The following is a 239,974-nucleotide window of genomic DNA, read 5'->3' as shown; positions in this document are numbered from 1 at the left end:
GGGTGACAGAGTGAGATTCCATCTAAAGAAAAAAAAAAATTGTCTTGGTTGGCTTGAAATTTGAACCTAGTGTCTTATCCTGTAGTGATTACCTCCCTTAAACACATATAAATTTCCAACTTAATATCTTAGAAGAATATTTGTGTCTTATTTTGGATAAACTTGAGTTAGAAATCTCATGGCAATTAAATTCTGAAATTTCTGATTGAGCCTATCTTAAGAGTCTATAACTTGGATGACCAATCACAGTTTGAATGGAAAATGGGGTCACTTATTGTTAAAGCCAGAAACTAAACAGAGTCAATATTTAGAAATTAACTACTTTTCTAAACCTCATAACCTTGTATTTTCAGTTTTTGGGGAAATGTTTTAATCTATTCTAGGGACTAACCGGTGTACACTGGTTAAATGACTCGTCACTTGTCCAAATTATGTTAAGACTGGGGAGGGGGTGGCTTATGCATCTGAAATCTCATCTTGTTTTAGGAAGAATTGCTCTGAATATCTACAGACCTGGAGGCTAAGAAAGACATTCATGAAAGACTGACAAATCAAATCAAATCCAGAAGTATTTAAAACAAAGGTGCATCAGGAGAAAGTCAGGCTTAACCTAGAAATTCAAGAATGATTCAACACAGAAAAGTCTATTACAGTAATTCATTAGGTTAGGGGAAGGCAGTGTCAGGGGTGGGACCAGGCAAGGCCCTGGAGGAAGCAAGGCTCTCCTTTCCCACTTTAGCTTGGGCAGGGTGGGGCATACAGCCCACAGACACATTTCAACTTGGGTGTCATTCTGTACGCAACATTGTTCCTCAGTCTAGCATGGCTTGGCAGCTTTAGCTGACGCAGCGAAATCTTATTACACAACCAAAAAATTTTCACCTTCTCAAAGAGGAACAAAGGTTTTCTTTGTTCTGGGAAGAATTCTCATTCTAATCAATGGGCTCTTAATGCCTTCTTAGGCACTTCATCTAAAACTTATATACCATAGATCCAAACTGAAATCCTCACTTTGAAATATCTTTTGAATACCTTGATTTAGTGAGTTTGCCCCATGTAGTCTCAAGATTACACACCTAGACGGAGAAGGCCTCGCTGGAAGCAGAGCTGAGAGGCAGCACCTTCAATCCTGACTTCATTCGTCTGATGCATGTGGTGGATGCTCATGGAAAGATCCATTTGCCTTTTGTACGTGTTCTTAAAGCTGAGACTGTGGGTCCCTGTATATCAAAGCCAAGAACAGGGAACTAGGGGAGAGGCTGGGACTCCTGTTTCATTCTCAGAGGCTACTTATCAACTGTTTGAAGGCATTGGTAGAATGATGCCTTGGTGACCCTTCCACCGGCGGGATCCACAAAGACCATCAGCTGGGCTCTGCCTGAGTGATCTGAGAACGCCTTCCTCTTGATTTCTCATGCCCTCCTGACTGACTGCCTTTCCAATTTAAATGGTGGCATCTGTCTCAGGAGAAATCCAATTGTTCTTTCCATTTTCAAGGATTCCTGAGGACTTCACTCAGCAGGTCTGGCTCCACTGGGAACCTGGGAGCATTCAGGGAGGAGGTGGACTCCAAATGTACTGTGGGCAGATGGGCTCCAGCAACCGGGAGGCGGATCCATTAACACATCAAAAGAAGAAAAGCCACAAGGCCATGTTAATAGGCACGTTTTAAAAAGAAGACAAGCTGGCTGGGCGCAGCGGCTCAAGCCTGTAATCCCAGCACTTTGGGAGGCTGAGGCGGGTGGATCACGAGGTCGAGAGATGGAGACCATCCTGGCCAACATGTTGAAACCCCATCTCTACTAAAAATACAAAAATTAGCTGGGTGAGGTGGCATGCACCCGTGGTCCCAGCTATTTGGGAGGCTGAGGCAGAAGAATCGCTCAAACCCAGGAGGCAGAGGTTGCAGTGAGCCTAGATCGCGCCACTGCACTCCAGCCTGGCAACAGAGTGAGATTCCGCCTCAAAATAAATAAATAAAATAAAATAAAAAAGACAAGCTGTTTCAAATCAGTGGGAGAGAATGACTGGTGTGAAGCTAATTAGCTAGTCATTTGGGAAAATAAATAAAGCTTGACCCTAAAGTAGATTCCAGATAGATTATAGAAGTAAGCATTAAAAGTATAAAGCTGTTACAAAAGATACAGGGGAACATATTTATGACCTTAAATGGAACCAAAATACACAGAGCAAAGGATATACACGAAAGAATGATGTAACTACATCAAAGTAAAAACAACACACCACAAAGTTAAAAGACAATTGATAGGTGAGAAGAAAATATTTGCAACATATGACAAAAAATGAGCAGCAAGAATCACATATATTAAGCGGAAAAAGGCCGGGCGCGGTGGCTCATGCCTGTAATTCCAGCACTTTGGGAGGCCGAGGTGGGTGGATCACGAGGTCAAAAGATTGAGACCATCCTGGCCAACATGCTGAAACTCTGTCTCTACTAAAAATACAAAAATTAGCTGGGCGTGGTGGCACGTGCCTCTAGTCCCATCTACTTGGGAGGCTGAGGCAGGAGAATCGCTTACAACCCGGGAGGCGGAGGTTGCAGTGAGCGGAGATCGCGCCACTGCACTCCAGCCTGGCAACAGAGCGAGACTCCGTCTCAAAACAAACAAACAAAGAGGAAAAAGATACACTATCCATAGAGAAATTAACTAAACTGCAAAAGTTTATTTAGTAAATGGTCCTGGCACAACTGGCTATTTTCCTGGAAGTAGAGAATGTGGACTCCTAGTCCCTACATAACCCCCAAATAAATAGATAAAATGTATTAAACATAAAACAAAAACCAGTAAGTATCTTGAATGAGAATTTAGAAGAATATATTTTTAAATTAATTTGGGACAAAGAAAGGCTTTTTTTTTTTTTTTTTTTGATGGAGTCTCGCTCTGTCGCCCAGGCTGGAGTGCAGTGGTGCGATCTCGGCTCACTGCAAGCTCCGCCTCCCGGGTTCACGCCATTCTCCTGCCTCAGCCTCCCGAGTAGCTGAGCTTACAGGCGCCCGCCACCACGCCCGGCTAATTTTTTGTATTTTTAGTAGAGACTGGGTTTCACTGTGTTACCCAGGATGGTCTCGATCTCCTGACCTCGTGATCCGCCCACCTCGGCCTCCCAAAGTGCTGGGATCGCAGGCGTGAGCCACTGCGCCGGCCCATATATATATATATATTTTTTAAATTGGCTTTTAAACCAAGACAGAAATCTCTAGGATTTTTTCCAGCGTACTTCTTTGACAACCTAAAATATCTGTAAATTTTTTTCTGGCAAATAAATTTAAAAAGCAAAGCTGAAGGGTGAAACAGACTGGGGAAAGAAACGTTCTCAATGCCTTTGACAGATAAAATGTTAATATCCATAATATCCACAAAGCTTTCCAAAACTGGTTAAAAAAAAAAAGGGCCCCACCCCCTCCCCCGTATCCGCCGCCATCCGGGCCGGGACCGGGCACCCTGTGCCGCCGCCCCGGCGCCTTGGACCCGCGGCCTGAGCCCGGGCCGGCCCGCTAGGGCCCCGATCCCCGGCCCACGAGTGCCTGGCCCGGCCCCGCCGGCCTACTGGGTGCGGGTGGGGAGGGCAGGGCCGGACTATGCGGGCCCCGCGGGCTGGGAGGGCGCCGGTTCGTCGCCGCGAAATGCCACCCCAGCCTGACCCGAGGAGGCCCGGCGGCCCACAGGCGCAGGCACCAGGGATCCCCGCCCGCCGCCCTCTCCCCCTTAGCGGCCGGGCCGCCGGGAAGTGACACGTTGTTCTTTGGCACTGGCTGGAGCTGCGCAGGGAGGGCGCAGGGAGGGCGCAGGGGCGGGAGGCGGTGACGGCCGGCAGGGAGGAGCCTCCGGCCACGCTCGTCCTCCGGGCCGACCCTCACTTGCCTGAAACCGGCTCCTCGATGGCCGCTGCTCGCCCTTCCTTTTAGGGCCCGACTCCCGCCCTTCCTGGACTGCCCTCCCGGGCGGCAGCAGGCCTCTCTTCTGGCCCAGTGCGGGTTCCCCGGCGGCAGGCGTACCCTGTGTGCCCCTGGGCCAGGCCCGAACCCGGCGTCCCCTGGTGGGGGGTAGGGACACCGAAGCCCAAGCAGCTAGCCCCGTTCGTGATCCGGGAGCCTGGTGCCAGCCAGACCTGGAATTTCTGGTCTGGTTGGTCTTGGGCCCCGCGGAGCCACGTTGATACCCCTCACCTCCCAACCTCAGGCCCTCGGATGCCCAGAACCTGTAGCCCGCACCGTGGACTTATTCTTAACCGAGGGGGTGCTGGGGGCACCCTGATGTGGCACCAAATGAAATGAACAAACTCCACAGTCCACAGGTCCCCCACCCACCCCATCCCCCGGACTCCCACAGCCAGAGTTTCCCCCCGGGGCAGACAGCGCCGGTGGTGTTCAGTAAGCCACAAGAGACACAAATGAACACGCCTTCTCAGCCCCTCCAGCACTTCTACCCTAGCCGGGCCCAGCCCCTGAGCAGTGCAGCCTCCAGAGTGCAGAGCACAGCCCCTGCCGCCCCGGCCCAGCTGCCCATGTCTACCCTGCTGGATCCCAGGAAATGATGATCCCTTCCCAGATCTCCTACCCAGCCTCCCAAGGGGCCTACTACATCCCTGGACAGGGATGCACAGCAGTACCTTGTGCAGCCAGGAGCCCCAGGCTTCTATCCAGGTGCAAGCCCTACAGAATTTAGGATCTACTCTGGCACCGACTAACCAGCCCAAGGGGTACAGCAATTTCCCACTTGAGTGGCCCCCGCCCCAGTTTTGATGAACCAGCCACCCCAGATTGCTCCCAAGAGGGAGTGTAAGACGATCCGAATTCGAGATCAAAACCAAGGAGGAGATCATGTCTGGGGCCCGCATTGCTTCCACACCCACCCTTCCCCAAATGGAAGCGGTCTGGAGCCTCAAGCTAATGGGGAGACGCCCCAGGTTGCTGTCATTGTCCGGCCAGATGACCGGTCACAGGGGGCAATCATTGCAACCGGCCAGAGCTACCTGGCCCAGAGTACAGCCCTTGAGAATCCCAGCATTCATCACCTTCTCTGACCCCATCACCATCCCCAGTCTTGGAACCGGGGTCTGAGCCTAATCTCGCAGTCCTCTCTATCCCTGGGGACCCTATGACACACATGTCTGTAGAAGAATCAACCCCCATCTCCCATGAAACTGGGAAGCCACATTGCCTCTCTCCAGAACGCACTCCTCTTGATGAACCCATACTGGAAGTAGAAGTGACTCTCAGCAAACGAGTTCCAGTATCTGAATTCTCTTCCAGTCCTCTCCAGGCTCCCACCCCTCTGGCATCTCACACAGTGGAAATTCATGAGCCTAATGGCATGGTCCCATCTGAAGATCTGGAACCACAGGTGGAGTCAAGCCCAGAGCTTGCTCCTCCCCCAGCTTACCCCTTGGAATCCCCTGTACCCATTGCTCCAACTGCCCAACCTGAGGAACTGCTCAACAGAGCCCCCTCGCCACCAGTTGTGGACTTAAGCCCAGTCAGTGAGCCAGAGGAGCAGGCCAAGGAGGTGACAGCATCAGTGGCGCCCCCTCTGCCACTCCAGCTATGGCTCCTTCAGCTACTTCCCCAGCTCAGGAGGAGGAAATGGAGGAAGAGGAAGAAGAAGAGGGAGAAAGAGAAGCAGGAGAAGCTGAGAGTGAGAAGGGAGGAGAGGAGCTGCTCCCTCTAGAGAGTACCCCTGTTCCAGCCAACTTGTCTCAGAATTTGGAGGCAGCAGCAGCCACTCAAGTGGCAGTATCTGTGTCAAAGAAGAGATGGAAAATTAAGGAGCTAAATAAGAAGGAGGCTGTGGGAGACCTTCTGGATGCCTTCAAGGAGGGGAACCCGGCAGTACCAGAGGTGGAAAATCAGCCTCCTGCAAGCAGCAATCCAGGCCCAGAGTCTGAGGGCAGCAGTGTGCCCCCATGTCCTGAGGAAGCAGATGAGACCTGGGACTCAAAGGAAGACAAAATTCACAATGCTGAGAACATCCAGCCCGGGGAACAGAAGTGTGAACATAAATCAGATCAGTGGAAGCCTCTAAACCTAGAGGAGAAAAAAACGTTATGACCATGAGTTCTTGCTTGGTTTTCGGTTCATCTTTGCCAGTATGCAGAAGCCAGAGGGATTGCCCCATATCAGTGATGTAGTGCTGGACAAGGCCAATAAAACATCACTGTGGCCACTGGATCCCACTAGACTACAAGGCATAAATTGTGGCCCAGACTTCACTCTGTCCTTTGCCGACCTTGGCCGGCCAGCCCTTAGCAGCCGTGGGCCCTCAAGGGGGTGGGCCAGCTGGCCTGGGACCCTGGCGCTCTCTGCAGGGCCCCCAAAAGGAACCACGCAAGATCATTGCCACAGTGTTAATGACCGAAGATATAAAACTGAACAAAGCAGAGAGAGCCTGGAAACCCAGCAGCAGGCAGATGGCAGCTGATAAGGATCCAGGGGAAGAGGATGCTGATGGCAGCAAAACCCAGGACCTATTCCACAGGGTGTGCTCCATCCTGAATAAGCTGACATCCCAGATGTCATGAAGCGAGACACTACCCTACCCCCAGTGAGCCCCCCGAAGGTGGCACTCTCTGAGGAGGAGTTAGAAAAGAAATCCAAGGCCATCGGTGAGGAATACCTCCATCTCAATGACATGAAGGAGGCGGTCCAGTGTGTGCACGAGCTGGCCTCACCCTCCCTGCTCTTCATCTTTGTGCGCCATGGTGTCGAGTCTACGCTGGAGCGCAGTGCCATTGCTGGTGAGCATATGGGGCATATGCTGCACCAGCTGCTCTGTGCTGGACACTTGTCTGCTGCTCAGTACTACCAAGGGCTGTATGAAATCTTGGCATTGGCTGAGGACATGGAAATTGACATCCTCCACACGTGTGGTTCTACCTAGCGGAACTGGTAACACCCATTCTGCAGGAAGGTGGGTGCCCATGGGGGAGCTGTTCAGGGAGATTACAAAGCCTCTGAGACCACTGGGCAAAGCTGCTTCCCTGTTGCTGGAGATCCCAGGCCTCCTGTGCAAAAGCATGGGTCCTAAAAAGGTGGGGACGCTATGGCAAGAAGCCAGGCTTAGCTGGAAGGAATTTCTACCTGAAGGCCAGGACATTGGTGCATTCGTCGCTGAACAGAGAGTGGAGTATACCCTGGGAGAGGAGTCGGAAGCTCCTGGCCAGAGGGCACTCCCCTCCGAGGAGTTGAGCTGGCAGATGGAGAAGCTGCTGAAGGAGGACAGCAGTAACCAGCGGGTGTTCGACTCGATAGAGGCCAACCTGAGAGTGAGCAGTAGATAGCATCCAACACGTTAGTTCGAGCCCTCATGACGGCTGTCTGCTATTCTGTAATTATTTTTGAGACTCCCCTCCAAGTGGACGTTGCAGTGCTGAAAGCGCAAGTGAAGCTGCTGCAGAAATACCTATGTGAGGAGCAGAAGGAGCTGCAGTCACTCTACGCCCTCTAGGCCCTTGTAGTGACCTTAGAACAGCCTCCCAACCTGCTGAGGATGTTGTTTGATGCGCTGCATGATGAGGACGTGGTGGAGGATGCCTTCTACAGTTGGGAGAGTAGCAAGGACCCCGCTGAGCAGCAGGGCAAGAGTGTGGCCCTTAAATCTGTCACACCCTTCTTCAAATGGCTCCATGAGGCAGAGGAGGAGTCTGACCACAAATGAGGGCTGGTGGGTCCGGGGACCTGGAGCCCCATGGACACACAGATGGTCCGGCTAGCCGCCTGGACTGCAGGGGAGCAGCAGCAGCGGCGGTGGCAGTGGGTGCCTGTAGTGCGATGTGTCTGAACTAATAAAGTGGTTGAAGAGGCAGGATGGCTTGGAGCTGCCTGGGGCCCCCCTCCAGGATGCCGCCAGGTGTCCTTCTCCTCCCCTGGGGGCACAGAGATATATTATATATAAAGTCTTGAAATTTGGTGTGTCTTGAGGGGGCAGGGGCACCAACGCCCGCCCCTGGGGTCCTTTTTTTTTATTTTCTGAAAATCACTCTCAGGAATGCTGTCCTCGCTGCTGGGGGCATATGTCCCAGCTCCTGCACCACCCCTGCTGCTGCCTGGGCAGGGGGAAGGCGGGGCACGGTGCCTGTAATTATTAAACATGAATTCAATTAAAAAAAAAAGCACAAACATCTCAATGGAGAGGTAGTAAAATGTAGTTAAAATCTTAGTTTTAAAAGAGGGCTTAAAAAGTCATTTGATTTTTAAAATTATTTGACCTCTTTCAGTGCATCATATATTTGGGGTTCAACAATCAGAAACAGCAAGGGAGAAAGCCACGATGATGGGAGCTGGTTTGGCTGAGAAATCTCAAGGGTCCAGGAGCTCCTTAACCCTACATCAGTCATAGAAGAGGGCTTGCCAGAAGCAGCATGTTGACATAACTCCAGGTCATGATTATGGCTTACTCTGTCCCTAATCTGTCCATCTCTGCTCTGTCCTAAGACCTCAGGTGACCAGCCCTCACAACGTCTCAAAGGCTTGTCACATGCCATTACTTTTCTGTGTTTTCTGACAATTCTATAAAAAACAAAAACAAAACCCAACAAGAGAGTTTCAGTGATAAAAGGGCATTCTTAGGCTCTTAGGTTCCAGAACATATTTAAGAAGAATAATAGCCAAGTGCAGTGGCTCACACCTGTACTCCCAGCACTTTGGGAAGCCAAGGTAGGAGAATCACTTGAGCCCAGGAGTTCAAGGCCAGCCTGGGCAACATGGCAAAACCCCCTCTCTACAAAAAATATAAAAATTAGCCAGACATGTTGGCATGCATTCCCAGCTACTTGGGAGGCTGAGGTGGGAGTGCTGTGAGCCATAACAGTGCTGCTGCAGTCCAGCCTGAGCAACGGAGTGATACCCCGTTTCAAAAAAAAAAAAAAAAGTCCTGTATACTAGATCAACCTCCTCAAGTCGTACAAAGCTCGAAAATTTGAATTAAGTAGAATTCATGAACAAAATGTTTTTCAGAGGGGGATAACAAATCTAGCCACAAATGGAAAATTTCCTTCAAAATATCAAATACTCTAAACACTATGGCAAATATTGTTCCTCTTATCAACAAACCAAAAATCATATCTAGAGGTGTATGATTTTTATTAACTTCAAATGATTTCAGCTTACTGGCACCCCTCAGTGTCCAGCCTTATCTCTCCACTTCCCTTGGGTTCAGTCTTTTCTCTTGAGTTAGGAGGTTATCTGGGCAGTGTCCTTTCTGTCTGTGTTGTTCCATTCTATCACCCACTTGCATTTGCCCCCTCTGTCCTTCAGTACATTTTCCCCCATGATTCTCTGGCCACAATGACCTGGTGTCTCCATCTCTGCTGCTTCTCATTCCCCTGAATGCAGTCTCATGTTTTCTTAAGGCTGTGAACTTTTTGTGATTGCTAAACACTAAGAGCTTCTCAAAATGAGACCCCATTCTCTAAACAGAACCTACAGTTGAGATTCCAGGGAAGGCCAGCTGGCTGCCAGCCCCAGAAGCACTCTGCTATGTAAGACATTGTCTATGGAGCATCAAGGTCACTTGAGGCCTTGGAAGGACATTCAGGCAAGGAGTTACTAGGTCTGAATTTCTGGAGATTCTTTTAGTAGAGAAGAATGAGGGATTTATGGCTGCTCTTCTTTTTTTTTTTTTAATTCTTCCTGTCTAACTAAAATTTTGTACATTATGATCAATATCTTCCTAACTATCCCATCTCAGGGTAAGCACCATTCCACTCTTTACTTCAATGAGTTCAATTTCACTATATTCCACATAGAAGGGAGATCATTTAGAGGGAGGAGGAAGATGGTGGATAGGAGACAGGGCTAATGTGAAGCTCTCACCAGGATGGACAGAACAGTGTGTGGAGACTCACACCATGAACTTTTTCTCCAAGAACCATTGTAGGAACATACTAGGAAATCCAAAAGAGTTCACAGATCCTTTGAAAGAAGCAGCAGGCCACTGCAAATTCTGTGAGACAGGCAAAAAAACTTGTGAGTTCCCATGGTGTGAGGGGGGAATATCTGTCTCTGAACACAAACCCCCACTGGGGAATCTGAAAATCCAGATCATGGGGGAAGGATTTAACCTTACCTAGAGTTGAAATTGATTTAGGGAGCCATGCAAAATATAAAAGTAGAAGCAGCAGTGGGAAGAGCCCTGTAGGGACTCCCAGTCTCCGGCTGGAGCCCAGGGAAGCCATCCCTGACTATATCTCACATGGGCCTTTGGGGAAGGCAGCCAGTGGAATTAAGGAGAAAGGGTCACAGGGTGAAAGAAGCTTCCAGCTGAAATTTGTAATAATTTTGACTGGGAGCAAATTTTCTTGAGCAGAATCTGGGGAGAGGACAGGAACTGCTGCACATACGAGTGCAAGAGCTGCCGCTGACAGTGTGGGCAGACAGGGAAGGGCAAGGCCTGAAAGCCATATTTGCTTTTTCAGTGGGGAAGCTTACAGCTAGGGGCAAGATCTGAGCAGGGTACTGTGCGAGGGAGACTGGCCTCATCAACTGCGTGGAAGCTGGGTGAGGCCTCTCGCTTGTGGCTATCTCCCACTTCCCTGGTGAACTATATAACACAGCATAGGCAGCCATACTCCCCTCTGGAACATAACCCCATTGTCCTGAGAACCAGCCCTCATCCCTCACAGTGGCCTCAGCAAGCCCTGCCCAATGTGAGTCTGATTCCAGACCCACCTAACCTTGCCCCACCTGATGGAGAGATCACCAAATCAATGGATCACCCTATGTGACAAAAGAATCTGAACACAAGGCTTGAGTTCTAGACCTTCCCACTGAAATATTCTACCCAAATGCGAAGAAACCAGAAAAGTAATTCTGGAAATATGACAAAACAGAGTTCTTTAACACCTCCAAAAGATCACACCAGCCCCCCAGCAATGGGCTCAAACCAAGGAAAAAATCCTTGAATTGCCAGATAAAGAATTCAGAAGGTTGATTTTGAAGCTAGTCAAGGAGATACCAGAGAAAGGTGAAAACCAACTTAAAGAAATTTAAAAAATAATACAGGATATGGATAAAAAATTCTCCAGAGAAATAGATATCATAAATAAAGAAACAATCACAACTTCTGCAAATGAAAGACAGAATCAGAGAAATACAAAATGTAGTGGAAAGTTTCAACAATAGACTATCACAGTAGAAGAAAGAACTTAGGAGTTCAAAGACAAGGCTTTCAAATTAACCCAATCAGACGATGACAAATAAAAAATAATTTCAAAAATGAACAAAGCCTCCAAGAAATTTGAGAGTATGTTAAATGGCCAAACATAAAAGTATTTGGTGTTCCTGAGGAAGAAGATAAATCTAAAAGTGTGGAAAACTTATTTGAAGGAATAATCGAAGAAAACTTCTCTGGCCTTGGTAGAGATCTAGATGCCCAAATACCAGAAGCTCAAAGAACACTTGGGAAACTTATGGCAAAAAGACCATCGCCTAGGCACATAGTCATCAGGTTATCTAAATGCAAGACTTCAGAGGGCTGTGGCACTGCAGGCTCCACAAAGAACCTGAGCCTGGCCCAGAGGTCAGGAGGGACGCCAGGGCTTGGGTGGACACTGAGATTTGGCCTCTCCTCTGATATAGAAGCCACTGAAGAGCTGGGCAGAGGCCTGACCTGTTGTAACAGCATTCACTCTGGCTGCTGTGTGGAGTGTGGCTGAGTGGGCAAAGGCAGCAGCAGCAGGCACTGGGGCCACACAACAGTCCAGGCAAGGGTGGCCATGGAGCTGGTCAGACACAGGAAGATTCTGGATCCCCATTTCTGAAGTTAGAAGCAACAGGATTTGCTAATGAATTAGATGTGGGTTGAGAGAGGAAAAGAGAAGTTACAAGCGACTGTACTGTTTTCAGCCTGAGAAGCAACTGGAAAAACAGAGCTGCTATGCACTGAGTTGAGGAAGGGTTTTGGGGAAACTTTTTTTCATGTTTGACAGGTTGAGTTTGAAATGACCATTGAAATGCAGTAGAAGGGCAGAACAGCCCACCTGACACAGGGGTCAGGAGTTCAGGCCAGACTAGACTTGAGGCACACATACAGGGTCACTGATATCGATGTGGTATTGGAAAAAATAAAACTTTTAATTTAAAAAATTGTCATTGAAACTGTTTCATACAACATAGGATTATAGAAGAATAATCATGAAATAATAGGCATGAAAAAATTGTCACTATATTTTTTAGAGGGCTAAAATCAAGTTATAATACAGAATTGCAGTAAAATCTTGTATTTGTGTAAAAAATAAAATAAACAAGTGTATTTATATGTTTTTATTTTGTAATGAGAAAAAACAAGAGCTTGGGAGACTCAAGATAATAATTTCTATTTAGTAAAGTAAGTAGAAAGGAATGATCTGCTATTAATCCGTGTGTAAAGTCCTTCAAAAGGAATAAAATTTGAGTAGGGCCTTTAATGGTAATTGTTCAGAAATGTACTTTCAATAGTATTTATAATAATTAAATTTGACCCATTTAAGCAGATGAATATACATATTATGCTCATTTATATTGTTCTGCTTTTTATTTTGTGGAAAATTATGATACACATTCCATAAGTTTAAATATTAATATATGTGTGTCAAGCTTAAGCAGCATAGTGAATTTGATATACTAAATGCTCTTGTATCATACATTTAAACTTTATAAATATTACTTCATTTTTGGTAAAAATTACAACATTGTATATGTAACCACAGTATGAATATATTCATCAAATCTTGAAAGTAACTTCTGTTTCATTGCTTTTTTCTTGCAATTCTTTCTTTATCCAATTTCAGTGACACATGGATGATCTGCACATTTATTTACATTTAAAAACTCATACAACAAATAAAACTCTTTTTTTTTTTTTTTTGAGACGGAGTCTCGCTCTTTCGCCCAGGCTGGAGTGCAGTGGCGCAATCTCGGCTCACTGCAAGCTCCGCCTCCAGGGTTCACGCCATTCTCCTGCCTCAGCCTCCGGAGTAGCTGGGACTACAGGCGCCCACTACCACGCTCAGCTAATTTTTTAATATTTTTAGTAGACACGGGGTTTCACCGTGTTAGCCAGGATGGTCTCAATCTCCTGACCTCGTGATCCGCCCACCTCGGCCTCCCAAAGTGCTAGGATTATAGGCGTGAGCCACTGCGCAGGCCAAAACTCTTATATGAAAATGTATTTTAAAATAAACTTTGTGAAACATTGATAGCAATCTTTCTCAGACTTCTCATTTCTCATCTTCCCTGTAGACTGTGGTTTCCAAGTTCGTTCTCATCCTTTTTACTCTTAGTGTGTATTTGATTTGGATGATCTCACTTATACGTCCATGGCTTCAGTATTCCCAATTCTATAACTTTAATCAAACCCACACTCTAATTGTGTATGAGATCCATATGCAAAATGAACTGCAGGTGTCATAAACTGTTTCCGGTGGTGGTGTTTGGTTTTTCTTTCTCCTTTGAGGACTCATTCGTTTATCTTCATCAGGAAGATTTTCCTGGTGCTCCCAGCCCTACGCTGGGTATTCTTGTAGCCCTGCTTTATCTAATAGTACTTCTTACGCTCTGGTTTTTTCCTGCAGACTATCTGACTCCTGTGCGAGGTGGTAATAACCTCGAGTATAGCTACGATCCATTATTTCTGTACCCTTATAAAATTGTGACCCATGTCATCCAAAATCAGAGCAGTACTATGACAAAAGAGAACAGAATAGCTGTAATTTCAAAATAACTTGTTCTCCTCTTTTTTGAACATGACGAAGTAGTACAAGTGGACCACATTCATCGCATAGCTCGCTGTAAATTTTTTTTTTTTTTTAGACGGGGTTTCACTCTTGTTGCCCAGTCTGGAGGGCAATCTTGGCTCACTGCAACCTCCGCCTCCTGGGTTCAAGGGATTCTCCTGTCTCAGCCTCCCGAGTAGCTGGGATTAGAGGCGCGCATCACCACGCCTGCCAATTTTTTTTTTTTTTTTTTGTATTTTTAGTAGAGACGGGGTTTCACCATGGTCGGGCTGGTCTTGAACTTCTGACCTCAGGTGATCTGCCCGCCTCGGCCTCCCAGAGTGCTGGGATTACAGGCATCAGCCACCGCGCCCGGCCAGCTCACTGTAACTTTTTACATTTAAGATTACTATCTCGGGAGGCTGAGGCAGGAGGACGGCGTGAAACCAGGAGGCGGAGCTTGCAGTGAGCTGAGATCGCACCACTGCACTCCAGCCTGGATGAAGCGAGACTCCGTCTTAAAAAACAAAAAACAAAAACAAAAACAAAACAAAGCAAAGCAAACAAACAAAAGGCCGGGCGCGGTGGCTCACGCGTGTAATCCCAGCACTTTGGGAGGCCGAGGCGGGCGGGTCACGAGGTCAGGAGATCGAGACCATCCTGGCTAATACGGTGAAACCCCGTCTCTACTAAAAAAAATACAAGAAATTAGCCGAGCGGTGGCGGGAGCCTGTAGTCCCAGCTAATCCGGAGGCTGAGGCAGGAGAATGGTGTGAACCCGGCTGGCAGAGGTTGCAGAGAGCGGAGATGGCGCCACTGCACTCCAGCCTGGGCGACAGAGCGAGACTCTGCTTTTTTTTTTTAATTACTATGGGACTCCCCCCACAAAAAAATTTCGCCCTCATCTAGACTCTCTTTCAGACACCTATTTAAAGGTGTTTTCTTCTTTGGCCCTCCCCATTATTAAGTTTCAAAAAGCAAAATACTGCTGGATAAGGTGGGGTGTAGAGGAAGGGCTGCCAAGGTTGAGTACGCCCGAATTATCCTTAATGGACAGAAGGGGCAGGTTTGTGAATGTAAGCATTTGAATACTTATTCTCGTTTCATTTCTGTGTCATTAGTGAATTTCCTCTTGATAATTCCTCATCATTCTGTTCTCTTGAGCTAACATTAACTGGAAACTAGAAGGATCCCAGAAGAAAATGAGTGCAATGATAGTTGAGAGTTGGTGACACAGCAAAAACGACGTAGTGGGCAGATATAGTATTGATTTCCTGAGGCTTAAATAGCTAGTCTACCATGTATGAGTTATGCAGACCAGAGCATATTAGTCTCTTTAAGTCTCTGAGACTTACATCACTCATTTGTTCTAAATTGTCTCCATTGTATAAGTCAACTAGTATAATATTTGTGAAAGACTTTTACAAATGTTTTATAAATGTTTAAGCACTTTATAGGCGTAAGACCTGATTGATATTACCAAGTGAAAAGAATGGATAGCTTACCAAAGCATCAAGTTTAGAGAAAATAAATGGCCTCAAAAAATGAAAAGTAAATTGGCTTCAAAATGCAAATTGTGTATGTGTGCACGTGTGTGTATACAGAGAAAGATGACTGCTACTGAATTAGATGCTAAATTAACTTTTTTCTTTTTTTTTTTTTTTGAGACGGAGTCTCACTCTGTCACCCAGGCTGGAGTGCAGTGGAAGGATCTCAGCTAATTGCAAGCTCCGCCTCCCGGGTTCACGCCATTCTCCTGCCTCAGCCTCCAGAGTAGCTAAGACTACAGGCGCCCGCCACCACACCTGGCTAATTTTTTGTATTTTTAGTAGAGACGGGTTTCACCGTGTTAGCCAGGATGGTCTCGATCTCCTGACCTCGTGATCCGCCCGCCTGCGCCTCCCAAAGTGTTGGGATTACAGGCGTGAGCCACTGCGCCGACCCATAATTTTTTTTTTTTTTTTTTTTTTTTTTTTTTTTTTTTTACCTAATACAAGGTCAGCTATCACTAGCCAAGTTTACAAATAAAATATTTCGGTAAGTTAATATTCTAATGATGTTAGTAGCATGGATTTTTCCATGTTAGTCATGTTTCCACTTTATAGCATTGTGAGTCTTTGTTATTCCTGTAGTAAAATGTCTTTTTACTTGTGTAAAGGATCTTTAGGTATTTGCTAAGAAAATTCCCTCCTTTTCACTTTAATGTAAGTAGACTGACCATCAAATCAGTATAGTTCAATAGTTCATAAGGTGCTCTCTCTGTCCTTTGATAACAAAGGGAATTCCGCTCTGGACAACAGCTCAAGATAATGAGCCTAGCAACCTAAACAACTTCCTTTTATGAAACCCACTCACGAAATAAATGTTATATAAAAATTAAAGACACAGAATATTAAGATAGCATTGATTCATTGATTTGAAAATTAATTCCAACCATTTAATATTAACAACACTGCATGATCTGAAATTTAAGCTGCAGCTAACATCATGTAGCAACAAAATTTATTTAATATTGTCAACAACTATAGTAATGTTGAATTTTAACAACTGAAATTATATTTTCTGGAGCACTACAATGGGAATATTTTTCAAAGTGTAATAAAATATTGGAAATTATCAGAAGGTGAAAATTTGTTCACACAAAGCTGTGTTCATTAGTCATTCAAGAATATATGCTTAGAATAAATGAAAACAAGTTTCATATTGGTTGGATTCAAATAACTTAGAGTTCCAAACAACATGTTGTAAAATCTGGGTGAATTGGGTTACTACTAACCAAAATTCTCAACTGCATTTTTTGTCCTGTGTTCCTTATTCACATAGCTCCAGAAAATGCAAATAACATAAAAGTAAGCTAGGACTAGAAGAATGAGACTGACTCTCAAAATGATGGCTGTCAATGACTTAAGAAAGATACAGGCCGGGCACAGTGGCTCAGCCTGTAATCCCAGGAGGCCGAGGCAAGTGGATCACCTGAGGTCGGGAGTTTGAGACCAGTCTGACCAACATGGAGAAACCCCATCTCTACTGAAAATACAAAATTAGCTGGGCTTGGTGGTGCACGCCTGTCATCCCAGCTACTTGGGAGGCTGAGGCAGGAGAATCGCTTGAACCCGGGAGGTGGAGGTTGCAGTGATCCGAGATCACACCATTGCACTCCAGCCTCAGAAATGAGAGTGAAACTCCGTCTCAAAAAAAAAAAAGATACAGTAATTCAAAAAAATATTAAGCACCTGCTATGAAAATTGCACTGCACTAGACCTGTGGGAAATATAGATATTAATAACATATTTATGTCTTCAAGTAATTTATCATTTATCATAGCAGATACATGATATATATAGATACTACTAAAGAGTATATTGTCATGCACACACATACATTTAAATACTTATACTAGTAGTTTCAGGTGCTAAAGGAAAAAGGGAGATCAAGCACCAATTGTTTTCCAGAAGGCAAACTACTGGCTTGTGTTAAAGCAACTGAGAAGGCTTCTTGAAGGAAGTTGAATTTGATATAAACTCAAGAGGCCAGGTGTGTGGGCTGAGAATGGCATTGCAGATGTAGGGAACAGTATGTATACAAATGAGTTTGAATGCAGAGGACACATAGAAAAGGACAGCTATCAATGTTTTTTGTAATAAAGGGTAGTAATTAAAATGCTGAAAACAAAGGAAAAAGATTGATTTAGGTGAGTCTTAAATTTTCACCCAAGGAGTTTGCTCTTTATTTTATGCTCCTCCTCCAGCATGTGTCGTTTACATTGTGCTGGACCCCCAATGACATCACAAGTAGAAATGCTTTTAAATATTTATCCTAACTTGAGTATGGAAATACTGAATATTTTATACTTGTTAAGTATATAGCAGTTATTACCAAATCTGTGACATTCATAGCATTGCTTAAATATCACAAAATTAATAAACAAAATTATTATTATTATTTTTTTGAGACAAGAGTCTTGCTCTGTCGCCCAGGCTGGAGTGCAGTGGCGTGATCTCGGCTCACTACAAGCTCCACCTCCCTGGTTCATGCCATTCTCCTGCCTCAGTCTCCCGAGTATTTGGGACTACATGCCCCCGCCACCACGCCCGGCTAATTTTTTTGTATTTTTAGTAGAGACGGGGTTTCACTGTGTTAGCCAAGATGGTCTCAATCTCTTGACTTTGTGATCCGCCCACCTCGGCCTCCCAAAGTGCTGGGATTACAGGCGTGAGCCACCGCGCCCGGCCACAAAATTAATTTTTTAAGGCACATAAAATGGAAACTTTAATGAACACTGTTTTCTACAATACCTAATTATATTTAATTTTCCATAACACTAATGTCTCAAGGTTACAAATCAACGGCCCTTGAAACTATTAAAACTAATCTTGGCATGTTACAGGAAACCTTTTCCCATTTGTAATAAAATTCAAATTTATGATGACATGCTGCTGAATATATATAGATTAAAATGCAAATTGTATTTCAGTGACCTTTATCTTTCTGAACAGAGGCTAATGGGTGGCCTATACCTTTGCTTTCTCAAAGCACTTGCATCAATAATTCTTTATTAAAGTTTCTCTTGAAATCTTCACATTAATCCTAGTAAGACATTTTGGCTTCAGCTAGCAACTATCATTTTTGTCAAGAATAAGTCATATATATTTGAAGCTTATAATTTTATTTCTACCATTTCTCCATTATTTTAATGATACAATTATCTTCACATTCACCACAATTTTAAATCATGGACTTTTTTTTCTCTTTTCTGACTTTCTCCTCTGTTCTATGCAGTCAACATGTTCACTGAAGTGAAACATTGTTTCAAGTTCTGAGCCATCTTTTACAGCCTCCTTTATATCTTCTTTTTTTCTTTCCATATTCCCCTCCTTTACCCCCTTTAAAACAATTAATTTGGGCAAATACAACTAAAAAGTTATGATCCCATTTTTAATATCCACTATTTCCTCCATCTACTTGATCATACTGTTGCCCCAGTAGTTCTTCATTATCATACAGTTACCAATCCCCAAAATATTAATATTTTTTTTGTCCATACTGAGTTTTTAAGGGCTTGACATGGTGGGAAAATATTAGGTGAGTATGAGATAGAATTTAGAAGTACAAGACAAACTTAGAAGAGAAGTTGGTCAAGTGTAGTGGCTCACACCTGTAATCCTAGCACTTTAGGAGGCTGAGGCAGGAGAATCGTTTGAGGCTGTGAGTTTTAGGCCAGCCTGGGTAACATAGGAAGATCTCATTTCTAAAAAAAACTTTAAAAAGATTGCTAGGCATGATGCTCTACACCTGGACTCCCAGCTACTCAGAAGGAGAGGTGGGAGGATCCCTTGAGCCCAGGAGTTCAAAGCTGCTGTGAGCCATGACTATGGCACTGCACTCCAGTCTGGGTGATGTAGCCAGACCCTAACTGAAAAAAGAGAGGAGTTGGAGCTTGGTGTACAGATTTGGGATTCCTTCTCACAAGTAATTATCTATCTAGCATTACAGTAAAACCAAGATAAAAGGAAAAAAGATGCTAAAATAAAAATTTTTTGAGACATGCCATTAGAGGATAGGAACACAATAAGTGAGAGAAAGAATAATCTCAGTTTAGAAAGAAAAGCAGGAAGATGGAGAGTTTTTTTAATGTCAAATGCTGAATGTTGAAAAAAATTAGAACTGATAAAAGAGCAGTATATTTTGTGTTACTATTTAATAATAAATGAAAACATGCTTTAAAAATGATTAATGTGAAGTGAAACAAATAATTTTTTTGGTTATCCCAAAACACAAATTACTCTTCTTCAAAGATTGCTTGTATAATCTCTGATCATTATATAAAGATTATTTATATTATATAACTTACATAATATAAAGATTATTTATATTATATAACTTACATAATATAAAGATTATTTATATTATATAACTTATATAATATAAAGATTATTTATATTATATAACTTATATAATATAAAGATTATTTATATTATATAACTTATATAATATAAAGATTATTTATATTATATAACTTATATAATATAAAGATTATTTATATTATATAACTTATATAATATAAAGATTATTTATATTATATAACTTATATAATATAAAGATTATTTATATTATATAACTTATATAATATAAAGATTATTTATATTATATAACTTATATAATATAAAGATTATTTATATTATATAACTTATATAATATAAAGATTATTTATATTATATAATATAATATATAAGTTATATAATATAATATTATATAATATAATATATAAGTTATATAATATAATATTATATAATATAATATATAAGTTATATAATATATAATATATATAAATGTTATATATAAAAATATATAAATAAAGATTATTTATATTATATAAGTTATATAATGTAAAGATTATTTATATTATATAAGTTATATAATGTAAAGATTATTTATATTATATAACTTATATAATGTAAAGATTATTTATATTATATAACATATAATGTAAAGATTATATTATATAACTTATATAATGTAAAGATTATTTATATTATATAACTTACATAATATAAAGATTATTTATATTATATGTTATATAATATAAAGATTATTTATATTATATAACATATAATATAAAGATTATTGATATAATATAGAACTTCCTTTGAAGTCCTATATATAAATAAGACCTTAAATACTAAAAATTTAGCAGTCATCCTCCTGTTCCCTAGATCCATGCCTGGTAGAGATGACAGATTACCCTGAAAACTCAACTTTGACTGTAGCAGATATTAAATGTACACTTTTTTTTTCTGTAGAAGGAAAGATGTGAGTTTGTTTAATAAGGCAACAATTTTATCTTACTATTACAATTCAATAACGCTCCATAAAATTGGCCTGATGATTTTCAAAGTTTATTGAAATATAACAAGCTTATTGTGCCCAAGTAACCTCAAATAAATCAAGCTATCCATCTTCTGACAAATGATGAATATAAAATAATAAATGGCATTATGCTTAACATGTGTACACTGTTAAGCATACATTTAGGCCTCCTGTATATACTGGCTTTACATACATTCTACTGCCATCCTAATGGAATCTACCATTATCCTGCCTTGTTTCCACTATAAAATAACTTACTGGTCCTCTTGCATCCTGTGGGCCTGTTTCTTCCTAATTAGTTCTCCATGCTGCAACCAAAATGGATTATTTCAAAATGAAAATCCAACAAGTCACCGCCACCACTTTTTCTACCCCTCTATCTTTTGTGTCAATGCTACTTTATCATTCCTAGGGGAAAAAATGGCTTTTAAACATCATTATGATGGATTTTAAAGCTCACCACCTTACCTCTACCTATACGGAAGGGTTTCTCAACCTCAGCATCACTGACATGTTGGGCTGGATAATTCTTTGTTGTGGAGGGCCCCTGCATTTTCCTATTTAACTTTTACTCTTTCTTCAGATATGAGTGTAAACATCACTTGCTCAGGGGATATCAATCTAGCCTACTTGTTCTCTCAAATCCAATCCCTCTCACATATGCACGGAAAATACCAGGAATCTCTCCTTCATAGCATGTGTCATAACTGCAAATCTATATTTGTTTGGGTGACTATTTGATGAATGATCTCCAGGAGCGTGATATTGTAAAATGTACATATATTTGGTCTTTGTCCCTATTTCCTGGCATGCAACTCTTAAAATCCTTGGAATCTTTGAAGTGATGTTTTTTGTATACTGCTGATGGACTGATGACTAGTAGTCCTTAGGTAGCTTCAGGATGGGACTGGTCACCAGAAAGACCAAGGCATGGTTAGAGAATTAGAACTTTCAAACTCACCCCTGGCTTTCAGGGAGGAGAGAGCAGCTAAAAGTTAAGTTAATGGCCAATGACCGATGGCTTAATTACTCATGTCTACATAATAAAGCCCTTATAAAAACCCAGAAAGACTGTGTTAGGAGAACTTCTGAGGAGATGAACACATGGAGGTTCCTAGAGAGGGCACAGAAGCTCTGTGCCCCTTCCCATATACCTTGCCCTGTGAATTTCTATATCTATATCCTTTGTAATAGCCTCTATAATAAACCAGTAAATATGTTTCTCTGAGTTCTGAGATCCACTCCAGCAAATTAATTGAACCCAAAGAGGGGTTCATGGGAACCCCAACCTGAAGTCAGGTTGGTTAGAAGTTCTGGAGGTTTGCACTATGACTTGTGTCTGAACAGGGCAGTCTTGAAGACTGAGCCCTGTGTCTGTGAGATCTGATGCTGTCTACAGGTATATAGCATCAGAATTGAATTAAAAGGTAGCTGGTGTCCACTACTCGATATGTGGGGAAAACCCCTTTCAACATTTGGTCACAGAAAGTCTATGTTGATTTTTTTTGTCGTTGTGTGAGAAAATAGAAATAATATGTTGAGTGTTGCTTTTTCGGCACACAATGAGGTTAGTTCTTTGTTTTCCCCTCAATATTTTATAATCTCCAGTGCCTGGTAAAATTGTGGGCACATAGTAGCGCTTAATAAGTATATGTACAAAGAATTAAGAGATATAATTTAATTTTCTCTATGAGGTAGATACTATTATTAATTTCATTTTAATTATGAAATAACAAATTCTTACAAATGTTACAAAATTTGTCAAAAGTCACCTCTAAAAATAATGGCACAGCAAGAATTAAAGTTATTTAATGCCAGACCCTATACGTTTAGCCCCAGTATTCTTGGAGAAATGCCTGAAAAATATCACGTTTAGAAAATGACTTTTGATACATTTGTTTTATTTTTGGTCCAGGTATATTTTTGAGTACATAATAAAGACTAAATGTATGATGGTTGGAGATAATCAGTAATTCAGCTGAGAATCGTTCTGATGCAGAAGAGAGATGAGCACATAAAGTTATGTGTAAAAAGTGCAAAGTGTATGAAATCACTCTCTTTGGAAGAGCTCAAAAGAAAGTCATTTGAACTGGAGTTCTGGGAAAAATGATTGATTTGCCATAGTCTTCCATTGATACCAAAATAGCCAGTCCTTTTGTGTATTTAGATAGTGGCACTAAGAAGCAATAAGTGGCGTTAACAATTTTACTTGCTTATTAGGTCTTTAATGATCTTAGCTCCAGGCACAAAAATCATTTCATCAGTACCAGTAAGAAAAACAACCCCTGGTTAACTGAAGGAGTGCCTTCAGAAAAACCTGCTTTCATTTATTTGAATGAAACATCATTCTCAGACATTTTAATTATATCTAATTAATGTTTTTTTCTAAAACTTCTCTCCCTTTAAAAGCTCAATAAGTCTTTTATAACTTGTGCTTTCTTCAAAAACGTAACATTGACTAAAGCATGGCAAGTTAATATTATTTGTCAAAACTACTAAATGGTTCAAAATACAGACAATGTGTGTCATTGTAGAATGTTACTATGTTCAACTCATTTAGTATACTGGGTATCACATAACAGTGAATAATTTGCAGTGCTGAAAAATACAATAATTAGCGTATGTTTATAAATCATACTTTTAGCAATAGTACTCTATTATTAAAGATGATAATTAAACACCTGTAAGATGTCTGCCACTTTTCTGACAACAGCCACACATGCCATTCCAATCTAATACTATATATAAGATACAATATCCAACTATTTCGATGGCACATACAATGAGGACATAATCTCTGGGTTAAGTTTCTCATTGGAGGCTGTGTTCCCCATGCAAATTCCCTCAAAGATTCCTTTTGCTAATACATTATTCAACCTATCCTATAATTATTACCAATTCCCTTGAAAAGTAATTTACTGCAAATGTCACATCAACTACGTAAATTTGAAAGCCAATTTTATATTTACTAAATATTATGAAGAAGCTGTTAAAGGAATAAAAATAATAATTTCAGTGCCCATTTATCAGCACTGAATTTAACAAATCTCTGTAAGTATTAATTTAAATATCAAATAAATATCTGCCTATAACTACTTTTATGATGATTCTAAATAATTAAATAGATTCACTTCTTAGGCAGTTTACTAAGGCTTCCAATGAATATCACATCTATATCGAAGTTCTACTTATGAATAAATACGTCAGCACCTGAGATATTTACACATACCCACGGTTTTTTTGCAAATATAAGCTGAATTTCCAGATGTTATTTATTTACTTTTGCTGTAATTAATAAATAATAAAACCTTTTATTATTTCTCCTGTATTCGTAAGACATTTTCCAACAGACCACTTTTCTCAAATAATAAGAAATTTGCCTCTCCAGTTTTTGTAATTCAGCATTTTCAGCATATGATCATAGGTCTTACCATATTAATTTTAATAATTCCAATTGTAATTTAAAAAGTGACCTTTAGTTGCTTTGTGCAGCTTAAATTGTGTGTAAATTTCTCATTAATCTTTTTGAAATACTGAAAAAAATATGAATCTTGTTTAATACCTTCATTTAATAAAGCTGCTTGTTCATGGTTTTAACTGGATTGAAATCCAAATAGAGATATTTACCCCATCATCACCGCTTAAATCTTTCTCCATATTGCAAGGATTTTCTTCCTTTATACTGATCTCAAAGGGCAGAATGTAATGCCCTATTTAACTGGGAGAAGGAATATATCAGTATTTAAACGTTCTTCCTATATACATGTTACCTTTTTTTTTTTTTTTTTTTTGAGATAATCTCGCTCTGTTGCTCAGGCTGGAGTGCAGTGGTGTGATTGTGATCTCGGCTCACTGCAACCTTGGTCTCCCGAGTTCAAGCGATTCTCCTGCCTCAGACTCTTGAGTAGTTGGGATTACAGGTGTGTCCCACCACGCCCGGCTCATTTTTGTATTTTTAGTAGAGATGGGGTTTTGCCATGTTGGCCAGGCTGGTCTCGAACTCTCGACCTCAGGTGATCTGCCCGCCTCGGCCTCCCAAAATGCTGGGATTACAGGCATGAGCCACCATGCCCGGCATACATGCAAACCTTATTCTATACAAATGTGTTTGTGTATAATGGTTTAAAAACCAACATTGTATCTATAAATAAACACTTCAGGAAAAGTTTGGTTTTCATTGTAAAAATAAAAGGAGTGATATTATCGATGCTAAATAATCCCTTAAGAGAATCTAGCAAAGATCACTCACTCTAAACCACAAAAGTTACCCCCATCTTCTTCAGTTTTTTGAGAACTGCAAGACCAGTTAGTGTTAACTGATGGTGAAGTGATAACCAGAGTCTTCATGAAATATAAATAGTATTTTACATTTCATGGGTCTTGCTAATTCTGAATGATACCTAGGAGAAATGCTCATTTAAAATAAATAAATAACTGGGTCACTGGACATTAAAGAGATAATTTCAAATGAATTAAAATCGATAATAAAATTCACACCTGTTTCTATGCTAGTAAGTATGTTCTCAGGCCAAATATATTACAATGGTTTATGAAGTACTCTATGTAATATTATAGAAATAGATAAAATTATATTTTACTAAGATAAAATAGTTTAAAATCATAACTATTTTCAAAATTCTTTTTTTTTTTTTTTTTTTTTTTGTGACAGAGTCTTGCTCTGTCGCTCAGGCCCGAGTGCAGTGGCGCAATCTCAGCTCACTGCAACCTCCACCTCCCGGATTCAAGCAATTCTCCTGCCTCAGCCTCCTGAGTAGCTGGGATTACAGGCGCGCGCCACCACGCCCAGCTAATTTTTGTATTATTAGTATAGACGGGGTTTCACCATGTTGGTCAGGCTGGTCTCAAACTCCTGACCTCATGATCTACCTGCCTTGGCCTCCCAAAATGCTGAGATTACAGGTGTGAGCCACCACGCCTGGCCTCAAAATTCATTTTTATGTATAAGATAATTAAAAATAAAAAACTCCTTTCTCCTCCATCTGCTATTGCATTCTGGTTAAACCAAAGTTCTTTAATTTTATTATCACATTGTATATATGTGATTTCTTCATTAAAATATCATTAATTTTAATCATCAACCCAGAATAAATATAAATATTAGACAAAAAGTACATACAACATGAAAAAAATGAATTCAAACGTCAACAAATGTTTCTATCAAAAAATAAAATATCAATTTTGATTCAGCATTGTCAACTACATATAGTGAAAACATTTGTTGAAAATTCACAAATGAATAGAACTGAGTGATCTTATTATATATAGTTCAACAGAAGTAAAAATAGCTTCTATGAAAAATAATATCTTTAAGTCATCTCCCATGGGTACTAGTTTTCATGGCCAAATTTTGAGTAAGTCATTCTGGGGGAGGACGAGATTGGAGAAAGTTACAGAGGAAATAAGATGTCCCTTGTTGAAAGGAATCAAATCTTTCTATTGATGAAGGGCTGCCTGCAGCCTGGAAGAGTGACTTCTGATACAGCTCTAAATATTACAACACAAACTGAAAAGTTTATGAACTGAAACTGAAAACAACATGATAGAACATTCTCTAAATAAACAAACCAATCTTTGCACTCAAAGCTGAAGTACTAAAGATACTCTGCTAAACATATGAAAAAGATAATAAAATCCTTTTGATTTGCGTGATCCTACTAAATCTACCTCCTGCATATGCAAACATCCAAACTTCTGAATTATTTTTAAAAATCTTAAAAATCTATGTAGATGATGAAGATGCAGTTTTGGTCTATGTACTTCTAAATCTACAGAAATACACACACACATACACATGAACACAAACATAAGCTCATGTGTTCACACAGAAAGTGATGCTAGAAATTAGTTCTTAAATCTATTTGATTAATATCAGAAGAACATTTTGCAGCAAAAGTCATCGTAATTATTCCTTGGTGTTTAGTCACAGTTTTACTTTACAGAGAGCTCTATGAATTAATTTCAGGAATAAAAAAGATGGCCAGGCGTGGTGGCTCACACCTGTAATCCCAGCTCTTTGGGAGGCCTAGGTGGGCAGATCGCCTGAGGTCGGGAGTTCGAGCCCAGCCTGACCAATATGGAGAAACCCCGTCTCTACTAAAAATACAAAATTAGCTGGGCGTGGTGGCACATGCCTGTAATCCCAGCTACTTGGGAGGCTGAGGCAGGAGAATCGCTTGAACCCAAGAGGCGGAGGTTGTGGTGAACTGAGATCGCACCACTGCACTCCAGCCTGGGCAACAAGAGTGAAACTCCATCTCAAAAAAAAATAAATAAATAAATAAATAAATTATACTAGGTAGCACTTTATAAAAAATTAAAATATGTCTGTCCATTAAAATGTTTTTTAAACGACTTTTCTAAATTACATATTGCAGAAATTATCTTCCAAAGAACTTTTAAACTATATTCAGAAACTAAAATACTTACATTTACTGTTAGATTTTGATTCACACTGAAAATAAATTACTTGTCCTTGACAAAACCTTTTCTTATATCCAAATGATTTTAGCCACCAAAGAGATCTTGGATTTTTTAAAAAGTCACAGACAGCTTTAATCTTGCAAGTGCATCATTCCAGAATGTATGAGTTAAATGTGAAAAGGTCAAATCTGCTGTAATGAAAGCCATTCTTTGGATGTCTTTATAGTTGAAGCAGCCAAAAGTCTATATTGAATGCCAGAAGAATTAAATATTTGGATACATATTTTTCCTCTCCAATCTAGCATCATACTGGGAATTTATTCAATGAGTTTTTTGTTGTTGTTTTACAAAATGGAATATTTCAAACCGTACCAGTAGATTCTGATACAGCTGTAATTGTTATGACACAAACTGAAAAGTTTAATATAGAATATGATAGTATTAAAAAGCAAAAGAATTATATTTCAATGAGTCTAATGAAAATGTATAGTTTTATTTGCTTTTTTATTACATGTATATTTCAATGTCTAAATATTATCACCTAAGTGGTGTGTTTTCCAATTTATGATAAAAGAATTGTAGAATTACTGCCAGAATACAATTAAAGCAACGAATAAGTTATTGTAGATATATTTTTTGTAATTTTTATATAAAACTAGTAGAAAACATTATTAAATATAAAAAGGTTTTTAACAAAAACCCCTTCTGTTGTCATTTAAACAATTGACATATCCATGCATGATTCATTTTAATTCCAGTGATTGTTATTAAAACAAAAGAAAATGCACATGATTCAATATGTACTAAGATTAAATTTTCATTGTTGGTTCACAATAAAGCTAATATTTTAACTTGTTTTATGTCTTTACTTGTTGGATTTTATTTACAAGACAAATTTGTGCTATAAATTGTTGGAAATAAAACCAAACTTCTATCCAAATCTTTCAGAAACTTATAATGAGGATCTTACAGCTAGAGGATAAAGTAATCAGAAATAATTCCAAATTAGGGAATTATATGACAAGTTCCATATAGGTGATACATACACAACAAGCATTATATTAGTTCAAATAGCATAATGTTGAATATACATATCATCATGGTTAATTTTTTTAAATTTAGGCAGAGTCTCTCTGTCATGCAGGCTGGAGTGCAGTGGTGTCATCGTAGTTCACTGTCACCTCAAACTCCTGAACTCAAGCTATCCTCCCACTTCAGCCTCCTGAGTAGCTGGGACTACAGGTGTGTACCACCATGTCTGGCTATTTATTTATGTATTTATTTTGTAGAGACAGGATCTCATTATGTTGCCCTGGCTGATCTTGGCTCCTGACCTCAAGTAAATCTTCCTCTTTAGCCTCCCTAAGTGTGGGATTACAGGTGTGAGCCTCTCTGCTGGCCTGACGGTTAAGTTCATGTGTCAACTTGACTGGGTTAAGGAATGCCCAGATAGCTGGGAAAACACTCTTTCTGGGAGTGTCTGTGACAATGTTTCTGTATTAGCATTTGAATCCGTAGTAAACAATCAGGAGTAAAAGAGGTCCATTCTCACCTCTGTTGGTGGGCATCATCCAATTCATTAGGGGGGGGTGCCCCAATAGAACAAAAAGCAGAGCATGGGTCCTCCAGCTCAGACAGCAGAATATTGAACTTGTGGGCCTCCATAATAATAAATGTGAGCTGATTCCTGTCATACATCTCTCCTTACATATTTCTGTATGTCCTATTGATTCTATTTCTCTGGACCCTGAATAATATACATATATACGTGTGTACATAGTTTATTAAAATAATAAAATTTTAAATAACTTATTATCATGAACTAATAATTTTTAAAAGCCCACGATGATGCCAAATTTCTCTCTCTAACTCTTGAGAGAGCATCCATTTATCTATGGCTGATGGGGAATCAGAGTTTGATAACATCAATATGTTTCATTTATTGAGCATTTTCTTTTTTTTTTAATGAAAGCAGTCAGAATGATTTTATTGAAATGTTTTGGTACAATTTTGGAGGATCTTAACATCTTATATTTTAAACCAATACAAGCACTGCAAATGATGTATTCCTGAATCTAGTTGATGTAGTATCTAACAAAGAAAAGTGATCATATGAATATCTATAAGTTGACTAATGTAATTTAAGTTGGAGGCTAAACAACTTTGGTATATTCACATTTCTCTGGCCCCTGTTTTTGGCCAGATAAATGCCAAGTCCACCCCCATTCAGTAGAATTGGACAGGACCAATGTATTAGGTGGTCTCAATTAAGTTTCCACACCAGGAGCAGCAAGGAATGCACAAATTCTGTGATTAAGCTGCTCCCAAGACAGTCTTCATCACCTTTGGTGAACTGGAAACATCAAATAGTCAAGGTCTGAATTTCCATTTTGTGTGGCTAAATCCAGTCTAATTGGTTCATAAATGTATTCCGAAGGACTTTAAAATACAAAAATGGGGCTAAATAATGGTAGAAACCATCAGTTCTTAATTCAGAGAATGACAATGCAGATTCCTATATCCTTTCTAAAAATCTGGGATTATTTTAAAACTAGTTCCATACATTCTTAGATTTTAATCTTAGCTGAAATGATTACCTTTAAGTCAATTGGCTTTAGTCCTTGGCGATTGCTCAATATGATTTTGGAATTTTAGGATGCAGCATTTCAGGTAAGTGACAGTTATGTTTTAGAAGAGGTGATTTTTAAAATGATACAGAATTACACTGCTCTGATATGTCTAATGTTTACCCCCCAAAATGTGTCAGTGTCCATCTTAAGCTAAATAAAATTTGGTCCAAATTAAGCACAATAACCAAGATGGTTTATCTGAAACTGAGTTATCAAAAAAAAAAAAAAAAAAAAAGAAAGAAAAGAAAAATTCAAAATTCTTGGTATTACAATCTTAAATTTTCCAAGGTTCACTCCAAACTAATAGGCTAATTAATTCTATACAGGGTTTTACCCAAATGTCCATAGGCATTATTAGTATATATTTACACAGAAGGCTTTAATCTGAAGTCACCTTTGGCAACCTCGAAATATATAAACTATGACTTCCACGATGAAATTACATACTTGTAAGTTGTCACCTCAAAGTACTGAAAGAACAAAGGAAGAAATCACCCATACCTGTTAAAATTCAAAGTGGCCGGGGGCGGTGGCTCACGCCTGTAATCCTAGCACTTTGGAAGGCCTAGGCGGGCGGATCACGAGGTCAGGAGATCGAGACCATCCTGGCTAACACAGTGAAACCCCGTCTCTACTAAAAATACAAAAAATTAGCCGGGCGTGGTGGCGGGCGCCTATAGTCCCAGCTACTCGGGAGGCTGAGGCAGGAGAATGGCGTGAACCCAGGAGGCGGAGCTTGCAGTGAACCGAGATCACACCACTGCACTCCAGCCTGGGCAACAGAGCGAGACTCCGTCTCAAATAAATAAATAAATAAATAAATAAGGCAAAATGACAAAAACATTTCTCATTTAAGACAGTTCATTTAAAGACCAAATAACCACCACCCTTCCCCCAAAAACTGTAAAGACATGATCCTGAGCTTTAGAAGGGGAAACAATAAATCTTAGCGTATACAAAGATCTGTCGCTTTTGTCAGTGATTAACCTGTCATTGCTGAGTCCTACAGCTAAAAATCCAGAAAACAAAAACAAGTCAGAAGTCAGAGTAGGCTTGCGGGACACTTCACATTCTGAATTTATAGCGGGACATGGCTGAACAGGTAGGACACGGATTCTCCATTGCGTGTCCTTCGGATTGCTTCGGCCAAGATCATGGAAATGTCAATGAGCTGAATCTTGGTGCAGTGTTTCATTTTGTCCTCCTGCGAAATTGTGTTTGTGACGACAACAGCCTCAAAGGGAGCTTTATTTTATTTTGGAAATAGCTGGTCCGGAGAAGACCTCATGGGTAAGGATAACATAAACTTTGGTGGCTCCAGCTGACAGCAGCTTGCCCGCGGCGTGACAGATGGTGCCGCCTGTGTCAGCCATGTCATCCACCAGGATGGCCACACGGTCCTTCACGTTGTCCACCAGGACCATCCGGTCCACTTCATTCGCCTTCTTCCTCCCTTTGTGGATCAAAGCAAATTCAACCTGTCTGCAATTGACGTGACCCTTTTGGCTCAGGTGAAACAATGATACAGTTCTTCCACTCCGCAATGTTTTCCGGAATCCACTGCAGGACTGCGGGCTCCGCATACAAATTATCCACAGGAATATCAAAGAATCCCTGTACCTGAGAGACATGTAGGTCCATGGTGATGATGTGATCCGCCCCAGCCACCGACAGCATATTGGCCATAAGTTTTGCAGAAATTGGGGCGTGACTCTTGTCCTTTTTGTCTTGCCGGGCGTATGGGAAACACGGGATCACAGCAGTCACCCTGGATGATGACGAAATCCTGCAGGCATTGATCATGATGAGGAGCTCCATCAGGTTGTTGTTAATTTCCCCCCAGCCGCTCTGGATGATGTAGACATCTTCCTCTCTCACACTGTCACCAATTTCCACGCTGGTCTCCTGGTTGCTGAACTTCTTGGTGACCACCTTGCCCAGCTCCAGGCCCAGGCGGTGGGCCACGCGCTGGGACAGGTCCTGGTGCGAGCTGCCGCTGAACAGCACGATGTTGGGCATGGTGGGGCTTGGGACTCCGAGGGGCACGCGGCGGTGGAGGAGGTGGTGGAGGCGACAGCGACAGTGATGCGGGCGGCTGCTGCTACTTATTAAGCATTTTTTAATATTTCAAATCCTACCCGAGTCCCATTATATATGCGAATACACTGTTTTTAATATTTCAAATCCTACCCGAGTCCCATTATATATGCGAATACACTGATTCTTACAACAACTTGGTGAGATAGTTATTAACATTCATACTTTCAGATGAGATGATGAAGTTGGACAAGTTCAGTTAGCTACCAGAGCCTTGTGTAGTTAAATGACCAAATAAGAACTAAAATCCAGTACTGTGACTTCTACATACATACTTTTTGCTTTGTGCTTCATTGTCTTGGAGAATCAGTCCCCCAACTTCTTTATGCACTTTCAGAAAGATATAGACATTCATACGCTCTAAACCCAACTACGATATTCCCCTTATTGTGCTTTCCAAAAGGTACAGAAGCAGGCGGTAACCATTCTTACTATCCACACTATATACCCATTTTATTCCTGTTGGGAAATGTCTGAGGAACTCCTACTGGTTGCAAATGTTTTTCATCTAATTTATGACTTAGGTAAACTCTACTAATTCTACTTCCCTTAATATTTCCTTCCTTTCAAATTCACACTTTGTTTTTTATTTTTTGTGAATAATTTACAGTAATAAATTATAAACATTAATATTTAACTATAAAATGTCGGTATATAAAATTATTTGTATGGATTTTCATTGGCTTATGGCTGTTGTTTTAATAAGGAGGCTGCTGGCAAGAAACAAAACAAAATGCACACAAAAAAAGCCATTAAAACAAACTTTGAGATACTGAAGTACTTCGGTTTTTTTTTTTTTTTTGAGACAGAGTCTCGCTCTGTCGCCCAGGCTGGAGTGCAGTGGCGCGATCTAGGCTCACTGCAAGCTCCATCTCCCAGGTTCACGTCATTCTCCCACCTCAGCCTCCTGAGTAGCTGGGACTACAGGCGCCCGCCACCGTGCCCGGCTAATTTTTCGTATTTTTAGTAGAGACGGGGTTTCCCCATGTTAGCCAGGATAGTTTCGACCTTCTGACCTCGTGATCCACTGGCCTTGGCCTCCCAAAGTGCTGGGATTACAGGCGTGAGCCACTGCGCTTGGCTAGTACTTCGGTTTTAAGCATTTGATTTTATGAGCTCATTAATGAATGTTAGTATTTTCTACTGAAATTTCCTACCTATATTTTTGTGCTTCTTACCATTGTGAGTTGTTTTACATACCAGTGATTTTTATTACCCTGTTAATATTCTAAATTGAGTGTGGGTAATAGAAATCCCACAATTATCTTATTTTTATTAGATACTTCCTCAAAGTAGTTTTACACTATTTAATTCTCCTTTGGTAGTTTATAATATAATAAATGTGTATAAAACAATGTATATAACATGCTAATCAATGGCTCTGTTTAGCTAAGTCTACTCTAGTCTACACCATGAAAATGTCAGGTCTAAATTTCTAAACATTATAAACAACAATTTTTTGAAGTGCTCTGATTTTCCTGAGAATACAATACTCCAGACTAATGTTTACACATGTAAAAGAGAAGGAACTATATATGAAAATATCATATCTCTTCTTTAGCTATTAGAATTTTTCAGCTGAGGTTTTATATCATCACTGATTTAGTGTCACTCCTTTGCTCTGCAACCTTCAACTCTCAATATATAGGTAACACTTTTAGTTTTGGAGTTTTTTAGACTTTAAGGAACTCATTCAAGATTGTTTAAGAAACAAAGCAGGGGAAGAAATGAAGACTTTCATTTTAAAAGTAAGTGCAGAAAAATTGTGAAGATGAAGGCTGATGAATATGAAAGGCAGATAGCACCAAATGCTGGTGATGCTGGTAGGAATGCAAATGTTACACCACTTAGGAAGACTGTTGGTCAGCTTTTTACAAAACTAAGCTTACTCTTACCATATAATCTAGCAATCATGCTCCTTGGTATTTACCCAAAGAAATTGAAAACACGTCCACACAAAAACCTGCACAAGAATGTCCATAGCAACTTAATTCATAATTGCTAAACTTGGAAGCAACCAAGATGTCCTTCATTCGGTAAATGGATAAACTGTAATACATTCAAATAATGGAATATTATTCAGCATTAAAAAAGAAATGACCTATCAAATTATAAAAAGATATAAAGGAATCTCAAATACATGTTTCTGAGTGAAGGAAATGCTACATACTGTATAGGTCCAACTACATGACATTCTGGGAAAGGCAAAAACTATGGAGACAGTTAAAAAAATCAGTGGGCTGGGCACGGTGGCTCATGCCTGTAATCCCAGCACTTTGGGAGGCTGAGGTGGGCAGATCACAAAGTCAGGAGATTGAGACCAGCCTGGCCAATATGGTGAAACCCTGTTGCTACTAAAAAATACAAAAAAATTAGCCAGGCCTGGTGGCGGGCAACTGTAGTCCCAGCTACTCAGGAGGCTGAGGCAGGAGAATGGCATGAACCTGGGAGGTGGAGCTTGCAGTGAGCCAAGATCGCGCCACTGCACTCCAGCTTGGGCGACAGAGCGAGACTCTGTCTCCAAAAAAAAAAAAAAAAAAAAAAAAAAGGCGTACATTAGACACTTTATGCACTCTACATATATTTTCTCATTTGATCCTTCAATACATGCATGAGATAAGAAATAGACTTGGATTTAATTGCTCCATTAGGGTCAAAGGCCAAAAACCTCATTCCAATGCCAATGTTAGAGATTCTTCTTCCAATTAAAGTTACAAAACATAATTGCTCCTGCCATAATGAGAAGACATTGGATGAATCTTTTTTTAAAAAAACACATATTTTTGTTTAAAGCCGTCAAAAAACTGTGGGCCTAAAGTTTCAATGAACTAAATTTCAGAGAAAAATAAGCCCTTCCTTGGTGATCACAGATTAGCAGCGGAGCCCATCTCTGAGGACATTTGCTGGATCTAGGGCCTTGAGTAGGTAGAAGAACAAGCCTCCAATGTGCAGAAACAGCTGGAACATTGGGAATAAGCAAAATAATTTACAGGGAACTGCAACAAGGACTGAAAACTAGAAAGATCATGTGGTCTCCTCGCACTTACTTATCTTCACTTAAGAGACAGGGTCTCATTCTGTCACCCAGGCTATAGTGCAGTGGAGTGATCGTGGCTCACTGCAGCCTCAAACTCCCCCCTCAGGTGATCCTCCTGCCTCAGCCTCTCCAGTAGATGGAACTACAGGTGCACAACACCATGCCTGGCTGATTTTTAACTTTTGTTGTAGAGACAAAATCCCACTTTGTTGCCCAGGCTGGTCTAGAACTCTTGGCCTCAAGTGTTCTTCCTGCCTTGGGCACCCCCCAACCAAGCACTGAGATTACAGGCGTGAGTCACCACACCTGGGCTCCCCTAGCATTTAGATACTAAACTCTGTTGGAAAAATGAGGAGAAAATATATTTAAGTAGTATTTTTAGTATTTCCTTCCCATACATCCATGGGTTTGCTTATTGTATCTTACTGCCTCACATAGGAGACCATTCCTCCATCAAGCTATGCAAACTAAGTACTTAAAATTTGATTTTTGCCTTACAATATCTCTATGCTAAAGCTCATTGTTTGATTTTGACAATCTGTTTTTGTATCACAGTTGCAGAAAATTAATCACATTCTTTACTTCATGAGACATTATCATTATTGTTTCCTACAAGTTTCTCTCTGGTTTTATTTATTTTTCTTATTCCTTATCCCTTATCATAGACAGGCACTCTAATGTGTTTGTTACAGGTTCTTTACTCTTAAAGAAATCTTACCATATAAGAAAGTTGTTTTCTGAGTGTGTGTATACATGAGTGTATACATTTTTCTTAAAGAGTATTGTGCTGTAACTCTATTTCTATTTTTTTCACAAAGCATAACATCCTTCATACATTCCCACATTGCTGTAGGTTATTTTAGGTTGTTTATTCCCCTGTGACTGCTGCATAGTTTTCAGTAAAATGAACCAACCATATTTTTCTTATCCAGTTTTGTGGTAGAATTTACACTGATATCCCACTAACAAAAGATTCATTTCCATAAACACTATCCTTAGGAAGACACTGTTTGATCAAGTGTCACAATTTGTCAGGGGCTGTGTTAGTCCATTTGTATTGCTATGAAGAAATACCTGAGGCTGGGTAATTTATTTTAATTAAAAAAGAGGTTTATCTTGGCTCAGGGTTCTGCAGGCTGTACAGGAAGCATGGCAATGGCAACTGCTCTCGGTGAGGCCTCAAGCAAGAAGCTTACAATTGAGGCAGAAGGTGAGGGGGAGCCAGTGTGTCACATGGTCAGAGAGAGAGTAAAAGAGAGAAGGGGGAGATCCCAGGCTGTTTTTAACAATCAGATCTCTCATGAACTGACGGAGCAAGAACTCACTTATCACCAAGGAAATGGTGCTAAACTAAGCTTGTCCAACCCACAGCCTGTGGGCCAAACGCAGGCCAGAACAGCTTTGAATGTGGCCCAAGGCAAATTTGTACTTTCTTACAACATTATGAGGTATTTTTTGTGTGATTTTTTTTTTTTTTTTAGCTCATCAGCTATTGTTAGTTTATTTTATGTGTGGCCCAAGACAGTTCTTCTTCCATTGTGATCCAGGGAAGCCAAAAGATTGGATATTCCTGTGCTAAACTATTCATAAGGGATCCACCCCATGATCCAATACCTCTCACTGGGCCCCACCTCCAACACTGGGGATCGCATTTCAGCATGAGATTTGGAGGGGACACACATCCAAACTACATCAGGGATATATACCCATCATTCAGATATGTTGTAGGGTATGCATTTTTTTTTTTTTTTTTTTTTTTTTTTTGAGACTGAGTCTCACTCTATCACCCAGGTTGGAGTGCAATGACGTGATCTCAGCTCACTGCAACCTCCGCCTCCTGGGTTCAAGCGATTCTCCTGCCTTAGCCTCCTGAGTAGTTGGGATTACAGGCATGCAACACCACACCCGGCTAATTTTTGTATTTTTAGAAGAGATGGGGTTTCGCCATGTTGGCCAGGCTGGTCGTGAACTCCTGACCTCAGGGGATCCACCTGTCTTGGCCTCCCAAAGTGCTGGGATTACAGGTGTGAGAAAACATGCCTGGCCTCAGGGTATGCATATTTTTGTATGTCCTGGCATGTTATTTTCCAAAATGTTTGCAACCATTTAATTTTCCATCTGTTGCCCATAAAGGTTGTTTCTCCTCATATCCTCATCACACAATGTTAGTTAGGATTCTTACATTTTCTAAACAAGTGGTGAAAATACAGATCTCATTGTATTTGTGCACATTTTCATTTGTCAGATTGCTAATAATGTATTGAAATGTTTTGGCCCATTCTTCTATTGAGTTTACTATCTTCTTTATTGATATGAATATTAGTAATATTCACTTTGCCCTATCTAGGCATTGTCAACATTTTCTATTACTCTGTCATATGTCTGATAACTTTATATGCCAGCCGTTGTTGAAATAAGTCTTTATGATTTTTATACTTCTTTTAGAGTTTAATTTATGTATTTAATTAAATTTTTTGGTTTAATAAATTTTGTATTAAAGTGTAACAACAGACCAAAATCTATGTTTGTTGGGTTCATTCAGAGTTAGAATTCAGATATCTTTTTGGTGGATAAATTATTTTATCATAATGAAGAATGGCTATCACAATGCAATATGATTATTTCTGCTAATGCTTATTGTTTTATAGTCTACTTTATGTGGTCAGGAGGAAAAGACCTGAATGGCCTTGGCCAACTCAGCTTTCTGTACCTCCTAGTTCTTAGAATTGTAGAATGTTCCAAGAAGACAATATCCTGAGATGTAGAGAAAAACTGTCTGGAACAGTCTGGGCTCTGTTCTTGTTGCTCCTAGAACAGGATATTCCTGAAACTCTTAAACTCAGAGAGCCAAATAGCACATGGGGTATAAAACTTACAGTGGAGAACTTAGGGGTTCCTCAGCTGCCGTACAAAGTGGGGCATGTGCAGAGGAGACTCCATCAACACTGAGCAACTTTTCTGACCTCAAGGGTCACGCTTGTACAACTTAGGCTTTTGCTGATTATTCCTGCCCCTCTTTGAGTAATAAATTTGGTTGGCTTGACTTACTGTGTGAGCATTCTTCTGTTTCTGGAAGCTTGGTTTATATAAAACCTCCTGCTAGACCTAGGAATCTTTACAACGTGGAAGTGCCATAGAGGTAAGTAAGAAGCAACTTAACTGAGTTGAAAACTAGCATATATGACATGGGGCCACTGTAGCAAGGGGCAAAATGATCCTGTCCAAAAGGTCACATGTGACCATTCCAGACATATTACGGAAGAAGAAGGATGCTGAAACTCAGAGAGATCTGAAGATCGTATCCAAGCCAACAGGAGGCTAATAAAGCAAGGGAATTCCACTGTACTCTGATTCAAGAGTACAAGCTTCATCTCAGAGAAGAGCAATGCAATGGCCACAGTGATCAGACCAGAGAGACCCTCTGCTGTAGAGAAAGCAGAGGTCTAGAGAACAGCATGAAGACAATAAGAGACTTCAGACTCACTTTCCCTTTGCCTTGAGGCCACAGAAAGCCCAAAGCATCTGAACATCTTCTTGGAGGCATTTACCTAAAAGAGAGCTATTGAAACTTGAAGAAAAATGTGAATCAACATGCTAAATTTAAAGATACATTATTGTCTCCAACCTTCCCCCACCAATTAACCGCAAGATGAGTCTAGTGAGATAAAGCATAACATTTATACGAAATACAAAAGTTATATATTCTTTATGTGAGCAGAAATATGTTCAAACTTTACTCAATATATATATTTTGTTTTACTACTAGAAATAGTAATTTTTATTTGGTCATTACTTTATTTTATAGTTATCTCTATTTAAATTTTTATCAGCTCACTCCTGGGTATCTACCTAGAGGAAAAGAAGTCATATGAAAAAGACACATGTACACACATTTATAGCAGCACAATTTGCAGTTGCAAAAATATAGAACCAGGTTAAATGTCTATCTGGCAATGAGTAGACAAAGAAAATGTGTTATAGATACACCACGGAATACTACTCAGCCCTAAAAAGGAATCAAATAATGGCACTTGCAGCAACCTGGATGGAGTTAGAGATGATTATTCTAAGTGAAGTAACTCAGGAATAAAAAACAAATATTGTATATTCTCACTTATAAGTGGGAGCTAAGCTATGAGGGTGCAAAGGCATAAAATGAGGCATATATAATGAACTTTGGGGACTCAGAGGGAAGGTTTGGGGCTAAGGGATAAAAGACTACACATTGGGTACAGTGTACACTGCTAGAGTAATGGGTACACCAAAATCTCAGAAATCACCACTAAAGAACTTTTCCATGTAACCAAAAGCACCTGTTTTCCAAAAACTATTGAAATAAAATAATATATATGAAAACAATCAATATGATAGTCGAGGTACAACATTCAGTGGGTTTCATATGGGAGAAAAACAGCTAAAATCAAACACATGGACAGGTAGTCAGAACAATGTCCATCATATACACAGTAAAATTAATATGAGTGCAAACGTTCATGAGCAGAGTCCATTTGGAATAGCCTGCAGTGAGGATGTATGCCTTAGGGCACACATAACTCATGTTAGGGAGAAAACGTATAATTTTACTCAATATGAAAACATCTTCAGAAATAACTCAGTCCATGATGTCCAGATGCAGTCCTGTACTGTAGAGACAAAGTATAAGAATCATCAAAGTGGAAAAACCTCTGCCCCTGCTCTAAATCCTGGTTCACACAGGAGAAGTACTACTGGAGAGAAAAGCCATACATGTCCCAAATGAGGGAAAGCCTTTACGTATCAGTCATTCCTTAAGAGACATATGAAAATTCACACTGGAGAGAAACCTTATGAATGTAACAAAAGTGAGAAAGGCTTTAGATTTTCCCTATACCTTAATAAACATTTAAGAAAGAACATTCTGGAGAAGCCCTATGAATGTAAGGAATGTGGGAAAGTCTTCAGCAAGCCTCAAAACATCCACATATAAGGAGTCATGCTGGAAAAAAAACCCTGTAAATGTGACAAATGTGGAAAAGACTTTGCAAAGTCATCAGAATTAAAAGCCATCTTAAGATTTACAATAGTGAGAAGCCCTGTGAGTGAAAGGTGGGAAAATCATTAATTTTTCACCATACTGAACATGTGAGGAGGGCATACTGAAAAGGAGCTCAATGAGTTAACACGCATGAGAACGTCTTTCCTGAACTCTCCTGTCTTACAGAAGTGTGAAAAGAAACCCTCCGAAGCTAAAGTCTACAGAAAGCCTTTCGTCTTCCTTCATCTTGAGTAGCTATTTGTTCTTACACTGAAGAGAAACTATGAAAGTAAGGAATATGAAAAAAAGCCTCAGTGTTGCCTCAGACTCATAGTTCATGCAAGAACTCACACTGCAGAGACTGCTTATGGAAGTAAACAATGTAGAAAATACCTCTTTAAACACTATCCCTCCTGTTACACATGATTCCACACCCTGGAGGGAGACTACAATTGGAATAAATATGAGAAAGCTTTCAGTTCCAGCTCTTCACTTATTGGGCACGAATGAGCACATAGTGGGACTGAAGCATGGTAAATATTAAGAGTTGTTGTCATTATCACTGTCTTATCCCTCAAGTAGAACCCAAATTCATAATTTTGTAGTTTTTCCCTTCTTAAAAAAATGGTATGACAGATAGCTCTCTTAGCAACCTTTCCGCTCTGCCACCTTAATGTTGCTATGTAGTAGCTTTGTTACAATTCACTTACATACACATGGTTTCATTTTCAATGTGGAGCCCTTTTCAGCTCCGTTCAATTTAGATTTAGAATTCATATGCTCCATGATACCTTTTTTTGTCAGTTTGTTTTTGTTGTTCACTATTTGACTGCATTATGGTCAGATTATGTGGTTTTAATGGTACCGATTTGGGGTACCTGTTATGACTTTCATTTTGGTCTAATGTGGCCAAGTGTGTCCATTTCCCTGCTACTATATCCATTATTCTCATCTTCTTTACTAGGGGAACATAGATTCACTTTTCACAAGGAGCACTGTTTAAATATCTTTATTTATTTATCCTTATTTTATTATTTAATTTATAATTTTTTTTTTGAAAAATGGTCTCATTCAGTCTCCCAGGCTGTAGTGCAGTGGCATGATCAGAGCTCACTGCAGCCTTGAACTCCTGGGCTCATGTGATCTCCCAGCTCAGACTCCTGAGTAGGTAGGACTGCCGGCATAACAGGTGTGCACCACCACACCCAGCTTTTGTTTTGTTTTGTTTTTGTAGAGACTGGGCCTCATTATGTTGCCTGGACTGGTTTCAAATTCCTGGGTTCAAGTGATCCTCCAACCATGGCCTCCCAAATTGCCGGAATTACAGGCATGAGCCACCATGCCTGGCCCTGATTAATGTCTTTAAGTGAGTTTCCCAGTTTTTCTTGTAACTGTAGTGAGCAGAGCTTATAGTCCTGGCCAATGTGAAATGCAGAATTCACTGCTGTGGATTTCTGAAAATCTGTTTGGAAAGGGGAGAGTTACTGTTCCTCTTTTCTCTTAACCAAGTTCCCTTTGCTCTCTCTGCTTGCTGCTCTCTGGAAATAGGATGAAATGCCCTGAATTAGGTTTAGCAACTTGAAGACCATTGGAGTGATGCTCCCAACAACAAAACCTTCAATATACAAGATTTCTCTCTCCCCAGTGGCATGTTGGTTATCCCTGGCTGCCCTGGACTATTTCTGGACTTGTTTCATGAAACTGACTCCTAGTAGAATTAAGAAACATTTTAGGAGAGACGTTTATAACAGAATAAATGATAAACCTAAAAAATGAATAAAACACATTATAAAAATAAAAAGAATAGACAAAATGGGCTTGCAGATGCTGACTGGCCACACTCATCCTTGGTGCTTAACCCCAAGGATGCCTCACCTACTGTGACGCTTGGAGAGCTGACAGTCATCACTCAAGAAATCAGAACACATTGGCCTCTACTGCAGCATCAGGGAACAAAAACTAAGCCTGTCAGCTCTCAAGAAACATAGTTATGTGTGTGTGTGTGTGTGTGTGTGTGTGTGTGTGTATGACATAAATTTATTCAGTGACTTTGAGATATCTCATGCTAAACAGATAAAATGAATTAAAACTAGTGCAAAGTTATGGCAACAGTACTTCATCTCCCCATTATTTATCCAGGGCATTGAAAATTGGCGCACATCACAGATCCTTAAGTCATTCTCTGAATCAGGAGAAGAAAAGAGGAGAACAGAGAGAGCTCACTGTATGTGCCAGGCACTGGGCTGAGTGCTGTGCCTACATCATCCCACTTGATGCTTGAAATAACCCTGCAAGATAAAGTAAAAACTCTCTCTCTCTCTCTCTCTCACACACACACACACACACACACACTCACACATACACTAGAAACTACAGAACAAAGAAAGCATTGACAACTAATAGAAGTACAGTGCTGGCCAAGCAAAGTGGCTCATGCCTATAATCTCAGTACTTTAGGCCAGGAGTTCAAGACAAGCCTGGGCAACATAGCAAGACACCATTTCCACAAAACATTTTCTTAGATAAAAATCATTTTTAAAAAGAGGTATGATGCCTAAGGGCTCAGGGAAGCAATACCCCTATGGCTATATGGTAAGCAGCGGGCAAGGCTATTTGTCAGACCAAAGTGGTAGTAACTCCAGGGTTCCTTTGCACACTTAGCCAGGAGACTGGCTAGCTCAGCACTGCCTGGGTTCACTTTATCCTTCTACAGCTCTAAAGCTCTGGCAGGTGGGACCTAAGCATAAGAGAAAGTGATATTACACAGGACTCTCCTGACTGCAAGTGACCGAAACCTAACTCGATCCAGCAGAACATTGAATTATCTGGCTCTTCTTGCTAAAAATGTCCATGAGTAGATGGGCTTCTGGCTCAGTGGGATCAGGGGTCAACTAATATCAATCAAGGCTCATTCTGTCCCTTCATTTCCTATGTCAGCTCTGCTTTTCAGGCAGGCTGTTTTGAGAGAGCAGCAAAAATGGCCCCATAAAGTTCACATCACTTACTTCCTTGAAATAGCTATGCCAATAAAAAGAAAGTACCTCATTCCCAGCAGTTTCATCAAAAGTTCAGGGATGACTTCCATGAGCCCAGCTTGGATCACATGCCCACTCCTGAATGAATTACCCTGATGATCTGGTTGCCCAGGGTGGGTCAGCCTTCCCAAATCACATGGACTAGACATGGAGGAGTGGTCCTCCCATGAAAAAAGAAATGGAAGGATAGTAGCAGAGGAATATGGGTGGGAGGGCCTCATCTCTATATAAAAAGTATGAGCGTATTTGTGTTCTTTTGTACACTCATTTATATAGTCACTGGGAAGAAAATAAGAAAAACCCACACATGACTTTCTACATGCCTCTGGGCTTTGTTTTCAACACTGAGCTGTGAGAAATTTAATTATTAAAACAAAACTTTGAAAAGAAACAACAATTTGGGACAATGGGGACACTTAGCTGATGCAGCACAGGTGAGCAGTTCTTCTTTTGTGCCCATGAGGACACAATTCCCAGGAGGCTGCCTGTGGTCTCCTAGGACAAGCATGTGGGCACCCACTGGCTGCAGTTCCACCTTTCCTTCCCTGGACTCTCAGGAAGACAGGAGTTCTGGATTCAGCTGAACTGAGTTCAAGCTCAGGCTCTGTGACTCACTGGCTGTGTAATTCTGGGTAAGTCACTTGCTCTCCTTGAGTCCCATATCCTCCTTGGTAAAATGAAGAGGCAGAGTTATTGTAAGGTTTTGAAGGCAAGGCGAGGGTTAAAGAAAGACAGAGAGACAGCTGGCAGCCTCAACAACAACACCTTTATTGCTAGCAAAACCCTGCGGTGGGGGAAACCAGCTTAGTGCCAGCACCAACTGCCGCTCACAGGCTGGGGCAATCATGGGACTGGGAGGGAGGGGTCTGGGCGGTAGAGCTTGCTGCCCGGCAGGATATGGCAAGGATGTTCCTGCAGTCAGGCTGTTGGGCCTTTGACCGGGAGGATGTGATAAGGATGTTTCTACAGTCAGGTGGTTAGGAAGGATGCTTCTCACGGCCCGAGTTCCCATAGAACGTTTCACTCTGACCAGGGTCTGCAAAATGGCTGGAGGTTTACAAAGTGGTACAGGTTAGACTAACAGTAACGTCTCCCAGGTAGACAGTTTTTCAACAGTAAACTTCCCTTGGGCACCTACACTGTATGAGACACAGTTCCAGGACCCAGGCCACAGGAGAAACAAAACAGATGAGGCCCCTGCCATCCTGGTACTCATGTCAGTTGAAGAAAGCTAACAGCTAATAAGACCAGGTCAGATGGTGGTGGTAATGAAAGACATTACCAGAGTGAGATGAGCTAGAAAGAAACCAAAGGAGCTGTTCCAAACACAGTGACAGGGAGCGACTCTTCCAAGAGATGACTTTTGAGCAGAGAGCTGAGAAATGTGGAGCCATGGAGAAGGACCAGACCCTGAAGCCACCCCAGGATTAAAGACCCAGCAGCAGGAGGGCAATAGAGTGGCCTGACCTGTGCGTGCTTCATGCTTCCTTCCTCAGTGGTGCCCAAACAGAAACATGGGGCAATTCCATGCAGGGTCCATGGAGGAAGCAGGCAGCAGCCTTACTGCAGAGTTGCGGTGGGGATAAAATCTGGCCCAATACTGAAGCTAGAAGCAGGTGCTGCTTACCACTCACCACAACACAGGTCATGAAGCATAACCAGCTCCTGAAGGCATGTCCAGGGCCAGACCAGCTGGCCGGGCTGCCAACATCTTAGTAGAGATCCCAGGAGATCACATGAGCTGGTTAGGAGGAAAAAAAAAAACCAGGAAACTTTCAGAAATTCCAGAGGACCCATGACACTTACCATGAACTTCCCCCAAGTGGGATGTGTTTGGCATTGCTGGTTCTAAAGAGTTTGCCCCACCATCCCCACCTGCCCATTGTCCCACCAGGGGAAAACTCAGGGTGGGGTCCACAGAAACAGGGTCCCTCCCTGTGGAAGGGAAAAGAGTGTTTCTCACCCAAAACCAAGGGAGGAATCCCACAAAACACCACTCATAAGAAGCAGAGGGGCCTGCAGGGAGAGACAGGATTCTGCTGCTCATTTGATGTCTGCTTCCCAGCAGGAAAAGGGACCATGCAGGATAGAGGGGCTAAGTGGACCCTGGGCTGTGGAGTCAGGGGAGCCTGTGCTGACTCACTGTTGGAGGTGAACCACAATAGGAGGCTTAGAACCCCTCCCTGCAGCCTCTCCAATCTAATAAGGAGATAACAGTGTGGTCAGTGGGGGCATCTGGATGCAGTCAAAGAGCACAGGAGTAATGCCTCCTCTTGCCTCCTCTTTCAGCTGCAGATTCTCCCTATGAGTTCCTGGAACAGCTTCTCCGTGGCCCCACCAGCCTGGGGGGGGGTGGTGACAGTTCCCAGATGACACTAACCCCAGGGCCCTGCACCATCCCTCCTGGTTCCCCTTGGCCCTGACCACACCTTTGTAAGTAGCTCCTTCTTAATGACCCCTCAGCGCTTCGAGGTCCCTGCCAGCACCTGACTGCCACATTCCCCAAAGGGACCAGGCCCCTTGGCACAGGAGCTGAGGTTTCTATAGGCACAGAGAAAACACTGTCCCAACTGTTGCAATGGACTTGCGAGTGGAAAAAAGAATGTTTTCAGTGCTTCCACTTACCAATTATTTCCTTTTATCACCTGAAGGCTGTGTGGCATTTTGAAGTAGAATTAGTAATCTATATAATTACAAATTATGTTCTTAAAAGAAGCTGCTCAGTGCCATGCCTGACACAAGGTGGAACTCCACGATGAGATGTGTGTGAAGCCAGGGTGCCATGGTTACAAACAAGGACTCTAGGTGCAGACTGCTTGGTTCAAACCTGGACCAGCGGTATGAATTTTGGCAACTCTCCCAGTTTTTTCACCTAAAAACTAGAAGTAAAAACAAGGTTATTGTGAAAATTAATTAAAGTAAGCAAAGTGTGTAATAACAACACTCCCAGGCACACGGTCAGCACTGAGCATGTTTTTCATTATTACTCTTAATGAGGTAAGAATGAGAACACAGGCACCAGCCATGAGCCTGAACTTTCTCTGGCACAGGCATCAGAGACCCTACTTTTAATGTCCTCCATTCATTTATTTGAACCTGATAAGGGAGGAGTCTCATGGGAGAGGAGCAAGCATCCACCTTGGGGCCAGACAGTCCATGGTCAAAGTTGAACTCCTCCACTGTTCAGCTGTGTGATTTGGGGCAAATAACTTGCCCTCTCTGATCCTCACATTCCTTTTTGGTAAAAACAGCAGGATGACAGGTCTATAGGGACTGGAGGAGCCAAAAGAAAAATGTGTGTCTTAGTTTGAGTTTCCGGGAAGTAGATCCTGAGGCAAAGATTCAAATATAAACATTTTATTTGGAGATGACTCTAGGACAGTAATTCGACTGCCAATTCTTCCTTAGGGTGCTAATCCCAGGAAACACCAGTAGAGGAGTGGGGAACTGAGACAGGAAAGGAATGCAGCAGTTAAAGGGAGCTTCATCAAGAAAGTTTCCACTGTGGCAGCCAGGACTCAGCCCAGCCAGGTACCTCTGAGAGACAGCATAGAACATGTGCCTCAGAGTCATCCCACCCAGAGCAAGGGAGCTGGAGTATTTATCCACCAATACCCACCAGTCACTCCTCAGGGATTCTTCCAAGGGCATGATTCCTCCAGAATGTCCTGCCTGTACTGCAAGGGTCAGACCTGGGGTTGAGGGCAGGGCCCCTGACAGCACCTCCAGCAATGAGCAGAAACACAGACTGGTGTAGGAGTTTCAGTCACTCAGTAACTCCAACACACATACACATAATCACACACCACACCCCAACACCAACACAGTGCATATGTATATACACATACATGCATACACGACTGTTATCCACTTTGATCCTGGTGATTCCATGGGATAGATGATAAGGTGGGAATCAGAGGGAAGAACAAAATTAAGGGGAGTGAAGGTCTTGGGAACAAAATGCAAATTTAGGCTGAAAACAAGGGGGAAGAGGAGTGGTCTGGACACCAAATGCCTGCTGCTCTACACACACTGTCACTAATTCTCCAAGCAGCCTTGTGGGGTAAAAGAAATTCCTCTCAATTTACAGATGACAGAAACATAGTTCAGAAAAGAAAACTGATTTTACTAATGTCTCAGCAAGTTAGTGGGTGATATGGACTCCCAGATCTTTCTGTCCACAAAGCCTACAAATTCTCCCTTGTTAGGCAGGCTGGATACCAGGCCTTGCGCTTCTGGGCTCTACTCCTTTTCCTGCTAGGCAATCATGGCAGAATTGACAGAGAAGTTATCCCCCTTCACCACCTGGAGCAGAGCCAATGAGAGGGCCTAGGGAACAGGCCATGAAGCCCTGCACCCACCATTCAATGTCTTCAGGATTGTGGTCCCTTGGAACTCTTGTACCACATGCTGCCAGCACTCCCACTGCCTGGGTGTCTTGTGAGGTTGTACAGGATCCAGTAGAGGCCACTGGCTGTGCTGTCGTATCCTAAGAGGCAGCCAGGCAGGCTTGGGTTTCTGGGCTGCTTCAGCACCAGAGGATGGACAGCGCCCATCACTGAGGCCCTCGGGGAGAATGGGAGGGAAAGGAAGGGCAGAATGGAGTGATGTAGGGTCCAACCACCATGTCTCTGGATGGAGAGACCCCTGTTCCCACAGCAGTCCACACCGGGACCACGATTGGCACTCATGAAGATGCCAGCCTCCATTTATATGTTCTTATCTGACAACTCCTTCTCATTTTCATCCTGGAGACAAGACCTCTGAACACACTAGCTCTGAGGGCACCTAAGTGTTAACCTGAGACGGTCCCTGAAGACCTTTCATCCAAGCAGGATTCCTCCCTTGCCATCTCCAGACCTGACCCACAAGCTCCCTCCCTGGTCTCCTGGCTCTTGTTCACTCCTTTCAGGAAGCCTTCTACAGTCATCTCTAAAACATATCTGACAGTCCCTTCTTTATCCAGCACCTTCCTGGCTCCCCAGAGCCCTCCAGATCAAGTTCAAGTTCTTTGATCAGACACTTGATCTCAAGCTGCATTCTACCTCCTGAATTAAGATCCCAGAGATGCCCACTTTGCTCAGGACAAGTGCATCAATGAAATCCAAAGTCTTGAATGTGGCCTTGGCCTTGAGGATGTCAACACCCTGGCTAGTGAGGGTGCAGAGCTGCTCCAGGATGATGGTGTCTAAAGTTGTGCATCCGGTCATAGGCCTGAGCATATGGTGAGGCAGAAGCATCACCCCTCAAGAGTGGGTAGTACAGGAAGTCTGTGCACAGGCAGATCTACTGGTGCCATTACACTGAGGGCAGTGAGCTCCAAGATGGTGGCAATATAGTCACTTGAATTCCTGCAGAGTGAGGCTGGGGAGAGGAAGCAGTTGCGTAACACATATGTAACCCTGGAAGCACTTCCCAGCCACAATCTCAGGACCACATTACATCCAGAAACAGGTGCCCTCTGAGCACATTTCTCTCTCTGCTTCCCACTCTGAGCTGCCTCCTGGCCCCACATGCCCCAGCCTGGCCCAGGGCTTGGAGTCCAGCAGGTGTTCAGTCCATGGTGTTGGCTGCTCCCTGGGCCAGGAGAGCCCTTGGTGGCTCTGTGACTCCTCCTGTGGAACCCCTCCCTCTGCCTTGAGACCTCCTGATTCCCATGGGAAGCCCCCACGGCTATGGATTGCCCACCTGCCCTGGGATCCTCCAGCGCCATAGGCCTTACTTGATGCCTTAGCCCTCCCAGAACATGACATGTTTCTCAGAATGTGGCTGATGTCCAGGGCAATCTGTGGATGTTTGCTGGGAGCCTCTTGCTGTTCTCCTTTATGGTCTGTAGGGCAGGGCCAAGAGGAGAAACCAGCCCAACCTCGGGATGGAAAAAAAGCTCACTGCCACAAATGGGAACCACCAAACAGTCAGCAGTGCTTCTGGATGGAAAAGGTTTCATTCTGCAGAAAGCTCCTTGTTTGTCCTCCTTCTGAGGCCAGGGAAGGGTACCAAGCCCAGCTTACCTGTGATGCCTACATTAGCATATGTGCCTAGGATGCGTGATGGACTCCTACTGCAGGGCTGACACTCCCTCCAGCTGGAGACCTGTGCTCCTGACACCGCCTGGCCTGTTTGTCCCGCTCTGGATGAGGGTGGAAAGGCTGTACCTGGTATTTCCCTAGGTCCTTGGTTTTCACCTTCTAGACATTCAGCAGGAGTGACCATGCCCAGCACCACACCTGAAATGGGACTCCCTTGTAGAGCAGCCGAGACATCTACAGATGGAAGAGTGCTCTGGTGAGACAGGCCACAGAGGTCCCTGGGGAGGATCAGGGGCTGGAGGATTCTGAAGGTTTCCAGTCTTGGGCTCTGTGGTTCCTCAAAGAGGTTAGGTTTACCTAAAACCAGGCCTCCCCTCCCATGATTCAAAGAGTGGATGAGTGCTCTGCGTCAGGAACTCTGATCTGGACCTATTTTTTCATTAAGGTCACCAAGAGACAACCCCTAACCTCTGAGCTAGGGATGGTCCAAGCTCTGGCGTGAGATTCTCTTCCAGCAATATGATGCTTACAGGGACAGGTAGAAAAGCCGGTGACCAGGCCTGCTGTCCTCTGGGTAAGGACAGTGTGCCACCCACCCTCTGAGAGGCAGGTGGTGCCAGGCCACAGCACTGGGTGCCTGTACCCCTGGCTCTGCAGACACCGGTCATGGAGGCCCTCCCCTCTCCACATTACCTTCTTGCTGCTCCTAGATTTCTTCTAGTCATTAAGTACTTTGAGCCATTTTTCTGTGCAGCCGATCTGACATTTTTGCTCTCAGATGAAACATGACAAAGTAAGCTGAGCCGCCAGGATTCCTGGAGGGGACCTTGGATGCTGGGTCTTGGGCTCCAGGGCCCTGATAGGACCGAACCAGAAGGAGCCAGGGAAGGGCAAACACTGGGGCTGAGCCCCTATGACCCAATGGCCATTGGTGGCCTGGCCTTATGGCCCAAGACACCCTGTCCTCAGGCAACAGACACCATGAGCTTTGGTCAGGTCCCAGCCTCCCAGTAGTGTCCTGGTACTAGCAGGTGCTGGCCCCTGAGCCACAACCACAGTTCTGGGTTTTGGGTTTTGTAAAACCACCTCAGGGACAGAGTTCTGGGGCCAGGTTTGGCAGGAACCATGGCGCCTCACAGGGATGGTGTGTCATTCCTACTTGCCACGAAATGTGCACACAGGCTGTCCCACTGCCCAGCCCATCCTGCTGGACAAGATGGAGGAAGTCAGGGAACAAGCAGGGTGGACATCTGGGGTGTAGGGAGAGGCAGGTGCATGCTGGGAGGTCAGACCCTGCGAGGGCTGTGGGGGCATCAGGTGGAGTGGGCTCCAGGTGTACCCTCAATGCACTGGGCAGGTCTTAGGCCAGGCTCCCTGGACCCCACCTGGGTGAGGTGGTCACTCCCTGGGGGACTGCTGTCAGGCTACAGCCACCCACCCTGGGCAACACCATCCCATCTCAAGACTGGACTTTCTAAGTCCTGAGACAGGACAGTGCTGTCCAGGCCTGACAGACTGGGAGGACCTGTTAAGTCCTCCATCCCTAGACCAGCCTCCCACACAGCAAGGACAGTCTCTTACATTTACCTTCAGGGCACTGACTGAACCATCTCACTCTAAGGCAACCAAGGCAGAGCTGAGGACCTGTGCCAGGCTGGGAGCCAGTCCCCTCCCTAAATGGGCCTGAGGGAAGCACCATCCCTGTCCCAATGCGCCGCAAATTTCAGCCCAGGTACACATAGGGAAGGGAGGACGGGGCCTCCCTGCTGGCTGACACTGGAAAAGCGGGACGTGGGAGAAGAGGGAGCGCAGGGCTGGCAGGGGATGCTCCAGGCCCATAGAGAGCTCAGGCTGCACCATGGGGCTTCCCCTCCTGGGCTGGAGGCTGTGCCCTCTGCAGGATCTGAGAAAGTCCAGTCGTGAGATGACACAGCACTGCCCAGGGTGGGTGGCCGGGGCCCAGCAGCAGTCCCCCAGGGAGTGACCACATCACTCGGCCAGGGTCCAGGGAGCCTGGGCCGAGAACTGCCCAGTGCACTGAGGGTGCACCTGGAGCCCACCCCACCTGACACCCCCACAGCACTGAGAGGGTCTGACCTCCCAGCATGCACCTGCCTCTCCCTGCACCCCAGCTGCCCACCCTGCCTGTTCCCTGGCTTCCTCCATCCTGTGCAGCCCATAGACTGTGACCATCTCACCGGCCACTCTGGCCCTCCCTTTGCGTTTGTCCTGTCAAAATCTCTGAGCAAGATCTCCCAGGTCCATCCAAACACCTGCTTTGTCCACTTTTGACTAGGCCTTTGGGCACCACTGGCCCATCCGAGCTGTCCACAGGGCCTTCAATAACGTGCATTGCACCTGACATCTCCCAGCAGTGCTCAGCAGCCCCCGCACCAGGTCCCTGATGACCAGATCCTGCACCTCAGGTCCTCCCTGACCACACCCTCACTGATTAGAACCCCATGACCATGCCCCACTAACCAGGCCCTGCTGCCAGGCCCACAGTGACCAGGACCCTACTGACCAGGACCTTACTGACCAGGACCTCACTGACCAAGTCCTTACTGACAAGGCCTCATTGATCAGGTTCCACCGATCATGACCCCATTGCCTGGCCCCACGGATGAGGCCCCACTGACCAGGCCTCAAGGGAACAGGCTGCCACTGACCAGGCCCCTGGCCCAAGGTGACCAGATGCCCCAGACTATGATCCTAGTGAGTAGGCCCCACTGCTCAGATCCCCGCTGACCAGGTCACCCCATAGACCAGTGATACAAAAGCCATCACTGACCGCACTATCTCTGAACAGGCCCCCACCGATTAGGTTCCACTGACCAGGCTGCCCTGATCAGGGCCCCACTGACAAGGGCCTCACTGATGAGGACATGGCCACCAGGACCTGCTGACTAAGTCCCATGTGACCAGGCCTCCACTGAATAGCACCCCTTGACTTGGTCACCACTGACCCACCCCATGCTGACAAGGCCACCACTAAGCCCCAGCTGACCAGGTCTCCACTGACAAAGTCCTGCAGCCTAGTTTTACACTGACCAGACACCAAACAAGTGGCTGCCACTAGGTCCCCACTCACCAAGACGCCCACTACTACATCCCCCTAATGAGACCCTCTCTAAGCAGACCCCTGTTGACCATGCCCCCAATAAATAGGCCTCACTGACCAAGTCCCAACTGACTAGGTCCACAGATGAGGCCTACACTGATCAGGGCCCTCCTAACCATACCAGAAGGCCAAGCGACAATGAGAGTGGCCCAAGCGCCCACTTTGCCCTCCCAACCCATCTGCTCCTGGCTGCAGCTTTTGCCTCCTGTCTCCTGCACCCTCCTGGGGCCACACCTTGACAAAGGTGACTTTGGTCAGCTCTCTGGTCCAGACCCCCCAGGTGAGGTGGGCAAAAGAGCACCTGATGGAGCCTTCCGGTCCTCTCATGAGCCTATGGAAGATGCGGCTCCCATGCTCTCCCCGTTAGCTTCCCCAGATCCTCGAACCAAGCATCCTCAGAATCTGGCCTCCCCCCACCACCAGGCCCAATGACCACCTCAGTCTCCTCCCTAAGTGCCTCCCAGCCACCACCAGAACCTTCCCTTCTCCTAGAACGCCCCTCACCCGAGCCACCTGCACTTTTCCCTCACCCACCACACACCCCTGATCCTCTGGCCTGCTCTCCGCCTCCTCCAAAAGGCTTCACTGCTCCTCCCCTGCAGGACTCCACTCTGATAACTCCATCTAGCTATGACTCAGTGGCACTTCCACTGGGCACTGTCCCTCAAAGCTTGTCTCCACGTGAGGATTTGGTGGCTTCTGTCCCAGCCATCTCAGGTCTTGGCGGCTCAAACAGTCAAGTTTCTGCCTTCTCCTGGTGGCAGGAGACTACCAGAACCTGGTGTGTCTTCAATTCGTCAGTCCAGCAAGATCATCTTTCCTGCCACCCACCAGAGACCTGTCAGATGGAAGCTGGTAGACCATTTTTGCTCAGTTCTGATAGCCAGAATGTCGTGGGGATACAAGTCACAGAAATCAACATTTGAGAGGAAAAAGAAAACGATGGATGATTTCCAAAACAGCCCACAAAAGCACTTGAATTCTTTGGGGAATTTGGTTAAATCATTGGATGCTGAGCAGGACACCACAACCCCAAAACCCTTCTGGAACATGGGAGAGAATTCGAAATAGCTGCCCAGTCCTCAGAAGCTCTCAGATCCTAGGCTTTTGCAGGAAAGTTTTCAGAAGAATTATAGCCAGCTTTTCTGGGGCAGCCCCTCTCTGCACAGTGAATCCCTGGTGGCTAATGCCTGGGTCACTGACTGGTCTTACATCCTTACATCAATGAAATGTCCAACGTCTGCCCAATTCAAAGGGAGACTACAATGTCCCCACTGCTTTTTCAGGCCCAGCCCCTGTCCCATCTGGGGCCTGAGTCCCAACCCTTTATTTCATCCACACCCCAATTCCGGCCCACACCTATGGCTCAGGCCCATCTTCAATCCTCTTTCCCAGTCCTATCTCCTGCTTTTCCATCCCCGATTAAGAACACTGGAGTAGCTTGTCCTGTGTCGCAGAATAAAGTGCAAGCTCTCTCCCTACCTGAAACTCAGCACCCTGAACGGCCTTTGTTGAGGAAACAACTAGAAGGTGGGTTGGCTTTACCCTCTAGGGTCCAAAAATCTCAGGACGTCTTTAGTGTCTCTACTCCTAACCTTCCCCAGGAAAGCTTGACATCCATTCTGCCTGAGAACTTTCCAGTCAGTCCTGAACTCCGGAGCAACATATTGAAAAGTGGTTCATTCAACACCAGGGCAAGATTCAAGAGTCTCTGGATCTGATGCAGCTTCAGGACAAATCGCCAGGGACAAGTCAGGCCACGGGCAAACCCAGGTCCTGGCAGTCCTCCATGTCCACAGGTGAAAGCAGCAAGGAGGCACAGAAGGTGAAGTTCCAGCTAGAGAGGGACCTGTGCCCACATCTGGAGCAAATTCTGGGTGAGACCCCGCAAAATCTATCCAGGGGCATAGAAAGCTTCCCAGGGAAGATTCTGGGGCGACCTCTGAGGAGTCAGAAAGGAACTTGAGGAAACCCTTGAGAAGTGACTCAGAAGGGATTTATTAAGACTCACAGACAGGAATCATATAGAAAACATCCTGAAAGCCCACATGGGTAGGAAGTTGGGCCAGACCAACGAGGGCTTGATCCCCGTGAGTATGCATCGATCCTGGCTTGATGTCAACCAGGCTCTTCCCGTGTCTAACACCCACGTGAAAACCAACAATCTAGCACCCTAAAAAGTGGGAAAGCCTGTGTGAACACAGCCCAGGTGCTTTCCTTCCTTGAGCCGTGTACTCAACAGGTGCCGGGAGACCATATTTTGAGGTTTTGGGCCAAACACAGGTGGGGTCTACCCCTCAGGGTCGTCAAGCCCATTCAGTGCTTTAAACTGGTTTCATCCTTGTGCAATACACAGCTTGCCGGTCCCACCTCAGCCACCTGTGAATCTGGGGCTGCCTCAAAAGTTGAGGTGGCCACGTTCCTTAGAAAGCCACCAACGGCAAGTCTGAGAAAGCAGGTGCTGACCAAAGCATCTGTTCACATGCCAGAGAGGCTTCAGGCCTCCTCACCTGCGTGTAAGCAGTTCCAGAGGGCCCCGCGAGGGATCCCATCTTGGAATGATCATGGGTCCTTGAAGGCTCCTACAGCTGGACAGGAGGGCAGGTGGCCATCTAAACCCCTCACATACAGCTTCACAAGGCAGCACCCAGCAGAGCAGGAGCTTAGGAGCCCAATCTTCAAGGGCTGGAGAGACCAGGGAGGCAGTGCCACAACCCAGAGTCCCCTTGGCAACCTGTATGATGGCAAACCTCAAAGCCACAAGTGAGGATGTGCGTGATTTCGAGGCTCCAGGGACCAGCAAAAGCTCTCTACTCCCTAGAATGCCTGTCTCCCAAGATCCAAGAAAGCTGTGTCTTAGGGAGGAGGTTGTTAGTGAATTTGAGCCTGGAATGGCCATGAAGTCAGAGACCCAGCGTCACGTTTCTGCCGCTGTTGTGCTCCTTCCAAATGGGCAAGCATCTGTTCTGCCCCATGCTTCAGAGAATTTGGCTTCTCAAGTGCCCCAGGGCCATCTCCAGAGCATGCCTACTGGGAACATGCAGGCTTTCCAGGAGCTACATGACCTCATGGCAGCCAGAAGGAGCAACCTGGGGCACAAGGAGCCCAGGAACCCAAACTGTCAAGGCTCATGCAAGAGCCAAAGCCCGATGTTTCCCCCTACTCACAAGAGGGAGAACCCTAGGAAGCCCAACTTAGAAAAACATGAAGAAATGTTTCAAGGATTGAGGACTCCTCAACTTACCCCGGGCAGGAAGACAGAAGACACCCATCAGAATGAAGGCATCCAGCTACTGCCATCAAAGAAACAGCCTCCTTCAATAAGCCACTTTGGAGAAAACATCAAGCAATTTTTTCAGAGGGTTTTTTCAGAGAAAAAAAGCAAGCCAGCACCAGTCACTGCTGAGAGCCAAAAGCCAGTAAAAAACTGATCATGCGTGTACAGCAGCAGTGCTGAAGCTCAGCCGCTCATGACAGCAGTTGGACAGATACTGTAGGAGAAAATGTCACTTTGCCATGCACACCACGCCTCAGGTAAATCAGCACCAACAGCAGTTTCAAGCCCCAGTCTGTGGGTTTCCCTGCAACCACAGGCACCCCTTCTACTCAGAACACAGCAGAATGCTGAGCTATGCAGCCAGCAGTCAGCAAGCCACCCTCAAGAGCCAGAGTTGTCCCATCAGAGACAGGGAAATTGATCAACAGACCTTGAAAAGTGGCCGGTGCAACAATGAGGGCCTTCACTCTCCCTCTTTCTGTCAGCATTTTAATCACAACTATTTAACAAGTCTCTACAATGGTCTAAACTTTCCCTCATCTTCCGGTCTTCTTCCAAGTCCTCCAAACTCTCCACCCTCTGGCTGTTAGCCACTTCTGAACCTGCTTTTACATTTTCAGCTATCTTTGTCACAGCCTGGCAATGTAGAAGGAAAAAAAAGGCCATTTTCAGGAGCAAACTTCAAGAAGACTTCAGATATTTGCATTAAAAAGACCAGTGTTAATAGACAATACGATAGGGAAAAGTCATTGAAGGCATTTCATAGCTTCACTTCGCAGTACTAATTTTCTGTATGATCATAACAAAAGGGGTTAGTTGGCTCATGGTTCTGTAGGCTGTAAAGAAAGCGTAGTAACTTCTGCTTCTGGGAGGACTCAGGAAGCCTCCCCATCATACCAGAAGGACAAGCAGCAATAAAATGTTTCATATGGCAGGAGTAGGAGCAAGACAGAGAGGAAAGAGATATCATACCGTGTTATACAACCAGATCTCATGAGAACTCACTATCACTAGGTCAGCATCAAGAAAAAGGTGCTTAACCATTGGTGAATGATCCACCACCCCACTCACCACCACCCCCAACTGTTTCCAGGCAGAAGACTGATGCAGAGGCAGAGCCTCTTGGAATACCTCTACTAGGGCAGCGCAGAAGGAACATATGGGCTTGAAGGCCCCATGCAGCAGGCCATCATCCTCGAGACCCCAGATTCATAGACCAACCAACAGCCCGCACCCTCAGTATGGAAAAGCTACAGGCACTCAACACCAGCCCAGCCCATGAAAGCATCCATGAGGGCTAAAGCCAGCAAAGCCACAGATGCACTGTTCTAGTAGAGGTTTCCCACGAGCCTCTGCCTCTGCAGCAGGTTACTCCCCCTTCCTACTCCCCACCACCCTCCCACCACCCTATGGCCAGGCTACTCCTCCCCACCCTCCCCACCCCTTTCTCCTTACACCCCCACCCACCTCCCATCCATGATTAAATCACCTCCCACCAGGCTTCACCACCAAAATTTGGGATTACAATTCCACATGAGTTTTTCTAGCGAAACACAGCCAAACTATATTATTCTGACCTTGACCCTTCTGAATCTCATGTCCTTCTCACAGGGTAAAATACAATCATGCCTTTTCAAAAGTTTCCAAAAGCCTTAACTCATTCCAGCATTAACTCAACTATAAAAAGTTCAAAGTCTCATCCGAGACAAGGCTACAGTATCTTCTGCCTATGAGTCCCTGAAGTTAAAACGGAGTTCTTTTCTTTCAAGGTACAACGATGGTACAGGCATTGGGTAAGCTTTCTTAATCCAAAGGGAAGAAATTTCCCAGAAAAATAACACAAATGGGACCACAGGCCCAATGCACATCCAAAACCCAGCAGACCAGTATTCAGTCTCACAGCTACAAAATTATGATGAGAACTATCAGAAGGACAGCATTAAGGAGATGGTGTTTAACCATTTGTGAAGGATCTGCCCCTACCCCTGTCTTTCACCCCCAATGCTGCCATAATTCCCCCCAATTCTCCCTGCCACCCCCACCTTCCAACCTCCACTCTCCACTATGATTAAATCACCTTCCACCAGCCCCCACCTTTAACATTTCCCATTACAATTCCACATCAGTGGGACACAGAGCCAAGTCATATTATTCTGTCCCTGCCCACTCAAATCTCATGTCTTTCTCACATTGCAAAATACAATGGTGCCTTCCCTACAGTCCCCCAAATCTTAACTCATTCCAGCAAATGTCCAAAGCCCAAAGTTTTATCTGAGACAAGGATACAGTTCCTTCTGCCCATGAGCCTCTGAATTATAAAGCAAGTTAACTACTTCCAAGGTACAATGATTGTACAGGAAATGGGTAAGCATTGCCAGCCAATAGAAGAAAAATTGCCTGAAAGAAAAACAAACACTGATGGGACTCACAGGATACATGAACGTCCAAAATGCAGCAGGCCAGTCATTCAATCCTACAGCTCCAAAATCATCCTTTTGGAATCCTTGTCCCACATCCACGGCACAGGGGTGTGAGGGCTGGGTTCCCAAGGCTTTGGGCAGATATGCACCTGTGGGTTTGCAGTGATCAGTCCCCACTGCTGACCTCATGGACAGGGCTGCTGTTGAGTGCCTGTAGCTTTTCCACACAGAGGGGGTAAGCTGTTGGTGGGTCTATGAATCTGGGGTTTGGAGGACGGTGCCTCCCTGTGTGAGGGCTTCAATCCAATATGTCCATTCTTTGCTGCCTTAGTAAAGGTTTCCATGAGGCTCTGCCTCTTGGAAAGGCTTCCGCCTGGACACCCAGGCTTTTCTGTACATCCTGTGGAGTCTAGACACAGGCTCCCAAGCCTCTAGTCTCTTGCTCTGTGAACTTGCTGGCTTAACACTATGTGGAAGCCATCAAGGCTTGGAGCCACCTCTGAAGCAGTGACCCAAGCTGTACCTGTGCAGCTTTCAGCCATGGCTGGAGCTGGAGCTGGAGCTGCACGGATGCAGGCAGCAGTGTCCTGAGGATGCACACAGCAGGGAGGCCATGGAGCTGGCCCAGGAAACCATTTTTCTCTTCTAGGCCCCAGGGCCTGTGACAGCAAGGGTTGCTGCAAAGGTCTCTGAAATGCCTTCAAGGCCTTTTCCCCATTGACTTGGCTATTTGCACTGGGCTCTTTTTTATGCAAATACTCTAAATGTTCCCTAATTTTCCTCCTGAAAATCAGCTTTTCTTTTTGACCATTTGGCTAGGCTGCAAATTTTTTAAATTTTTGAGCTATGCTTCTCATTTAAATAGAAGTTGTAACTTGAGGTCATTTCTTAGGTCGCACATAAGAACACAGGCTGTTTGACGCGGACAGGACACCTCTGGAGCTACGCTGCCTACATATTCATTCCATCAGATACATCCTAAATTATCACTCCCAAGTTCATAGTTTCACCGATCTCCAGGGCAGGGTCACCATGCAGCCACGTTCTTTGTTAAGGCCAATCAAATTTAACTGTGGCTCCTGTTCACAGGAAATCCCTCATTTTCATCTGAGACCTTTTAAGTCTGGCCTTCACTGTCCATCTTTTTATCAGCCTTCTGATCACAAGTATTCAACAATTCTTTTCAGTGGTCCAAACTTTTCCTCATCTTGTTGTCTTCTAAGCGTTCTCAACTCTCCCAACCTCTGTCTTTTACCCACTTCTGAACCTGCTTCTACATTCTCAAGATATCTTTGTCACAGCCTGGTAACGTGGTAAAATAAGAAAAGTCCATTTTCAGGGGGAAGATTCACGAAGGCTTCAGATATTTGCATGAAAAGAAGCTGAGTGTTGGTTGCCAAGACAATGGGGAAAAGGCCTTGAAGGCATTTCATAGCTCCACTTTACAGCACTAATTTTGTGTATAATCATAAAGAAAAGAGGTGTAATTGGCTCACGGTTCTGCAGGCTGTAAAGGAAGCATACTGGCTTTTGCTTCTAGGAGGACTCAGGAAGCCTCCCAATCATATCAGAAGTTCAAGGGGCAAGGAGATGCTTCATATGGCAGGAGTAGAAGCAAGACTAAGAAAGGAAAGAGGTCCCACACCCTGTTATACAACCAGATCTCATCAGAACTCCGTATCACAAGGTCAGCATCAAGAAGATGGTGCTTAACCACTGGTGAAGGATCCGCCCCCCCACACCCACCTCCACCTCCCACCGTTTCCAGGCAGAAGCCTGCTGCAGAGGCAGAGCCAGATTCATAGATCCACCAACAGCTTGCACCCTCAGTGTGGAAAAGCTACAGGCACTCAACACTAGCCCAGTCCATGAGAGCAGCCGTGGGGGCTAAAACTTGCAAAGCCACAGGTGCATTGCCCTAGTAGAGGTTGTCCATGAGGCTGTGTCTCTGCAGCAGGCGACTTCCCACTCTCACTATACCCCACCTTTCCAGCACCCTACAGCCAGCCTACTCCTCCCCACCCTACCCACCTCTTTTTCCTTCCACCCCACCCACCTCTCATCCATGATTAAATCACTCCCACCAGGCCCTCATCCTTCTGTCATTCTCTAATCCCTCCAAACCCTCCCAATCTTTGTTTGCTACCCACTTGGAATCTGCTTCTACTTTTTCAGGTATCTCTATAGCAGGTTGGCTATGTAGTAATAACACAAAACCCGATTTAAGGGGGGAAAATTCAAGATTTCAGAAATTTGCATATAAAGAAGCCCTGTGCTAATAGCCAAGGCAAATGGCAAAAGGCCTTGAAGACATTTCACAGCTCCTCTCCGCAGTTCTAATTTTCTGTATTACCGTAAATAAAAGAGGTTTCATTGACTTGGGATTCCGTCAGCTGTGAAGGAAGCATAGTGTCTTTTGTTTCTGGCAGGAGTCAGGGAGCCTCCTAATTATACCAGAAGGCCAAGGGACAATGAGCTGTCTCCTATGGCAGGAGGAGGAGGAAGACAGAGTGAGGAAAGAGGTTCCACAGCCTGTTAAACAACCAGATCTCATAAGAACTCACTCACTATCAGCAAGACAGCATCAAGGGGATGGTGCTTTATCATTCGTGAAGGATCTTCCCACACCATTTTATGACTAAATTTTTTTCCACCTAGGCCCCACCTCTAATGTTAGGGAGTATAGTTCCACATGAGTTTTGATAGGGACATAGAGACAAACCCTATTATTCTGTCCCTGACCCCACGAACTTCACATCCTTCTCACATCGCAAAATACAATCATGCCCTGCCAGCATGAGTCTTAACTCGTTTCAGCATTAACTCAAAGTTACAAAGTCCAAAGTCTCATCTGAGTCAAGGCTACAGTCTCTTTTTCCTATGAGCCTCTGAAATAAAAAGCAAGTTCACTACTTCTAAGGTACAATGATGGTAAAGACATTGTGTAAACTTTTCATATCCAAAAGGAAGACATTTCCCAGAAAGTTTCTTACTTCTATCTGAGGCCTCCTCAGCCTGGCCTTCACTGTCCATGTTTCTGTCAGGATTTTTGTCACAACCATTTAACCAGTCTAAGATGGTCCAAACATTTTCTCATCTATCTGTCTTCTTTTGAGCCCTCCAAACTCTTCCAACCTCTGTCCATTACCTAGTTCCAAAGCTGCTTCCACACTTTCAGGTATCTTTATAGCAATGCTCCAGTCCTCATTTGCCATTTTCTGTATGATTCATTTTGAAAAAGGTTTAATTGGCTCATGGTTCTGCAGGGTGGACAGGAAGCACAGTGGCTTCTGCTTCTGGGAGACCTCAGAGATCTTTCAATCTTCATGCAAGGTGAAGAAAGACAGAGTTGTCTCACATGGCAAGAGGAAAACACGCAGAGTAGGGAGGTGACATAGAGTTTTCAATGACCAGATCTCATGAGAAGTCACTCATGATCGTGAGGACAGTAGCAAGAGGATGGTGCTAAACCATTCATGAGAAATTTGCCTTCAGGATTCAATCACCTTAGACCAGGATCCACCTTCAACATCAGGAAATATAATTCAACATGAGATTTGGTGGGGACGCATATTCAAACTGCATCACCGATCTTGGAATATAAAGACATCCACAGCAGGCTTTATCCAGCCAGCTTCTTTGAGACTCTTCACAGGGTTTGAGGTCTACAGCATATATACTAAAATATTCATCCTTCAAAAAGCAATAAAATAAGTGGCATCATTCTTCCAAAAGTTACAATGGTAGTGTAGGCATTCATAGCATGGTTTACTTCATGTTTGCTACTCTTTCTATTCTATCACCATATTAACTGTTTCCTACACAATTCTACATTCAGCTGTGTTTCAGTTGAGAACAAAACCATCCTTGTCCTACCACCAATAGCTGGCACTAGCTCTTTGCTAGTGTTATTATTCTGCTGTAGAAAGTATCCTTGAACTGGAAACAGTCCACAGTGGAGTATCTAGTCATTCAACACTATCAATTCCTGGGTGACTTTTTGAAAAAACAGTATCTCTTGTTGCAAGAAATCCTGTATCTGTGAGTTCCTGTCTCTCACTCAAATTGGATGGAAGTGGTGAATTTCAGCCAAAGTGTCCCAAAAAATCCTGTTCCTGTGATTCTGACGTTATCAGCCTCTGCACCTCTGTCTTCCCTTCTGCCACATGTTGCCTACTCTCCATGACTTTGGTAAGAGCTTCCTTGTGTATGTGGATGATGTCCAGGATGTTGGTCTAGTGTCCCTGAGACAGTACTAAGAGGGCCATGACTGGGTCCAGTTCCTGGCTGGGCTCATTGGCAAAGAGCTCACCGATGGTGTTGAAGGCATCTCTGGTGAAGTGATGGCCTGTTCCAGCTCCAAGGCCTGGCTGAGGCAGAAGAAGAACTGGCTGCCTTCTGATGCTCTTTCTTAAAGCCTGTGACCATGATCAACTTGCATGTCAACTCATTGGCTGTGAATTTGAGCTGAGTGCCCTGTTGTCCATCTTCTGGATGAAGCACTCGAAGTCATCAATTTTGCTCTCCCACTCCTAAAGGTTGAGGGCCACCCTAGGGGTGGGCTCAGGGTCAGGAAGAAGCTGGAACTCACCACCTCATCCTTCTCAGCCTTCCTCTTGCCCTGTCTCCAGGCTATCTTTTCAGCACTGGTGGGGCACATCAGGAAGTGATGGAAGATATGGCACTGTGCCTGCACCCAGAAGCTGGCCGTGTGGTTCATCCACCAGATTGGGCCCTTTCTGCACTTGAACATAGAGTCCTCCTCAAGATGGCCTGTGGTCTGCCTCTTGGCACCCAAGAAGCCCACAGTGCTGTAGGAGCCCTGATGCACAGACTGGAGCCCCAAAGGCGGCACACACCCTGCTCCTGAGCCTGCTGCTCATTTCCTCTATGTAGCTCCATTTGTAGCACAGCTGTTGCACTGAGGCCTGTGCATGCCAGGCAAGGCCAAGCTGGCTCAAAGAGCAACCAGCCACCTCTGCAAGGGTGTGCCAGGAGCAGGTGGACCAGCCACCAACCTCACCTGCTGCCAAGTCAGGATAAATCAGTTATTCTGCCCTGGAGGTAGGGCCCCAGTGCCATCTGCTTTTCCTCAGGCCTCCGCTCCATCAGCCGTCAGGTGGCAGCCACTCAGGCTGTGGGAATCTGGCCACTCCTGCTTCCTTGAGTGGGTGAGGCTGATGGCTGGTCCACCTGCTCCAGGCACAATCTTGCAACACAATCTTGGCAATGTCCCTCTTCAACATATAATTTCCATACATCACATCCTTCTTTTTTCCATAACTTTGAGGATCCTAAATAAAAAAGAAATTTTTAGCTAACACTCAATAAAATAACATATCATGGTTATTTCTGAAGTGAAAGAACAACCTGTACATTCATGTAATTAAAAGTTGCTGTAAGTGGATATCCAACTGGAGAAAAAGTTGAAGCAAAACCTTGAACCTTAGAGAGCATACATTATAAAAAGTTCAAAAATTTATTTTAAGTCTATGAATCCATAAAAGTAAACATACACACACACACTAGAGAATTTTTAAGAATATCAGAATTGGAAAAGCCTTCCTCTGAATTATAACAACTCAAAACATAAAGTAAAATATGAAAAAATTTGACTAAATTAAAATACTGGGAAAAGAAAACTGCATTTACACTCTACCATCTAACCCAGACAGCACCCTATAGTAAGAGCTTTACCTCTCAGTTTTAAAAGTTCTGTTTCCTTGATAATATTCTATTGTGATTTGACTCAACATTTTTTAGTCAGTTATAAGAATTACATTTACTAAATAATAAATCTAGATATTGTACTAAACACTTCTACATACATACATTGATGAACTTATTTAGTTATCACAGTCCTTAAAAAGAGAGGTTAAAAATATAAGCAAGCTGCAAGATTTTCCCCAGGACTTCTGACTCTACTTCTAGTTCTCCATCAGATCACAGTTACTTTTGTGGTGTAAATATATCAACACAAAAACAGAGAAACAAAAAGGCACAGGCATAAAATGTGTCTTCTGTCTTTGTCACCTGGATTCTCCATGAAATAGCCAGATTGAGAGGATGTGACCTTGCGGGGCTTCAGAAACAGAAAAGAAGCTTTCCCTTGTCTGCACTAAGCTATTCTTTTCCCCACTGCCTTTTATCCTTATTTTTCATTTTGTTCCTGGATATCAAAAAAGTGAAGGTGCTCACTGAAATAGAGGAACCAAAGTTAGCCACAACACAAGGAGCCGAGTGAAACTGCTGAGTTGCTAGTGCAGAATCCTGGAAAATGAGATGTTCCTTAAATTTACATTCAATTACCACAAAAGTTTATAGCTGGAAGATATACAGTATAGTTGTCCACTCTAGCCCCATTATCTACTTGATAATGGAAGTAAAACCAAGAAATATTAAGTAACTCACCCAAAGCTCCTAAGGTGGCATTACCTAGCATTTCATGGCACCAAAAGAGAAGATACAATTACATATCACTGAATTGCATAAATTACCAGATAAATATATCAAATTAGTCAGATAAATTAAAAGTGTGACTTTGGCAAAGCTATTTAATGGCTCAGAGGGTGGTGGGGGACCTCATCTGCTTTTACTTTGAAAGAAGAAAATCTCTAGATTTTTGTGTATCTTTACAATGCAATGTATAGAAGTCAGCTTTCTACTATAGAGCCAAATGCTAAATTTTTGGCTGAGGAGTTATGCTACTTATACGATAAAATCATACATGTCAAAACTTACCGTATTTTATTAAACAACATAATGTAAAAGTCTGACTCAATAGAAACATCGGAGAGTGGTGATTTTTTTTAAATATGCAAAAGTATAAGTATTTGTTTCTAAAAATATTTAAAAAGACCATGATGGAATTGTAAGTTTAAGAAGTTTGAGTCAAACAGATAAACTTGCATGCATGAAAGCACATTAAACAGACTTGTTTGGCTGGGAATATTTGTTGCAACTCTCAAGGTCAGCTACATTTTCATGTCTGTTCTCAGTCACTGCTTCCCTCCCATTGTATTACCATTTTATCATTTAAATAAATGTAATTCATTTTTAAATGAATATAGAGAAAAAATCTAGAGATTATTTCTTTAGCAGTTTCCTTTATGCTTATCTGGTTCAGAAGGGTCACATGGTATATGGCTAAATAATTTTCCCAGCCCATATGCCACCTAGAAGACTGACAGTGAGACTTAGGTTGAACAAAGATTATGAGAATGTTTTCCAGAACTGTCATTTAGATAGCAGCACTAATCTTCTTTGACACATAATTATACATTTAGATAACCCCACTGTAACTATACACATGAGATTATCTTGAGTAGAAAACCAGAATGAATCAGATAATTTATACAAAGAGAAGCAGCAAGAGAACCTCTTTCTTTTTGTAGTTGAACTTTCTTTCTTCAAAGCCAGGAACTCTACTTGCAACATGCCCACCTCATTCTTAAGCCTTTGCATATCTTGCTGTAAGTCTTCTAGCTATGCTTTTGATGGTCTGTCACCATGTGGTGGAGAATAACTCGTATTTTCTCATTTAGGTTTCATGCTTTTATAGATATTAGCAGTGGGACTGTCACCTGTGGGTCCCTGAAACACACTTGCCAGTCATCTTCTAAGCTTTAGAAGAGATTCTAAGTTCCATATGGCTTGTGGAACAAGCGCTATATTGGTTTTCTGTTTTTTAAGTGTCTGTAACAGCAGAAATACTGTGGCTTTCTTTCTAGCTGTATCACATGCTTCATTTCTTTGGAGTGAGCACAAATCAAAAAGACTTCTTGGATCTATAGACTGAGGCCAATGTCTAATGTCTAATTTCCAATCAGTGGTATTTTAGTTTATATTTTCTTGTCATTTGCATATCAAACTCTTGGTCTTCTTTCATTTCAACCATAACTACTGGGTTCCTTAATTTTTCAATTTCTGTATCATTACAACAATTCTCTTCATCTCTGTGAGAAATAGGCTACATGTCTGGTTTGTTATAATTTTTACAGTCTGATTTATTTTCACTTGAATAAAGCTTAGTAGATGACTAGCAAGTGTGTTGGAGGGACCCAGAGTATAAATGTAACAAGACCTGAGTGAGATGGGCTCCTTCTGTTCAGACAATGCCTGGAATACCACAGAGTTAGACACTCCAGGCGCATCTGCTTCCTCACTATCAGGGATAGGATTCATCAGATTACAGGGCACTCCCTTTAAGCTTGTCCCTCTTTAGAGTTACAATGTAAGAGCTCTTCCTCAGGACAAACAGTAATTTTGAATTTTTCCAAACTTTCACCAATCTTCAGTTGAACTTTTTTGCAATGAAAAAAAATTTTTTTTTTTGAGACGGACTTTCACTTTTGTTGCCCAGACTAGAGTGCAATGGCGTGATCTTGGCTCACTGCAACCTCTGCCTTTCGGGTTCAAGCGGTTCTCCTGCCTCAGTGCCCCGAGTAGCTGGGATTACAGGCATGCGCCACCACGTCCAGCTAATTTTGTATTTTTAGTAGAGATGGAGTTTCTCCATGTTGGTCAGGCTGGTCTCGAACTCCTGACCTCAGGTGATCCGCCCACCTTGGGGCCTCCCAAAGTGCTGGGATTACAGGCATAAGCCCCCGCACCTGGCCTTGTAATGAATTTTAAAGGAAGTCCTGAATATACAGATATATCCTCTTTATTACAATTCTTACTGAGTTCTGGTTCTTGAGACATTTTTTGAAGATGCGAAAGTGGAAAATTAATTCGCTTGTTTTGTTTACCAGATGTCTTTTCTGACAGGGTGCATGTTTTAAAATTAACTTTATTCTAAATTAAGTATGAACAAAAAAATAGAAAATAATTAAAATTTAACTGTGAAACTTAATCTATGTTTTACTACCCCTAAGTTACTGGATTATAACTAAGAAGTAATTAATTTGCCTTGGCTTAACATAGGAGGAAAACATGAACCAGCAAGCTTTAACTCACTGTTTGTTTGGACTAAACTTAATTCATTATGAATTAAATCTGCCAGAAATGGGTTCACAGATGATATATAGTATTCTAAAGGCTTTCTCTCTTAATAGGATTTTTACCTCAGCATACCATAAATAGTGAACCCCTACAGTGAATTCACATTTCTGAGGATTAACTAAAGAGTAGGCAAATGCTAATTTATTAGAAGCCAAAATGAATACCAATCAGAAAGAGAAGAAAATTTTTAGATTCTACTTCAAATGCTATACTGTAATATGATAGTGTTATCTAGATAGGTTATCTGCTTATATCCAGGTCTAATATATTCCAAGCTCCACTAGTGACAGTGGGTTAAAAAACTTTAATAACATTTACTATTTATGTTAAAATAAGGAAGTTATTGTTTGTACCCTGACACCAAAGTCCTATTCTGGAAGGCATAATTCTATCAATAGGCAGTTGGGTTGATTTTATGACCCCATCCTCTCCCTGAACATAGATACTGAAGGCAACCAGAAACCAAAAAACAGAAGTCTTTAACCTCAGCACTGATGACCGGCAACATAAAACTGCAAAGTTTGAACCACTAGGAATGACGATTCCTTTAGCATGAGGTGAACTCAGTGGCCATCACTGTTCAATTGTTCATAATTTCTCTTGCTTAGTAATACGACTCCATTTTTGATGTTACCTTCTTTATCATGAAGAAGGTTATAAAAATAAAAGAGCAAAGAGAGTTCTGGAAATTTCTGGCCTCAATTCCAAGGGTACAGATAGCTACGAGTTACTACAGACTATAAGAATATTTTAAATTTCATAACTGGATAAAATGTTTTAAAATTAAATATGAAATTAAGCTCTGTTGGATTCTAAAAGGATAGTCTAAAAGGTCATTTCATTTGGACTATGCTATGTTATTAAAGAAAATCAAACAAACCAATCTTAAACCAGAAATTTAAATTGTTATATACCTGTGGCTGTTTATTCTCACTTCTTTCAAGTGTTTCTTGCCTTTCCTCTGAAGTCATTTTTAAGTCACATTCTGCTGAAAAATCCATGTTTAGTTAAAATGAATGACTTAGAACAGTTAGAAAAAGACCATAATCTTTATAAAAATTGATAAAAAATATCATACACTTTTATTTTATAAATTGAGAGTTTAAATGAAGCTTACTGGAATATTTACATTTTTAAGAAACACATCTAATTATCTAAAACTTAACAAACCACTTGGGGAGACACTAGATATCAGCAGGTTCAAGCCATGCAAAAGTCTCAGGGTCATCCAAAAATTATTCTACCCAATATTAAAAAAAAACTGCTGGAAACAAAACAAAACTTAAAAATACAGTAAAAACATATAAAATAACACTTTACTATTCTCTACTTCATAATAGTATCTTTTTAACAACATGCTAAGTGAGTTGTTATTTACTAACAATTTGCAAAATTTTTGTTAGCGTTATACCTTTACAGTGTACACCCTGTTTTTTACATCTGAAATGTTTTCCTCTGCTATTCTGACAAATTTATTTTGTGTTTTAAGACTCAGAATGTAGGCTGGGCACAGTAGCTCACACCTGTAATCCCAGCACTTTGGAAGGCCCAGGTGGGATAACTGCTTGAAGCCAGGAGTTTAAGACCAGCCTGGAGACCATAGTGAAACCCTGACTCTACAGAAAATTTGCCAGGCATGGTGGTGTGTGCCTGTAGTCCCAGCTACTCAAGAGGTTGAGGCAAGAGGATCTCTTAAGCCCAGGAGTTTGAGTTTGCAGTAAAGTCTCGATCATGCCATTGCACTCCACTCTGGGTGACAGAGTAAGAACTTGTTTCCAAAAACAGAAAAAGAAAAAAGAAAAAAAAAAGGCTCAAAATGCTATGTGAAGTCCTCTCTGAATCTGGCTATCTTTCTCCACATACACAGGTGTCTCCTTCCTTGGGACTCCCTTAGTACTTTGTCCATTTTTCTAGTGTCACTTCACCATCTGAGCTGCACATCATGTCTTTGCATGTCTATCCCCTTTGTTGCTAGACTGTAGCAATCATCTTTGTATAAACAGTCTTTATTTTACTAAATATTTATTGAGTTCCTGCTAAGTGGCAGACAGTGGGGTTTAAAGAATGAGAATAAAAGCTGTCAGGGATGGCTTTTCTAGAGATCATGCCTGGGCTGAGACTTAGACAGTGAGGTTCACCAGAATAAAAGAGGCAGAGGGCAGCAATGATAACACATGCCAGGCAGTGGCAAGAGAGGGAAAGAAGCCTCCCAGAGCGTATGTATTTGTCTACATGAGAGGGATGGTTACAGGGGCATTACCAGCAGCTCAGTAATGCCAGAAGAAAGGGCAGACAGAGAGAGGGCTGCAGAAGGAGATCTGGGCAGAAGCCAGTTTCTGAAAGCCTTATATATATAAACCAACTATTTTTGTTGTTTCTTAAATTTTAAAAAAAGCAAAACAAATTTAAAAAGCATAATTCCAAGAAAAAGACCAACATTTTATTTTATTGTATCTTATCTTATTTGACCTGATTTTTCTTAGAGATGGGGTCTCACTGTGCCACCCAGGCTACAGTGTAATGTTGCTATCACAGCTAACTGCAGGCTCAAACTTCTAGGCTCAAGTAGTTCTCCTGCTTCAGCCTCCCAAGTAGCTGGGATCACAGATGCAGAACACCACACCCAGCTACATTAAAAAAAAAAAAAAAAAAAGACACAGGTTCTGGCTACGTTGCCCAGGCTGCTGGACCTCCTAGCCTCAAGGGATCCTTCTATCTCAGCCTCCAACACTGCAGGGATTACAGGCAGGAGCCACCATCCTCAACAACACCAATATTTTCAAATGAATGAACTGGAGCTCTATCATTTTATTTTATCATGGATGGGTGAAAACCTTGTAATACACTCATGTACTCCATGGATTTGTGACAAGGAAACTAGCATTAACTATGGCTGAAGCTTCCCTTGTCTCCCAGTCTCTTTACATGGTTAAGAGTAGAGACACTCAAGTGTCTTACCTTTTGCACCTTCTTTTCTTTTTTTCAAATTTGCAGGCTTCATAGCTGCTGTTTCTGTCAAACATGCAAGCTTGTTAGATATTCCTTTGGGAAAACATCATCCCTCTGCCTCCTTACCTGGCAAAGTTTCACTTACTCTGCATGCTTCCCGTAAATCCTACCCATTTTTCAGAAGCTTGCAGTCATCACCACAAATTTAAAAGTGCATAGGATCTAATGAACATAATAAATACCTAGTAAATAATAACTACATGTTTCCAGGTGACATCTATCCTCCATCTATCTTCTACATAATGGGTCAGCACACTGCAGACCACAGGCCAAATCCTGCCTACCATATGTTTTTTCCTAATGAAGTTTTATGAGAGTACAGTCACGCCTATTCACTGACATGCTACCTATGACTGCTTTCACACTACAATGGCAGGGTTGAGTAGCTACAACAGAGACCACATGGCCTTCAGCTGCTTAAATCGTTCTTGAAAAAGAGAGAGAGAGAGAGAGACCACATGGCCTAAAATATTTCCTATTTGGCCCTTTACAGAAACAGCTTGCCAATCCCTGCTTTATACCCTAAACAGAATGACCTAATTCTCAAGTCGAATCTAACACCTCCCCTGCTCACAATTTTCCAATGAATTTCTAGAGCAAACACTGCTGGCTCCCTACCCAAGAGCAGTTCCTTGTTGTTTCTTGCTGGAGAATCACAAATTTGGATATTTCTTGTCCCAATACCTGTCCCCAGCTTCAAAAGATAAGTGATTATTCTAAGCTAATCACATAACTACATTTGCTTTGCCAGTGCCTGGTTTAGGAATGAGCATGTGGTGTGACCCAGCTAATAAAATACTACAAAAAGGGCTGAGCACGGTGGCTCATGCCTGTAATCCCAGCACTTTGGGAGGCCGAAGCAGGCAGATCACAAGGTCAAGAGATCGAGACAATCTTGGCCAACATGGTGAAACCCCATCTCTATTAAAAATACAAAAATTACCTGGGCGTGGTAACATGTGCCCATAGTCCCAGCTACTCGGGAGGCTAAGGCAGGAGAATCCCTTGAACCTGGGAGGCGGAGGCTGCAGTGAGCCAAGACCGTGCCACTGCACTCCAGCCTGGTGACAGGGTGAGACTGCATCTAAAAAAAAAAAAATTACAAAAAGTCCCCTGCATGCTTCTGAATTTTCTCCCAATTTAAAAGACACATGTGAAGAAAAGCAACCCGTCCAGCCTTTAGATACTGTCTTGTGAGAACATGATGTTTGGAGCTGTTGCTAAGTAGCCAACCACGAAGGGAGACATGAACAAGACACTGCCAACAGCATAGCTGAAAGAGGAACAAGTGGGATCCAATAATATCACCGGACAACCAAAACAAGTCTGGTTCTTATGGTTTTGGCCACGGTTAGGTCTTCTAGGATTTGCAGCCAAAAGCATTCTACCTCAGAAGTTTCCCCTGGCCCACAGGATAAGATCTACTCATTTCTGTGCTATTCCTAAGCTTGCCTTCACTGACATAGTAAACATAATAAATACATAATAAATAGTAACTATAAGTTATTTTCACCTCATTACCAAGCACTCACATATACTTTTTATGTGTTCATTGACTGTTTGTTATCGGTAAAGTTTCCAGTCAACAGTAGGCTATTAGTAGTTAAGTTTGGAAGGAGTCAAAGTTATACTTAGATTTTCAACTGCACAGGGATCAGAGTCCCTAACTCCCACATTATTCAAGAATCAACTGTAATTAATATTTATTTACTAAATACAAACCATTTATTATAAAAATTAAACAGAAGATCCATTTGCATAACAAGTCCAATTTGTAATAATGTAATTACAGAGGAAAATATAACATATTAACTTAAAAATCTAATTTCTTATTTATATTAATACAAAAATATCATGTAGAATTTCAGGGATCATAAGTAGGTAAATGAATTTTTTTCAGACAATACTGTTTGAGATTAAGAATTAGCTAAACTACTTAAATAACTCTGAATTCTAAACTAAAGAAATGAAATTTTAAAAATTAATTTATATATAGGTATATATATTTTAAACTGCTCTTTTATGATTAAAACTATCTTACTTTTTTTTTTTTTTGAGATAGAGTCTTGCTTTTTCATCCAGGCTGGAGTGCAGTGGTGCGATCTCAGCTCACTGCAACCTCCACCTCTCGTGTTCAAGTGATTCTCCTGCCTCGGCCCAGCCTCTCCCCAGTAGCTGTAATTACAGGTGCCCGCTACCACGCCCAGCTAAGTTTTGTATTTTTAGTAGATACAGGGTTTCACCATGTTAGCCAGGCTGGTGTCAAACTCCTAACCTCAGTTGATCCACCCACCTCGGCCTCCCAAAGTGCTGGGATTACAGGCATGAGCCACCGCGCCTGACCTGTAATCTTGCTTTTTAAAATCAATAAGACCACCAAGAGAAATGAGAAATCTACTATCAGAAGTCTTACCTTGATTGTTATTTTGAAGACGATTTTTAAGTATCTTATGTTCCAAAATTTGTTGTTGAATGCTATGCATAATAAAGAAAATTAGTATTTTAATAGTGATATGAAAAAATTTACCAAACATATTAAATTCTTAAAGCATTTCAGACAATATCACAGCTAATATCAGAACTCTAATGTCCCACACACTTTACAATTTTAAGCTCTATAAACTTATTAAGCTTCTAATTAAAGAAGAAAAACAGGAAGTACTCATAATCTGAGAAAAGCATAGCTCAGTAAATTAATTCTAGTTAGCTTAACAGCCTGGAAACTGTCCTGCATTCAGAGTAAGTCCTCGTTCTGTAACAAATAGGTATTTTGTTTTCAGACCAGTTGCTTCCCTTAGCCTCCATGGCCTCTTCTAAAAAACAAAGATTTTACTACTTGACTTCACCAGGTCGTTAGGAGGATGTAATGAGATAACATATTTAAACGTTCAGAGAAATAGTAAAGCAATGGAAAAATTTATTCTTGAACTGCATTGCTGAAACAATTTTGGAATCTCAAATAAAACCTGAAGGGTGTTTTTTCATAGGTTTTTATATTTGAATGTCAGAGTTTTCAGAAACTATTAAATGCTAATTTTGGCTATTAGTTCTATTCATCGTGGCTTGTAGTTCAGAGCATTTTAGCTAATTCATAACCTGTAACTAAATATATATATATTATTATCTCATTAAAACATATAGTCTAATTGTCCCCTATTACTGAGCTCATCAATCACACCAAGAGCAGAAAACTAATAGATGTCAAAACCTGGCTGGGACAACTACCATTCCTTCTCTACCTCCTCAAACTCAGAGCCAGCAGGTCTGTGTTAGAGGCTGCATCTTCTTGGTCCTCTCCTACTGACATACAAGACAAAGCCCTGCTTGTATTGTTTTTCAGTTCCATGAAAGAGATGCAAGTTGATGTTTCCTCATTTCCATGTCATGTACTAACAACATATTTGCATGTAACATCCCATATGCTACTCAGCTCTATTCTCATTTCACAGATCACCTTACATGAATACTTTTATAATGATCATAATAACAATTTCCATATTGGGTGTCTCCTGTTTTGGTTTGACTCACATTGTTTCCTTGAAGCTAGTTAACAAATAGTCAAATGACCTTCTGGGGACTGTGTAACATGTGGAATGCTTTCTGAATTTGTGTGCCATCCTTAGGCAGCAGGCATGCTTATCTGTTCTGTATTGATCCAATTTTAGAATATGCACTGCTGAAACAAGTATAAAGCCCTGTTTTATATAGATACTCATGAGTCATGGATGCGGCTTAGCTCTGTTAAATCCAAATTACCTACTTTAGATACAGAGAATTCTATTGAATGACTTCCTGTGAGGTAGAATTTTAAAATACTTAAAAAACTTGAGGTACAGATGCGAGTGGCCTGAGAGATTTTCATTATTATGGAAACACATTACTTGAGGAGCCAACTGCAAGTTGGTGCCCACTACTCTATTGAAGGATAATGTGGAACCTTCTGCTATCTAACAAAAGGACAAAGTCCTGCTACACAGGACAGAAAAAAGCCTCAAGGTACAGATGTGATAACAAAAGGCAAAGAGACCTCTGATCTCTTCCTGCAACATTATTTGAACACCCCTGACTGTTGAGTACAATCCCAACTAATATTTGCTAGAGAAAAGATGGACACTAGTCTCAAAGATAACTACCATGAAGGTCTAGGGTAAGCCTAGCTAAGATGTGGGCTACAAATAAGGTTTTTAGTTTTGGGGGAAGGTCAATTTACTCTCTATGTGTGTGGGTAAAGCCAGGAGGCCTCGCTGCCAGAGCAGGGTGCTGGGAACAATGGCTGAGCCTATCTACATGAACTAAAAAACACTGTAGTTGTGGACTCTGCGTATGAGTCACCATGAAGAGTGAGGGATCTGAATCTTTAAGGGCATCCTGGTGGCAAAGGTTAATCATTACCAGATTGCAGGACCAGTTACAATGGCAGCAATACAGCAAGTGAATCAATGGAAACAACAGAATGACTAGAACGGCCTTTTCCCCCTTCTTCTGACTTTTAAAGCAAGATTGTCTTCTTTGGACTTAGGGAACCCCTTAGCTTTTTGAAAAAATCAAAGGAGGAAGGCATAGGAGATAGCCCCAGGGGACAATACAAGATTTTCTGCTAAACTGGACATTTCTCTTTTTTTTTTTTTTGAGACAGAGTCTTGCTCTATTGTCTAGGCTGGAGTGCAGTGGTGTGATCTTGGTTCACTGCAAGCTCCGCCTCCCGGGTTCATGCCATTCTGCCTCAGCCTCCCTAGTAGCTGGGACTACAGGTGCCCGCCACCACACCCGGCTAGTTTTTTGTATTTTTAGTAGAGACGGGGTTTCGCTGTGTTAGCCAGGATGGTTTCGATCTCCTGACCTCGTGATCCGCCCGCCTCAGCCTCCCAAAGTGCTGGGATTACAGGTGTGAGCCACCGCGCCCGGCTAAACTGGACATTTCAAGACCCAATAACTAATCAGAAAAGTCAGGCCAGGCATGGTGGCTAGCAGTTCGTGAGGCAGAGGCAGGAGAATTACTTGAGCTCAGGAACATGGGCAACATAGTGAGAACTTGTCTAAAAAAAAAAAAAAAAAAAAAAAAAGAAAGCAGGAAAGAAAAAGTAAAAGACGTGACATTATTTCTATCTCACATATAAGTGTTATACTTGGAATAAAATGGACAACACTGAGATCCCTAGGGATAAAGGTCTTTAACAGTCCTGAAAGAATCTTGCACTCATTGCTACTTCTAACTAGTCTAGCTTTCTGCTTGATTTCTGGCTAAAAAGTGGACTAACTGGTTGCCATTACAAACTACCTCAACCAAACTATGAACTGTCACCTAATGTATAAGATGCAATATTTGTAATTATTTTAAATCTTAATTTAGTATTAACTGGTCTTTTAATATAAGCACTTACCTTATTAAATCACAACAAACAGCATAATCTTCAGCAGTTTGGCCAAACATGTCTTGAGAAAAGATATTTATATTTTGTTGAAGGAGGAGGCTGACGATACTTGACGAGCTATGCTGTACCGCAAGCATGAGGGCTGTTCTAAAATAAGAAAGAAATAACAGCACTCAAGAACTTTAATAAAGATATGTAATTAGCAAATGTGATACGCTTTACCAATTTCATATCTTGCCTGTCAGGATAGACATAATAACCATTTACATGTACTAGCTTATGTGTATAAGCATCTTGGGTGCTCAAGTGTTCATCTTGGTAAATTACCACCAAGGCTAAAAGGCAGGGACAACAAGGAAGCCTCTTGTGCCACTGGGGTATGACAATACAAGTTGCTAATTTATCGTCCTTTGATGGCCAAGAAACTGTGCTAAGGTCACGTATCAAAAGTAGGCAAAGATTTAGATGAAGATTTCCCCATTGCTTTCCTGCTCTGATATATTATAATTCAATGTCAGCCAGGAATCAGATAAGTAAGAGCTATCTGCAGGCTGAAAATAACAACAACAGTAATAATAACGGTAATAGTAGTAGTTGTAAACTGAAAGTTAAAGTCTATGCTTTATAAAAGTAATAAAATACAAAACCCATTTAGCTAATATCAGATTATAGGACCAAAAACATCAGATTACAAATAACAGTCTATACAAGAAGATGAATCCTACTATATACTGTTTTTATGTTGCTCAGTCCAAATTACTTTTCTACCTAACTGTGATTATTTGTGTTATTTTTTACTATATGCCAATAATTGAAAGTTCATCTTTTTATTAATATTTCTGACTTGAGTGACTGTTACCACTCTAGAACACTCAGGTTTTTATTAAACAAAAAAACTATTGCACCTTCTGAAATTGTCAACGGCATGTACATTTGCCTGGTTCTTCAACAAAAATTCCACCATTTGCTGTCTCCTATGAATGACAGCAAGCAAAAGTGGAGTGTTTCCCTCTTGTAAAAAGCAAAAACAATTTATAATTCACAAAATTACATATGTCTCAACTGAACTAAAAATCTTCTATAAGATGCTATGAACTTAAACATGCAATATAGAGAGAAAGTAAATGCAAAGCAGTCCCATCCTTTTCACTCCTCTGTGCTTTCCCACACACTGCCTTGAAACACCCCTTCTCTGCCTCCCCACGTTAACTTCGGTCATCTCCAAAACTCACTTTATTTACCAGTCCCCAAAATCCTTGCTTCTATCTCAGCATTTAGCACAGTACATTGTAATTATTTCATTGTTTTCCACTGAAACCAAGAGCTTCTTGAGGACAAGGGCTATATCTTTCTTCTCTATAACCCTAAAACCTAAGACATAGTAGCGAATGCTTTACGTTTTTAAAATAATGATCTAAATTATTATCTCTAGAGCAGTGTTTCTTAAACTATGTTCCAAAGAATATTTGTTTTACCAGAAGAACTGTACCCCAACAAAAAGATTCCATGATCATCTGCATTTGAGAAGTATTACAAAACTGTATTACATGGCCAACAATCTAGAAATCCCTTGAAGTTTGCCTAATCTCAATTTGGCAATACTTTTTGTGGCAAACATTAACATTTTAGGATCTAGAATTTCAGGGATACAGTTGCCAGAGCTTCCCAATACAAGTGGCGGTTTCCTCTGGGTGGCACAAACTTGCTTGATTTACTTCTATCAATGATGTCAGGATGCCAATGTCAGGCACTCCTGATCCAAAGGGGCCACTAAGGAAATGAGCTCTGAATTAAGAGAGATTGGCTTCAAATGCACTTATTGTCCTTATTATTAAATAGTCCATGGGATTTCTCCTAATACAAGAGGATAGATTTTTATCTTAACTGTTAGAAAGCTCAGTATGTTCTGTGTAAGAGACAGGTTAAAATTTTTTTGAAAATAAATATTAAGCAAAGCTCAGTGAGAAATTTTATTTCAATTATAATGATAATCCTGGGATGCTAATGTAACTTCACTTTTTAAATCCATTTGTATTGGTTTCCATTTAAATTGCTATTTAACTTTTTTTTACTTTAGGCAAAATACAAATCAGAAATAAAAATACAATGGCTTATCAATAAAAGTTCTAATACTGATGTATATTGCTTATTTCTAGCATAATAAAAGCCAATAAGTCACTTGCATTTTTAAGGGACATTGCTGAGAAGAAAGATATAATGTCTGCAATATTCATAAACCATCCAACTCTTACCAGGAATAATCTAAAAAGGCTTCTAGGCATTCTTATAAGCAGGTGACTATTTGTGGTATATATATATATATATATATATATATATATATATATATATATATATAAAAAGAGTTAAAAAAACTTCCAAATTCTAAAATTCAACCCCATAATTGAGGGATTTATGTAAACCATACACTATTTATTATAAACCAATATACACTGTTTTGAAAACCTTGAAATCTTTATAAAAATATACTATAAAACAGGAGTTGTAAACTCAAATACTTATAAGGATGAAGGAGGTTACCTAAGTAAGTGAAGTACTCAGGTGGGCGCAGTAGCAAACTGGAGAATATGTGCCTCCTACACAGGGCAACCTCTGCACAGCAGGCCAAGCAGTGATGCGGTTCAGGGGACACCAGATGTGATTCTTAAGACAATCCTGAGGTCCAGATTTCTGCATGAGTCTACTAAATTTTACATGTTGACTCAATTTAAAGAGGCAAAGAACAAATCTATATCCCACATTTAGACTACAGCCCTTGTGTTTTTATATTTGCTATGAATGTGTTGCTAAATGATTGTGTATAAACCAAGTATTTGCATGTGGAGCTTTTTCTTTCTCTAGTATCATAGGTTTTATAAAAAATCAGCCCCTGATATTTATAAAAAATCAGCCCCTGCTGTTAAGACTCATAATACCCACCTCAAGAATTTTCCCAACATTTATTCATTTGCAATCTGTTTGTATATCATTTTCCCAGATTGTTAACCAAATAGATAATTAGTTCATAGGACTGCTGAAACTAAATTATTAAAATAATTCCTGTAGTATTCTCACTGACTTTATGGATTTCAGTGTTTAAAACTGACATCCTGATTATGCCAAAGCTCTATAAACTTAACAGACATACTGAGATAGTCCATAATACAACTTCAACTGAAAAAAAAAAAAGGTTCAGGATTTGCTACTAATGTAATTGAGAAAATCTCACTTGTAATGAACATTTGTTGACACATAATTACTTGAATGGTGACAAAGGAACATGAAATTGTGAAAGGGTCAGCCTCTACTTATTGAAAGATTACCCACAAGTAAATTGCTAAAGACTTTCTGAATGGCAGTGAATGATTTATGGTGGGAAGCAAAAGGTGTTATTCTGTAAGCTGAGAGATATTGCCAATGATACTTCCTTTCACTTCCCAGTCACAAACGTAGAGAAAGACAGATAAGTCAGGCTAATGTTACTAGAAAGGAGAACTTTGAAGAAAGTAGCACCTATCAAATGCCAACTCTTTTAGAGGTTTCTTATGTTTTTGAGATACGAGAGTTTATATACTGCACTTATCTATTTTGCTGTTCTTAATCAGGAGTGCATTTGAACACTAAGGTTTTTTGGTTTTTTTTTTTTTTGCTCTTGTTGTTGTAAGAGACAAGAGTCTTACTATGTTTCTCAGGCTGGGCTCAAACTCCTAGGCTCAAGCAATCCTCCCACCTCAGCCCCCTGAGTAGTTGGGACTATAGGAACATGTCACTGTGTGTGGCTTCAAGAAAATATTTTTAACCATACATATTCAGACCTTATTGGCTCTATAACATCAAAATCCTCAGGGGAAAGCCTACACTTGTAGATTTTAACAAAACTTTCCCAGGTCACTGTAATGCACAATTCTAGTTGATACAGCAGACAGTCACTTCAGTCTCATCTCTCACCCTCACGGCTAATATCCTTTATCTGCTTGGGATGTGGCCAAAAAGAGAAAAGAGTATGAGATAGAGTTATTTATTAAAACTCCAGTTAATTTTCCTGGGTATGGGTAGAACAAGGACAAGTAAACTCAAAATCCCACTTGATTTTGCTATTTATAAGCTCCTTTTCTCCCACCTTCCCACCAAGACATTCTAGACTTGAAAGGAGAGTTTAGACTCTTATCTAAGTGGCTGTTTTTGCCAGGATGGGTAGTAAGTCAGTTACTAATTTGTTCCACCCTTTGCTGAAGTGTTTCTCACTTCATCACCACCTATTCACTGCCAATCTGGTTTCCCGAGAGTCCTCTAAAAATTAATTTTTAGGCAAGTTTCAATCACTCTGTTTACCAAACCAAAAATGATTACCCCAAAGCTGAAGAGCGCTTTGTCTCAATACATAAACTGGAAAAACAACAAACTAAAAAACAAAACCTCTTCTTGGCATTTTCCCTCATTACCTAATTTCCAAGTGACCTACATATTTTTGATTGCTCTCCTTTTCCCTTCCTATTTTTCCCTCTTAAACCTTGCCACTAAAAGATGCATCCGTTTCTTTTATTCAGCAGCAAGATTTCCATTTATTGTAAGTTGTTTTAGTTTTGAGTTTTAACATAAAGCCTATTTCCAGGGTAAATTTTTTCCTGTGTTTTTTTTTACACTAATTAGAAAAAATGATACACCTGGGGTAGGAAAAAAATACTTGAAAAGAAGATGTTTTACCTTAACAAATTCACAAATATTTCCCATAAGGGCACTAAAGAAGCTGTGCCTTCTAATGCTTCTTTAAAAGTATCACTATTTAAAGTAAAACCTTAGACAATGAAGTTATTTCAAAATGTTTTCATTCAGGAACACTTGATCTTCCAAATATGAAAAACTGACTCTTACCTATGTCAGTGTTAAAACAAACATTTCGAAAAGAAAGTTGATTGATCTGTACCTCGTTTAGTGCTTCAATATTTGCACGGTGAGAAAGCAGTTTTTCTGCCAGTGAAGTCCCCTCATTATACAAAGCTTAATGGAGAGCAGTGTTGCCGTAGATATCCTAAATGTTTGGATTGGCACCATGTTCCAGGAGAATAATGGCACAAGCCTCTTCCTGGCAGTGTACAGCCTACAAGTGTTAGATAAAAAACTAGACTATAAATTCTAAGAATTCAAAATACATATTCCACAGGTTTCACCAACTAGTTATATTTAAATGAGATAAATTCATTTTAATTCTATGTATTTAAATCAAATCCATTTCATGCTGAAAGAGCTGGCTACTGTATACCTTCATTAAAGGTGCCCTGCTTAGTCTGTCACAGATGTCGATCTGGCATCCTCTGCTCAGCAAGAGGGTGACCACTTCCACACGGCCATGGGCACAGGCCAAATGTAGAACAGTCCTAGGAGAGCGAGAGGAGTTTTCAGGAAATTGTAGTGCAGTATCTCAAAACCTACAATGGTTCATGTAATTGTAAACAGTGAATAGCAAGTTATTCCTCTGCCTTCAAAACAAATAATTTTCTCTTGAAGAAAGTACAATATTTATTAGCTCTTACTGCCCCCTACCTTAATGAAACAGCAGCCTATTTGGACAGAATGAGCTTGATGTCTGGATTCTGTTCAACTAGGGCTTGAGTTTTACTTTGAACTTGGTCAGGTACCAGCTATTGCTTAGACTTTCTGTGCCTCATTTTCCTCATTAATAAAATAAAGATGACAATAGCTAGCTCACAGGACACCATTGTGATGCTTAAATAAGAATCTATGTAAAGTATTTAGAACCATTTCTAGAACAAGCAACAACGCAATAATTGTTAGATTTTTGTTTTTTGAGACAGAGTCTTGGTCTGTTGCCCAGGCTGGAGTGCAATGGTGTTTATACCTCACTGCAGCCTGGAACTCCTAGGCTCAAGCAATCCTCCTGCCCCAGCCTCCTGAGTAGCTGAGACCACAGGAGTGCACCAGCATGCTCAGCTAATTTTAAAAAATATCTGTAGAGTAGGAATCTCACTCTGTTGCCCAGGCTGGTCTCAAACTCCTGGCATCTCCCATACTTCTATACCTATTGCCACTTTCGATGGTCACATATTATTCCATCCTATGGATGCAAATGAAATTTATTTATAGGATCCATTCTATGGGTTCTTGTTAACATAAACACTGAGAAAAACAAAGTGCATGTATCTCTGTTTTCTAAAGGTATTTTAATACAATGGAATTGATGAGTAAGGGCATATACATTTTTAAAATGTGGCAATTGCCACCAAATTATCTATTGGAAAAATCATCAGTAACTTAAACTTTAAGCAGCAGTGTAAATACCACTGCTCTTTTTTCTCACAAACATTGTGGATAGAAAAGTCTCATTCCTGTTCTAACTTAAATTCTCTTATGAGAAACACTAGGGATTTTTTCCCATGCACATAAGTAACTTGTGGCTCTGCAAAAAATTGTACTTTGCTCACTTTTAGAGTTCCTTTCTTGCGGATTTGATTGGAAAGAATTCCCTGTAAAATAAAGATATGCTTTTTATCTATCTATCTCTATATATGATACAACATATATCAGTAATATATAAAATTTTTATATGTACAATCAGTTATATACAATATATATAATACAGAATTCCCTGTAAGATGAAGATACACTTTTCATCTGAATATCTATTAATATATATATTCGTAAAAATATATATATAGTAAATATTTTTCAAGTATGTTATCTTTTGTCAATTTTTTTTCTGATACACGGGGGATTTTAATTTTTAGTTTGCTAAATCAACCTTCAGAATGCCTGCTTGTGAGGTCATTCTTAGGAAGGCCTTTGTCAATGTAAAATGTACCTGTATAAATAGGCATTGGTGTTTTCTTCTGGTACTTCACTCATTTGCATATGTAAAAATTTCAATTTGTATTCCATCAGGAACTCATTTTTGTGACATAAAATCTCATCAGTTTTCTTCAAGCAGCAGGCATTTTAATAATAACTCATCCTTTCCTACTAATCTGAAATGTTACCATTATCAATCCCTACATCTGTATTTTACATATATTTCAGTGTTTCTGGATTTCCTATTCTGTTCCATGTTTTGTCTTTTCAGCTGTTAGTAAATAATTGTGGGAATTAATAGCACATTGTGATATCTAGAGGAGCAAGTCTTTTCACTCCATTATACAATTTTTAAAATGTCATCACAATAGTAAGGTAGACAGCAGGTATCACGCAAAAATAAAAAAACCTTGATATTTTCACTCGGTTTATGTAAAACTGATAAACATAGAAAGAGCTCATATTTTGTGAAAACTGAGTCTTCTCACTCAAGAACACGGAACCCACCTCCCACTTTCCAGTGTCCCTCTAAGAAGCCCCAGTGAAGAACCTATCTACCTAGGTGGATTCGGATGTAAAACCGACACAGGGTTTTATCTGAGAACTCTTCGCCTACTGAAAATGGCTCATGGTATTTTTGACATGGGAATGAGTTCTCATTAGGCACCTCCCTATCATGCATATGGCCCTATGTTTTAAACGTGCATATACTTAACTTTGGGAGTTAAATCACTCAAATTCTCCACCAAGCGCTACAGGCGGGGAATTGCCAGCGATGGAAAGCAGCTGAGGCTCCATTTGGCTCCGCGGCTCCGAGGGTGCCCGGCGCCCTCCAAGGCCCCCGCGTCAGGGGCTGCGGGGAAACCGGGGCTGCGGGGAAACCGGGCCAGGGGCCCCCTCCCACCGCGGGCTGAGCCCCCGCTACCTGTCCTTTCTGTCGCGGGCGTCCACGTCGCGGAACCTGCGCGTCAGGCTGCGCTCCACCTCCGCGGCGTCGCCCTTGATGGCCGCCCTGTGGATCTTCCGCAGTTCCCAGTCCCCGATGTGGTACCCCCGACCCGCGTACTCTTCGTCCATGGAGCTCAGGAGCGCCTGGCCCAGGCGTCTCCCGAAGCTGAAGAGCTTCCTCATGGTGGCGACTTCTCAGACGCCCACCACCCGCTCCTGAGCCGTCGCGGCTCCTCGTGGCCTTTCCACCCCCACCAAGCTCCAAATCCGCGATCCCCCCACAACCCGCGATCCACCCCCAAATCCAGTATCCACCCCCAAACCCGCGATCCACCCCCAAACCCAAAATCCACCACCAAACCCGCGATGTAGCTCAGAATCCGCGATCCAGCCCGGTCCACCACAGCCTTCAGCAGCGACACTCGCAGCCTCCGACCTCTCAGACCCAGTGAGCTCCGCGAAGCCGTTAGGCGCGCGCCGACAGCTCAGCGCCAGCCCGGACTCCGGAAGCCGCTCCCAAGCGCGCGCGGCCTGCAGGGGGCGGCTGCAGCTCGGTCGCAGGCGCCGCTGGCTTGCGGGTTCTCCTGGGCTCGCCCGGGATGTCCCGGAATCGCAGGTGCGCAGATCGCCCAGCCCGAGGGCCCACCTGGCCGTGACTCCTGCCCCACTCCTCCTCTGAAGAGAGATCGGGGCCGCTGGCAGGGGACCCTCCGCAGCCACCGGGGATGGGGGTTGAGGGCCGGTTCCCGCCCCGGTGCTCAAAGTCCCCCTCAGCTCACAGACAATGACCCCCTCAACTCACAGACCCTCCCTGTTGCATGTGGGCCCAGAGGTCAGGCCCAGGGGGTTTCTCTGGGACACAGGCTTTCCTCCAAGACACAGGGAGAGACAGTCGGCCTCAGGCTCCAGGTGCCCAGTTCCACACTCACCCCCAAACGTCCTCTGGGCCCATCTCAAAGGAGACAGTGAGGTGGCCTGGAACAGCCTGGAAACGCCATCTACCCTATTCCTGAGTGTCAGAGTGCGAGGAAGGGAGGGACATTTGGCAGACGAGACACTCTGTGCTGCTGGGTCTCCAAGGGCCCTTCCCACAGAGCCCCGACACAGCACGGAGGCTACAGGAAGACTAATCCACAACCTTTGAGGCTGAGCCAGGGGACCACATGAGGACGGTCCCCAGACAGTCAGAAGGCCCTTTGCTAAGTTTCTTGGTACCTCAGTGGATGCGGCAGCAGTTCTGTTCGGCACTAGTGAGTGCGTGCTGGGGAGGGCTCGCCTGTGCTTCTTCAGTGGCTCCACCTCTGCTTATAAGAAAAATTACCCATTCCAGGGCTGGGGCAGAGAAAATACAAGATTAGCTTAGAACATCTTGTGCCAGAAAGTAAAAAAGTGCTGATAGAGTAACGGGGACAAATCATAAAGACATAAAGTCAGCTTGAAATGTCTACCACTGGCCTAATCTTGGGGAATTGGAGCACCAGAATCACGAGCTTTCCCTTTCCCTTATTTATTGGTTTTATTTCTCCATGTAGAACAAAGAACAGAATACGAAAATAATCATCTGGCAACCATTGTAGTAATAATTGTTCAAACACAAGTCACCCATGAAATGCTAAATCTAGTGGGTTCTGAGGAGTAGCCAGATATTTACAGAGCCTCAAAGTATCTCCATACAAAATGCGGTTGAACTACAAAAAGAAAATCGTAACATTAATATGGACAAACCTGGGAGGTACTCCTTAACTCTCCTAAGTAATAAAAACTGTAAAATGCAAAGAAGCCTTCGATGACCTTTACTAAAGTATCAATGATGACTCGGTTATTTGGCTGTTTAAACAGCTGACATTTGAGCAATTTGAGTATGTCTAACTCAATAATACTGGTTTTCATTTGCAAGATCCACTTAAAACTTAAGGATGCTAAAAAACATCACTTAAAATAGCCTATAAATTATCATCATACATATGATACAAAAATATCCTACTTCAGTAAATATTGTAATGTTATATATTTTATGAGAAACAATTAAAATGCTGTGTAAATAGCCCAGTAATAAAGTTTTATAATCTTTTAAATCATACAATTTTTCCTTAAGACTTTATGGTTAAATATTCTCTTCATTAGATGTGGCTTACCAGTGGATTCTAGAGAAGAAAGTAGATGGGAGCAAGTGTCCAACACAGCAATAGCTGGAAAGAAAAAGAAAAAGTTATGTTCTTTACCTAAAACTCTTCAGTTAACTAAGTGTGAGTTTAAAAACTATAGAGTTGAGAATTTTATCAGAGTTAATATGAATGAGAAATATGTATGTACGTTTACAATACTAAATTACTATTAGCTAATTTACACATGGCATTAATTCTAATTATGTTTAAATATCAGAGCTTTTTCATTCTTCATTCATGTAAGCAACAGCCACGTGCTAAGGTACCAGAACCAGCACCGGAATTACAAGATGAAGATGGTATGGTCCACCTCCCAATAGTCATAGGCTATAACCTAAAAAAACAGACAGGCAGGGAATGTCCATATAGAGTCATAGATACCATGACAGGTATACAGCAGGGCACTACTGGAACACACAGAAGGGACATCGATCCCACTTTTATGTCAATATCATGGGCTTTCTGGTGGAGGAGATAACATAGGTTGATACCTGAAGGACAACGAAAAGCTTGCCAGATAGAGGGAAGAGGCGAAGGCAAAGAGCCTGAGGTGAGGAAGAGCCCTGAGGAGTTCCACTCCATCCAGTTTGGTGCTGGAGCAAAGGGCAGAGTGTGGTAAGTGGCGAGAGACGAGGCTGAGTAACTTGACAAGAATCACATTGACGTGGGTGTTTTTATTTCATGGTGAAAAATTCGGAACTTTTCCTGAGAACAGACGTAAGCCAATGACACAGTAAATGACAGGAGATTTAAAATGTCACATCAGGTGACTGCTTATGAAGGGTTATTGCTTAGCTAAGGATTTCTGAATGAGTCTGAAGTCTGTTGGCCTTCAGTCTCTACCAAAACCCTGAGAACTTGATGATGCCTTTGTTTTCTGAGAATCGTTTCAGTGTGCTGGCTGACAGTTCCATGAGGATGGCAAAAGTGAAGAAATTGTAGAGCCAGTGAAAAAGAGATGCATAGACTTCTTGGGAATTTTTAAGCTATGGAATGTGATGAATTTATGGTGCATAAGTAAAGTCTTCTCTGTGAAAGTTTTTGTTTTCACATCTTTCATTAGATGTGCGTAAGAAAAAAAATACCTGACATAGTACCTACTAACCCAACAATCAAAAGGAATGCCATTTACTATTTACACTTTATTTCTAAAATAAACCTAAATTTAATTAATAAATTTTGGCAACATACTTCTCTTTGTTTCTCTAATTATTTGTTCTACACAGTCCGGCTCCATCTAAAATAAATAAAAATAATAATAATGTTTAAGTTAAACAATGAACATTATCATGAAAATAATATATCACTTACAAAATGTGGCTTTTAGTATTTTTAGTGACTAGACATAACTTGAAGTTTGCTTAAATAGAAAACTAATCACATAAATAAACTAAAATTTCTACTTATTTTAAGTTTAGATAACAGAGGATGTATCTGTGTAATGCTGTTTAGAGTAATCTGACAAAAATACAGTTAATATTGGTCTATTGCATATACATGATTTTAGAAAGGTAGTGTTTTATTAGTACAAAGGTTAAACAATGGCCAGGTGTGGTGACTTATGCCTGTAATCCCAGCTTGGGGAAGCCAAGGCAGGCAGATCATGAGGTCAGGAGATTGAGCCCATCCTGGCCAACATGGGGAAACACCATCTCTACTAAAAATACAAAAATTAGCTGGGCGTGGTGACACACACCTGTCCCAGGGAGGCTAAGGCAGGAGAATTGCTTGAAGTCAGGAGGTGGAGGTTGCAGTGAGCCAAGATTGCACCACAGCACTCCAGCCTGGCGACAGAGTGAGACCCTGACTCAAAAAAAAAAAAAAAAAAAAAAAAATTAAATAATTAAAGTCATCTTTTGCAATGAATGCATTGCTTCGAAATTCTTAGCAAAATTCTGCCCTTTATAAAAGTTTAATCCATTTTTTACTTCAATAAATTTTATCTTAAAATGAAACTTCTATTCTCTACTTATAGTAAACTTTTTTTATAGTAAATTTTTCTTGTTTTTTTTTTTCTAGTTTGTATTCTAAATTAAGGTGATACCTGTGTAGGTTTCTTCCAAAGGTATATTGAGGGATGCCAAGGTTTGGAGTACAATTGAACCCATCACACAGATAGTGAGCATAGGACCCAATAAGTAGCTTTTCAGCCCTGGCCCACTCTGTCCCTCCCTGTTCTTATTTCCCAGTGTCTGTTATTCCCATGTTTATGACAATGTGCACCCAATGTGTAGCTCCCACATGAATGAAAACATGAGATATTTGGTTTCTGTTTTGTGTTAGTTTGCTTAGGAGAGTGGATTCCAGCTGTATCCATGTTGCTGCAAAGGACATGATTTTGTTCTTTTTCTGGCTGCATAGTATTCCGTGGTATATATGGAATTTTCCAATCTACCTTGGATTTTCAATCTACCTTGGATGCACCTGGATTGACTCCATGTCTTTGCTATTGTGAATAGTGCTGCAATGAAAATACATGTGCACGCATCTTTTTGTTACAATGATTTATTGTCCTTTTGTTATACCCCTAGTATAGTAATGGGGTTGCTACATCCAATGGTGATTCTTAGTTCTTAATTTCCAAACTGCTCCCATAGTAGCTGAACTAATTTACATTGCCACACATGGTGTGTGTTCCCTTTTCTCGACAGCCTCCCCAACATTGTTTTTTTTAACTTTTTTATGTTTTTAACTTTTTAACAAAAGTCATTCTGATTTGTATGAAATGGTATCTCACTGATGTTTTGTCTTGCATTTTTCTAATGATTAGCAATGGTAAGCATTTTTTATGCTTGTGGGCCACTTACATGTGTTATTTTGAGAAGTGTCTGTTCATGTCCTTTGCCCATTTTTACTGGTGTTGTTTATTTTTTGCTTGTTGATTTGTTTAGGTCTCTTATGGATTCTGGATAATAGGAGTTTGCTGTATCCATAATTTGTGAATATTTTCTTCCATTCTTTAGGCTGTCTGTTAAATCCGTGATAGTTTCTCATGCTGTGCAGAAGCTCTTTAGCTTAATTAGATCACATTTGTCAATTTTTGTTACGCTTGCAATTGCTTTTGAGGACTTAGTCATAAATTAATTGACAAGTATGATGTCCAGAAGAGTATTTCCTAGGTTTTCTTCCAGGATTTTTATAGTCAGAGGATGTACTCTTATGTAAGAAAAGCACAAAACTTTTTTTTTTTTTTTTTGAGATGGAATCTCCATCATCCAGGCTATAGTGCAGTGGTATGATCTTGGCTCACTGCAACCTCTGTCTCCTGGGTTCAAGTGACTCTCCTGCCTCAGCCTCCCAAGTATCTGAGATTACACATGACTGCCAACATGCCTTGCTAATTTTTGTATTTTTAGTAGAGACAGGTTTCATCGTGTTGGCCAGGCTGGTCTCAAACTCCTGACCTCAGGTGATCCGCCTGCCTTGGCCTCCCAAAATGTTGGGATTACAAGTGTCAGCCACTGCACCTGGCCAAGCACAAAGCTTTTAACATAAAAATGGAAATGAACATTTTAGTGTTTTGTGTAATTCATAAAATGCAATTATTTTGGATTCTACTATATAATAAACATCCATATGTGGGGTAAAGTGTTTGGATGCCAATCATTCAGTTGTGATTATGGATGAGAAGAGTTGAGATGGTGCAAATAAACTTTTTCAAAAATTTTTTATTTTCAAGACGGAGTCTTGCCCTGTCACCCAGGCTGTAGTGCAGTGGCGCAAACTCTGCTCACCGCAACCTCTGCCTCCCGGGTTCAAGCAATTCTCTGCCTCAGCCTCCCTAGTAGCTGGGATTACAGGTGCCCACCACCACACCCAGCTAATTTTTTTTGTACTTTTAGTAGAGACGGGGTTTCACCATCTTGGCCAGGCTGGTCTTGAACTCCTGACCTTGTGACACACCTGCCTCAGCCTCCCAAAGTGCTGGGATTACAGGCATAAGCCACCGCACCTGGCTGGTGCAAAGAAACTTTAAAAGTGACATGAGCCAGGCACGGTGACTCAAGCCTGTAATCCCAGCACTTTGGGAGCCTGAGGCAGGCAGACCACAAGGTCAGGATTTCGAGAACAGCCCGGCCAATATGGTGAAACCCTGTCTCTACTAAAAATACAAACGTTAGCTGGGTGTAATGGTGGGCGCCTGTAGTCTCAGCTACTCAGGAGGCTGAGGCAGGAGAATCGCTTGAACCCAGGCAGTGGAGGTTACAGTGAGCTGAGATGGCACCATGACACTCCAGCCTGGGCGACAGAGTGAGACACTGCCTCAAAAAAAAAAAAAAAAAAAAAAAAAAATGTGGTGTGAACCACAGCTAAACTACAATCAATTAGAGAGTAAGCCAAAGCATCTCAAAGTATATCGTCAGTTATCAGGCAATAACATGCAATTTCTAAAACCTAACTTAAATGCAGCTTTTAAATAAATTTTAAATGTGTCAGTTTAGTCACATTTATTGAATAAAGTTAGCAAATGGGTATCTCTTGAAAATGAGAGCAAAATGTAACATTCCCATTTCCTTTCTGTGTTAACACAGCTAATTATAATCTTTACTTAACATGCATAAGTCAACAGAATAACTCAGTATTTCACCAAATTAAAAACAAGAATTATATTAGAGAAATGAAACCCGAAAGAGAAACGGTCACATAACTAACCTCAGTCAAGGAGTTCTCGCAGTTATTTGAAGTCTGTGGGTTTGAAGTAGGAATTCTTATGGGCATTTTGGCAATATATTTTCTGTTGCGTCCTATACTACTAAGATTTTCAACACAAGGTGACTCTGGGTCTGGCCTCGTAGGAAGAGTGCTGAGAAAATATTTCACCTGCTCTTTCTCCGTAAGGAGCTTAGTGCTGATCATTGCTATTTTCTTATTCAATCCCTAAAGATAGCAAAGACAAATGCTTAGTATTTCATTTTTCCTTAAATGATTCTTAATGACTTGCAGTTTTTAAAAACTTGCCCTGAGAGTAAACCAAATTATCCACTAAAGAATGTTTTCACACTGAAGGTGTGTGAGAGCATACCTGTTGTAAGGAATTATAATTTTAAAATCGTTCTAAAGAAGTACCTGTGTTTCTAAGGTGATTTCTACTGAACAAGCAGTTCAAACAAAGTAGACAGGGAAGAGAAATGGCTATCAGTGATGTATGGCTCAAAAGGTAAAACTTGCTGCCTTCTAAAATGGCTCTAATTGTAAGATTCTGAAGATTCCATTACAAATACTTGTATTTAAAGGGTAATAATGTGGGAAAATGAATATGTTGATTTGCTTGATTATAAGAACCACTTCACTAGAAGTAATTATATCAAAACATCATGTTGTACTCCTTAATGTAGGTTAAGAAAACTAAAATGAATGAAAAAAATCTAGGAATACTTGTGTTTAGTAAGCCAGTTTTAGGTTTCACCGTTGTACATTTCACCCATTATCTAGGAACGATTAAACATTTGGCACTGAGGAATAATTCAGAGCAACAACTCCTAGGGGAGAACTAGATTGTCTGGTTGGGGACCAAAAAGAACTAAAGCATCTCTGAAGGCAATTAGCTCCCAGCACTGTGACCAACGCACTGGAGGTGGGGCTTGTTCTTTCTGCCTTCCACACACCCCTTCAGGCTGAACAAGGTGTTATTTTCTAACCACTTTGTGAATTACACTTCTTTAAATTCCTGTGATAATTATTCCCTATTTCACAAGGATGCCTTTCTGTAACATCTTGAAAATGTTACAAAAATAGTCTTTCTTGAGGCACCCTCTAGTGATAATACTAAAGATCACAATCAAAAACGATTGTGCCCAGAGTAGCAGTACCACTTGACACTTTCGGTTTAGGTTGTGATCTACTGAAAAATAAATTAAACGCATTAATATTTCTATTTAGGGAAATTCTGACAAGTAATTTTATAATGATCACTTTATTAATTATAAAGCTTCAAAAATACTTATTAAAAAAACTAACAGATTAGCTACATGAGACTTTTCAGGGGAAAAAAGCCACACAAAAGCAAAAAAAAAAAAAAAATTAGAGGAGAGACAGAAACTATCCTTGACTAACATTTTAAAGGTAAGATTATTTACTAACATTATTTTCCAAAATTACATTGTCAAATTAGCATTCACTTTCTACTTATATCCTGTTTTGAAAATTATGCTTTCAAAACAAATTAATGAGTTTAATTCATTTTCTATGAGTGTATGTTTTGACTTACTTCGTTAATTTTTTTAACATGGAATTGTTAGCTTTCAAAGCTACTGCAAAGGCTTCCTTATATTCTTCTAATTCAGTTGTAACCTCTTCATAAGCAGTTTCCATTTTGGAGAATTTACGTTCCACATCTTTAAGTGTGAGTTTCTTCTTATTTAGTGAAGCCATATGATCCTTGTTTAACTGCTCTAATTGTTTTTCATATTGTGCTTGTTTCTAAAACAAATGAAAAGAATACACTTTTAAAACAATTACAATCTAATGTGTTTGTTGCCTTTCATTTTGAGTCAGTGATTCAAAGAGCAATTTTGAATATGTTAAAAAAAGAGGCTGAAGCTTAAAATGTTTATCAGCAATATCAAAACTAATAACTGAATTCAGAATTAAGTCTGATTTATAAAAATTTGAAATCATAATTATGTTAGTATTAATGTAATCTGGTCATATAAAAAGTAATAGAATCCATTCAAAATTTTAAAAAGTGATCAACCAACAATGTAGCTTAAGACCAATTCAAAAGTATCACATAATTTCTAAATCACAATTTTTTCTTATGCCAACTGGTCTTAATCATCAAATGACTCCACAGTGAGAATCATTACTCTGAAAGATTGATTTTGTTATAATAATAATGGAAATTTAAATATTTAAAAGAAAAAACAGATGCCATTTTTTTTCTAGAACTCTACAAAGCAAATTGCTACAAGAGAGGCAGAGGAAACACAATATATACATATCCAAAATATAATTTGCAGTGAAATAAATGAAAGCACATTACAGATAAACTTACCTGATTTAAAAAACTAACCTGTAAATGGATTTCTTCTAATTTTTCTACTGTCTGCATTGCCCTTTCATTTAGCTCTGATCTATATTCTTCTAGTTTACTAAGTTCTACCATATTGTTTTCCATATGTGTCTTAAGATTTAATATTTTTTCTTCCAACATCTTTTTATCCTTCTCAAGTTTTTCACATTCCTGTGGTACTTTTTTCATAGATAATAACTCCTGTTGAAGAACTTGATTGTCTTTAGTCAAATTGACACATTTTGAAGATACAGCTTCCTTCTATGCCGTAAGATCATCAAACTGCATGAATAAAATAGTATAGCTTGATAATGAAGTAGGCTGAGAATAATCTAATACAAAACTAATAGCAAATTTTGAAATGCATTTACTTGCAATAAATTATTATCTGTAATGCAGTAGATTCTTCAAATGTGAACCCTTAAATTACTCAGAATTTTAAGAACAAAGTTAAAGCTACCATGAGTCACAAAAATATATTATTTACTATCATCATCTTTGCCATAGAACTTTTGCACTTCATCTTACTTTTATTTTTCTGATAATTTTTTTTGTTCCTCCTTAAAAGGCACTAAGTTATCTCTTACTAAAAAGTATCTAACCCCCTTCCCTCACTATCATTCCCCATATGTCAAAAAAAGTTTCAGAGATATCATATTGAGTTATTTAGGCCAAAGTCAATAAATGGCTCTAGGAATAAGACTTTGAAAATAATATAATACTCTATACTAGGCATGGTGGCTCATGCCTGTAATCCCAGCACTTTAAAAGGCTGTGGCAGAAAGATCACTTGAGGCCAGGAATTTGAGATCAGCCAGAGCAACATAGTGAGACCTCCATCTCTACAAAAATATATTTTAAAATTAGCCGGGCATGGTGGCTCATGCCTGTAAACCCAGCTAGTTGGGAGATTGAGGCAAAAAAAGATGGCTTGTACCCAGAGTTCAGGGCTGCAGTGAATTATGACCACATCACTGCCCTTCTTCCTAGATGACAGACAAGACCCTATCTCAAAAAAACACAAAATAATGAATCCTGTAAATAAGGATTCTGATGCCATAAGCCTTTCCTTAAACTGCAAATGTTTCATGCTAATTTGAATGCATTTTAAGAAGTAATGATTCTTGGGGTAAAGGCCATAGAATACAGCACCCAGAAATAAATCCACATATTTCCAGCCAACTGATTTTGGGTGAAGGTGCCAAGAACAAACACTGGGGAAAGGACTGCCTCTCCAACGAATGGCAATGGGAAAACTAAATATCCACACGGAGAAGAATGATAATAGCTTCCTATGTAACACAATATAACAAAATAAACTCAGAATCGATTGAAGACTGAAATATAAGGCCCAAAATTATCAAACTACTATAAGTAAATATAGGGAAAATGCTTGAAGACATTAGTCTGCACAAAGATTTTTATGGGTAAGACATTGGAAGCATAGGCAAAAAACAAATGATAGACAAATGGTACTACATTAAGCTAAAAAGCTTCTGTCCAGCTAACAACTGAGTGAAGAGAAAACTTGTAGAATGGGAGAAAATGTTGTCAAGCTATTAATCTAATAAGGGACTAATATCCAAAATATACAGGTGAGCAAAACTTCAGACGACTCCATTTCCCCAACTGATCAGCTGTTCCTAGGGAAGCTGAGGCAAGCAGAGGCAAGCTGTCCTGGCCAAGCTTTTTCCAAACCACAGGTTCATGAACAAAATCAGTGTTTTTCTTTTAAGCCACAAAACTCTGGGTAATTGTTAGAAAAATAAGCTTTAAAAAGAGACAACAGGAAACATAACTTATGCAGCAGAAAACAGTCTCCTTTAAAGTAGGATCTAATAAATGTTGAGGTTAATTTATTGATGGCAAACACTATTGAGAAGCAGCAGATAACCAGGAGAAAGACAAGCTGCTGAGGAGGAACTTTTCCTAAAACTCCTTCAATTGTGAACTCTGATAACAAGGCAACGGTGTCTCCTTACAATTTCCCCTCAAGTTAGGAAATAAGACTGGGAAGCAAGAAGACATACGATTTGAAAACACTTGGTTACACAATCAAAATCAGACATTTACCTGATTTGAATTAACTAAAATTCTAAAAGATAAGCTTTGAGTATTTATTAATCAATCTAGTATTTAATTTTTATTTTCCTTTTCTCAATGAGGAAATAAGGAGAACATTATGAAATGATTTTTAGTCTTCACAGAAGTAAAATAAACATAATGTGCTTTAAGTGTTAAGAAATCAAATGCAATTTCTCCTTTACCTTACTTCAAGCTTGTTTGTTTGGAGAAGTTAAGACCATCCCTTCTGTATGTTATACCACAATGCTGTTATACCACAATGCTTCTCTAGAGAACACAACTTGGCTCTGAAATTTTGAAAGTCAAAATACTAATCTACTATGTGTCTCTGATAAATTGCCTGAACATTACCTGATTTTGAAGTGCTGCACTCCTAAGACCTTTTCTTGGAATGAGTTAAACTTTATATTTCAAGAATCCTCTACTGAGCTAGAAAGCAGAGCTATGCACCTCTGTTTCAGTAAAAGGAGGTCAGTACAGGGAACTGTGGTTTCTGAGAATGCAAGATCTGCACCAAGAAAAGGATTAGCCACAGTGCTACCCAAGAGAACCAGCTGCCAGGTGGAAAGAGGATCTAAGAACTGCAAGATGATGACTTCACTTGATTTCCACTGAGGAAAGCTGGTGGCTCAGACTTTAACTTCTCCTTCCTGGATGGTAAACACCTATGGAAGATTCTATGAATTACAATGAGTTAGCAAAACATAATGCACTAAATATTAGACTATGTCAGCAGATCCTGTGACCAAAACTTACTGAAAATAAAACTATAGTGGGAGGCAATGGAAAAGAGACTAAAGGTTTGAATGGAGAAAAAGACAAATAAAGTGTGCCTTGTAGGCCTGGCTTCCCATCATGTCTTAGAGTAAGTAAGGTATAAGCTGGCCAGAGACTCCTTTGAGACAGAAAAGGTGAAGTTAAAAATATTCCACTAAATTTAATTTTTATTATGATATAAGACAACTGGTAATATGCAACATGATTGAAAAAAACTTCTCAGTAAATTCATTTTGGCCTTGGCATAAGAATAGACATAAACAAACTAAGAATTGATAATCTAAAAATCAACCTGCACATTTACAGTCAATTGATTTTATATAAGGTTAACAAAAGAACAAAACGGGAAAAGAATAGTCTTTTCAACAAATGGTGCTGGGACAACTGGGTATCCACATGCAAAAAATAAATAAATTTGGACCAAATATCTTATTTAAAAATTAACTCAAAATAAAACAGTTAACTCTAACAGCTAAAACTATAAAACTCTCAGAAGAAAACCCTGGTATAAATCTTTGTGACTGCATTTGGCAGTGTTTTCTTAGCTATGACTCCAAAGGAAAAATGGATTCAATGGACTTCAAAATTGAAAACTGCTGTGCTTGAGAAGACAGTATTAAAAAGTGAAAAGGCAAGACACTAAGTAGAAGAAAGTATTTGAAAAGCATATATCTGATAAGCGACTTACATATATAGGATAAGTAAAGAACCTTTGCAATTCATAAATAACAGGATAACTCAATTTAAAAAATGGGCAAAGATTTTGAATAGATACATCTGCAAAGAAGATATAAAGATGGATAATGAGCACATTAATAGATGCTTGATGTAATTAGTCATTAGGAAAATGTAAATCAAAACCACATTTGGTATCACTTCACACCACAGGATAAAATCTTTGTTCAATAAAAAAGAGAAAGTAAGTGTTAGGAAAAATGTAAAGAAATTAAACCCTTATCCAAAGCTGCTGGGAATGTAAAGTGATGCAGCCACTTTGGAAAACAAACTGGCAGCTCCTCAAAAGGTTAAGCATGAAGTTACCATATGACCCAGAAATTCCACTCATAAGTATATACTCCAGAAAAATTAAAAACATGCAAGCACAAAAACTCATACATAAATGTTTACAGCAGCATTATTAATAGGAGTCAAAAAGTGGAAAGAACCAGAACGTCCATCACCTTTGGGTGGGAAAGAATCCAAAGGTCCATCACCTGGTGAATGGATAAATAAACTGTTTGATGTATCCATACAATCGAATATTACTCAGCAATAAGAAGAAACTAAGTACTGATACTGTATTAGGAGGAGACAGCAAAATGCCTAGGCAGATACGGAAGGGTCCCCGGAGAATCTCCAATCAGCCCCTCAAGTGTTTACACCAGATGTTAAGTGCGGATAAGGGAACCTGGACTTGTCTTGCCTGGACATGCCAGCAGCAGACCAGAGGCCCACAAGCACTGGGGGAATGGGGTGGAGTCACCAGGAATTCATGCCTTATGCAGAGGAGGAGCCTGGCCGCTTCAGCTCATGTGCTCCTGGTATTCAATTGTGAGGTGGAAACCTGTTTGCAGGACCCCTGTCTTTGCTGAGAGCTTTCCTTTCACATAATGAATTCTGTCCTCCTCACCCTTCAATGTGTCTGCATGCTTAATTTTTGCTGGTCATGAGAGAAGAACCCAGATGTAGCTGAACTAAGGAGAAAAACCCCGCATCAATACCTGTTACAATACAGATGCAGCATGAAAAATTATGGTAAGTGAAATAATCCAGTCACAGTAGACCACTTGCTTTTTATTTCAGAGGTTTATAGGCAAATCTATATAAAGAAGGTGGATGGTTCCCTAGGGCTGAGGGAGGAACGGAAAACTAGTGAAGATGGCTAAGTGATGTGGGGTTTGTTTTCAGGGAGATGAAAATGTTCTAAAATTGATTGTAATGATGACTGCATAACTCTCTGAAAATACTGAAGTCAATGACTTGTATATTTTAAATGAGTGAATGGCTTGGTGTGTTCATTATTTCTCAATAAACCTGTTACCAAGCCCCCCCAAATTAATTTGGTACTAGTGATCTGGAGACAGGTACTGCTTGGTTTTAGATCACTGGCCAGAGTTCAAGACAAGAGAATCAACAGCATGTCGTTTTTATAGAAAAAGTTTATATTTTAAAAACTATCCTTTTCATTAGTATCAAGTCTGTAAAATTAAATGAAAAATCTTTCTTTCATTGCTTAAAGCACTGAGAGATTTATATTGAGGAATAAGACCTTGTTTTCTTTGGCCCCAATTTCTATCTAAATGGTCTGGGAATCACATGCTTCAAACTATCAAATCTCATCAGATGGGTTTTATTAACTCTTATAATGCAGCTTACTTTCTCATCTGATTCTGGTACAGCATCACAGAGAGAAGAAGCTGAAGGAAATCAAACTATTTAATCCCCAAATATATTTTTCTGACATATTTTGAAATGGCTGCTGCAGGGCCAAGAGATTGAAATGGCCCTCATTAATGTAGCCCAATCTCTCCCCTTCTAGGTCTTCCCAGATCTGGGGAAGATTAACTAAGAGCTTGATGCATTTAAAGTCTGAAAAGGTATATTTACCCTCTATTTTCTCAACATATTTTGGCAGAATTTGGGTTTTTCCATTATTAATATGTTCCCAAATTATGTGATTTTTAATCCCAAAACTGATTTAAAATTACCGTATGTTGGAATATAAGTTATTCTATTATAAAGATACATGCATTTGTATGTTCATTGCAGCACTATTCACAATAGCAAAGACATGGAATCAATCCAGATGTCCATCAGTGATAGACGGGATAAAGAAAATGTGGTATATATACACCATGGAGTCGTAAAAATGAATGAGATCATTTTTTGCAGGGACATGGATGAACTCGAAGCTGTTATCCTCAGCAAACTAATGCAGGAACAAAAAACCAAACACTACATTTTCTCACTGATAAGTGGGAGCTGAACAAAGAGAACACATGGACTCAGGGAGGTGAACAACAAACACTGGGGCCTGTTGGGGTCAGTAGGGAGAGCATCAAGATCAATAGCTAATTCCTGCAGGGCTTAATATCTAGGTGATGGATTGACAGGTGCAGCAAACCATCATGGCACACGTTTACCTATGTAACAAACCTGCACGTCTCACACATGTAATCTAGACCTTAAGATAAAATAATTTTTTTAAAAAATTACCTTCTGTTTAACTTCTTAATCAGAATATCCATTTTCAGTTGATCTGTTTTTAAGTCTCCATGGCAACCGAAGTCTTCATTTCCAAATACACTTAACATATTTATTGTCATTTCCAGGAGTTTCTTATATCTGCAGAAATGTACAGAATTAGTAAGTCAAATATTTTTAAGAGTAAATATTTAATATTTGTTTAAACAGATATTATGTTATGGCATATCAAAGAAGCACATCTATAAACTATGATCCTTTCAATTTCAACTGAACATAGTTTAGAAGCATTCTATATGAAATTATAATCTTAGATAAATAATATGAAGAACAATTTTATGGCATATATGGCAGGTAAAGTGGTATTACAACCATACAGTTTTTTGTTTTTTTGTTTTTTTTTTTTTTGAGATGGAATTTCACTCTAGTTGCCCAGGCTGAAATGCAATGGTATGATCTCGGCTCACTGCAACCTCTGCCTCCTGGATTCAAGTGATTCTCCTGCCTCAGCCTCCCAAGTGGCTGGGATTACAGGCATGTACCACCACGCCTGGCTCATTTTGTATTTTTAGTAAAGATGGGGTTTCACCATGTTGGTCAGACTGGTCTTGAACTCCTGACCTCAAATGATCCACCCACCTTGGCCTCCCAAAGTGCTGGGATTACAAGTGTGAGCCACCACACCTGGCCTAACCATACACTTTTTTGTAAATAAACTATTCATATCCATGTTGGTATGCTAAGATAAAATAACGTATTACTAAATATAAGCCATAACCCAGAGATGAGTAACCAAGATAAAAAAGTAAAACACATACATTTGAAAAAGACACAAAAATACATTTTGATACCCATTGACCACAGTCTATAAGAAGAAAAAAAAGTACACACAAAAAGCATCAAGGAGATCATTCAATGTAGAAAAAGAGAAGTAAGGAAACATCTTTAATATCTGAGTTGAGGAGAAAAAGGAAACAGGCAGTTTTAGAAAAAAGGAAAGGGGCAGAGAGATGTGTGACAATTTAAAGACTCTGAAGAAGAGATCTAGAGATCTTTGCTGACATAATGTCAACAAAATGAAAGAGATACAAAACCATGTAGAGAAAGGCAATGACAGAAAAATGTCTATTAGAATTAGAAAACCAACTTAAGTGCTCAGTAAATAAATAGAAAAGTAGCTGTGTTCAGGGCTTCAAGGACACATTCCATTTTTTAAAAAAAAATCTGTGATCAAAACATGAATGCTCATATTACTTTTAAGTTATACATATATTTTTATATATATGAAATTTATTTCTATAAAACAGAAGTTGAGTAACACATATACTTTGTGTATACAATGGAGGTATCTGTGTAAAATGAGTAAATTTCCATATGTTTTATATCTAAAAGAAAAAGAAGCAGAAACAAAATATAAGCTACATATCAAGACAAATTTTGATGTTTCAGTGACACAAATAGGTCTTCTTTAAAGAATTTGAATGCAGCAGAGGATACTACAAAAGGAAGAAAAGATGACCACAGACAGCAAAAATATCTTCAGATATAAAAATTCAAACTAGATCATGAAGAGTGCACTTGACATTATACATCCAAGGCTTGGTCATTGTTTTCAAAATCATTAAAGAATAAGTGGCTGAGCATGGTGGCTCATGCCACTTTGGGAGGCTGAGGCAGGCAGATCACGAGGTCAGGAGTTCGAGACCAGCCTGACCAACTTTGCAAAACCCCATCTCTACTAAAAAATACAAAAATTAGTTGGGTGTGGTGGCACATGCCTGTAATCCCAGCTACTCAGGAGGCTGAGGCAGGAGAATTGCTTGGAGGCATAGGTTGCGGTGAGCTGAGATGGCGCCATTGCACTCCCCCCTGGGAGACAGAGCCAGACTGTCTCAAAAAATAAAAATAAAAATAAAAATAAATAAATAAATAAGTATAATATTTTGGCATTCAAAAAATTTTCAGATTATGTTGTTTCTCTTTTATACATATTTTTAATATAAATTTTTCCATCTCAACCTTGCCTCAGCGGCTCAGCTGACTCACAACCCCATGACGCACATGCCTATAAAGTTGTGTTGTGAGTTTCTGAAATACATTTTAAAATAGAATTCTTTTAATTATGAAAATGGAGACATAAAATGAATTTGTATCTCGGTTTTAGTCAAGTAAAATTAGAGTTAAATCAATTAATAAATGGTTAAAATGTTCTACAATATGAAAAACATACCCAGTTGCCTCTTCTTCTAATTCATGGTTTTTCTTTCTTATTTGATTCACATTATACTCCAGTGATGATATTAACACAGAAAGCTTCCTTAATTCTTCATTTTTTTCTTCAGGCTTAAAAAAAAGTGTTTAAAATTATTTTTGTAAAATCTAGAGATCCTCTTTTATCTTAAAAATATTATTTCTCATTAAGTTGATGAATAATAGGTATTTAGGCAGGGGTGTAAAGTGCATTTTATAAACCTGATGCCAATAATGGCAGATTTCAAAAATAGTCACTTTTCTTAAAACTGCTAAAAATGATTCATACTTTCATCATTATATTTTCTGAAATTTAAACTGCCAAAAATGTTTGTTACAAACAACGGTTTTTACACATAAAATACTAAGGGTTAGTAAAAAAAGTGTAGTTATATTTACATTTTAGTTTTTAAAGATGCTCTAGAAACATTGTCATTATAGTTTAAGACATTCCAAGTTTTCTTAAATTACATCTTACTAAGACGATTTTAAGAAAACTCTTATCTATTTCCCATTACATTTTTGATCCTCATCTGTCTTCAGGCTGAGCTAAATACTGTCATTCTCTGTAAGTATTCACCCACAGGTTTCAATTTTTCCCTTTCTCTTAACCATTTCTCTTTAAATAAAGTTTTTTTATATAATAAACAAAAACACAACTTTTGTCTACTTTTTGTGGTTTTTCTATTGTCCTGTTTCTCCCCTTCAGTTGGACTCTATGACACATGGTCTTATCCAGAAATCTATTTTTCATCACTTATTGTGTTTTTAATACTGAAATCTGATTTTTAATAATTCCAATAAAAAAGTCCAAGGGTCATGAAGGACTTTATCCTGCTTTACTCAGCAGCAACTGCGAGCAGGGACCAAATGTTCCCTCTGCTCCCCTGACCCCGCTTCATTTCTAAATGCAGCAACCTCTGTTCTTCAGCCCTATTCCTTTCTGTTTTTTGTTTGTTTGTTTGTTTTTGAGACGGGGTCCCCCACTGTCACCCAGGATGGAGTGCAGTGGCATGATCTCAGCTCACCGCAACCTCCGCCTTCTGGGTTCAAGCAATTCTCCTGCCTCACCCTCCCAAGTAGCTAGGATTACAGGCTTGTACTACCACGCCCAGCTAACTTTTCATATTTTTAGTAGAGACGGGGTTTCGCTATGTTGGCCAGACTGATCTTGAACTCCTGACCTCATGATCTGCCTGCCTTGGCCTCCCAAAATACTGGGATTACAGGCGTGAGCCACCACGCCCAGCTGCTTTTCCACTTTTTAAATTATCTCAGGACTCCTAAAATCTCAAAACTTTGACCTAGATTCCCTAATCTACATTTCCAGCTCTGACCTTTTTCTTGAGGCCTTTTCCTTCTAGTACACATATTATAGACAATATTGTCAACCACAAGCTCAGACATTGCTACTTGGTTCAGATCACTTTTGTAGATAGTGAATCTTGTCTATTTTATGTTGGTTCTTATTGATGTTACTTTGAGTATACTGTTATTTTCTAATCTCAAAGGGGGACAGTCTCACCATTACGATATTGACCAGTATACCTTGTCCTTTTTTTCTTTCTTTCTTCTTTTTTTGACCAGTATACTTTGTCCCTTTTTTTCTTTTTCTTTTTTTTTTTGAGATGGAGTCACACTGTGTCATCCAGGCTGGAGTGCAGTGGCGTCATCTTGGCTCACTGCAACTTCTACCTCCTGGGTTCAAGTGATTCTCCTGCCTCGGCCTCCCAAGTAGCTGGGACCACAGTTGCACACTACCACGCCTGGCTAATTTTTGTATTTTCAGTAGAGACAGGGTTTCACCATGTTGGCCAGGCTGTTTTTGAACTCCTGACCTCAGGTAATCCATCCACCTCAGCCTCCCAAAATGTTGGGATTACAGAAGTGAGTTATGGTGCCCAGCCCTTTTTTTCTTTTATAATGAAAACTTTCCCATGAGAATCAGATTATCAATTGTTTGCCTTTGTTTTCTTTTAAAGAGTTTCCTTTTCCATAGAGATATGGCATGATGAACATCTTGTTCTACAGTTTCTTTCGGGGGACACTCAACTATATCATTGGGAAGCTCCAGTCAAGTAGAGATCTCCCTTCTTCCCAATCAAGATTCTTCATCTCAAAATGGTGTCCACCAAATGTCTTAATCCAGGTAGTCTCTTGCTTAGAAATTCATGAAATAAGAACCTTCTTGAGAAGTTGGAGGCTATTGATTGAGATGGTTTAATGCTGTCCCTTATTATATGTTTTACTCCCAAGGCAGACATAAAAGTGGCTATTAATTCTATGCCTGATATCTAACTCACTTCTATGGGAATCTACACAAAATGTTTTATTTATGAGACAGAGTCTCGCTCTGTTACCCAGACTGGAGTGCAATGGCTTGATCACCACTCACTGCAGCCTCAGTATTCCAAGCTAAAGTGACCCTTCTACCACAGCCTCTCAATGTAGCTGGGACTACAGGCATGCACCACCATGCCTCAGCTAAGTATTTAATTTAATTTTATTTATTTATTTTTTTAAGACAGGGTCTCACTATATTGCTCTGGCTGATCTCAAACTCCTGGGCTCAAGCCATCCTCCTGCCTTAGCCTTCCAAAATGCTAGGATTACTGGCATGAGCCACCTCCCCCAACCAGGTGTTTAACTGGGGACTAACATGAAACACTTAGTACGTGGAACATAGTGAGCTACATAAAATATTTGCTATTAGCATAATAATTTTATTGTATATCTTAACAAAATTGTATATGTTAGGTAGGTGGCATGCCAATGGAAGTAGTCTCCTATAGCTGCGCTGAATCGTTCTTCTCACCACCGAGAGTTGCAGCAAATGGGGGGCATATAATTTATAACTTACTTTTCTCTCTGTATGACTCAATAGGCAATGACTATGTATACACTGCAATGAAATAGCACCTCCTGGATTGAACAGTACATAACTGACATGACCAGCAGAGACAGGCTAAAGACACTGAGCTGAAAACTCTGGACTCGAGGCTCCTGAATCAGTTCCCTCTGAGCAACTGTTGCTGTGTTGCTGCCTTCACAAGCACTCTGCTGAACACTCAGATTGAGGGACTGCACTAGGGTGCATCAGACAAGCTGCAGCCAGAACTGCTCAGCTGACAAACTGGTAGCAGTCCAGAAACACAATTCTGGCTGCATAGTGAAAAAAGGCCAATTTAGATTCTTTTTCATAGTGAGAAAAACATAAACTTGTGATTGAACGATTCTCCTCTATTAGACTAATTGGTTTAGATTTGGTATTTAATTGCTAAAAATACATTTAGAATATAAACCTTACTGTGTCAAGGTCTCGAAGAAATAATTGGTATGGTATAAAGTATTTAATTGTATGCTAAAAACTTCTAAGCTAAAATATTTTCAATGTATGCAAGGATAGGTGGCATACATATTATATATTATTCCCCCATTAAGCAAATTTATGAGACAAAATTATCTTCCATAAAAAAATAAAAGCCATGTAAAATTAAAGACTAAGTTTTTCTGCACAGACTAGACAACAATTGCTAACACATAAGGTCAGTGAGAGTCAGAACAGTCAGAGAAAGCTTCATGAAAACAAAAAAATTGTCTGCCAGGTCTGAATGAATGAGGCTAGATGAACAGAAACTGAGAAGGCAGAAAGGATAGCATGAGCAAGACAAGTGCTGAAATCTGCCCAATTAACTCTGAGGATAAAGTCCAATGGCAAGGAAATAAAAACGCGTGTCCACATGATAACCTGTAAGTGAATGTTTGCAGCAGCATTTTTCATAATAGCTAAAAAGTGGAAACTAACCTAGAGGTCCATCAACTGATGAATGAATGGAAAACCAGTATAGCCATGGAATAGAATATCATTTAACTATAAGAAGAAGTAAACTGCCAATGTGTGCTAAAACACGCATGAATTCTGAAAACATTAAGCTAAGTGAAAAAGCCAGTCATAAAGGACTACATATTGTATAACTCTACGTATATGAAATATGCAGAACAGGCAAACCTATGGAGACAAAAGTAGATGGTGGTTGGCCTACAACAGGGGTAGGTGGAGGGACATGGAAGAAGGTTGCAGTCATGCCTAGGAGATGTGGGGTCACTTTTCAGGGTGATGAAAATGCTGTGAATATACTAACAGATACTGAGTTGCACATTTTAAATGGTTGAACTGTCTGATACATGAATTATGTCTCAGTGAAACTGTTTTTAAAATCCAATGGCAGGATCGAGACAATTTTCTCAGCTCTCAATTTTTGATGTACATACTATATCAGATCTAAATATTTCTACACTTTTATAGTATATTTTAAATAAAAGGTAAATAAAGAAAATGCCTAACTTTTCAAATAGTTTGTAAATTAACATAAAACATGTACATTTCAAAGAATAGTATAATGGCCTTCCTGTACAAGTTAACCTAGAATCTGTGAAATAAATAGACACAGATTCTGTGTCCTTTCACAAAAGTGAAGAAATAAAACAATTTTCTGGAACATTCCATTAAACACTCTCCTCTGATTTAATCTGGCCTGCCTCATCATAGCAATACAAAAATTACTTGAAAATATGTTTAACAGGAAAAAAGTCAATTTTCTCTGAGGAATGATGTATAATTATCAACTTTTCCAAGGGTACACATTGTAAGAGAAAAGGTATGCAATTGTTTTTCAAAATGGTAGAACAAAAGTCACAATATAAAAAAAAGTACATTATAAAGATAGTAAAATGGAAATAATTAATTATAATGAAAATACAAAATCAAGCTTCTGCCAAAATTAGTATCCTAAAACATGTTATATAATTCAACCAGCTACAGAATAACTGTCGACATGTTAAATTCCATACATACTTGACTTTCCACTTGAAATAATTTCTTCTCTGAGGCCTGTGTCTCATCCAAATTAATGTGACATGATATACCTTCCAGTGGAGACTCTAACATAGTTAATTTTTTAAGAGAATCAGCCACTTCTTCTTGAAGTTGTCTCAAAACCACCTGATAAAATATTTTTGTTACTGATTTTATAAATTGCCTCATTATTAAATTATGTTAATAATATTTAACTCTAACATGCCTACTTTGAAAATTATCACCACACACATCAATTCACCGTCTTTTCATCACATGTACACACTTTTATTTATTACTGAATTCAGTGAGGGATGCAGAATGTGTTATCCTCCTTCCAAATTGGTATTCTCTTACTTAACACAACAGATTCATCCCACCATTCAATCATCTTAGAAGCTCAACTCAACCTCAAAGTTCCTAACATATTCAATCAACTGTTCAAATCCTTCCAACAGATTCCTGTCTCAGAATAAAAGTAAAATTCCAATGGCCTTTGAGGCCCTAGGTAAACAGGCCTGTACCTCCCTCTCTGACTTCAAGCTCCTACAACTCCCTCCTGTAATTACTCCATTCCCACTGTACATGAAGCTTGCCACCCCTCTTTAGTCTGAAAATGGGGATCTAATGCCTAACTCATAAATCACAGGCAGCTACAGTATCTTTGTATTGGGCAAAGTTATATTCAAATGACAGTCATTGAGCCTTGAAATAAAAATTATGAGCTAATTATTAATAAAAATATTCAAAGTAAATTATTAATACCAGTGGGAAGACTAAATCAAATATGGTTTTGCCGAAATTTACCACATTTACCCTAAATTATAATTTTATAACAAATAGGTGCCTTTAAAACATTACGTGGTCATAAAAATATGTAATTTGAGACTGACACATTTTCAGATTTAAGTTATATTAATATGAATAATAAAGCTATACCAACTAAAATATATAAAAAGCTACTTAAAGCAAGATATTACAAGACACAGCAATACACTTCAGTTCATCTGGGAAATCTAGAATTAAGTGTCGAAGCAAATCACTTAATTAAATTTTAATTTGAAAATACTCATTTCAGGTGTAAACATTTCCATTTATACCTTCATCATGGTCTTAACATGTGGCAACATAAAGACATTCAAATTATTATTTCAGCAGTACAGGACTATCTACCTTAAAACATGACTCTGTGTCTAATAAAATTTCATAGGTGACACAATGTCTTTTCTCAAAGTAAATCATCTCTCAGCTCTACCTTTTATTTCCTGGAAACAGGTATGTTTCTAAGCTGATATAGTAAACACATTTTTCCTTTTTTTTTTTTTTTTTTTACTAAAAAGCTTTGTTGAAATATAATTTACATACTATAGAATGTATCTGTTTTGACGTGAAGTTAAAAGATTTCTAGTAAATTTACTGAGTTGTGCAGCCATCTCTACAATCCAACTTTAGAGCATTTCCATCACTGCAAGATCCCTCATGCCCATTAGCAGTCACTACCAGCTTCCAGCCCCAGCCCTTCACAAACATTAATCTACTTTTTGTTCCTATACATTTATCTTTTCTGGATGTTTCATGTAAATGGAATTATACACTATGGTAAACACACTTTTTATCTATTGATTTTTATATTCAACTAGGTTCAACATGTATCCAGAACCAAATGTTTAAATTTTCTTTCTAGAAGTTTGAAAATATTTATCTTCCTTGATACTTACTACTCTTTCTTTTTTCTTTTTCTCATATTGAAAGAGACTTTCTTTTAAATGATTATATTCATTCATTAGCTTCTTATTTTTCTCTTCTAGCAGGAGGTCTTTCCTTCCACTCTCAATAAAGACTCTTTGGATATTAATTACTATCTCTTCATGATGCTCTTTCTGATGAACATCCTCTAGTTGCTGTTCAAGTCGCAGATTTTCACGTTGGAGTTGACATGTCCTCTTTTCTACATAGTTCCACTTTCCAGTGGATTTACTCACTTCAGCTTCTGCATTTTGATACATCTCTTTCATTTCCTTTATTTGCTGCTGTGTTTGGCTTAGGTTGTTTTGTACAGTTTCTAAAGCCAGTGACTTTTTTCTGAGAGTATCTCTTGTCTTCCGGAACTTATCTTTTAAGGTATTGAATTTAATTTGCATTTTAGAAAGTTGTTCAGTAAGAAACTCATTCTCATCTTTTACTTCGGAAATATCAGAACTGATTTTTACTTGTTCAGAAACATCTTGTGTTCTCTCTAAAGCAAGTTTTAGGTTTCTTTCTGTTTTCACACTTTCATTGTGTTTACTTATAGCAGCAGCCAGTCTAGACTGATAAGGTTCAATGTCAGCTTCCAGTCTTTCCTTGCTTTCTTTTTCCTTCATCAGTTTGGAATTGAGCCTTGCATTCTCAGCTTTGAGATCATTAAGCTCTTGTTGATACTGGAATGCTGTTTTTGTTAACATTTCCTCATTGAGTTTCACACTCAAGTTCAGCATTTATTTCTCTAACAATTTTAATGTACTTATTTATTTTCTTTTTCCAGGTTGTCATTTTTCATTGTGCATATTTCCTGTCTGAGTATAGCAATATCTGTCTTCAAAATGCAATCTTCATCCATCAGATCTTTCATTTCTTCATGATTATGAAAATCCTAAATAAAACAAAAGAAAGTTTTAGCTAGCACTCAATAAAATAACATACCATGATTACCTCTGAAGTTAATGAATAACCTGCACATCCATATACTAAAAAGGTTACTGTAAGTGGATGTCCAACTGGAGAAAAAGTTAAAGCAAAACTTTGAACCTTATAGAGCATAAATTTCAAAAAGTTCAGAAATGTGTTTAAAGTCAATGAATTTATAAAAGTAAACACACACACACACGCACACATGCACACACGCACACCAGAGAATTTTTAAGAATATCAGAATTGGAAAAGCCTTTCCCTGAATTATAACAAACCCAAAAGCATAAATTAAAGCATTAACAAATTTGACTAAATTAAAATATACAAAAAAATTGCATTTACACTTTGATATCTAAGCCATACACCACCCTATAGTAAGAACCTTAGTTCACACGTATTTGGACAAATAAAATTTCCCAAAGTTATTATAGTTCTGTTTCACTGATAATATTCTATTGTAGTTTGACTCTTTTAACACTTTTATTGTCAGTTATAAGAATTACATTTACTAAATCATAAATCTAGACATTATACTAGTCACTCCTATATACATTCATTGATGAACCCATCTAGTTATCACAATTTTGAGAAAGAAAGGTTAAAAATATAAGCAAGCTACAGGATTTTCCCCAGGACTTCTGACTCTACTTCTAGGTCTGCAACAGATCACAGTTACTTCTGTGGTGCAAATATATCAATACGAAAGAAAACTTTTATTTCAAAACCCCAATAGTAAATAAGATAAAATTTATAGAGCTCTTCTCAGAATATCATGAGATTATTTGTGATTGCAATAATTTGTTTCTTCTTTGTAATATTAGGTACAGTAATCAATATGAAATAGAGGAAAGTAAAAGGAACAATTTTACTGGGAACAAAATTTTCTATTTGGATGCCAAGATTTATAATAAATATTAATAATTGTACCTATAAGTGTCATCATTCATTTTTAAAAATGAGATAACATTTCTGGTTTGTTTTAGACCTAAATAATATATATTAAATCAAGTGGATATTATAAGTAACATACAGTTTAAAATACAGAGTTTAAAATAAAGTTTAAAATATAGAATTTTTACCAAAGATTGATTTACCTGATTTGGAGTATTTCTTGCAGTCTTCGGTTTCATCTCTAGTGATTGAACAGTTGGCTCAAGTTGTTTTGCTTCAACTTCTTTCTTATATTGTTTCTCTTTCCTTTCTAATTCTTCTCTATTTTTTTTGTACAGCATATTAACATTTGTTTTTTCTTCATTTTCTTGTTTTAAGGTGCATCTGCAGATAAAGACATTTATCTTAAAATTCATTTTGTTAAAAAATAAAAAGTTCATCTTGTGATCTACCTCTGCATATGTTGTTTATTATCCTAATAAAATTTCTACGTTCTATATTATTTTTCCTTTGTAGTTTTCAGATATTTAATTTCTCACTTCAACATCTTCAAAGAATGCATATACTTGAAAAGTAGTGAGGAAAGAATATTCTGCTAAAGTTTCTGTTTCTAGTCACTCTAGTATGTATTATAAAAAAGGATACTGGAGATTATTCAGTAAAGTTACAAGTTCAAAATTACCTTTTTGAATCACACTGTCATAATTACTCCCTAATTTAAAAAGATCATTTAAAATTAACTAATTTTTTAAAGTTACTATTTATTGACAAGTGTGTAAGTTCACCAGAAATAAATTTCAATCTTTATGAAATATTGCAGGTATCTCTCCAAATGATTGACAGTGTAAGATGGCACCTTCAGATGTCTCTCAAACTATATCTGCAGATGACTGTAACCCAAAACTAGGTTAAAGAGTCTAACTTCTCCACACTTTTTACATTTCTTTCTTAATACTTTCAATTCACCTTGTTATGACATATATTTTATAGTTATTGGCCTATTTTTCAATATGTGTAATATATAATTAATGCCCTTAATAAGTATGTGTATGTTTACACAAGTTATATTTTAATGTGAAATCTAGTCCCAGAAGTGAAGTTGGTGAGTTAAAGGGATGTCAGGTTATTTGAAATTTTGACACACAGCACTAAGTTACCCTTCAGAAATAATTTACCAATTTCATATACCAACAGTGTATGAGAATGTATTTTTCCTCACATTTGCCAACACTAATAATTACTTTATAAACATCAGCATGACTTTAAAAAATATATCTTATTTTATGTTAATTTGCATTTTTCTGATTACCAGGCAGGGCTAAATATCCCTGGTAAAAGTATAAAACTTGTTAATCATAAGAAATATTAGTCCAATTTTGAATTAGTTTATAGCACAACGACAAGTATCTGCTGTTAAATACTGCTATAGGCAGCCAGGTACGGTGGCTCACTCCTGTAAACCCAGCACTTTGGGAGGCTGAGGTGGGCAGAACATCTGAGGTCAGGAGTTCGAGACCAGCCTGGCTAACATGGTGAAACCCCATGTCTACTAAAAATACAAAAAATTAGCCGGGCATGGTGGCACATGCCTGTATTCCCAGCTACTATGGAGGCTGAGGCAGGAGAATCACTTCAACCCGGGAGGCAGAGGTTGCAGTGAGCCAAGATCATACCATTCCACTCCAGCTTGGGCAACAAGAGAGAAACTCCATCTCAAAAAAACAAAACAAAACAAACAAAACAAAAACACTGCTATAGGCTTACCTATCATGCTCTTCCTTCAGCTTCTTGGGAAATTGCTGAGGATATGTTTTCCCAATCTTTCTTTATTGGGTTAATCTGTCAGCAGCAGCAGCAGATGTGCTATCACATATATTTTCTGATAGTTGTATTTTTTCACTTTTGTTTGTATTGTTTCCTTCTTTGACCTTTAATAAAAGTAATATTAATAATAATTATTGTTTTATTCAATAAAAATAACTTTTTTCCTGATTTTTTCACTTGATTCAGGTTAACTGTCACCATTTTAATCATAAAAATATTTTGTGCTTAATTTAATTTTATCATTATACCTAATTATTATAATTATAAGATATTCTTATCATCACATCATTGAAATTTTTGTAAAGTCTGCTCATTTCTGTTTGAGTGAATAGAAGAATTTTCCAAAATTTCAAAAAGGGCTCTTCTCTATTTTGTGTTTTATTCCCACCCACTCTGCTATCTGATATAAATGTTTATGCTATCTAACTGGCAGAAACAGAGAAATAAAAAGACACAGGCATAACATATGTCTTCTGTCTTTACCACCTGGATTTTACATGAAATAGCCAGATAAAGAGGATGTGACCTTGTAGGGCTTCAGGAACAGAAAAGAAGCTTTCCCTTTTCTGCACTAAGCTGTTCTTTTTCCCACTGCTTTTTATCTCTCTTTTGTTTTCTTTGAATCCTGGGATATCAAAAAGGTAAAGGTGCTCCCTGAACTACGGGAACAAAAGTTTGCCACAACACAAGAAGCAGAGTGAAACTGCTGAGTTTCTAGTGTAGAATTCTGGAAAATGAGATGCTTCCCAGATTTCACATTCAATTACCACAAAAGTTTATAGGTGGAAAACATATGGTACAGTTATCTACTTTAGCCCCATTATCCGCTGATAATGGGAGTCAAACAAACCAAGACATATTAAATGTTTCATCCAAAGTTCCTAAGGTGGAATGAAATGAAATGAAATGCCCTAGCATTTCATGGCACCAAATAACATGATACAATTCCATATTGCTGAATTACATAAATTACCAGATAAATTTATCAAATTATTCAGATATATTAAAAGTCCAACTTAAGCAAAGCAATTTAATGCCTCAGAGGGTAGAAAAAAGCCTCATCTGCTTTACTTTGGAAGAAGTAAATTTCTAGATTTTTGTCTATCTTTAGAACACAATGTACAGAACTCAACTTTCTACTAAAGAGTCAAATGCTAAATTTCTGGCTGAGAAGTTATGCCTCTTATATGATAAAAAATCATACATGTCAAAACTTACCATACTTTATTAAACAACATAATATAAAGGTCTGATTCAACAGAAATATTGGAGAGTGGGAATTTTTAAAAATATGTGGAAGTATGTAATTGTTTTCAAAAATATTTGAAATAACCATGTTGGGACTGTAAGTTTAAACAGTTTGAGCTAAGCAGATAAACTTGCATGCATGAAAACACATTAAACAGACTCCTTTGGCTGGGAATATTCACTGCAACTCTCAAGGTTAGATGTGTTTTTGTGGCTCTTCTCAGTCATTGCTTCCCACCCATTGTATTTTCATTCTATCATTAAATACATATAATTCATCTCTAAATGAATACAGAAAAAAGAATCTAGAATCTAGAGCTTGTTTCTTTAGCAATTTCTTTAAGTTGATCTGGTTCAGAAGGTCACATGGTATATGGCTGAATTAGTTTCCCAGCCCATATGCCACTTGGAAGACTGAGAGTGAGACTTAGGTTGATTAATGAACAAACATTATGAGAACATTCTCCAGAACTGTTATTTAGATAGCAGAACTCATCTACTTTGACACATAATTACACATTTAGAAAACCCCACTGTAACTGTACACATGAGATTTTCTTGAATAGAAAATTAGACTGAATCAAATAATTGATAAAGAGAAAAAAGAGAAGCAGTGAGTGAACCTCTGTCTTTTTGAAGTTGAACTGTCTCTTTCTTCAAAGCCAGGAACTCTAGTTGTAACATGCCTACCTCATTCTTAAACCTTGGAATATCTTGCTGTAAATCTTCTAGCTATACTTTTTATGTCCTCTCACTATGTGGTAGAGAATAACTCACATTTTCTAATTGAAGATTCACGCTTTGGTAGTTATCACCACTGGGATTGTCAAATAGTGGCTTCTGAACAAGCACTGTATTGGTTTTCTGTTTTTATAAGTATCTGTAACAGCAGATTTACTGTGGCTTTCTATCTGAATCATATGCTTCATTTCTTTGGGGTGGGTAAACCACAAATCAAAAACACTTTCAGGATCTCTAGACTGAGGCCAATGCCTAATGTCTAATTTCCAGTCAGTGGTATTTGGGTTTATATTTTTTGCCATTTGCATGTCAAACTCTTAATCTCTTTCATTTCAATCATAATTGCCAGGTTCCTTAATTTTTTGGTTTCTTTATCATTACAAAAATTTTCTTCATCTGTGTTAGAAACAAGCTATGTGTCTGGTTTGTTTTCATTTTTATAGTCTGATTTATTCTCATTTAAATGAAGCTTAGAAGATGACTGGTAAGTGTATTTCAGGGACCCGGAGTGTGAATGGAATGAAAAGACATTTGACATGGGCTTCCTCTGTTCAGGCGCTGCCTGGAATGCCACAGAGTTAGACCCTCCCGATGCATCTTCCTCCTCACAATCAGGGACATGATTCATCAGATTAGAGGGCACTCCCTTTAAGTTCGTCCCTTTTTAGAGTTACTATGTAGGAGCTCTTCCTCAGGGCAAGCAGTAATTTTGGAGTTTTCAAAACTTTCACCAATATTCAGCTTGAGCTTCCTTGTAATGAATTTTAAAGGAAGTCCTGAATATACAGGTATATTCCCTTTATCACAATTCTTACCCAGTTCTGGTTCTTGAGACATTTTTTATCCCACAGGTGCAAAAGTGGAAAACTAATTTGCTTGTTTGGTTTCTCAGATGTCTTTTCTGTCAGAGTGCATGTTTTAAAATTAGCTTTAATCAAGTATAAACAAAGAAATATTAGAAAATAATTAAAATTTAACTGTGAAACAATCTATGTGTTGCTACTCTTAAATTATGGGATTGTAACTAAAAAGTGAAAAATAATTTGCCATGGCTTAACATAGGACAGAAACATGAACCGGCAAGCTGAACTCTCAGTGTTTGTTTGGACTAAACTTAATTCATTATGTGTTAAATCTACCAGAAATGAAATCAAAGATGATATGTAGAATTATAAAAGCTTCCTCTGTTAAAAAGATTTTACCTCAGCATACCAGAAAGAGTGAGCCCCTACAGTGCATTTATATTTCTGAAGATTAACTAGAGACTAGGCAAACACTAAATTATTAAGAGCCAAACTGAACACCAATCAGAAAGAGAAGCAAAATTTTAAATGCTAATTCAAATGACGTAGTATGATAGTATTATGTATCTAGATAGATTTTCTGCTTATCTCCACTTATATATTTAAATCCCACTAGTGATAGTGGATGGATTTTTTAAATTTTAGTAACATTTACTATTTATTTATGTTGAAATAAATTTATTGTTTGTACCCTGACACCAACGGTCCCATTCTGCAAGGGAGGATTCTCTTAATAGGCAACTGGGTTGACTTTTACGACCCCATTCACTCCCTGAACACAGACACAGAAGTCAACTGGCGACCACAAAACAGAATAAATCTTTAAACTCGGCACTGGTGACCAGCAATATAAAACTGCCACATTTGAACCACTGGCAATGATGACTCCTTTAACATTAGTTTAACTCAGTGACCATCATTGTTAAATTGTTCATAATTTCTATTCCTTAGTAATATGACTCAATATTTCATGTTACCTCCTGTATTATGAGTAAGGTTATAAAAATAAAAGGGCAAGATAATTCTGGAAATTTCTTGCCTCAATTCCAAGGGTAAAGACAGCTATGAGTTACTACAGATGGTAGGAATATCTTAAGTTTCATAACTGGTTCAAATGTTTTAAAAATTAAATATTATGATCTATTGGATTCTAAAGGTATAGTCTAAAAGGTCATGTCATTTGGACTACACTTTGTTACTAAAGCAAAAAAAACCCAATATTAAACAAGAAACTTAAATTTTTATATACCTGTGGTTGCTTCTTTTCACTTCTTTCAAGCCTTTCTTGCTCTTCCTCTGAAGCCACTCGTAAGGCTTGTTTTGTTGACAAATTCGTAGGTTTAGTTCAAATGAACTAAGAACAGTTAGATAAATACTATAATCTTTATAAAAATAGAGAATAACATTTCTTTGTATTTTATATTTTGAGAGTTTAAATGAAGCTGAATGTTTACTGAAATATTTACTTATTTAAGAAATTCTTCTAATTATCCAAAACTTCAACAAACCACTTGGGGAGACACTAGATATCACCAGGTTCAAGCCATACACAATCTCAGAGTCACTCACAAATTGTTCCACCCAACATAAATAAACAAAACTGTTTGAAAAAAAACCAAAATTTTAAAATACAGTCAAAATATACAATGTAATACTTTACTATACTTCATAACACTATCTTTTTAACAACATACTAATTGAGTTGGCAGTTACTAATAATTTACAAAATTATTGTTGTTTATACTTTAATTAGTATGCACCCCGTTTTTCACATCGCAAATGTTCTACTATTCTGAAAAATTTATTTTCATCTTTTAAGACTCAGAATGTAGGCTGGGCACAATAGCTCACATCTGTAATCCCAGTACTTTGGAAGGCCAAAATGGGAGAATTGCTCGAGGCCAAGAGTTTAAGACCAGCCTGGGAACCATAGCTAAACCTTGACTCTACAAAAAATTAGACGGGCATGGTGATATGTGCCGGTAGTCCCAGCTACTCAAGAAGTTTAGGTGAGAAGATCCCTTGAGCCCAGGAGTTTGAGGTTGCAGTGAGTCTCGATCACGCCATTGCACTCCACCCTGGGTGACAGAGTAAGAACTTGTCTCCAACAGAAAAAGAAAAAAAAAAGGCTCAGAATGCTATGTGAAGTCTTCCTTGATTCTAGCTATCTTTCTCCACATACACAGGTGTCTGCTTCTTGGGGCTCCCTTAGTACTTTGTCAATTTTTCTAGTGTCACTTTACCACCTGAACCACACATGATGTCTTTACATGTCGATCCCCTTTGCTGCTAGATTGTAGAAGAAAATCTTTTGAATCATCTTTGTATAAACAGTCTTAACTTAGCTAAATAATTAGTTATTGAGTTCCTGCTAAGTGTTAAGCACTGAAGTATAAGGAAGGAAAATAAAAGCTGTCAGGGATGGCTTTCCTAAAGATCATGCATGAGCTGAGACTTAGAGAGTAAGGTTAGCCATATTAAGGGAGGCAGAGGGCAGAAAAGGGTAAGCACATGCCAGGAAGCAATAAGAGAGGGAGAGAAGCCTCCAAGAGCATATGTATTTCTCTACAAAAGAAGAACGGTAAGGGGGGCATTACCAGCAGCTCAGTAATTCCAGAGAAAAAGGCAGATGGGGAAAGGGCTAGAGATGGAGATTTGGACAGAAGTCAGTTTCTTTTTCTTTTCTTTTTTTGAGACAAGGTCTTTCTCTGTCTCCCAGACTGGAGTGCAGTGGCATGACCTTGGCTCACCGCAACCCAACCTCCCAGGTTCAAGCAATTCTCCTGCCTCAGCCTCCAGAATAGCTGAGATTACAGGTGCATGCCCGTACCACCTGCTAATTTTTGTATTTTTAGTAGAGATGGGGTTTCACCATGTTGGCCAGGCTGGTCTTGAACTCCTGACCTCAAATGATCCAGCCGCCTCAGCCTCCCAAAGTGCTGGGATTACAGACATGAGCCACTGTGCCCAACTCAGAAGTCAGTTTCTGAATGCCTTATATAAACCTTTAAGATGCTTGGACATTAGGTATTCAGGAGTGGTTCACAGATGTATTTGCATTAGAGATAATTAACTCTAAATACTGAGGAGCATAAAATTCTGAGGCACATAAATAAATGAACAAAGATAAAATATAAGGCAATGTTGCAAAGATGATGCAGGCCTGAGAAGATGTTTTTAGAAATATTTAGAATATAAGTATCAGTGGCCATTATAAGAATGAATTTGTATTGAATGAATAAATGTACATATCTGGGTCCCTGGAGAAATACATTCTGCTCATTACTTTACAAAAGTTATCAAATGAGAAGTAAAATAATATACATAAACTGTTTCAGTTACTTGTATTTACTTTATACTTTTTCTGTTTCAGCTTTACTGTGCCAAGAAAATGCATTTGGGTTTGTTGTTGTTGTTGTTGTTGTTGTTGTTGTTTGAGATGGAATATCACTCTTGCTGCCCAGGCTGAAGTGCAATGGTGCGATCTCAGCTCACCACAACCTCTGCCTCTCGGATTCAAGCTATTCTCCTGCCTCAGCCTCCTGAGTAACTGGGATTACAGGCATGTGCCACCATGCCCAGTTACTTTTGTATTTTTAGTAGAGATGGGTTACTCCATGTTGGTCAGGATGGTCTCAAACTCCCAGCCTCAGGTTATCCACCTGCCTCGGCCTCCCAAAGTGCTGGGATTACAGGCATGAGCCACCACTCCTGGCCACATTTGGGGATTTTGTTTTAAAAGTTCTGCTTCCTGGATCTACCAAGCTCATGAGAAAATAGAAGCAAACAAGTCATTTGCATATGTAAGAAACTTTGGATTTATAGCTTGTTATCACCACTCTAGAAGATTATCATCATGTTTTGCAAAACAAAATGTTAATTCTAGACATAAGGGGAAAAAGAAATTAAAACTATAGGGGTGAAAAAATATTGCATAGTTTATTACTGTTCACCTGATCATATGACGGATTAAGGGCACTGAATTTAACTTGTATGTAAAGTAGACCCCATAGCAGCTGCAGTTAATCAATAGACTGAGTGTTCTAGCACAATTAAATTTGATGCTCATGTGTTATCTTTAAATGATACAGCTCTGCTGAAAACCCATACTCCTAGTGCATGATTATCCATTAAGACAAGGTGATGGAATGTGTGAGTACAGCTGAGGAGACACCACAAGGCAAATGCTCAATGGTTCCCATTAATATTGGGAAAATCAACACTATAATACAGAAAGCCAAAGACATTATTTAATATTTGGTTTTGGAAGGTATTTTTAGTGACACTGCATACAGTTGTACTTAATAATTGCAGAATTAGAGATGTAAAAATAAATCAAAGCCACATTGTGTTTCAGTAGGAAATCTTTAGACATCTACCTGGTTTTCCCATCCAGCCCCAAAATTCTAAATATAATCATGGTACCCACACTCAAATTTACGTTAAATACTAACCTCAATGAAATTACTCTTTCTCCTCATTCTCTTTGTTATTTATATGTTGCTTTCCTTAAAGGAAGAATACAAATGCCTTGCTAAGAAGCATTGTGTTTGGTTGTAGGCTGCATAAGGGGAGTAAACACAAAGTACATTTGACCACAAAATGACTTCTTAAAAGTCAGAACTATGGTAGCATGAAGCCAACCGAGGTAATCTAGAATAAAATTTTCTATGCTTGTTTCCCTTCTTTGCTCTCTTTCTACTCTGATAGCTGTGATTCACACAGGTAGAGTGTAATTCCCTGATAGAAACACAGTTCCAAGATTAATCCTTTCTTTAACGATGAAGTTCGTGTGTCCAAAGTCTGTAGTTGCTGTCTGATTTTTGATCACTGCTGGCGATAGATATTTATCATCAACTCACAACTTTCCAAATTTTTGAAAAGTCTTACTATTGATGGTTCAAGTAGTAGAAATATAATGTAAAATATCTGAAAATAAAGTTTTTATTTATTAGCATGTAAATAGTAATACAAATTGTAATAAGGCATAAAAATTCCTTCTTCACTGAAGTAGTACCATGTTGTCCTCTACCCCACAAACACACACTCCTTCATGGTCTAATGTATGTTACAAGTCCTGTAATTGCTATTAACTCAGACAAGTTTACTTAACTAGAATCTCTCACTTTGTTCTAAGCTTTTGTTATTTACTACAATTTACTTTGAATCACTTAATGAAGTCTATTATATATTTTGTTTTCCATGAGAAATTTTATTAATAATTAAGATTCTTCAGAGATAAGAAAATATTTGAATAACTAATTTTGTGCATAAACACATTAAGGTTAAATACCCATGACATTATCGTGTGTTTCTGTGTACTAGAGACAAAAACTTCAAAAAAATTTTTAATGACTATATGTTAAATTAAAAACTGCTTTCATTAAACTGAGATGATCTTCCCTCAATGCATGAATACCTTCAAAATTCATATGTGAAGCCTTAAATATAGACCAAAGATTTGTATAAAATATAATAGCCTTAAAAATCTTATTTGTAGCTGGCACAGTGGCTCCCGCCTGTAATGCCAGCACACTGGAAAGCTGAGGTGGGCAGATCACCTGAGGTCAGGAGTTAGGAGAGCAGCCTGGCCAACATGGTGAAACCCCATCTCTACCAAAAATAGAAAAATTAGCAGGGTGTGGTAGCACGTGCATGTAGTATCAGCTACTCAAGGAGCTGAGGCAGGAGAACTGCTTGAACTCGAGAGGCAGAAGGTGTAATGAGCCAACTGAGCCACTGCACTCCAGCCTGGGTGACAGAGCAAGACTCTGTCTCAAAAACACAAACAAACAAAAAACCTAATTGTTCCTATATAAAAATATGTCTGTGTTCACACTAGATCTGAAGCATACACAATGCCATGAGACAGGAAAGAAACATATTTAACAAGTTATATTCCTGGTTTCTGTATAAATAAAACTGTTGAATTTAAGCTTTTAAGACAAGTCAAGGAAAAGAGCAAAAAACACAAAAGTGAAACTTGAAAGTTCATTTCACCATCAAGGGCTCATGACAACTGGATATTCACAAACTATATATATTGTTCAAAACATTAGTTCTGAATTTTGATCTGAGTATCCCCGGAGTTTCAGTTTCATTCAAGGATGTCCAAGAGGTCAAATAAGACAATGTCATTTGCTCTTTTCAGTTTTCTTTTCTAAGAACAGCACAGCAAACTTCTTCAGAGAAAGGAACTGTCCTAACTTCATAGGCTAAAGGCTCATGGGTTGTAGTTCTACGGGCATTTATAAAATATGCTGGTGCATGCTTGCATTCTGAACTTTTTAAGTTTAAACTCTCATATAGTAAATATTAATAGATACAAACTGATTAAACAAAAGCCCTTTTAATCTGACATTATTTTTATTTTTATTTTTTCATTCATCGTTTATCAGCAACAAGAGAGTCTAACTAAATGTGGTAAAGTGGTCTAAGGGAATACAATGAGAAGTCTAAAATGAATTAAACGAGAGATAATCATATCAATATGGATACATCTGGAAAATACAATACAAAATACACCAAAGAAAGTGGCAGAAAGGTATACAAAGTGCATAACCACTCGCATACCATTTTAGGACACAAATAAAAAAATCTGCATATTATTTCTGAGCATCACAATATAGTTAAAGACTTCAAAAGGGCATTGAAATGAAAAATAACCAACTTATGATGTAGGTAGCCTCTGTGCAATCATGTTTTAAAAACCTTAACATCAAAAAGTCTCAAAATCACCATTTTAAAAGATTGTGTCTACCAGTTATAAATGAGTACTTTCCTCATTTTTAATAATCAAAGATGCAACAAACACACACATACACACACCTATAAATACACATACACACACAGTCTGCTCATTAGAACATCTGATCGGCTTCAGATCATTAGTGTAATAACACTAGCAGCAAGCCTCTAAAGTTAAAACAGAAACTGACACGTTAATAAGTAAAGCTTTCCTCTAGCTAAAGATCAGAACTCCAACTAGCACAAAACTCACTGGAAATATCTTAGAGTCTTAAAATTCACTGCTTTGAATCCCTGACAAGCATAAAAATTTTATATTGAAAACTTTATGCTACTCAAAACACTAAAACAGAAACATCTGAGTTAAAGCTTACATTTTTAAAATCTTTTTTATGCTTCTAAATTTATTTTTATTCAAACACAGATACCAACAATAACATTTATGTCAATGCCTTCCATTCAATTTTGAACAAATAGAATTAGGGGTAAGAATAATGTGAATACTTCCAATCATTGAACGTACTTATTTCCAGCACTCCATTTGTATTGAAAACGTACCTGCTCTCAATGTCTGTACATTCTTTCTTTGTACTGCTCCTTTCACAGCAGGATCTTCCATTTCAGTGCTAGGCTGAATGGGTTTTAAAAGAAAATGATTCACAAATCATATATATTTTATACAATATGGAGTTAGTGATTCAAAAAATATACATAATTAATTACCTTCAAGGAAGGATGTTTTGCAGGAGGCCCTACAAAGCAAAGGGGATATGTCATCAATTATACGTGAGTATGACTAGGCCAACCAAACATTCATGCAGTGTTACTATCAAGCTGAGTTCTCATGCCTGGCTATAAAAATAATTACTTAAGGTTTTGAGGGTTCTTCTTGGCTTCTTCTTTTCATTGCCTAGGACAGCAACATGACAGAAACATAAAGAGGAAAATAGGAATATAGGATTCCTAAAATGCACAGTTTACATTTCAATAGTGAGATTATGTTTCAAATGCCTATACCTAAAATAGAAAAGCATGGACATCACTGTGAACACGTGGACTGATGAGGAGAAAGGGGACCATTAAACAGAGGAGCAAATCAAACTTGAGCGAATCAATGTCAAAGCTGATGGTGAATGTACAGAGTATTTTAACTCAACACATCAGAGGCATTGCTGCCAGCACGCCACAAACAAATTCCCCTGGTCCTGTCACTGAGGACATACACAGTTGGGATAACAGTTCAGGTGAATATGCGATTCACCTCTCATCAAAGAAAGTGTTCTAAATTGATCAGCTAGGATACACACTTACGAAATGACAGCTAATCAAAATATTCATTTTTCCCATGACCACATGGGCTACTGCAGCACCTACATTTCTTCTATCCCCTCGTTTGGCCTTGAATTAGAGCTCCTTGATCCACTCATGCAAGGCGGTCCACAAAACACATCAAATAAACCATGTAAAATCAGCTTCCAATATCAAAATATTTATGAAAAAAGAAAACACTGAATTACCACAGACTTGCTGAATACGAATACACTTTTATATTGTAAAATTAGTGCAATATTTATTGAAAATGACAATTTTGGTATTTACAGAATGAATTTTATAATATGATTGCTTCTAAAATTAGCTAAGTTCAGTATATCATCTTACACTGTAAAGGACTTTTATGAAACAGCTATCATATCAAAGAACTGGCTGTCTCAAAAAAAATTAGCCAAAGCATCTATATACAACTTAATCACATCTTATTCACTCACGTCAATGAAACTTCTCTCTCTGAGGCCTGACAGTTATGAAGTGAAATGAGCTGCTGTGGTTTACCCAATTCTAGCACTCCCTCCTGCCTCCAGTACTCTCCACAGCAATAACCTCTTTTGTGAGACTGGGCATATGCTGAAGCAACTGGAAGTGAGTTGTCTCAAGTTTACTTGGCTTTAACTCCCAAGACCCCCAGCAAATTTCTTTCTTTCCTCCCTCCTTGTCCTTTCACAGTCCCTCTTCCTTTGAAAAAGCAATCTTTAGATCTGTCATCCTGATGCTTCCCTTCCTAACTGCTTTTTATGGATAATTGCGACCACTTTTTTCATCTGTATTCAGCAGTAGTATACATCTGTAATCTCTCTGTTTTCATCTCATTCTCCTTCCCATGGCTAGAATCATGCTCAGAAATAAAAGGAAATTAATGCTTTCCCTTTATTCTGTTATTTTTTAAATTGTTGTCCAATGGTTCTTTTTCCAGATTTCTCTAAAGGAAGGCTATTTCCTTGCTATTCAGAGCTATGTCCAAGGACCAGCACGAACATCACCTGAGTACTCATGAGAAATGCAGAATCGATCAGAATGTGCATTTTCTAGAAGGTCCTCAACTAATTCATGACAATTTGAATGCCCTGTTCTACACTGATGTGCTTCCATATTGGTTCACCCTAATTGCCCTTTTTGGCCTAGCCTCAATTTGTTCCCTATTATTTCTCTGAATTTAATACTATATTATAAGCCATAATGTTTCTAATGAACTTTTAATTAGGCAATACCTTCTTTAATTAATTTCTTCTCCATAAATCACCCAACACTATTCTTTTCAATTACATTAATTTGACCTATATGATACTATCCCATGAGGTTACAACATTTTCTATAAAACTAAATTATAGCCATACATGGCCAACCACTTTTGGTGATGTTCATCTATGGTAGATAAAACACAGGTCTGTGTGGTAAAGTACCTCAATCCTTAATGCCTCCCCAGTAGTGAGGATGACAGCAAGAGTAGGAAAATGTTACTCTAATTCTCTTGCACATTTTGGTACTGGAATCTCACTTTATCTTCTTTCCTATTTCTAACACCCTGTTCTTCCTTCTTCTACAGAACAATTTGACTTTACTACCCTCCATTACACACACCCGCATATTTTTTAAATTTATTCCTTGTACACTCTGTCCTCCTCATTCTTTCTTTCTCTTTTATTCATTTCCTCTTCCCTCTTTCCTGACTTGCCTCAGGTCTTAGAGTATCTTAAAATGGAACTCATAACTCAGCTCCTTTAGTGGTACTCCCAATAGAATCAACTGCTGACCCTTGGTTAGAGACAAAACTTATCACCATTTTACTTCTCCTTTACTTATTATACAGTTAACAGGACATTTTCTTTAGCTATTAGACTATATTGGTGCTCATATTTAAAAAAAAAATCAAATGACTTTCTAAATAAAATACAGTTCTCACCTTCTCCTTTTCCATTGACTATTCTGTTTCCTTTTTCATGGGAAGGTCCAGGTAAAGGCTCTGACACTTTCTCGGGGACACGCTGCTAAGGCAATATCAAGAATTAGTTTCCATTTTAAAAATTATAATGAGTTGCATCAAGAGTTTCTTTTTTTTTTTTTTTTTTTGAAAGGGAAGGAACAGAACTTCATTTTACTATCCCTTTTTCTTTTCTTTTTTTTTTAATGGTACATTTTTTTTAATGGAGCATTGACTACATGAAAGGAAATAGTGGGGAGCAAGTTATAAAGTCGTTTGTTGAAGGTCTTGAATGCCAGATTAGTAGTTTGGATTTTTTCATGAAACCATGAGTTTTTGACTAAGAGTGACATGATCAGAGCCTTCAGTAAAATTAATTGGGCCTCACCGAGAAGGATGGATTGAAGTGAGGAGGCAGGAATTTCAGTAAGAAAGTTTTACAGTGGTTCAGGCAAGAGAAAATAAGGGCCTAAGGAACAAGCTGCCTCTCAAATTTTATCTATGACCATTTTCTCCTTGGTTTCACACTTCAGCTAAAAAAATCTTCCTCTGGTTCTCAAATATGGCAGACTCATTTCTGATTTTTGGTCCTTGCACTTGCCTAGAAATCACTTCTCCCTGATTTTCACATAGCTGGCTGTTTCTTTTCATAATTCAGGACTTAGCTCAAGTATTATCTTTTCTTTTTTTTTTTTTTTTTAAGTATTTATTGATCATTCTTGGGTGTTTCTCGGAGAGGGGGATGTGGCAGGGTCATAAGATAATAGTGGAGAGAAGGTCGGCAGATAAACACATGAACAAAGGTCTCTGGTTTTCCTAGGCAGAGGTCCCTGCGGCCTTCCTTCCGCAGTGTTTGTGTCCCTGGGTACTTGAGATTAGGGAGTGGTGATGACTCTTAAAGAGCATGCTGTCTTCAAGCATCTGTTTAACAAAGCACATCTTGCACCGCCCTTAATCCATTTAACCCTGAGTTGACACAGCACATGTTTCTGAGAGCAGGGGGCTGGGGGCAAGGCCATAGATCAACAGCATCCCAAGGCAGAAGAATTTCTCCTGGTACAGAACAAAATGGGGTCTCCTATGCCTACTTCTTTCTACACAGACACAGTAACAATCTGATCTCTCTTTCTTTTCCCCACATTTCCCCTTTTTCTTTTCAACAAAACCGCCATTGTCATCATGGCGCGTTCTCGATGGTTGCTGTCTCTTCGGAGCTGTTGGGTACACCTCCCAGACGGGGCGGCCGGGCAGAGGCGCTCCTCACTTCCCTCCCAGACCAGGCGGCCGGGCAGAGGCGCTCCTCACTTCCTCCCAGACGGGGTGGCGGCCGGGCAGAGGCGCTCCTCACATCCCAGACAATGGGCGGCCAGGCAGAGACGCTCCTCACTTCCTATAGGGGATGGGCGGCCAGGCAGAGGCGCTCCTCACTTCCCAGACAGGGCGGCCGGGCAGAGGGGCTCCTCACATCCCAGACGATGGGCGGCCAGGCAGAGACGCTCCTCACTTCCTAGAGGGGATGGCGGCGGGGCAGAGGCTGTAATCTTAGCACTTTGGGAGGCCAAGGCAGGCGGCTGGGAAGTGGCCGTTGTAGCGAGCAGAGATCACGCCACTGCACTCCAGCCTGGGCAACATTGAGCATTGAGTGAGCAAGACTCCGTCTGCAATCCCAGCACCTCGGGAGGCCGAGGCGGGCAGATGACTCGAGGCCAGGAGCTGGAGACCAGCCCGGTCAACACGGGGAAACCCACGTCTCCACCAAAAATACAAAAGCCAGTCAGGCGTGGCGGCGCGCGCCTGCAATCCCAGGCACTCGGCAGGCCCAGGCAGGAGAATCACAGGAGTCCGAGGCAGGAGAATCACAGGAGTCCGAGGCAGGAAGGTTGCAGTGAGCTGAGATCACGGTAGTACAGTCCAGCCTCGGCAACAGAGGGAGACCGAAGAAAGAAGGAGAGGGAGACCGAAGAAAGGAGAGGGAAAGGGAGGAGGAGGGGGAGGGGGAGGGGGAGAGGGAGAGGAAAGAGTTTCTTATCAATCTCTTTTTATGAAACTGGGTCTCACTCTGTCAACGCAGGGCTAGAATGCAGTGGCATGATTATGGCTCACTGCAGTCTCAACCTCTTGACCTCAAGCAATCTTCCCACCTCAACTTCCCAAATAGCTGGAACTACAGGTGCATACTATCATGCCAGGCTAATGTTTTTATTGTTATTTTTGTAGAGACAAGGCCTCACTATATTGCCCAGGCTGGTCTCAAACTCCTAGGCTCAAGTAAACCTCCCACTTCTGCCTCCCAAAGTGTTGAGATAACCAGTATGCACCACCACACACACAGCCCTAATCAATTTCTTTAAATAAACCTCAATGTTGCCCAGGCATGGTGGCTCACGCCTGTAATCCCAGCCCTTTGCCAGGCCAAGGTGGGTGGATTGCTTGAGTTCAGGAATTTGAGACCAGCCTGGGCAACATAATGAGAACACATCTCTACGCAAAGATACAAAAAGGAGTCAGGCATGATGGTGTGTGCTTGTATCCCAGCTGCTCAGGAGGCTGATGTGGGAGGATCACTTGAACCTTAGAGGTGGAGACTGTAGTAAGCCAAGATCATGTCACTACACTCCAGCCTGGGCAACAGAGCAAGACCCTGACTCCACAAAAATTTCAATTTAAAATGTGAGAACGAAGGAAGATACAAAAAAAAAAAAACCTAATTGGTCAATGAAATATGAGCTTAAGCCAAGAAAGAAAAGAAACAACATGAAGTACAATAAAGTACATGGAGAAATAGATCTATAACAGAGCATTTTAGTCTTTCATGTCCCTAATAATACTAATTAATATTTATGCTACAATTAGTTTTTTTGTAAGTACTTCTGTGATAGAGTTTATTACTGTAAGACATTCAATTACTTAAATATGGTCATCTATCACTACCTGAAAGAACATTATTACCACAGAGAGAGAAACCTGGAACTTTCAACTTTCCACCTAGAAAAAGAATTTGGTCACCAGACTTCTAAAGAGTAATGTATGGCTTGAAAAGGTATATGTAATAGAACATGAGTTGGGGCTAATAAAAAGTATAAGAAATGTTAATCTAAAATCACAATGTTAAGATTCCAGTTGAATGATACTAGAAAATACATTGTAATCCTCTTTGCTACTGATGACATATTTCTAATTTATTTCCTTTTTATTTATGGCATAATTTCTCAACATAACACATCAAAACTTATACACCCTTAAATATTAAAAAATAACACACATGTAAGCAATATTTTAAATATTTAATCATTAGATATATGAGGTATATTATATTACTTATAACATTCCATTATATAAAAATTCATTTGTCTATTTATTCAGCTTAAACAACTATTAAGGCTGAATGTCTCATGCCTGTAACCCCAGCACTTTGAAAGGCTGAGGCAGGCAGAACACTTGAGCCCAGCAGATAAAAGACCAGTCTGGGCAACAAGGCAAAACTCTGTCTCTACAAAACTCAGCTGAGCATGGTGACACAGGTCTATGGTGACATAGCTCTATTGTTTCAACTACTTGGATGGCTGAGGTGTGAGGATCACCTGAGCCCAGGAAATGGAGATTGGAGTGAGCCAAGATCTTACCAGTGCACTCCAGCCTGGGTTACAGAGTGAATCCCCATCTCAAAAAACAAGAATTAAAATGTTTCTTAATGGAAGACTGTATTCTAGGAACTCCAGGATACACACAAATATGTTTACTGACCTCCAGTAGCTCATGGTATGCAGGAGCTTCCAATGATTATTTAAACAACTAAATATAAAAACTTCTGAAACTCGGAATTTCAGAATGTGATATAAGGACTTTGAGTGGTTATTTTATTTTATTTTTTAAGATGTAGTCTTGCTCTGTAACCCAGGCTGGAGTGCAATGGTGCAATCTTGGCTCACAGCAACCTCCGCCTCCCGGGTTCAAGCGATTCTCCCACCTCGGTGCCATCATGCCCGGCTAATTTTTGTGTTTTTTCTTTTTTTTGGAGACAAGGTTTCACCACATTGGCCAGGCTGATCTCGAACTCCTGACCTCAGGTGATCCCCCACCTCGGCCTCCCAAAGTGCTGGAATTACAGGTGTGAGCCACCACGCCAGATGAAGTAAATATTTTAAATAAACTACAATGACAAAATTATGATGTTAAAGTCTTATCATATTGGTATTAAGAGTCTCTGCTTCTAGAACTGGTTATTTGCAGCAAAGTACATGTTATTTAATTAGATGAAGTATTTTATATAAACTCTTCATGGACAACTTACGAAATACACAAAAATCCCTTTGCGATACAAATTTTGAGAGCATAAATTTAAATTTCTACATTTCCACAATTTATATTTTTAAGTCAGATCCAGTCTTATTATGTTGCCCAGGCTTTTCTCAAACTCCTGGGCTCAAGCAATCTTCCTGCCTCAAACTCCCAAGTAGCAGGGACCACAGGTGTACACCACCACACTCAGCAATTTTTCTACAAGTTTTAATATTATTTCATCTCACTACAGAACCAATAATATAAGTAGAGAAATAATCTCTCCTAAAAACTATATGATACCAAAATTATAAGTTTCCAAGAAAAAAAGCTATATGCTATGTGCTGAAAATTTTTGCAACTAAAAGGTACCAGAGGGATTCCATGATTACTGCAAATAATTTGATCCACTGAAGACTTATACAGGCATAAATATTAAGAAAGTCACACTCGTATGATTTAAAAGTCAAAGTGTTAGTATTTATCCAAATAAACCTTAACCAAATTTCATGTTTCCTCTATTGGAGAAAGCATTCCTAATGTGATTTTCCTGTCACTACTTATTTTCCAGTTCATTTTTTTCAGCTCCCCCGTCACAGTACTCATCAATCTTTGTTAGTTACCAAAGTTAAATTTTTTGAATCAACTAGCCATATGTATGTTTTTCTCTAACTTTCCATTACCACCATAAAACAATGATAGGTATACCACTGCTAAGTTTTAAAAGTAAATACTATGCAAAACTACATTCAGAGTGAGAAAATTAATTTTACAAGAGACCACTTTACCTTAGTAGCAACAGTCAAGTCTTCGTTATCTGATGGAGGCAATGAATCCACACACAGTTCATGGAAAATGCTTGAGAGTAAAAATACACAATGAAAATGAGCAAGTTGATTTCTTTACAATTTTTTTAACTGCCAGTTTATATCCAGCTTCCCCCTCAAAAAAGGAAAACATAATCTGGGGAAAGGTCAGTGATCTACATATTAAATTATGATTCTTGATATAATTAAAATATGTCCTCTGTTGTAAAAGATTTTAGTTACCTATTTCTGCCTCCACCTGTCTAAATCTATAAAATATTCAATGAAAACTGACCTTGAGCTCTATAACAAATAGTGACAGTCAATATATTGGCAGAACCTGACAACAATTTACCCTCACAAATTATCTGTCCTGAAACTGAACTTAAAATTCAATTAATGGATGACATAAATTTTGTTACCTAATCTGGAAGAAAACTGATGTCCTAAAACAAGGTAGAGAGATCCACTGTCTCTTTTCCATGATCTATCTCTGGTTAAAAGACTAATCTGCTTCACTTCAAAATGGCAGTCTTGATTCTTCAGCATGGAACCCACTTAGGAAGGTCCTATTGCTTTCCCTTGCCCTAAATCACTACAGGGAATCCCCTGCAATATTTGAAATGTGTGAAAGCTAAATGTACAAAAGTCAGATAACAAAGGTGTATGTTCTTATTGAGAATACTTTTCCCAGAAAGATTAAAACATTAACAATTATAAAATCCCATTATTTTTACTCTATAGGACCTACCTTATTCAGGTCCACATAAACTAGCAAGCCCTTAAAAATTTTCATAGGCAGTCAGACACCCAAGGAGAGAGAATGCCGGAAAAACAGAGTCCTGATAGTTGTACCTCTATTTCCCTAAGTACTATCTAAGTATATTTCTTCCTATGGGCTCCCACTTCCAGATTCCACTTCTGCAGGGCTCCACAGAAGTCTCCAATCTTCAGATCTTCAGTCTATGAAAGCACAGATTCCTGAAAGGATAGGAGCTCTCTATATCCCTGCTCCTAAAAAACAAGCTAACTGGAGTCTTCATCACCTGCCCCCAGCATAGACACACTACCAACTACTCAACTGAACTCCATGACTGATTTGCCAGGCAATCATGCCCCTGACCCAGCCTACATGGACATGGGAAGGACATCAGTGAATTGTGAAAAAAGGCAGAGGTGAGGAAACACCTGCCCTGTGCCACAGACCTATGTAGTTCAGCAATCTCCAGCCCCTTAGTACTCCAGGGGCTCTAAGCCACCCCTCTGTAAGTCAGAATGGAAGTAGATGATACCACATTTCTATCTGCTGTAGACACTCCTCCCAGTGTCTCAAAATGTTTTAGCATCTTTCAGTAAAAATCTTCAAGTTTGTCAGTCCTTGATAAATAAAAAAAAGCAGCAAATTTTTTAGAGCTCCCTTGAACCTTCTATTTTAATGTGCCTTTGTAGATAATTCCCAACATCTTGTGTGTCCGTCATCTTTATAATGTATCAATCGATAATTGTTTCTCTTCAAAATTGGCCTTCCCCTGCTCATTCCATTCTTACACACTTTCACTGGGTTCACTAATTCCACACTCATTCTATCCACTGGGTGCATGAGACTCACTCCCATTTGTATTATTAAAACACATGCCAATAGGATATAAAAAGAAGGAAGAGTACTGGGCTTTAAAATGAGTACAAATCTCATTTCTGCCCATTCCTATGTCTAAAAAAAAAACCATCCTAATCTTTTTGAGTCTCAAGTTCTCTATCTAAAGAATCACTTGACCAGAATGTTCAATACACGTGAAAATACTAGAAAGTATTTTAATTCATTCTAAGATTCCTCAAAATTCTGTAATTCTATGTGCTTTTGATTCTGTCTATAGGAAAATTGGGAATACATAGCCAGCAGAATTTGAAAAAATAGTAGAATAAAAGAAGCACCAGAAAAGCAGAGAAGAAAGTTTTAAAAAATCAAGACAAGATTATAGAAAATTCATGGACAAAGAAACAAGACTAAAAAAAGTATTATGAAAGTAAGCAGAAATACTTGCCTAAATGGAAAACAAACCTGGGATGTCAAATAATTTCTAAGACTTGCCTATACTTGCTTTTGTAAAACTTACAGTCCTATGGCCAAAGCTAAGTCAGATCTGCCCTAAAGCCTTTGATGGTAAAAATAAGATACTGGTTACCACTGAAATTGTCAAATTTATTAGGACAAACTCTTGGACTAACCATATTCTAATGATAACCTTAAATGAGAGTTTAAGGTATTTAAACTCTCATTAATTTAGACATTAATCAAATTAATGAAGCTGATTAACCTGATTCAGACCTATACCTTGATCCAAGTGCTGCACAGATGTCTATCAATCTATGCCGAGGAGCAAGAGAAGGGATTTGGAAGGCAGGCAGGCTGACAATCAAAGTGGGCCAGCTACTTTGTTAACTATGGGATCATGAGCCAATTAATCAACTACTTTAATCCATAGTTGTTTATTTAATAATAAACAGTAGGTTATAGGAACAGAGATGTTGTGATGGCTTTATGAGATGATAAATGCATAGAACATATTAGGATGTCTAGCCCAGAATACAACACTCAACAGATATTAGTTTCTTCCATCTATGTTTCCCTAGTTAACATAATTTTTAAAATCTATAAAATCCTACCTCACTGCAGATTCATCAGAACTTCCAACATCTATTAAATAAAAAGGCAAAATGCATTTTAAATCAATAATAAATGTACAGAATATTAAAAGCATAAGAATGCACAGTGATGCATGCCTGTAATCCAAACTACTTGGGAGGCTGAGGCAGGAGGATCACTTGAGGAGCCCAGAAGTTTGAGACCAGCTTGGGAAACACAGAAAGACTCTACCTTCATAAAAAAAATTGTGCACACTTGTGTGTATGCTTTAGATCCTGTTTTTGTTGTTGTTGTTGTTGTTTTTGTTTTGTTTTGGTTTGTTTTTTTAAAGCATAAGACTGATGCTTTGTTACAAAGAATTCCTTTGGGAGCATGCCTGGGACCTTATTAGAATTAACATTAATTATACCTATTGGTAGGTAATTAATGCAGTAAGAACTGTACTTTTCTTTGTTTTTATTAAATGCAAAGAAGAATAAATTTATTAAAATTTGGTATCTACAAGTAAACTGCAGTATACAAGTCATCCTAGCCAAACTCTATGAGATTGAGTAAAAATGGTATTGTTAGCAGAACAGGTGTGATGAGTCAACAGTGTCAAAGAGCATGATTTTTGGACCAAAATATGAGAGGCTGTTAAAACAGAGTATACAGTAGTACCCCTTATCCACTATATGTGCAGAAAGACATACTTGACATGTTTTTCTCTGCTGTCATGCCACAGCAACAATCATCAACAAAGGAGGCTTCTGTGACCAAATGTGTGGAGAGTTTTTCCCCACCAACAAGCAAGCAATCATTCCTGCTGATGACACAATTCAATTCTCACACCCTATCTGCTGATAACGTCAGATTCAATTTAATTTATAAATTAAACTTTATCATAGATATGTATGTATAGGAAAAAACAGTTTGTGATTCAGTACTATTCGTGGTTCCATGCATCCACTGGGAGTCATAGAATATATCTCCCACAGTTAAGGGGGAACTACTGCACTTATTTTGTTATCACACAACACAGCCTCTCTAGCTCTTCAGTTAAAACTGCTCAGTTTAGGGTAAAACACCCTATCACCAGAAGCCAGCAAAACATAGGAATCAGACCAGAAACAGGAATCCTTGCAAAGACTTTCCAGCCGCCAGTGGAAAAGAGCTCAAAAGAGATCAGTGTATTACTCTGGCTACTACTCTTTGGGGAAGGTGCTGGATGGTTTACTTAGTTGTAGCTATTTGCTCTGCCCTACATATAACAAGGCACAAATTCACCTGCCATTTTACCTCCCACAGAAAAACCGCTGGAAAGATCACTCCTTTAAGAGCTTATCCACTATGAACCACATCTCACATTCACAGAGAAGCTGAAGAAACACTGGGGAGGTGTGGCAGGCTGCCGGGCAGTACTATACGATGTGAAAAATATATAGAAAGAAAACTATCAATGCCCTTTTACTACCAGAATGTTCCAATGCTTGCCCTTCTCCCTAGTAGGGGAAAAAAGTTCTTTTTCACCTCACATAAAGCAAAACTCTCTTGCCATCCCTCATGACAGAATCTAGTTGTAGGTGAGTCATGTCATTATAATAGACTGTTGTCAAACTCATCCCTCAAAGGAAGAGGATCAGTGAGGAACCTATGTATTTACCTATAGCATTCACTCTCTGGTCTTATTTCTAACCGAAGGTAAGTAAGAAAGACTTTGTGATTACAGTTTTATAAAGTACAACCCCTTGAACTTGTCACCTTTCATTGCTAGAGAGTCTATCTGGACCCACCTCACAGAGCAAGAGGCCCCAGTTTGTGCTCTGTGGTACTGCATGGTGTCCTTTTCCTCAACCCTTTCCATTATGTGGCAAATACCTATACAAATCATGTTTTCTAAGTATGTAAAGCATATCTCATCAGCATATATCATCCATTGCAATGACAAAGAAGCAAAAGAAAAACAAAAGGACAAAGAACATCTTAAATGACTACGTTCAATTAGGATGACACGTATGAGCTTTTTTTTTAACTATTCAAAAAGATATCCACTGTATTATTCCAACTATATGACTCTTCTGAAAAAAGTAAAATTATGAAGACAAAGTAAAGATCAATGGTTGCCAGGAGTTGCTAGGGAGAAAGTGAGAGATGAACAGGCATAGTATAGAGAATTTTTAGGGCAGTGAAACTGTACTGTCAATAATATTACAGTAATAGATACATGTCATTATACATTTGCCCAAATTCACAGAATGTACAGCATCAAGAATGAAGCCTGATGTAAACTATGAACTTTGAGTGATTATAATGTGTCAATGTAGGTTCATCAGTTGTAACAAATGTACCACTCTCTGGTGGAAAATACTAATAATGGGGGAGGTTATGCATGTGTGGGAGGTATGGAATATATGAAAAGTCTCTGTACCTTCCTCTCAATTTTGCTGTGAACGTAAAACTGCTCTAAGAAATAAAGTTATTGACTTAAAAAAGATATTCACAGCTGGGCATGGTGCTCATGCCTGTAATCTCAGCACTTTGGGAGGCAGAGGTAGGTGGATCATCTGAGGTCAGGAGTTCAAGACCAGCCTGGCCAACATGGTGAAACCTCATCTCTACTAAAAATACAAAAATTAGCCAGGCATGGTGGCAGGCTCCTATAATTTCAGCTACTTGGAAGGCTGAGGCAGGAGAATCGCTTGAACCCAGGAGGCGGAGGTTGCAGTTAGCCAAGATCGTGCCACTACACTCCAGCCTGGGTGACAGAGTGAGACTATCTCAAACAAACAACCAACCAAAGATATTCACTGTCTATGCATCCCAGGATCTCCAGAACAAAAATTAAAAGAAAAGAAAAGAAAAAAAAAAAAAACGATGGCCACGTGCAGTGGCTCATGCCTGTAATCCCAGCACTTTCAGAGGCCGAGATGGGTGGATCATGTGAGGTCAGGAGTTCGAGACCAGCCTAACCAACATGATAAAACCTCGTCTCTATTAAATAAAAAAAATTAGCAGGGCATGGTGGTGCATGCCTACAGTCCCAGGTACTTGGGAGGCTGAGGCAGGAGAATCGCTTGAACCCAGGAGGTGGAGGTTGCAGTGAGCTGAGATTGTGTCATTGCACTGCAGCCTGGGCAACAAGAGCTAAAATCTGTCTCAAAAGTAAAAATAGGATCGACTTGGCAATGTGGGCTCTTTTTTGGTTCCATATGAATTTTAAAGTAGTATTTTCCAATTCTGTGAAGAAAGTCATTGGTAGCTTGATGGGGATGGCACTGAACAAAAGAACAAAGCTGGAGGCATCACGCTACCTGACTTCAAACTATACTACAAGGCTACAGTAACCAAAACACCACGGTACTGGTACCAAAACAGAGATATAGACCAATGGAACAGAACAGAGCCCTCAGAAATAATGCCGCATATCTACAACTATCTGATCTTTGATAAACCTGAGAAAAACAAGAAATGGGGAAAGGATTCCCTATTTAATAAATGGTGCTGGGAAAACTGGCTAGCCACATGTAGAAAGCTGAAACTGGATCCCTTCCTTACACCTTATACAGAAATTAATTCAAGATGGATTAAAGACTTAAATGTTAGACCTAAAACCATAAAAACCCTAGAAGAAAACCTAGGCAGTACCATTCAGGACATAGGCATGGGCAAGGACTTCATGTCTAAAACACCAAAAGCAATGGCAACAAAAGCCAAAATTGACAAATGGGATCTAATTAAACTCAAGAGCTTCTGCACAGTAGAAGAAACCACCATCAGAGTGAACAGGCAACCTACAGGATGGGAGAAAATTTTTGCAATCTACTCATCTGACAAAGGGCTAATATCCAGAATCTACAATGAACACAAACCAATTTACAAGAAAAAAACAAACAACCCCATCAACAAGCGGGCAAGGGATGTGAACAGACACTTCTCAAAAGAAGACATTTATGCAGCCAAAAGACACATGAAAAAATGCTCACCATCACTGGCCATCAGAGAAATGCAAATCAAAACCACAATGAGATACCATCTCACACCAGTTAGAATGGCAATCATTAAAAAGTCAGGAAACAACAGGTGCTGGAGAGGATGTGGAGAAATAGGAACACTTTTACACTGTTGGTGGGATGGTAAACTAGTTCAACCATTGTGGAAGTCAGTGTGGCAATTCCTCAGGGATCTAGAACTAGAAATACCATTTGACCCAGCAATCCCATTACTGGGTATATACCCAAGGATTATAAAACATGCTGCTATAAAGACACATGCACACGTATGTTTATTGTGGCACTATTCACAACAGCAAAGACTTGGAACCAACCCAAATGTCCAAAAATGATAGACTGGATTAAGAAAATGTGGCAAATATATATCATGGAATACTATGCAGCCATAAGAAATGATGAGTCCATGTCCTTTGTAGGGACATGGATGAAGCTGGAAACCATCATTCTTAGCAAACTATCGCAACGACAAAAAACCAAACACCACATGTTCTCACTCATAGATGGGAATTGAACAATGAGAACACATGGACACACGAAGGGGAACATCACACACTGGGGTCTGTTGTGGGGTGGGGGGAGGGGGGAGGGATAGCAGTAGAAGATATACCTAATGTTAAATGACGAGTTAATGGGTGCAGCACACCAACATGGCACATGTATACATATGTAACTAACCTGCATGTTGTGCACATGTACCCTAAAACTTAAAGTATAACTTAAAAAAAGAAAAAAATAATAAAAAATAAAAGATATTCACTGAACCTGTTATGATATATTTAAGCAAGACACGGTGACCCTAAAAATTAGAGATCATTGAAGACCAAAGTAGCATGTGGTCATAATTTTGCAAATTGAAGTATATATAATATATAAAATAAATAAATTTAATTGCATGCATAGGCAAGAAAATATTGATAAAATGATTGAATATTTTATCTTATTTCATAATTCTAAACAGGGATTTAGCACAATATGAAAACTAGATTATTCATGTAATCAAAATAAAAGACAATTTTTATTCTAATTTTAACTCAGAAATTATTATGCTTATTTAACAATTTTACTGAAAGATTAATGAGTTAAAAAGGACAGATTATAATTACCTAATATTGCTATGGTAACTTACATACGAATACCTGTTAGTCACCGAAAGTCAAAAAAGCAACTAGCATTACAACTTAAGATGGATCATACAACAGAAACTAGTACCAAGTTACCTTATCTTATAATATTGAGTGCTATTAAAATGAAATTTTAAAACAACACCAAAAATTAAGTCGGGGTTACAAGTGTTGTGCAGAAAAGATTTCATATAGCAGGCAAGAGACTGCCATCCTTAGAAAGGCCTGCATGCAAGGCTGGGCCTTGGCTGGTGTTTAGGAAATTGGAATTGGGAGGGTTTCCACCATTCCCTGAGAAGAGTGGCTCACTGTGTCTAAAGTGTTTATAGAAACAGCGTGCTTAGTCTGAACAGCTGCTTTCCTTGTAAGAGTCTGGAATTTGGGTACTTGTGAGGGAGAGTAACCTCCATAGAAAAACTTGGGCACTTAGTCTCTAATGAGACTCTGGTACTGGTAGACATCACTGCACATATGTTGTCAAAATGTGAGCCTGGGAGAATTAAGCAGATCCTGGGAATTCCACAGGAGAGAACTCCTGGAGGCTTGTGCCTGGTTCCCTCCAGAATTGACCACATGCACCTTTTTCCTCTACTAATTTTGCTTGTCCCCTTTCTTATAATCAATTAAAGATCTGAGTATGACTATTTGCTGAGTCCTGTGAGTCCTTCTAGTGAACCACCAAACCTGGGGGTGGTCTTGGGAAACCTTGACACAAATGCATTGTGTAAGATTTTTATTACATTGATATGATACATGTAACTGTAATCAGATGGTTATTTCACAGAATAACTTTCCCTAATCTGTTTTTCTTTTTTTTATTTTTATTTTTTGCCTTGATATTTGACTTGGAGATTCTTGTATTTCTATATCTATCCAATTGAATAAAGCCATGAAAGGAATAAATGACACAGTGATGTCAGAAAATAATGTGAAATAAGCAGCAATCTTATTTTAACCAAATAAAAAATAGAGGATCTGGGTGATTGACAATATGTTCTATGATATGAATGTTTCCAGAAAAAAAATGAAAAGGTGGTCAATTTTCTGCAACTCAAGTGGGCTTAATTCCTTTTTATAATAATTGTGCAGGCCATGTGCAGTGGCTCACGCTTGTAAATCCCAGCATTTTGGGAGGCTGAGGCAGGAGGATCACTTGAGCCCTTAAGTTCCAGACCAGCCTGGGCAATATAGTGAGACCTCATCTATTAAACAAACAAACAAAAAAAAAACCTTAAAAAGAAACTTAGCCAAGCGTGGTGGTGCATGCCTGTTTAGTCCCAGCTATGTGGGAGGCTAAGGTGAAAGATGAAAGGATCATTTAAGGCCAGGAAGCAGAAGTTGCAGTGAGCCAAGATGGCACCACTTCACTCCAGTACTGGCAACAGAGGGAGACCCTGTATCAAAAATAAATAAATAAATAAATGCGTATCAGGCCAGATGTAACTGCATAAGACTGTAGTCCCAGCTACTCAGGAGGATGAGGTAGGAGGACTGCTTGAGCCCAGGAGGTCAAGGCCACAGTGAGCTATGTGTACCACTGAATAGACACTGTATTCTAGCCTAGGCAACATAGAGAGACCCCATCTCCTATAATAATAATTGGTTCATTGTGCATCATTCAAGTAAATTGTATAACTGGAGAAAAACATATGACTATTCAATATACTATAATAGTCTACTACTGATCATAGAGTTCCTGTTTACTTGCTTCTAATCTTTTTCTTTGTTTCTTATAAAACTAAAAACATGATTCACCCATTAAAGGCAGTTCATCACAGAACAACTTAAAAAGTCAAGAGAATTGCATCCAAACTGTAGGATGCGTTATCCACTGCTCCCTGTGAACAGTTGGATTTGGTCATTAAGAATCAGCAGGACTTTTAACTTTGTGTGTGTGTATGTGTGCATGTGTGTATGTGTATGTGTGTAAACTATGACCGATAAAACCATTTTGCTTGTGTAAGAATATGTAATGTAACTTGTGCTTCTCATGAAGGAATTGCTTTTCTGTCTTCTGTGCTCAGTAGCTATCTTCAAAAAATAATCTGCTATTTGTATGGGTGCACACTGGTTCAGTTCTACAGTTCTTATTGCCATTTATTTATGGTACCAGAAAGGGATTGCTAAGTTCCCGGTTCTAAAGATAGTTACTTTCTTAGTGACACAAATCAATGTGTAATACAGTTCACCCTTCAGCAACAAGGGTTTCAACTGCAGGGATTCACATACATGCAGATTTTCTTCTGCCTCTGCAACCCAGAGACAGCAAGATCCACCTCTCCTCTTCCTCCTCAGCCTAATCAACCTGAAGATCATGAAGACCTTTGTCAGGATCTACTTATGCTTTATGAAAAGTCAGTATGTTTTTCCTGATGATTTTCTTTCCAACAGCTTCATTTCTCTAGCTTACTTTATTGTACAAACACAGTATATAATAATGCAGCACAAACAAAATAGGTGTTCCACAACTGTTTATGCTATCAGGAAGGCTTCCAGCCAATGGTGGGGTATTAGTAGCTAAGGTGAAGGAATCAAAAGTTATACTCAGATTTTCAACTGCACAGGGATCAGAGTCCCTCACCCCCACATTATTCATGTGTCAACTGTGATTATTTGTTTACTAAATATAAACAATTTATTATAAAAATGAAATAGAAGATCCATTTGTATAACAAGTTCAATTTGTTATAATGTGACTATAGAGGAAACATACAACATACTAACTTAAAAATCTTTCTTCTTATTTATGCAAAAATATTATATAGGATTTTAGGGATCATAATTAAATAAATGAATGTTTTAAGACCATAATGTTTGAGATTATAAATTAGCTACAACTACCTCCTTAAATAAATCTGAATTTCAAACTAAAGAAGTTAAATTTAAAAAATTAATTTACATATGTATATACATATATACACATTCAATTTACACATATTTTTAAACTGGTCTTTTCTGATTGACACTACCTTAATCTTACATCTTACTTTTTATTTTCTTATCAAGAGTAGGACCACCAAGAGAAGAAACTCACTATCAGAAGTCTTACCTGGTTTGTCCTTTTTAAGTATCTTCTTTTTATGTTCCAAAATTTGTTGTTGAATTCTATGTATACAAAAGTAATAAATAAAATTGCTATTTTAATACTGAAATAAAAAATATTTACCAAACATGTTAAATTCTAAAACCATTTCACCCAATATCAGACCTAATATCAGAATTTTAATGTCCCATACACTTCAAATTTTTAAACCTTACAAGCTTATTAAGCTTATAATTAAAGAAGAAAACAAAGTGAAGTACTCATAAACGGAGGAAGCACAACTCAGTAAATTACCTCTAGTTAGCTGGATATCATGCAAAGTGTCCTGCACTCAGAGTAAGTCTTCACTCTGTAACCAATAGGTATTTTGTTTTCAGACAAGTTGCTTCTCTTAGGCTCCATGGTCTCTTCTAAAAAATAAGGATTCTGCTACCTTACTTCACTAGGTTATTTGGAGGATGTAATGAGATTACATGTTTAAATGTTCAGAGAAATAGTAAAGCAATGGAATAATTTATTCTTGAACTTTATTGCGGAAACCATTTTGGAATCCCAAATAATGCTTGGTGTGTGTTTTTCTATAAGTTCTAATATTCAAATGTTGCAGTTTTCAGAAAATGTTATTAAGTGCTAATTTTGGTTATTAGTTGCATTCATTGTGGCTTGTAATTCAGGGCATTTTACCTAATTCATAACTTATTACTGAATTTATATATATATATATAACACCTCATTAAAATAGATTACCTAATTGTCTCCCATCACTGAGCTCATCAATCACACCAAGGGCAGAAAACTAATAGGTATCAAAACCTGGCTTGGACAACTACCACTCCTTCTCTGCCTCCTCAAACTCTGAGCCAGCAGATCTGTGCTTGGATACTGGATCTCCATGGTTCTCTTCAACTAACAGACAAGACAAAAGCCTGCTTTGATTGTTTTTCAGTTCCATGAAAAAAATGCAAGTTGACATTTTCTCATTCCAAGACATGTACTAACAACATGTAACATCCCCTTATTACTCAACTCTGTTCTCATTTCAGAGATCACTGTACATCAATAGTTTCATAGTGATAATCACAATTTCAATATTGGGTGTCACCTGTTTTGGTTTTGCTCACATTGCTTCCTTGGAGCTACTCAACAAATAGTCAAATGGCCTTCACAGGACTATGCAAAATATGGAATGCTTTCTGAATTTGTGTGCCATCCCTAGGCAGCAGCCATGCTTATCTGCTCTGTATTCATCCAATTTTAAAATATGTGCTGCTGAAATAAGTACAAAGCCCTGTTTGATACATGGATACTCATGAGTCATGGATGAGGTTTAGCTCTGTTAAATCCAACTCACTTACTTTAGATTCAGAGAATTTTATTGACTGGCTTCCTGTGAGGTAGAATTTTAAATTATATTTAAAACTTGAGGAAGAGCTGCGAGTAGCCCAGGAGATTTTCATGATTATAGAGACACATTACTTGAGGGACCAACTGCAAGCTGGTTCCCACTACTCGGTGGAAAGATAACATGGAACCTTCTGCTATCTAACCAAAGCAGCTGCACAGGATATAAAAAAGCCTCAAGGTACAGATCTGATAGCAAAAGGGAGAGAGAACTCTGATCTCTTCCTGCAACATTTTTTGAACATCCCTGACTGTTGAGAACAATCCCAACTAATATTGGTTAAAGAAAAACAAACATGGCTCTCAAAGGATAACATACCATGAAGGCCTAGGCTAAGTCTAGCTAGGAGGTGGGCTCCAAATAAGGTTTTTAGTGTAGGGTAAGCATCAACTTGCTCAATATTTGTGTGGGTAAAGCTAGGAGGCCTAGATGCCAGAGTAGGGTGCTGGGAACAATGACTGAGCACGAGTACATAAACTAATAAACACCATAGTTTTGAACTCTATATATGAATCACCACGAAAACTGAGGGGTCTAAATCAGTGAAGGCATCCTGGTGGCAAAGGTCAGTCATTATCAGATTGCAGGACCGCTTACAATGGCAACAATACAGCAAGTGAGTCCACGGAAACAACAGAATGATTAGAATGGCTGTTTTTCCCCTTCTTCTGACTTGTAAAGAAAGATTGCCTTCCTTGGACTTAGGAAACCCCTTGGCTTCTTGGAAAATTCAAAGAAGGAAGACACAGGTGAGAGCCCCAGGGGACAATACAAGATTTTCTGCTAAATTGGACATTTCAAGACTTAATAACTAATTAGAAAAGTCAGGTCAGGCATGGTGGCTAGCATTTTGAGAGGCCGAGGCAGGGAGATTACTTGAGCTCAGGAGTTCAAGACCAGCCAGGGCAACAGCGTGAGACCTTGTCTCTACAAAAAAAAAAAAAAAAAAAAAAGGAAAGGAAAGGAAAAGAAATAAAAAATGTGGCTCTTTTTATCCCATGCATGGGGATTATACTTAGAATAAAATGAACAACATTGAGATCCCTAGGGATAAAAGTCTCAAAAATCCAGAAAAAATCTTGCACTCTACTTCTAACTAATCTAGACTTCTGCTTGATTTCTGGCTAAAAGGTAGACTAACTCATTGCTATTTCAAACTATCTGAACCAAACTATGAACTCTCACCTAATGTACAAGATGGATTAGTTGCAATTATTTTAAATTTCAATTTAGTATTAACTGGCCTTTTAACATAAACACTTACTTTGTCAAATGACAAGAAATAGCGTAATCTTCTGCATCTCATCCCCACATGTCTTGAGTGAAGACATTAATATTTTGCTTAAGAAGGATGTTGACAATACCTGGTGAGTCATAGTGCACAGCAAACATGAGCACTGACCTAAAATGACAAAGAAATAACTCCACTCAAGAACTTTAATAAAGACTTTTTTAAAAAGCTAGTTTAATACACTTTACCAATTTAATATCTGCCTGTCAGTGTAGACGTAATAACCATTTGCATGTACTAGCTTGGGTCTATAAGCATCTAGGGTGCTCAAGTGTTCATCTTTGTAAATTATCACCAAGGCTAAAAGAAAGGGACAACAGGGAAGCCTCTTGTCCCACTGGGCTATGACATAATACAAGTTGCTAACTTATAGTCCTTTGATAGCCAAGAAACTGTGCTGAGGTCACTTATCTAAAGTAGGCAAAGATTTAGATGAAGATTCCCCCATTGTTTTCCTAGTCAAATCAGCTAGGGGTCAGATAAGAGTTATCTGCAGGCTGAAAACAATAATAATAATAATAATAATAACAATACTAGTAGTCATAAACTAAAAATCCACACTTTAAAAATTAATAAAACTGGTCAGGTGCAGTGGCTCATGTCTGTAATTCCAGCACTTTGGGAAGCCAAGGAGAGCAGATCATGAAGTCAAAAGATCGAGACCATCCTGGCCAACATGGTGAAATCCCATCTCTACTAAAAATACAAAAATTAGCTGGGCATGGTGATGCGCACCTGTAGTCCCAGCTACTTGGGAGGCTGAGGCAGGAGAATCACTTGAACCTGGGAGGTGGAGGTTGCAGTGAGCCAAGATCACACCACTGCACTCCAGCCTGGCAACAGAGTGAGACTCCATCTCAAAAAAAAAAAAAAAATTAATAAAACTAACACAAAACCCTTTAGCTAATAAAAGATTACAGTACCAAAAACATCCCATTATATATACCAAACACTCTATATTATAAGAGAAGACGAATCCTACTATATACTGTTCTTTATGTTACTCAGTCCAAATATTTGCTGGTCTACCAGATTATTCGTAGTGATATTTTTCATTATATGCCAATAATTATGTTAATCTTCTTATTAATATTTCTGATTTGAGTGACTGTTACCACTCTAGAATATGCAGGTTTTATTTTTTAAAAAAGACTACTGTACCGTCTCAGCCTATCAACGGCATGTGTACTTGCTTTGTTTTTCAATAAAAATTCCACCATTTTCTCTTTCTTGCAAATTATAGCGAATAAAAGTGGGGTATTATTGTCCTATAAAACAGCAGAAAAAATTAATAATTCACAAAATTACAGATTTCTCAACTGAACTGAAAATCTTCTCTAGGATGCTTTGAACTTCAGCATACAATATAGAAAGGAAGTAAATGAAAAGTAGTCCCTTCCTTCTCACTCCTCTGTGCTTTCTGATGCGCTGCTCTTTGTCTTACAAACAACCCTCCTCTGTCTCCCAGGATTAACTGTGCTCATTGCCAAAACTCACTTTAAACATTTACCAGTCCCAAGAATCCTTGCTTTGATCACAGCACTTAGCATGGTACATTGTAATCATTTCACTGTTTCCCACTGAAACCAAGAGCTTCTTGAGGGCAAGGGCTGTATCTTTTGTCCCTAAAACCCTAAGACATAGTAGCAAATATTTTAAGTTTTTTACATAAATTAATGATATAAATTACTATCTCCAAAGCAGTGTTTCTTAAACTATATTCCAAAGAATATTTGCTTTATCAGAAGTATTATACCCCAAGATAAAGACTCCATGACCATCTGTATTTGAGAAGTATTACAAAACTGTATTTTATGTGCAATAATCAAGAAATCTCTTTAATTTTACCTAATCCCCATTTGACAATACTATTTGTGGCAAACATTAACATTTGAGGAATTAAGAGTTTCAGAGATACAGTTGCCAGAGCTTCCCAATACAGGTGGAGGTTTCCTCTGGGTGGTACAAACTTGCTTGAGTCACTTCTATCAATGGTGTCAGGATCCCAGATGCCAATGTCAGGCACTCCTGCTCCAAATAGGTCACTATGGAAATGAGCTCTGAATTAAGAGAGATTGGCTTCAAATGCACTTATTTTCCTTATTATTAAATAGTCCATGGTTTTCTCCCTAATACAAGAGAATAGATTTTTATCTTTACTGTTAGAAAGCTCAGTATGTTCTGTGTAAGAGAGATAGGTTTAAAAAACTTGAGAACAAATACTTAAAAAACCAAAGCTCAGTAAGAAATACTATTCTCAATTATAATGGTAATCCCGGGACCCTAGTGCAGCTCTACTTTTTAAATCCATTTTTATTGGATTCCACTTAAATGGCTATTTAAAATTATTTTTTATTTTAGACAAAATATAAATCAGAAATAAAAACATAATGGCTTATCAATAAAAGTTCTCATACTGATCCATATGAATTATTTCCGGCGTAATAAAAGCCAATAAGTCACTTGCATTTCTTTTTTTTTTTGAGTCGGAGTCTCGCTGTGTCACCCAGGCTGGAGTGCAGTGGTGCAATCTCGGCTCACTGCAACCTCCGCCTCCCAGGTTCATGCCTTTCTCCTGCCTCAGCCTCCCGAGTAGCTGGGACTACAGGCGCCCGCCACCACGCCCGGCTAATTTTTTGTATTTTTAGTAGAGATGGGGTTTCACCATGTTAGGCGGGATGGTCTCAATCTCCTGACCTCGTGATCCACCCACCTCGGCCTCCCAAAGCGCTGGGTTTACAGGCTTGAGCCACCGCGCCCGGCCCAGTAGTCACTTGCATTTCTAAGGAAGAGTGCTGAGGAGAAAGATGTAATGTCTGCAATATTCGTAAATTATCCAACTATAACCACGAATAGCCTAAAAAGGCTTCTAGGCATTCTTATGGGCAGATGATTATTTGTGGTATATATAAAGAGAAAGAGTTTTAAAAACTTCTAAATTCAAAAATTCAACTCCATAACTGAAGGATTTATATACTCATAGACTATATATTATAAGCAAATACATGCTGACTTAAAAACCTTGAAATTTTTATCAAAATATACTATAACATAGGAGTTGTAAACTCAAACACTTACAAGGACAAAGGAAGGTTGCCTGAGTAAAGGAAGTACTAAGGTGGGCACAGTAGCAAACTGGAGAATACATGCCTTCTATAAAGGGGCAACCTCTGCACAGCAGACCAAACAGTGATAGAAACTCAGGGGACACCAGATTTGATTTTTTAGGATAAGCCTGAAGTCCACATTTCTTCACGAGTCTTCTAAATTTTACATGTTGATTCAACTTATAGAGGCAAACAAACAAATCTGTGTACCACATTAGAATATAGCCCTTGTGTTTTTATATTCGCTATAAATTTTTTACTAAACGGTTGTGTATAATCCAAGTATTTGCATGTAAAATATTTTCTTTCTCTAGTATCATATGCTTCACCAAAAAATCAGGCTCTCATATATAATAAAAATTGCTAAAAAGACTCATAATACCTGCTTCAAGAATTTTTCCAACATTTATTCATTTAAAATATATTTGTATATAATTTTCCCAGATTGTTAACCAAATAGATAATTGGTTCACAAGACTGCTAAAACTAAATTATTAAAAGAATTCCTGTCTGTATTCTTATTAACTTCATGGATTTCAGTGTTTAAAACTGACATTTTGGGTATGCTAAAGTTCTATAAACTTAACGAACATACTGAGATAGTTCATAATACAACTTCAACTAAAAAGAAAAATTTAGGATTTGCTACTATTCTAATTGAGAAAGCCCAACTTGCAATGAACATTTGTTGACACAAAATCACCTGCATGGTGACAAAGGGACATCAAATCATGAAAGGGTCAGCCTCTACCTATTGAAAGATTACCCATAAGCAAATTTCTAAAGACTCTCTGAATGGTAGTGAATGATTCATGGTGGGAAGCAAAATGTGTTATTCTGTAAGCTGAGAGATATTGCCAATAATATTTCCTTTCACTTCCCAGTCACAGATGTAGAGAAAGACAGATAAGTCAGGCTAATATTATTAAAAAGGAGAACTTTGCAGGAAGTGGCAACTATCAAACACCAACTCTTCTAGAGATTTCTTACATTTTTGAGATACAGAAATTTATATATTGCGCTTATCTATTCTGGGGTTTTTAATAAGGAGTGTATCCGAACCTTGAAGGTTTTTTTTTTTTTTTTTTTTTTTTTTTTTTTTTTGGCTATTATTGTTGTTAGAGACAAGAGTCTCACTATGTTGCTGGAGCTGGATTCAAACTCTTAGGCTCCAGCTGGGACTACAAGAACATGCCACTGTGCCCAGCTTCAAGAAAACATTTTTAAACATATTCAGGCCTTATTAGGTCTATTACATCAAAATCTTCAGAGAAAGCCTACAATTGTAGATTTTTAACAAAATGTCGTCAGGTCACTGTAATGCACAATTCTGAGAATTAGTGCAGCAGACAATCACTTCAGTCTCAACTCTCACCCACATGGCTAGTTCCCTTTATCAGTTGGAGATGTGGCCAAAAAGAGAAAAGAGTAAGAGATAGAGTCATTTATTAAAACTCCAATTAAGTTTCCTGGCTATGGGTAGAACAGGGACAAGTAAACTCAAAATCCCACTTGATTTTGCTATTTACAAGCTCCTTATCTCCCACCTTCCCACCAAGGCATTCTAGATTTGAGAGGAGGCTTTAGACTCTTACCTAAGTGGCTGTTTCTGCCAGGATGGGCAATAAGTCAGTTAATAATTTGTTCCACCTTCTGCTAAAGTTTTTCTCACTTCGTCACCACCTATTCACTGCAAATCTGGTTTCCTCAAAGTCCTCCTAAAATTAATCTCTAGGCAAGTTTCAACTCATTCTTTTTCAAACCAAAAATTATTAGACCCAAAGCTAAAGAGCACCTTGTCTCAACACATAAACTGGAAGAACAACAAACTAAAACAAAACAAAACAAAACAAAAACCTCTTCGTGGCATTTTCCATCATTACCTAATTTCCAAGTGACCTGTATATTTCTGATTGATCTCCTTTTCCCCTCCCATTTTTCCCTCTTAAGCGTTGCCACTGAGAGATGATACATCAGTTTTTCAGAAAATTATCAGCAGCAGCAACATGTCCATTTATTTATAAGTTGCTTTAGTTTTGTTTGAGTTTTAAGATAAAGCCTGTTTCCAGGGAATATTTTCTTTCCTGTGTTGTCTTACACTAATTAGGAAAAAAAAAAAAAGAATAACCCTGTGTAGAAAAAAAGTTGAAAAGGTTTTACCTTTAACAAATTCACAATTATTTTCCAAAGTGCATTTTAGAAAGCTGTGCCCTTTAATGCTTCCTTAAAAGTATCAATATTTAAAATAAAATCTTAGACAATTAAGTTATTTCAAAATAACTTAATTTGCATTTGCATTCAGGGAATGGTTGAGCTTCCAAATATAAAAAATTGACCCTTACCTATGTCAATGTTAAAACAAATATTTTGGAAAGAAAGTTGATTGATCTATACCTTGTCCAGTGCTTCAATATTTGCACCATGGGAAAGCAGTTTTTCTGCCAGTGAGGTGCTCTCACTATATACAGCATAATGAAGAGCAGTGTTGCCATAGATATCCTTAAGGTTTGGATTGGCACCATGTTCCAGCAAAATAACAGCACAAGCCTCTTCCTGGCAATGGACAGCCTGTCCGTGTTAGACCAAGAAACAGATTGTAAATTCCAAGAATTCAAAATACACATTCCACAGGTTTCACCAACTAGTTATATTTAAATGAGATCAACTTATTTTAATTCTATATATGTAAATCAAATCCATGTCATGCTGAAAGAGTTGGCTCTAATATACCTGTATCAAAGGCGTTCTGTTTTCTTTGTTACAGATATCAATCTGGCATTTTCTGCTAACCAGGAGAGTGACCACTTTCACATGGCCACTGGCACCGGCCAAATGTAGAGCAGTTCTATGAGAGTAAGAGGATTTTTTAAGAAACTGTAGTACAGTATCTCAAAACATACAATCATTCATGTAATTGTAAACATTGAATAGCATGTTTTTCCTCTGCCTTCAAAACAAATAATTTTTTTGAAGAAAGTACAATACTTACTAGCTCTTACTGCTCACTGCCTTAATGAAAACAGCAGCCTATTTGAATAGAAAGAGCTCAGTCTTTGGATTCGGTTCAGCTAGGGCTTGAGTCCTACTGTAAACCCTGTCACTTACCAACTATTGCTTAGCGTTTCTGTGCCTCAACTTCCTCATTAATAAAGATGACAATAGTAGCTATCTCATAGGACACCATCGTGATGCTTAAATGAGAAGCTATGTAAAGTATGTAGAACAGTTCCTACAAAAACTCAATAATTGTAAGATTTTTGTTTTTTGAGACAAAGTCTCATTCTTTTGCCCAGGCTGGAGTGCAATGATGTAACTATACCTGGAACTCCTGGGCTCAAGTGATCTTCCATCCCCGGCCTCCTGAGCAGCTGGGACTACAGATGTGCTGCAGCATGCCCAGCTATTTATTTAAAAATTTTTGTAGAGTAAGAATCTCACTTTGTTGCCCAGGCTGGTCTCAAATTCCTGGCATCAAGCAATCCTCTCACCTCAGCCTCCCAAAGTTCTGGGATTACAGGTGTGAGCCACTGTACCCAGCCAGATATTATAATTTTTACTATTAGTACTACTTAACAAAAACATTTTAATTAGGTAGAATGATACAATTATACCTACTTTGCAGGATGGCTTAATGAGTAGGTCACATTTTAACACCTCTAACATTGGAATGCCACTTATAATTCATGATTTATTATAACCATAATTGGTCGCATTTTAAAAATTATCTTATTGATATATAAAATTGCGGGGCATCACACAATTCATAAGACCTTACATTAAGTAGAATATGGTATATTCAGCAGGTCTAGGGCAGTTCTAAGCATGTAACTGAAACTTAAATACATTTTAGTTCTTAAAGGTACTATAGGGAAAGAGCACTGAAATAACAATAACGCATTTTTTAAACAAATTAATTCTTTGATTTTCAAACAACTTGAAGCCAAAGGAAACTCATGATTCAAATGAATATGTATAGCTTATTTTATTCAATATTTATACTTACAGAATATATGCAAATAAGACTTTCCAATGATTAATATTAGTATTTAAGACAGATAAACTTTTGAAAGGGCAGTTAAAGGTTATCTTCTACTATTTTCTAACTTCAGAAATGCTTTTGTTTGAAAGGTGGGAGATAAAGTTTCAAGGAGATTAAGTCCCAATATTCCTATTTTCAATCTCTCAGCTTGTGCAGGCAGGGCAGGTAAACATGAAGTTTTTAAGGATAGAAGGGTCCTGAGAGATAGTAGAATATGTCTACTACATAACAGGTACTCAGGTTATGCTTGATGCATAAATGGAATGAAAGAATGGATAAATACATTTGGGGAGTTGAATATTTTTAAATAAACTCCTATAAAGCAATATTTTGCAATAGTAATTATTTATATGTGTTATTTTATTTTTAAAGAATACAATTAAAATGAAATGATTAATCTATCATTGTTTGCATAAATGGAATGAGTATATAAGAAAAACATATGTACATAATAAAATGTATAGATAATAAAATCTGGAAACAGATAAAAACATTCCCTTTTTACTTCTGAAGAGGTTAAAAGCTCAAACAAGATAACAATACACACAATAATGATAAAAAATAGAAAGTGAGAAATTATTTTCATCAGTGCAAGATTCATATTCCTCTCTTCCCAAGGATTATTCCATTAATAATAAACTTTGCTAGAAGTTTTGTACATGCTCACTGCAGCAATCACAGAAAAGAAAAACGAAAAAAAATACAAATGCTCAGAAATTACAAATTTTATCATATTTTGTACGTATTTTTTGCTAAAACAAGACCATAGTATGTTTGTGTATGTATAATTTAACTAATTTTTTTCCTCGCTAGCTATAACAAAATACATCTTCGCACATCAACGTACTTCTGTATCTATTGCCACCTTCAGTGGTCACATATTATTCCATCCTATGGATGCAACTTAAATTTATTTATAGGATCCATTCTATGGGTTCTTTTTAAAATAAGTGCTGTGAAAAATACAGTGCATGTATCTTTATTTCCTAAGGGTGTTTTAGTATAATGGAATTGATGGGTAAAGGGCATACACAGTTTTTAAATGTAGTACTTACCACCAAATTATCTATTTGAAAAGTAATCAGCAACTTAAACTTTAAGCAGCAGTATAAAACATCCTCACAAATATTGTGGATAGAAAACTGTTTCATTCCTCTTTTAATTTAAATTCTTATACCAGAAATGTGAAGGATTTTTTCCTATGTATATAAGTAACTTGTAGATCTGGAAAAACGTACTTTGCCCACTTTTAGAGTGTTTGATGATTTGATTTGAAAGAATTCCCTGTAAAATGAAGATGTACTTTTCATCTAATGTGTATATATAACTGATATATATATCTGTAATATATATGTATACATATCAGTTATATATATATATATATCTTATAATATATAATAAACAATATAGGCCAGGCGCGGTGGCTCACACCTGTAATCCCAGCACTTTGGGAGGCAGAGGCGGGCAGATCACTTGAGGTCAGGAGTTCCAGACCAGCCTGGCCAACCTGGTGAAACCCCCTCTCTACTAAAAATACAAAAATTAGCCAGGCATGCTGGCACCTGCCTGTAATCCCAGCTACCTGGGAGGCTGAGGTAGGAGAATTGCTTGAACCCAGCAGGCAGACGTTGCAGTGAGCCAAGATTGTGCCATTGGACACCAGCCTGGGCAAAGAAGTGAGACTCTAACTCAAAAAAAAAAAAAAAAAAAAATATATATATATATATATAATGAATTCCCTATAAAATGAAAACATACTTTTCATCTGAAAAAAAATATATATAGTAAATATTTTTCAAGTAAGCTCTCTTTTATTTTGTTAACTTTTTTTCTGAAACACAGGCAGTTTTAATTTTTAGTTTGCTAAATCAACCTTCAGAATGTCTGCTTATGAGGTCATTCTTAGGAAGGCGTTTGTCAACATAAAATGTACTTGCAAAATAAGCATTTGTGTTTTCTTCTGGTACTTTACTCATTTGCATATGTAAAAATTTCAATCTGTATTAAATCAGGAACTCATGTTTGTGACATAAAATTTCATTCGTTTTCTTCAAACAGCAGGTATTTTTTCATTAATAATTCATCCTTTCCTACTCATCAATCCTTATGTATATCTTACATAATTTCAGTGTTTCTGGGTTTCCTATTCTGTTCCATGCGTTTATCTGTCTTTTCAGCTGTTAGTAAACAATTAATTGTAGAAATTAATAGCACATATTGATATCTAGAGGAGCAAGTGTTTCTTCACTCCATTATGAGATTTTTTTAAATGTCATCACAATAGTGAAAGACAGCAGGTGTCACACAAAAATATTAAAACCTTGATATTTTCATTCGGTCTATGTAAAATTGATAAACATAGAAAGAGCTTACATTTTGAGAAAAAATGTGCCTTCCCATTCAAGAACACAGAATCCACCTCCTACTTCCAAGTTTCTCTCTAAGAACCTTCAGTAAAGAACCTACCTACACAGGTGGATACGGAAGTAAAACGGACAGTTTTATCTGAGAACTTTTCGCCTACTGAAAATAACTCACGGTATTTTTGATAGGGGAATGAGTTCTCTCATTAGGCACCTCCTATAATGTATATAAACCATGTGTTAAACGTGTACGTTAAAAATAACAACACTGTATATGCTTAACTTTGTGAGTTAAATCACTCAAATTCTCCAACTGCTCCAGCCAGGGAATTATGAGGGATGGAAAACAGCTGACAGTCCGTTTGGCTCTGCCGCTCCGAGGGCGCCCGGCGCCCTGCAAGGCCCAGTCCCAGGGGCTGCGGGGAAGCCGGGCCTGGGGACCCCCTCCCACCCCAGGCTGAGCCCCCGCTACCTGTGCTGCTTGTCCAGGGCGTCCAGGTCTCCGCTTCTGCGCGCCAGGCAGCGCTCCACCTCTGCGGCGTCGCCTTTGACAGCCGCCCTGTGGATCTTCTGCAGTTCGGAGTCCCGGATTTGGTATCCGGAACCCGTGTAGACGTGGTCTATGGAGCCCTGGGCAGTCTGGCCCCTGCGGCTCCCGAAGCCGAATAACTTCATAGTGGTGACTTCTTCTCAGACCCCCAACCACCGGCTCTTGAGCGGGGGCAGCTCCTGTCACCTTTTCACCACCCCCCTCCCCCGACCCCGGCCGACCCAGCCCCAAATCCCCTATCCAACCCCAAATCCCCGATCCAACCCCTAATCCGCGATCCGAAATCTATGATCTACTCCACAATCCGCGATCCAGCCTGGTCCACCACAGCCTTCAGCAGCGACACTCGCAGCCTCCGATCTCTCAGACCGAGTGAGCCTCGCAAAGCCGCTGGGCGCGCGCCTGCACCGCAGTTGCCGCCCGGCTCCCGGAAGCCGCTCCTTGGCGGCGCGCGCCGGCAGGTGGGGCTGCAGCTCTGGGCGGGCGCCTCTGGGCTCGCCGGTTCTCCTAGGATCGCCCGGGAGGCCCCAGGATCGCCGGCGCAGTATCGCAGGCGCCAGCCAGCGCGGCCTCAGAAGAAGGGCCTGTCTGGCCTAGCAGCCCGCCCCGCTCCTCCTCGGAAGGGAGATAGGGTGCTGGCAAGGGCACTCCGCGGCCACCGGAGTGGCTTCACGGATGGCCTGGCTTCACGCTGAGGCTTTGGCCCTGGAGTCTTTGTGGCTAGTGTCAGGTAGCTGGAGAGACATGGAGGCAGAGTCAGAGGCTGCTCCTTCCCCCACCCGCCCCCACTGCTGCCAGTGCCCCACGCGCGGTTTGCAGCTGCAGATCTGGCACTGGCGCGGGATGGCGGAGCTTCCCTTGTATGGCCTCAGGGTCGCAGAGTGCACAGCCCACCTGGCCTCAAGGTCCGCTCCTCTTGGACATCTCTCCGGATCCTGGGCCCTGGAGCTGGGCACTCTGTATCCACACGGATGATATTGAGCGGCTGCTGGCGGGGCCGGTCGCCTGATTTTGCCGCCTGGGTGTCTGGCCTCAGGATCCACGCTACTGGGGGGCGGGCCTGGTCTGCGGTGTCCAGTCACTTGTTGCCGGTGCACCATGTCTAGACCGCAGCTGCGGCTCCGATGCCCTCGTGAGCTGGCGGGCCTGGTACCTGAGGTCCTCAGGGTCAAGTGCATCGCCCGCCCATTTGAGGGGCTGCTCTGACTTGGCCTCCTCCAAGAACGCCGGGGCCGCCAGGGGGCGGGCTCTTCGTGGTAATTGGGATGGTATTGAGCAGAGGTTTTCACCCTGGTGCCGCTGCTGTGGGGACTGCCTGACTTGGGCGCCCAAGCACTGGCCCAGCGTCCGCGTGGCAGGTGTGCGGGTAGGGTGAGTGGCGCGGAGGGTCGGGGGTTGCTCCGTCATCTCTGCCCGTGTGCAACTTGCAGTTTTGCAGTTTTCTGCAGCAGCTGAGGCGCTGGCGCGAGAAGGCGGAGCTCCACTGGATGGCGTCAGGTTTGCCGGCACAGAGCACAGCCCACCAGGCCTGAGGGTCCGCTCAGGGGCCATGGTGGTTGAGTTCTCCGTGGAAACTGGGATGGGGTGAACGGCCAGTTCCCGTCCTTTGGCCGCCTGGCCAACTTCCAGACTTAGCCGCTGCCGCCCAGGCATCTTGTCTCTAGGGTTGCCGCTACTTGGGTAGAAGTGGGGGTCTGGGTGGGGCGTGGAGCGTCACCGGTTGCCAGGCCAGCACTGTCTTTGCAACATATTCAGATGGCGGCGGGCAGCTCGGGCGCCAGCATGGGCTGGCGGGGCTCCCCTGGATGGCCCTCAGGTCGTTCACAGCATTGTCCCAGGCCTTCCTCGGCCTGTGCCAGGTGGGCAAGATTGGGGGGAGCTTCCAAGCCTTCTATCCCAACTCTACCTACTTCTAGCTATTTTCTCTTGAGTTATTTTGCCTTTATCTCAGTTTTGTTTGCAAAAATAGTATATGCACATCGAGTGAATGCACATGAGGCATATTGAAGATCTGGCAGAAACATGTTTTCTCATGCCCATTTCCAGTCATTATTTGAACACAGAGGCTTCCATGGTTTTGATTCTTTCCACAAAAGGTTAGTTTTGTCTGTTTTCACCATTTATGTAAGTGAAATTATAAATTATATAATTTTTTGTTCATTCACTAAACATGCTTGTGACACTTATCATTTTGCTCCTATTGATTATTCATTAATTTTATTTTGTAATACTCAATTTTATGACTATACCACAGGTTTGAGGCCTTTGCTTGTTTTGTTTTTAATCCATTCCACTATTGATAGACACAAAAGCTGTTTCTGATTTGAGGCTATCATGCATAAACCTGCTACGAACAAATCAGATATATATGTTTTTCTGTAATAATATTTTCACTTTTCTTGAGTTTAAGTATATAAGAGTGAATTTTCTGGGTTATAAAATAAGTATATATTTGGCATTGTATGAAATGGGGAGACATTTCCCTAAGTGGTTGTGCCATCTTAAACTACAATGAAAATGTTTGAGAGAATCAGTTCCATTTTCTAACCAATACTTGATGCTGTCAGTTGTTTTAGTGTTATCTGTTCTTATGGGATATAACTGCTGAGTAGCTGTCTGCCTTCCCCCATAACACAGAAAATTGAGGGCCCAGAGGACAGTTTTATTTTCATATTTGACATCTCCTATTATTTTTTATAGAAGGGTGATTTGGGTAGTAAAATTTTCTTTCAATTTTCTAGGTTGTCTCTGACTTCTGGGAGACACTGAATTGTGAATGTGTACAGCATGTCACAATAACTGTTTTTTTTTGAGACCAAGTCTCACTCTGCTGCCCAAGCTGGGGTGCAGTGGCCCATCTCAGCTCACTGCAACCTCTGCCTCCCAGATTCAAGCAATTCTCCTGTCTCGGCCTCCCAAGTAGCTGGGATTACAGGTGCTGCAACCATGCCTGGCTAATTTTTGTATTTTTAGTAGAGACAGGGTTTCACATATTGGCCAGGCTGGTCTCGAACTCCTCACCTCTGATGATCCACCTGCCTCAGCCAATGGGTGGATTGTTAACTCAAGATACGCATCACTGAATACTGAGGAAAATGTATAGCCATCATCACCAGCAGCTGAGATGCCAGTCGATACCGGAAATGCCCCAGCATGTAACTCCTGTTTTAATTCGCGCGCGCGCGCACACACACACACACACGCACGCACACTCATGGTAACCAGTTCAGGATGGACACAGAAACAGCCATAGTCTTTTTTGGTAACACACTCCCTTATGACACTTAGATCCTAATGCTGACTCCAGTTCCCTCCCGGGACCTCCCCTCTCCTTGTAGCATGCTGGGCTTTCCCTTAGAAAACCCCATGTCATTTCCTTCAATGGAACATCAGTCAGCTTCACCCACAGTGTTTGCATGTCTCTGTCCATAGCAAATGTTTTTATTACTTTAAAATATAGATTTTTACCTTAACCGGCCAAAGACTCAGGACCCTTTTTCCAAGCTCTTTTAGATGAAGTAATAAATGCAAATATTAGAGATGTGTGTAAGTGTATAAATATATGGGGGAAAATGTTGCCTAGTTGTACAAATTAGCTTTAACAAAACTCCTGATTTAAATTATTTAATTGTGAGAAGGGTGATTCTAACTCAACACCCCAAAGAAATAAAAGCCTTATCCCTCTGCTCCGCCAAAATATCCCATTCAGAGCTTGCGTGTGTGTGTACACACACGTGTGCACTCATCCCCACCTGACCGTATCAAATTATTATTTAAACTAGATATTTTTACTTTGTTGCATAGTAGTAATGCTTTCTGGAATTAAAAAAAAAAACAGGAGAATAAAACTGTTTAAATGTATCTCGGGTGGACGCTGTGGACCCTGCACCGACCCCGCCGATGGCGCCGAGTACCTGCGTCTCAGGAAGAGGTTCGGGCGGGGCCTCCGCCTGAGGCCGCGCCCCTGGGACCTGTCCCGCGTCCACATGAACGCGGAGCGCAGTATTCACCCATCCCCTCCCTGAAACAGCGGTCCCCGAGGCGCTCCACAGGCAGGGCCGAGCTGAGCCAGGGGGAGCCCAGCCCCTGCACAGGCCGCCCTGAGCGGCGGGGACGCAGGAAGAGCTCGCCGGCTCCACCAGCCCCTACCCCAGACGCGGGACCTGGAGCCCCCGCCCCACGGCTGCCAGGAGGCGGACCGGGGCAGCTCCTGGGCGGCTACCGCCCCGAGGCCGTTCCGCCAGAACTTGCGCGACTTGGGAAGGGGCAGCGCTTCGTCCCTGAAGAGGAGTCTGTGTCCTGGAGGCAGCAGCCTGGGAGCTCCCCCTCCGAGGATACGGCAGAGGCGAGTGACTCTGGCGGCGCAGCGCTGGCTTTCCCGTCCGCGGAGGAGGAGAGCTGCGGGGTTGGGTGAGCTGGACCCGGGAGCACAGCTGGCTACTCTCGGCCTCCGATGGGGAGTGGATAGCTTAGGGGGTTGCTCCCGTGCCAGCCGACGCTGGGCTTCATCACCGCCGCACCTGCCTGCGCGGGCGCCTAGCACCGCAGGCTGGAGCTTCTGGCCATGCTGGTGAACTTCCCCAACGAGCCTCCGCTGTCTGGGAACAGCAAGGCCAGGACGAGCAGGGCTACACCGCCCTGCACTTGGCAGCCATGTACCTTGCAGACGGTGAAGCTGCTAGTGGGGACCTAGGACGCCGATGTCGACGTGAGGGACTACATTGGGGAAAGGGCCTCTCAGTATGTGAGTCAGAGCATCAGAGGAGATCCGAGAACCTGGTGGGAGTCCTGGACGAGCACGACGGGGAGAGCACCGCCAGCAGCGGGGGTGGGTACTGGAAGATTTAAAAGGTGCCCCCTCCATCTCATCACCTATAAACTCTCACACGTCTTGGAGGATGGGGGGACCCTCTTCACCATCACCACCTGGCTGAAGGTGGTCCAGAGGCGAAGCCAAGGATTCCAGGACGCACAGCCTCGGGCAGGACTAATGGACTTAAAAAACACGGGCTCAACAAAATCCACTTCAAAACCCAGATCGTTCACATCACACCCTCTTTCAGGGACCCAGAGCAGCCACTGGAGGAGGAGGAGGAGGAACGCTCTCTTGAAGGCCACTTATCCTATTCCTTCAAATTAAGACCAATGTATTTAGGTAAAAATAATTTCTTTTAGAAAATGCTAAGGTTTGTCTTCTGAAATAACAGAAACCAAAAAAGAACACTAGGTGTGAGTAAGGAAGTGAGACCAGAAAAGACAAACTAAATTATCCTTACTAGGTTGGAATGGATGAGGCGGAGTTCCCATCAGGCTAGCAGTCTGGGGAAAGTGGTTTTTTTTTTTTGAGGGAGTCTCACTCTGTCACCCAGGCTGGAGTGCAGTGACGCGATATCTGCTCACTGCAAGCTCCGCCCCCGGGGTTCATGCCATTCTTCTGCCCCAGCCTCCCCAGTAGCTGGGACTACAGGCGCCCGCCACCCCGCCCGGTTAATTTTTTTGTATTTTTAGTAGAGACGGGGTTTCACCGTGTTCACCAGGATGGTCTCGATCTCCTGACCTCGTGATCGGCCCGCCTCGGCCTTCCCAAGTGCTGGGATTACAGGCGTGAGCCACCGCGCCCGGCCGGATTTCTTTAAGAGATTCATCATACCTTGACCTGTGCCCCATTTCCCTCCTCCACCTGTCTGACCTGGCGTCCCTATTTCGGGAGACTAGAAGTAGGGGGAAGAGAAGGGATGACTGCTTCTTTGCTTTCACCATTCCTGGATGCCCTGCAAAGGAAGGAATATTGCGCTTTTATGTATCTGTTTTATTAAGGGGTTACTCTTCCAAGGACAAAAAAAAATGCAAATTGTTACGAAACTAGTAGTATTTGTAAGTGCAAGTACTACATGCTGCCTTGTTTTTTTTTACCAATTGCATTTTCATTTTAAGGTACTACTACTGGTACAGCCACGGTGGAGAAGTTTGGAGGTTCCTCTAAACACTGAAAATAGAGGTACCACATGATCCAGCAATCCCACTGTTGGGTATAGACCCCAAAAATAGAAAACGAGTATCTCGAAGAAATATCTGCACTCCCATGTTGGTTGCACTACTGTTGACAATAGCTAAGATTTGGAAGCAACCTAAGTGTCCATCGACAGATTAATGTATTAAAGAAAATGTGGTAGATATACACAGTGGAGTATTATTCAGCCCTAAAAACGAATGAGATTCAGTCATTTGCAACAACATGGAAGGAACTGGAGAACATTATGTTAAGGGAAATGAGCCAAGCACAGAAAGGCAGACATTGCATGTTCTCACTTATTTGTGGGATCTAAAAATCAAAACAATTGAACTCAGGGACATAGTAGGTACTAGGGGGCTGGTGGGGAAGGCAGGGATGGGTAATGGTACAAAAATAGGCAGAAGGAATGAATAAGACATACTATTTGATAGCACAACGGGGGACTCTAGTCAATATACATTTAAAAATAACTAAAGAATGTAATTGGATTGTAACACAAAGGATACGTGCTTGAAGGGATGGATACCCCACTCTCCGTGATGTGATTAGTTCACATTGCATGCCTGTATCAAAACATCTCATGCACTCCATAAATATATATGCCTATTATATACTCACAAAAATGTTTGAAAATAAAAATAAAAGAACTACTGAAGGTCAGGTCAGAGTCGAAATGCAAAAATACTAATTAGAGAATAATGTGAATACAACAGGAATCCTGTTGGTATTCTATTTACATTGTAAGCAGCAGTTCAATTGTTTTGTAAAAGCAATTTCAGTTTTAATCACTGAACTGAAGAAATGGTCAACAGACTTCTGTAACATAGGTTCCACCTAACCATCTCTAACACCACTGTCAAGGAGGACCAGTACTAAGGTACATTATTAACAACCACACAAATTTTTAAAAGAAAAGAACACTCTTAGCAGCCTATGGTACTTTTAAATGAAATAGTGCCTCTCATTCTAATTCTCACTTGTGTTGCCATTCTAAAAGTTTGAATTTGCTGAGGTTTATATTCTGGGTATTATATAACCATTGGTTCTATTTGGCATAACCCTATTAAATGGTGCTTAGAGCTGAATTACCTACAGAAACTTTCTAGTTTAATTAGCATAAATTGGCATAAATATTAGTGAGCCCATACTTCTGATATAATTATTAAACCAACTTAATAATTCTCACATAGGGTGTGAATTTATTTTACTAATGCATTCATAATCTGTGCTTTGTAGTAACATTTTTCAAATGTTTAAAATGCTAAATCTTTTCAATTTTCCAATCTTTTCTTGAATCTATTAGATACCTATAGTGTAGTTACTGAAAAGCTGGGTAACAAATACACCTAGTTAAAAATGGCACTGCTTTATAAAAGGGACTAGAGAAAAGATGAGACTATTTCTATATTTAAATGCTGCTGGTAAATGAAAGATACCATTCATTAAAATGAAAGACTTGTTTTAAATGTGGTTCTTGAATTCATTTATGATAGAGTAAATGGCTTTATAATTACTTTAAAATTTAACTCACAAGTATATTAAATCTGTTCATTGCAAGATTAGAATCAACTTTTAGGGGAACTAATTTAAACAAGCCTTTCCTTAGTCTTTTGAGTCTCATATTTGCTGAAAGTACCTACAGCTTGCAGGATAAGGGAGTTCACGGACTGTAGGGTGAGTGAACCTACGCACAAATTTCAAATTGCCCAGAGCTACATTTAAGATTTTTAGACCTTTAATTTTCCAAGTCATAGAAATTTGTTACAAGTGGGTCACATCTCTGTCTAAATGGCAATTGAATTTCTTTAAAGATGGGTTAAAAAATGCATAAAACTACAAACTATTATCCATTTGTGTGCCTCTATTTTTGCTTTAGAATTATGGAAGTGGACCCTGTGCATTTGGAAAACACTTTTATGCATACACATGGATGAAAAAAATCTAATATGGTGTAAATTAAAATAACTTTGTTTGAAGTTGAAAAGCATCCATTTGTTCTAAATCTATATATATTATGTGTATCTAGTACAGAATAAGCTGTAACTTCTTATTGAGGAATCTTAGGTTTTACAGATATGTAAAGCTAAAGCAACTCTAAAGAGTAGACACTTCAGAACAGGAAGGTTCCGGTCAATGTTGAGAGTAGACACTTGCACTGAACGTTCTGGTGAAATGTGGGTAACTAATTGCTCAAAATTTATAATTTGCTAGATAGTTAACTATTAAGTTAAAATGTCATTACCATGCTTTTCAAACTAAAAGCTCTAACTTTTCTGATAAAATAATATTTTAAATGTTCAATTATTACTTCTGAGGAAAGCTACTTCTAGCATTCTTTGTCATGGTGTGCTTGTGTGCAGTAAGTAGAGCATTTTCAGCTACTTACCTCTACATTCTTCCTGTTTTTCAGTTTCTGATTTAGATTATAAAAGGCAAATGATTAATTTGATACTCAGAGTTGTGTTTACCTTTAATGGACAAATATGTCAGATAGTTTGACGTTTATTGATATGACACTGTGTGGTTAAACAATGCAAGTATGTCCATGTGTTTCTTATAGGGTACACTTGAAACTAGTAGTGTTTATGCGGCTCACTTATGTAACTTGAAAATCTGGTACTATTGCATTCAGGACTGAAATCTTGGAGTTTAGGTGTCTTGTCTCTCATTTTGAAAATAAGCAAAGTTGAGAATGTAAAATCTATGAAGTTCATTTTTTAACTAGGAAAAAAACACAAATTAATGACAGACACCAAATTACAAACCCAAAAAGCTCAGAGAACACCAAGCAGGATGAATGTTTTAAAAATATACCTAGGAATATCATATTCGAACTGTAGAAAACCTGTAACAAAGATAAAATATTAAAATAAGGCAGAGGAAGAAACACATTGTCTACAGAGAAACAGACACAAGAATTACATTGGACTTCTGTTTAGAATCCATGCAAGTAAGAAGTGTTGAAAAAAATTAGAATACAGTGGGTATTTATTATCCAAGTATTACCTAAAACTGCAAAGCAAAAATAATTGTAACAAGAACATATTCACTAGCAACCTGAGCACTCATATTAGTGTCTGTTCTGGAGTGAATTATGTCCCCCCAGAATTCCCAACCTGAAGCCCTATCTCCCAGTGTGACTGTATTTGGAGAAGGAGCTTTTAAGAAGGTAAAGGTTAAATGGGGCAAAAGGGTGAGGCCCTAATCTGTTAGGACTGGGGTCATCATCCAAAAAGGAAGAGACACCAGAAATCTCTCTCTCTCTCTCTCTCTGCCTCCCTCCTTCTCTCTCTCTCTCCCTCTCCCCACATACATTTAATTGTTAAATTGAGGTTTCTGTTAGAACATATACAGTGGCATTTTAATAAAGTGTTAATCCTCTACCTAAAACACACACACACACACACACACAATTTTGATAAATTCTTTTTTGAGGATAAGGCCGGGCATGGTGGCTTACACCTGTAATCCCAGCACTTTGGAAGGCTGAGGCGGGTGGATCATCTGAGGTCAGGAGTTCAAGACCAGCCTGGTCAACATGGTGAAACCCCGTCTCTACTAAAAATACAAAAAATTAGCTAGGCGTGGTGGCGGGCACCTGTAATCCCAGCTACTCAGGAGGCTGAAGCAGGAGAATCCCTTGAACCCAGAGGCGGAGGTTGTGGTGAGCCGAGATCACACCATTTTAGTCCAGCCTGGGCAACAAGAGCAAAACTCCGTCTCAAGAAAAATAAAATAAAATAAAAATAAAAAACCACAAAACTGGGATGTGTCCCTGTCTTTTAGGTAGATATAACTTTACCATTACTAAAATTGAGCATCAGAAAAATTAAGCATGCTACACAAACTTAGCTGGGAATGAATACTGAAATGGAAGTTTGAATCCAAGATGATTTATTTTGAATCCCATGCGAATGCCGTTAACTCCTGTAGACCCTTCTCAGGTGCAGTCAGAGAGACACTAGCCCACTGATGGACAGACAGACGTGGGCAGGGTCCGTCTCACTAAACCACCCACCACTGCCACAGCTCCCTACAACAGACACATCAGATGACACTCCAGGCAAATAAATGATTTTCACTGAGGACTTATTGGTTTTAATAATAGGTTCTAGTGTAGAGAAGTCCCTCAATCTGTTGTGCAACAAATTTTGAGAAGCGGGTAAGCTATATGTTTTGTGGTTTTGTTTCATAAATGCATCTACAGGAAGACCAATATTGACTGAATGAAGCTTTCATTTAAAGGGCTAAAATATGCTTTGTTTTTATATGTGGAAACTACTTTAAACCTAATGACTATTTATTGTATCATAGCTTGTGATGTATTCTGCTCATGGCTTTTAAGGTAAATTGTGCCATGATCCACTGCCATTCTAATTGCTTTAATTAACAAGTCATTACCACAGTACTGTTACATCTTAATTATGCATACAGACAGGTAGACTTATTTTACATATGTGAACTAACTAGTTGTCAAAGCAAATGCAGATTGTATTCTGCAAGTAAAGTCTTTTTCTCTCTGAAATTTTTAGGGATGTTCTTTAAGTGAAATTAATATTCAAACTGAAGATTTTAGTTAAAAGAACTGAGTGCAGATTAAAGTCTTTTTGTGGTTTAAACATAGTCAAGATTACAACTGTGATATTTCATTGAAGTTATGCAATAAAATGTCTCTAACCTGCAAACAATCTATCAAGCCGACGGCACAGTACTGAATTTGAAACCAGAAATACTGGGTCCTTACATAAATGCTTCATAGATTTGTTTTATGATAAAGAGCACACAATTCTCCCAAACCTCACACCACCTCTTAAATAGGGATAATAAGTCCACATCAATGCTGATGCCTTAGCTATTATTAAACTCTTACAGTATGATGTAAAGTGAAAGTACAATGTAATATCATTCCTAGGCCAACTTTGACCAGTTTTATACAGAAACACGTACCAAGTTTTCTGTCTGCAAGGATAATATCAAAGCAAACACCAGAAAGTTATGTCTTTGATGCATTTTTTCAAAATCATACACATAATAAACAAACCAAAGACAAATGATGAATACTGTTTCAGAAAATATAGTCTTCCCCTTTCTTCTTTTGCCAAGGAAATCCAATATTTTCACCATTTTTATGCACACAATCAATTTTATTTAAGCTAGAAGTTAATGTCTCATTGTTTTCATTGTTCTAAATAAACACCTTTTCCTTGAATATTGTTCTAAAAATTTTGAAGACGTGAAAAAATTTGTTCTGATTTTTCATGGTTGTGCTAATGATATGTGAAAAGGAATACAGATGGTATTTAATTATGTATAGGAAAAGATGTTAAATATCATTAGTCATTAGAAATTTACAAATTAAGACCACAATGACTTACTAACACATATATATCAGAATGCCTAAAATAAAAATAAAACATCAAACGCTGAGAAGCATGAGTAAAAACTGGAGCTTTCACACATTACTGGTGGGAATGTAAGATTGTACAGCTATGCCAAAAAGGAGTATAGTACTTTCTCAAGAAACTAAAGGAACCCAAGTCTCCAGGCCTGCAGTCTGGGCCAAGGTCACTGGCCCTGGATCAATCAGGATGGGGTTCAGGGGCCTTCCTGGGGCCATCCGGTATCCAAGGTGCCCTTTGGTGGCCTCGTCTGCCCTTCAGCCCCTGAGCACACCCCTCTGTCCCTTCAATCATCCCTGTCTCAGGGACATCTGTCACAGAGCCATGCCCCACCTCCTGCTTTCTGGAGATGCCAACTGCCCGGGGTGCTCTGGGTCCTGACCTAGGGACTCTAATGGACACCCCCTGACCCAGGTTCTCAGGGAGCTGCCAGCACCCTGGGGTCCCTGAAGCTGAGATCCAGCAAGACACATGTGGCCTGAGGGTCCCACTCTCTGGCTGACAGAACCCAGAGGTGTGAGCACACTGGAGTGTCCTTCAGGGCGTCTTCACCCCATGAGAGGGCTGGGGGTTTTGGGAGTTTGCAGCTGGCAGGAGTGAGGGCCCAGTCTCCTATCTCTGATGCATCCTTGGTCAAATCCTGTGCACCAGGACTGCATGCTCCAGGCAGGCTGAGGGGAGGCCGAGCCAGGAGCCGCAGGCTTCTCACCGCCAGCCCAAAGCCATCCTCCGCTGGCCGTGTGGGGAATCGCGCCTAGGCTGGGGCTCCCCTGGCCTCAGGTTTGGGGGACTCCGATGTGTCCTGGGACGCTTCCTGCCCATCCAGCCTCCGCAGCACAGGACCTGCCTCGGCCCTGTGGGGCAGATTTGGGCGTCTGACTCTGGACACTTACCCAGAGGCTAAATTCAACTCCCCAGCGAAGAGCACACTCAGACTCCTTCCCCGCTGTGCCCAGCCTGAGGGGACCCTGGCTGGGACTTGGGAGGAGGCCAGAGGCCAGGGCCTGGCTCTCAAGCACTAGGTCCAGGAGCAGATGGAGCATAGTCCCTGCAGGAACTGCCTCAGACTGCCCCCGAGGGGGCCTGGCCGGGGACCCTCCCTGTGCCACCAGGCTGCTGTTGGGGCCAGGAGGGCAGGGAGAGCAGCCACCTGTACGGCATCAAGTGACACTATCAGTCAGCACACCCAACACCCACACGACAGCCACAGCCCTCTGCTCTAAGGGGGCTGCAAGTGAACAGAGCCTCCTCTGTCTTGTTCACCCTGAGCGGGGAGCTCCGCACAGGACAGGATCAGAGAGCAAACCAAGAACAAATGGATGAATCAAGGAAGGGGCCAGGGCAGCAGGTCCCCACCCACACCCTGAACCCTAAGGGTGGGACACAGAGGCTGGAGACGGGCTGGCCCCAGGATCCTCTAAGTGACAGGAACCCTTGGCCACTGCTGATTGTCCCGAGGCGGGTACAGGGATGGTGGGGCTGGGGCTGCCTGGCCCTTTAAGAGGGCAGTTCTGCCCGCCGCCCTGAATGCCCCCTTCCCCAGCCACTGGAGAGGGGATCCCGTTTCTTAGCAACAGGAAGCTCTTGGTTTACAGTGTCACCCAGGCGACTGGGAGCCGCGTCCTGCTCTGGGACTCAGCCGCTGGAGCTGTCACGCTGACCGCACTGGGCTGACCACACACATTCCTCACTCCCCTGGCCCTGGTGGGCGGCGGGCACCATGGTGCAGAAGGATGTGCTCTTAACCAAAGAGCCGGCCCCGCAGGCGGTGCCGCCCTGCAAGCTGCCCTGCAAAGAGTACGACGTGGCCCGCAACACGGGCGCCTATACGTCCTCCGGCCTGGCCACCGCCGGCTTCCGCACCGCCAAGTACCTGCTGGAGGAGTGGTTTTAGAACTGCTATGCTGGCTACCACCAGGCCTTCGCCGACCGCGACCAATCGGAGCGGCAGCGGCACGAGAGCCAGCAGCTGGCCGCGGAGACCCAGGCGCTGGCGCAGCGCACGCAACAAGACTCCACGCCTAGGGTGGGCGAGCGACTGCAGGACACGCACGGCTGGAAGTCGGAACTGCAGCGCGAGGTGGCGGCGCTGGCTGCGGAAACCGACTTGCTGCTGGCCCAGAAGCAACGGCTGGAACGCGCCCTGGACGCCACGGAGGTGCCCTTCTCCATCGCCACTGACAACCTGCAGTGCCGTGAGCGCCGCCAGCACCCCAACCTCGTGCGCGACCATGCGGAGACGGAGCTGCTGAAGGTGCCAGCAGCCTTGGGTGGCCGGGACTTGTGGGCGCAGAAGACGGGCCCCGGCAGTTCACGTGGACAAGCCACGTGGCTGCTGCAAGCAAGCGGGAGCCCAGCCCTCTGCACGTGAGACCCGAGTCCCGAAATCTGGCCCCTTAGTGACAGACAGGAGGCAGCTTTGCCCCAGAGGGCCCCTGACTTCCAAGCAGCTATTTCTCTTCCTCTCCTCCTCCAATCCCTTTGAGTCCTGGTACAGTTATCCTGACTCTGGGCTCCCTGGGCTGAGCCACAAGGCACCTCCCCAGAGACCATCCCTGGCTGGGACAGTTGCTCCCGAGGTGAAAACCCAGGCCTGGGCCAGCACTGCCAGGATGGCCCAGGGTGGGGTGGGCTGGGAGCCACCGCTCCCATTTATCCTATACAGAGCTGGGGCCACAAAGATCTGCACCCGCAGGTCCTCTCTCCTCCATGTCCCCTGTAACTTCCCAATCCAGCCCAGCTTGTCTGTGGGGCAGCCCCATAGGGTGAGAGAGTAATTCAGTCCTGGCCCTGTTGCTGGCTCTGAAGAACTCTCTAGCCTCTCAGAGCCTGGGGCCTCCCTGAGAACCACTATAGGCCTGTAGACATTCATGAAAGATGTGGGGTGGGGGCAGCTGGTCTCCTGCCATACCCCCAAGCTCAAGCAAGAACCCTTGAGTCCCTCCCTCCCCTCATGCCTTCCCTCCTCCCTCCCTTACCCTTCTGCAGGCCCTTCCCCCTGCACCCTCTCAGTGCCTCAAGAACTCCTGCAGCTCCCGCAAACCCTCTGCCCACACCAAGGGCACCTGCCGAGTGACGGAGACACTGACGGTGCAGGAAGAGGCAAACCCGGCGACAGAAGGGCGCAGGACTCGGGCCCTGGCACACAAGGAGTTAGCCGGTGGTTGAGGCAAAGACCCTGATCACAGGGAAAAGGCTTGTTCCTACACACAGAAAATTAAACTGGCCAGGCAGTAAGAAGAAACACAGGGTCCTCCTCCTGTTCTTGGTGTAAGGATGGCCTTTCCCAGCACAGAGCCCTGAGGGGCAGCCTGGGCGGGCATCTGGGCCCCCAGAGTTTGGGTCCTCAGAGGCTGTCCAGGGGCCAGGGGCAGGCCAACGTTCCTGGGTGCACTGAGTGAGCAGCAGTGATGACTCCTGAAGCCTGGGGTGTGGGAACTGCCGCTGAGGGACTTTTCCAGCAGCCCATAGAAGGCCCTGGAGGAAAACACCTCACTTACAACGCACCAAGGAGAATGCCCAAAAGCCCAAGATAAACCCAGTGAGAGAGCAGAACTTGCACAGTCAGAGCTCAGGCCCGGCATTCAGCTCCTTCTGGTTGCTCAGGTGTTGACCAAGGCCTGCGGCAGCTGGGCCTGCTGGGATCCTCACCAGGGAGGGGCTCTGGTGCTCAGGGCGTCTCCTCCCTCAGGAAGCCGACCTCATCCGGAACATTCAGGAGCTGCTGAAGAGAACCATCATGCAAGCAGTGAGCCAGATCCGGTGGGTCGAGGGCTGCCCAAGGGATGACTCCTGACCCCACCCACGGCTGGTCATGGGGCAAGGCATTGAACCACAGGACCCCGAGGCTCAGAGCCGGCAGGGGCTGCCCCAGGTTACAGTGGGAGTGCAGGGCTGGGTGGGGAAGGTTCCGGCCCAGCCTGAGGTTGAGTGGCCAGAGCCCAGTCCCACATCTGATCTGCAGCCTCCCAGCCTGGGCGGCCGCACCTTGTCACTGCTGAGCATGAGGGCCGCCCGGGACAGGCCAGCCCAGAGCTCCCTCCTGAAGCAGGCATGAAGGTCCACCCTGCAGCGGGAAAGGTCCCCAGCAGGGCCCTCCCTGGGCACACACCAAGGCCCTACCCCACCCCGCCCCAGACTGAACCGGGAGCACAAGGAGGCCTGCGAGATGGACTGGTTGGACAAGTTGGAGGCCTACAACATCGACGAGAACTGCGGGCGCCACCACAGCCAGAGCACCGAGGTGCAGGCTCATCCGCACTCCACCACCTTCCAAGAGAGGTGGACCCCAGCTCTGCCCCTGCCCTTGCCCTGGCTGTGGTCTCGCCTCCCTCTGCGGTGTGGGCGGATCACCTGAGGTCAGGAGTTCAAGACCAGCCTGGCCAACATGGTGATACCCTGTCTCTACTAAAAATAAAAAAAACTAGCCAGGTGTGGTGGCACGTGCCTGTAGTCCCAGCTTCTTGGGAGCCTGAGGCAGGAGAATCGCTTGAACCCAGGAGGCTGAGGTTGCAGTGAGCAGAGATAGCACCACGGTACCCAAGCCTGGGCGACAGAGTGAGACTCTGTCTCAAAAAAAAAAAAAAGGGGACAAAAAAGGAGGCAAGGCACTTTACAACCCAGTGATGGGCTACCACAACTCAACACAGCAAAGAGGTGCCAAGCTCCCCTTCTCCCCTGCACAACCCGACACAGAAGAGTTAGTGCAGTGGAGTAAGGCTGGATGGAGAGAAGTTCCTCTTCTCTCTTTCCTTTTTTTTGAGATGGAGTCTCACTCTGTCACACAGGCTGGGGTGCAGTGGCGCGATCTCGGTCACTGCAACCTCTGCCTTCTGGGTTCAACCAATTCTCTGCCTCGGCCTTCCAAATACCTGGGATTAGAAGCGCCCACCACCACACCCAGTTTTTTTTTTTTTTTTTTTTGGTAGACACTGGGTTTCACTATGTTGGCCAGGCTGGTCTTGAACTCCTGACCTTGTGATCCACCTTCCTCGGCCTCCCAAAGTGCTGGGATTACAGGCATGAGCCGCTGCGCCCAGCCGAGAAGTTCCTCTTCTTACTGAGAAAATAGATCACAGGGCATCAAGTAACATGTAAAATTCTTTATAATAAGCTGTATTCTTTTTGGAAAACCTTTCCTAATATTTTGGTATCAGCAAAAACCCTCAGATTAATTTCAAACACTATAAAAATACAATACATAAACAGAAAATATTAACTGTCAGCAATGCTATAGAGAAATTGGAAGCTGTATGCATTGCTTTTTGGAATGTAAAATGGTACAGCCCACTGTGGAAAATGGTTTAGCAGCTCCTAAAAATATTAAGCACAGAATTGTATGATCCACCAACACCCTTTAAGCGTATATACCCAAAAGAACTGAAAGCAGGGACTCAAACAGGTATTTGTACACCCGTTTAATAGCAGCATTATTCACAGTGGCCAAAGGTAGAATCAACCCTAATGCCCATCAGTAGGTGAATGGATAAAGAAAATGTAATATATACATACACAGAGTATTATTCAGCCATAAAAAGAAAAATATCTGGCCAGATTCAGGGGCTTACACCTGTAATTCCAGTATTTTGGGAGGCCAAGGTAGGCAGGTCTCTTGAGCCGAGAATTTTGAGACCAGGCTGGACGACATGGCACATTTGGTTAGAAGTGTTTGACCATAACTACTATTCAAGAAAAAGATCTACTCATTAGAACTATAAATCATAAAATTATAAGTTCTACAAAAACAAATCAACCTTATCTACCGCCCAGTCCTACCCAACTATAGAATGTTAAAACAGAAGGTCTCACTGTGGACTCGAGAGCTATATGAGCAGTGTCACCACCATCCTGCTCTCCATGGACTCATCTTCAACAGACTCCTCATCTTCAACGGACTCCTCATCTTCCATGGACTCATCTTCAATGGGCAGGGTGGAAACTGCAACTTGTGCCATGATCCTTGTGCAAGAAAAGTAGTAAGAAATTGAATGGTAGAAATCCAGTGTCCTAAACTCACATCCAGAGCTGTGAGAGTTTTTCACCGGCTGGCAAATTTAGTTTTTTTGCATCAGAGAAAAAAATGAGACTTGGTAATTTGGTATTCGATTTGCCCAAAACTCTCATCAGATAGATAATCCATCCGCTAACTTTCTATTCAGTATTATTTCCATAAAGTTAGATCGATATCACTCCCAAAATAAATCCACGTGGCAACCAGAATCAGTGCATTTCTCCCAAGAGGAGGTGGCTGAGTGCTCACGTCTGTAATCCCAGCACTTTGGGAGGCTGAGGTGGGTGGATCAGGAGGTCAAAAGATTGAGACCATCCTGGCCAACATGGTGAAACCCTGGTCTCTACTAAAAATACAAAAAATAGCTGGGTGTGGTGGTGTGTGCCTATAATCCCAGCTACTTAGGAGGCTGAGGCAGGAGAATCGCTTGAACCAGGGAGTCAGAGGTTGCAGTGAGCTGAGATCATGCCACTGCACTCTAGCGTGGCAACAGAGCAAGACTCCATCTTAAAAAAAAAAACAAAAAACAGTAAAATATAAAATGCCTTTTTCTCCTAACCTTCTTAGCCTTCTGCTGGTAATTCAATTTCTGCTGGTACTGTTCGGTCATTGCCCTCTAAAGAATGATGGCTTCCTAAAAAGAAAATAAACAACAACATAATAAACCAATAAAAACTCACATTGAAAGATAAAAGATAATCTAGGTGACACTGCAAGCATTTTTAAGACATAATAGGCCAGGTGCGGTGGCTCACACCTGTAAAACCAGCAGTTTGGGAGGCTGAGGAGGGTGGATCACCTGAGATCAGGAGTTCGAGACCAGCCTAGGCCAACATGGTGAAACCTCATCTCTACTAAAAAACAAAAAATTAGCCAGGCGTGGTGGCGGGTGCCTGTAATCCCACCTACTCGGGAGGCTGAGGCAGGAGAATCACTTGAATCCAGGAGAGGGAGGTTGCAGTGAGCTGAGATCGCGCCACTGCACTCCAGCCTGGGTGACAAGAGTGAAACTCTGTCTCATGAAAAAAAAAAAAAGACATAATAAACATAAAATATGATTCTATTAACTCTATTAATCCAAATAACGTTTTCTAATTCAGAAAAAATATATAACATGTCTATTTGGTAGCTTAAAAACATTATTTTAAAATACAAATACAGAGTAGACCCAAGTAGGCTTGGGGATTTAATATTAGTTACTCTAGCTACATGGTAAAATTACTGGATATTGGAATCTGAAGCAGCACAATTATGCTTCAAGTACCATGCTCATCTGTCACTGACACACACACACACAAGCATGAATGCTTGCTTTGCTCAGACGATTAACTCTCTATAAATAAGCTCAGGGTTTGCTGTGGAATGTTCCCTGCTTTCCATTTTCACTATGGTGAAAGTTATGGAAACTCGATCCCCATAATTTAAGCAAAGTTGTACTTCAAGTAACTCATAAGTAAAAACTTAAGATACTACCTTTAGTGTCAAAAACATTTTGATCCAGGTAACATAATCTGCCTGCTTCTAAAAACTGGAATATAAAGCAACAGATCTGTTAGGCAGTCACAAGGTAAACAGGCTCATCCTACTGGAGCAGAAGTTTTACTCACAAATATGAAAGAAATAATCTAAAATATCAGAGTGCCAGTTAGGATTAAGACCACAAGCTGCCCCCAGTATACATCCTCTGTCCTTAAAGATCTGAGCTACCAACATGGAAAAGATTGAAAAACACTGTCTTCAAGTATAAATAAAAATACATTACATTTCGGTAAGAATACATTGTTTAGGGGTAAGGGAAGCAGATGCTCATCTATTTTGTCCTATCGATAACTAAATTCAGAAGCTATACTAAAAAGAAAATAAAAGTTATAAATACATCTCTTTTTAAAGAGCAATGATTACAGTCAGAAAAACTCATTTGGTGGCTAGTATTCTTGAATTAAAAGTGCCATACTGAAGTGAAATCTTTTTGGTTTTCAACATCGAGCTTTTTCATGTCACAATTATCTTGGGATTCTTTTCCACTTACTGCATTTGTGAAAACTCACCTAAACTCAAAATTCTAGGTAAATCTATAAACCTGTATCTAGGAATCAATCTTTAATTCATTTGTAAAATATACTTTCTCTGCACACATTTCCTTTCTCTTCTTTTAACCTTAATATCTGGATTTAGGGAGCATTAAGTTCCTTGACTGTAAAGTCAACGAAAAAAAGAGATATGAGGTCAAAGGAATGGGAGATAATGAACAAGAAGCTAGTAGTTAAAAAGTAAAATTTCAATGAAGAGTAAGTTAAGATGGTTGTTCATGTTATTACCCAAACACCAGGGGTTTTGTCTAAGTCCTTCTGCTCATCGGAGAAAAAGCCAGTCACTGAGGTGACAAGTACTGCCAAGGAAGAAAGCTTTAACCTGGTGCTGCAGCCCAGGAGCTGGGAGCTCGGTCCCAAATCCATGGCTTGATAATAGGGGCAGGAAAGAAATGTAACAATGTATAAGAGAACAGAAATCAGGGAGGGGCAGGAGGCATGTGGTGCTGTGATCTGGTATGTTTCAGTTACCTGATACTTCCTGAAGGTCTTTTTTTGAGGAGAGAACTCAGATAAAATAGATCCAAGTTTCAAGCTTTAACAGCAGGGTCAATTTTTACGTTCATCCCAAAAAACCCATCCATTGGGACAATTGGGCGGGTGTCAATGTAAGCAATGATTCTGTAGTTACTCTTTGTTCTTTCAAAATCTGAAATAAACAATTGAATTTATATTATATGCTAAACCTAAAGAAAATACATCTTGTGTACTTGAGGCCAGAAGAGAGAGAAGTAAAACCTATTACTAATAGCCTATGAGAGTCAAGTTTAGGAACACTATAAAAAATTCAAAGAAAGTAATAAATGCATAAAACTTACAGATTAACAAGTGCTATTTCAGAATTCTTCTAAATACTAAGTATTGACATGACCTTATCAATATTTGCATTACTAACCATACAATAAGAACCTGACTTCTGACTATTCTGAGATAAGGGATAAATATACACTTTACCTTAAATGGGAAACTGCGTCATGTGCCCACTTCAAGATTCACAACAGAGAAAACTGATTTGAAAAATTGTTGCTTGTGAAGTTCATCTATATGTTTAAAAAAAGGCCAATACATTTTTCCTTTTCCACATAGAAAAGGAATACTATACTTATAAATACTAAAACACAGTCTGTGGAATACAAGGAACCATTAAATAGAAACAGTATGTAGGAAAATGGAAGTGAAAAGATTATACGTTGCAAAGACTTCAGTAGAAGGAGTTTTTCATCAACATCATCATCAGAAGGGCCTGCTTTAGGATACAAAGACGATCCTTCAACAGTAACTCCCCCAAGCCAGACGCAGTGACTTATGCCTGTAATCCCAGTAATTTGGGAGGCCAAGGTAGGCAGATCTCTTGAGGTCTGGAGTTCGAGACAAACCTGGCCAATAGGGTGATACACCGTCTCTACCAAAAAATACAAAAATTAACCAGGTGTGGTGGCATGCACCTATATAGTCCCAGCTATATGGGAGGCTGAGGAAAATGTACTCATTTTTTTATTCCTGCACCCAAGAAACTGCAACCAATCTACTCTGTTAAGAGCAGAGATAAAGGGTTTAGAATCCATATTACAAGTGAAATAGAAGAAATGAATCAGTTTAGTATGAACTTGTATGCACTGTTAGAGAGGGAAGTAGGTCAAGAAGCCATTAAGATACATGAAGGAGGGTCAAATGTTAAAGAAAATTAGAAATTCAGATTTATTTATGTAGCTCTAGAAGGAAGAACCAGGAATGGTGGAGAATGAATGTAGAAAACATTTTTAGTGAATGAAAGCATGAGATGATAACACGAGCAGCTACCAATGGAACAAACTGATGTGAAACAGCGGATTTGCCATCACTGAAGCTATCCAGTCTCCGTCTGTTGCAGGCATTACAGAGCTATCAAGAGTTTTAGTAGGCGGCTGGGGTTCCTTTCAGATCTAACATGCCATGATGCCAAAATGCTGTACCATGTTCTCATCTTTTTCTGGCTCATTTTTTTTTCTCTCTTCAGGTTTCTTAACCTTTTATCTATTTCCCTCTATTAATAATCATCTAAACCATGCACTCAGTCTTCTGAAGTAAATTTCTTTATCTTTCACGTCACAAATAAACATCTTTGATGGATGAAAACACCGCAGGAAAGCCACCTAAGCAGATATGACTTCTCAACTTAACTTTTTTTTAAAGTGATTTCCATTCATCACTACCCAAACAAAACAATTACAAACTATCATAAAATTATTAGAAAGTGAAAATGGGAGGCATTGGTTAAATATGTGTTTAGTATGCTTCATCATGTCCTCAAACATATTTAAAAAGTTAATCCACAGTTCTTTAAGTGCATTGGGGGACTTGCTTTAGATTAAGAAATATGTTAACTATTTCAGGACCCTTCTCTTTAAGTGTATTGGGAGACTTGCTTTACATTAAGAAATATGTTAACTATTTCAGGACACTAAGGACCTTAACAAATCTGAATTAGCTCAGATTGGCTGCGGTCTCCTCAATTATTTTCTGATAAATAAGAAACAAACAGTAAATAGCAACTTCCACAAAATCTACCAGTAGTACACAAGGGCAGCCAAATTTCAAAATTATTGCCACTCAAACTCTAGATGGTTACTATTTACTAAAATGTAAATAATAAAAAGACTTTTCTCAATCTTGTCCTCCAGAAAGAAAAGCCATAAAGTTCAAACACTAACCAAAAAAAGGTAAGGAGAAACATTTATATATTGGTGTTCCTTTTATTAGTGTCTTCACATAAACACTCCTCAATTTTAAACAGGACTTTCTTTCAGAAGACAAAACCAAGACAAAATGGTAGAAATCAAAGGGTTACAGACTTTAATTTAAAAGGCACAACCTTTTCAAAAATGAAAGCTATCAATGGATCACTTATGAGAAGAAATTCCCTGGCACTAAGATAAACAGAGGTTGGAAAACCATCTTTCCAGGTGCTATAAAATAGAATCCTCTCACGGTGCAAAAGTCCTTCTAATTCTAGGGGTTTAGGATTATTTTTATTATTATTGTTACCTTTCCCATTCTGGAAAATCTTCAAGAGTCTGTCTTGTAAATGTCACCAACCCAGTAGGTTCTACAGAAGCAATAAAAGAAAAACATACCCAAAATAGTTTCAATTTTGAAAACATTACACACACACACACACACGCGGTAAAAGAATAGGTCTAACATTGGCTATAAAACTAACCAGAAATACAAAGCCTAGCATTGGAAAATAACAGAATATTGATTGAAAATAATATTATCCTTACAGTAGAAACTCCTTCTATAAAATAATAAGACTTCACTAAACGAAACTATACAAATAACAGCGCAACAGTAGGATTTGAGTGCTGGTACTTTTTGGTAAAGTTTTTGAAGCTGAATACACTTTTTTTCTTAAAAAAGCATTGAAAAAAAGGATGTATAACTGGTACAGCGTATGCAATAAAGACAAAATTGAATTCAAATTTGTAGACTCGTTTACAAAGAAAGGACTTACCCCTACATTCAAAGACTGGTGAATAAATACACATTTATGTACTTTATAGTAAAGAAATGGCACAGATTTAAAAAGAAAATCATTTGCACATCCTCTGGAGTTAGTACAGCTAAGTCTCGGGATTAGATAGTGGGCAATCACTCTACTTGTTAGTAGCGGTCTTAGCCAGAGGAGAAATTACTGGTTCTAAGAGTTTACAGAACAAAGATGACATATTTTTCAAGGAGCAATAAATTTGGGAGGATCAAAATGAAGTACTATTAATGTAGTCAATAATTTTAGAGGATGATATCCTTTTCTAGTCAGATTTATTTATTTTTTAAAGCTAGTAGCACAAGAAACAAATCAGCTTGCCAGAAGTAATTTGTCTGATTCAAATCAAAGAACAAACTAAAAAGGCCATGCCATTTCTGTTTTCTTGAATAGAAAAAAGCTCTTAAGGAAAGAGAGAGATGTCAGGAACTATTACTGATGACAGTGTATAACCCAGTGAAAGCCTGGCCATCATTTCATTCCTACACACAATTCCACATTTCCTTGTTCTCAGTCAAAAGCAGGAACCACTCAAAAACCATATGCAGCAGTTGCAGTAGAAGACAAAATTTTTTGTTAACATGTGTCTTACATTCTTTAGATATCTAACTTTAAGATATATGGATAACATATTTAAAACTCACAAGTAAGTGGTCAAACAACTCAAACAACTAGAGAAGCAATTCCATGAATATAATAGAAAACATCTCTCTTGTCATTTGGTAACTTAGCGGAGAAGTAAGAACATCAAATGTCCTTCATATATACTAAGAGACGCTAAGAGAAATTCATAAACACTGCTGGCAAAGCAAGAAAAGGCAGAAGAACATGGTTTCTTAGATTAACAAAAAATGCCTTGAGAGCACGTCTGTTAGCTTTCTTTCGTAACAAGGCAACTTTAATCTCAGAATAGGATACTCTGATTAATTAAATACTTCCCATAATAAAATCACAATATATACTACATACAGGTCATAAATTTTCAAAAACTTGATCTATAAGATACTTTATCTAAAATTATACAGAAAGTAATTTAATTCATTTAATTCAGAAGGCTTTTTAAAGTATTTCAGTCTCAAGATCTTCATCAAATATAAAATACACGTTTAATAACACTGAAAAGTTGGTCCTGATGGAATTCTAGTTTATCAATTCTAAAAAGCATGTTTTTTCACATATTACATTTCTGAAACTGGAATACATCTTTTATAAGGGAGGTATCTTACCACAGGTATAGACTAGAGGTGAATATTCCCAGAGAAGATGTGCATCTGCTTCTGCTGTCGTCTGAGAACACCATCAGCCCGATACCATCTGAATTAATCCTTTGTGGCAGGCCTTTGTGGACGACACTGGTGGTAAGGCTGCACACCCAAAGCTTAGGGCTTGTGGTTCAAATTCTCAGAGAAATGTGTTTTTTTCCTTTCTCTATTTAGTGTCAAGGTTGAGACGTGCATGTTTCTTTATGGTCCCTTTTCTAGAAGGTCAAGTTAATTTCTCATTTATCCTTAGGTGTACCAGCCTTGTGGGTTAGGTCTCCTACTAGACTCCCTGTCCTGTTTTTTCCTTCTTAAGAGGTATATAATATAATACCACTTTTTAAAAATAATCTATGACATCTTAGATTCGATGAAATATGGTACCTTAAATAAGCTTCTCAAGTCTATTGAGTAGGCTCCAGAACTTCTACACAATGACTCATTATACTGCAATCTCTTTTATTCTCTTTAGTATTTCCTCTTTAAACCGTTAGCTTTAAAATACTGAAGACCAAGAGCAATGTTGTACTGTATTTCTACAGAGCTTAATTAATATGTACAGTGAAAAAGTCAGAAAATAAAATGTCTAGTTATAATTTATTTCTTCAAATTCCCAATACTTATAATGGCATATACATTTCTAGTTGAAAAAACAAACTTTTAGCTTTTTCCTCAAAGTATCTGAAATCCTAAAATTTAGGAAGCCAAGTTAGTTTTTAGAGAAGACATACATGATTTGACTCCCAGGACAAAAAAGTAAACTCTGTACTAGTTAGTTATAATAATTCTACTTAAAACGGCAACTCAAAGTACCGTAAAAACAAAACAAAACAAAAATAGTAATAATTCTAACTAGACCTAGAATAGCCAAAAAAAGTAGTCTTTTTTTTTTTTTTTTTAGACAGAATCTTGCTCTGTCACCCAGGCTAGAGTGCAGTGGTGCAACCTCAGCTCACTTCAACCTCCACCTCCCGGGTTCAAGTGATTCTTGTGCCTCAACCTCCCAAGTAGCTGGGATTACAGGCTCCCGCCACCGCGCCTGGCTAATTTTTGTATTTTTTAGTTCAGACAGGGTTTCACCATCTTGACCAGGCTAGTCTGGAACTCCTGACCTCGTGATCCACCGCACCTGGCCTTACGTAGTCATCTTTTTAACAAGTCATTACAAATCCTAATTTGATTTTGTGTCTCATAGGTCCAAATGATTCTGCATTTTAATATTTCATTCAGCACAGGGCACAACACTGAAATTCAATAAGCTATGAGATAAATAATTCCATATCAGAAAAGCATATAATTTTCCCTTAAATATCAAAATCCTGATAGTTGATTTCATTCTAAAAATTTAACAATGTCCAATAGCAATACATTCAAGGGGGAAGATGCCAAGTACACTGTAATGCAAGAGTAAAAGAAGAATATGAGAAAAAATGACCTTAAAATTATTCAAAGACATGTTTTAAGACAATCCTACAACCCAGAACTGAAAAAAAAGCCATTTCACTTGACCAGGTTGACATTACCTACTTGGCACAAAGAAACTTTTGAGGTGTTCTGGTTTACATCCACTTGTGGGAAAGGCTACCATTGATAATAGCTTACATTTATTAAGCATGTATCTTCTTGTTTAATATCTGTAACTACCCTGTAAGGTGATGGCCATTATTATATTATATCATAGGTGATAAAACTGAAGCTTAGAGGTGTCAAGAAACTTGACCACGGTCATTCAGCTTCTGAGATAAGAGTGGCAATACCAATCTATTATCAGCTGGTCATTACCAGTATTTGTTGGACATTTACTATGTCTTAGCTGCTATCAGGTTTTGGGGAAGCAAAAATGTTAAGGTTCAACAGAGGAAGATGGAGATATAAAACTCAGTACAAAACAGTTTTATAAGAACTCCACAAAGGGCTTAGTGGGGCACAAAAGAGAGGAATAGGTAGAAAAGCAATGCGTTAGTTGACTTATGCAAATAAACTAATGAATACTTCTTTAAATAAAGAGCATCCAAAATTTATTTCCTGGTCAATATACTTTCTCTGGTTTTTATCCATGAAAATCTTTTGATGTATATTACAGATTTCAGAGAATATGGGTCTGATTTCAGAGTATGTAAACCCCGCCCCCTACATTTATAGCACACATTTATGCTTATACACAACATAAGCATAAAATCTAGGTTATCTTGTCACATCATGACTACTGTTTCAATGTGGTTGGGACAGGAAGGTTTACGTTAAACATAAAATGTTGCTCACATGTCACTTGACTTGAATTGTTCCCATCAGCAAGAAAAATTACGGTAAGAATGGAAGGAATTTACTTTTCTCTCTGTGACTGTTCTCAAGCAGCAGAAGAGCATTTTCAGTTTCTCCGGTTTCCTTGATGAACGTCCCTCAAACAACCTAAAAGAGATGAAAAATAAGAGAGTGGAAGATGAGTTAAAACGCCTTAATGACTCACAAAACTACATCCATATTGCTACCAAGTAATAAAAAGAAATAATTGTTCCAGAAGACAATTCTGTAATGATAAGAACTAGAAAATTGGTTTAGATTCAAATGGCATCTGGAGAGAACTGAAACCAACTGAACCAACTAGAACCAGACTTCTTCAAAGCTGTTCAAATCAGACAGCATTTGCTACCAACCGCATTTCTCCAACCTATCTTCCACCACAGAGAAGGCACCATCTAGCCCTCCGAGTCAATTGGGGTCAGTCAGTCGGTGCACAGCTACTTTCTCAATGGCTAAAAACATTTATACTTCATAATGTTACTAGGTAGTTTGATAAGTAACAAAAACAGTATCTGAAAAAAATTCTTATCTGAGTGTTTGTGAGGAAATGAGAGTGGAGGGGAATGGGGGAAGGGACACAGGCAGGTATAACAAGATATCAGGGCTCAACAATCTTTGTTAATTAAACAACTAGATTCTTTTATGTACTGAATGTTTGTGTCCTCTCAAAATTTATATGTTGAATCCTTAATCCCTAATGTAGCTAAATTTGGAGATAGGGCCTGTGAGGAGGTAGTAACAGTTAAATGAAGTCATAGGGGTGGGACTCTAATCTGATAGAACTGGTGTCATTTTAAGAAGAGAAGGTGAGACTACAGTACTCTCCCTCTGCCATGTGAGGACAAGATGCCAGCCAACCTATAAGCCAGGAAGAAGCCCTCATCAGGAACCGAAGCAGCAGCACACTGATCTGCAGCTTCTAGCCTCCAGAACCATGAGAAAATAAATTTCTGTTGTTTAAGCCACCCAGTTCTATGGTATTTTATTTTGGCAGTCCAAGCTGACTAATAGAGATCCTTTTCATGGTAACCAAAACAGTGCCTACCCTGTGTCATCTAGTTTTCAGCAACCCAGACTTGGATTACTTAATTCAGTTTTCTTTGAAATGATGTGGCATTGTTATTGGTAACATGTAATTCAGTTTATTCTGAGGAAAGAAAAGCAGGGCTTTAAATGCATTATGACCTGAGTAAGTAGTTCACTAAAAGATTTCTAACACAAAAGCATGCTTTTGAGCATAAGATCTAGCTTTCCAAAGGCATTTAAAAATTATAGAGACTCAGTGGCTATGAATGATGAGGTACTCCTTCATCTGCCTCTAGTCATGTGCTCTGAGTTTAAAACCAGAGACCCTTCAAGTAAAGTCCACGTTAGTAAGTGCTGAAATGGGTATTTTTCATGATTACAAGAGCAAGCTTATGTAACTACGCTGAGAGGGAAAAGTTAATTCCATGAGAAAAATCCTATTGAGCGACTGAAATAAATTAGGGAAAGGAAAGGAAATGCAGATTTCAAATGGTTCCATTTTCAATGATCTGAAATCTGTATTCAGGGTCAATTTCTGGAAAAACAGTTTATATGAATATTTATTTCCTAAAAAGAATACTAATGTAGGCTAGTATTTTAACCAAATCTAAAATCAGATCTCTTTTTAAAAATAGTTTAAGACAGCTGGTGTGGTAATTTTTATTAATTTAAAAGAACCTATGTTTCTAAAATATTTAATACACATACTCTTATAATCCAGTTGCCAGCTGAAACAGGATTCTGAATGGATTAAAACTCAATAAAATGGACATTTTATTGAGTGAATGGAGAGATCTAATCCTTCTGGCAAGTCAGTTTAGAGAGCCCCTGCCATTTTTGTTGACATGTAATAGTGTAATAAACTCACATGTAATAATGTAAAGCTCTGTAAAAAAATTGTAATCTAGCCTATTTGTTTAAAGGAGATGTTAACAATTCATGCTCCCTTGAACCACTTCATTTTTGCTTTTAGGACAGGAGGGTTCATTGACACACACAATCAATTACTAAAATAAATATTATCAAACAGTAACCAAAAAACTCAGCGTAAGGCTATCATACCCAAACTCAAATATCCAGAAGCCAATTTAAGTAATCCATGCCTCCTTGGCAAAAGTGTATGGATAATACCTTTTCTTGTGATAGTAAAACCTATCCATTTTCTTACCTCACCCAGAATCAGGTTTTACGCTTCTACAAATAAAGCAGACAATGAACATACTGTGTAGAAATCTTGAGTTCTTAATGAAAAGGTACTCACAGAGTTATATCTAAATCATTGGCTACAATGATCTAAAACACACAGTTATATCTAGATCATTTGCTACAATGATCTAAAACCACTTTATTTACATCTTAGTATTAATCACAGGACAAAAACGCTAATATTTTCAGAACTACAGCCAGTGTTGCTATCTGGCGCAGGCCAACATGTCTTCAAAACCCCATGATACTATGTGTTTGCCCCCAAGTAAACAGGAGGGAGATCCAGGTGCCCCTTCCAAAAGCAATAGCTTAGAGGAGAGAAGGAAAATCAGACACTGAGACGATTCATTTTAGCAAAAAGCGAACCTGCCACCCCAAAGAGCAGAAAACAAAATCTGAAAACTAAGATGTATACGTTATATATTATTCACAAAACTTATTTGCAATATTTTTAAATAAGATTATAAAACCATGTTTCTGAAAATGTTACAATAAAATTATATGTGTGTAAAGTCTATTTTATGTGTACATTTGTGTGTGTGTAAGAGAGAAGGGATTATGAATTAGGAAGCGTATGTACCAAAACATTAGAAGTAGTTATCCTTGGGTAATGAGATTATGAATGATTTTCACTTTCCTCTTTATACCTTAATATATCATCTCAAAATTTACAATCAAAATTCATAAGTTATTGTATTTTTATTTATTTATTTATGTATTTCGTGAGACATGGTCTCACTCTGTCACCCAGGCTGGAGAGTGCAGTGGCGCGATTTCAGCTCACTACAACCTCGGCCTCCCAGGCTCAAGCAGTCCTCCCACCTGAGCCTCCTGAGTAGCTGAGACCAATCAAAAGTTAAGTTTTCTTCGGTTTAAAGTAACTTGCTATAATTATGTTGTTTGGCCTCATGGTAACCAGAAAACAAAAATCAATAGACACCCTAAACATAAAAAGCAAGGAATTAAAACACACTACCAGAAAAAATTACTTCACTACAAATAAAGACAGGAAGAAAGGCAAGGAGGAAATAAAAGGAAGAAATAAAAACAGATCAGAGAAAAAAAGAGGAAAGGAGAAAGAACAAAAGAAAAAGAGTAGCAAAACAATCAAAAAAGAAGTAAAAAATGGCAGTAGTATGTTTTTACCTGTAATAATCCTGAATATAAATGAATTAAATTAAGACACAGTGGCTGAATGGATTAAAAGACCCAATTATGTCCTGCCTACAAGGAACTCAGTTCACCTATAAAGACATACACAAAGTGAAGGGATAATAAAAGATATCCCATACAAATGGAAACAAAAAAAGCAGGAGTAGCTACACTTACATAAAATAGCCTGTAAGTCAAAAAAAAAGAAAAAATAAAGATAATTATGTAATGAGAAACAAGTAAACAGTAGACGTTAAGTGCATATGCAACCGACACTCAAGCACCTAAATACAGATGCAAATATTAACAGGCTTTAAAGGACAGATGGACTGCAATACAATAATAGAGTACCTCAACACTCCACTGTAACCAACACCCCACTATCGTGAACGGACAGATCATCCAGACAACAAAACATCATCAGTGAAACTGCACTCTATACAGAATGGATCTAACAGACATTTACACAGGTTTTCACTCTGCAACTGCACAATGCTCATTCTACTGAGTGGCACATCGATTATTCTACAGGACAGACTATGTGTTAGGCCAAAAAACAAGTCACTTTTTTTTTTTTTTTTTTTTTTTTTTTTGAGGTGGAGTCTCGCTCTGTCTCCCAGGCTGGAGTGCAGTGGTGCTATCTGGGCTCACTGCAAGCTCTGCCTCCCAGGTTCACGCCATTCTCCTGCCTCAGCCTCCCGAGGAGCCCGCCACCACACCCGGCTAATTTTTGGTATTTTTAGTAGAGACGGAGTTTCACCGTGTTAGCCAGGATGGTCTCAATCTCCTGACCTCGTGATCTGCCCGCCTCGGCCACCCAACACATTTTTAAAAACTGAATTCGTATCAAGTATCTTTTCTGACCACAGTCAAATAGTATTAGAAATTAATAACAGATAGAACTTTAAAAACTGTACAAATATATGGAAATTAAAATACACGCTCATGAACAACCAATAAACGAAATGAAAAAAATACAAAGGAAATTAAATATTTATTGAAACAAATAAGAATAGAAACACAACATAACAAATCCTGTGGGATGAAACAAAGGCAATTCTAAGAGGAAAAGTGCATAGCTATAAATGCCTACATCAGAAAAGTAGGAAGATCTCAAATAGCCTGACAGTACACCTCCAGTAATGAGAAAAACAAGAACAATCAAATGCTGGAATTAGCAGAAAAAATATCATAAAGATTAGAGAAGAAATTTCAAAAATAGAAACAAAAAATACAAAAAGTCAATGAAACAAAGAGCTGGGGTGTTTTAGAAAAAAAAATCAAAATTGACAAGCTTTAGCTAGACGAAGGATAAGAAAAAGAAAACAAAATCATAGATAAAGAAGACATTACAATTGATAACCCAGAAATACGAAGCATTATAAGAGGTTACTAAAAACATCTATATATAAACAAATTGAAAAATCTAGAAGTAAATAAATTTCTAGACACATAACAAATTCCCAAGATAGAATGATTAAAAAAAAATAAAAAACCTGAACAGACCAATAATGAGTAATGCAATTAAATCAGTCCTAAAAAGTCTCCTGGCAAAGAAAAACAAAAGAATCATGGTTTTCCTGCTGAATTACCAAACATCTTTAAAAGAGCTAATATCAATTTTACTCAAAATGTTCCCCATAAAATGAAGATGAAGAAAGGCTTCGAAACTTGTTCTATGAGGACAGCATGACCCTGGTACAAAAACCAGACCAGAACACAACACAAAAACAAAACCACAGGCAAATATCCCTGATGAACAGAGGTGCAAGAAATCTTCAACAAAATACTTGAAAATTGCATTTGACAACACAATAAAAAGATCATCTGCCATGATCAAGTGGATTTCATCCCAGGAATATGAGGATGATTCAATAAACACAAATAAATAAATATGCGACATCACATTCAGCAAATCAAGAACAAAAACCATATAATCATTTCAGTAGACGCTGAAAAAAATAAAAATCAACATTCCTTCATGATAAAAACTCAACAACATGAGTACAGAAGGAACATATCTCAGCGCAATAAAAGCCATATATGACAAACCCACAGCTAACATAATCAATAAGGAAAAGTTAAAAGCTCTTCCTCTAAGATCTGGAACAAGTGCGGTTACTTTTACACCACTTCTATTCATCATAGTACTGGAAGTCCTAGCTAGAGCAATTAGACAGGAGAATGCAATAAAAGGCATCCAAACTGGAAAAAAAGGAGTCAAATTGTCTGTTTCCAGGTGACATGAACATATATATAGAGATAACCCTAAAGATTCCACAAAAAACCTACTAGAAATAATTTAGTCAAGTTCCAAGATTCAATATCAAAATATAAAAATGTATAGTACACCCATGCACCAATAGTGAAATACCTAAGAAAGAAATCAAGAAAGCTATTTTATTACCAAAAAAATGATATCTAGGAATAAACTTAACCAAAAAGGCAAGAGATCCCAAAATGAAAACTTCATAAGACATAGATGAAGGATATTAAAGCAGACACAAGTAAATGAAAAGACATCCCATGTCCATGCACTAGAAGAATGTTAAAATATCTATATCACCCAATGCGACCTACAGAATCAATGCAATCCGTGTTCAACTACAAGACATTCTTCATTGAAATAGAAAAAGAATCTTAAAATTCACATGGAAGTTCAAAATACCTCAGATAGACAAAAGAATCTGGAATAAAAAGAAAAGCTGGAGGCATCACACTACCTGATTTCAAAATATACTACAAATCTATGGTAAGCATGGTACTATCAAAACAGTATGGTACTATCAATAAAAGGGACAGGGGAGAGACAGAGAGATGAACGAATGAGACAGACAGACATAGACAAATGAAACAGAATAGAGAAATCAGAAATAAATTCACGCGTTTACGGTCAACTCATTTTTAACAAAGGCCCCAAGAACACACATTCGGGAAGGACAATCTCTTCAATAAACTCTACCAGGAAAACCCAACACCCACATGTACAAGAACACATCTAGGCCATTACCTTACCATGTACAAAACTCTACTCAAAATAAAGATTTAAATGCAGGACCTGAAACTATGAAACTACCAGAGAAGAAAACATAGGATAAATGCTTCATGAAATTGGTTAGGACAAGGAATTTTCAAATAGACATCAAAAGCACAAGCAACAAAAGCAAAGATGTAATTACGTTAAACTTAAAACCTTTTCCAAAGCAGAGGAAGCAATCAGTATAATGAAGACAGAACCCAGAGAATGGAAGAAAGTATTTGCAAACTATGCATCAGGCAAGAGGTTAATACACAAAACATCTAAAGAACTCAAACTACTCAAAAGTGAAAATACAAATAATCTTATTTTTAAAAATCTACCCAAAACCTTTGTCCCCCACCATTTCCCCACCTTCTTTTCCCGACCGCATTTGGCCCTCTCCCTCTCACCACCCTTTCTCTTCCTCCATCTACCCCCAAACTTTTTCACCGTTTTCTCCCTACCGTCATTTCGCAAAGCCTTCTCTACTCTTCCGCTCACCAGCTTTTCCCCATCCATCTACCCAAACACTTTCTCCCACCGTATTTTTTTTTTCCCACCGTATTTTCCCCCTTCTCCCTGGCCACCCTCTTTTTCCCCCTCCCGCTGTCATCACGCCTTTTTGCTCCTTCATCTAAGCAAAAACATTTTCCCCCGTCTTTTCCCAAAGCCTTTTCCCTACTCCTGCTGCTCTCCACTCTTTTCCCCCTTTATCTACCCAAAAACTGTTTTCCTCATCGTCTTTCCCCCCCGCTCCTCCTTGCCGCTCTTTCCCTTCTCCATCTACCCAAAAACATTTCCCCACCATCTTTTCTCAAAGCCTTTTCCCCACTCTTGCTCACCTCCCTCTTTTCCCCATCTACCTCCCAAAATTTCCCCATCTTTTCACAAAGTCTGCCCCCGCTTCCCACTCGTTCTCTTCTCTCCCCTATCCTGCTTGCCACCCTCTTTTTTGCCCTCCATCTACCCCAAACTATTTTCCCGTCTTTTTCCCAAACTTCTTTCCCTGCTCCCTCTCGCCACCCTCTTTTCTCCTCCTAGTCACCCTCTTTCCCTCCTCCATCTACCCAAACACTTTTTACCTACTATCTTTTCTCCCACTGTTTTTTCGCAAAACCTTGTCTTCCTCCTGCTGGTTACCCCCTTTTTCCTTCTCCCACTTGCTATCTTCTTTTGCTCCTCTACCCAAAAACTTCTCTCCCCACCGTCTTTTCACAAAACCTTCTCTCCCTACTGCTCGCCCGTTTTCCCCGCCTCACCACTTTCCTCTTCCCAATTGCCACCCTCTTTTCCCCCTTCATCCACTCATAAACTTTCTACCCACCGTCTTTCTGCAAAACCTTCCCTCCCTCCCGCTCCGCACCCTGTTTTTCCACCTCCATCTACCCAAAAACTTTTTTCCCCACCATCTTTTCCCCATCGTCTTTTTGCAACGCCTTCTCCTCCTTGCTATCCTTTTTTCCCTTTGGCACTAACCACACACTCTTTACCCACCTCTATCTATCCCAAAACTATGTTCTTCTTCCTACCCCTCCCGCTGCGCTGCAATGTCCACCGCCACCACCAACCACAGCGAGGCCAGCCGCGCCCCGGTGCCGCGGCTCACGCCTCCAGCATGCAACCTGTGACTCCTTTTCTGGTCTTCTAAGCCGGGCACTGAGCAGCTCAACAGTAACACACGGAAACCTAAAAAAAAAAAATCTTGACCCTGCTTCAGCATCATTTATATCCTGAGGTTATGCGCATGCCGGTTCCTAGACTGCATGTTCTGATTGGATGAGAGCAAGTCTTCAGACAACCAATCACAGCATGAAAATAAAGTCCAATCAGAGTAGGCCTGGAGGTTTTTCTCTCATCCAATCAGAACACGTAGTCCAGGGTCCCGTAACCTCAGTATATAAAGCATGCTGAGACAACCGCCCGTGCTTTTCAGCTTTTCTGTGTCGGTGTGTAGAGCTACTGCGTACACGGCTTAGAGAACTAGAAGGGTCCGTCACTTTTCGCTCGCTGGAGCCTGGAGCCTGGAGCCTGGAGCCTGGGGCACTCCCTCCCTGTTGGTGGTGGTGACGGAGCGGTAGGAGGGAGGCGCTAGCAGCGGGAGCTTCTCCTGCCGGGCTGGAAGATGAGAAGGAAGAGGCACCGCTGCATGCTGGAGGCTGGAGCCGGAGCCTGCGCCTCCGCGGCTCGCCTCCCTGCGGTTGGTGGTGACATCAGAGACCACAGCTCGGCCACAGTGGTAGAAATGTGGTAGGGTAGGTGAGTTATCTAGGGCTGCACTGCCTTCTTCTGGGGGTGAGGGTTGGGTGTCTTATAGGGGCTCACTGCCCAAGGCTACACTGCCTGTGGCATTGAACTGTTTGGGGGCACTCTCTGGGGTTGCATTGCTAGTGGTGGAGTGGGGGGCTACACTGCCCGAGGTGGCCGGGGTGGTCGGGAGAGGCAGGTTGTGTACACTAACGTGTACTGCCAGTGGCGGTGGATGGCTTAGGGGCGCTGTCTTCTGCTGCACTGTCCGTGGCAGGGGCGGGTTGGGTGGAGTTATCTGGGGCTACAATGCTGGCAGTGGGGGGTGGTTTAAGGGCGTGGTCCGGTGCTGCACTGCCTGTGACTGGGGGTGCGCTATCAGGAGCTGCACTGCCCATGGCGGGGTGGGGGTGGGGCGGGTTTGGGGTGCTGTCTAGTACAGTAATACCCGTGGCTGGGTCAGGTGGGCACTATCGGGTGCTAACACTGCCTGCGGCCGAGGAGTTAGGATGGTTTGGGGGGGGGGTATTGGTTACATTGCCTGCAGCTGTTGGGTGTGCTATCCCAGGACTACAAGGAGGCAGGTTAGGGGTGCTATTGGGGGCTATACTGCTGGTGCGGTTGGTGGGCTGCAGAGGCGGCAGCGGCAGCGACAGCTGTGGCCTCCTTCCTCTTTCTGGTGGCCTCCATGGAAGGGTGGAGTTCTCCTCTTCCCGGACTCCAGACTCTAGAGGGTGATCTCTTCATGCTCATGTAATCTTGAGCACCGCAGGGCTCCCACACCCACTGTGGTTCCCTGGCCCGCGCCCTCACGCACGCTCTGTGTTGTGGAGACCACCTGGGACTACCGGGCAGGGAATAGAGGGCACCACGGGGGAGGGAGGAGGACAGGGCACTGTGGGTGGAGGCGTCAGGAATGGGAACCAGCACTTGGGTGGAGAGGGCTGGCTGGGTCTGAGTTTCTCCTACGCTGGCTCCCCGAAGAGCGCAGTGCCACTGGGTCCAGCAATTCCTGGCCAGCTGGACTTGGCCAGGAGCCTGTTTCAGTGAAGGCACTCACACCCAGCCCAGGCCCCAGTTCCTGGCCAGCTTTTGCCAGAAAGAGAGGCTAGACTTTGGAGGGTTGGTGTGAGTGCCTTTAATGAAACTGGTCCCTGCCGCCCAGTGGCCAGCGTAACAAGGTGAAGCTCTAACACTTCCACTCCTTGCATCCTGTCAGGTTTTTCTGGCTTTGCCTGCGCAGCTGCTCCCAGTCAGGCTGGAGGAGGAGGAGTCACCTGTGGTATGCTGGATCCTGTAGATGGCGTGGCTCTGCAGCTTGCCTCATGAGGTTGGTGGCGGCGACAGAGACTGCGGCGCAACCAGAGTGGTAGGAGGGCACCCGTGGGGGCCGAGTGATAGGAGCCTTGTAGGGTGGGCTGGTACATTGAGGGCGACAGCGGTTGTATTGGCATCGGCGCTAGCGTTGGTAGCAGCGGCAAGTCTGGGGGCTGGGAAGGGGAGTAGGAGCGCTCACGGGCCCATCCTGTCCTGGGGTGGGGACAAAACTTAAGGTGCTATAATGCGGGCCTCGGTGGCAGCGGTGGAGGTGCATGTAGGGTAAGGAGGAGTCTTCCCCCTTGTCCTGCAATCTCTGGAGGATGCCCTCCTCCTGCTGGCGCCTGAGCCAGGCATGAGTGGCAGCGTTGTCTAATTCTTAACAAAATTCAGGGGGTGACTCTTTGTGTATCTTTTTGCTTGTTTTTTGTCGTGATACTCTTGGACCTAACTCAAATTTCATGAATCAAGGAAGGGATAAAAGGTATAATAGGCCTTCTAATTTATGCACCTGTTCTTTTTCCTTTCTTCCAGTCTGTATTTTCTTCTTGTTCCTCTTCATTTTCTTTTGCTGCTGCTGCTATTTGATGTTTCTATTGTTTCTCCTCTTTTTGTTTTCTTTATGCCAAGCAATGGCCTTAAACAACAAGCCCAAACTGAGTGAAAAATAAACTTGTCACTGCGATGTATTTTTAAAATAATTGGTCCCTTACTATGTTTTAGACATGAGGAAACAAATAAGTTGTATAGTTAGTTGAATAGCTATGATTTCATGATTGTGTTAACCCACTTAGGCCTAGTGTTCCATTATTGGAATGCTAAGCATGTGGGAGTTACTTATATTGCTCAAGGTCATTGACAAGGTCTGATTTTTCACTCATGCAGAAATTCAAAAAATTGCAACCTCTAGCATAAATGGGCTAATGAGTTGTAAGTAGTTATCCAAGGAATCAAAAAGTGAAGCATCACATAAGATATTGGTAGCAAAAGGCCGTTTCATCTCTCTCAAATATTTGTCTTGAGCTATGTAAGAGTCACTGGGGTAATAAGTTCTAATTTATGAGATTATTAAGTGAACCATATTCCCTTCATTTTATTTCTCTGCAACCATTTTGAGGAGTATCGCCATCTGCATGAGCAAACCTGGTTCATCACCACATTTTTGCAAGAGGCAAATGAAGGGGAGAGACTCGTGTATAATCTTGCAAGGCAGAGATTCACTACCAAAAACAAGGCTTTATTAACTTTTGCCTTTAAGAACCTGCAGTGTTGAGCTCTCTTTTAATCGTAGTATTACTACCTTTGGTATGAACTCTTTTTTTTTTTTAAACTGATTACTCTAGAAGTTTATGCATTTTCTTAGCTGCCTTAAAGACAATCTATATTGTATCATTTTTCAAGCCCACAGAAATGTGTAAGGCCTATAATTCTGACACTTTTCAGTTATTTTTAAGGTTATGAGCATGTAAGATACTGTTGATATATGGAAGAATGTGTGTAAATACCACTAGATAGCTTATTTTGAAGAGATAGTATCTAAATTTTTGTCCAGAGTAGATTGGTTGCAGTTTCTTAAGTTTGTTTATCAATACATTTCCTCAATGTTTTAAACCATATAGAAATTTGAATACTGTTTAACCTCATATAGCCCTTTATTTATAGGTTTAATATTTCTAAAGACTAAGGACATCACAGCCTCCTTTAAGATTCAGTAATAATAAAATTTGAGATATGTAGGATTAGAATCCAACAAATTCAGAGGAAAATTGTTAAATTATATAGCTGTAGTGCAGGAATGAAACCCAGGTTCTAAGCTCTAAGGGGGCCATGAGCTACCATAGCATCCGTGACTGGGCATAGAGTCGGCAAAATTACAGGATGGTTAAGAGAGTGAGCTGTGGAGCCTGACTCTATGTGAACATGAATTTTTAAACTGCATGGTGCCTCAGTTTATCCACCTTTATAGTAGGGACAGTAGTAAGTTCTTTTTTTGCTCAGTTGTCTGGATTATTTCCCTAGTCTTTCTGGTTGCCACTCTTGATGCCCACATGAGAGGATCTAAGGTAATTTCTGATAACCTGAGACTGCTGAAGGAAAAACAGAAGGTGCCACAAACCCATTTTAGGAGAAACCTCTGTTTTCCTCATAGAACCCCAAGAACTTTAAGCAGACAGATCCCTCTCAAAATCTAAGGCTCTCCTCTGTTTTGCCTTGCATTATCTGACCTTTTTGGTTTGAGTGGGCATCAGAAATTAGTAGAGGGGAGAGAGCTAAAGAAAGTTGTGGATATGAAGATGTATTTGTGGTAAGAAATATTATGAAGGAAAGAAATGTTATGTGAGAGAGGATCTTGTATGGCAAATTCTTGTCCTAAAGTAGAATGACTAATCACAAAAGAGGGAAATACAGGACAAGTCAGAAAGTTCAATCATGTCCTAGATGGTCTGTGGAAGTTGTGTTAGGGTTCACAAAATGTGAAAGAAAAACTTAAAATCGCTAGATTGTGTCCTGTCTAGAAGTTTTGTGTATGTGATGTATATATAAAGGAGCTCTAATTACTTGGCTTAACAGAAAATGAAAGCTCAAATATTTTGTCAGAAAAATAGAGGCTCTAATGCCTTTTATTTCACGTGACTTCACTAATCTTTGGAAAATAAAGACGATGTTAAAATCATTGGTAGAATAAAAATATCTTCAAAATTTATCCATTTGGTCTAATTTAAGTCAGAGGTTAAATTTTAGAAGTGCTTTAATGTCATAAATTGATTCTTTGACTTTGGAAAATTGTTCTGTTTACCTGGCTTGGAGCTGTTAAATTTCTAGGTAAGGCCTGGGAACAGGTGGAGTTAGCCATGTCTCCTAGATATGCTGGAAATATTCAGACTTATCTACAGTTCTGTCTTGTAGCCTAGACTCTGCACCTGTTGGTAATTAAAACTTCCTGCTGCTGCTAATCCCTGGACTCCATTTAAAATCCTTCCATCGCATGAATACTATCCCCTGTACTACATTTTTCCACAATTAAATACTTAGAATCATTTTTGCTCACTTGAACCAACCATTAGTGATATATTTTAAAAATAATGTGTCTCAATATATTTAGCAAATGCAGGGAATGACATTTTTACTGTTGTCTTTTACATAGCATTTATGTGTTTTACATAGCATTTTACATAGCATTATGTATTACTGTTGTCTTTTACATAGCATTTACATAGCATTTATGCTATTTTACATAGCAATTATGTACAAAGCATTATGCTTTTACATAGCGTTTATGTCTTTTACATAGCATTATGTAGCAATGCTATCAAGTAGTTTTAGTCATTTAAATGTTACATAAGAGATGCTTTTGGTTCCTTTGTTTCTATGTAAATAAATATAATTATGAGATATTCAATAAATAGTATCGATTACGTTTCATTTATAGAATATATTTATAAAATTAGGATTATTTTTAAACAGTATATCATACTTGTTGGCTTTATGATAACTTAGAAGTAATATTCTGGATTAACTGACTCATGAGAGAGGGAGTTTGTGCAACTATAATCTTTACAAATTTTTTCTAGATTTTCAAGACTTACACTAGAACTATGAGAACAAGGTAATAAATAAGCATATCTAATAATATCATCTTTGGTCAACTCTTGGCTAGACCCAGTGATAGTGTAGGAATTAGCATAATTTCTGCCACTAAAGTTACTAGATTTGTTTTGTGAGACCACATTTAAACATTGACATACAAAGGTTAAAATTGTTAGATTAAAAATTTTTTAATGCCCTTGAAATTGTTTTATAGAAAAATAATGATCTGTCCTGGTTTACATTGATAGGTTTTTTTTTTTTTTTTTAATAAGAAGCAGACCAAGAGAAAGGGAGAGTAGTGAAAAAGTCCAGGTTTTCAAGTTGAAAAGTAACAATCAGTGTATTACAACAGATGGATTTGATGTCAGGTTACAAATGCTGAAAACATTACATATAATCAACTAGCCAGAGTAATTATACAAGGCAAAAAAATGAAAGGCATCCAAATAGGAAAGGAAGAGGTAAGATTGTCTCTGTTTTCTGACAATGTAATCTTAACATAGAGAAAATCTTGGACTCCACAAAAAAAAAGTTAAAGCTTATAAACACATTCAATAAAGTTGAGAGTTACAAAATTTAACATACAAATATAATTCTTGTTTCTATACACCAGTGACAAACTGCTACCTGAAAAATAATAAAGTAATTCCATTTATAGTAGTATCAAAACAAATATATAAGTAAAAGACTAAGGAGTAATTTTTATGAAGGATGTGAAAGATGTGTATACTGAAAATTATGGCACATGGATGAAAGAAATTGAAAGTGAAATAAATAAATAGAAAAACATCCTATATTTATGAACTGAAAAAATTAATATTGTCAAAATTTCAATGCTACCCAAAGCAATCTACAGATTAAATGCAACAACTATCAAATTACAATGCCATTCCTCACAGAAATAGAAAAATTAGTCCTAAAATCTTTATGGAACCACAAAAGATGCTGAAAAACCAAAGCAATCTTGAGCAAAAAGAACAAACCTGGAGGCATCAGACTACCTGATCTTTGATAAAGCAAACAAAATAAAGTGGGGAAAGGACACCCTATTCAACATATGGTCCTGGGATAATTGACAAGCCACATGCAGAAAAATGAAACGGTTCTTCAAAAGGTTAAATATAGAATTACCACGTGACTCAGTAAATTCACTCCTATGTATACCTCAAAAAGAAATTAAAACAAGTGCCTACATAAAAAGTAGCATAAAGGTATTTATAGCAACAAAAAGTAGGAAACAACAGAAATGTCCATCATTAATGAAATGTGGCCTGTCCATAAAATACTATTTGGCAATGAAAAAGAAAGAGATATTAATACATACTCCGAAAAGGATGAACATTGAAAACATGATAAGTGAAAGTAGTGAGTCACACGTAACTGTATATTATTATGATTCCACTTCCATGAAATGTCCAGAATAGGCAAATCCTTCCAGAATAGGCAAATTCTTAGGAAATAGATGGATGGTTGCCTAGTGCTGGGAGGGGTTTAAAGAAAGAGTGGGAAAAATTGCTAATGGGTGTAAGGTTTCTTTTAAGGAGCGTAAAAATGTTCTAAAATTATGTTGTGCTGATTGTTTATCCACCCAGTTAATACACTAGAAAAATTGAATTTTCTACTTTACATGAGTGAATTAAAGAATACATAAATTATATCTCAATGAACCTGTGGAAAAAAAGTTAAAAAATACGTGTATGCACACACAAAAAAATTCTTCTTTATCTTATTTCCATAGGTTTTTGGGGAACAAGTGCTGTTTGATTATATGAGTAAGTTCTTTAGACGTGATTAGTGAGATTTTGGTGCACCCAACACCTGTGCAGTATACACTATCCAATTCGTAGTCTTTTATTTCTCACCCCTTCCCACCCTTTCTCCAAGTCCCCAAAGTCCATTGTAGTATTGTAATGCCTTTGCATCCTCATAGCTTAGCTTCCACTTACAAGTGAGAGCATACGATGTTTGGTTTTCCATTCTTACATTACTTCACTTAGAATAATAGCCTCTGATCCCATCCAGGTTGCTGTGAATGCCATTATTTTTATCCTTTTTATAGCTAACTAGTATATGTGTATATATATACATACACACACACCACAATTTCTTAATATACTCATTGATGAGCATTTGAAATTGTGAATTGTGCTGCTATAAATGTGCGTGTGCAAGTATTTTACTCATTGCAAATGAAGTTGAACATCCTTTCATGTGTTTACCCACTGTTTATACTTCCTCTTGTGAGAAATGCCTGTTCATAATCTTTGCCCTTATTTTATTGGATTGTTGGATTTCTTACTGATTTAGAAGAGTTCTTTATATAAGCTAGATACTAATTTCCTGGTTATATGTTCTGCAATATTTTCTGCCAGTTTATGCATTGCCTTTTTTACTCTCTCCTTGTCTTTTCAAAGAACACAATTCTTGCTGGGTGTGGTGGCTCACTCCTGTGATCCCAGAAATTTGGGAGGCGGAGGTGGGCGGATCACTTGAGGTCAGGAGTTTGAAACCAGCCTGGCCAACGTGGCAAAATCCCATCTCTACTAAAAGTACAGAAATTAGCTGGTTGTGGTGGCACATGCCTGTAATCCCAGCTACTTGGGAGGCTGAGGCACGAGAATTGCTTGAACCCAGTGGATGGAGGCTGTAGTGAGCTGAGATGGCATTGCACTCCAGCCTGGGTGACAGAGACTCCATCTCAAACAACGACAACCACAAAGAACACAATTCTTAATTTCTACGGAGCAAAGTTTATCAATCTTTTATATATGAATTTTGTTTTTTGTGTCTTGTTTATGAAATCCTTTCCTATCTTGAGATTATAAAAAGATATTTTGTATTTTCTTCCAAATTTTGAAAAATGTGGCTTTTTCATTGATCCATCTGGAATTGAGTTTGTGTACAGTTAGAGGTATGGATCCAGAGTCAGTTTTTTATACACAAATAACTAATGGTTCCAACACTGTCTTAAATATTTCTTTCTTTCCCTATTGATCTGCATTCCCAAGCATTTTCATACGTGCGTAGATCTGTTTATGGGGTCCCCATTACATTTCATTGAGCTATCTGTCTATCCCTGATCCAGTATATCATGATATTTTAACCAACAGAGCTTTGAAATATATTTTAATATCTGATGGGACAAGTTCCTCTCTTCCCCTAACTCACATTTGCTGACTCCCCAACACATTGCCTCAAAAATTCCTCAATAATGTTCTGTGTTCTCCCATCATAAGCTAAATTGGAACAACATAGTGCTAGATTGCAAAACTCAGTTTACCTAACTTGTTTGGAGCTCAGCCCAGCACCACATGTTGATAGCCATAAGCAGGTATTTGTTTCATAGGTGTGCATGGGAATGCTAATACTATTGTCTAGGCTTCATGGGTTTTTTTTCTTCGGGGAAAACATTTTGGTAAATGTTAATTGATTATGGAAAACTGTCTATGAAAATTGCAAGGGTATGATTAATCATATCTAGTTTTAGATAGAGAAGTTGAGGCACAGAAAGATTAAAGTGTCTGTGATAATAGGGTTAAAAAGTAATGAGGCTAAAGAGCCCCAGGGTGCCTGACTCTCAGGCCATCCCCTTATAACTGGAATGATGTTGAGAGTCTCCACCTACCTCGTAAAGGTCAGAATGCAAACTCTTTAGGAATGTGACCAGCTTTCTAGGAAAAGAGCTGCTTTTGTTAGGACTCAAGTGTTGGTGGGAACAGGAGAGGTTGCAGTTATAGTTTATCTACTTCTACAGACAGAAGTTAGGAGCTTCGTTTCTCTCAGTCATCAGCTGTCATCCATCATCTACCTGGGACCAGAACCTCCAGTGAAAGTGAGATGAGATAGGTAATGCAGCAAGTCAAAGGGAAAGATGGCAAACATCTTTGGGGGAGCAGGCTTGAAGGATGAAGAGAAACCTACTTTTGGTTAAGCGTGCAATGACTGGGCTGCAGTTATCTTAGGATAAAAACTCTGGATTCTATAAATCTGTTCATCCCAATGATTTTTCTGTATTCTTTTCTTCTTGTGCTCCCTCCCTAGCCCACCCCTCCTGCTCTGTCTTGTCTGTTAATCTCTGCTTCTATGCCTAGAGACTTCTGTTCTGAAAGATGCCATTCCACACAAGTTCTTCCATTTTGCTTTTAGATGTTTTCACACCATGCTGGCACTCTTGCTTCAGATCTTTCTTGAGGTTCTTCATCATAATGCCCATTATGTAATGTAGTAACAACTGTTGTCTATGTTTACAGCAGGCTAAATGAGGAAATGCCAGCTGTACTTTATCTTAAGTGTTGACATATACACCCATGCATGTAAAATTACTTAATCACAGGAGAGATTTTATTTGTTTGAAGACCTAAGGCTTTCTTTCTTCTTTTTTTTTTTTTTGCTAAGTCAAATTTGCCATCTATACCATTGATCCTCACGTAGGAAAATGTTTTGTGCTGTCTCTAAATAGCCACTAGATATTGTTAAAGGGCTGGGGGAAGAAAAGAATCTTAGTTTTCATCCAAGCCTTCTGAGTTACTGAATTTTACAGTTCAAGGGAAGCTTAGTGATGTTGGAAATAGGATAAAAGCCTCAACATAAAAATGGGAAGTATATCTTCAAAAAGATAGGAAGGGAACTGACTAAGGAATACTCAATGTTTAAAGGCAGTGTTGGTGGCTGGGCACGGTGTGGCTCATGCCTGTAATCCCAGCACTTTGGGAGGCTGAGGCAGGCCGATCACCTGAGGTCACAAGTTCAGGACCAGCCAGGCCAACATCGTGAAACCCTGTCTCTACTAAAAATAGAAAAATTAGGCGGGCATGGTGGCACGCGCCTGTAATCCTAGCTATTCCAGAGGCTGAGGCAGGGAGAATCACTTGAACCTGGGAGGCAGAGGTTGCAGTGAGCCGAGATTGTGCCACTACACTCCAGCCTTGGTAACAGAGCAAGACTCTGTCTAAAAAAATTAAATAAATAAATAAAGGCAATGTTGGCATAGTTGAAATTGTGCATTAGCATTTTGACACCTACTTGTCAACTAGATAGCAATGTCAAATCTTTAGAGATTATCCCTCCCACAGCATGACACTAGACTGAAGGTTCAGATCAGTTTTCAAAAAACTGTGCAAACATTCTAGACATTATTTAAAAATCATCATCTTTTGATTATGATGTATTGCATTAATATTTAAGCAATTAGGGAAATGTAGAAAATTATTATTATTATTATTATTTTGAGACAGAGTTGTGCTCTGTCATGCAGGCTGGAGTGCAGTGGCTCGATCTTGGCTCACTGCAATCTTCGTCTCCCAGGTTCAAGTGATTCTGCTTCTTCAGCCTCCTGAGTAGCTGCGATTACAAGCTTTGGCACCATGCCCAGCTAATTTTTTGTATTTTTAGTAGAGATGGGGTTTCGCCATGTTGGCCAGGCTGGTCCCGAACCCCAGACCTCCAGTGATCTGGCCACTCGGCCTCCCAAACTCCTGGGATTACAAGTGTGAGCCACCACACCCAGCCCATGGGAAATGTAGAAAATTATAATACAGAACTCTATCACTCAGGGTGACTATATAATATACTACATAATTAATATTAATATACTGTATATAATTAATACATACTATATAAGTTAACATATTGTATGTTAGTGTTGTATACTATATATATGGTTATTTACTTTATAATTAACATACATAATAATATCTACTATATGAATATCTTCATCCTGTGGAAGCAATGAAGAAGAATAACAAGAAAACCACCCTGTGATGCACAATACAATTCAAGGCAGAGGCCATTACCAATGTTTTTGAGTCCCCTGAGACTTCTTCCCCACTCCGTTTATCTGCCTCTCCCAAGAAGCAATTGCTACTCTAAATTTTGTTTATAATTTATTCCTTTTATTTCAAGTTTTACCACAAATAAAAGGGTCCTAAATAACATATTATTTAGTTTTTTTGTTTTTAACTTTGTAAGAATGATTTCTAAGATTCATCCATGTTGATATCTTCACTCATTTTCTCAGTCATAAGATACCCTGTCACATAAAGTACTGCAATTTATCTGTCCATTCTCCTCTTGATGAATATTTAGATCTACTCCCTCCGTGTAAGGACAATTGGGTTGTTTCTACTTTTGGCTATTATAAAAAATGCTGTGCATGTTTCCTGGGTGTCCTGTAGGGGTTTTTCTAGGAGTGGAATTACTAGGTTGTAGGATGTATGTTCAATTTAGGAGATGCTGCCTAACTGCTTCCATAGTGCTTGTGTCACTATATTCCTGTGAGTGGTGTGGGAAAGTTCCTGCTGCTCTGTGACCCAACCAGCACTTGCTGGTCTTGGACTTTTAAATTGTTGTCGATCTGCTAATTATGAAATTGCATCTTATTGTGGTGTTAATTTGCATTTCTATCATTTCATCTTTTATTTATTTATTTATTTATGAGATGGAGTCTCACTCTGTTGCCCAGGCTGGAGTGCAGTACCACAGTCTCGGCTTACAGCATCCTCCACCTGCCAAGTTCAACTGATTCTTGTGCCTCAGCCTCCCAAGTAGGTGGGATTACTGGCATGCATCACCATGCCTGGCTAATTTTTGTTTTTTTTGTAGAGATGAGATTTTGCCATGTTGACCAGTTGGGTCTTGAACTCTTAACCTCAGGCGATCCATCTGCCTTGGCCTCCTAAAATGCTGGGATTACAGGTGTGAGCCACTGCACCCGGCCAATTTCACCTTTTAATATGATATCAATCATATGTGTTTTTTCTTCTTTGAAATGCCTATTTGAGGCGCTTGCCCAGTTTTTACTGGGATGTTCATCTTTTTCTTACTGATGTTGATGTACAGGTATTTTTTTTTTTTAAGGCAGGGTCTCACTCTCACCCAAGCTGGAGTGTAGTGGCACAATCATGGCTCACTGCAGCCTCAACCTTCCTAGCTTATGCGATTCTCCCACCTCAGCCTCCCAAGTAGCTGTGACTACAGGTATGCATCACTATGCCCGGTTAATTTGTTATAATTTGTATAGAGATGGAATCTTACAGTGCTGCCTAGGCTGGTCTGGAACTCCTGGGCTCAAGCAGTCCACCTGCCTTGGCCTTCAAAGTGCTGGGATTACAGGCATGAGCTACGGCACCTGGCTAGGTATTCTTTATATATTCTGGGTTTTAGTCTTTTCCTAGTTCTATGTGTTTTAAGTATCTTCTTCTAATTGGGAAAGAGAATGGTGTCTTTGGATAAACAGAAGTTCTTAATTTTCACGTTGTGCAATTTATTAATTTTTTTGTTAATTCATTTTTTTACATTAATATTTATTGTTTGTCGTGGCATAGGCCTGCCCCAGGAGGGCATCATATTACCACATGATTTGTGTGCAATTACTCAATCTTGACTCTTGTGTGTGTATGATGATTTTGTATCCTGTTTAAGAAGTCTCTCCTTGGCTGGGCACGGTGCCTCATGCCTGTAATCCCAGCGCTTTGGGAGGCCAAGGCAGGTGGATCATGAGGTCAGGAGATCGAGACCATCCTGGCTAACACGGTGAAACCCCTTCTCTACAAAAAAAAATACAAAAAATTAGCCGGGTGTGGTGGCATGCATCTGTAGTCCCTGCTACTTGGGAGGCTGAGGCAGGAGAATTGCTTGAGCCTGGGAGGCAGAGATTGCAATGAGCTGAGGTCGCACCACTTCTCTACAGCCTGGGTGACAGAGTGAGACTCTGTCCCCACACCCCCGCCAAAACAAAGTCTCTCGTTGTCTGAATTTATAAAGATATTCTATTATGTTAAATTGAAAGTTTTGAATAAGGCACCAAGAAACAATAGGTATCATATACTGTAATTAATTGTGAGATCAACCACCCTACAGGAATTTAAACACAAGATGACCAACAGCCATCATCTACACTGAGGACATTAAATGTTTGAGAGAGGAGAGATGTGCAGGGAATTTTTGTGATGATTTATTTAGAGAAATCTTCAGGTTGGCTGCTGGTAAGCTGTGACTTGTCTCTCTCCCCCAGTCAAGTCTAGTGAAAGGGGTTTCAGTAGAATCTCTTGAAGGCTTGATGTGTCTTCTGCATTTAGGGACACAGAAGACTGGTATCTGATTCACACCTGAGAAACCTAATGGATAAGAAACTGTGATTGGCTCTGATCATAAATGGTGTGATGGTAGAGCAAAGAGAATGATCAGTGTGCACCGCCAGAATTTATTCAGCCAACAAGTATTCCTTACAAGCTACATAGGAGATATGCTCAAGTGAGAACCAGCCTGGTTAAATCCTGTTGATAGGACAGATTGAAAGGTGAACAGCCCTCAGTAGAGGAAATGGAGATGGACTTTGTGTTCTGTATTCCAAGGATGAAATAAAGAATCTTTGAGGCTGGGCAAGGTGGCTCACGCCTATAATCCCAGCACTTTGGGAGGCCAAAGTGGGTGGATTACCTGAGGTCAGGAGTTCAAGACCAGCCTGACCAACATAGTGAAACCCTGTCTCTGTTTAAAAAAAATACAAAAAATTAGCCGGACGTGGTGGTGCATGCCTGTAATCCCGGCTACTTGGGAGGCTAAGGCAGGAGAATTGCTTGAATCCAGGAGGCAGAGGTTGCAGTGAGCCAGGATCATGCCATTGCACTCCAGCCTGGGCAAAAAGAGCAAAACTCCGGCCAGGCACGGTGGCTCACACCTGTAATCCCAGCACGTTGGGAGGCTGAGGCAGGTGGATCACCTGAGGTCGGGAGGTCGAAACCAGCCTAAACAACATGGAGAAACCCCTTCTCTACCGAAAAGGCAAAATTAGCCGGGCATGGTGGCCTATGCTTGTAATCCCAGCTACTGGGGAGGCTGAGGCAGGACCTGGGAGGCGGAGGTTGCAGTGAGCTGACATCACGCGCATTGCACTCCAGCCTGGGCAACAAGAGCGAAACTCCATCTCAAAAAAAAAAAAAAAAAAAAAAAATTACCTTCTCCCAGATGAAGGGAACTGAATGTGAAGGATTACCCATCAGTGGTGGGTCAGGTCTCTAAAGGCATTACAAAATTCCTTATAATAGAGTCAGCTTTAAACCAATGCCAGACTCAGAGGATGTAAAACTGCCTTAGAACAATACTACTCAGACAGATGTGTGCTGGTAAATGTTAAACAACCAGGGGGAAGTTGTTAAACAAAAACTTATTTAGTGACACGTGTTAAAGCACAGTAAGGAAGACATTGTTCAGGACCACTTCGATAAGGTCTCGTAGTGGGGGACAGAGACTGGTTTCAACCCCGGAACACAGCATAGGCAAGTGGGCATTTATAGCCAAGGAGCAGGATGTGGTCAGTGGATTGAAAATTACTAAGAGGTAAAACATCAAGGGTAAGATTTTGGCTAAGCCAACCTAACGATATTCTTGCTAAAGACAGGCCAGTGTGATCAGTCCTCACCTGGAGGAACCTCATCAGATATCAGGGGTGATCGGGAATTTGCAATTCAGTTATTACATAGAGCCATTAATGCACATAAAATTACAATTAAATAAATTGTATTTAAAATAAATGCAATAAATACTAAAAACTCATCACTTCCTGATTATTTTGCTCCATTTTACTCAGCGGTCAGTGGAGGAGGAGAGCCAGGAAATTAAGTCTGAAGTTCTTGCCAAACTGACATAGCAGGGCTCTTTGCTACAACTGGATTTTACGATGTCTCTCTAAGATGGACCTAGGGGAAGGCTCAGAAGCCTGACTAAAGTTTGACTAAGCAAAGAATGTTTTTCAGGGGATAGCCCTGATTTGTGGCATTTGAAGATTTTTGTGGTGTAAATGGCTCAGAAGCCTGACTAAAGTTTGACTAAGCAAAGAATCTTTGTCAGGGGATATCCCTGGTTTGTGGCATTTGAAGATTTTTGTGGTGTAAATGTTCTAAAATTATTTCCTTACATTATTATTTGTTTCTTTCCTGGCGCTCCTCCTCCACTGACAGAGTAAAATGGAGCAACATAATTAGGAAGTAAAGAGTTTTTAGTATTTATTGCATTTATTTTAAATACAATTTATTTAATTACAATTCTGTGTGCATTAATGGCTCTATGTAATAACTGAATTGCAAATTCCTGAAAGTTTAACAATCAGTTCTTACTTTCATGTGCGTCCGTGTGAAGAGACCACCAAACAGGCTTTGTGTGAGCAATAAAGCTTTTAATCACCTGGGTGCAGGCGGGCTGAGTCCAAAGAGAGTCAGCAAAGGGAGATAGGGGTGGGGCCGTTTTATAGGATTTGGGTAGGTAAAGGAAAAAGGGGGGTTGTTCTCTAGTGGGCAGGAGTGGGGGTCACAAGGTACTCAGTGGGGGAGCTTTTGAGCCAGGATGAACCAGGAGAAGGAGAGGGAATTTCACAAGACAATGTCATCAGTTAAGGCAGGAACCGGCGATCTGGATGTCTACGTGCAGGTCACAGGAGATTTGATGGCTTAGCTTGGGCTCAGAGGTCTGACATTCCTATCTTCTTATATTAATAAGAAAAATAAAATGAAATAGTGGTAAAGTGTTAGGACAGTGAAAATTTTTGGGGATGGTATGGAGAGATAATGGGCGATGTTTCTCAGGGCTGCTTCGAGCGGGATTAGGGGCGGCGTGGGAACCTAGAGTGGGAGAGGTTAAGCTGAAGGAAGATTTTGTGGTAAGGGATGATATTGTGGGGTTGTTAGAAGGAACATTTGTCATTTAGAATTATTGGTGATGGCCTGGATACAGTTTTGTATGAATTGAAAAACTAAATGGAATAAGAGAAGGAGAAAAACAGGTATAAAAGGTCTAAGAATTGGGACGACTCAGGACATCTGATTAGAGAGTGCCTAAGAAGATTCAGCATAGTCCTGCCAGCAAAAATTATTTATTTACTTCAAGAGTTAAGAGTGGCAGTTTGGGGATAGCACCAGGAGATATCAGTTGTGATGGCTTGGAGAAACAGTGTAAACCGGCAGTGTAAACAAGAGCAGGGCATGTATGAGTAGTTGAGAACGGTGAATAGGAGTGTGACTAGACAGAAGATAGTAGGGATGACAAGTTTTTTGGGGGCACAGTCTAAGTTGGTCTGGTGTCTGGAATGAGACTGGGGCCTAATAAAAAGGAGCATCTATACAGGAGCTTAAATGGGCTCTGTACCTCGTAGCATTCTGAGGACAGGTCTGACTTCTGAGAAAGGAAAGTCGTAAAAGTATTGTCTAGTCCTTTTTAAGTTGGTGACTGAGCTTGGTGAGGTGTGTTTTTAAAAGACTTTTAGTCCGTTCTACTTTTCCTGAAGACGGAGGACCGTAAGGGATATAAAGGTTTCACTGAATACTAAGAGCCTGAAAAACTGCTTGGCTGATTTGATTAATAAAGGCTGGTCTGTTATCAGACTGTATAGAGGTGGGAAGGCTAAACTGAGGAATTATGTCTGACAGAAGGGAAGAAATGACTGTGGTGGTCTTCTCAGACCCTGTAGGAAAGGACTCTACCTATCCAGTGAAAGTGTCTACCTAGACTAAGAGGTATTTTAGTTTTCTGACTCGGGGCATGTTGAGTAAAGCTAATTTGCCAGTCCTGGGTGGGGGCAAATCTTCAAGCTTGATGTGTAGGGAAGGGAGGGGGCCTGAATAATCCCTGAGAAGTAGTAGAATAGCAGATGGAACACTGAGAAGTTATTTCCTTGAGGATAGATCTCCACGATGGAAAGGAAATGAGAGGTTCTAAGAGGCGGGCTAGTGGCTTGTACTATAGCATAGCCTGCCTTTGCTGGTGTGTGGTGATTAGGCCTGGTGGAGGTGCCATCAATAAATCAAGTGTGATCAGGGTGAGGAACAGGAAAGAAGGAAATATGGGGAAATGGGGTGAATGTCAGGTGGATCAGAGAGATGCAGTCATGAGGCTCAGGTGTGGTATCTGGAATAATGTGGGAGGCTGGATTGAAGTCCGGGCCAGGAACAATGGTAATTGTGGGACTTAACAAAGAGTGAGTACAGCTGAAGGAGCTGGGGAGCAGAAAGTATATGCGTCAGGTGTGAGGAAGAAAATAGATTTTGGAAGTTATGAGAAATGTAGAGAGTAAGTTGAGCATAGTTGTGATTTTGAGGGCCTCTAAAAGTATTAGGGCGGCAGCAGCCGCTACACGCAGACGTGAGGGCTAGGCTAAAACAGTAAGGTCAAGCTGTTTGCACAGAAAGGCTACAGGGTGCGGTCCTGGCTCTTGTGTAAGAATTCTGACCGCACTAACCATGCCTAGGAAGGAAAGGAGTTGTTGTTTTGTAAGGGATTGAGGTTTGGGAGATTAATCGGACACGATCAGCAGGGAAAGCACATGTGTTTTTATGAGAATTATGCCGAGATAGGTAACAGATGAGGATGAAATCTGGGCGTGGCTGAAGTAATGGGGGCTGTCTGTGAAGCCTTGCGGCAGTACAGCCCAGGTAATTTGCTGAGCCTAATGGGTGCCAGGGTCAGTCCAAGTGAACGCGAAGAGAGGCTGGGATGACAGTTGCAAAGGAATAGTAAAGAAAGCATGTTTGAGATCCAAAACAGAATAATGGATTGTGGAGGGAGGTATTGAGGATAGGAGAGTATATGGGTTTGGCACCACGGGGTGGATAGGCAAAACAATTTGGTTGATAAGGCACAGATCCTGAACTAACTTGTAAGGCTTGCCTGGTTTTAGGACAGGTAAAATGGAATTGTAAGGAGAGTTTATAGGCTTTAAAAGGCCATGCTGTAGCAGGCGAGTGATAACAGGCTTTAACCTTTTCAAAGCATGCTGTGGGATGGGATATTGGCATTGAGTGAGGTAAGGGTGATTAGGTTTTAATGAGATGGTAAGGGGTGCATGATCAGTCACCAAGGAGGGAGTAGAGGTATCTTATACTTGTGGGTGAAGGTGGGGGATACAAGAGGAGGGCGCAAAGGAGGCTTTGGATTGGGAAGAAGGGCAGCAGTGAGATATAGCTGTAATCCAGGAATAGTCAGGGAAGCAGATAATTAAGTTAAAGTGTCTCAGCCTAATAAGGGAACTGGGCAGGTGGGGATAACTAAAAGGAGTGCTTAAAAGAGTATTGTCTAAGTTGCCACCAGAGTTGGGAAGTTTTAAGAGGTTTAGTAAGCCTGGCCGTCAATACCCACAACAGTTATGGAGGCAAGGGAAACAGGCCCTTGAAAAGAAAGTAATGTGGAGTGGGTAGCCTCCGTATTGATTAAGAAGGGGATGGACTTACTTTCCACTGTGAGAGTTACACGAAGCTCGGCGTCCATGATGGTCTGGGGGCTTCCGAGGCGATTGGGCAGTGTCAGTCTTCAGCTGCTAAGCCGAGAAGATCTGGGAAACCGAGAGCCTTGGGCCAGAGTTCCAGGGGCTCTGGGAGTGGCTGGCAGGTGAGTTGGACAGTCCGATTTCCAGTGGGGTCCCGCACAGATGGGACGCAGCTTAGGAGGAATCCTGGGCTGCAGGCATTCCTTGGCCTGGTGGCCAGATTTCTGGCACTTGTAGCAAGCTCCTGGGGGAGGAGGTTCTGGAGGAACGCCTGGCCGCTGCAGTTCAGGCATTTGGAAGTTCTTGTGTGCTGGAGATGTGGCTGGGGTTTGTCTCACAGTGGAGGCAAGGAATTGCAACTTTTTTCTATTATTGTACACCTTGGAGGCGAGGTTTATTAAATCCTGTTGTGGGGTTTGAGGGCCGGAATTTAATTTTTGGAGTTTTATTTAATGTCAGGAGCAGATTGGGTAATAAAATGTATTTTGAGAATGAGACGGCCTTTTGACCTTTTAGGGTCTAGGGCTGTAAAGCGTCTCAGGGTTGCTGCCAAAGGAGTCATGAACTGGGCTGGATTTTTATATTTGATGAAAAAGAGCCTAAACGCTATCTGATTTGTGATAAAGAAAAAGGAGCATTAACCTTGACTCTGCCTTTAGCTCCAGCCACCTTTTTAAGAGTAAATTGCTGGGTAGGTGGGGGAGGGCTAGTCACAGAACGAAACTGTAAGCCGGACCAGGTGTGAGGAGGGGAGGTGATAAAAGGATTATAGGGTGGAGGAGCGGAGGCTGAGGAAGAATTGGGACCCAGCTCGGCCTGGCGAGGAACAGCCTGGGGAGGAGGGGAGAAATCAGATGGGTCTGTAGAAAAGGAAGATTAGAAAGACTCAGCGATGCTTGGGGTTGGGACTGAGGGGACAGGTGGGAGGGAAAGAAGGAAGATTTGGGATGAGTTGCACTGGAAACAGACACTAGAGAGGGACCGATGTGTAAAAGAATGCCTGGACGTCAGGCACCTCAGACCATTTGCCTATTTTACAACAAGAATTATTTAGCTCTTGTAGGATGGAAAAATTGAAAGTGCCGTTTTCCGGCTATTTGGAACTACTGTCGAGTTTGTATTGGGGTCAAGCGGCATTGCAGAAGAAAATAAGATGCTTAGATTTTAGGTCAGGTGAGAGTTGAAGAGGTTTTAAGTTTTTGAGGACACAGGCTAAGGGAGAAGAAGGAGGAATGGAGGGTGGAAGGTTGCCCATAGTGAAGGAAGCAGGCCTAGAGAAAAGAGAGAGTAGAGACACGGAGGGAAGGGGGGTTCTTATCTTCCAGAAAAGCGGGAAAGGGGTTGAGGTGTGGAAATAAGGGGTTGGGGTGCAGAGATAAGAGGTCAGGGTGCGGAAATAAGGGATGGGGCACAGAGATAAGGGGTCGGGGTGTGGAAATAAGGGATTGGGGCACAGAGATAAGAGGTTGGGGCACGGAAATAAGGGATTTGGGGCACAGAGATATAAAGGTTGGGGCACAGAAATAAGGGATTGGGCACAGAGATAAGGGGTCGGGGTGTGGAAATAAGGGATTGGGGTGCAGAGATACGAGGTTGGGGTACTTGCCCCTCCTCTAGAAAAGTGGGACTTGCTGCTCAGGGTGAAGGAGAAGGGGTTGGGGATTTCTTGCCCCCCAGAAAGGCGGAGAAGGGGTAGAGACACGGAGAGAAGGGGTTGGGGTACTTGCCCCTTCCCCAGAAAAGCGGGACTTGCCGCTAAGGGTGAAGGACCAAGGCAGGCATCCCTTCGTGGTCTGACACCTTTGAAACCTGGGTGAAAAATCAGAGAGGCGTCCCTGCAATGACTAAACACCAAGGGAAGGCTGCCTTCCCTAGTCCGTGACGGGCACCGGAGTTTTGGGTCCACGGATAAAACGTGTCTCCTTTGTCTCTACCAGAAAATGAAAGGAATTGAAATTAAGAGAAGGGGGAGATTGAAGAGTGGAAAGGAGAAAGTGGTTGAGGGGCAGTGAGAGAGGTTGGAGAAGAGAGTAAGAAGAGGCCGCTTACCCAATTTAAAATTGGTGAGATCTTCCTTGGGCTGGTCGGTCTGAGGACCTGAGGTCGTAGGTGGATCTTTCTCATCAAGCAAAGAACAGGAGGACAGGGGATTGATCTCCCAAGGGAGGTCCCCCGATCCGAGTCATGGCACCAAATTTCATGCGCATTCATGTGAAGAGACCACCAAACAGGCTTTGTATGAGCAATAAAGCTTTTAATCACCTGGGTGCAGGCGGGCTGAGTCTGAAAAGAGAGTCAGCAAAGGGAGATGGGGTGGGGCCGTTTTATAGGATTTGGGTAGGTAAAGGAAAAAGAGGGGTTGTTCTCTAGTGGGCAGGAGTGGGGGTCACAAGGTACTCAGTGGGGGAGCTTTTGAGCCAGGATGAGCCAGGAGAAGGAATTTCACAAGACAATGTCATCAGTTAAGGCAGGAACTGGCGATCTGGATGTGTATGTGCAAGTCACAGGGGATATGATGGCTTAGCTTGGGCTCAGAGGCCTGACACTTACAAGCTGCTAGGAGCTGGCTCTAGTTCACCATTGACACCACTCTAGTAAGAACTTTCCTGCCTTCTTGTCTCCATCTCTCTGTCCTCCCCAGACTCCAATACTAGAAGGGTCAGACTTCGTGGTTAGCTAAGAGGAGGAGGAGGAGAACCAGGAAAGAAGAAATAATAATGTGTATAATAAGTTTTAGCAGAGAACTGACACATTCTCTGAAAGCCCTACTTGAAAGTCAGTCCTTTATTCAACAATATAGACATTATATTAGAGAACCATGTAAAAGGTTGGAGGAGGGCAGTAAGGAAGACAAGGGAAAACATATGTTGATGGCCGGGCCCAGTGGCCCACACCTGTAATCCCAGCACGTAGTGAGGTTGAGGCTGGCGGATCACTTGGGGTCAGGAGTTTGAGACCAGCCTGGGTAACATGGTGAAATCCTGTCTCTACTAAAAATACAAAAATTAGCTGGGAGTGGTGGTGCGTGCCTATAATCTCAGCTACTCAGGCGGCTGAAGCAGGAGAATCGCTTGAACCCAGGAAACAGAGGTTGCAGTGAGCCAAGATTGTGCCACTGCACTCCAGCCTGGGCCACAGATCTAGACTCTGCCTTGAAAAATAAATAATGTCCATTCTACATGGGCTTATGTTAATTGTGATTGCATTCCCTGTGCATAACCCACCTGAGTTACTGCAGACAGCATTGGCTGACTGCTGCTTCACTGCTTGTGTAATGATTAACTAGGACTCAACTTCGAACTGCAATAAAGAGATCACATTCTTCTTCTCTTTGCTAGGATGTAGTTCCAAATGAAGAGGTAGCTTTGGTTTTATGGCATTCAATGCCTGTGCCATGGTGGTTCATCTTTATACCTGGTGTGGCCTTTCTTCTCTGTCTAGAAAACTGCTCCTTCAATCTTCCCTCATATTGTTTAATGCTTTCCTTGACTGAGCCACATCTCCCCTTTTGTAATCATTGTCTACCACGTGATGTTTTAAACTAAAGAACACATTCACATTTTTTTCCTATTACAGACGATGTGAGATGAGACTGACATCCATAATATAGTCTAATTATATTTAATCAATAATAACTCTGACAGCTGTCATCTATCAGGGAACATGTGTGATTGTTTTTAAAGTAAGTGGAGGCACTAAGTCAATTAAATGAGGAAAGGCTTTTTTTTAAAAAAAATACTTTAGGTTCTGGGATACATGTGCAGAACATGCAAGTTTGTTACATAGGTATATATGTGCCATGGTGGTTTGCTGCACCCGTCAACCCGTCATCTACATTATGAATTTCTCCTAATGCTATCCCTCCCTTAGCCCACCACCCCACAACAGGCCCCAGTGTGTGATGTTTCCCCTTTCTGTGTCCATGTGTTATCATTGTTCAACTGCCACTTATGAGTGAGAACATACAGTGTTTGGTTTTCTGTTCCTGTGTTAGTTTGCTGAGAATGATGGTTTCCAGCTTCATCCATGTCCCTGCAAAGGACATGAACTCAGCCTTTTTTTATGGCTGCATAGTATTCCATGGTGTATATGTACCACATTTTCTTTATCCAGTCTATCATTGATAGGCATTTGGGTTGGTTCCAGGTCTTTGCTATGGTGAACAGTGCTGCAGTAAACATACATGTGCATGTGTCTTTATAGTAGAATGATTTATAATCCTTTGGAATATATCCAGTAATAGGATGCTGGGTCAGATGATATTTCTGGTTCTAGATCCTTGAGGAATCACCACACTGTCTTCCACAATGGTTGAACTAATTTATACTCCCACCAACAGTGTAAAAGCGTTCCTGTTTCTCCACATCATCTCCAGCATCTGTTGTTTCCTGACTTTTCAATGATCGCCATTCTAACTGGCATGAGATGGTATCTCATTGTGGTTTTGATGTGCATTTCTCTAATGAACAGCAATGATGAGCTTTTTTTCATGTTTTTGGCCACATAAATGCCTTCTTTTGAGAAGTATCTGTTCATATCCTTTGCGTGCTTTTTGATGTTTTTTTCCTTGTAAATTTGTTTAAGTTCCTTGTAGATTCTGGATATTAGCCCTTTGTCAGATGGATAGATTGCAAAAATTTTCTTCCTTTCAGTAGGTTGCCTGTTCACTCTGATAATAGTTTATTTTGCTGTACAGAAGGTGTAAGGATGGGGTCCAGTTTCAGTTTTCTACATACATCTAGCCAGTCTTTCCAACACTATTTATTAAATAGGGACTCCTTTCCCTATTGCTTGTTTTTGTCAGGTTTGTCAAAGATCAGATGGTTGTACATGTGTGGTGTTATTTCTGAGGCCTCTGTTCTGTTCCATTGGTCTCTGTATCTGTTTTGGTACCAGTACTGTGCTGTTTTGGTTACTGTAGCTTTGTAGTGTAGTTTGAAGTCACACAGCATGATGCCTTCAGCTTTGTTCTTGTTGCTTATGATTGTCTTGGCTATATAGGCTCTTTTTTGGTTCCATATGAAATTTAAAGTAGTTTTTTTTCTAATTCTGTGAAGAAAGTCAATGGTAGCTTTATGGGAACAGCATTTAATTTATAAATTACTTTGAGCAGTATGGCCATTTTCACGATATCGATTCTTCCTATCCATGAGCATGGAATGTTTTCCATTTGTTTGTGTCCTCTCTTACTTTCTCTAGCAGTGGTTTGTAGTGCTTAAACTTGGAACCAATTCCCCATGTAAACTGAAGGATGACTGTATAAAGAAAATATTTTCTGTAATAGGAAAATGGTGCTATGTATTAGCTTAAAATTGCAGGAAGAAATGACTAAGTATTCCTTCTTTTCTTGAGGCTTTAAGTAGGAATCCGTTTCCTTGCATTTTATAGTTTGTAAAGACTGCTTGAATTCCTTATTTCATGCCCCCACCCACCTTTCATTTTCTGTTCTTTTTTTATTAAGTTCCAGGTACATGTGCAAGATGTGCAGGTTTGTTACATAGTTGAACGTGTGCCATGATGGTTTGCTGCACCTATCAACCCATCACCTAGGTATTAAGCCCAGCATGCATTAGCTATTTTTCCTAATGCTCTTCCCCTGACCAACTCCATCACCCAACAGGCCCCAGTGTGTGTTGTTCTGCTCCCTGTGTCCATGTGTTCTCATTATTTAGCTCCCACTCATAGGTGAAAACATGGTGTTTGGTTTTCTGTTCCTGCATTAGTTTGTTGAGGATAATGGCTTCCAGCTCCATCCATGTCCCTGCAAAGGACATGATCTCATTCCTTTTTATGGCTGCATAGTATTCCATGGTGTATATGTACCACATTTTCTTTATCCAGGCTATCATTGGGGGGCACTTGAGTTGATACCATGTGTTTAAGATTGTGAGTAGCAATAGCTAATATTTTTAAATAATATATAAAGTATTACAGTCATACTAGAAACCTGTAAAAATGATCAGTGAACTTGAAGACATAGCAATGTTGAACTAAACAAAACAAATCACAGAGAAAAGTATAAAGGTTAAAAAATAAAAAGAGCTCTAGAATAGTTTGCTGTAATATCAAGCAGCTTAATATTTAGTTCTTTGAATATATAGATATATAATTTTAATTTAAAAATTGTAAAGTTATTCCTTCAAAGATAATCACACCATGTCATATCATGGTTAAGTAACTGAAAACCAGATAAGAAAATTAAAAGAAAAAAAAAGGAAGGCAAGGAATACTTGCTACCTTTACAGAAGTAAGTTAAGAATGACTATATATAGTTTTTCTGAAACTATGAATGCCATAAGGGCAATAGAATGATGTCTTCACGGTGGCAAATATGGAGTTAAATCTGCAAATCTAGAATTCAGTGAAAAAATAAACACATTTTCAGACAAGCTAAATTAAATTTGTCATCAGCAGATCTATACAGTAGATGTTTTAAAAATTTTTGAAGCAGAAGAAAATGATAGAAACTGAGCTCTATGCAAAGCACTGAAAAACAATAAAAAAGTTTCTAAATATAAAATAATTTAATGCTTATGTTAAAATATCTTTAAAAGATTATGAACTAAAACAAATAACACCATTACAAACAAAATAATCTGTGATGCTTATAATATTTGAAAAATTAAAATTTGTGACTTGTAACAGCACAAAAAGCACAAAAACTGGAGATGGTAAGTGTAAATGTATTGATGTAATTTCCCTCATTTTAAGTATGTTGATATAATATTATCTGAGTTTATAATGAAATAAATTTAAGATGTGTGTCATAAGCACTAGAGAAACACTTTAAAATTATGTGTAGTCAATCATTTAATTGTGAATATAAATTGAATTCTGTAAAATATCTTCTATCCAACAGAAGATAGAAAGAAGTGAAAGTGAACAGAACCAGATGGGAGGGGAGAAAACAGATGCTATAATGGTGGATTTAAATACCATTGAAAATTGCATTTAATGTAAATAGTCTAAACATGCCAACTAAAAAACGGACATTGCCAGATCACTCAAAACATCAAGACTCGGGCCAGGTGCGGTGGCTCACACCTGTAATCCCAGCATTTTGGGAGGCCACGGCTGGCAGATCACCTGAGGTCAGCAGTTTGAGACCAGCCTGGCCAACATGGTGAAACCACATCTCTACCTCTACAAAAGTACAAAAATTAGCCAGGCATGATGGCGGGTGCCTGTAATCCCAGCCACTGGGGAGGCTGAGGCAGAAGAATCACTTGAACCTGGGAGGCGGAGGTTGCAGTGAGCCAAGATCGTGCCACTGCACTCCAGCCTGGGTGACAGAGCTAGACTAAGTCTCAAAAAAACAAAAACAAAAACAAAAAACCTTCATAATTAACAAATGGGATTCTTAGGAAGAGATGGAGGTAATGTCCCCTCTGCCCTGCAGCTACAAAGAGTGAAATTTTTTCTATTTAATAATCTAGCTTAAGGAATCATATCTGACAATCTGTTTAATTGACCACCGTCACAAGACAATCTTATTTTCCTGTGCAAAATAAAGATTGCGTGAATATTCCTAATTGTTACCAATTTGTTTTGTTCCATTACATGTAATCTTCAGAGTATAATTTGAAAAATGGGCCTTGAAAATTATCAAAATGTATCAGAATCTGTTGCACTGTCTTGCAAAAATAACCTTCAAACAAACCTGTAATTCTTAGCAGTCATCAAACTGACAGTTTACAATATAAAAAAATTACATCATAATAGCAATTTTATAAATAAAATCTCGATATTCTTAAATAATAGAAATCCTGTTAATACTGGTCCACCAAACTGTAATAGGATCACTGACAGTTTTCCTCTTCTTTCACATATTTCTTAAGGGAAAAAAACCTGTATTAAATATTTCTTATTTTAAGGAAAATTGATGACTTGTCTTATTTAAATGAACACGGTTTATCAGTAATATATCTTACAGCTTCCTAAGATAAAACATGTAAAATACTTACCACAGTCTTCAGCAAATTTGAAGTAGCACAGTATAACAGGAAAGCAAAGGTTTTGAAGTCATCACACAGGTCTGGATTCAAACACCAGTACCAGCCACACTTCTGTGGAATTTACTTAACTTTCCTGAGCTTCAGCTACAAAGCACTCAATGCCTAGCACATACAAGTTACTCAGTAAGGGTAATTTCTGCTGTTTATAACATTTTAATAAAATCTTCGTATAAGGCAATATTTTAACTTCCCATGATAAAGCTTCCAATTAATGTGGAAGTTCATATTCCAATAGTTCTTAATCAGTTACTTTCTTGATACCATGAAAGTCATTTCCCTTTTTTTCTAAAACCAAAAGGTATATTATATTTACTTTAAATTATATAAAATGAGTTTTGGCTAAATGAATAAAGAGGAAAAAAAGAAGTTAAAAGTTAGTGATTTTAAACATCCCAAAGTTAGAACTGTCTAAGATTCATGGCTTAAACTTCGAGAGAAGCACGGTCAAGAGAGCTGGAAAAGATCTGTGTCTGTGCTGTCCAGTATGGTAGCCACATATCATTTATGTTACCTGAAAGGTGAACAGTTAACTGAGGAACTAAATTTTAAATGTTATTTAACTTTAACTAACTTAAATATAAGTTTAGCCACATGTGACTAATGGTACCATATTAGCCAGTAGCTCTAGAGCCAAATATTAACATCAAATGAGCTAGACAGAGGAGTTGGGTGATTTATCAGTTCAGTTGCTTCAAACATAGAAAGAACCTTATTTTAAGTATGTGTAGATTCAGGCAATTCAAGTAAGTATGGGTCTGCCTATGCTCACTCAACCAATTCCTTCTCACACTGGTTTCCCAGCAATAGAGAAGAATCACAGTTGATAAAGCCCAGAAGTTAAGCATCAGCCCCTGTGCTCAAGAATGGTCACATTGGAATCTCTAATATATATACAGGCAGACTCGGTCTGTGGTGTCAGAAGATGGCTTCTATCCTGTAAATGATTCTGAACTTCAATGCTTCACAAGAGGAACATCTGAATGAATATGACTGGGGTCAGCAAACTCACCTCTTGGGTCAAATCCTGACCACAACCAGTTTTTTTGTTGTTGATTTTTTGTTTTTGAGACAGGGTTTCATTGCCCAGGCTGGAGTGCAGTGGCACAATCATAGCTCACTGCAGCCTTGACCTTCTGGGCTCAAGCAATCCTCCCACCTCAGCCTCCCAAGCAAGTGGGACTACAAGCATGTGCCACCATGCAAATTTACTTTTTCTAGAGATGGGGAAGATTATGGGAACATGGCCATGCCCATTTGTTATGTCTCTTGCTGTCTAAAAGCAGAGGTGTAAGTAGTTGTGACAGAGACTGTAACAACCTTCAAAACCTAAAATATTTACAATATGGACCTTAAAAAAAAAAGAAAAAAACTTTGCTGACACTTATGAATCAAAGGATAGGAGAGATTTCAGGGGACCCACAGGTTTAGGTTTTAAGAATAAAGAAGAAGTCCTCTTCTGTTTTTGGTCTTAGGTGATCCTATAATTGGGACCAAAAGGGGAATAAACAGAGTTTCAACTGTTAACAGAAAAATGAACAAACAGAAACCTCCCTAAGCTCCTGCAGCTGCAATGGGAGTTAGATACTTCCTTTGACACAATGCAACAATGGTTCCCAAACTCCATTACACAGTGAAATCACTCGGAAATTTATTTATTGTTTTTATTATTTTTTTATTTTTTTGAGATGGAGTCTTGCTCTGTAGCCCAGCCTGGAGTACAGTGGCGTGATCTCGGCTCACTGCAAGCTCCGCCTCCTGGGTTGGCCATTCTCCTGCCTCAGCCTCCCAAGTAGCTGGGATTACAGGTGCCCACCACCATGCCCGGCTAATTTTTTTGTATTTTTAGTAGAGATGGGGTTTCACCATGTTAGCCAGGATGGTCTTGATCTCCTGACCTTGTAATCTGTCCGTCTTGGCCTCCCAAAGTGTTGGGATTACAGGCGTGAGCCACTGCACCCGGCCATCACTTGTAAATTTATTAAAACAAAAAACACACAATGCTAGTGACTGGCTCTTATCACAGTTACGACTTAATTAGTAACTTGGGTATGGAGAGTTTTTAAAGTTCTCTAGGTGATTTTCATAAGCAGCACAATTTGGAACCACTAACCGGCAGATCAAGTTGTAGTGCTGAGGTTAACAAGCCGGCCCCAGAGTGGCTACAGGTGCTTCCCACTACTGCCTATTATTTTCACATTAGGGTTATAACTCAGAGGTCAGACTCCTTAGTAGAAACTACAAGTGATTTAAATTGCTTCAGGACCTGACCCAGGTAAGAAAAGATGAGAATAATATTTTTAATTTTTTTTTTTTTTGAGACAGGGTCTTGCTCTGTCACCCACAGTGGAGTGCAATGGCGTCATCACAGCTCACTGCAGCTGTGACCTCCTGGGATCAAGGGATCCTCCCACCACAGCCCCCAAGCAGCTGGCACTACAAGGCTGTGCCACCATGCCAGGCTAATTTTTTTACTTTGCAGAGATGGGGGTCATCATACGTTGCCCAGGCAGCTCTCAAACTCCTGGGCTCAAGCAATCTTTTCTCTTCCCAAAGTGCTGGGATTACAGGTGTGAGCTACCACACCCGGCCCACCCCGGGGAATTATTTTAAAATATAAAAATAGAAATATCAGTACCACTTCTAATTCCTAGAAGATGGAGTAGATATGCTTTTTCCTATTCTTCCCTCTAAGTACAACTAAAAACCCAGACATTGAAAATTAAAGAAATATAAGAAGACCGAAGGGTAGAGAGAAGTCAGGCTAGTTAGGGACCTTAGGACTCAAAGACTGATATGGTGGTGAATTCTGTCAATAACTGGACAGACCAACTAGGCAGGAAATCAGCAAGGATATAGAAGGACTTAACACTATCAACCAACAAGAGGTAATTAACATTTATACAACACTCCACCCAACATCAGAATGTACATTCTTTTCAAGTGCCCATGAAACATATATATCAAGATTGGCAGGCCATGGTGGCTCACACCTGTAATCCCAGCACTTTGGGAGGCTGAGGCGGCCGGATCACCTGAGGTCAGGAGTTCGAGACTGGCCTGGTCAACATGATGAAACCCTGTCTCTACTAAAATACAAGAAATTACCGGGCATGGTGGTGGGTGCCTGTACTTCCAGCTACTCAGGAGAGGAAGAAGAAGTGCTTGAACCCAGCAGGCGGAGGCTGCAGTGAGCCAACATAGCACCACTGGACTCCAGCATGGGTGGCAGAGTGAAACTCCGTCTCAAAAAAAGAAAAAAAAAACATATCAAGACAGACCATATCTTGGGCCATCAAACAAACCTGAACAAATTTAAAAGAACTCAAATCATACAGCATATATTCTCCAACTACAATTCAACAAAAAATAACAGAAAAATTTCCAAATACTTGTATACTAAACACCACACTTCTAAATTATCCATGGATCGAAGAAGAATCTCAAAGAAAAAATTTTAAAAATACACTGAACTGAATGAAAATAAAAATATAACATATTGAAATTTGTGAGACAAAGCTAAAGAAATGCTGAGAGGAAAATTTAGAGCAGCAGATAGCTACATTAGAAACAGGAAATTTCTCAAATCAATAATTTCAAAAATTGAGATTAAGAAGAGAAACATAGGCCAGGCACAGTGGCTCACGCCTGTAATCCCAGCACTTTGGGAGGCCGAGGTGGGCAGATTACTAGAGCCTAGGAGTTCAAGCTAGCCTGAGCAATATAGTGAAACCCTGTCTCTACAGAAATATAAAAATTTAGCTGAGTGTGGTGGCGTGTGCCTGTAGTCCCAGCTACTTAGAAGGCTAAGGAGAAAGGACAGCTTGAGCCCAGGAGGTCGAGGCTGCAATCAGCCTCATGATCATGCCCACTGTGCTCCAGCCTGGGCAACTGAGACTGTGTCTTTAAAAAAACCAAACAAAACAAAAGGCCAGGTGTGGTGGCTCATGCCTGTAATCCCAGCATTTTGGGAGGCCAAGGCATGCGGAGCACTTGAGGTCAGGAATTCAAGACCAGCCTGGCCAACATGGTGAAACCCCTACTAAAAAATAAAAAAATTAGCTGGGTGTGGTGGCGTGCGCCTGTAATCCCAGCTACTTGGGAGGCTGAAGCAGGAGAATTGTTTGAACCCAGGAGGCAGAGGCTGCAGTGAGCCAAGTTTGTGCCACCGCACTCCAGCATGGGTGACAGAGTGAGACTCTGTCTCAAAAAAAAAAAATAATTAAACCAAAAACAAGCAGTAAGAAGGATATAACAGGGAGCAGAAATCAATGAATTTGAAAACAGAAAAACAATAGAACATATCAATGATACAAAAAAAGCTGGTTCTTTTTTTTTTTTTTTTTTTTTGAGATGGAGTCTTGCTCTGTTGCCCAGGCTGGAGTGCAGTAGCTGGATCTCAGCTTACTGCAAGCTCTGCCTCCCGGGTTCATGCCATTCTCCTGCCTCAGCCTCCCAAGTAGCTGGGACTACAGGCACCCACCACCACGCTCGGCTAATTTTTTGTATTTTTTAGTAGAGACGGGGTTTCACCATGTTAGCCAGGAGGATGGTCTCGATCTCCTGACATCGTGATCCGCCCACCTCAGCCTCCCAAAGTGCTGGGATTACAGGCGTGAGCCACCGCGCCTGGCCAAAAAGCTGCTTCTTTAAGATTAGTGAAATTGGCAAACCTCTAGAAAAAGACAAAGAGAAGATGCAAAATTACCAGTATCAGGACTGAAAAGAGATATCACAAGAGACCCCATAGGATGGATATACCATCCTCCACGATATGATTATTTCACATTGTATACCTATATCAAAACATCTCATTTATCCCATAGATACACCTAGTATGTACCCACAAAAATTAAAAATTAAAACAGACCCTACAGATGTCAGAAGAATAAGGGAATACTACCACAAACCTTATACATATAAATTTGATAAGACAAAATGGACCAATTCCTCAAAAAGCAAGTTACCACAATTCATGCACTATGAAGTAGATAATATGAATAGCCCTGCAACTATTAAAGAAGTTTAATTAATAATAATTCACAATTTTAAGACTTCCAAAAGAGAAATCTCCAGGCCCAGAGGTTTCACTGGAGAGTTCTACCAAAGACTTAGAGAAGAATTAACACCAGTTTTATTCAATCTCCTCCAGAAAATAGAAGAGGAGGAAACACTTTCTAGTTCATTTTATAACCTAGTATTACTCTGATACAAAAACTAGACAAAGATGGTACAAACAAGAAAACTTTTTTCAAAGAAAATGATCAGAGATAAAGAGGGGAATTACAAAATGATAAAGGAATCAGTACTCTATGAAAATAAAATACTAAACGTGTGCACCTAACTATAAAGTGTCAAAATATTTAAGCCAAAAATGGATAGAACTGCAAGATGAATCCACTATTATCACTGCAGACTTTAATATATCCATTTCTCGGAAATGGACAGATGCAGCAGGCAGAAAATCACTAAGAATATAGTTGAACTTACTAGCACGATTAACAAACTGGATATAGCCTGACTCTACAGACTACTTCAACCAAAAACAGCAGACAACATTTTTTTTCAAGCTTACATGGTGCATTCACCAAGACAGACCACATTCTGGGCCATGAAACCCACCTTGACAAATGTAAAAGGGAAATCATACAATGTTCTGCCCTCTTACAATAATGGAATTAAACTAGAAATCAGTAACAGAAAGATGGCTGGAAAATCTCAAAACACTTGGAAGTTAAACAAAGCACTTTTAAATAATACAGTAGTCAAAGAAAAAATCTCGAGAAAGTTAAAAATATTTAGAACTTGAAGTGACACAGTTTTTAATAAAAAAAAGTAGAGAGAAATATTTGGAACTAAATCAAAATCAAAATGAAGCATCATAAACACCTCATTATATAGTGGGATTTATTACTTCAGAGTATTATATAAATTATTTATTTAGAGATGGGGTCTTACTCTGTTGCCCAGGATGGAGTGCAGTGGTGCAATCATAGCTCACTGCAGCCTTGACCTTCTGGGCTTAAGTGATCCTCCTGCTTCAACCTCCTGAGTAGCTGGGACTACAGGCATGTGCCACTATGTCCACCTCATTTTTATATTTTTGGTAGAGATGGGCTTTTGCCACATTGTCCAGGCTGGTCTTGAACTCCTGGACTCAAGCGATCAGCCTGCCTCAGCCTCCCAAAGTGCTACGATTACAAGTGTGAGCCATCACGCCTAGCCATAAATAATAATTTAAATCAAGCCAATATTAAGTATGACAGGGGAGCTCATTATTTGTGTATTTAGTAATAACTTTTTTTTTTTTTTTTTGAGATGGAGTCTCACTCTGTCACTCTGTCACCCAGGCTGGAGTGCAATGGCGCAATCTCAGCTCACTGAAAGCTCTGCCTCCCAGGTTCACGCCTTTCTCCTGCCTCAGCCTCCTGAGCAGCTGGGACTACAGGCGCCCGCCACCACATCCAGCTAATTTTTTTGTATTTTTAGTAGAGACGGGGTTTCACCATGTTAGCCAGGATGGTCTCCATCTCCTGACCTCGTGATCCGCCCGCCTCGGCCTCCCAAAGTGCTAGGATTACAGGCGTGAGCCACCGTGCCCGGCCAATAATAACTATTATGTATTTTTAAAATGTCTTTTTCTTCTTCTATTTTTTAAATCTTACTGGAAGGATATATTTTGTTGTTGTTTTGAGACAGAGTCTTGCTCTGTCGCCAGGCTGGAGTGCACTGGCGTGATCTCAGCTCACTGCAACCTCTGCCTCCCGGGTTCAAGCAATTCCCCTGCATCAGCCTCCTCAGTAGCTGGGACTCCAGGCGCCCGCCACCATGCCCAGCTAATTTTTTTGTATTTTTAGTAGAGACAGGGTTTCACCGTGTTATCCAGGATGGTCTCGAACTCCTGACCTCAGGTGATCCACCCGCCTCGGCCTCCCAAAGTGCTGGGATTATAGGCGTGAGCCACCGCACCCGGCCAGGATATTATGTTTTTCAAAATGTGTCAGATTTGAAAGTGATAAAATTTAACTGACATAATACAATTGTTCTGAGAGCCTTACCTATTAATTAAAGGTAAAAATAATTGGGGAAAAGAAAACTCCACATCTATATTCATCATAAATACAAAAACAAAAATCTGCAACAAAATAATAGTACAAAGAATTCAGCAACATACAGAAATAATTGTATGCCATGACCAAGTGGTGTTTATTCCAGGAATGCAAGGGTGATTTAATATTTGAAAATCAATCAATGTAATCCACCATATTAACAGGCTAAAAAAAAAAATCACAAAATTATGCGTATTAACTAAACTGGAAAAAGCATTTGACAGAAGGTAATATCCATTCATGATTAAAGCTCTCAGAAACATAGGAATAGAAGGGTACTTTCTCAACTTGATAAAGAACATGTATTAAAAAAAATCTGCAGCTAACATTATATTTGACAATGAAAGACAGTGTTTTCTCCGATGTTAAAGGATTGGAAAACTCAACACAGTAAAGATGTCAATTCTCTGGAAAAAACCACTTTAAAGTTCATATGGAACCAAAAAAGAGCCCACATTGCCAAGACAATCCTAAGCAAAAAGAACAAAGCTGGAGACATCATGCTACCTGACTTCAAACTATACTACAAGTCTACAGTAACCCAAAACAGCATGGTACTGGTACCAAAACAGAGATATAGACCAATGGAACAGAACAGAGCCCTCAGAAATAATAGCACACATCTACAACCATCTGATCTTTGACAAACCTGACAAAAACAAGAAATGGGGAAAGGATTCCCTATTTAATAAATGGTGCTGGGAAAACTGGCTAGCCATATGTAGAAAGCTGAAATTGGATCCCTTCCTTACACCTTATACAAAAATTAATTCCAGGTGGATTAAAGACTTAAATGTTAGACCTAAAACCATAAAAACCCTGGAAGAAAACCTAAGCAATACCATTCAGGATATCATAGGCATGGGCAAGGACTTCATGACTAAAACACCAAAAGCAATGGCAACAAAAGCCAACATTGACAAATGGGATCTAATTAAACTAAAGAGCTTCTGCACAGCAAAAGAAACTATCATCAGAGTGAACAGGGAACCTACAGAATGGGAGAAAATTTTTGCAATCAATTCACCTGACAAAGGGCTAATATCCAGAATCTACAAAGAACTTAAACAAATTTACAAGAAAAAATCAAACAATCCCATCAAAAAGTGGGCAAAGGATATGAACAGACACTTCTCAAAAGAAGACATTTATGCAGCCAACAGACACATGAAAAAATGCTCATCATCACTGGCCGTCAGAGAAATGCAAATCGAAACCACAATGAGATACCATCTCACACCAGTCAGAATGGTGATCATTAAAAAAATCAGGAAACAACAGGTGCTGGAGAGGATGTGGAGAAATAGGGACACTTTTACACACTTGGTGGGACTGTAAACTAGTTCATTGTGGAAGACAGTGTGGCGATTCCTCAAGGATCTAGAACTAGAAATACCATTTGACTCAGCCATCACATTACTGGGCATATACCCAAAGGATTATAAATCATGCTGCTATAAAGACACATGCACACGTATGTTTATTGTGGCACTATTCACAATAGCAAAGACTTGGAACCAACCCAAATGTCCAACAATAATAGACTGGATTAAGAAAATGTGGCACATATACACTATGGAATACTATGCAGCCATAAAAAATGATGAGTTCATGTCCTTTGTAGGGACGTGGATGAAGCTGGAAACCATCATTCTCAGAAGACTATCGCAAGGACAAAAAACCACACACTGCATGGTCTCACTCATAGGTGGGAATTGAACAATAAGAACACTTGCACACAGGAAGGGGAACATCACACACTGGGGCCTGTCGTGGGGGAGGGGGAAGGGGGAGGGATAGCATTAGGAGATACAGCTAATGTAAATAACAAGTTAATGGGTGCAGCACACCAACATGGCACATGTATACATATGTAACAAACCTGCAGGTTGTGCACATGTACCCTAGAACTTAAAGTATAATAAAAAAAAGAAAAGGAAATAAAGGTATAAACATTGGAAAGATTAAAAAAAAAGTCAATTCTCCTCAAATTGACATACAGGTTTAATGCAACTCCTAGCAAAATCCCTGCCAGGTTTTTTCTGGCAGATACAAGATTATTGTAAAATGTATATGGAAATGCAAAAGAGCCAAAACAATTTTAAAATGAAGTGGAAAGAATCAGTCTACCCTATTTCAAGACTTACTAAATAATTACAGTAATTAAGGACTGTGTGTTATTGGTGGAGGCATAGACACATGGATCAGTGGAACAGAACAGAAAACCCAGAAACAGATCCACCACAAATATGTCCCCCAACTGATTGTTTTTGCCAAAGGTACAGAAGCATTTCAATGAAAGAAAGATAGCCTTTTCAACAACTAGTGCTAACACAGTTGCCTGTCTGTACACAAAAAAATGAACCTTGATCTAAGTCTCCCACTGTGTCCGGAATTTGTGGGTTCTTGGTCTCACTGACTTCAAGAATGAAGCCGCGGACCCTCGCGGTGAGTGTTACAGCTCTTAAGGTGGCGCGTCTGCAGTTTGTTCCTTCTGATGTTCGGATGTGTTCGGAGTTTCTTCCTTCTGGTGGGTTCGTAGTCTCGCTGGCTCAGGAGTGAAGCTGCAGACCTTTGCGGTGAGTGTTACAGCTCTTAAGGCAGCGCGTCTGGAGTTGTTCGTTCCTCCTGGTGGGCTCATGGTCTCGCTGGGTTCAGGAGTGAAGCTGCAGATCTTCGCGGTGAGTGTTACAGCTCATAAAAACAGCGTGGACCCAAAGAGTTGAGCAGTAGCAAGATTTATTGCAAAGAGCGAAAGAACAAAGCTTCCACAGTGTGGAGTGTGGAAGGGGACCCGAGCGGGTTGCCAATGCTGGCTCGGGCAGCCTGCTTTTATTCTCTTATCTGGCCCCACCCACATCCTGCTGATTGGTAGAGCCAAGTGGCCTGTTTTGACAGGGTGCTGATTGGTGTGTTTACAATCCCTGAGCTAGATACAAAGGTTCTCCATGTCCCCATCAGATTAGTTAGATACAGAGTTTCGACACACAGGTTCTCTAAGGCCCCACCAGAGCAGGTAGATACAGAGTATTGATTGGTGCACTCACAAACCTTGAGCTAAACACAGGGTGCTGATTGGTGTGTTTACAATCCTTGAGCTAGATACAGAGTGCCAATTGGTGTGTTTACAATCCCTGAGCTAGACATAAAGGTTCTCCAAGGCCCCACCAGAGCAGCTAGATACAGAGTGCCGATTGGTGTGTTTACAAATATAAAGACTCTCCACATCCTCACCAGACTCAGGAGCCCAGCTGGCTTCACCTAGTGGATCCGGCACTGGGGCTGCAGGTGGAGCTGCCTGCCAGTCCCGCGCTGTGCGCTCGCACTCCTCAGCCCTTGGGTGGTCGATGAGACTGGGTGCCGTGGAGCAGGGGGCGGCGTTCGTTGGGGAGGCTCGGGCTGCACAGGAGCCCACGGAGGCGGGGGAAGGCTCAGGCATGGCGGGCTGCAGTCCCGAGGCCTGCCCTGCAGGAAGGCAGCTAGGGCCCGGCGAGAAATAGAGTGCAGCGCCAGTGGGCTGGTACTGCTGGGGGACCCAGTACACCCTCCACAGCCGCTGACCCTGGTGCTGAGTCCCTCATTGCCCAGGGCCGGCAGGGCCGGCCGGCTGCTCCGAGTACGGGGCCCACCAAGCCCACACCCACCTGGAACGCCAGCTGGCCCACGAGCGCCGCACGCAGCCCTGGTTCCTGCTGGCACCTCTCCCTCCACACCTCCCCGCAAGCTGAGGGAGTGGGCTCTGGCCTCTGCCAGCCCAGAAAGGGGCTCCCACAGTGCAGCGGTGGGCTGAAGGGCTCCTCAAGTGCTGCCAAAGTGGTAGCCCAGACAGGAGGCGCCAAGAGCGAGCGAGGGCTGTGAGGACTGCCAGCATGCTGTCACCTCTCACCACCTAATTCAAAAATTAACTCAAATGAATCATGGACTTAAATGTAAAGTGTAAAACTATAACACTTTTGAAAAAATATAAGAAAACTTTCAAGATCTAGACCTTGGCAGACTTCTTAGACTTGACATCAAAGACATAATAAGAGGACAAACTGATAATCTGGACTTCGTCGAAATTAAAAAAACTTGCCCTACAAAAGCCCCTGTTAAAAGTATAAAAAGACAAGCTACGAATTGTGAGACAATATTTGCAAACCACATATCTGACAAAGGACAAGTACCTAGAATACATAAAGAACTCTCAAAACTTAACAGTAAAAAACAATCCAATCAGAAAATTGGCTTAAAAGATGAAAAGACAATTTGTCAAAGAGGGTATACAGATATCGAGTAAGTGCATGAAAAGAGGCTCAACATCATTAGCCATTAGGGAAATGCCAGTTAAAACCAAAATAAAATAACACTATGCCCCTATCAATTAAACAAAAAAGTTGTGACACCACCAAGTCCTGGCAAAGATGTGGAGAAACTGTATCACTTATACATCGCTGGTAGGAATTAAAATGTTTGGCAGTTTCTTACAAAACTAAACCTGCAATTAATGAGCCAGCAGTTCCATTCCTGGCACTTTTTTCGGAGAAATAAAGATGTGTGTTCACACACAAACTTGTACATAAATGTTTATAGCAACTTCATTCATAAAAGCCCAAAACTGAAAACAATCCAGATGTCCTTCAAAGTGTGAATGTTTAAACAAACTGTGGTATATCACACTGTGGAATATTAACTAGCAATAAAAAAAATCAAATTATTGATATATACAGCAACCTGGAGGAATCTCCAGAGAATTATGCTGAGTAAAAAAAGCCATGCTCAAAAGTTCATACAGTATAAATTCATTTATATACCATTTTGTTTTTTGGGTTTTTTTTTTTTTTTTTGACTGTGTCGCTCCGTTACCCAGGCTGGAGTGCAGTGATGCAATCTCGGCTCACTGCAACCTCTGCCTCCTGGGTTCAAGCTGTTCCCCTCCCACAGCCTCCCAAGTAGCTGGGACTACAGGTGCCGGACAACACACCGGGCTAATTTTTGTATTTTTAGTGGAGACGGGATTTCACCATGTTGGCCAGACTGGTTTTGAACTCCTGACCTCAAGTGACCTACCTGCCTTGGCCTCTAAAAGTGCTGGGATTACAAGCATGAGCCAGCCTGGCCAACACGATGAAACCTCATCTCTACTAAAAATACAAAAATTAGCCAGGAGTGGTGGCGCATGCCTATAGTATCAGCTACTCAGGAGGCTGAGGCACAAGAATCGCTTGAACCCCTGAGGTAGAGGTTGCAGTGAGCTGAGACTGCGCCACTGCACTCCAGCCTGGGCGACATCCTCACAAGCATTCAGTGTTGTCAGTGTTCTGGATTTTTACCTTTTTTTTTTTTTTTTTGAAATGAGAGTTTCAGTCTGTTGCCCAGGCTGGAGTCCAGTGGCACGATCTCTGCTCATTGCAACCTCCACCTCCCAGGTTCAAGCGATTTCTCCTGCTTCAGCCTCCCAAGTAGCTGGTATCACAGGCTTGCACCACCATGTCCGGCTAATTTTTGTATTTTTAGTAGACGGGCTTTTGCCATGTTGGCCAGGCTGGTCTCAAACTCCCAACCTCAGGTGATCCGCCTGCCTCGGCCTGCCAAAGTGCTGGGATTACGGGTGTGAGCCACCACACCCAGCAGATTTTAACCCATTCTAATAGGTGTAGTAGTTGTTTTAACTGTTAATTCCCTAATGACATATCATGTTGCACATCTTTTCATATGCTTATTTGTCATCTGAATATCTTCTTTGGAGAAATATCTATTCAAATCCTTCACCTATTTTTAAATTACATTGCCTTTTTACTGTTGAGTTGTAAGGGTTCTTATAAGTATTCTGGACACTAGACTCTTATCATATAAATGACTTGCAAGTATTTTTTCCCATTCTGAGAGCTGCCTTCACTTTCTTTTATTTTTTTAAAGAGACAAGGTCTTGCTCTGTTGCCCAGGCTGGACCCAAACTCCTGGGTTCAAGTAGTCTTCCCACTTTAGCCTACCGAGTAGCTGGGATTGCAGGAATGATTACTCCAGCTGTCTGTTCTTTAATTTTCATGCCACTGCACCTCAGCAGCTTTTTCCACTGTCTTGAGTGTTCTTTAAAGCACAAATGTTTTTAATTCAGTAAAGTTCAAGTGTTTTTTTTTTTTTTTTTTTGGTTGCTTGGGCTTCTGGTACAATGTTGAAGAAATCACTGCCTAATTCAATGTCATGAAAATTTACACCTGTGTTTCCTTCTAAGCATTTCGTAGTTTCAGCTCTTAAATTTAGGTTTTCAATTCTTTTATATATATATATATATATATATATATATATATATATATATATATATATTGCTGGGAAGTGAAGCCTCTCTCTAGAAGACAGAAACAGGTACTTTCTTTTGATCCATTTTTAGTTAATTTTTGTACACTGTGTACCATAGGGGTTCATTCTTATGCATGAGGATATCCAGTTGTCCCAGCAGTATTTGTTGAAAAAACTATTATTTTCCCATTGAATGGTCTTGGCATCTTTGTCAATATCTAAACTGTTAATTACTATAAACATATGTGTGTACTTGGGTCATGATAGATTTCTTACTGTTTAAGACACTGTGCCAAAAAACTTGTAAAGGATGCTATATAAAATGTGTGAAGACCTTCAAGCAACAGAAAGGACCACTTCAGATGCAGAGAGATAAGACTTACTAAAGCTACTATAGTAATCTAGTCAAAAGATAATTGTGGCCTAGATAAAGGCAGTAGTCACCAAAAAATACACAGACTTTAGCAATACTGAAGAGCTTTAAAAATCAGCAAGATTTGTGATTGATTGGATGTGAGAAATGGGGAGAGGGTGTTATCAAGGATGACTGTTAGCTTTCTGAATAGATGGATGATATTATTTACTGGGAGAAGCAACTTAGTTAAGCTACACTTAAGTCTTATGCAGTGCATACTAATGACTTTTCAGGGTACTATTTTCTACCTCCTAAAAGTAGAAAAGTGCCCCCAATTTCTTTGTTAGGCAGAATGCTACATTTTTTCCTTATCTTTCTTCCTTTGGGCTAAGGAAAAATTAAGAAAGTGTATGACTCCTGTAGATGCTTTGTCAGAAAACAGTGCCCATGAGGTATGCACTTATATCTAACTTTTGCCTTCCTCTCTCCCTCAGGGATGGCTCTGCCTCCTAAACGACAGAGATAATGGTAAACAAAAACTCTGAACTTCTTCAACTTCCTGCTTCCACTTACAAAATGGCTTGTATTCTCATTCCCATTCTTTCTTCATGAATTAACAGACAGGGTTGTGTCTTTCTTCCCATTCAAGTTCTCTCTTGGTTTTCTGGATCCCACCCATCTTGCATCCTCAGGGACAAAGCTGTGCTAATAATACCCTTTCTTACCTATATCTTCCTCTGTCATTTAAGCAGCTCACCCTATTGTGGCAGGCCAGGTTGCACTAACGCAGGCCTCCATTACAACATTTTCAGCACTGAGTGGTTAAGTTAAATATTAAAAGCTAAAAAAGCCAATGCCTTTATACAAAGGCTGGAATGTAACAAAAGCCCGTGGAGAGTTTTGCCTAGGCCTTTCCTGGGCCTTAAGGCATGACAAAATAATGGAATTCTTAACAGGACTCATTTAGGATTAAACAAGTTTTATTGGGGGTGTGAAGAAATGCCAACAGGCCTCAACAAACACATTTACTGGTGGTCTCTAGGAACTCCCCAAACCTCCATGACTTAACAGGAGACAAGATAAGAGTACTCACCCCAGCACCTAGACCCATTTAGATTAAGTAAATTTACTGAGGCAGAAGGAGGTCTTCAGGACTCCAACCTTATGGATTAAAAGAAGTTAATCACTTATGTCTTTAGATGAATGTACACTTACACATAGACATACAGCTTAGAAGGTATATAAGCTCTGAAAAACTTTGTAATTTGGTCTGGCAATAATTTCTAGGCCTTCTCCCTTTAAGTGATCACAGAAATAAAAACTCTTTTCCTTCCCAGTTCATCTGCATCTCGTTATTGGGCCACGAGAAATAGCAGCCGCCTGACCCTCAGTTTGGTCCAGGAACACTATGAACTTCTCAGTCTTTCCCAATTTTATTGAAACTGTTCTCAGGGTCAACAATGACCTCAAGCCAGGTGCAGTGGCTTGCAACTGTAATCTTAGCTAATCTGGATGCTGAGGTGGGAGGATCTCCAGGCCAAGAATTCAAGACCAGCCTGGGCAACACAGAGAAACCCTATCTCTAAAAAAAAATTTTAAACAATTAGCTGGCCACCATGATGACATGGGCCTCTAGTCCCAACTACTGGATAGGCTGAGGCAGGAGGATTCCTTAAGTCCAGAAGTTCGAAGCTACAGTAAGCTATGATCACACCACTGCACTTCAGCCTAGGCAACTGAGCAAGATCCTGTCTCTTAAAACAAACAAAAAAATAATGACCTCTATATTTTAAAATCCTTATACCTCTTTGAACTCTCAACAGTGAAGGTAGTGTCAACAATTTTCATTGTTTTAATAGCACCTCTACCATTAATTTTAAAATTTGATTCCATTTTCTAATTTTATCTCAGACTGTTAGAAAAGAGATAATAATGCTACTACTAAAGCAGCTTTAATTTTGTTTGATATGTAGGGGTTGTATAAAAGATTTCATTTAAAAACCATATTTCTGCCAGGCGTGGTGGCTCATGCCTATAATCCCAGCACTTTGGGAGGCCAAGGCAGGAGGCTTGCTTGAGCCCAGGAGTTTGAGACTAGCCTCTTCTTATTAGAAGAAGAAAACAAATGTGGGATATGATGAGGTTTCTCTTAAAATAATCTGATCAATCTTTTATTCTTTAATTCATAGTACCCCCCAGCTTTTCTCCTTTTTCTTTTTTCCTTTTTGCCTTTGTTACATGCCCAGGCACGCCACAGTACCAGCTCACATTACTTTCCTTATTTGGAAAGAGGACTAACTTTCTAGCTCATTACAGACACCCCTTCCCCTTCCTCTCCACTTTCTTTTACGTGCCCACCTTATCTAAAAAAATCAAATGTTTAGCCAAAACCGGGATTAGTTTAGATTGTACAATCTGACCCTGGCCAATGGGGAAAGGGTACGGGGGCAGGACTTGCATCAGGAATAAAGGCTCTTGTGCCCCTTTGTTCAGGTGTGCTTTCATGGCGACTGGCCAAGGAGGCACCCCTCTGCGAAGAAGTAAAACTGCTTTGCTAAGAATCCTTTGTTTGAGTGTTTAATTTCCTTAGGATTTTGAGTGTTATTCCTAACACAAGTAGTATCAGGGATTTTTGTCCTAATTATTATCATGCCTCAGGGCCTCAAACATTTACTGAGGCCAGGTGAGGTGGCTCACGCCTGTAATCCCAGCACTTTGGGAGGCCGAGGTGGGCGGATCATTTGAACCCAGGAGTTTGTGAACAACCTGGGCAACATGACAAAACCCTCTACTAAAAATACAAAAAATTAGCCAGGCATGATGGCACGTGCCTGTAGTCCCAGCTAATCAGGAGGCTAAGGTGAGAGAATTGCTTGGGCCTGGGAAGTCCAGGATGTAGGACTGCCACTGTACTCCAGACCGGGCAACAGGAGTGAGACTCTATCTCAAAACAAACAAACAACAAAAGTATTTATTGAATGAATGAATGGAGTTGATATAAATAATGGACAGCTAACTATAAAAGATTCAAAGAATTAATAAGTATATTTTGCTTCAGCATAAAATGTCAGCATTTTCTTAAGCTATAATCTCAGTGTTCATTTTATTTTAATAAACAATTCATATCCTATTCTCACAGCTGTCTTACCCAGTGTCCTCCATTAATGCTAGAGTGATTTGAGACAGTACTTTATTTTGGGTGTGAGAACCAGTCATCGCTTCATTCTGAAAATAACTAACAGATTCTAATTAGAAGACTAGATTCTCTGCAACTCCTAATACTTTTCTGTAATTCCTCTGATATATATTTAAAATGTTGAAACTGTGAGAGGCTGACAAGACATTCCCTTAAAGTGGTGAAATACATAAACCTTTAAAATGACTAGACTGAGCCTTGAAGTGAAATCTATTTTCTGCCCTAAGTGTTTCCATTGTGTACAATTCCCTCGGAATGGTAGGCAGCTGCCATTTAGAACTCTGTGATGAATGAAGAAAAATCTATATGGAAACAGAAGTACTATAGAAATATTATACTCTCCAGGCAAAGAAAAGTGGGTGATTGAGGCAAATGCACAGATAATTTGGGGTCAGGGAGAACACTTGTCTGAACTACACAGAAAATGTTTTCATAACCTTCAACTTTGTAATCACGGAAACATGCACAAATATGCAAAACAAGTGTGACAGAATCATGGGATAAAAGGATTTACTTGAAAGGTCTAAAATATCATCAAGGTCTACCATCTACCCAATATGTTAATTCATATCATACAATTCCTATCAGGAGGTTACCTAATGATGAGGACGTCACTGCCTCTTACGGAGCATATTTCATCTTTGGGCGGCTCTGATTATTCTTTAAATCTTTCCATTGAACACCAGATGGCCATCTCAACTACTGTGATACCATACTTTAAAAAAAATTGTTCAAGGACGCAAAGTTGATTTGAGAGAAGTTAATGAAATTACTACTGTCAGAGCTTCTGCTGAAAAGCACATTTTCATTTCTGGCCAATCTACAGCTTTCTAAAGGGAGTCACTTGAGAAAATGTCTTAAGGCAAAAAAAAAAAAAAAAAAAAAAAAAAAATTCCCATGGGAGGAATAAATGTACGTGTGTCTTCTATAAAAAAAGTTTCTATCATTGTTACTTTGTGGTCACCTTGACAAGAACAGTAACCACAAGTATTCATTTCATTCTTTACATAATTTTATTAACTTTACGCATGATGTATATAAGCTGCAACTATCTCTTTAAGCAGATCTCCAAAAATAAAAAATAACACATATACCCTTTCACCCAGAAATTCCACTTCCTGGGATTCATTCTTTCTATATAAATAAACCTGACCTCAGGTTAACTCTCTAGTTCTGCTCCCCTGGTAACCTAATAAAGGTGAATGTCGACTGTGTTACCAGGTAACAGTACCTAAGAAAAAAAGACCTCCTGATATGCCTCTAAACTTGGAATGAATGCAAATGAACATGAATACCTGTTGGTAAGCCACAGTTTGGATTTGGACTCCCCTGTATGCAGTCTATGGGTATGTCCCCTATGGGATCTGGAATTTAGATCTATGGAACTGTTAAAAAAGATATTGGTTCCTATTTGGGACATGATCTTTCTAAGCCAGGCTGGTTCTCACATCTGTCTACTGCGGTCTTGTGCTCTGGTACTTGAGCTGCACAGGGAGGGAGAGAGGCACAGATGACAGCCCCTCCACTGCTATGTGGAGCACATGAGCAATGCCTGGCTCTACTCTGCTGGCATGCTGTGTGTTCCTTCTAACATCCGTCTCTAAGGGAATCTATCCTCAATATGGCCTGATTAGGTCCTGTGGGTTTGACTGCTTAGTTGAATCTAAAAGCAGCAACTGAAACCCCACCCTGGGAAGGCAAGGTATCACAGATATGAATAGGTTGCTCATTACATTTTCTAAAATACAAAATTTAAGACATAGTTGTTCATTAACACAGAACTGACACGCTACATTCATATAGAAAAAAGTAGATCCAAGTATACAGTTTATTTTGTGAAAGGATGTGTTTCTGCGATGTGAATAAGCTCTGTGAAATTAGTAAATAAGGGAATGGCATCAATATAACATGGAATCACGTTGGTTCATTGATTTTTCCCTGCATGTTACTATTTTGTGATGAAGCCTAAACACAAACTATACTAAGACAGCCAAACACAGCAGTACAAGAATGCTGTACTGTGTATAGTGTGTGCTTACTCCACCTGCTTTCTCTTTGCTCCGTGTAGCCAGCGGCTCTGCCTGGAAGTGTTTACTGTATAGTTCTCACAAGTCTACATACATTTGACCCTTGTCCCCATTACTCAGATTTACAACTCCCCATACAGGTACCATGAGTTATTGTTACTGCTGATGTTGAAGGTAAAGAAATACTAGAGCAGCCAGGTGAAGTGGTACATGCCTGTAACCCCGGCACTTTGGGAGGCTGAGGCAGGTGGAATGCTTGAGCCCATGAGTTTGAGGTCAGCCTGGGTAACATGGTGAAACTCATCTCTACTAAAAGTACAAAAAGAAAATTAGCTGGGCGTGGTGGCACACGCCTGTAGTGTCAGCTACTCAGGAGGCTGAGGTGAGAGAGTCACCTGAGCCCAGGAGGCCAAGGCTGCAGTGAACCGAAATCACGCCACTTGCATTGTAGCCTGGGCAACTGGAGTGAGACCTTGTCTTAAAAAAGAAAAGAAACGGAGAGGGAGAGAAGAGAAGAGAAAAGAAGGAAAAGAAAAAAAAGGAAAGGAAAGGAAAAGAAAAGAAAAGAAAAATACTACAGTAGGCTGGGTGCCGTGGTGTGTACCTGTGGTCCCAGCTACTTGGGAGGCTGAGGCAGGAAGACTGCTTGAGCGCAAGAGTTTGATGGTACAGTTTGCTATTCATGAGCCTGTGAATAGCTGCAGCCCTCCAGCCTGGACAACACAGTGAGGCCCTGTCTCTAAAAAATAAAAAAAAATTAATGAAAGAAATACTGGAGTAGATACAGGACTTCATTTATTGGAAATCTGATGTCTTTTTAAACTGAGCTCATAGTTCTACATGACTTACTTGTTTCTGTTAGTGATCTGTTTACTTGTTTTTCCCACAAGTCTTGTTATTTTTAGTGTCCAATTTTGAAGAAAAAGGTTTTTAGGAAAGCATACATTGCATTATAGCAGAAGCACCTATAGTGCCTTGGAAAAAGTGAAAAAAGTTGCATAAATATGTGAACCCATTAAAAAATAAACAATTCTGTGTGTGTTTGCACATACATACATATATAACATTTATGAAAAGCATATACCAAAAACTTAAAGAGTGATTACATCTGGACAGTGGATCTCAAAGAGCCGAAGGGGTAAAGGGACAAAACATTTACAACCTGTTTGAATAACGTTTGCCATAATTATGAATTATTTTTATTAAATAAAGTCTACTAAAATTTAAAAACAAACTGAACTCTAATAACCTTTTTTCCCAATGATTGAGCTCAGTGCACTTACCACCTTGATTTTCAAGTTCCATTCCCTCCAGAACTGAACAATTAAAATGTTTTCGTGCTTCCTCCTAAGAACCAGAAGAAAAATCAGAAGAAAATATTGTACAAAAGTACCATAAGATAATGGCAAACTTTTCATCACATGAATATAAGTTAACATTAAAAAATTACTTTCTTGAGAAAAGAGAATTTCTTTTTAAAATATGGTTTTTAATATAATTAAATATTTTTATGTAGTCACACTTTTCTTTGCTAAGAAATTACTACTTCTCTTAGTATCTTTTCCTCTCTCTAAAGATTTTCACTTTTGTACCATATAGCTAAAAAATGTTATAGACTAGTATGATTGACAGCTGTAACTCATGTTAGTAACAATTTTACAATTTTTTATTTTATTTTAAATTGACAATTTATAATTGCATATATTTATAGAGTAGAGTGATGTTATGATTTATGAACAATGTGAAGTAATTACATCAAGCTAATATATCCATCATTTCAAATACTTATTTTTTGTGAGGAGCACATTTTAAATTTACTTTCCGTTTAAAAATGTGCAATACACTATTCTTGTATTTTTAGTAGAGACAGGGTTTCACCGTGTCAGCCAGGATGGTCTCGATCTCCTGACCTTGTGATCTGCCCGCCTCGGCCTCCCAAAGTGCTGGGATTACAGGCGTGAGCCACCGTGCCCGGCTGCAATTCACTGTTATTAACCACTTTCACCATACTGTGCAATGACCTCAAAAAAAAAGAATAAAAATGTATTACTCCTGTCTGTGATTTTTGTGCCCTTTGGCCATCATCTTACCATTTTCCCCAACCCCCAGCCTCTATAAACCACTACCCTCTGCTTCTGAGTTCAATAGTTTTAGATGTCACATGTAAGTGAAAACATTAGGTATTTGTCTCCTTGTTCCTTTTTTAGCATCATGTTCTCCAGTTTCATCCATGTTGTCACAAATGACAAAATTTCCAGCCTTTTTAAGGCTGAATAGCATTCCACTGTGATAAGTGGTGCCAACTTCCTATGCAGTTCAATATCTGTGTATAGCTGTTGATTTCCCCATAACTTAGCTATTCATAGCCTACTGTTGACAAGAAGCCTTACCAATAACATAGTCAATTAACACATATATTGTATGTTTTATGTATTATGTACTGTATTCTTACAATAAAGCTAGAGAAAATAAAATGTTATTAAAAAATATCATAAGGAAAATATACTCACTATTCATTAAGTGGAAGTGGGTCACCATAAAGGTCTTCATCCTTGTCTTCACATTGAAGAGGAAGAGTAGGAGTTGGTCTTGCTGGCTAAGGGGTGGCAGAAGTGGTAGAAGTCCACAAATAAGTGGACCTGTGCAGTTCCGACTTATGTTGTTCAACGGTCAATTGTATATAACCCGTTTTCTTTACCCATTCATCTGCTGATGGACTGTTAGGCTGATTCCGTAATGTGGCTATTGTAAATAGTGCTGCAATGAACACGGGAGTGCAAACATCTCTTTGACAAACTGGTTTCAAATCTTTTGTGTAAATATGGAGCAAGGATTGTTGGATCATATGGTAATTCTATTTTTAGTTTTCAAAGAACTTCCATACAGTTTTCCACAATGGCTGTATTAATTTATACTACCACCAACATTGTACAAGGATTCTCTTTTCTCCACATCCTCACCAACACTTGTTACCTTTTGTTTCTTTTCTTTTTAAAATACGGAATGCTTCATGGATTTGCATGTCATCCTTGCTCTGGGGCCATGTTAATCTTCTCTGTATCATTCCAATTTTAGTATTTGTGCTGTCAAAGCGAGCACTCTTTTGTCTTTTTGATAATAGTCATCTGACAGACATAAAATGACATCTCATTGTGGTTTGAATTTGCATTTCCCTAAGGATTAGTAATGTTATTTTTTCGTGTACCTGTTCATAATTTGCATGTCTTCTTTTAAGAAATGTCTATTTAGGTCCCTGGCCCATTTTTTAAATGGGCTATTTGTACACAGTTGTTTGCATTCCTTATATATTTTGGATATTTTTTCTGATGTTTGGCTTGCAAATATTTTTTCCCAATTTGTAGACTGTCTCTTCACACTTTTGTTTCCTTTGCTGTGCAGCAGCTTTTTTGTTTTATGTAATCCCATTTGTCCATTTTTATTTTTGTTGCCTGTGCTTTTAGGGTCCAATTCAAAAACTCATTGCCCAAACCAATGTCATGTAGTTGTCCCCTTATGTTTTCTTCTAGTAGTTTTACAGTTCCTTGTCTTATGTTTAAATATTTAATACATTTGGAGTTGGTTTTTGTATATGGTGTGAGATAAAGGTCAAATTTCATTCTTCTGCATATGGATACCCAGTTTTCCCAACACCATTTACTGAAGAGACTTTTTCCCATTGTGTATTCTTAGCACCTTTATTAAAAATCAATTAACCATAATTGACTAATCATCAATCAAGTTAATAATAATTTATTCTGTTCCATTCATCAATGTGCCTACTTTTATGCCAGGAACATGACATTTTAATTATTATTCCTTTGCAGTATAGTTTGAAATACTACAAAGCTAGAGGCATCAGACTGCCTCAATAGCTTTGTTCTTTTTGCTCACGATTGCTTTGGCTATTCAGGTTTTTTGGGTTTTTTTCTTTTCAATCTTTCTTTTTTTTTTTATACTTCTAGGGTACATGTGCACAATGTACAGGTTTGTTACATATGTATACATGTGCCATGTTGGTGTGCTGCACCCATTAACTCGTCATTTACATTAGGTATATCTCCTAATGCTTTCCCTACCCCCACCCCACAACAGGCCCCGGTGTGTGATGTTCCCCTTCCTATGTCCAAGTGTTCTCATTGTTCAGTTATCACCTATAAGTGAGAACATGCGGTGTTTGGTTTTTTGTTCTTGCAATAGTTTGCTGAGAATGGTGGTTTCCAGCTTCATCCATGTCCCTACAAAGGACATGAACTCATCCTTTTTTATGGCTGCATAGTATTCCATGGTGTATATATGCCACATTTTCTTAATCCAGTCTATCATTGTTGGACATTTTGGTTGGTTCCAAGTCTTTGCTATTGTGAATAGTGCCGCAATAAACATATGTGTGCATGTGCCTTTATAGCAGCATGATTTATAATCCTTTGGGTATATGCCCAGTAATGGGATGGCTGAGTCAAATAGTATTTCTAGTTCTAGATCCTTGAGGAATCGCCACACTGTCTTCCACAATGTGGAACATTTGGAAGTTGTTCAATCACAAACAATGGTTGAACTAGTTTACAGTCCCAGCAACAGTGTAAAAGTGTTCCTATTTCTCCACATCCTCTCCAGCACCTGTTGTTTCCTGACTTTTTAATGATCACCATTCTAACTGATGTGAGATGGTGTCTCATTGTGGTTTTGATTTGCATTTCTCTGATGGCCAGTGATGATGAGCATTTTTTTGTGTGGCTATTCAGGGTTTTGTGTGTGTGTGGTTCTATATGAGTGAGGATTTTTTTCCTACTTCTGTGAAAAATGACACTGGAATTTTGACAGGGATCTCACTGAATCTGTAAACCGTTTTGGGTAGTATGGACATTTTAACAATATTAATTATTCTACTCCATGAACATAGGATTCCCTTTTATTTATTATGTCTTCTTCAGTTTCTTTCATGTAGTTTTCAGTGTACAGGTCTTTTACTTCCCTGGGTAAATTTATTCCTAAGAATTACTTTTCTGGGTAGCTATTGTAAATGAGATTGTTTTCTTGATTTCTTTTTCAGGTAGTTTTCTGTTAGTATATAGAAAATTACTGATTTTTGTGTGTTGATTTTGTATCCTGCAACTTAATTTATTAATCCTCACAATTTTTTTTATGGCATCTCTAGGATTTTCTATATATATAAGACCATGTCATCAGCAAACAGCAAATATTTCACTTCTTCCTGTCCTATTTGAATGCCTTTTATTTCTATGGTCTGACTGCTCTAGCAAGGACTTCCAATACTATGTAGAAGTGGTAAGAGTGTTCTTACCACTGTGTTCTTCAATACTCTGTAGAATGTAGAAGTGGTAAGAGATCTTGGAGGAAAGGCTTTCAATTTTTCACTAATGAGTATAAGGTTTGTTGTGGGTGTCTCTTATATGGTCTTTATTGTGCTGAGGTACTTTCCTTTTGCACCTAATTTGGTTAGTTTTGTTTTTTTTGTTTTTTTTTTGCGATGGAGTCTCGCTCTGTTGCCCAGGCTGGAGTGCAGTGGCCCAGTCTTGGCTCACTGCAAGCTCCACCTCCCAGGTTCACGCCATTCTCCTGCCTCAGCCTCGTGAGTAGCTGGGACTACAGGAGCCCGCCACAACGCCTGGCTAATTTTTTTGTATTTTTTAGTAGAGACAGGGTTTCTCCGTGCTAGCCAGGATGGTCTCGATCTCCTGAACTCATGATCCGCCCGCCTCGGCCTCCCAAAGTGCTGGGATTACAGGCGTGAGCCACCACGCCCGGCCTAATTTGGTTAGTTTTTAACCATAAAAAGATGTTGAATTTTGCTAAATGATTTTTCTGCATCTACTGAGACAATCATGTGGTTTTTGTTTTTCATTCTGTCAGCGAGATGCATCACATTTATTGATTTGCTATGTTCAGCCATCCTTGCATCCTGGGGATAAATCTCACTTGATCATGATGGATGACCTATTGAACGTGTTGTAGAGTTCAGCTTGTTAGTGTTTTGTCGAAAAATTTTGTACTTAATGTTCATCAAGGACATTAGCCTGTAATTTTCTTTTCTTGTAATAGCCTTGTCTACATTTGTTATTAGACTAATACCACCCTGGTAAAAAGAGTCTGGAAGTAATCCCTCCTCTTCAATTTTTTGGAAATGTTTGAGAGGGATTGGTATTCATTCTTTGTTAAATGTTTGGTGAAATTCAGGAGTGAAACTGGTTCTGGGCTTCTCTTTGATGGTCAACTTTTATTACTGATTCAATCTCATTACTCATTATTGGTCTGTTCAGATTTTTCATTTCTTCATGACTCAGTCTTCAAAGGTTGTATTTGTCTAGGAATTTGTTCATTTCTTGTAGGTTATCCAATTTGTTGGTATATAATTGTTTATAATAGTCTCTTACGATCCTTTGTGTTTCTGGCGTATCAGTTGTAATGTCTCCTCTTTCATTTCTTATATTATCTGCATCTCTCTAAGTAAAGGTTTGTCAGTTTTATCTGTTCAAAAAATCTACTCTGGCCAGGTGCGGTGGCTCACACCTGTAATCCCAGCACTTTAGGAGGCCAAGGCAGGCAGATCACTTGAAGTCACCAGTGCCTCCTCTGTTGTGATACTTCTTAGGATCAGTGGTATTATTTCTATAATGAGTGATCATTTTATTTGGTATCTGTATTAGTCAAGGTTCTCCAGAGAAACAGAACCAACAGGATGTGTGTATATATCTATATAAATGTGGAGAAAGATACGAGAGAGGAGGGGAGGAAGAGGTTTCCTTTTTTTTTTTTTTTTTTTTTGAGACAGGGTCTTACCATGGCCAACATGATGAAACCCCCGTCTCTACTAAAAATACAAAAATTAGCTAGGCATAGTGGCGGGTGCCTGTAATTCCAGCTACTGAGGAGGCTGAAGCAGGAGAACCACTTGAACCCAGGAGGCGGAGGTTGCAGTGAGCCGAGCTTGTGCTATTTCAGTGCAGCCGGGGTGACAAGAGGGAAATTCCGTCTCAAAAAAAAAGGTTGCTCAGTACAATAAAACCTTGCTCATTGGGTTCTGTCTGTCCTTTAGTTAGAGATTTCCAGAGATAGGAAATAGCCCAAGAGCAGTGCAAAACTTTAGAAGTCAGACAGCTGTACACAGGCAAGGAAAAGGGGGAGGGAGAATAGCCGTGGTGCCCAGATATTTGGCCCAGATATTCTGGATGTTTCTGTTAAGGTGTTTTCTTGAATGAGAGTAACATTGAAATCAGTGGACTCTGAAGTAAAGATCACCTTTCATAATGTGGGGGTGGGCTTTGTCCAATAAGTAAAAGGCCTTAAGAGAACAAAGATTGATCTCCCCTGAACAAGAAGTCATTCTGCCTTTGGACTCGAACTGCAACTCTCCCAAGTCTCCAGCCTGCTGGACTACCCCATCAGATTTGAACTCGCCAAGCTTCCACAGTCATGTGAGCCAAATCCTTAAAAGTTATCTCTTGGACAGGTGTGGTGGCTCATGCCTGTAATCCCAGCACCTTGGGAGGCTGAAGCAGGAGGACTGCTTGAGCCCAGGAGATCGAGACCAGCCTGGGCACATAGTGAGACCTCATCACTTAAAAAAATAAACAAAATTAGCTGGGCCTGGTGGTGGTGCGTGCCTGTAG

The 239,974-nt window shown here is 40.3% G+C and overlaps 1 protein-coding gene, 1 long non-coding RNA gene, 3 other non-coding genes and 7 pseudogenes across 5 annotated transcripts; 4 read left to right on the top strand and 8 right to left on the bottom strand.

Annotated features, from left to right (window-relative positions):
* The first annotated feature begins 4,266 nt into the window (after nt 1-4,266).
* On the top strand, nt 4,267-7,884 carry LOC100461145 (eukaryotic translation initiation factor 4 gamma 1-like; annotated as a pseudogene).
* Nucleotides 7,885-30,601: 22,717 nt separating this feature from the next.
* LOC100455421 (ribose-phosphate pyrophosphokinase 2-like) lies at nt 30,602-31,694 on the bottom strand (annotated as a pseudogene).
* A 14,272-nt stretch (nt 31,695-45,966) lies between these two features.
* Nucleotides 45,967-48,964, bottom strand: LOC134759788 (uncharacterized). Its single transcript, XR_010136549.1, has 3 exons — nt 47,193-48,964; nt 46,451-46,579; nt 45,967-46,104 (listed from the first exon to the last, which is right to left on the bottom strand). It is a non-coding gene; the product is annotated as an uncharacterized LOC134759788 (long non-coding RNA).
* Nucleotides 48,965-52,119: 3,155 nt separating this feature from the next.
* LOC100460409 (spermatogenesis-associated protein 31A6-like) lies at nt 52,120-55,848 on the top strand (annotated as a pseudogene).
* Nucleotides 55,849-60,262: 4,414 nt separating this feature from the next.
* LOC100459670 (putative ankyrin repeat domain-containing protein 19) lies at nt 60,263-84,998 on the bottom strand (annotated as a pseudogene).
* LOC112135014 (U6 spliceosomal RNA) lies at nt 73,273-73,379 on the bottom strand. Its single transcript, XR_002916335.3, has one exon. It is a non-coding gene; the product is annotated as a U6 spliceosomal RNA (small nuclear RNA).
* A 4,637-nt stretch (nt 84,999-89,635) lies between the features above and the next one.
* On the bottom strand, nt 89,636-100,472 carry LOC129047929 (ankyrin repeat domain-containing protein 18A-like; annotated as a pseudogene).
* A 6,354-nt stretch (nt 100,473-106,826) lies between these two features.
* LOC100455062 (putative ankyrin repeat domain-containing protein 20A2) lies at nt 106,827-152,176 on the bottom strand. The gene is given in 17 exon segments (XM_003777404.4): nt 106,827-107,622; nt 107,624-107,665; nt 107,667-107,791; nt 108,924-109,104; nt 110,485-110,648; nt 114,586-114,656; nt 120,642-120,714; nt 120,807-120,835; nt 123,319-123,403; nt 128,403-128,472; nt 131,085-131,115; nt 139,224-139,279; nt 141,884-142,021; nt 143,072-143,178; nt 147,412-147,585; nt 147,748-147,862; nt 151,892-152,176. Coding segments are annotated over 17 exon segments (2,460 nt in total). The 5' UTR covers nt 152,095-152,176.
* On the bottom strand, nt 140,393-140,499 carry LOC112135003 (U6 spliceosomal RNA). Its single transcript, XR_002916326.1, has one exon. It is a non-coding gene; the product is annotated as a U6 spliceosomal RNA (small nuclear RNA).
* Nucleotides 152,177-155,825: 3,649 nt separating the features above from the next.
* On the top strand, nt 155,826-156,817 carry LOC100458930 (ankyrin repeat domain-containing protein SOWAHC-like; annotated as a pseudogene).
* An 8,158-nt stretch (nt 156,818-164,975) lies between these two features.
* LOC100458570 (tektin-4-like) lies at nt 164,976-166,588 on the top strand (annotated as a pseudogene).
* A 68,750-nt stretch (nt 166,589-235,338) lies between these two features.
* On the bottom strand, nt 235,339-235,445 carry LOC112135102 (U6 spliceosomal RNA). Its single transcript, XR_002916400.2, has one exon. It is a non-coding gene; the product is annotated as a U6 spliceosomal RNA (small nuclear RNA).
* Nucleotides 235,446-239,974: the final 4,529 nt, after the last annotated feature.

Source organism: Pongo abelii, chromosome 13, assembly GCF_028885655.2.
Source record: "Pongo abelii isolate AG06213 chromosome 13, NHGRI_mPonAbe1-v2.0_pri, whole genome shotgun sequence".
NCBI lineage: Eukaryota > Metazoa > Chordata > Mammalia > Primates > Hominidae > Pongo > Pongo abelii.
The sequence above is the reverse complement of the archived record's forward strand: the minus strand, read 5'-3'. Positions and strand labels throughout refer to the sequence as shown.